General features: G+C 47.0%; 7 protein-coding genes across 17 annotated transcripts in view; 3 read left to right on the forward strand and 4 right to left on the reverse strand.

Moving 5' to 3' along the window:
- The first annotated feature begins 19,400 nt into the window (after positions 1-19,400).
- On the forward strand, positions 19,401-150,813 carry PHF21A (PHD finger protein 21A). 7 transcript variants are annotated; one of them, XM_032188185.1, is made up of 18 exons: positions 19,401-19,620; positions 51,296-51,336; positions 55,958-56,092; positions 60,063-60,095; positions 62,205-62,291; positions 124,092-124,292; positions 128,162-128,416; positions 130,201-130,287; positions 132,762-133,058; positions 134,829-134,927; positions 136,063-136,114; positions 136,898-136,977; positions 137,437-137,497; positions 139,921-140,084; positions 145,835-145,990; positions 147,651-147,726; positions 148,059-148,162; positions 150,090-150,813. In XM_032188185.1, the coding sequence occupies exons 3-18, from the start codon at positions 56,039-56,041 to the stop codon at positions 150,342-150,344; spliced, it is 2,061 nt and encodes a 686-aa protein (XP_032044076.1). In that variant the 5' UTR covers positions 19,401-19,620; positions 51,296-51,336; positions 55,958-56,038; the 3' UTR covers positions 150,345-150,813. The 7 variants fall into 7 exon arrangements, with proteins under 7 accessions (XP_032044076.1, XP_032044079.1, XP_032044075.1 ...); XM_032188188.1 differs by lacking the exons at positions 19,401-19,620; positions 139,921-140,084 and adding exons at positions 20,154-20,246; positions 139,832-139,854; XM_032188184.1 differs by lacking the exon at positions 19,401-19,620 and adding an exon at positions 20,154-20,246.
- Positions 150,814-160,012: 9,199 nt separating this feature from the next.
- On the reverse strand, positions 160,013-165,902 carry LARGE2 (LARGE xylosyl- and glucuronyltransferase 2). Its single transcript, XM_032188631.1, has 14 exons — positions 165,784-165,902; positions 165,214-165,470; positions 164,990-165,072; positions 164,625-164,748; positions 164,202-164,373; positions 163,948-164,052; positions 163,605-163,717; positions 163,364-163,489; positions 162,994-163,149; positions 162,714-162,877; positions 162,172-162,450; positions 161,745-161,891; positions 161,388-161,583; positions 160,013-161,307 (listed from the first exon to the last, which is right to left on the reverse strand). The coding sequence occupies exons 1-14, from the start codon at positions 165,881-165,883 to the stop codon at positions 161,110-161,112; spliced, it is 2,220 nt and encodes a 739-aa protein (XP_032044522.1). The 5' UTR covers positions 165,884-165,902; the 3' UTR covers positions 160,013-161,109.
- A 14,483-nt stretch (positions 165,903-180,385) lies between these two features.
- Positions 180,386-186,376, forward strand: PEX16 (peroxisomal biogenesis factor 16). The gene is made up of 11 exons (XM_032187990.1): positions 180,386-180,563; positions 180,642-180,677; positions 180,802-180,878; positions 181,989-182,122; positions 182,406-182,512; positions 182,959-183,039; positions 183,438-183,590; positions 183,954-184,026; positions 184,355-184,474; positions 184,681-184,745; positions 185,856-186,376. Exons 1-11 carry the CDS (start codon positions 180,386-180,388, stop codon positions 185,912-185,914), a joined length of 1,083 nt encoding a protein of 360 aa, XP_032043881.1. The 3' UTR covers positions 185,915-186,376.
- A 1,679-nt stretch (positions 186,377-188,055) lies between these two features.
- On the reverse strand, positions 188,056-201,455 carry MAPK8IP1 (mitogen-activated protein kinase 8 interacting protein 1). Of its 4 annotated transcripts, none has more exons than XM_032188790.1 (13): positions 201,349-201,455; positions 196,788-196,893; positions 194,459-194,692; positions 193,730-193,840; positions 193,023-193,104; positions 191,960-192,835; positions 191,557-191,632; positions 191,019-191,191; positions 190,699-190,808; positions 190,464-190,583; positions 189,831-189,901; positions 189,461-189,559; positions 188,056-189,082 (listed from the first exon to the last, which is right to left on the reverse strand). In XM_032188790.1, exons 1-13 carry the CDS (start codon positions 201,432-201,434, stop codon positions 189,010-189,012), a joined length of 2,217 nt encoding a protein of 738 aa, XP_032044681.1. In that variant the 5' UTR covers positions 201,435-201,455; the 3' UTR covers positions 188,056-189,009. The 4 variants fall into 4 exon arrangements, with proteins under 4 accessions (XP_032044681.1, XP_032044682.1, XP_032044683.1 ...); XM_032188791.1 differs by lacking the exon at positions 201,349-201,455 and adding an exon at positions 197,969-198,181; XM_032188792.1 differs by lacking the exon at positions 193,730-193,840.
- A 3,404-nt stretch (positions 201,456-204,859) lies between these two features.
- Positions 204,860-225,300, reverse strand: CRY2 (cryptochrome circadian regulator 2). 2 transcript variants are annotated; one of them, XM_032188300.1, is made up of 12 exons: positions 225,114-225,300; positions 222,436-222,544; positions 219,132-219,274; positions 212,888-213,072; positions 211,470-211,558; positions 210,572-210,712; positions 209,779-210,090; positions 208,559-208,710; positions 208,214-208,416; positions 207,972-208,061; positions 207,342-207,480; positions 204,860-206,854 (listed from the first exon to the last, which is right to left on the reverse strand). In XM_032188300.1, the coding sequence occupies exons 1-11, from the start codon at positions 225,287-225,289 to the stop codon at positions 207,344-207,346; spliced, it is 1,737 nt and encodes a 578-aa protein (XP_032044191.1). In that variant the 5' UTR covers positions 225,290-225,300; the 3' UTR covers positions 204,860-206,854; positions 207,342-207,343. The 2 variants fall into 2 exon arrangements, with proteins under 2 accessions (XP_032044191.1, XP_032044190.1); XM_032188299.1 differs by having other exon boundaries at positions 207,342-207,483.
- Positions 225,301-225,518: 218 nt separating this feature from the next.
- On the reverse strand, positions 225,519-229,757 carry SLC35C1 (solute carrier family 35 member C1). The gene is made up of 2 exons (XM_032188349.1): positions 229,181-229,757; positions 225,519-227,061 (listed from the first exon to the last, which is right to left on the reverse strand). The coding sequence occupies exons 1-2, from the start codon at positions 229,713-229,715 to the stop codon at positions 226,502-226,504; spliced, it is 1,095 nt and encodes a 364-aa protein (XP_032044240.1). The 5' UTR covers positions 229,716-229,757; the 3' UTR covers positions 225,519-226,501.
- A 36,870-nt stretch (positions 229,758-266,627) lies between these two features.
- The window catches only part of CHST1 (carbohydrate sulfotransferase 1), a 6,270-nt gene continuing 2,757 nt past the window's right edge, over positions 266,628-270,140 (forward strand). The window contains exon 1 of the mRNA XM_032188613.1: positions 266,628-266,675. The gene's annotated coding sequence lies outside the window, so the exon portion shown is untranslated. The remainder of the gene's footprint in view (positions 266,676-270,140) is intronic.

Below are 270,140 nucleotides of genomic sequence, written 5' to 3' on the forward strand. Positions count from 1 at the left end.
AAAATCCGTAAACTCATACTAAGTTAGGAAAGATCTGCAAGAAAAAGGGATTCAAAATGTGCCAGAGGAGCTGAGTACACTAATTTGTGTACTGCATTTTGTAGGAAACTATACAGAAAATAGTCTGTGGTTAGAAATATGAAGGACAGATACATAAGAGATTATGAAAGACTGCAGGCTGAGCTGTCCAAGCCACAGAAGGCACGGGCAGAGCTTTCCCAGCCACTGCGGAGATGCCCACCTGCAGCTAAGTGCAGCGAGCAGAGCACCGGACACGGAAGACTTCCTGATGCACAGTCTGAAGTCCAAATCATGGACACACGGGCTCGCTACACGAAAGAAAGAATCAGGAAGCTTTTAAGGAGCAGCTTATCCTGGAGCAGTTCACCAAACATTATATCTCTTCTAACAGATATTCCACAGGCACTTTTTCACTCCCGTGTAGTGCATCCTTACTTAAAAGGGGGAATAACTGGACGATCAGCTAGTTCTTCAAGAGATGTTGACTACATTCAAACATGCTATATTTGGAATAAATACGTATTGGAATAAATACCACAGAGCCTCTGGAGACTGAAGATTTTGATTTGGTTAGAAAGGTGTCAAATCCAGAGCCTGGAGATATTTAGCTCTATTTTTTGCTGTCTACCGCAGTACCTTATTAGCGCTTCTGATATTATCATCTGCTTTAATAAACAAATTCCCTCAAACAGCAGTAGTCCCTAATAGATCCCTCTTACATTCCCATCTCGTTGGCCACATATTGCTTACTGTGCTAAGTGCTAAATGGCTCTTGGAAAGTGCTAAGAGGGTGTTGTGAAAGGACTAAGCTGAGTCTCACAAACAACTGCCTGTACAGAGAAATAGTGCTGTCAGCAGGGGCGTGCCAGCAGGGCCAGAGGTGGCTTGGTTGAAGACCCCTGTCCTGACAAAGCTGAAGAACTGGACTTCATGGTTGTGTTCTTAAGGTAATGAGACATTTCCACCTTGAGGAAATGAAGTTTTTCTTGATCCTAACTGAAGTAATACAACTGGATACTTCATCACAAGTATTCAACGAGATCAGTATGTTCCTGCTAACCAGGTCAAGTTCATCTGCTCTGCTGCCTCCACCAGAAACCAGCTCAGCACTTGATAATTCTTAGAAGAGAAGAACAATTCTTGGAACATGGTGGGAACAAAGCCCAAAGGCCCCCAAGCTAAAACAGGAACATTGCTTCTTAAGCCCCAGCCAAAGTCAGGAAAAATATAAGACAACAAATGAGCCATCCTGCTTAAAAAGGTACTGGGTCTCCACGACAATCCAAGTGCTCCCTGTCTAATCAAAATTGTTTGGGCGTGGGCAGAAAGAAGGTAAAACAGAGCAGTATTTTTTATCTTCTCCAATGTGTGGCAGCATGTTGGGGCCACTAATAGGCATTAACCAGTGTAGTAGCTTCAGCCTGCAAGTAGAGGGGAAGCATCGCCGTAGGAGAAGCCACTTAATTGCAAGAGCATTTCAAGAAAGTGGTGTGCACAGGGTCTTTCCAGAGAGTCGGTTCCCTGGGTGAACCAGCTCACTCTGTGGTCTTGGGTTGTTTTTCTGCTTATGTATCAAAGTGCTTAACTGTGAGGAGATGTGTTCCTGGGGACTGTGATCACAAAACACTTTCTTGACTCGTTAGTCACTGTCACTTAGGGGATCTCTGTTACGTAGGGCTGGAGCAAATCTTTGGGTAAGAGCTGGTGTGGGCTGGTTTCTGGCCTAAGTAGTCATATGCTGCGCCTTATCAGTGAAGGTACGTGTTTTAACTCTAATCCAAAAGGTTAGCAAATAAACAAAACAAAAAACCAACACACCAGTCTTTAGTTAGTGATTATTTTGCTTATTTTATAGGGTGCTTTGGATACTTTCAATTTCTGTGTAAAAAAAGATGTAGTATCATGAACACTGATGGCTGCATGATAACTTTTAATTTTGCAATATTTGCAATTAAATTACTGCAGGTTAGATGCTAGCTAATACAGTTAAATAAACCAAATGAATTGTTTTTTAGATGAGTAACACATTTTGAAGGCACATTTCCCTTAAGAAGAATAGCATCTGTAATTGTTTTACCAAGCTACTTGGGTTCTGAAATGTGTTTCATTTCGAAATGAAAAAAAAAAAGGCCACAGAGCCTGTTATCTCCTATGTAGTGCTTGTCGTCTGTGGGCCTGTAAGGAAAGTTTTTTATAAGGAAAGTCAGTTTAAGTTATTTATGGGGAAAAGCCGGAATCATCATCTCATTTTATCGTTGGTGCTAGTGTGGCACAGGGACAGGTGAAATGCTTTCCCCACAGTGTCACGCAGCAAGTCCAATTTGTCCCAGCTCCTGCAACGTGCCCAGCCAGTCCTAGGCCCGCTGAGCCATGCACTCCTCCACCGTGCTACTTCTTCTGCTCCCCGGCTCCACAGCAATCAGCACGGTTCAGTGTCATTGCATCCTTCCAGCTATGGGTCTGCTACAGAGGGTACAGTTTCCTAAGTGATGTTGTTGGATTTCCATACGGCTTTCCAGATTAACAACTTTTACTCGATCCTTATGTTTTCTTGACTGTTTTAGAAGATAGATATATATCTGCTACCTCCACTTCATCCAGAAGAAAGGACACATTCATAACTAAATTTGAACAGTGGAGGTTAGCAAAACCTTATTTGCCACTAACCATTGGCTGTGCTTTCCTTCTCCAGGCTGAGAAACGGTGAAAAACTCAGTGGGTTCCAAAATTGTTCTCTCTCTCTCTCTCTCTTTTTTTTTTTTTCTTTCTCGATTGTTTTGTTTCCTCAATGAAATTCAAAGCTCCAGTATTCAAAGAAACTGCAGCCAGCTTTAAGGAGAATTGAAATCGCAGAGGAAAATATTGTCCTTTTTTTTTTCAGTTAAGTCACAGCAGAGACCAGCAGCTACGGAAACACAAAATGTCCACATGGATGTAGGCAAGGCACAGGAGACAAAAGCAGAGACTCCCTATACTGGCAAGAGCTTAGGCTCTTTTTTATTGTCCCCTAGAAGCCTCCTGGGATCTCCTCACCAGGATATTCAGAAACAGCTTCAGAAGAGGTTGGGGACATAATTCATGGCCTTTTTGCACCAGCTGCCACAGGGTCTTTTTGTAACTTGATAGATGGAAGGAAGTTGCTCTGCCCTCACTGTCAAACTAAATATTGCCATCTCTGGGGTTTATAGCAAAATAAATCATTTTGTCTTCATTGCTGGGGTGGCACAGTTCAGTTGTGGCCACCCTGTATGCATGCCTTGAGCTCATTTCCATTTGCATCCTACATTTGCTGCCTGCTGGCAGGCCTGAGCACACCTACAGCATCCTCGACGAGGTCTGTCGCAGTAGGTTGAACGACACTGTGCACAGCCACCTTGGTGGCTCCTTGACTTTGGTCCCTTAGGAATAAATGACAAAGGTTTTCATCCATTTCTGGAGCTTTTGTTTTGAAAAGAAATGTCTTGTCCTGCTCCCCGTGGTCAGTAAGAAGACGTGAGCTTTATAAGCCAGCAATTATCCCACTGTTCTCCAGCCTCACCTTTCTTAAACAAGCCTTCTTTACTCTTTCTTCAGAGGACATTGCTTTCTAAACCTCTTCTCGGATTTGCTGCTCAGCCCTGAAATCTCCTGTTTGTGGATGGCCTTCCTGTGCCAGGAGGAGCAAAACAGTACCTGCTGTGTCGTGCACCCAACACCCAGCATTAGCTTTGCCTTTTTTTGGAACAGCGTCACACTGTTGACTCCTATTCAGTTCATGGCTCACACCCTGAGCTGCCTTTCTGCAGTACTGCTGCCGGGCCACTTATTCCCCATTTTCTCTTTGTGCTTTTGATTTCCTCCTCTTAAGTGTAGCACTTTGCACTTTTCTTTACTGAGTCGTTGATTTTCTCCAATTTAGCGAGATCATTTTGAATTCTCAGTCCATCCGCCAAACTGTTTGCATCCTCTCCCAGCTAGATGATGTCTGCAGATTTTATGAGTACTCTTTATTCCCTCGTCACAGGTTGTTAATGAAAATACTGCATAAAATGGATTCCACACAGATGTTGGAAAGACCCTGTTTGAAAACTCCTCTAAGTATGACGGAGAGCAATTGACAACTGTTTTTAAAGGTATCTCGCTAATGAGTCACGCACCTACTTTCTGAGGATTTCATCTAAACTGTATTTTCTTTGTTTGCTTATGAGAATGTCGTGTGGAGTGGTGTCAAAACCCTGTAAGAATCCGAATGTATAGGAATTGTACCTTACTTCTACCTACAACGAAGTTTGTATAGACCCTACACTAACCTAAGCCAAGAAGAGTATTTTCATATGGGCTTGAGCTGATTTATTAGTTTGTAACCTTCAGTTCCCTCACAGCAATTTTGCATGTAGCCATAGCCTCAGTAATTGTCTACAGTATCTCGGTGATTAAAGCTCATTCAAAATTCAGGCAGGCTTCAATAAAACATTTTCCTTCCTTGCTAGGACAATATGTAGTCAGGGATCAGAGACTTTTTACAATCCCAAATTCAGCGAGGGAGAAGTTGGCGCTATCTATTACACACACAGCAGCGAAAAACTCCTTTGCAAAAACATGAAAATGTAGGTTGATTCCTGAAGTTATTTCTTCACTTTGTAAAATCCACATTGAAGGAAGCACAGTGATGTGTGCTAATAATTGTGTATCCCATCAGTCTAATGATTTTAATTTATGTACTATTCTGTACTGCTATGAAATTCCTGATGCAATCAGTATCATTGCAAGAAAGCAAAGCGGTTCTTACAGATGAGTTACAAATCCTCATTAGCCATCAGATGTTACATTAGACGAGCATTTGCTATATCCTCAATATATTATGCACTTTTTAGTGCTGTTTATTGGTCACCTCTGTACTTAACAGCCTCCATCACCCCAGTATCCAAGCAACTTGATCCTGCATACCCTAGTGTTAAAGAGTGGCCTACCCCGAAGAGATGCTTTTCTTTTTAGGGAAACTAGTACTGCATCTCAAGGAATGAATGGTTGTGATTCTATAACATTGGAAGTGACTAATCCCGTGTTGTAAATGGGATAAAGGGAAATGGAATGTATTTTGAGAACAAACAGTAATCATTGACACAGTAATTTGCATCCCTAGATGTTATAATAATGACTAAGTATCACTTCCCCTTGTTTGCATAAGGAAGAGCAGGCAGAGGAACCCAGTGATTCGGCTATCGCACAAGCCGGTCGCTGCAGAAGATAAGGTCTGAGCGTAGACCGCTTCTCTTCCATGTTGCTTTCCTGCCCTCTGCTACGTGTTTGAAATACAGCACTGCAAAAGATGTGGCCCTTTCCAGTACAAAATAACTCTGCCAGGGTTTCGCTCGCTCGTTCCAGAAAGAGCCCGGTGCCACAAGAGTTGGTCAAGACTTGTGGAGGATTCGAGAGGCAGAGCCTTCAGAAGAGCTGGTTTGGATGGGTGACTCGGGATTCCTGGCAATTTACATCCATTAAGAGCCAACAGCCTCAATCTGTGCTGTCTTGCTGATGAAGCTAACATATTTTTGCTGCCTGAGGAAACTTCCTGCTCTTCAGAAAGTGATTGCGACTGTAAGGACCAAAGTCTATTCAGCGACCCTTCTGCTTCACCACCGACTTGCAGGAATTTAAATGGGAAGTGCTCACTGAAAGTGGATCCTAGAGGTGTGTTTGTACAGCAAGCAGCTCTCACAAACATTTCGAGACTGGCAGTCCCTAGGAAGCCAGCACCACTGCATCGGAGAGATGGCGTATTCAAACCTGAAAAGCAAATATGCTTAATGTCTTATTTTTTTTTAAGAAGAAAATTAAGCACCCTGGGTATGATTTGCTTTGTACTAAATAAAGGGAGCGAAAAATATCATTAGTAGGACTGGTGATAGCGTCCTGAGTTATCTTTGAATTTCACACTGGCTGCATACCACAGGACCAGGGCAAATAGCAGTGAATACAACCTTTACTTAGCTTCTCCTGACAAATATAAAGTAAAGGGTAAGGCAGGCACACATTGACATATGGCCAGAAGACGTACCTAGGCAAGGTAGTCTCTCCTTATTATAATTACTTGTTTTCTTGTGTCTATGGGCACAAAGGGAAGAGCAAAATGGACAGATCTTAAGATTTCACTGTCTGAGAATACGATCATCTCTACTGAGGGTCAGTCCATCCCTGCCTTCTCCCTGGTTCTTTGTCTAAACCCAGGGTTAGACGACCCTGACTATGCGAGGTAAGAGTTACTGTGAGTGTGAAGCAGAGGAGGAGGAGAGTATCTAGCTGTTGGCCATGTCTTCAGGCCAAAGAGGAGCAGGAGAGCTGATGAGGGCCAGGCTGTCCTGCCGGGGTGTCATCCAGGCTAATCTCTGAGTAAGCCTCTCAGAGTGTTTCAGGTTTGTTGGAAAAAAGCAAACAAACAGCCAGTTATTAAGGCCCCTGCTTAATGCCCTCCTGACAACTTTGCACCCTTCCCCTGCTCTTTGCCTTCGAGCAAAAGAGCTGGCAGTGTTGCAAGGTCTCTGGAGTGAGGATAACCCTGACATGCTGTGGGTTGATTGGCACCCTTTGGGGAACCACTGCAATACAGATGAAGAAATAATTGTTTACATTTGAATAGAAGACCGGAAATTCAGTGATTCTGACTCATTACGGCATTGACAGATAGCTAGGAACACCCTTATCTTTTCTGGTGCATTTTCCATCTGCTTTTTTTTTGTTGTTCTCTCTCTCTCTCTCTCCCTACCATGCCCAAATGTTTTCGTGACTCCTAGTTCTTCTCTCTGGCTGTGCCTTCCTGATGTCATTTCCCTTCCCTTGCTTTCTTCTTACGCAGTTTGCTTCCTCTTGAACTTTCCTTGTGGCTTGTTCCCTGTTCTTCTTCTTCTCAGGGTCCCACTGTAAGTGCTGCTTTTCGGGCTTTTCCCACTTGTTGCATGCCATGGCTGCTTGCACCTTCTCCCCAGGGGCCCCAAGTCCGTCTTCCCCCAAATCTCCAGCCTCTCTCTCTCCAGCAGATGCAATGTGTTGTCTCAGTGTCTCTGTCACCACCAGGTCCCCAGGGCCCAGCACCCAGCTGCGGGGCCACATCTGCTGCTCCCACATCGCCCAGCCACCCTGCTGCCACCCCACTGGTCCTAAACCTTCCCAGTACCCCCAGTCCCTCACACTGCTGCACCATGCGTGCTCATGGTAAATGAGGTGAATGAGCTGTGTTGTCTTTGAGGTATTTTTGTTTTACATGCACTAGCCCTGAGTAGAAAGCACCAGAGAAAGGGAAAGCTGGGAGCCAGAGGAGTTTCAAGTAAGCAAGCAATGAAGGGAGAGGAAGGCAGGGGGGACACTCACTGCAGTGCAGACAGAGACAAAGAGAGGGAAGAAAATGTCAAGGAAGGATGGGGGAAAAGAAGGCAGTCTGGGGAGGAGCGTACATAGGATCATGGGGGTAAGCAGAAGGGTATGAGACAATACGCATTAGGAAACAGGAGAGAAGGGAGGTTTCATGGAGGGGAGTAATTAAAGGTGGAATTGCACTTGGTGATGAGGAAAGCACTTAGGGATGAAGAGAAAGAAAGGGGGAGAAGGAATGAAAGAAAAAAATCAAATCCTAGAATGGATCAGGGAAATCCTATAAAAAAATAATAGTAAGGAAGAAACAAAGAAACAGTGACGACAGCAACAACGAACACCAGGAGCTAGAAAACAGAAGAGAAATATCAACAAAAGACAGCGCTCATCTAAAATACAACATGAAGAAAAAAGTGGTGATTGTATGAGTCTTTGCGGAAAGACAGAAATAAAGGAGGACAGGAGAGTAACCTTGGAATAGTTCAGAAATCTTTAAAACAGGTCCAAACTAAATCTTTATTAACACAAACAAACAAACCAAACCAAACATTAATAGGAACAAACAATAGGTACACACACTTTTTTTAATCACGGAAATGTTTCTGAATGCTGTCAGCCACCTTTTCTGGTCCCAGCTCTTGTGGCCCTTACCTTCCCTATACAATCCCTGCTGTAATGCAGAGCCCTTCCCTATACAAAGGACATAATGTAAAGCCACACACTTGTTACTGCAACAGCAGTAGGGAGGAAAGAAGATCCCTCCATGTGTAAACCCCATTATCCTCCCCATTACTTAACATAATGTGCCTCAGGCAGCAAGTCAAATCCTCCAAATATTCGCTGCAGTGAGAGATACGGAGAGAGGAGCTCACTTATCTTTCCAGGTGGATTTCACAGTCTGGTTTCCTCTCTTTGTTCTCACTTTCTCCCTGGTTCTGTTGTTTTTCTTTTATCTTTCCCTTTCACGTTTTTCAGCCCAATTTCACTTTCCGCCTGCTTTCAGGAACAACTCAGTTTCTGATTATATTTTCCCCACTGCCTGCCACCCACCCCATGCCGATGCCCTCCGGGGGTCCCATCGCTGTCCGTGCCCCTCCTTGGTGCCTCTCCCTCTCTCTCCAGGTGCCCACCTCTAGAGGCCATCCCCATGTGCTCCGCACGTATCACCAGGACCGGGCACTCACTGACGGTCTTGTGTGACTTCCCAGGGTACCTCCAACATCTCATTGCTTCTCATGAAAGGGAAATATCTAAAACAGCGCAGTTCTGCTTTGAACGCCGTAGAAAAGAGTATCCCCCTCCACCACGTATAGGCCCATCACTTGTCTGTTCTCTGTCTGCTCTTAACGCTTGACCTCCTGGGCTCTGGTCCTCTCTGCTTCATATTCAAGCACCCTTAATCTTTTTTTGACCTTCTTTTCTGATCCAAATATTTTATCTGAATTACAAAAAGTGCAGGTTCTTTTTTCTCTTTTTGCCCCATTACTGCTGGTTGGCCTTCTCCCACCTGGTATATTCTGCTGTGCTTTTGAACCGATGAAGGATGAGGTTTGGAGATGGGGAGCCATGCAGTCCCTCACCAGGACGCTTTCTGAGCCTTGTCCTGCCTTGCAATGCAAGCCCCATCCTTGCTTTCCGTCATGGGGACAGATGCACAGCAACCACCCCTCCGTGCCCCAGGGACATGAACATCCCTGGGCAAGGACAGCAGAGGGGGGCGGGAGTAAGCAACAGTGGCCACACATGGGCTGCCCCTGGCCAAGGTTCCTAAAGGCTTTTTGTATATATACGTGAGATTATTTAGGTTTATTTTCTCACTGCATGCAGTTTCAGGCTGGGATAAGAGCCGGAGTTTGTTAATGCCAATGCTGTACATTACGTTTCTGAGGGAGGAAATGCTCACTCGTTGCCTTAGCTCTTTGCAGAATAGATGGGTCTTATTTGGATCAGGTGCTGGGGCTGCTGTCCCGTGGCAAACACCGTAGCTCTGGGGCAATCCTGGCAGGGTGCGAATCACCCTGCCTCCCAGCGCAAGCACATGTGCCTGTATCATCTCAGAGCACATCTAGGGGGCAGCTGTATCTTGAGCCAGAGGATGCGAAATGACACTATTGTTTATCTACCTACTCGTGCCGTTTTATCCTCAATACCGGAACAAAGAAGGAGCCCCAAAACTTTTCCGACGCGTATCAGAGAGCCGGGACAGACTGTCCTCGCAGACGGACGCCCTACCAAGCAGCCCACACCAACAGCCAAGGGAAGAGGCACAATGAACCTGGGAAACCAAAAATCAGCAAAAAAAAAAAAATCTCTGCTGCTTCTGCAGCTGCCTGATGGTGAAAAGGAGCCATCTCGATGCCAGAAGGAGATAATCCGCTGACAGCCGGTTATGCTAGTAAAGATAAATAAACACCAGCTATTCGATCCCCTCCAAGGACGCCACGGTAGAAGGGGTGTAACTTCCCATCCCTCAGCTCTTCACAAACAGCAGAGAAACATTTGGTTCTGGGGAATAATTAATTTCGTGCCGTTCGGGGGGAAAGAAGAATGGCTGAGGGTTGGGGTGAGCTGGAAAAGGTGTTCTAGCACTTTTGCATATTTGCACATTTTTCCTTGAATTCCTCTCTAAATCTGTACAGGAGGCATTTCTTCTCCATGAGGGCAGGCAGTTTGAGGTCTCTCATTTTATCCATCAAGGTTAAATATTCCTAATACAGCCTTCTCATCTCTGCCAGAAGGGATTCCCTGAGGAATTTTAAACTTTTGAATGAATTCCCCAGAAACATCCATTGATATAATTATTCTCTGGCACTGTAAGTTCAGCTTTGCTTTTACTGAAGCCCTAGAAAGAGGCGAGCATCCCATGCAAGTGAGGAAAGACATGTTTAATGTGAAACTATGGAGTTAAAAATACATTTTATCAAGCCTCAGCATTATATTTAACAGTGTTGTAGTTGCTGTGGTCTAAGAATATAGAAGGGCAAGTCACGAAGGTAATATATGAGATGAACCATTATCGCTGGAAAGCACAAGCAAGGTTTTAGGTACATAAACCTTTCTTTAGGTCCAAACTGGAAGCAGCAAACTTCAAGTTAAATATAGATTTAAATGTTGCAGAGAATGCAGTTTTCACAGAGGGAGGACTCTTCACTCCCTCTGAGGTGGAATTAAACCAGCCCCCGCTGCTCCTGGTGCCTCTCCCTTTTCTCCTGCGTGCCCCAACAGAAATATTTTAGGTCATACTTCAAACAAATCTGCCACGCAGTTGTGGGTGCTGCAGGGCCAGCTCGTCCCTGTCTCTGTCCCTGTCCCCTGCAGGCTGTGGGGAGCTGCCTCCCCTTTCTCCTTCCCCTTTCTGCCTGGAAATGGTCCTTCGAGCAGCCAAGTGTCAGGATGCTATTTTGGGGGGTAAGGATGTGCAGCACGCTTCCTCCACAGCCCTCAAACAGCCCCCTTGCACTAGTCCCATCGGAACAATGTATTTTTTATTAAAAGATAAATTGTCCCCCGTTCCAATAAATATGAGTGACAATTTAAAGACCATTTTATTTCTTGGAGGGTAGTGATATAAAAAAAACAACAATCAACCAACCAAACAAAAAAAACAACAACCCACAATACAAGAAGTTTCATTCTATTGAAGCAGAAGGCAGACCAAGTCCGTATATCATGGGCACACGTAAAGGAGAAGAGAAGCCTCTTGCACTGATTTCCCCCCTCCCCCCCAAAAAAAATAAAAATAAAATAAAATAAAAATTACAGCTTCCTTTGTTCCTGAGCTCATCACAATGGCAATACTGGAGGAGACCGAAGATGCCCCATCACTCCCATCCTTTCTGTGACAGTGTCCCATCTCAGGTTCTTTGGGAGGACGGTAAGAAATGGGGTGCAGACAGAAGGATCTTTCTCCTGGAATACTGTTTTATACTGCCAGGCTCCGCATCTAACAGCAATGAGTTCCAAACGTGGTTATGTGCTGACTGAAGAAGTATTGCTGTTTGTTTGCTTTAAACACAGTTTAAGCATTTAACTCAGTGCCTTTTACTCTTGAGAAATGGTGGCTTCTCGCTCCCTGGTCTCCCTTTCCATGCCACTTTCCTAGTAGGGTCCTCATGTTCCCCTTCAATTTTCTCCTTTTTAAGCTGAAAAGTCCTTGTTCATGGATTTGTGTGGCAGTGCTCCCATATCCCAGGAGCTGCCTTCCTGATTCCTGCACGACTTTCTTGGACCAGCTATGTGTAGGGGCAGGCACACCACGCCTGCATGAACGGGCACCACGGGAGCTCCCAGTCCACTTCAGTCTTCAGATAACTTCCAGCATCTTACTCAAATACTATTTGGCTGATGGCAAGCACCAAATTAATGTTTCCAGGAGGCTCACGGATAATATCAGTACTGACACTGAGGTGAAGAGGAACTTTGTGGTGTTTTGAAGCTATCAGAGAGTTTTGTTCTTATTCACTTTGGTGAGTCCAAGTCCACCGTGAGAGCAACTAACCAAATTATGTCACGTTTCCACTTGATTGCCTACCAGAATCTGGAGAGAAACAGGCTTCTCATGCTGTCCCCTCCTAGTGGGAGAAAAATTTGTTTACATTTACATGTACTATTCATATAGGGGGGCTATGCCAATGAGATCTGTGAATGTATTGACATTATCTAACTGTCTATCAGCTGCGAAGCATACTGTTGGTGTATCTTACTGTTATTAATCAGTTTTGAAGGCAAAGGATGCACAAACAGGCTTAATTGCTGAATTTCTCAAGTGATATATTTTGCAACTTGCCTATCACTCAAACAACAGAAGACTTGAGTGAAAGACATCAGAATCAATTATAAATAAATAATCTCTGTAGACCTCTTTCTACATGGAGCACTGCATTCACCTCCCGGACCCCCAGCACAAGAAGGACATGGAAGTGTTAGAACGAGTCCAGAGGAGGGCTGTGAAGATAATCAAGGGGCTGGAGCACCTCTTTTGTGAAGACAGGCTGAGGGAGTTGGGGTTGTTCAGCCTGGAGAAGAGAAGGCTCCAGGCAGACCTTACAGCGGCCTTCCAAGGCCTAAAGAGGGCCTACAGGAAAGCTGGGGAGGGATTCTTTTTGACAGGGAGTATGGTGATAGGATAAGGGGTAATGGCTCTAAACTAAAACAGGGTAGGTTTAGATGAGATATTTGGAAGAAATTCTTCTCTCAAAGGGTGGTGAGGCACTGGCACAGGCTGCCCAGGGAAGCTGTGGGAGCCCCATCCCTGGAGGTGTTCAAGGCCAGGTTGGATGGGGCTTTGGGCAACCTGGTCTGGGTGAGGGTGTCCCTGCCCATGGCAGGGGGTTGGAGCTGGGTGATCTTTAAAGTCCCTTCCAATCCAAGCCATTCTCTAATTCTATGACTCTAACATATTATACCATAGCTCTAATGTAAGCAATAAGTAAGTAAAAAAGGTACTGTGCCACAGGTGCACTCCATATAAACGCGGTTATTGACTCTGTTTGACTTTCCCTCTGCCCTTTCCCACTCGGTTCAGCACGCAGCCACCCTCAGCTCTTGATGTTCTGAGAGCAGCCAGGAGCCAAAGCAGAAGCCCAGCAACAACTGCACCTGGGAAGGAAGCGCGGGGAGCCCTGGCAGGGCAGCAGAGCTTCCCACCGCCCACGCTGCTTCAGCATCGTTCTCCCCAGGGGTATCAGCACCCACGGCGCACTTAATCCCAGGTAATCTGGTGTTGACTAACACTGTTTATTGTTAGGCCATGAGAACCACTTTGAATCCCTGCACTGGCACTGACCTCTCTGTCCACCGAGTCACAGTTAACTCGCAGGCAAAGCTGTCCATGGCTCTGCTCCAGTGTTCCCCTTCCCCATCGCTCCTCTTCCTGCCCTGTCCCTGTGCCTTTGCTGGGCTACTTGCCAGCAAAACGATCAGCCACGGCAACTTCAGGTAAATACATGGTTCCCACTGACTTAATATTCCCAAGGCTTACTACTTCTGTGCTGCTAGAAACCCTTATATTCTACATGTCACGTCATTCTGCAAAATACAGCACTGAGATTAAGATTAAAATTAACGGCGTGAACATAGTGCTCAGTTGGTAGTTCCAAACTGGCAGATCAAATATACGCCTAGTTAAACACTAAAAGGAAAGAGAATTGCTTTTTAGGTGCTCCATACCCTCAAAACCCAGGGTCTTTAAATATCTAGTGACAGGTAAGGATTTAGGGGCCAAAGTTATGCAAAGCTTTCTGAAAACAGCAATCAGTATTTTCATTTGGATAACTTCATCCTGAAATGATCGTCATCACCTGGTTTTCCCAGTGCATCTTGGTTCCCCTCCTGCCCTGCCCACAGTGACCTGCTAAATTGTATGTTCCTGTGTCACACCTCTCCTGCTAGGTGCCAAAATAATCATTTACACTTAAAAGCACTAAAAAGATACGTACAACATCCTGCCTACAGGTTGCACTGTTTATAGGAACGGACATTTCTCTACGGATGCTCTTTGCCACGATTCTTGATTTCTGTGCATATGGGAGGTCTCCCAGTTGTGATGCCTATGTGCCTGCGTTAAAACCTGGTGTTTGACATCATCATCTATGGTTTGTGCCCTTGGTTTATCACTCCGGGTGGACTTCCATTCACTTATAATGCTAGCGACACACAGAAACTCTCGGTTACAAAGGTTGTCATTTCCTTTCAGTGGGTCCCTGAAAACTTACTTGATGGTTTCATTTCCATACCCAGTTTTCTGAATCTACTGAATTTTCTCCTCTCTGAACTCCTTGGAAATAAAAGCGACAGATTTCTGCTGAAGGTATCTGGAAAAGGGCACTTTGATGGAAGTTGGATGTGGTGGCAGCCCAACCACTAGTGGTCCAACAAGCTCCAGCTGAAAAATTTAGCAGGGTGACCAATATTACAAGAAATCAGCCTGAATTAGGGGGCGTTATGCTGCTTAACAAAAATGGCGATGAGCCAAAAAGAGCTTCTTTTACCTGATAATGGAGCTGCAATTGCTCCTGGGATAGTTCACACTGCTGGCTGAAAAATGAGCGAGTGCTCCCTGGACCGCTCACGTCTTGGCACGCAGCTCCCAGCTCATTGTGATTCGGAGCAGCGTGTGGGATCTGTCAGTGTGCTTAGTCAGCCCGGCCAGCCACCTGAGAGCCATAACCAACGTCCCCTTTATGGCTGCTCACATTTGCTTAAAGAGGGATGGTAAGAAAAGGTAAGGAAACCCACTCCTCTTGATTGCCAGAGGCGGCATCTTCGCTCAGACCTCCCTTTGATCTGGAAGTGGCCGGAGCCACCAGGCTCTCTGAAGGCAGATGCACCTCCCGAAGCAGACAGCAATGGCTTGTGGAGGGTGAGATACACGCTGGCCTGCCCAAACTGCAGACGGGATGCAGAATTACTGGTTGAAGTGGCCAGCATTGTGCTGGAGGTCAGCTTAGATAAAAGGCAGCCAACCTTCCCGGCTTGCCAAACCAAAACCTTAACGTGACTGAAGGCCGGAGGGGTTTCGCCATGGATGAAGAGCTTCGGGAGCTGCTGGGTGGTCGGGGTGGTGGTGGGTCCTCACAGGTCCCTCTGCTCCCTGCGGGCAGCTTGGTGTTACGCTGCCTGTGCTGCTGAGGGGGTTTTACTACGGGAAAGGGACAGCTCAAAGGCTGAATTCCCTCTCCCAGAACACAGACCCCAGGCTATGCACTCCTACAACCACTTGTAGCCCACCACCACCACCGCCGAGCAGTGCCCCCAGCCTGAGCTGTGCCCGCAGAGCATCAGAAGATGATCAGAAGAGCTCATTTCCAGCTGCACTGCTCCCAGCTGAGACCAGCTGGCAACTGCTGAGTGAGCAGCTCCTTTCAGATGGGCCAGGGCAAGCAGGGGTCTGCTTCATCGGCTGCTGTCAGCAATCGGTCCTGGGTAGGCAATAACCCATGGCTGGAGTCGGAGGTCATTACATTTGCACTCAGGCTGATGCCCTTAATGGCAAGTCTCTGGCGTGTGTCGTGCTCTCAGGCTCTGGCCCCAACCAGCGGTCTAAGCCGTTTGCTTAATTTTCCTTATCAGCTGGAAGGGAGCTGTGCCCTATCCTTCCCCGCCCCTGGGAAGAGGAAGGTATGTGCTTGTAGGAGCTCTTTGCTGGTGAGAGAGCCCCGTGTCCTCTGAGCATGACTGCACAGGCTGTCTCCCCTCCTGTCTGCAGCCATCTAGCATTCCCGCTAAAAGCACGGGGAAAAACAGTAGCAGGCAAGAAACTAAATCTTAGTTTATTTTTAAGGTAGTTTTGTCACTGAAAAGAGAAGAGAAAGCGCTCTACGGGTACTCAGCTCCATCAGCTGCATCTGTGACCTGCAGTTTAGGAGCTGTTGCACTTGCTGCAAGACTGCTTCCGTGTGTTAACAAATGTCTTCCCGGATTTTGTGCCAAGTACTCGCAGTAAATGTCACTGTAGGATGGGCTGGATACAAAAAAAAAAAAAAGGCACGTTACGATATAACTTGTTATTCTGGAGAGCTATTACAAAAATTGTGAGCAACAGTTCTCCAAATGCTCCTGCATCACTACTTGACTGTGGCTCCCCCTCTGAAATTCACGCAGGCTGGGGCAGTAGCACCCATTGGGAAACAGTGTCACTGAGCAGCCGCTCGCAAATTCAGATGGAAAGCCTGCTGATTTCTGAGTTTTCCACTAGCTTTGGAAAGGCTTTGGATGTGGCTTGGCTTGGACTTGTAAGGGCTTTTAGGAAATAAACTTGGAGAAGGGGACCGGATGAGTACCTGGGGTGATGCGACCAAGCAGAAAGTAATGGATCTTTGTAAGCTGAAGGTTGAACACTGATGAACAGCAAGAATAACACGAGGCAGGGGAGTGGAAGGCAACTTTGTGGACAGACTCAGGAAGCAGACTCAGAAAGCAAAGGAGGGAATATTTTTCCTAGGCTTCTAGCAAGGCTTTCCTTTGCACTGCAAAGAAAGCGTGCTAGAAATCTGGATGAGCCAACTAACAACAACAGCCAGTTTATTCAAGCATTTAGCTCCTTATCTGATAGCACTGTTGCTTCCAATTCCGCATGTGAAACCACTTCTAGCGCTACCAGAAGCTGCGTGCTACACACACACCTATGGAAGCTGACGTGGAAACACAGCCAGAAGTAGCACGAAGGCCAGGGCTGCTCCTCTTCATCCTCATGGGGCTGCACAAAGGAATGGCACACGCACGCTGCTGTTACAGATAAGGACTTCCAGCACATCTCCGATAATCAGAGCGTGCGGATGAAATGGCCGAGCTCAGCGTGAAACGGGCTGAGCTACTCCACCCGCCTGCGACCCAAGGATCACGGCGGGTAGCGTGCTCTGAGCAGAGCCAGGGTGGCACGATCCCGATCACGGTCTGAATTCTAAGACAAACTATGTAAAATTTCTTTGTACATCTGCAATAACAGCTAATGATTATTTTTTCTTTGAACTTTGTCCAAAGTTCATCTCTAAAACAAACTTTAGTCAAACTGCACGTATTGACTCCGCAACAGAATAAACATGCCAGATCTATAATAACGCTTAATCGCTAGCTCTAACTTCTTTTAACTTGCTCCTTAATCAGAAAGATAAAAAAAACAGCGAAATAAACGGGTTTCGCTCAGTGTTTATTTTCATGGTGCCTCTGCTGAGAGCTCTGAAGGACAAAAGCAGCTCCAGTGCGGTTGCTTTCCGAGCACGCTGACTCTCCTGCTCGCCCAGCGCTTCAAACCCTTGCTGGAGGAAAAACCAAAGGGTCACAACGCTCAGCTTGAGCTGCTGGCTGTAAGCGCTGGCATGGGGGAAGAGCCTGAGGACCCAGGCTGGCACTTTTGGGGTGTGTGTGGGGTTAAAAATGGGCTGCGGCAGCAGGAGCAGAGCAGTAAGGGGGGGCTGGACGCCCCCAACCCCAGCAGAGGTCTCACCTGAGCCATCGGCCCTACCTGAGATGTTTGGTGGCTGTAGAAATAAAGCAGACGGAGAGTATAAAGAGCAAATTTGCTTTTATTAAAAAATATGTAACAGCTTCATGATACGAATCACAGCACTTTTGGTCACAACTGGACGCGTTACCAGAAGTCCTGCAGCGGCTCGTAGATTTTCCAGCAGTGCCCGGCACGTGACGTTACCTGCTAACCCGTGAATTGTGCAAGAGTCGGTAACTCTTTAATGAAGGCTCTGTAATTTTCTGAGTGTTTATTTTTATTTTATTTTATTTTTTAAAGTGCTGCCCCAGCCCTGCTTTTGAGAGACACATGTGGCTTGTGGAAAAAAATAAAAATAAAGGCACGGGGAGAGGTTGCCCCCAACGCAAAGGCGAGCAACGCGAGGTTAAAAAAATAAAGAGAGACATTTTTGGCTGACTCTGCTTGCTTTGTACCTTTTCGGCTTCGTGCCTTTAAGGCTTGTCTTCAGGCTCCTATCTCCAAACCCACAGGCTGCGAACTTAATTAATAATATAAATAAATAAATAAATAAACCCAAGTTTCTCCCACAATTGCGCGAGCCCGGGCGCTGCAGCTTGAAGCCGGGCACCCGGCGCCGCGAAGTTGACAGGCAAAACCCCCCCCTCAGCACTCGGCAGCCGGCTGGAGCGTGTGTGTGTGGGGGGCAGCCAATTAGCTGTAATTAACTAACGAGGGGCCGCAGAGCGCGGTCCCCTCACGGCAGCAGGACGGGGCTCGCCCCCCCCCCCCCCCCCCCTCCCCTCAGCGCTCCCCTCAGGCGGCCGCGCGCGCGCCGCGCTCCCCCTCAGCGGCGCAGCCGCGGGAATAAAGCGGAGCGAGACCGTTAAAAAGAGGCCAAAAAACACCGAAAATACCTCAAAACTCGCTGCCGCGCGGCACCCAAACCCGCTTTCCCCCCCCCCCAACCCCCTTCTCCTCCAGCCCAGAACATGGCAGCCCCGGCGGGGCCCCGCGCCGTGCCCGCGCGCGGAGGGGACGAGGAGCTGCGCGCTCCCGCGGCTCGTTCCCCCCCCCAACCCGCCCCCCCCCGTCCATCCCTCGCCTCAGCAGCAGCTTCCTGCGCGCGCCCCCCCCGCCCGCCGGCCCTGTTGCATCAACTTCCTGTGCGGAGCCCCTCGCGGCGGGGCCCCGCGCGCGCCACCGGGGCGCGGGAGCGCGCACCCGCGCCGGCCGGGCCCCGGCTCTGTGTGTGTGTGTGTGTGTGTGTGTGAGGGGGGGGGGAGGGGACGTGGTGTGTGTAAAAAAAAATAATAATAAATAAATTAATTAATTATTTAATTAAAAAAAGGGGGTGCTGGTTGCCCCCCCCCGCCTTCACGAGGGGTCCCCCGGAGGCGGCGGCGATGGCGGCGCGGTGCGGGTCCCGCCGCCCGGCCCCGGCAGAGTTTGGTGCCCTACTTCGGCCGACTTTAGTTTCACTCACTTCACATCCGGGCTTTTTCCCTAGGCAATGGGCGCCGCAGCACAGCCCGTTCCTTAGGCAAAGGGAAATAAATTCGCCGCACCGACGCCGTCAAGTAGTCCCCCTCAGGAGGAGCCGCCGAGCCCGCCCTCGCCGCCCCCCCCCCCCCTCACCGAGCCCCCATCCCCTTCACGGGGCTCTCCCCGCTGGGTGCGTGTGTGGGCGGCGAGCCGCGCACCCCCCCCTTCTCCCCCCTTCACCCTCTTTCCCCCTCATCCCCGCTCCCTCAGGGCTCCGGTGCGCGCGCCCGGCGGGGCGTCGGGAGCGCGCTCGGCGAGGCAGCGAGCGGAGCGAGGGAGGGAGAGGAGGGAGGGAGGGAGGCCGGCGGCGGCGGAGGGATCCCGCGGCGCGGTGCTGCGGCCGGGCCGGGTGAATGGGATTGAAGAAGAGTTGAAGCTTCCCGGCTTGTTTTTGTGTCACAGTTTCTCTCCTCCGGCGCCCCGCCGAGCTCCTCTGCCTCCCTCCCCGCCCAGCTGCCCCCCCCCCGGCAGGAGGAGCCCCCCGCCGAGGAGAAGGAGGAGGAGGAGGAGGAGGAGGAAGGGGGGGGAAAGGAACAGGACCCCCGAGAGCCGAGCGAAGAGGAGGAGGAGGAGGAGGAGGAGGAGGAGGGAGCAGCCTACCATCTTCCACTCCCCGCTTAGCTTAAAGAAAAGTGCGAGGAGGAGAGCCAGGGGCGCCCAGCAGCGGGCAGCCCCGCCGGAGCGGCCTCGCCAGCACCCCCCTATGAAGAAGAGCTCTGCCCCCACACAGGGAGGTCCTGCCCGGGGGACCCCGGCCGGCCCGCAGCAGCACCGCCGCCGCCAGCAGGGTGTAGTATCCCGCCTTCCTCCTCCTCATCCTCCTCTTCCTCATCCCCTTGCCTCCCCCTTCCTCTCCACCCCCCCGACCCCCGCCGCCACTCTCCGGCCAACTTGGCGCTGAGGAGCACCAACTTCGCCTCAGCCCCTCCCCGGGGGCTGAAGGGGGGGGGGGGGTGTCCTGTGGGTGTCCCCTCTCTGTGTGTGTTTGTGTCCCCCCCCCCCCCTCCTTCCTCCTCCTCCTCCTCCTCCTCCTTCCCCCCCTTCTCTTCCCTCTTCCCCTTCCCCCGGCGGGCGCCGGCAGAAGTTTGGGAGCGGGCGAGGATTGAGGAGGAGGAGGAGGAGGAGGAGGAGGGTGACACTTGGGGTGAAAGGAGGAGGTGACACATTGGGGTTGGGGGGAGGAGCAGGGGAAGGAGATGACACATTGCACCGGGGAGGGAGGGAGGGGAGAGGGAGGGAGGGAGGGAGGGGGAGAGGGAGGGGTGGGGGAGGGAGGGAGGCAGGCAGCCTGGTCCCCTCCCCTCCGGGGTTCGCCGGGATGATGATTTCCAGGCCCTTTTTCTCTCGGCCGGGTCCTTCGCCGTGATGCTGTCGGGGAAGTTTTATGACGGGCTCGGAAATGATGCCGCTCTCGGTGATTGATAATTCGTAGTAAAGCCGCTGCCGCAGGTTTTCTTGTTCTTTTTTTTTTTTTTTTTTTTTTTTCCTCTTCCCTTCTCTTCCTCCCTTCCTCCTCCTTCCTTTCATTCGTCTTTGTGGCCCGAGTAGCGCCGGGAAAATTCCGTTTCTTCTGCAACTTGTTATTGGCAAGTCTCTCCTGCCCCCCTCGCCCTGGGGCTGCCCTTCCTGCACAGGTACAAAGCTCAGTGCAAGGACGCCTCTGGGATTTCACACTTCTGCTCTGGCACGGCCGCTGCTGGGATTACAGATGTCGACTTTTTTTTTTATATATTTTTTATTTTTTATTTTTATTTTTTTTCCCTCCCTCCTGCGTTTGCGTCTGTGTAGGTGGAGCGGGGCTGTATGTGGGACTCTGCCATTTGGTACAGTCCTCTTGTGCATGCTCCTTTCTTCACTTGCCTTTCCGTGGTGGTGTTTTCCTTCTTTTTGTGTGTGTGTGCGCGTCTTGTTGTTGTTATTTTTCCTTCTTTCCCTTCATTATTCCCGAGCTTCCTTGTCGGTTGAGCTTTTTTCCCCAACCGCATCTGCAGTTCGGTGGGTGCCGGGGTAGGATTGTGCACCTGGGCTTTTAGGTGGATTTGCGTTGGGCGAATGCGTGGAGCTCCTCATTCAACTTCTTCTCAAGTGTCAGAAAATGAGGCTGCGAGCAGATGTGTTTCAATATGGAGAGACTTCCAAGTTCCTAATTCTTGGGGGTGGAGGAAAGAGTGCCATTGGAGAGTGGCTTTTGTTTTCGATTGGTGAACAAATGTCATCACATCTCGGTCACGTGCTGTAATATTCTTTGTTCAGCTATCAAAGTATGATATCTGCTACACCTGTTCCCACTTTTTAATTGTGAGTAACGGTGATTGCCCGCGAGCCCTGGCGTTGCGGATAGGAGCGCTTCCTCTCCTTTCTCCCCCTCCCACCCTCTGGATGTTTGTTTGGGCCCAAGCGCTGAGCTTGACAATGAACTTTTGTTCGCTGGGGAGGCTGCGTGTGGAAGGATCCCACCGGGGGTAATAACGTGCGTGGCACGAGGAAGGCGAGTGCTGCGGCGTGCCGTGGGGCCGAGCCTGGGAGATCCAGGTAGGGGCATGCACCCAGCTCGCGAGGAGCCAGCTTCTCTGGGCTCCTGAAGTTTCCTTAACTAGACCTGCTGGTGCTCCTCGGCATCAGAAGGTGCACCCAAACACAGGAACGTAGCTTCTTTTCCTCTGAGCTGTAGATTCTCGGATATCATAAATGAAAAGGGCTTGGGCTGTGTTTACTTTTTTTTTTTTTTTTTTTTTTTTTTCCTCACTGTGCTTGCTTGTAACAATGAAGACACCTGAGTAGTTTCAGTTTTGTCATTCAGTTTCCTCTGGCTTTCCCTTGCTTGCCCGGAGCTAGCTGGTGAGGCTGGGTATGCTACAGAGCAGGGAGATGTTTAACTTTGATGAAGAGAGCCTTATTCTCAGGCTTAATCTGTGAGGGAAATAGCATGCTTTGCAAAGCCTTGCAGAAATAGTAAGTCTAAAATTCATGACTTCTACACATGTAAACATGTAATGCTCAAACTTTCACGTTAAGCTTGTTAATGGCTGCGTGTAATATAACTTTATAGTTTGTATCTAAATACTGACACTAAATTACCAGTGAGAACAGGATGCTAAAAGGAAGAAACAAGCGAAAAATATGCGCCAGCACCCATACTAGTTGAAGGGGTTAACCACCGGACTTCAGCAAACAGATCCACAGGATTTGGGAATTTTATTTGTACCCGGGCATGTTTCACGGCAGCTGAATGAAGCTGGGATTATTATTATTTTTTTTTTAAAATAAGGAATTCTGTTGCTTAGTAAGTGAACCTTTAAATCTGTATCAGAGAAAAAAAATAGCTGGTGCTTCTGCGTGGTTTTTAAACCTTCCAGCCTTACTGTGGCAGAGAAATCAGATTATCGCCTGGTAGTTATTATCATCCAGAAGTTTGCGCTGATACAGGGGGAGCATTAGGCAACCTCTCTGCCCATTGATTCCGTGTCGCGTAGTGGCACGTATAGAATAGCGCTTCAAGGTCTTACGAGGCCAGTTGTGCACCCGAAGGTAGGTGCTGGCTCACCGGGGACTCGCCGGCCGTCACCTGCGCCGTGCCCCGGCTGTAGCTGAAGGGACCCAGGCGGTGAGAGGCTTGGCACAGAGCCTGCTGTGGGTCGCAGTGGTTTCCAGTTAACTCACCCGGCTGCTGTGGTGCGTAACTCAGGCCGTCGCGTTAGGGGATACGTTGTCATTATATTACTACTATTCGCGTTAAGATTTCTATCTGAAAGCTTTTCGTCTTTGCTCTTTTCATGCGTCCTGAACTGGAGTTGCCGTGAGCTGGGAGAAGGCATTTGGTGGTGGTGGCGGCGGTGGGGCTTGCTGTTCTTCCTCTAGGGAATTAACACAGGAAACTCCCCTTTCAAGAACTTAGAGAAAAAGTAGGAAACTGAATTTTCGGTAGTTCAGAGAAAAATACTTTTGTGTTTTGTGGCTGGGCAGTAAGATCGCTCCCTTCAGTTTAGGTTTTGTAAAGATTTCTTTACCCTAGGCCGTTCATCTTCAGCTGTGTTTCAGGTGTTGGTCCTAAATAGTTCTTGCTTCAGCTTTACTTCTGTTTCAAGAGATGAGGTTTTGTGTGTGTGTCTGTTAAACTTCACCGGGGAAATTCTAATTTAGAAAAATGCTTGGACGAGATCTGTACAACTGAGAACATTTTTAGGCGTCTTTTTTTTTTTTCTTCTAGAAAAATAAAATGTGTTGTAGTGGCTCCTTAGGAAGCTGTGAAATTCCGAGTGCCGTTGGAAAGCTGTCATAGCCAGCCCGGCTATCCCTTAGGTTGCTCGTGCAGCGTGTTTATAATGGTCATAATAATCGCGTATGAACGTGCTGTAGCTTTCCAGTTCCTTGATATTTATTCGTAGGGCCATGGAGGAGCTTATTCAGCGAGGTGGATTGATGCTGTTGGAGCTTGTTTAGGAGGGAGGTTTCTCTTTCCTCTCAACACCTGCCTGTGAGAACCTTGAAGGGCCGTCCTGTTCCGTGCGGGATGGGCATCTCGTGCACCACCAGAAACTCAAGGCAGGCGTCATGTGAGAAACACATGTTGGTGACTTAGCCTTTTCGCTCATGTTTTGGTTTTCTTGCTTCTTGGCTTTGTTTGTTTCAAATCTCCCAGAAAGGCCTTTGCAGGGCTTGGGTTTTTGGAGGGGCGTTGCGTGGCGATGCGAGCCGCTAGGCAGCCTGCCCTTTAGGAGAGGCTCCTGGTGCAGAAGGGGCAGCGCTGAAAACCTATTATTAAGCTTCTAATAGCATTTCTGCACTGTCCCCTTCACCCTTTATGCTCACAACTGTGCAGTCGCATGCGTGGCTGTATGCTAGAAGTGTGAGGCTCCACAAAGGCCTGGCTCCTGCATGTTCGTGAATTGCCCTTGTTCAATTACTCTGTGCCAGAAAGCAGCTCACATCCTGTTTCTGATGTATTTTAACTGCACAAAGGTTATTTAGGAACGAGCCGCGTGCTGGAAAGGTAGGGCAGCGCGCAGAAGGGGCTTGAGGTGTCCGCTGAGCGCGAGGGGTAGGATATTTGCTACCGTACCCTGTAAATAGAGGGTGAACTGAAGGATAGTTTTTATAGGTATCCAGCATTAATATTTCATGTTCAGTACAGCACAAAGCCGGTATCTGGCTTGTGCTGATGGTGGAGATATGCATTATGCAGGCAAAAAAGAAGTTTATTTACAGTTGGGGGGGAAACTTTGTGTTTTTGTTTTTTTTATTACAAATATAGTCTCATTTCAAAAGAGGGGAAAAAAAATACACAAACCCCCTGTGTTTCTGAGGTCTAAATAATTTATGGCTCCCGCACCTTACCAACTTCCTTACTATTAACGTTGGCAAAGTATGATTTTAAGTTGTTCGACTCTGCTTTTGTGAGGTTTTGACGTAACAAAGGCAAAGTGGCGGCTGTAGCTATAGGATGGCTATAAAAAGTACAAAAATCAAGGGCTTTTAAAAATGTATTTAGTGCCGAGGAAAGGTGCGCTCGCGTGACAATCAGACTTTACAATTAGGATCACCTGTCTTTAAAGTAATCTTTAAATCTGTGGGAAGTTCAGAAAGATCCCTTCCTTTGGGCCGAAATGAGCGCTATGGCTGCTCCCCTAACAAAGCCTCAACTTTGCCACAGAGCCTTTTGTTTTAATACTTTGATCATCCCAGGCTTTTGAGGAAAGAACGTGCTACCCGCTATAGGTTTCTCTGCAGCATTTCTTTTATACTTTGCTGTTTATGTCTTTAATGTCTCCATAGGAATTACCGAGTACCCCGTGCCTTAAAAGCTCTGCGTGCCGAGGTGGTTTGACCTATCGCACGTTCCTTCTTACCCGAGGTGTCTCGTTCGTTGTCGCTGCACGCGCTCGCTCTCTGACTAGAGATTTTTATGCTCGAAATCCGCTGCAGGAAAAGCCCAGGCCCCCAGCAGAAGGCGAGCAGCCCCCCAGCCTGCTGCTTGTTGTTACCAGCAGGGATGCATTTACGCACGGTACGTAAGGAGCGAGGCTCTGCTTAATGCGAGCTGTCGCGCGGGCCGTGGTCGCGCTGCTTCCACGCTATTTTAATGTCTGCTTGCTTAAAAGGTGTCCTTTCCAGAGCCTGCCCCTCCACCTGGCGGTACCGTGCTCCCGAGGACAAAAGGGAGCGTTACCAAGTTGGCTTGCTGCAGGAATCGTGTTGTTTACCTCAGAAAATGAGGGGCTCTGCCGTTGCATGTCTAATTAGAGCGATGTTTGGGAAGCGTGGCCGGTGCGTTTTGTTGCACAGGAGCACAGACACGCGAGCGGGTGAAGCAAACGAGGGGGGATCTGAGCCCGTCTCTCTAAGATGGCCTGTGCTCGGACTCTGTCCTCAGGCCCGTGAAAGGAGGACTCGTGCATAGCAGGAGGGCTCCGGGTCGGTTCTGTTTCCGTGCTGCTGCCTGCGAAATGCAAGCTGCCCGTACTTGAAAGGGAGAGGGGACATCGATTCCTTCCCCTCCAGCCCTGCCGAGCCAGGCGGCGTTAACCGTGCGGATCCCGAAGGCGGCGTGGCCGCAAACGGTTAATTGGGGAGATCGAGTGCCATCCTATTGAAGCTTCAAATTGTTTTAACAAAACTTCTGAGTAATTGCAATAATTATTTTCTGATAAGCTGGCTGATAGTAACTATGGCAACAGCTGTCTTTGGCCTATGGACAGTATTGCTGTATTGACAAAACCTTTCGATGCTTCCCAGGCCTTTTGCCTGCGCAGGGAAACGCGCGAGGACGTCTTTGAGGTGGCCGGGGCGTCCCTGCTCGTCCTCCCGCTGCGACGGGACGCCGCCGGTCCCCGGGTTCGCAGCCTCCGTCCTCTTTCCTCCGCGGGTGTTTGCGGGAGCTGCGTTCCTGCTTGCTAGCTGGAAAACGCTGCCAGGGCTGTGCTTTGCTACAAAGCCTACTGAAACGTGCGAGGGGCCGGATGGAATTATCCGTGCATATCATCGGTTTTTAGCGATAATAAAAAAATCCAGGGCTCGGGAGGAGAAGGAGGAAAACAACAACAAGGAAGACTTGTTCATTTTGATCACTGGTTGTTTCCTTCCTCGATTAAAACCTTCTTAGAACAGACTGGTAGGGGGAGCTGCCCTTCCCTTTGCTGAAGTACAGCGTATTCTTCTCTGAGGCCTACGCTGAGATACAGCTATTTAATTTTCAGCTAAGCTCTGCTTCTTTTTGGAAGAGAGGCAAGCTCGTGCTTCGGTATGTTGTGCAAATGGAGGAAGGGAGCAATGGCTTTCCAGCTGACTAAATTCTGGGCAGGGACAACGTGCCCCTCACCAAACATACTTTTCCTATTGATATTCTGGAGAGCACCCTCTGAAAACAGGCATTAATGTTAATAAACCTAGCGGTCCTGGGGAAAAAAAAAAATAATCCGGCCGTGCTTAGAGCTGTTCCAAGCCGCTGTCCGTTCCTCGTGCTTGAAAGTAGCTAAACCGCCGGGGGTTTTTGGGGAGGTGCTGCTTAGCTGATGCGTGTTCGTACTGGAGCGGTTGTCGCCTTCATCCCTTGGGGCTGTGGGAAGCAGCTCTCGACCCGCTTACCTGGCAGCAGCCCCCACGGGGGCGCGCGGTGTGGCCTACATCGGGGCTCATCCTTCGGCCCGAGTGGGGCCGGGGGGAACTACGGCCCCCAGCGTGCAGTGCTCTGTTGCTGTCGGAGCTGCTCGCCGAGCTAATGCATCCTGGGACCTGTAGTTTCCGCAGGCAGAAGTTTGAGGCTGGAGGTGAGGGGCGAAGGGTGCCGTGGTGCTCTGCAAACCGCGCTGTCAGCACCGCCTGCGGGTCCCGGCGGGCAGCCGGCTGCCGCCGCTGTGCAGCGGCGCGCACGTGGGTTTATGAGTCAAAGTCAGCCTCCAGCCGAGCGTCTTGAGGGAAAAGCAGTTGATGAAGTAAGTCCTCTGGCTGCACGTGCGCTTTTATACAGAGAGTACGTAAGTAATTGCACTAATCCCTCGGACTGCAAGTGTCCTGCGATGTCTTTGGGAGATTTTGCCTCTTTCAAGGTAATGGAAACGCGTGGCAGGAGGCGGCTTCCCTTGCTGGAGCTGCTGGTGCCCCATTCTCCTTGTGAAGTGCTGCTGCCCTGGACTTGTGCCACGGGGACAGGGCTTTGAACATCTCTCTGCCTGCTGAGGGTGCCTCGGCCGTGCCGGTGCTGCGGCTGAAGCGGTGCCGGGGGCGTGGGGGCAGGCTTGGTGACACCGTGCGGTCACCGTGGAGGCACGGAATCCACGCAGGTGGCGGCCGGTGGGACAAGGAGCACCTCGTGGTTCCTCGTGGTACCTCAGCCCTTGCCTTTACACTGGAACTCACCTGGAGCTCACGTCGAGGAAAGTGAAGTGTTTCTGTGTCAGCGACAGAGGAACAGGAACTTCCCAGAAGTTTTCCTTTTCTTTGCCGGTGTGTACCTGTAAGAATTACTTAGTTTCGCACAGGTCATTAGCTTATGGTCAGTGGGTTTAGCTCAAGTTAAACCGCACATCAGTATGATTGCAGTTGTCAGGCCGGTAGCGAGTTTAATATTTGCCGTAGTCTTGTGTGCCAAGGCTTGGATGCTGCAGTTGTCTTAATTTTTAAGTAAGCAAACATTTAACTTGAACTCTTGATCCCCGTCGATTTATTTGTGCTTGAGTTTGTGTGAAATAATAATAATAATAAAAAAGGCTTAGAGTTAACTGCCAAGTAATATGAAGTGAACGTCTTTGGTGTTTTTGAAGAGATTAATCAGAGCTCCAGTCTTGCAAAAACTTGCGTTTTACTTTCAGCCTTGCAGAAGTCGGAGGGAGTATCCGAATGCCTAAAACCAGCATGCGTATTAGCAACAGTAAGATCAGGACCTCCAGACTTCTAATATTGGAAAGTAGCTTCTGTGTAGTCACCATAATTAGCTTATATCTAGGTCTGTGTGACAAAATCCTTCTTTTAGAAACTGTCACGGAGTTCTCCTCGATATAAATTTAGGGTGGATATTTACTTCATAGTTGTGTTTTGTGTTTTTTTGTTTTTTAAAGGAAAAACATTGACAAAAAGTTGCTCTTGCCTTCACCTGTGTACAGATCACACATACAACAGGTATTTAGGTGGTAATAGCTTTTTTGGAGGCAGGGAATGTATTTTGTCAGCACCGATGTCTTGTACACCCTGTACATTGCTGACGCTTCTGTTCAAAACAGATACAAAAAAGTAAATCTGCTCAGAGCCTCATCGAAACCTTGCGTGTGCTGTAACTGTTAACAGTGCTTGTTAATAGTCGCGTAATTTTCTTTAAAGGTTCCCAGCCCCTACGCAGCCCGTGGGGAGCGAACTGCTGGCGGTACACATGGTTAGCTAAATAGTTACTCTTGGTATATTGACGTGATGAGAAGAATTGTCATTGTTTCGGCGCCAGGGTGAAATTCCCTTTCGTTGACCAACTGGGCTCACACCAGCGGCAGGAGAAGGAACGGAGATAAATCCATGCAGAGCGGAACAACGATGTATCTTCTCCTTCAAGGACGTTTTACCCTCCATAGAGAGCCTGTGACGGTGCCCCTTGTAACACTGCTGTAGCAGGGTATTGGAGATAAGGAATGTGGGTAATAGGGATGTACAAAAGGATTCGATGCATGGCTGTAAAGAAAAAGCTCTTCTAAAAGTATCTCTTATCTCCTAAGAGCAAACGTGTCCTGATCTGGGAGGAAATCCTGACCCTGCTGAAGCTGATGGGAAGGCTGCTGTTGAATCAGGAGTACCGTGACTTCATTCTTTTCCCCCAAAAAAGGTAGTTTTAAAGGGCTGAAGCACTTGACAAGGCTTGAAGAATCTGGATTCTGTTTCTGACATTGTTGCTGCCCCTTGGATCTCATACCAGTTATTTTGCCTCCCGGGGTCTTTGCTGTTCCTTTAAAACTCGGGTAATATCGTGCTCCTGTAAAGCATTGTAAGAACATGGAATATATTTATTCAGGGCTTTTATTTAATTTGCTAACACAACAGAATTTTACATGAAAGCCAGAAATGAGTCCTTGAAGTGTCCGAGGGATTGTCGTCTTTCTTGCCAGTAGGACAAAACTGCTTGGAATGAGATGTTCAGCCTGAAATTTGCATAACCTGATGTGTGATGGATTTAAAAATAATAATAACAAAACTAACAAAGTGTTTTCATAACTTTGTAAAAGGGCTACAATCACTTGTCCTTATAACAAAGCTTTTTGTTGGTTCAGACCTGACTGGAGCCTCAGATATCTTACTTTTTTGCTGCTGCTTAGCTTGCAGAAACTGTCTATCTGATAAACATCTTTATCACGTAAATCTCTGGTTGTGTGTAGTATGAACTTGCCTTGTTAGGTGTACTTTTGTCAGTGACCCAGGGAGGATGTGGCTACCTGCGCTTCCCTTGCTTTCTTTTCAGAGTGTGTTCTGGCCAGGAATAACTTGTGAAGGACTGAGATGGCTTGCACTGTTTCTGAACACCAGGTACCTGTCCCCGAGCCACCTGCAATTCTCTCTTTCCCAAAGATGAATCCCACCATACCTCTTTTTCTGCGTTCTCAGAAAATCCTGCTGAAATCAGTGGATTTGTCACCCTGAGACTTGTTTCAGAATCGGTTTGTTTCCACTGCCTGCCTGCTTTTTGGTATATTTCACCAGCTCTATTTCCCTGTGAATTTCATGCTCTTACCTAAAGAAGGAAATCTCCCTTCAGGTAACTCTTGTCAACTCCCATCCCCGTATGGCAATTTTTTCTGGGCTTAAAGCTCACAGTGCCTTCTCCTACCTGACTTCTTGTGAGAATGATGCTTGGGTGCCTGGCTGTTGATGCAGAACTCTAATAGATCGTGCAGTGTTTAATTTAATCAAACGTCTTTTCCTGTGATGATGAGCTGCAGCTTTTGCAGCCAGTCAAAATGGGATGTCGTTGGCCTGTTGCTCTTAAATGCATGCTCTGGGTTGTTCCTGACTGGAGTAACAGTATGTCCTCAGTTGATGAGTGCAGTGTAGGTCTGTGACGGTGTTAATACAAGTACCTGGCTTGTTTTGTGCTGCCATTGCCACAAAATTACATGAGTGAGAAGATTGATCTCAGATTTGTGCGTCCCCAGTGTGAGACAAACAGATACTCCTCAGAATCTGGGACCTTCTTCCTGGTTTCCCTTTTCTAACTTAATTTGTCCTTCTCTGCTTGCTGTTGTTTTTGTCCAAAACTACTCCTTTTTTTTGAATGCCAGATAAAATTTTGATACAATGGATGATTGCAACAATGCTCACATGAGCTGACTTACTCTAAAGCTGTTGAAAGATTTTAGTGAGGAAGGGAACAGGCATCTGTTCAATAGCTGCTTGGTGTGTGTGGAAAGTGTTACATATGGGGCATGTCTTTATTTTCTCTCAGGTGTATCGCACTTGTGGCTTCCTCTGGAATTCTTGCATAATATGGGAAAGGTGATTAAATGCTATCCATGGAACTTTTTCTTTTTGTTTTTTGCTATTTTGCGCATGGGATATGTTTTAAGCCTTCTGCTATGAAGCCTCCCTTGTGTTATGGTTACGTTTGCTTTTCTGTGTGTTGCTTTCTGTGTTGTAATCTGTGGTAATCCAGTAGACTGTAAGGCTCGCGTGGTCTTCTTGGGGTCTGAAGTTGTGTTGGAAGGGGCTTGACATCATGCAATAAACTTTCGTTGTGGTCCTCATGGCTTTTTTCCCCCCCTTCTAGTGTATAATGACAGGAGTCTGAACAGAGAGAAGCTGGAATTTTCCCCAGTGGGATTTAACAAACAGAAAGGCGTCCTTGGAACAGCAGGGAGAGGAGCGTGTAAGGACGGTGTAGTGAAAGGAGCACATGAGAACTTCTGTGCATGTGCGGAGACAAATGCGTTTAAACACCTTTTCTAGCACAGCAATAGGACCACTGAAAATCTGAGCATTAGTTTTTACAGACCAGAATTTGTTTAAAGAGTAACTTTGCACAGAAGTGGCAGTGATGCTGGTCACAGTGGTGCTGTGATCACAAGCACATTGCAGGTGTCAGTCTGAAAATCCTCCAGCCTTGCTGCTGCTGTGTCCCTTGTGGCCCTGGTTTAGGGCCCTGCGTTGCTGTGCCCCGTCGGGGTGACTGCTGCTCTGGCAAGCCCTCTTGCTGCGTGGTGGCTATCCCCGTGTCCTTGGACGGTGGGGCTCTTGTCTGCATGGAAGCAGCAGGACCCAGGAGAGCAGGTGAAGGACGTGGTGATGAAAGTAGACTTCTGCTTCACGTAGCAGAAGTCTGCTTTCATGGTATGGGAGTCTTGCACTCAGCTTTTCCTCCGTTAAACACTAATTGTATACCCAGTGATTCCGTGTTAGATTGGCACGGTGATTCAGGGCTATGTTGATGTGATCTAGCGTGTAAATCTTTTTTTACTTATATTGAATAATCATGGTTTTGAGAAGAAAAGAACTTCTAGTAAGTGTCTGGTTACTTGAATCCTTCCTTTCAGATTAGTGACTACCATCAGTACTCCCACACTGCGTGTGACTACCTCAGCTACAAATACCATTCTCCAGATGCTACCGTTCTCGTTTGTGTGCTTGTAAGGGGAAGAGGGGAAAAAAAAAGGCTTTTGAGGGGTGAAGAGGGAGAAACATAACAAAAGGGAAAGAGGAGGCAGAATTTGAGGTTGATGCCTGTATATTTACAGGGAGCGGTGAGAGTGCCAGCTGACTGGAATGTAGGGGAAGGAAGATGAGAGCACATCAGTGTAATAATTTTGGAGTGCTTCCTGTTGATTTGTTAATACTGCATGGAATTTGGCCCAGGCAATCTGCTGTTGTGAATCAGCACAGTTTATTCACTTGAGTATAGGTGTGCCTCTTATTACTTGAGAATCTGCTTCACTTGAAAGATAACAGGTCAGTCTGGTGAGTACTGCGATTCTCGTGTCTCTGGCTAGAAACTGAGGAAGAAATACATTCCTCTGTTCTGCTCTGTAGTAAGTTTATTGGAGACTTTAACCTAGAAGAAGAGGCCTATGCTCTTGTGTTTAATCCAGTAAGCAGACTGCTTTATTCAAGTCCTGAATGTTGTTACGTTATAAACAAAAACAAGCCTAAAAACAGTTTACTGATTAAGTACGGGGGATGTACAAATAAACAGTGCTTGCCCCAAAGGCATGGAGATTCTTGTAAAACAGGTCACACAAAATAAATAAGGTACTTTCAGTTTTGAAGTTTGGGGTCAATTCTTCTTTTAGGATGTCTTTGTTTGAAGGAAAAGTAGGCCTTCGAGTAAGGGTAGGAGACCTTTTGATGCACAGGGGAGGTGATGATTAATAGATGAGAACTTAAAATCCTGTGAAAGTGTGGAGTTACATAGGTAAGCACTGATGTACAGAAAAAGTCCGGAGTTAAGTTCTACAGAGCCTGAAAAAATATAGCAGAAAGATGGTGGTGGTGGTTGTTTCTCTTGGTTATTTTTTTTTTTTTTTTTTGTCCCTTCTGGCTCCCTTGCATCCTGGTACAATTAGCACATGAAATTGCATATTACCTTGCAAGCATGATTGTTTCCACAGATGCTGTTACATGGGTGCATATTCTTAATGCACCCAGAGGGTCAGAGCTAAGGTTAGCACTTATATTTACCAGATTGAAACATCTCTGGAATGCACGCTGCCTCTGATCAGGGGATGAATGCTTCCAATATCTCTGGTGCATAATACCACCGTGTTTCTGTATCATGTCTTATGAGCCTGGTACAAGGGACTTAACGTAGCTAGTTGCATGAAACAGTTCAATGCACAGCAAAAACAACCAGTTTCATCAGCACTGAAGTCTTCGCCACTTGTTAAAACTGCTCTGTATACAGCTTATGTGAGCAGAATTCTCCGGTCTTCCTGAGTGAGTAGTGTTCAGGGACAGATATCTTACTCAGTTAATTTGGACAAACCCCTTTTCCAAGTGGAAAATCAGCTGCGTCAGCAATACCCAAGTTTCAGTGCTTCTCCTAGATGACTGGGTCCAGCGTTGCTTCCACTATCTCCTCTAGTGCTGTTCATGAAAATATATTCCAAAGCAAACAGGGACGTCTGGCTCCCTTTTCGTTATATGCTTTGGTGTCTAGTGTAAATAGCTCACTTAAAGCTGCAGGTCTGGTGCTGGGAACTTCACGTGGCTGATTCAGTGACTCTCCACAGCACTAGGCTCTTGGTCTCCAGTCGGGATATTGAGTCATGATCTTCTGTCTCTTCTTCTGAAGCATCTCCGGGTATGACCCTTAATTTCAGGTAAACCATTCTGTTTGTGGTGTCTTCCAGCGTCTTACGGTGTTTCTAGAGCTTAGGAACTTTGGCATATGCTCTTCTAATGTTTCATTAGTCGTTCATATTTTGAGTCACTTGCTGTGCATAAGCCTCGGGTTGACATTCAGCAGTAAACTCTTTTAGTAGTCTCTTTACTGAAGTGTTTTTATGTTGTGACATCTCAACTCTGTAACTGTGGAGACAGCTTCAAGGCCAAAAACAAGACAACTTCAGTAACTGTCATGTCTCATTCATTATTCTGTAAAGTAAATTCTTTGTGAGTTATAGATAGTGTATTGAAACTTCCTGGAATATCTTTCTGTCCTAACATTTTAGTAATTGCTGTACTTCTGTTTGTGAGCAGTTAGGCCCATTGACATCACTGCTGCTTAATGAAATAATGTTTCTAAAATAATTTTGTTATATTGCCTTGGCACTAAAGGCCTGAGATCCAAAGGGATTGTGTTAGCTTGGATTGCATTTGTATGGAGAGAGAAGTTTGAATTGCTGTTCTCCATGTTGTCAGAGGAAGCAGCCTGCTCTGTGTGCAAGCATCATGGCAATATGAAAGCAACGGGAGAGCACCCTGGAAAGGTCAGCCCGCGTCACTGCTAAGACCGGTAGCTTGGGATTGCAGGCAAATGGGCATAAATCTGGAGACATCCATACAATTGTCTACTTTTTCCTCTGTCTCCACACGGCCTGATGTGTGAGAAGATTCTGCAAAATCTCTGCCCCTGTTTTGGAACTTACTGGAACCAACTGGGTTTGCCTTTGTGATTGTTGAAGTAGTATCACCTGATCTTGGACTGAGGAGGAGAGCAAGAGGATATACGTTTGTTTTGTATTATGAATGAGACGTGAGAGGTTGCTTGGTACTGCTGGGAGCTCTGTTATACCTTTCTCGATACTAGAACTTGGTCTCAGTGAGAAATGGGACGCTTCAGAAGAAAAGTTATATAGCCAGGTTATGCATCTGGAAGACAGATTGTGCATCTGTGCTGAGCTTTTACTAGTGGGATGGAGAAGAGAGAAATTTTCTTTCATGGATTATCAGCAGAAGCACTGAAACATGAATACGTTCAGTACGAGCACATGCGATGATTAAACCTTCCCTCAGTTCTCCTGGGGATACCAACAAATTCAACCTGAAGCATTCAGCCTGTGACAGACAACATGAAGTGAGAAAACATCTGGTAAAGCTGAAGTTCCCAGCCACAAATAAGAGCTCCGGTTTCTGTGAGTTGTTGGTTTGTAGCGCTGGTTGTTGTCTGTGAAGTTTGCACAAATGATCTTGGGGATGACGAGGGCACTGTGCTGCTGGTTCCTCCTCCCACAGCAGGACCAGCTCGGAAGCTGTTACTGGCCTAGGCAGCAACCCTCACTCCCGAAAGAAAACAACGAGCAAAAAGTCAAAACAGAACAGCAAAATCATACTGCCCCCTATGTGAAACCAAAACATAATGTGGAGCAGCTTGAAATGTTTATCTTGTTGTCTTTTTGTGTGACCTAAGAGATTTTTCATGTAAACTGGATCATGGTCAGCTTTCTTACTAGTGTAGCTGAGCGGTAATTGTATTGAGGCGATGTTTGTGTCTTCATGAAACTGATCACAAAGCTTCTGGTTTTTCTTAAACATTTTTTTTTTTTCCTTGATACTTGCTTGTTCCAGATAAAGATGATAAGCTTATTGGGAACATCCGTCTTCATCTTGCTGCCTACAGCAATACTCAGAGGTGGTATATACAGGACACTTGCTTTGTTTTGCAGACCTTTTGTAGTTTGGGCTCTAGAAAATGAAACTTCTGTGTCAGGCTTCACAGATTGAGACCTGCTTGTTTATCCTGCATGGCTCTCAGTTTGGCTATCTTCAAAAGCTCATCTGTCAGAAGAGGAGGAGGCTGACAGTGATGAGAAAGCAGACATTCACCAAATTGTTTAGGCAGTGCTTTCTAGCAGAATTTGCAGCGCTTTCTGGCATAATTCTGTTCAGTGTTTGTACTGGGCCTCAGCTTGAGGTCATGCGTTTTCTTCAGCAGGAATACTTCAGCTAGGCTCCTGTGTCAGAAAGGAGAGCACCCAGCGCTGCTCCAGGGTCAGGCAGGACCTGGTGGTTCGGCAGATTTCATGTTCTTGGAGAGGAGTCAGACATTCATCTGCACGCTCTCTTTGAATCCATTGGTTCAGGAGATCTTTTCCTCTGGTCAGCTGGGAGAGAGCCAAGTCATTGCCAGTCTTAAATGTGTCTTGGCAGTTCTTCCAGCGAACATCCACAGCTGATGTTGAGCTCTGCTTTCCAGCTTTCTGGGGCTTCCTCGGTTAAGAGACAACTGCCTGAGTCTCCTTGGGCTGACACCCTGGTTACTGAGGGGCTGACAGGAGATGTATCAGTAAAACGGGTTATGTAAAAAAGCAAGCAGTCACATCCTTGACATTTTTAATTTTTTTTTGGTCTTTTAGTGATGCTTTGTATCATACAGCAGGCATAGGACAGTTTGGTTTCTGCTTCAGAAGCTGCAATTTCTGCTTTTAATGTTACCTGCCTGAATCGCAGCCTGGCTTCTTTACTGAAAGAACCAAGCTCCGAAACAACCCAAGACGTGTGCTGGTGTGGGTGCTCGATGTGATTAAATGAAGGAACCAAACTGAAAGGACCAAACGTCCATCTAAGCCAGCATCTTGCCTTTATCAGCGGCCGGCAGCAGCAGCTGACTGAGCAGCGTAGGAAATGGGTGAAGCCTGTCAGCTGCTGAAATATTAACAGAGTAAGTTTCTGACAGACACTTGCTTGGCCGCTGCCTGAGATGGAAGCTGCGTTTGGGCTGCTGCCTGTGAATAGCAACTTCAGACTAATTGCAGGGGAACTTGGTGCCTTTTTGAACTCGGCTATATTGGTTGCTTCCAGCGCCCCACAGCAGCGAGCTCCTCGCAGTTTAACTCTATTTTCTGTGCGCAGGGTGGGTCGATGTGAGAAAACTAGTTTCGCTTGTTTTACACGAGCTCTCTAGTTGTCATTCCTCTCCATGCCCTTTGGAGCTCTCCCTTTCGGAGGTGGAGTGGCCAGAGCTACACGTAGCACGCATCACAGCAGAATGCTCCCTGCTTTTTGTTGTGTTTCTGACATCTTTCTCTGGCTTCTTGCTGCTGGGGCTGAACTGTTCGCTTGCAACAATCTCAGGATCTTTCTCCTCAGCAGTAATGCCTGGTTGAGGCTCCTCGTTGTGTATTTATAGCTAGGGTTATTTTTTCCTCTGTTACTTTGCTTTTGTCAGCGCGGGGACAATAAAATGCCAAAGCAGTCATTTGGTAGTATCAGATCCCATATAACTCTTTGAGGTTTGCTTTCATTCTAACTATCTGCAGTAACAGAAATAGTGGCATTGTCTATAACATCCCCTCCTGCCAGATCAGGCACAAATACATGCACAGGCTTAGCCCTGGTCCTTGTTAGGATAACTTCCCTGCTCTGACTGTTTAGCATTTTCTTTGTCTTTTAATATATTCCTAAGGAGGGGAAGGTGCTATCGAGGATTTTGCTGTAGGGAGGTGTGAGGTGCACAAATAGGTTCACCGGTCTCCTCTTGATGCAATGTGATGTGTGAACCTTTCCCTGCTGCAGGTGTCTGTACTCCAGCGCCAGTTTTCTCTCGCTTCGAGGCTGGATGTCCGAGAGCTTTGTGCCATTAAGATTGCAACCTGCTGTATCCTCCAGTGAAGGCTTAAGAGAGCATTCTTCAGAGCTGGGATTTTTTTTTTTTTTTTTTTTTTTGCATGATAGTTTAAATGTCACTGCTTCGTAAATTACATCACTTCTGGTGGGCAGTGGCATCCTTGCCTCTCGTTTACTTTTCCTCTTTGTGGAAATTATTGCCTCGTCTTTTTAACCAAGTCTGTCATGTTTTTGCTATGATCAGCCGTAAGTTTATTTTTTCTGAATAACCATCAGGAATCCACTGCTTATTTCTCCTTTTGTTGTGTAAATAAACTTTCATAGTTCTTATCTGAAACTCTGCTCCTATAGCCAAAGCTTCTCTCTTGCCCAGCATTGCTCTTGGTTAGGGATGTTATCACCGGGTTTAAAGCAGCTTGGCTGGCAGGTGAAGGGCAGGTGCTAACTCTCATAGATTTAACCCTTGTTTAACTAGAACGCTTCAGTTTGATTTGGGGTGAGATTTTTGTATTAACTAGTCAAATTTTTATGAAAGTGGGAATAGAGACTTCTCAGAGAAGAAATACTGCTAGAAGGTAACTTTTTGATTTTTGTTTCTACGTGTGAATTCACCTTTCCCTTACTGCTGCCAGAATGGGCTGGGGACAAAAATAACTGTACTGACAGAGTAATACCTGTGTTCTTGCCGTATCTGAGGAGCAGGAAGAAGGGCTGCGACGGGCACTTCTGTCCAGAAGACTTCTTCTTGCCCTCCAGGCTAAACTAATGCTTCGTGCATGAACGTGCAGATGCGACCTCCAGACTGTAACACTTCACCTGCTGTGGGAGAATTGCATCCTGTGCACACGCTGAGCAAAGCTGAAATAGTCGTACAGCCCTGTGTAAATGTTTAGGTATCTAGGTGGTTTAGCGTATTGTTGGGGGAACCGACCCCCTTTCAGCTGCCTTGCTAGCTGTGCGTTTGGTAATTTGAATGATAATTTTACGCTATTATAATCAGAAGCTCATAGCAGTTTGTGCTCTTGTGTGGGTGCAGACTTGCAATGCTTGGCAAGTTGTGGGAAAAAAAAAATTTGGTAGGTTAGTATTAGTCTGTTGTGGGATCTGAACAGTCTGTGGTGTGTGTGCTGTGTGACTGCAGCAGGAAGCTAACAACTGCAAAAGTTTAATTCATAAAAATTACTGTTATCTTGGCTACTTGTGTAAGGGCTTCAGTGCATGTTTTGAAAAAGTTGAACTGATGATTTTAGATGCTCGTGAATGGGAAGTCTGAATGACGTTTTTTGTTCCGTAGCATGTGTAATGTACGCAACTGAAGGTTGCTCGGCTTCTGTCTCTGCCTGGACAAATCGTTATTTGGTGTGATAGTGAACTTTATTCAGGCGTTTCTAGAAATGTCCAAAACCAGGAATGAATCCTTGCAGTGTTACAACCCAGGTATTACCACCTGTGTGTTTGGAAGATGAAGTGCTTTAAGTGTCTTGACAGAGGCTGTTCTAATGAACCAGTTCAGAAACCAGCCGCACATGCTACTGCTGATCCAGGGTCCTTTTGTCTGCTCACAAAAAAAATAAATAAATCCTAGGCTCTTTAAGGGGAGAAGGGGAAAAAAAAAAAAAAAAAAAAAAAAAAAAAAAAAAAAAAAGGTGGTACTTAGCATTCTGCCTTCTTCAAGGCTGGAGCCCATAGTGCGTATGAAAGGATGATATACAAGCCACTTCCCCCACAGAACCAGCGCCAGGTATTATGTGCTTGTTAATGCAACTTGAGAAAATAGAAGGGGCTGAAATAATTGAAATTCTTAATGTTTCTCCAATAGATGATTTGAAAATACGCCATTTAGCACAGGTTAAAATGACAATAGGGACTATTACTCACCAGGAGCGACTTCCGAGACATTAATTGCCTCTTGTTTTAGAATTCTTAAAAATGCCATGTTTGTTTTGGGAACTTAAATACCTTCTGCTTGGTACGAGGATGTATGTTTCCTTGCAGCAGAAAGGGCTGAAAAGGGTGTGGAGAGTGATGCCTTCCTGCTTCCCTTCCTTCTAGGGCAGGCGTTTCTTGGAAGACTGGGGACAGAAGTAAACCTTGCAGTGTAGTTCAGGGATTTGTGCACGCTGGGGGTGGGAAACAGCTGCTCACGTTTGGAGATCAGAAGACATATCTCTAAGGGGGAAGAGAGAACAGGTTTCCCCAAGGCATGTACATGAACTTGTTCTCAGTTTGCTGTCTGTTTTGTGTTGCTTGTTGTCTAATTGTGAGCTCCTCAGCACTCTTAGAAATGTTTTGTCTACAGCATCCTCGCGAGGGGGAGTGGAGAGGCAGGTGACCCGTTCTCTGTAAAAACACCAGTGATAGGACCCGTGGGAATGGTGTCAAGCTGAGGTAGGGGAGGTTTAGGCTGGAAATCAGGAAGAGGTTCTTCACCAAGAGGGGGGTCAATCACTGGAACAGGCTCCCCAGGGACGTAGTCACTGCACCAAGCCTGTCTGAATTTAAGAAGCAACTGGACTGTGCACTTAGTCACATGCCCTAAACTTTTGAGCAGACCTGTGCGGTGCCAGGAGTTGGACTCGATGATCCTTATGGGTCCCTTCCAGCTCAGGATATTCTGGATATTCTATGATTCTATGTTTTATGTATCAAGTATCAGGGTTTCCCTTGCAATGAGCTAGTAAATCACTGTTGTGTTCAATATGTAATTATTTGAAAAGTTGCGTGTACTCTGCAGTGTCTGGGAAATCTTTGATTTTTGCTATTTTCTTTTTTGTTCTTATTTTCCCTGTGGGCCGTTCTCTGGAAGGAACAAACTGTGTGGTTCTCAGTTTTTGCGTGTGCTTTTTGTGTGTTTTTGTTTGTTTTTGAGAAAAAAGTGCAGTGAAACCATTTTGTGTCTTAGTGTTCTTCAGGTACTGAATTGTTTTTTGATTGTTTTATTTGAATGCAGTATACCCATGGCTGTCTGACCTCCAGAATGTTACCTGGTTTTGTTTGGCCTGATAGATGAATTTTGAGACTTTATTTATACCTCAGCTTATGCTGCTGTGCTTCCCCAGTAGTTTTGTGTGAGTCTCATGAGACTCTGTTGAATAAAGTACTTTGCCCAAAATGTTGTTCAGGGTAAAGCTATTAGGAAAATGTGTCTTTTTATCTCCGTGTTGTTCTCCTGGATGAAAAAGTTCACATGATACAGAGACAAGACTTTCCCCCTCAATCTGAGTTTTGCAAAGCTAAAGATAGATTAGGAATCCTGTGAGAAGAAAAATGATGAAATAGAAAAAGTAAAAGGCCAAAGTAGTTGTCAGAATGGGATTAACCTGACGGAGAAACAGAGTTCTCTATAAGAGAACACTTGAGGTACTTGGGCCACCACTTAATTGCACTTTTCCTTTAATAGCTTTGTAGGAAAATAAACAGGAGAGTAAGGAATTGGTGCTGGAGGAGAGAGCAACGTCTGGATGTTGAACCAGCGCTGGGCCTCTGCTGCATATCTTCAGAGAGAGTGGGGAAATCGGGATGTTCAGAGCCCAGCAGGAAGGAAGCTAGGAGAGGGGATTCCACCCCCCCTCAGAGGGATGCTACGAAAACAGTAATGCAGCCTGGCAGGCCAAGTCCTGTTGCATTCAGAGATCAAACAGCAGCCATCGATGCCTTGGAAGCTGCAGGATAGCTGCTGTAGTAAAGAGGAAAAAACAGGGCCAAACCTCACGCAGTAAATTGCCATTCCTTTTTTTTTTTTCCTACGTATTTCTGTTTTAATTTTTATTACAGATACCGTAGCTCAAGGAAGCAGAGCACAAAAAGCTGATGCTGGAACGATCCGGTAGGGAGCTGGGGAGAAGGGGTGGACTCGGGCTCATCCGCAGCAGCGCCGACCGCGGAGCCTACCTGATTTAGGCCTAGTGACAGTTGCGTTGGAGGCCTCGGGAAGGCAGGCAGCTCAGCGAGCATGTTTTCTCCCCGTGACGTGCTCGGGAGTGTGTACAGCCTGCATGCTAAACGCGAGTGGCTGGATGTGACTTTGCTCCTAACAGTTCTAAGAATGTAATAAAATCCCTTCTCACTCGCGCTTTTATTTTGGGATGGAGGGGGAGAGAAAGGAGCTTTCAGTATTCTGTTCAGGCCAGAGTTGGAAACGAGTGTGTTTTGCCTGCTTCTGTTTACTGTTGTCTTATTTAGACTTGTAAAACATGCTGTTCCTTGTTTTCTAAAAGTTGATGTCTTTTAAGTGCTCTATAATAATTTATCAGTACACAAACCCAGGAACTTATAATAACCTAAATGCTTTTTATTTTCCTTATTTAATCTGTACACAGAGCGTGCTGCATTTATTGTTGGAGTGTCTTAAGGTAGTCTTTTTTTTTAAGTGGATCTTTGTGATCTGGAATATCAAAACGGTAGCATATGAAATAATGGCTGGTAAAATAAAACAAGACCCTGAGTTAAAAAGCGTGTCAAATTCAAATGTAGAATGGGAATGTTTTTGGTAAATATTAGCAGGGTGTGCTTAGAACAGGTGGTGTATTTATTCAAGAGTAGAGAAAATAAAACTTTCTGATAACAGCAGGGAGTCCTAGCTGCCTTTTACAGGGTTCAGAGCACCCAACAGTATCAACAGAAGTCAGATTTGTAGCATGAACTGTGTGAAATTAGATTTGCAATGTTCTTTATTAAAAAATAAAAATCAGTTCTAGAAGGTGAGAGCATTACCTTTTTTATCTTGATCTGTCTTCAGATTTTTAGAACGAGGAACAAACAATTGCTTTTTTTGATACTTTTGTCATGTGAACATCTATCTGTTCGCTAACAAATCATTTTTATATTGTCTGCTGACAATTATTCAGAAGCCTGTGACATATTAGAGCTAGAGTGATCTGTAGCATAAAGGTAAGACTTTACGTGTAGCTTCTCATTTTGAGCTGTCTGGCTTCCTGTTAAAACAAAAGATCTGCAAAAGATAAAATGAGCTCTTGTATTCTTTTAAGTACTTTACAGTATCATTAAATATAGAACACGAGAATGTACATTAGCAGCTAAATTTCAAGTTTATGCAGCTGTACTATATATATATGAAATGGTTTATTTTTAATGCATGTACTGACATGAAGAATTAAATGGAAGAGGTCAGCTTATTGCAAGAACTGTGCCAGACGGGAGGTCTGGACACGCACTTGTTCCAGTACATTGACATGAAAGTTGACCCACAGAAAAAAAAATTTACAGGTTGCATGTAAAGTATGTCTTTCTCCTTGACCTTTTACACAATCTTTTACTAGAAAATACAATAAACAACTAAAGAATTGTTATCTTCTGTGCTCTAATGATGCTAAGCAGAAAATGAGGGCAATTCTTATTCTGTATGAGCTAACAAGCAGGCTGTGTGCGATCCAGATGCCTGGAGAGCTCAGGTGCCTCTCTTTCCCCAGTCCTTCCGCAGGTCATCCAGGCTCAAAGTGAGGAGGTGTCTGACTGGATCATCACAAACAAAACTTGCCAGCCAAACTTGTGACAAGGTGGGGAAAGAGAAAGATGACTCCTTGAGGACTGCTGGAGTCTAAAATAAAAGGAAAAGCAGCAAAGCGCAGTCTCTTACTCAGTATACGTGCTATGGGACTCGTGACTGCTGAAGGAAGGAGGGCGGTCTCACTGCTGTCCCTAGCCCAGTGCTGCTGCTTCAGCATGTGCTGCTGCTCCTCAGGTCATCTGTGACTTGTTTTGCTTCCTCCAGAGCATGATGCCCCCGGAGCAGAGCAAAACTGAAGGGACTAGGCCAGGTTAGCTGCATGTAGGGGTGGTGAGCTGCAGGATAGCTTCACCCGAAGTGGAGAAACTGAAGGAAGGCCTATACACTCTAAGCAGAACTGGGATTTACTTAGACTAACAGTACATCAAGAGGTTTAATCGTCGTGCATGCTTGAAGAATCAGTCGGCAGGCTGCAGGGGCACGCTGAGAGGAGCTTTACTGAAAGTGCAGTATCTGATTCTGAAACAGTTCTATAAATATGGAAGTATAAGAGATAATCTGTTGCTGTGAGGTGCCCTGCTGTATAATCACTAATCACAATGCATCTGAATTTTGAATGTCTGCTTCTTATTACTTGTGTACCTAGCTTATGTCTGATGTTTGTGGGAAGGTAACATCAGCAGAAGCTCGTGTAGCTAATCTCCATAAATCTGCCGCTGAAAACCTTCCCGTTGCTCCTTATGATTCTTACCCTGTGATGCTTTAAACTAAAAATCCTTGTGATAGCAGGGCTTGTCTCTTTTTCCTTCGCTGTAAATGCATGTTAAACTTCTTTGTTCGATGCACTTTCCCATTGCAGTTTGCTGTTTCTTAATTTTGAAATGCCGCCTGTAATTGTGTCTGTTTCCTGTCTGTTGCGTGCAAGTTGCTGTTTGGCAAAATATGTTTAATATACATTTATTCCCACAACAGATATCCCCTTTAAGTAGTTTCACTATACTTTGTAACCATGGAAATGGTGTACAGATAATATTTATAAGGTAGAAGGAAAACAGGGTGTCTAATGGGACCCCTGCTGTTCTGAAATCTCTTCAGGAGGGGAAAGAAAAAAAGCCCAGACTCTTGGGATTCCATATAAATGTAGTAACTATTCTCTAAAGCAGAAGGATTTTTCTATAAAATGTGTATTCACTTTAATTCCAACATTCACGTTGGATAGTCCTTTAAAACTTCATTTTCTTTCACCTCAGTTCCCTAAGTTGTGTAATCCCCAAACTTCCCTCCTCATCATAATGCTAGATTTAAGAAAACTTTAGTTGATTTGCAGTCACACAGGGCTAACACTGAAACTGAAAGTTTGTTTTTGCCTGCCAGTACTGTTCTTCAGTGCTTGTTTTGGACAGGCACTTTCACCGTTTCTTCTCCCAAGGCTGGACGGCCGAGCAGGACTTTTCCCTCCCTCATCTGCTGAGGGTGTGTGTGATGGGTGAAGGGGGTAGTCTGGGGAGAGGATTATTTTGCTTTTTTTTTTTTTATTCTTCGTATTTATTATTCTCCTTTCAACTTTTTTTCACTTGTTTGGCATTTCCCCCTGCTGGCAGATTGAGTTAATAGCACTTTTCTCTGCTGTGGAAATGGAAGGCCGTAGCTGTCCTTGAATGCCACTGTTTTGTGGTTGAGACATTGGATGTTTTTCTGACGTTTTGCTTTTTTTTTTTTTTTTTTTTTTTTTCCCTCTGAGCATCTGACAAATTCAAAGACTAGTTTGTACAGGCAGCGGGTCTGCACATGCACAAAGCTGTCCCCTCAGATGTGCTACAAGCACTCGCAGCAGCAGTCGAGGATGCCTCCAGCTTCGCATTTCCTGTCCGCAGTCCTGCAGCACTACCTGGATCATCTCCTTCTGTGCTCTGGACCTCTTCCCGAAACTCGTAAGACACTTCTGCCTCACTAATGTGTCATTCCCACAAGCCAGCTCTCTCTAAGATGAAGTGGGTTGCTAGAAAAGGAAAAAGTTGGGCACTCAGTCTGAAATTTTTCCTCATACTTAAATGAATAAAACATGAAGTTGGAGATCCCTCCACTCTTAATGGAATTGGAAAAAATAAAATAATACTTTAAATACTGGAGTAGAGTTTTTTTTTCTTAATTTTTTTTTCTTTGTGCCTTTTGTTTTTAAAGCAATCACTAGGATTTCATATTTTTTAACCTGTTTCAAACAGTGTTCTTTCTAGAAAATAGTGTTCTCTTCGCCTTGCAACTCCTTCTCCCACATCTCTTTTTCCCAAAATAGTCCTCTGTTGCTGAAGTATAAAAGGAAGGCAGAAACTTCCCAACCACGGGAATCCGAAATTTACAACACGCCGTAAGAACAGTAGATGTTAATGAAATGACTTTTCTAGGCATGTAATTTAAAAACAAAACAAAACCCAGGCAAACAAAGACTCTGAACAACTTCCCTTTTGAATTGTTTTTGCATGTTGAAACAAAACAATGGGCTTGTACAGCTAGGACAACTCCATGTGTTTTCTGTTTGCCTTCTATCTTTTTCCCCTGCAGGTGTATGTATACTTTATAGCTATTTTGAAAATAAATAAATATAAAAACAGTTCTAAGACTGCAGAAAAGTCAGTTAACTTGTTTTAAGTGTAAAACACTTTTTTAGCACCATGTAAATCTTTTAATTTTTGGAAAAAAAAAAAAAAATAATCCTAATCTACCAGCTTCAACTATGAAAACTTTGCTGTTGCACTGCTAATAAAGCATAAACTTAGTCTTCGTTAGGACCAGGGTTTCCTTGTGGTGTATGTAGGAATTAAAACAGCACAATAAAATTTACCAATGTACAATTTCAGGTCATCCCACCTTTCACGTGAGCAGGAATTTAGCCCTGCTGCACAGGAGGTGGCTTTGTGTTTATCTACAACTGGTGAATGGTAATTCACTGAGCAGAGTGAGGCTTGGTGTTCTTGTTAGTATTTCTCTGTCTGCAGTACAATAGCTTTTGAATACAACAATGCTGTAAAACATCCCCCTGTGGGGTTCTGGGCACAAAACCCAGAATTGTAGTGGTGATAATTTTATGGATGTTAGAAAGGGTTATATGGGAAATACGGGGAGTTCTTGGTACCTAGTAAGAAGGAACTGTCAAGCTTACCAACAGTCACAGGTCAGGCAGACTTCCTATAATTTTCTAGTTTACTTTCTTGTTAATAAAAGTTACCATGAATGTCTTGTTTATTATATAGAAGGGAATTAAAAATATATTTATAATTAAAATATTTTTATTATTTTAAATGGTGGCCTTTTCCTCTAACAGCGACAAAGGTAGATGTGTGAGAAAGTGGGAGGATGAGTGTTTTGTTTTTAAAGGTGGATTAAATGCTTAATCCTTGGTGAATGAAAATGTGTTAACTTTTTTCCCTTTCAAGTGTAAGTGGCTTTAGCATATGCTTCTCTGATTTGAGAAACGTACAGTGAGCATTTGAAGAAGAGCAGCGTGTATTTGTGTAGGTAAAATGTGCAAAGCCACGTGTCTTATAAATCTGCTCAGGTAAGAGAGACAGGCCTGATGTTTTTAAAAACATCCATGAGCTGATTTTCCACCAGGCCAAATGTGCCTGGTTCATTTTCCTACAGTGGGTGGCTTTGTTGCCCACCCAGCCCCTGGCTGCTGGGAAAGGCTGAATTCACAGGGTTACTAACGCCTCGCAGAGCTGTACTCAGAGTACAGCAGGACTCGGAGGGTAATCTTCATCTGTTTGTGTGTGTTTGGCTGCCACGCTGAGTTTTGGTTGGTGTTTTTAAAATAGGGTTGTGAAGTGGTTTTTGTCTTTACAATGGGATGGCCTTCTTAGCTGTAGTGAGTCTTCCAGCTCTCTGTCTGTATGGTAAATACAGTCCTCGTTCTGTAAAGACAGGTGATGGTGTCACATGCTTCCACTTCAAGTAAGTGTGATAGTTTCCTAAACTGTTTTAGAGAAGGTGAATCAGTCAGACCCTGAATGAAACAGGCTTTTGGTGTCTTAAGCTCCAATTTGTGTCTGTTCCGTGGCTAACGTTAGGGGCAGAGAGAGCTCTGAGGTAGCGCTGGAGCTTGTAGTTTGAACACGGTGGGTTAATGTCTGTATACATCAGTAGAAAACCAAAACCCCATGACTGCTGTGGTGGGAGCTATCCACCAGAAGAACTGTGGGGAGGTGAGCAGGGATCTGGGGGAGCTGGGCAGGCGAGCAGGCCTGAGGCCTGGCCGGGACCCTCAGCGTGCTCCCAGTGATCCCAGTCCCTTGCTGGGCGCCTGGGCCGGGGCTGACAGGAGCCCTCACGGCCCTGGTGGGACAGCTCGTGCTACCGGGCAGCAGGCCTCTTGTTCACCACCAGTGGTGCTAACGTGTCCCCTACAGCATGAGTTTTGGGGAAACGTATTCCAGAAGAGCCCTTTCTGGGCGCTGCTTGGCCTGGCTTTTCTGGAGGCTGCGGAAATCCTGTTAACAAGTACGGCTTCTCTTTGTGACTTGCAAATCACGGTAAAGAAACTTTTATGATTTCTTTTCAAACTTTTTTGATTTTCTCTTCTTCAACCTTAATATTGTAAAGCTGTGCTCTAAATTGTGTGAGAATAGCAAACTTAAAACCTCCTCTGTGCAATAATTAGTCCTTTTTGTCTGAGTTCGTCCTGTGCAGCGAACAAATCAGAGGCCCTATTGAGAAAGGAAAAAAAATAATTTAAATATTATAGTGTGATATGTGTGTATAAAGTTCCTGATTAAAGTTGCATGGTGTAACAGTAACCTGTGCTAGCTCTCAGAGTTAGGAAAAATACTAGCCAGAAATGGCTAAACATGACTGGTTTTCTCGCGTTTTTTTTCCCAAATGAGTCTCTGCTTACGATAACATAAATTTTATTGTATAACTTTAAGGTCACAGTAAGAATCTGACTGATGTACCCAAACATTTTAACGTACAGACACTTAGCGTTTTTGTAGTCTTAAATAGTCTTAAATTGTTAGATACTATACACTAAGATGCGCAACCACTACATGTAGTTCTTCTGATGTCCTCAGGGGCTATCAAGCCTTAGGCATAAGAGTTTTGTGTTTTAACTTTTCTCCTTATTTACAGACTACAGTTTAAAGTTGATCTGCAGAATATGATTGTTTTGGTAGCAGTGGAGTATTTTTTCCCTTAAATATGCTGTCTAGAAATATTGTAAAGGTTAAGGTCCTCTGTTTTATTTTTAATTACTTCAAGTGTGTTTATATATATGTATAAAGTTTGTTTGGATACAAGTGAGGCATTTTCTGGTAATCATACCAAGAGTGTTAAAAAACAACAAAACAAAACAAAAACATATTGCGTAGGAAAAGGAGCTGAAAAACTAATACATCCCTTAATGTTAGACTACAGATTTGTAAAATAATTCAAGTTGCAAAGGACCTTTGAAGTCATCTGGCTCTGCCCTGTTGCGCAGAGCAGGGCCAGCCTCAGATCAGGTTGCTGAGGGCCACGTGCAATCAAGCTTTGAGAATCCAGTTGATGTGTTTAAAAATGTGACTTGTTACTTTTTATTAAGACATTCAAACCAGTTAGATGCAATTTAATTAAAGTAACAGTTTAATAAAAAAAGGTTAATATGAGTGATTGTGAGCTGTTTAATTTTAACTCCCTGGTGTATTTTAATTTTAACTCTCTGGTGTGATATTTTTTAGTGAGAGTAAGAGGTGATGTGAGTTTGTGTATCTTCACTTGCTGTGAACAAGAGATGTGATTTCATCTGTAGAAGCAGATTTTATCTGGTGCTTCTTCCATTAATATTATTTTGGATTGCCTTCCAGTAGTCATGAATACAGAGAGTTGTTGAGAACCAAGCTGCAGATTTAGTTGGTTGTAAACTGTTCTCTGGCAAGTTTTCAATTTGGGATTTTGAATTGTCATGCTCCACTAATTCATTATGGCTTTATGAAGTACAGTTAAATTCTGTTCTTCAAATAAGCTGTCCGTGAAAGGAAGTGGACTGACAGTTCCTTCGTTTCTCAGCAGAGACTGCTAGTAAGAATGTTTGTGCAAGCAGCACCTGACACCTCTGATATTGCTACTTAATCTGTGTCTGGTTTGGAAATAGGAGGGGCATCCTGACTTCAGGTTCTCTATTGCATCATCAAAGTCATTTAGCCAAAGAAACAGTGCTCAAATCTGTTCATGTAATGGCTGTCAGCAATACTGAGTTCAGGCCTTCCTGTCTCTACGCACTGATGGTGCAGGTCATCAAAAAGGTACCTGAATCAGGAGGTGACTATATCCTATCAATACAGCACGCTTCTTAATTAGCAGGCTCCACTGACAGTCTCTCTGCTGCCCTTTACAGGACTATTACGGTGGCCTGAGCAGCAAGCATCTGCCTTTCCCCTTCCGTGAGGACCATAGCTGCAGATGTTTTGGACATCTCTTGTTTAAGAGAACTGCTGTATCCGTACATTCCTTCTGATCCTTTTCATAATTCTGTGGTACAAAGAAACACAAAGCAAAACATCAATCAGAATCATCTAGGCTAACTAGTCCTCTGTGTAGAAAGTGGTAGGGACTTAACCACTTGACAGGTTGTTGTAAGGGCTAATGTGTAGAATACTATAAAAATATTAAGAGCAATGGCAAATCTAACTCCAAGATGCATGGAGTTACCAGACTGGGATGTTTGTTCTTCGTTTCTCTGTCTCAATCCCCTATTTAAGAAAACATGCTTGTATTAGGCGTAAGTTTTTCTACATCTCTCATTAGTGCACTGCTTATGAGGAAACCAACTCTTTATTTGATGTAGAGCTTGAATATTGAATTAAAAAAAAAAAAAAAGGCATGCAAACTGAAAACTCAGAATGAGAAGAAATTACTCAGATGTTTTATTCTTTAAGCTTATCCTCTCTGCTAAATGAGGCAGAGATGCCAGGAAAAATACTATACTTGCATGAGGGCAGAACTGAAGTGTTTTGTATTGTTGAAGGTTTGACTTTCAAACATTGACCTGCTTTCAGCACTTAAGAAGAAAACCTGTAGTAAGTCATATACAGAAGAGGATGCAGATGTATTTCCATTCCCAGTCTAGGTCCTCTTTAAGTGACTTCTCCAAGGCAACACAGCAAATCGCTCGGAGGGTCACGATTAGACTCCTGGTGTGCCCAACTCTGTCCTCGGGAGCCCCTGGGTTCCCAGCCTGGGGTTGCAGCTCTTTGGAGCTGTTCTCGGTGTCAGCTGAGGGAGAGGGATCCAGCCCAGAGGAAGGCAGGGCCCCTCTGTTGATAGGGGAGGAAAATAAAAGGAAGGAAGGAACAGTTAATCATGCTGTTATTTCCAAGTGGCTGTATTCTCTTCACATTGTATGTACTCATGCTTCAAGCAAATAGATGTCTCTTTTTTTTTTTTTTTAATAATCATTCTAGGACTGTATTTGCAGATGTGTAGTGCGACTCTTTTGTTTAGCTTTCCAGAGTCGGTCACCTACAGCAGGGAGATTTTTTTAATAGCAGGGAGATGCAGTTGTTGCAGTTGCTTGTTGAAGAGGCAAAGTTAGTGCTTCTGTAATTAGAGAGCTTCCTCTATAGATTTTTTGGGACCAATAAAATCACGGATAAATGGTAGGAGGTGGCGGTGACAAGTGAAGTTTTCAGTTGGAGAGGAAGCAACTGGGGTTTGAGAATCAAGGCTGTCTCCTCAGGAACTATCAATAGTGAGGGTGTTGCAAGTTCTGGAGCATCCAGAACAAAGGCACTGAATTTGATTGCAGTTTCCAAACAAGCCATCCTCTCCTGCCCATATTCTACCACAATGGATGTTGTTTATACTGATCTGAAACTGCTCTAAAACGAAGGCTGCAGGAGATAAGTTGTTAAATCTTGTTTGTCAAAATGCACAATGAACTTCAAGACTGGGAGAGGACAATCCCAGTCACAGCCAGCTGTAGGTCTCCCATTTTCTGTTCTCGTCTTGGTGCTCATCGCAACGGTGCTGCTGCTAGTTGGTGCGTGCCTGCTCCTCCACTGGTGCCGGCCTCTGCAGAGTGAGAGATCACAGAATCACACATCAGTCTAAGTTGGAAGAGACCTCAAAGATCACCCAGTTCCAGGGTCACCTCCCAGCAGACCAGGCTGCCCAGTGCCCCATCCAGCCCGGCCTTGAACGCTTCCACTAGGGCTCCAACTATTTATGAGCCGGGGGCTTGAACTTCAGCTCTGCGGTGACTTCTGTGTGGATAGAAACATTTCTGCAAAGATCTTGTTGGCTGTGGATCCCAGCTTAAAATAGACCGATATTCTAGTATTTTACTAGAAAATTGGAGTGTTTTGGAGGTTTTTTTAGCGTCAGGCAAAGTAATTGAACAAATGAGGTATCATTTGTATTTTAGCTATCTTTTGAGGACTCTGACTCACAAGTTTTTATGATTCATATGCGGATGACTTAAGAAGTCCCACCTTTCTGTGCTGCTCGCTGTTTTTCCCCCCATGACACGGGCGGCGTGCCTTCTCAGCCTACGTGGTTCATGACCTAGCATATTAGCCTAAACTGCCATTGATTTCGGTTTACGTTAATGCTCGGGGATTTGAGCTGTGCTGACATGCCACCTGCTTCACCACCTCTGTCGTGCTGCTCTAACCTCTGGCAGAGGAGGTGCCAAAACGTCCGGGGTGGGCAACCTCGTCGTACCGAGTTGTGACATCTGACAGGCTTGTGACTTGGGTCTTAATAAAGTGATGGAGAAGGGATTTCCCCCAGGGGAGGGGGACACAGGCCTTGGCAGAGCTGGGATGGCATTATTCTCTAGTGACTCTAATAATTTGTATTTTAATCCATACTAGAATTGTAGGTCTCCTCGTCTTTCCCTTCCCATGTCAAACATTTTCTTTCAAAGTGGTATTTCTTGGCTAGCTTCTACATCAGTAAAAACAAACAAGACCCAAATCTTCCCAATTTTTTGAAATTTCTTTATCTGTTTCAAATTGTAGTTAAGCTGTTTGTTACAATTTTCTATTTTTTTTTCTCTTTTGCAGGAGGGGGTAGAGAGCTGAAGGGAATAACTTCCTCAAAACTGGTAAGTGCTCCTTCCCTGAGCTGGGATGGCTTACCTAAGAATAGATGACACAGAGCTGGCATGCATTCCTGGAAAAATTTGATGTTTACTGAAACTGAAATCCTATCTGTTCTTATATTCAGAAATTAAATCTTAAAAAGTAAATGTTACAGATGGAAGTCCCAGTCCTATAAATAAATTCACTGTAGGGTTGAGATTTGGGCCTGAGGGTCTGTAAGTACAGTAGATATTTAACATCATCTTTCAGAAATAATAATGTTATTTTTTTTTTCTGTACAACGTGAAAAATTTATCTGAAGGGATTCTGGGTGCCAAAAGACTTCTATCTAAAATTCTAAGTTACTTAGGGTCCTTCCATGAAGTAATTAGAGAAGTAATTCATGGCTTTTGTGTTTGTCCTACCTTTTTTTTTTTTTTTTTTTTTTGCATTTGTGCGTGTGAGTATAAGTTACATAAGCTGTGTTTTTAGTGTACTTTCCAAAATAGGCATAGTTTAAATAGCTTTATGATGTTTTAGAGTTTCTGAAGTGGATTGTATTTTATTTTATTTTTTTAATTGGGATAATAATGGAGAGGTACTAATGCACTTACATGACTGTTGCAGAGTTGAAGGTTTCGTTCAGTCTCGGTGCTTTTATAAGCATGTAACATTTGTGCTGCTTTAACTGAGGCGAGTTGTGGTACTTTTTCTGACTGTGAGATTTTAAGTCTTGAAGCAATCACATTAGAAATAAGGGATTGTTTATGACAAATGTGAGCCTGCAGGAAATTGAATGGAGGACTGCTGCCTCCAAAGATTGAAATTAATCCAAGGAATGGCAAATTTACATCTCGTTATTGGTGTTCCTCCTGGTTGTGGCTTGGAAGTATGTCTGTATGTGCAAGAGATGCGAGTACTCCCCAGTCCTCTGCTTTCCCTTTGGAAGTCGCAGTTTCTAGCACTGAACAAGGCATTTTCATGTTTTCTTTTTAAAAACTAATGGGATGAAGAATGTTTGCAGACCAACCCGTCCATGCAATTTCAATCATCTACAAGGTTTTTAATTAAAATAATAATTCTACTGTCATAAGAGTAAAGTGGAAAATGCAATATATTTTATGATTAATCCAGGGATAATTTTATACATCCTAGGATGTGATATTGTAGCTAGTTTATAATGCCACTCTTCTTGAGATGTTAAATCTCCCCTGGAAGTTGAATCTGAAAGAAAAAAAGCTTAAGGATATTGAGGATTTTTGCACTTTAAAAACGTGTGACCATTTGTTTAGGAAGTTCTGTACCTGCTTTTGAAGGAAATACAACCAATATTTAACCAGCTGCCCTCATATATTTCTAGATGTATTCTACATAAAACAGAAAAAAAAAAAAAACGATCTAGGACTTGCTGGATGTAAAGAATGATCACTTTTTTTTAATTAACATTGGCAAAGTGTTTAAGGTACTTCAAGGGAATTTCAGACGGGGATAACTTGATAGTTATTCCTGCTTGGGGAGGGAAGCTACAGAAGAAGTGTGTTCTAGAGTGCTTCAGCTGAGTAACAACTATATACATATATATATATATATATATATAATTTTTTAATTTTTTTTTAGAAATTGGCAACGTGACCAAATTTTAAAATGATTGCTTTATTTAAAAAAGATTGTTCTCCAACCCCCGGTAATGATTTGGATGCTCAGGACACTTCAGAACCTCCTGATAAATTCTTCACTGACCTTTTCCCGTTTCTTCATCTTTAAAGTGATGGTGATGTGTGCTGCAGCTCGGCTGCCATGCCAAATGTATAGCTCTTGTTTGCAGCTTAGCACAATTCCCGTAATCACCAATATTGGTCCTGTTTTTGCGAAGGAAAACAGTACTGCTGCTAGTGACAACTACAGCAGCTGGGGAGGTGATTGCAAAAAGATTGTGCTTTACTGTGGGGCCTTTGCTGATGGAGCAGAGGTAATTTCTCTTCCTTATGTATGAGACACCTAGTTTTTGAAGAGAGGAGGTAGTTTCCCATGTTTAACATGTCCCTCCGTGTAACTTTGCCAGCAGAAGGCATCTGGAAGTAAATGACACTGCAAAGCAAGTTGCTGTAATGGGAATGCTGGAGGGAGAGAGAGTAGGAAGAGAGTGAAGAGTCAGAAAAACTTTAATTAAAAAAAAAATCTTTTGTCTTTTCTTGGAGGCTTCAATTTTATGTATTGAAATCAATTCTACAATTGATCAATTTCTAATCCATATATGTTTTAAAAATATTTGTAGTTATGAAGTCTTAATATCTGTTAACTTTAAAATTACAGTAAAAGAAAAATCTGAAATTGTAACAAATAATGTCAGGTGGAGTTAGTTGATGATGGGTATATTACTAGAATTGTTTTTGTTTTTTTTTCCTGGCTTGCTTGTTCCCCAGTACAGCAGCAAATTACCCGTGTTCCTGTCTACAACTGTGTAAACGTGGCTAGGCTGAACAGCCACTTGCTTCTACAAAGCACTATCACTTTTTTCTTAAACTTCTAAAGATTAGTTGTGAAAAATCTTTCCAGCTGCTCAAGATGTCTATGAAATGAAGTTGGATTATTTTTTTATGAACCATCAATATTATAATATTTATAATATCTGCCTGTCAGATTAAGTTTTGCATTTGTGTGGTGTCTTTTTTGTACTCCTTAGAAGTACCACATCATTTTTCCCGTGAACTTGTACTAGGCTTTACAGTCAGGTGTATTAAAATCATGTATATCTTTTACATTCTCAGTTGAGACAACTTGTTTTGTTCTGTTTTGCTCTTTAAAGTTAGCACGAAGCCATAGAATGATAGTTGCTGTTTATCACAAGTGCCATCTCATTCATGGAAGACGCCCTGAGAAGAACTTTGTTTGTGCCTGCCTGCATCTTTACCTCAAAATGGAATTTCCAGGGCTTGTGAAAGACTTTTTGCCTCTGCAGTGGGATCCAGTTTTCATTAGTCACTCTCCCACATGGTTTTCTGAAGTACGGTTTCTTTTGAAACTGCAGTGATAGGGACTTAATGCACGCTGTAGTTGTTCTTGTCTGTGACTGGAAGTAATAATCCAGGGTTCTGTTTTCTCATTAAGGCTTGTGGTAATAGAACAGGGAACTATATGTAACTTCCATGTATCCCTTGATACAAATTACGATTTTATGGAGAGTAGTGCTGCAAAGGCAGCTGTTCTAGCTCTTCTGTCACGTGTGGGAGAGACTCTTGTAGAAGGTCATTCGATGTGTTGACTAGAAAGTCTTATCAGGCCTTTGTTATTTAAATAAGTAACTTTCAGCTAACAGCAGACAGCACTGAAAAAGAATGAATTTAAATACAATGCTTTTACAAAAACCCTTGATAGTCTTCTCCTTTTGTAATGTGATATTTGGAGAGAGAAACAAGGCTAATTTAAAAACCAACCAACCAACAAACCCACCACTTTTTATTTTAAGGACTTCAGACTTGTCCAACACTTCAGTATACTGTACTTAGACAATATTAAAATAAAATTCTCTAATTTAAATGAATTACTCTCTTTTTACAGTCTACATGCCTAATCTAATCTGTCACTAGCCTTTTGAAAACAATGAAGTCCCATTATGTAGGCCTCTTAGTTGACAATACCTGTGTAATAACTGTGAGCAGTCTTCAAAAGATGAAAAATTGGAATTACTTTAACACTCGAACAATTTCATGTGTGATGTCTGGATGGAAAGACTGGTATATAATGTTTTCTGAGGCTTTGTTTTCTGTGTACATCTCTATATAGATATTTGTATATATTTTCATCCATTTTTACACAAGTTCTGTTGTGTTTTGAACATATAGGATACAGAAGGGAATCTTAATGCTGTTTCAGAATCATGATGTTTTTAATGTATTTCTGAACAAAAATTACTTGTCTAGCTTTTGAGGCTTTTAGAAATAGGGATGTTGATGCTTTTCTTTGTCAGGGGTTAGGGGGATTCGTTTGTTTGAAGTACAGGTGAAGATGGTAAACTCATACCTACTGGAATTCTACCTAGAAATAGCAAAGGATTTTAAACTTAGAGCACAAGATATTAAAAAGCATTATAGCTGTCTTCTGTTCCTTCAAAATATGAAATGACTAACTCAGCACAAACTTTAGGCATTGCATGTTAATGTTCTGTGGGATTACATGCAGACCATCCCAGCTAACAACAGCTCTAAAGTCTCATGGAAGTATGGTAATGCAGTACATTCTGGTTAACAATTTATTGCTATTAGGGTTACAGAATTTTAGCCTCAAGAATATTTTCTTCTCTATGCAGATTTCTTTAAAACATTTTCAGTAGCCAAATTTCTAATTTAATATGCAACTACAATGGAATATTGGTAGGAAATAGCTGCCTGCAAGCTAGGATAAAAGTATGTCAACTTTGGGATATGTGAGAAGTAATCTGGCTAAACTACTCCCAAGAAAGGCATTCTGTACAGCTCTTAGATTTCTTGTGATTGAAAGATCACTTTTTTTTTTTTCTAGACTAGGAAGCTGCAGCTGAATATAGTTCACTGAATTCCTGCTCTGTTACACTTTTTTTTTTTTTTTTTTTCCTCTCAAATTAACTTGTCTTTCAGGAACTAAAGCAAAACATTTATTTTTCTATAGCGCTGTTGTGGAGAGGAAACCAGAAACTAAAGGCACTGGAATCAGCAAAGACACATCTAGAGAAAGTGGAGAAGGTAGAGAATGGAGCTGCAGACTCTACAGGAGGCTCTGAAAGTGGAAATTCAGGTTCACCAGGTAATTTGTATTCTTTCTTGCTTTATATTTTTAATTAATAGCAATGTTATTATTACAGATACTATTACAACTAATGGTGGTATTGAGTAATACCATTATAACTATAGAAATAATTGTCTTACAAGCTTGGAATTGCTTTAGAATTTCATACTCGCTGTATTTTGACCCTACCACCTGTTGTTTTTAGCAAATGTGAAAAAATCTACATATCAGGCTGTGGGTGGGGATTTTTTTGGATATTTTGTAGAAGTGATGAAAAACAGTCTGAAAACTCGGTGTTCAGTAACTTGTGTCTGGAAGGGTTTTCTGATGTTCTAAAGCCAACTTCAGTATTAAGTTGGAATGAGAAAAATATGTTGGAGGAACTTCCAAGCAAAGGTAAGAGGACATGTTCATATTAATTCAAACAAGTATTGAGACAAAATTGTTATAAACAGAGTAGCTGCTGTCTAAAATGTTAAATTTATCAGGGAAGCCTTTTTGAAAGACAGTTCTCCAAGTATTTCTCAAGTATTTCTTCTGGACAGCTGAAACTGACAACTGTTGCACAATGGATAAAAGAAATTTACAATGAGTTATGCTGATCAGTTTTGCAAATTTTGTAAAATGTTTCCAAGTTACCTAGAACACTTGTTTAGACAAGTCATCAGATGACTTGTTCAGTAGTTTTTGCAATGATGAGTGTAGTGCAAGAACGTGAGTGGGTGGGTTAGTAAAATGAAATTTAATCTGCTTTAATAAAGATGCAACTTTCAGCTGAGGAGAAAAATGATAAAAAGCTATGGATGAATTTCCAGAACTACAGACAATATTTTGCTCTGCTCAAACTCCGAGGCCCTTGCCTTCAGAACTTCAGTGAAGCTGTGTTATTGGGGTAATAAAACTCAGAAATTACACATGGCATTACTGCAGGCATTAAAATTTAAGGTTAGTAAGTACTTCAATGTTATCTGCTATGTGGTGATCAGAACACTAGAAATACTTGTATTCATATAACAGCATTTACCAGTTGTGTATCTATATTTCTCTTTACTCATAAACTAACCAAAATTTTGAGGCAACAATTTTTAATATTAAAAATCTTCAAATGAAATGTTTGAGTTGTACTGTATACATTTCAATTCTTTATTATCATTATCTTACCTTATCTTTACATTTTAATTCTTTCAATTAGAAATATATTATATCCTTTCTTTTGGCAGTGCCCCAGGATTTCTGGACAGTTGTCTCACTTGTCATCATCTGCCTATTTTTTTTCCAAGGACTTTTTTTTATAAAGCTTGCTAAGACTCATACAGTCATATTTTGTCCTCCTTTTGTACCTGGTGGACAGGTGTCTGTGATGAAGTTCAGCTTTTCAGTGTGTGAGCAGAGCCTCCTAACTTTCTGATGCAGCATGTCACTTGTCATGACTGCTTATGTAGCTGTAGACAGTGATGCTCAGTATGATTGAAATTTGTTTGTAGAATAGCTCTTTATTTCCTGCCTATTCCAGTTCACCTTCAGAACTCCATCTGAAGCTTTGATGCTGCCTGTTTGGCAGAATGTATCTTAAATTACTACCAGTAAGGACCCAAAGAAGGTGTTTAACTGGGATATGGTTTAGTGGGGACTGCTAGCGTTAGGTCAGAGGTTGGACTCGATGATCTTGAGGTCTCTTCCAACCTAGAAATTCTGTGATTCTGTTTAGGAGAAGATGCTTTTATGTTCCGTTTCGATGATTGAAGGTTCCTCTATAAGTGATGTCTGACCAGGTCACTTACTATATTGAAGTACAATTTAAATATTAAAATATCTTTCACAGCCAAGGTATATCGCTTGTCCTGAGAAGAGATGCATCAACTCTAGCAGAGCTCTGTTCTGCTACTGTGTTGACTTGAGTGAGGTTATTTTGAAGCAGTCTGCTCTTCATAGTTTTTGATCACAAGAGGTGTGAAAGGCGCTCTATTTAGCTATTCTCTCAGCAGGGTTGGGCTTCATGGATGACTCTTCAAGCTGATGGGTGGAAAGAACCAAAAGCATCCTTTCTCTTTTCATTTATTAGCAAAAAGAACGGAGTATCTTAACTTTAGCAAACATTTTTCTTATGATTGGATGATGCCATATTACATCATCCATAAATTTAGCAATACATTATGAACAATTTACGGCCACTGAGTATGTTTTCCTGTGATTGAGTCTCTACAAGAACTTTGTATGTGTCAAGACAAACAGATCTGTTTTTTGTCAAACTCTGATGTGGCAGAAAGCACCGAGGAAAAATGAGCTAAGAACGTCAGTGCAAGGCTAACACAGCACCTCCACATCCCATGATACTGAATGATGAACCAATAATATTCAATGTAGATAAATGCCAAGAGATGCGCCTGGGAAAAACTGCCCATCTTGCATCTGTAAGAGCAGACTGAATTAGCACTGAGCAAGCAGTTCTTGTGGCACAGAGTGCTTGAATGTTGCATGCAGTTTTAATCCCTCTTTCTCCCAGTGATGGAGAACTGGAGAAGTACAGGGAAGTGTGCCAAGAGTGAACAAAACAATGGAATGACTTGTGCTTGAGGAGACTTTCAATCTGAAAGAGATGACTTACCAGGAATGAAACGTGGAAAAATGTGGTATGAAGAAGATGAATAGAGCAACAGTCAAGAATGGCTTTCCATAATTTCGTTTGACCCTCATGCACACAGTAATAGGAGGCAGATTCAAAAGAAAAAGGAGGTCCCTTTACCCAGGAGTACTACAGTAACTTTGGAACATATTGTTACAGAATTTGGAGTGTTCTCTTGAGTTCAAAAAGTAATTAGGCAGGATAACGGAAGAAAATTTTGTTACTAGCTATTGAGCCTAAGATACCATCTTTGAAGACATCCAAGATCTAAATTTCTAAACGATGGGAACATTTCTAAACTTTTGCAGTACTCCTACTGATGGTCATGTTTGCTATTGGCTAGTACTGGAAAGATGTTAGAGCAGGTAAACCTGTGGTCTGGCTCAGACTTATTCCTCTGTTATGCTTTTTCTGATTAATGCCACTTTTAGAATGTGAAATGAAATAAACTTTTAAAGATCATTGACAAAGTGAATTCTTGGAGCCCCATCAATGCAGGTAGAATTAAACGCTCTTCTTGTTTGTTCTTTCTTTCTGTTCCTCACTCCTTTTCCTGATTTTGATGAGTCAATGGAGAAGAAAGTACAGACTTTGCTGTGTTTTTTCCTCATGTGGCAAGAACAATGTAATGTGATGAGACTTGGCTGTAACCAGAAAAGAAATCTGGGGGTGGTGGTGGTTTGTTGCCCCTTCATTGTGGGCTCTAGTTTTCCTTAGTGACAGTGTGATAACTTCCCTGCTTATCAATAGGCAGCATCTTCCTGCAGCTGCATGAAGGAAACGAAGGAGGAAGAATAGTGAATGGTAGCCATCTGTCTGCTTTCCCTTGGATGTGGAGGGCATCTCTTCTGCAATGATCTCAATCTCTGACTGAAGGAGGAAAGCGGCAGAGATACTTCTGAACATGGGCCTTCCATGTGGTACCAGCCAAGCCAACACACAGGCGTTCCCTTAGTACTTGAGACGTTCTGTGCTTGAGTGCACAAACAGCTTTTGTATTTGCAGTGATTCTCTGTGATTTGTGTTGCTTGTGACTGCAGGCAAAGGAGGCTGCAGTTCTACAGGAGGCATTGCTGTTAGACTAGCTTACCCAGCTGCTTTAAATTGTCCTAAAAAGGCATCACTTGTTTAAGAACTGTTTAGGAGAGGGAACAAAAAGTGGTGGATTAGAGTGATAGTTTTACTATATTAATAAGAATAGGTTTTGAAATTATATATATTGAATTCCTCGTGGATTATGTCTAGCTATTGAATGCTATGAAATGTGTATTTTTTTAACATTCTCCAAAACTGTTGACTTTTAAGCTGTTCAGTGTGATCCTTAATGAAAATTTTCATTTTATCATTGCATCTCTTTCTTTCTAGAAACTGGTTGCCCAAATGAAGCAAGATCCACAGGTAACTATTTCTTTTTGTATTGTATTATTTACCATAAAAAATACAGAGAATCACAGTGCATGGGAGTTTTAGATATTTCATCATCATGTTCTTCCATGCTAACACAGTTTTTAAAAGAAAGCTATTACAAGCAAGTCTTTAAGCAATGACTGGATTGTTCTTTTAAAATAAAAACAAAAAATCCTTGCAGATAAATCAACTAAACAAAAAAATCTCACCAACACTCTTGGAGCCTTTTGTCTCATTTTTAGAAGTTTAAATCAAGGGGCTCTTGCAGGCTGTGGTACAAGTGTTAAATAAGTTTCTGGTTCTTCTGGAAGTTTTTCTTTACAAAAACTGCCACTCACTTTTTTATTGTCTGAATTATAAAAGGAGAGGATCCTCCTTCCAATAAATTTTGTCCAAATGAAGAATAGAATATTCAGCTTGAATACAGTCTTAGATATCCAACTTCAGCACTGTGATGTCTGAAGAGTGGATACCAGGCCTTGTGGTGTTCCAGAGCTACTGAAGTTGGATAACTAGACTCCTTGTGTAGGCAACAGAAGTCAGCTCTTTCCCAGTGACAGGGTAAAGAGACTTGCTTGAATTGCACAGCAATTAAGCACTCTAGTTACCTGAATGGGGAGTTAACGTGGAGTTAGTCTAACCAGTGTGAAATGTTGAGTACAGGGATAAAGAAAAGCAGCTCACTTCAGGTTTGCTATTAAGTGCTTCCATTCCCATACAGCACTGAATGCGCTGTAATTTTCTGAGTACATGTTTTCTGATCTCAGTGGAGTGGGAAGACAGCTTTTTGTAACTGTCAAGTACAGAAAGACCCCTGACAGAAGTGTTGAGGGAGGAGTAGGATAGTATTGGAAAATCTACTTGCTAGAACTTCCTTATTCTGAAGGGGTTTGGGAAAGGTCTGCTGCTCTTACTTGCTGGGCTAGTCTGCTAATGATTAGCCTGCAGAGTAATTTGCTTTCTGTTCGTGTCCATTGAAAGGCAGCTCAGGGCTGCAAAAAGCCATGCAAAGTTCATGAAGCCAGGAAGAATGAATCTGGTCCCTGATTCCAAGCTCTTAATAATCTGGGATAAAAAATGCATTAACTAGAATCCAGAGAAAGGGAGGATGACTGGTCAATATCTGGTTTTGCTAGGATTGTGTTTGTATTGGAGAGACCTATCCAGAGATAACTGAGCTGAGATTGGTACACATTTTGAAATTGTGGATGAATATAAAAATGGGGAAGTTGTCTTGAGCATGAAGTTCCTATAACAATATTAGTTTCATGTTCTAATATTTCTGTGTAACACAAGAAACCTACATCCTCTAGTGTAAAGAATTTACAACATAAATGATGGGGGGGGAGTAATGCAGAGAAGTTTGCTTCCCTGTCACATTTCTTCAAAGCTTCACAGGCTTTAAACTGAGTGCAAATCTTTTTTAAATTTTATTTTTAGTAGAAAAGAAATAGTCCTGGTAAAAATTGTGTTCTCTCTGCATCTTTATAGTGATGTTTATTGCTTTTAAATCTTAAACTTAAAGTGCTATTGTAAGCAAAGTGCTGATATGAATGATGTGCTAAGGCAGATGTAATTCTCTTAAATATAGTCTAAGGCATAAAAATACATGGAAATGAAGACTTAGATATGTTAGCCTTCATTTGGCATGTGTAGCAGTTAAGATTTAATAGATATGGTTGCTGATGCTCAACACAGTCAAATGCATGATAACGTCTTTGCATAAGTAGCATAGGTGAGTGTGCTTTAGGGGACATACTGTTGCATTCAATATGATACAATTGCATTGTATATTGACAAACATTTCTTGTTTAATTTTTAAACTTGATGGAATGTATAAATGTGCTTTATATTGTGGTGAGCACTAATGGATGTTCAATGAAATCTGAATTCCAAACTGAGTTGTCTCTCTCTGAGTGCTAGAAAGGTCCTCTGATGGTTTTTGCACTCAGTGACTTAAGCAAGGCTTTGTTGAGCCTCTTGAATTTTATTGGCTGTACATCCAGAGGTGCTGTATCTGTAGTATAATATGAAAAAAAAAAAAAAAAACCACCTTCCTGCTACTACTCTATGTTAACAAATGGAATATCTTTCTCACAGATATTTTTTCTTTCTAATCAGAATGCTGATTTGAAGAAACAGCTTCACGAACTTCAAGCCAAAATCACAGCTCTGAGTGAGAAACAGGTAGGGAGATGTATTTTTAACACACTTTTCTAAAGATGTATATTCTCCCAGCTTCCAAGAGTGCTGCTTTTTTTTTTTAAGTGCAAAAATAAGTATGGGCAAAGACATTTGGGATTTATATTTGATTTCTCTCAACAAAAGATAGGATGAATTATTGCAAGTCTATCAAACAAGCAACTACTGTAATCAGTGGAAGCTATAACAACAAATTACCTAGCATCGAAACTAATGGTTTGTATTAAGGGAGCTGGGAAAATGAAATAATTTTGTCACTTCCTTTATTGTTATTTTGAAACTTATTCTAAACCAGAACATCCTGCTTTAGGCAGATCTTCAGATTCTGTTTTCATTGGTCCAGACTGTGCAATTCCAAATGAGTATGGTGGAATTTTTCTTTGTGTCAAGCCCAACTAACTACATGTTAGCTTAGGTACCTAAGAGATGAATTGGAGACTTGTTTCTTGTTTTTACCAGGATAAATTGCGTTTTGATTGTCTTACATTTGCTATTTTGTAGGAATTCTCTTCAATAGGTCTTAAGTATTATTAATAATTATAACTGAATGATTTATAGAAACACTGTGGAACTGGATGATGCATCTTGTGGGTAACTAGAAGAAAAATATCAGAGACATCTGAAAACTTGTTCTCGTTTGTGTTTTTTAACAAAACACAAAACTTTGTACACAGAAACCCTGAAAAACTTAGAAGTCCCTGATTGTGTTGCTGTTGGGTCAGTAACTGAACCAAATTAAGTTAGTTGCTAGGGTCAGGAGCTTACACGTTTTGAAGATGGGGAACATTTTGAAATGTGTGCATAAGTAAGGATATAGTTACCCATCAGTGTCACATCTAGATACCTCCATTCATCACTCATTATCTGTGTCTGCTCTGAGAATTACCTTTTCCCAGACTGAAACAACTGCCTTTCCTAAGAAAAGGAATAGTCAGTGATTAACATTTATCTAGAAATTTTGTTTACTAAAAATTATAGTATGTTTTAGTAGTGGAACAATGAGTCTAGAAAAGAACATGTAAGGATAATAAAGAAAATGATTTTTTAATGAGAATACTAATTCAGCAAAAACTGAGGTTTTGCTGTTGTGATGGCATGTCTCTCTTGAAGATGATTTATTCTCTAAAACCAGCATGAGCCTCTGCATGTGGCTGTGTCTCACAGCAAGCAGCTTCAGAATTCTCTGGTAAGCTCTGGAGGCCCATGATAATTTCAAAATTAGCTTGCCTTGATGCCACAAAGCAAATTATATTGACTACCAGTTCACATGATCAGCAGGGGTAGGCGGTGCGATAGTGAGTGGAAGATAAGGAAATATCTTGTTGTAACTTTTAAACTGATTCATAACTTTTAAGTTACGTTATGAAATGCATGGTAGTATATACACTGCTTTAAACAATCAATTTCAAAAAAAAAAAAAACAAACAAAAAAAAAACCAAAAAACAAAAAACACAGCTATATCTTCGTTGTACACAGCTGAAAGAAGTTACAGCTCAGAGTGCTGAAGCACACTTGTTCATGGGGATTAACATGGGCTATGTTTCCAAAAGACTGAAAAATAAGTTTCTGATTTTACTTCCACCACACACAGAATACAGTAAATATGAAGTCACGGTTTGGTTTCAGTCTTTTTATAGTTTTGGCTATCAATAGGACAGTGACCTTCTCTCGCCGTTGAAGTTTTAATACTTAATTTCGTTAATTTACCATTAGACTATGGAGCTGCCAGCGTCCCAGAAGATAGTCTTGTTAAAGTAGTATGGGTGCTAAAATGCAGTGATCGTAGTAAATGAGTTCTAGAAGGAGAACGAAGGAGGGAGGGGAAAAAATATCCAACAAAAACTTCCCAATGCAGAGAAATGCTTACACCCTCTTAATTGTAGGAATCTGTTGTATAGACAGCTGTGGCTTGGCAATGCAGAGTTAAGCAGCTTTACAGAGACGATAACAAAGCCTTCTTCTGTTCTCGCTTTTACTTCTTATTTTGGGAAAAATAATTATTATCAATTGTTTTATGGGGAGAATATTATCCAACAATTTAATTTTCAAACAGGGTGGGGAGATGTGCAATTTTGTATAGTAAATAAATTCTTGGTACTGTCTAGTGTGTTTCTTGAGGGAAAAGGAAAGTACGATGTTTGTTCTCTGTAATCTTGTTTAGAGCCAAGTAAGTAGTCTTGATGTTTAAGGTCCAATGAATAAACTCTGAGGGCCTAACGCTTGCACTGTGGACAGTTATGGGAGGCATTATTGTCACTATTTTATCAGCTTTTAATGAAGTGTGAAATATTAAAGCTCCAGCCTGTGTGATATCCCTTCTCTGAGACTGTGGCGTGGAGCTGAGACCCTGATGTTACAAAAGCAGAATGCTGAAATATTTCTGGCTTCTGAAATGTTATACGAGCCTAATGTACCCTTTTTCTTTGCTCTCTCATTTAATAAAGTTGCATGAAGACTTATAGTGCAAGAACTGACTCAGTGGTAGCTTAGCTAAAAGCTTTTAGTTGCTTTAGGATTTCTCTCTGTTTCTGCAACACTGTGAGAGTAGTGCCGACACTTGGTGCCAGTCACTGCAATGATTCATAGTGGCTTGGGTTTCTTGCTGAGAATTAATAATGACAGCTCTGTTCAGAAGTTTGTGAAATTGGAGAGATCTGGCAAAGTACAAAGAGAAAGCAAATAGGCTAATGCTGTGTGTAGGCTTAAACCTAAAGAAATTTGTTAGCTGATGCAGGGTTAAACTGCTACAGCACGAGGTATCTCATATACTCATAGGGGTTTTGAAAATTTGAAAGTGGTGAAAATAAATGCTTTGATTCGTTTCACCTGCAAGATGACGGAGCGGTGTATACTGATTGTGTTATCATAGGGAGGATGCTTCAAAAAGAGAAAAACTTACTTGAATGTAATTTGCATTTAGAGAGCAGTACACGTGACTCCTTCAGACAATTATTTTCCTCTGCTGGTCTCTTTGTTGTTATCACAGAGCTCTAAACTGGGCTTACCTCACTTTTCCATTCTTGGGGTGGAAAGCTGAATTCAGTTTAACAGTCTTGTTCCTCAGCTGTAAATGTCAGAGTTACAGTTTGGAAATCCTGATTGTGTTTCTTTTAAAACTGATTCCACCCCAACCTCTGCCCTCCCAACCTACCCCTAACTCGTCTATTTTAATTAAAAAAAAAAAATAAAATAAATTCAGGAGTAACTTTTTTGCAAAAGTTTTAATTATGATTTTAATTGTGAAAATCTAAACTTGGGTTTTAAATATGAATTATGTTGCTGTGTAGCTTTGTTTTTTATTATGCTTTTTTAAAACAACATTGTTTTTGCATGTTTATAAGAAAGTAATACTGTCCTTAGTGCTCTTCCATTCAGTATATTCTTGAATAGCGTCTTCTGGCATTGTTTTCTAAAAGTTTACACGATTGCATGTATCCATTCAGTTTTTATTTAGGTTAAATATATTATTTACAGTAAAAACAACTTCTTGAATCTTTCCATGAGGATGTTTAGCAACATGTACTCTTTCTTTTTTGTTTGTTTTGATTTGGGGTTGGATTAATATCAGTGACACCACTGAAAAATTGCGGTAGAGTAGGGCTAATATAAGGTTACATTCCTTGTTCATCTTTAAGTAACACCTTTTCCCTGCTTCTCTCCTTGCATAGTTAATTAAAAATGATAATATGCTCTTTCAGATGTGTCATCTCTCGGTATGTATCATAACAGTACTTTATTCCAGTGACAAGGAAGAGGTCATGTTTATTCGACTGAAAAAATGTAAAGGAAGAAGTTGGGCAGCAAACACGCTTTTTAGCAATATCATGTCAAATATGGAGCAATTTATACATCTGTGCTTATCACAATTTCTTGGAGAAGTTGTAGAAACATTCTGTCTTAAATGTGGAAGAAAGCTTGCAGGAATAGGATCTTTTGATCACCATCAGCCTTTTACTATATTACTAAAGAAATAGCGCATTGTTTTCTCTGCATTTGAAAATAAATTGGAAATGTCTGTTGTTGTAGTTAAGTTGCAATGAAATTCATTTAATCTTCAAGAAAACAGTCTTGTGAAAGCTAGACTTGTATTCATACACATTTGCTCTGACATGGAAAGAATAAAGTGGATACCTTTTGTTCCTTTGATTTTAAAGAGCTGTGTACTCTTACATGAAAACATACTAAAAAAAAGTAATTGTTAGCGTAAGGATATTTGTGTATTTATTTTTCGGAGGGGAGGGAGTAACATACTTTACTGTGGAGACTAGTTGAAACTGTAGAATATCACCAGGTAGAACACACATTGGAAAAGCAAGATCATCTCATTATCAATTCAACATTATGAATAGGCAAATCTACTGACTTCTGCTCGTATTTAAAGCTCACAGCAACCTGGGGTAGTTAAGATTATTCCAAATCCTGTATGTTTAGGGTAAGATTCCTTATAACCTTGCCACTAAATAACAAACAATGAGACAGGAGGTTTTGGAGGGGATTTTAAGAATGGTAGTGTAATTTAACCTTTTTTTTTTTTTTTTTTTTTTTAATGGTTAAATAAGTGTAAAGGTTTAAGGTTTAAACTGATTGAGGAAACTTGTTATGTCTTCAAAAATTGTCAGGAAGGGGATTAATGTTGCTATATTTATTCCAGGTACCATGACTGAGTAATAAAAAGATTGGCAATATGCATAAATGCCTCCTGTGAGTCTGCTCCTCTTGCATGCTTGTCATCTATAGTAAAGGTGAATTTTCATGGAGCCCTTTTGAACACATTATCAGCAACTTGTACCCAAAACATGTTCTGTCGTATTCCGTAAGCATGAAATGCTGTGCCTTGGTGAGAGGAATGCGAGTTTGTGCAAGAGGGCTGGGGAGCAGGAGGGATGCAGGTACACTTAACAGGGAGGAAAGCGCACTTAAAAATGCATCTGTATTGTTCATAAAAAGGTAGGCAAGATATGCCTGTATATTTTCGGTATACCCATGGAAGTCCATGAGAATTTTAGTATTCAAAATACGGAAATAAATAATGAAGTCACTCGCTTCTGTCAGTTTTGTCTGGAGTTTCTAATCCTTCCTTTCCCTAAGCTCCATCAAGGGCACATTAAAATGCCAGTTACTCTGTCAGTAATGGAGGTGGTGTGCAAATATGCCATCTGAATGTGTAGTAACTAATAACTCGAAGCAGGTGAGGCTTATTTTCAGTTCCAGTTGTTTATCTGGAGCTATACTTATTACTGAGCACCTATCTTTTTTTAAGTAAATGGCACAAATGATAGATATGCTAATTTCCATGTAACTATAGCATCCGTCTATGCCAACTGCTTATAAAGCAGTCTTAAAATATATGAAAAACAATTTTGTGCCTTCCCAGAGTTCGCTTTTAATAATGAAATGTAGCGATACATTTAGCCTTGTCCCCTCCCAGAATTGACAATTTGTAGGTTGTTTCTTTGATAATTTGATGTAGTCGCTCAGTTTTCCCTGTCAAAAAGTAACCCCTCCTTACGTCCAGTTGGCTGCCTCTGTGAATCATAAGGATGTTTTGAACCCTCTGATCAGTGTGAACAGCACCTGTTCAGAAGGTGAAGGTTTGAGAGATCTCTGTGAGCTTACTATTTTAATCGTTGACGTTTATTTAATTTGCATCCAAATATTGTGTTAAAATGTGAATATAATGACTTCTCATTAAGTCGTCATCTTCCATATTCTCAAGATGTACAGGCTGAAACAAATTTCGAATGTTGTACAGATGATTTGAGATAGGCAAAGTGCACGCATCTCTCCCTGCTGCATCTTTTGCCCCAAACTCTTTTTGCAAAATTGATGTTACTCATTTGCATATGATGACTGAAACATGGCTAAGTTTTCTCAAACCTTTTGTAATGCTAAATCTTGATTAAACCCATACTTGCATCTAAACTTGGATTTCCCATTCTCCTCTTAAAATAACTCCATCTAGATTTCTTACTGTTGGTTTGTGAAGTTCATTTTTGCATATCTAATATACATAAGCACTGGAGTAACTTAATTTGGGAAACACAAATGACTATTTTTTATGCCATTAAAAATAAAACAAAAAGAGACATCCGCACCTTCCTCCTGCTACCCCTCTTTTAGCAATGACTGGCTCAACTTTTGATTTTTAAATTCATACAGTATTTAAGCCAGATTTGGAGGCAGCTGGAGAACTTTCTGAATGGAGCCTAGCTGCGTGCATCTTTAATCTTCATGTGCCTTGGCTTGTATCTCCAAAATAGCCTGCTCTGTTTGAAAAGCAACCTTGTAGGTAGAAAATGGGCAGTTAAACTACAGTATTTCCTTGAAAATCCCCTATTGATGCCAAGAGTTGGTTATTAGTTGCTCCTGCATGTTTTGACTTGCTGGGTAACCTCACACGCCAGTAGTTATTTCAGAGCCTACCACCTTTCCCTTTCAGACTTGGAGGAAAGGTGGGGGAAACATCAGATTGTGATGACGGGGATTTAGGATGTTTTATTTAGCACCCTTTAAGGTGTCTTATTTCGGAGCTGGGAAAAGGGATTAAATTCACTAATGAATTTTTATAAGAGAACAGATTAACCTGTTCTGTTAAGCTAAAAGCACAATTTAGAAATGGAAATTGGAAGATAATATTGCTGTATTAGATTTTTATTTTTTTTTCCCAACTGAAATCAAAATCTCACTGTGCTAGGATACACCCCTTTTGTGGGAACCCTTGGCTCAAGATAATTTTTGTTGTTATGGGAATGTTTGATGATAGTTGAAGTTTGCACTGTTTGCACTGAAGCTAGTGCAAATGAAGGTACTCGAGTGTGTCCAGATGAGCAACACTCACATTTTAGATTGCACTGTAAATGTTTAAACGTCAGTCTTGTTTAGGAAACAATGGGAGAAAAATGAAAGATGGGAAAATTATTAATATCGTGGGTCAGCCACAAAGTTGGAAATAAAGCTGCGTTCTCTTAATTCCCATACTAATGCCTTCCATCATTGAAGAGCACGATAAATCACTTGAGTGTGTTGATCTGTGAAAATAATTGGATTTGCTTTTAAATAGGCAGCATAACTTGCTAGGCCAGCTGTTAGGACCTGTGGATTTCACTTGCTGTGCTCTGTTCTCCTTACCTTAGCAGAATGACCTCATGGCTGAAGGAACAATATTTTGACTTATTCCAAATGTATCAGCGTTGTAAGGAGAATCAAATCCAGGGATCTGCTTTTAAAAAGCCTTATGGATCTTTAGCTCCGATTTAAATTGTTTGGACCCAATCTCTTCTGTGAGCTGGGCTGAATTGTGGAAGAAAGGCATGTCTAATGCTTAGAAATGATACAAACACTTTCCTTTGCTGGTTTTTCTCAGCTAAGTTAGTTGATTTGAAAAGAAGCCACTTCCTAAAACTGCTTTCTTTTTTTGTTTCTTGCACAATGAGTATAGTACAGCTATAGACTAAAATATTTTTTATTAGCAAAAAACTTAATGCTACTACGCCAAGGACAAAACTGACAAGGACAGTTAGCCTTAGGCAGTGTTTTCCAACATATCAGTTACGCATTACAACCTGCATTGTTGAAGCATTCAGTTCAACTCCCCGTGCTTATTTGTGAAAAGGACTGAAATGAATGTGATTTGTTGCACAATGTTTGGAACTGGTTTCTTTTAATCGCAGTGGCATTTTATGGTTGTACTGGAGGTTTGTTGATGGACACTGGATAGATAAAGAGGAGTTGCATATTTCTGGAAGTGATATGGAGACAAAGGTCTATATGAAGGAAGAGCAAGAGGGCCAGGTGCATGTAAAGTTTTTGTAAAAGTTTATTTTTAAGGTTTGGTTTTCAATTCAAATAAATGTTATCTGCCCTTAGTGGTGTAGTCACTATATGTTTCTTATTTTATCATGGAGGCTGTGGTAAGATTGGGCCTTAAAGGGTTTAAAGAGAGAATGGACTTAAGGAGTAAAGGAGAAGAATGCTTTTAGGGTTTCTGTAAACTTGTGTGCTTTCTTTCCTATATTGAGGCTGTTGTAGGAACAGAATGCAGTCTTCATTCTCAGGAAACATCAGCATTCGTGAAATTATCAACCAGTATGTATTTTCTGTTCATAAAATAATGAAGATATTTTATTTTCTTCGAAGGTGTGTCAAGTCAAGGTGAATTCTAATATTGCAGTGTTGCATAAAGTCTTTTTTTTTTTTTTTTTTTTTTGGTATTATTTCTGGGTTGGTTGTTAAGATACTTTGTTTGACTTCTAGAAACTCCAGAAAGCTTCTGATCTGTTCAGAGCAACCTCTCCCTGCTGGTGTGTTGCAGTAACTAGCCAGCAGAGGCACCAGGCTGGGAGCTTCACTCTTACAGGAGGCAGGTGCTTGAGGCCAGGTATCCTGTAGGTTTTCTTGGCATGTTTTTTATTTCTGTTTTAATTAGGTCTGTTATTCTTTGAGACTTTTTTTTTCCTCCTTCCTACTAAGCCAGTAAAAACTGGTGTTGGTGTGCAAGGTGTGTTGTCTTTCTCAACCTTTGCTACCTGTGGAAACGAAATTGGTAAATATTAGGCAGTGACAAGTGTAGAACTCAGATGGAAATTTTGGTGGGGTTACGTTTGAATTATTATAGTTAAGTTGTGTTAGGAGGTAGGGAAAGTGTTTTCCCCATAACATTTATTTGATGTATTTTATGAAAAGGAAGTCTTATTCTGTATTCTTTTAATAGTGAGAGATTATAGATGTCGTCTTCTAACGGACATGAGAAAGCACCTGAGTTGTCATAAGCACTTCCTCTTTGTGCAGTAAATTCTCTTCAAGGCTAGGTGAGGCGAGCTATAAACAGTTAAGTAGTTGTGATTTCTTTTTTTTCCTCCTTTCTCAAGATGTCATTGGCAAAATATTGACAGTGAGTGATAGTAAATGGACACTGGTATTTAAAAGAGTTAGATCTGGGCTGCCCTATGTAGCAAGGAGGAATGAGCCAGCTTTCTCCTTAAGTGGTAAGTAAAACCGTAGTAATGGTGTTTGCTAAGAGAAGGAGAGATGTGTTGTACTGTTTATAGAAGGCTGAATGTATTTACCTTATTTTTCCTCTATATGCATGATACGAATTTTTAAGAAATATGTTTTGGAGTTGCTTAATATCCTGCGGAACGAGTAGCTATCTTTTTATTTTAGACTTCTGAAAATGTGAATACTTGGCAGTCTTTGGGCCTGTGTAGTTTTTGCTCCATATCCATGCACTCTCTTTATAATTTGCTTCAGTTCGTTCTAGTATGGCAGCTTTTCAGAGCAATGCTTTGTCCTTTAGAGTTGCGTCCAGCCCTAGGCAGTGTGGAAGTGCCTGATTATTGTGTCAGCAACTTTCTAACCTCAAAAGCTCCATGTACACCTTGGGGCTAGTGACAAATGTCTTTGTGATTGTCTTGCACAAAACTGTATTTGTGAATTCTCTGACTCGTAAATTTTGTCATATATCTTAAGAAACAGAAACAGTCCCATTCTCAGAGTAAGTCAGTGGGGAAAGCACTTTTACAGAAGCTCAGCATGCTAAGCTCCTGACATCTATCTGCTGGGCAAGTAAAGTTGTGTGGCTTATAGGTACTGTTCTCTGAAACTTGAGAACAGAAGAAACTTTTTGGTTTCTTTATTTTTTTTAGATGAGAATGGTTTCCTGACTAAGATTCAATTCTGCTTGCCATACAAAGAACTTCTTTCTCAATACACTGTCTTCTGTAATGTGCAGGAATCCTGCTTTTGATGCAGGTTTGGTAGATATTTCTTCCATACAGCAAGACTTTGGAAATGACTTGTTGGGACGCTCTAGTACATGGAAATTGTCCACTTGAAACGGATGAAAAGCAAAATCTTGCTCTGTCTAAACATTAAGATTTCTTCTGCTGCTAAACCAGGACTGGTGCTTTAACACCTTAGGGAGAAAATGACCATCTGCAGGGAAGCTGGGTATCTCATAAGTGTCAAGCAGGTGGTTACAGCATGTTCCCATTTTGTTTTTAAATGCCCCCACAACTTATACTATTCTTTAGAGAACTGAACATGATTTCCTCCTTTTGAACTTCTGTCTTCTTGTTTGCATACCTGCCCAAATTTGTCATGGGTTATAGGTCTGCTTTTAACAGCCTTAGGAGCTCTGAGAGTTATTGTATAAAAGATGTAGGTGCACAAAATAGTACGTAGTGGAGAAGATTCATTTTAATCAGGTATTAGGCTGCTTTTTCAGAAGCAAATGAGACTAATTTATATTTATAGATACAGACAAAAATGATTTGAAAGATTTTGTCTTTAACTGTAATGTAGTGTATGTTAATTTCCTTTAAATATTCACTTAGACGTAACTATTACAAAACAGATTTGGAGTTTATAATGGTTTTCTTTATGGAAAACTGGTGAGAGACTTGATAATTTCTCCCAAATTACTTTTAAATGTATTTCAGAGGTTGTGTAGCTTTTGTCTGACATAATTTCAATAGTCAAGAATGAAGTTTCTGCAAAGGTCTTAATTTTTGAGCCAAAAAAATACTGTTTGATGAGAAATCCAGATACTACAAATTGAATTTTGATCCGTTAATGGAAAGGTCTTTTTGAGAGGATGTTTAGTCATGATATGAAGTGTCTTTAGGAGCTGTTCTGAATTTGTCTATCACTTCAGCTACTTGAATATTCTCTACACATGGAGTTTAGAGCTACAGGCATCTCCTGTTAACAGGAGCATTGGCTCAGGCCCCTCAGTGAGTGTCAATTCTGATCTTAAAATCCAAGGAATCCTATGGCTAGAGTCCAATTAACTTAAAGTATGAAGCCACTTTAATTGTTAGCCAGGTCTCCAGTATTCTCCCTAGTTTTGTAATTGGAAAGCCGTTAAATCCCACTTATATTGAGAACTGTAGAGGAAAAATTTCTTCATGAACCCACTGAAATCGACATCTGGAATTCACAGACGTCGGCACTGCAAGATGTCAAGACGATGCACCCACTGCAGACAGGCAGGAGGGTGTCGGGCAACCTGGCTGGTGAGCTGGACAGATCCACTAGTAGAATATTTTTCTGATGTCACCAAAAATTGCTAGATGTAATGTCAGTCATAAAGCTAGAGTACATAAAAGAGAGGAAATAAATAGCTAAATAGTTTTAGAAACAGCTATACTAGCTGGGTTTAATGTACTGTTGCTTTACAATGCATTTTTTCCGAGATAAAACAGGCAAAACCGCAGCTTATAGATGTTGTGTTTTTGGAGTTTTTTTGGTAATAAATCCAAATGTGCTGCTTTTATCTTTTGCATTAGGAAGATACATTGTGGTGATATAAATGTCAGCTTCAGTATCCCTAAAACTTAATTTCTCTGAGAAGCGCATGGACAATAGCAGCTGGGATGTGGCACTATGTGGGACACTAATAGATTGTATCTGCTTATTTTTCTGTGCTAACATCACATGGACTGAAGTGTGGCAGTGCTAGGTTTAACTCCTTGTGTAACACGTGGGTTTTTATGTTTGAATGATAAGAAACAGTTACTGTCCTCATGTTCAAAAAGTTTTAAACTTGAAATATTGCACTGTTTTTATGCTGGTTTCTACTTTTGAATATAAATGCCATTTGAAAACTGTAATTCCTTCAGAACAAGAGTTAATATTTATTAGACTTGTAGCTCTGCTAAGATAATCAGGCATGATCTCCAAGCATTGGCACTGATGTACAGTGGAAGTCAAGTAATGTAGCCCTTTTAGAAGGTAAAGGGTAAGTAGCCTTGCCCTCACTTCTATCTTTTGTATTAAGTGATGTAAACGCTTCTTACTCCATAATTTCCTAATAGTTGTTATATGAAACCTACTCGGGTACGTGGAATTAAGCTTGATGTATTTCTTCTCAGAATGGTTTTGTGGGTTCCAAGTTATTCAAACGTTGCTTGAATGAAAATCACCGATCGACTTTTGCCTAAGTCTTCACCAGCAAGCACTCTAGCCACACTGCCAAAGTCATGGAAGGCAAAGGCAGGGACTGGGAGAATGAAGAACCACCCACTGTAGGAGATCAGGTTTCAGACCATCATAGGAACCTGAAGGTGCACAAGTCCATGGGACCTGATGAGATGTATCTGAGGGTCCTGAAGGAACTGGCAGATGAAGTTGCTGAACCACTGTCCATTGTATTTGAGAAGTTGTGGCAGTCTGGTGAAGTTTCAGCTGACTGGAAATGGGGGAACATAACCCCCATTTTTAAAAAGAGAAAAAAGAAAGACCTGGGCAGCTACAGGCCAGTGATTCTCACCTTCTTGCCTGGCAAAACCATGGAGCAGATCCTGCTGGAAACTATGCTAAGACGTGGAAGACAGAGATGTCTGGGACAACTAGCACAGGTTCACAAAGGGCACGTCATGCCTGACAAATGTTGGTTGTCTCTTACGATGAAGTTACAGCATTGGTGGATAAGGGAAGAACAGCTGATGCCATCTAGTTGGATTGGTACAAACCCTTCGATGCTGTCCTGCACGACTTCCTTGTCTCTGAATTGGGGAGACATGGGTTTGATGAATGGACTCTTTGGTGGATAAGGAACTGGCTAGATGGTCTCATGCAAAGAGTTGCAGTCAGCGGCTTAATGCCAAGTTGGAGACCATGGTGAGTGGTGCTTCTCAAGGGTTGGTATGGGGACCAGTGCTGTTTAACATCTTTGGTGACGTGGACAGGGGGATTGAGTCCACCCTAAGCAAGTTTGCCAGTGACACCAACTGTGTGATGTGGTCAACACGCTGGAGGTAAGGGATGCCATCCGGAGGGACCTTGAGAGGTGGGCCACCGTGAACCTGACAAAGTTCCACGAGGCCAAGTGCAAGGTCCTCAACATGGGTTGGGGCAATCCCAAGCACAAATACAGGCTGGGCAGAGAATGGATCAAGAGCAGCCCTGAGGAGAAGGATTTGAGTTTCTCATCAGCCAATACCCCCAACATGAGCTCACAGTGTGCCCAGAAAAGCCAGCCCTATCCTGGGCTGCATCAAAAGAAGCATGGCCAGCAGGTTGAAGGAGGAGATTCTCCTCATCTACTATGCTCTCCTGGAACCCCACTTAGAGTGCTCTGGGGTCCCAACATAAGAAGGACATGGACCTGTTAGAGTGAGCTTGGAGAAAGGAGATCAGAGGGCTGGAGCACCTCTTTTGTGAAGACAGGCTGAGGGAGTTGGGGTTATTCAGCCTGGAGAAGAGGAGGCTCTGGGGAGATGTTAGAGTGGCCTTACAGTGCCTAAAGGGGGACTACAGGAAAGCTGGGGAGGGGCTCTTTGACAGGGAGTATAGTGATAGGGCAAGGAATAATGGCTTTAAACTAAAAGAAGGTAGATTTAGATGAGATGTTGGGAAGAAATTCTTCTCTCAAAGGATGGTGAGGCACTAGCACAGGCTGCCCAGGGAAGCTGTGGGAGCCCCATCCCTGGAGGTGTTCAAGGCCAGGTTGGATGGGGCTTTGGGCAACCTGGTCTGGGTGAAGGTGTCCCTGCCCACGGTGGGGTGGTGGAGGATTTAGATGATCTTTAAGGTATTTTTCAACCCAAAACCATTCTATGGTTTTTGAAGCCTTGCAGGTGATAGGATCTTCTCCTTCACCTTCATAGTTTGTATCTTTAAAAGTTGGCTGTTTGGCTAGCTTTAAATGTGTATGCAATTTCTCTTTTCAGGAACATGTTTTTAAACAGAAAATGAATTATAGCACTTAACAAATAGTTAGCTTCCCTTCTGACCTCTCCTTAGCTAGCAGGAGACCCACTTAACTGACACACATACTGTCATTTTGAGCCTGAGCTTTCAAAAATATTATAGTGGGTCAGATGTCTCCAAAATTTCATTACATCCTTTATTTGACTTTAAAATATTAATGATCTGCTCATGCAATATGCTGATTAAGACTAGAAAATGCTGAGACAAAAAGTTCATTTTTACCACTTCTGGTACTCAGGGCTTCTCTGTGTTTAGTTACACATCTCACACCTTATTAAACATTCGGAGACCTCCTGAGCTGAAGTCTGTTCTTTGAAAAGACAAGGTTTGACTAATTGATGACATGATCTCTCACAAATTTCTGCATGAGAGGAGAAATATGTTGTGGACTGGAATTTGACCCCAATCTGGGGCATGCAAGGGATGGGGAGTATTTTTGTTGTTGGTGGTGGTTTTTTTTTTTTTGTTTTACAGCTGTTCCTACAACCCACAGGAGAGCATGGCATCTGCACTCTCTTGGACTTGGTGGGGGTAGTCAATCCATCTGTGAAAAAAGAGCCCTTTTCCCAGCTTCTCTGACTATTATAGAAATTTATATAACTAATTTCCAAAATATTAAAGTTGAATTTTCCTCTAAGAGTGTCTAATAGCAGTGGCAAATTCTAAGGCTGCCCGGAAATGCTAGGTGCTGTAAAAATCTTGCACTAACTTGATAAAACTCTTCAGTAAGACTCAGGATAATTACTGCCATGTCAGGCTGAAAGATGAACGCAATTAACTTTGACCAGACCAGGGAGAGGAGTGTGTCTTTGAACCAAAAGTAACTGAGGAGGCCCCAGGGGAAAAAGCTCTATCTGTAGCCAGTTCTGAGGGGGAAGCTTAAACCAAGATTGTTGTGGTACTGGGGTATTTTCTGTTACTAGTAGGTTTGGATATGGGGTGCGTGCTGTTGTTTGAAGACTTAATAAGAGTTTGGCTCCTTCTTGGATGGACTTTGCCTTGCTGGATGGGGGGAAGGCAGCGCTCATACCTCTGACCGCAGCTTACTCTCCAGTATTGAACAAATCAGGACATCAGGTGTTTGTTGATGCCACGAGAGAAATTTGCCTTTGGTGCGTGAATTCAGACTGGAAGAGCTGTTGCACCCAGAAGTACTTCAGCCTCTTTGAGACAGTCGCAGTTCTGGCTGCTCATCTCAGCTGGATTTGCTCAGTGTTTCGCAACGTCCATGACTTCGTTCACGCCTGCCTTGAAGGAAAGCCACCGAGCTGCACCATGCGGGATACCTACACCTCATCCCTGCTTGGACTACTCCCCTTTCCCGGAGGTGAAGCCCTTTTTGCAGCCTCCTTATGGGCTGCTACAGGGAAAGTTAACATCCCAGCCAGACCCAGTACACAACGTCGTTGCTGGAGGGTCCACAAAGAGGAAAAACTGCAGAGGGAGGAGTGGGGTGCACCCTCTGAAATGCTGGCTCAGCTTGGGCCCATCCTGTTGGAACCGATGGTTTTCTGTCATGTAACATCCACAATGTAGGCCTGGCCCTCAAATGTGCAACTTCTCACGTCTGTGTTTGGAAAGCAGCAAAGATAATGGATCTCTAACGTATTGTAATAAGAAATAAAATTGCTTGTTATTAGGCCTTAAGTAACTTAATGTTTGCATTGATGCTGCTTTGGTAATGGGACAAGTTAAGTTCTACAGAAGACAAGTGGGGGAAAAACAGACAGCAAGAGTCACGGTGATAAGGAAGTACCTTTATTCCCCTGTGCATTCTGTTACCTTGGCTGTCTTAAAAAATACAGGTTGTTTTGAACTCTTATTTTGAAGGACTGAATTTCTTTCAATAAATCACTTAATAAATTGTTTTGTGGCATATATTTTATAGGATGAGTTAATCTCATGTTGACTGTTTTGCCCATTATAAAAGATAAATATTTCTGTAAGAAGATTTGGTGCTTTTATTTTTTCAACAGGCCTGTGATAACCCAGACTAGAGAAGTACCTGCTTTTTTTTTTTATTATTTTTTTTAAACACTCATCTTATACTATAAATAACCCCGAAACCTGCTTTTTAAAAACTGCTGTTTTCTTTGTCTTTTCCTAATGGTCCTTAAAAGACTGTAAGCAGGCTGCTGAAGAGATATCTAGGTAGGAACATCCTGTGGTTGGGCTGATGATAACACTTCATAGCGTCATTATCTGGAGCTGCTGAGGCACTGCTCAGGAGTGAGGAAGGTCAGGTTGCTCTTCTTCATTTTTGTCTTTCTCTGGAACCTTTTCTGTGTTTCCAAGGCAAGAAATTCACTGTGTTTTAGAGGCAAAACTGGCTTAGGATCCTTTACCTTGTGTTTTCATAGTTTGTGATTATATGGTCGCTGTGATTAAACATCAAATTAAGAGTGCTGCTAAAAGCAATGACCTGACCTCTGCTCTGTTTGTTTCTGCCCCCCTCTTGTGCCAGAATTAATGTTCCTGTTGCTGTGCTGTGTGAGGACTCAACAAATGATCTGACCGAAGACTAACTCTCAGATGTGCTAGTTTTTGGGCACGATCCACTTTGCTTTTTGGGCACGATCCACTTGGTGTGCGTGCAGTTGAATGAACGCTGCTTCTGGCGTAAGGGAAGTGGTGGAAAGGAAGCTGAAACACAGGAAGGGTGAAACAGCTTTCATTTGACAGCTGCCTGAATTTATTCAGCACTGAACAGCTGTGTAACCGCAGCTTTGAACCATCTGTGGTTTGGTAGTGTCCTCTTTCAGGGGTGCAGTTTTGGTAGACGTACCTGCAGATCCTGACTGGTGGAAAGGAAGGAAGACTCTGTCTTGCTTTTCCCTTGGGAACAGTTAATCCATGCAGTAGCCCTGTGTGTGGAGTAGACGCAACAAATGTAAAAGGAGTCCTGAATGACTGGGATTTAAGTATAGAGAACAGAGCTTGTTACAGTTGCACATGGAAAATTTCTGTAAGAGCTTTGAATTTTGTCCCCGTTGATGCTATTTTCAGCATAGCCTAATGCAAGAAGTATGAAGATGAAACACACAAAGAAATAGTCTAAAATGGTCCTTGGGAGTGTTCTTTGAAGGACCAAATTCATACAACTTAGGTTGTGCACACAAAGAACAGAGCTGAAAACCTTTTGCAGTCTGTCTGATAGCAGAGAGCAACCTGAATTCGAAGACCTTATAATTTTTGGTTTAGCAAACTTCAAATTGAGTTGACCCAAGTCAGAACTTTTAAATGTTGTCTGAGAACTTCTGTTGCGAGTTCCGAGTGTTTGGGTGCAGATCATGTAAACTAGGCTCAAGTGGAAAATAACCAGGTGGCTTTGAAATCTGCCTTTTTTTGCACATTAATCTTTAATTTTGAATAAAATTTTTCATGGATAATAGAAAATCAGACCACAATGAATCCCCTTTAGGAATCTTCATCCATACTACCCAATTATTAAAATGAAGAGGAACTCTCTAAATTGGAAAAAATAAAAAATTTCCACACCTGCTTTTGTTTGCAGTGGTCTTGCACAGACATAGCTACAGAGTAAATTTTGTCCTGCACTTGAAGCTTGGTTAAAAAGTGTTGGGATTTTTTTTGTTTTGTTTTGTTTTGCTAAGGCATGAATTGGAATAGAAAAATGTTTCTCCCAAGTTCTGTGAAGTTGATTCAACAAATAAAAAAATAGTAAATTTATATTCCTTCGAAAAGGGGTGGGTGGTGGTGTGGTTTTTTTAAGACTAAATGTATACAGGATTGAGCTATTAAGGAAGATGACTTCTTTGCACTCATTTCAAACTGTAGCTGAGTTTTAAAAGAAAACCAGCAGTAAGGCACATATGGTTGTTTTCAGAATCAGGAAGCGCAGAGGGTGCCTTCAGTCTCATGCTCTAGTGTATCTACATTGTGGATCGGTACACAGTAGTTATGATAAATGTTATATGTAATACTGATATAAAAAAAAAAATGCTTTAGGGTGCTTTGAGGTCCTGTAGCAAAAATAAATAAATTCAGATGTAGCTGCTCACAGGTGTAGGTTAAAAAATAATATATGTATATATGTAAAAGCATATTGCCAGTGGGGGCAGGCACTTGTAAGAGGTATTTTGCGTGTCCTGCGTTTCTGAAGCAGGGCAGCCGCTGATTTTTCTGCTTCTCTGCACGCCCCCCAAGCCCCCATCACAACTGCTTTGTATGGTGGCAGGGTGATGGGTAAGGCTGTCTGAGAGGAAAGACATCTGTGAAACAAACGTGGTGCTCAGTAATTTTTCACTGGTGTGCTGATGCAGTCAGGTTCTTTCTAGACAAACCAGCAGCCAGGTCAGCCAGAAAGGAATTGTAAATGACAAAGACTAACACAACAGAGCTTAAAAGCAAACAAAAACCTCTCCCTCCCCCACCAAGCTACCACAACCAACGGCATGAAAAAAGGAACCCCAAGGAAAGTGTCTCCTCCTTTCTCCAGATCCTCAGAGTGCAGAGACTGAAACTGTGACGCTCGTGAGAGTAGGCAGAGGTAGGCTCTTTCACAAGGAGGAAGTAGGAAACATCCTTTGACCCTAGCTTGCTTTCATTAGATTATTTCTCCCTAAAGCACGCTGTTATAGAGCGCGCAGTCTGGGGCTCTGGAATTGAACCAACTCCTACAGGATGCTTCTCAGAAGCGAGTTACACCTCGATGATGAGAAATAAGATTGTTATGACACAGGAAAGTGAAAAAGATTGAGAAGTGCGAGCATGGGGTAAACTCAAGCATACAATGTGAGTTTATTTTAGTAACATGCGTGCCGGGCTGATGCCATAATTGGTGTTTTGATGGAGTATGGTGAATGGAGAACTTAAGGTACAAAGGGACCTCCAGGGGTCATCTAATCCAACCTCTAGCTCAAAGCACGTATGTACTTCATGAATACAGAGTGATGCCAGTCTCCCAAAAGGGATTGATGGCCTGGACTTGCATCATTTAAATAAAAGTGTAACGCTTGTATTCCCATTTGTATTACTTAGTATCCCTGTCTTAACCCAATGCGCGTGCCATCAGTCTTAATAAGTTTGCTCATATACTTGACAATTTATTTTCCTGGGCTGGAAAGCTCCATCCATTGTTTCCAAAATATCTTCCTAAAATGCCACAGTGTTGTTTTTTGTGAAACTCTTCTGTGTTAACGTTGCTGCGGCTCCACTAGCCCTAACAGCCAGAAGAGCAGTGCTGTATGCAAACAGTTTTCGTTACCGTGTTGTCTTCTCACTCTTACTGTGCTAGTAGGTGACCAGTGCTTTCCTCTTGTGCACCCAACCATTATTAACTGCAGTAGATGTGAGCAGGCACTACAACAAGGAGATAAATGTTTTCATTTGTCCATCTGCAAGGTCTTATTCCAGTGTGAAAAACTCTTAAATCGAGCATGGGAGTGGCAGTGCTTGAGATGAGTTCTTTCTTAGGCAAGTCTAGTCCAGAGCTGCTACTAAACTTGTATTTTTTTTAATTAATATCTTTTTGTGAGTGAGGAGTGCAAATCTTCCTGTATTTTCTCTCGAATGTTTAGCCCTGTTTATTCTCTGTATGTGTGTAAAAGATGGCAATAGAGCTGGCTCTGTCCCTTATACAGTTAATTAACACGCCCCCTCCTGCTGTGGACCTAGACGTGTGCTCTTGCTGTTCAGTGATGTGTGTGAATTGACTGAAGAACGTGCACTCCCATGCAGACGTATGCAGAAAGAAAAAGCCTCCAAGAAGCACAGAGAAAGCTGAGGGGATAGCGTGTGGCTTCATAATCTGTCGTGCTGAATGCCAGCCACAGCTTGCACAAAGTGAGGATTTCAATTACAGCACGTAACTACAGAAAGGCACGGCTCACCATTGTGCTGTAACAACTAGTTCATTTTTAAAGGTGGAACTTCCTCTTTTTAAGAGCAAAGCACAACAGAGGATGAGCATCGCTGACTTAACGCTCTGCAGAATTTGAAGCACTTGAAAATCTTTGATTAACTGCGTAGCCTTCTACACAAAACTGCTAACGGATTTGCTTGTGCTCTTCAACCACAGACGGGTGCAGTCCCAAAGCAGGACCTGAAGCAAACTTTGGGGAATCAATAAAACTTCACAATAGCAAAACTGCTTGTGAAGTCTAATGAAGGAGAAATAAAATTGTTTCTTTGGTGTATATTTTTATTGCAGAATTAACCTGGCTTATTCTCTTGTGTTGCGCTCCTATTTCTACACAAAATGCTATACAAGTGCATGCACCCCCCCCTTTCACTGTGGTTGGTGTGGCTTGCAAATCACCTTTGCTGCTGCAGCTAGGAGTCTGCATCAAGCGTGGCCAGTACTCTTTGACACTTACCCTTGTAATCAGCCCTCTTCTGAATAACACCAGTCCCTGCACTGCCATAGTTTTGTAATTATTATTTTTTTGTAGTTTCCCTCATGTACCAAGGAGGGTAGGCAAGGTTTAAGCTAGTGAAGGCATACCACTTCATGCATCCAGCACAAAAGCAACCTATCAGCAAGCTGAGTGTCACTTCTTACCTATGAGTAACTGGCATCTAGTGGTACAGCATCCCTGCTTGCACATCAGCCTGAATCTGGATGCCAGGCAGCCTGCCTCACCCCACTGATAGTAGGGCAGGTACCTTATCTCACCTCTATGGACGTGGTGCTGCAGAAGTGAAAGCTGAAGGTGTCACCAAAAGCCCCTCCTCTGGCCACCCCTCTGTTGATAGGGGCACTACACGGTCCTTTGTGCTGGGCAAGCATGTGTGCTTTGGCTGGAGGGACTGTCCTGCTGCAACAGGGCCTGTCACCTAGAGGTGGGTTGGCCCTTGAGCTTAAAAGTGTAGTCTGAGCCCTATAACGCTCCGTGTATGCACATCGTATGCGACATGGTTTAATTCTTGACTAGGCTGCTTGCTGCAGATCCAGATGCAAATGTGTATTTCATTTAACTGGCAGGATGCCTGTTCGTAGGCTAGATGCAAGATAAGCAACATAAGATCTCCAGTGTTTTCTTGTAACTTACATGCTTCTTTATCCCGTCTGTAAATTCTTCCACATTTTGCACAGTTGACTGAAAAGGAGTCAAAAGGGTTTCAGGATGAAGAGCCAGGCGGTATTTCCCCCGACGCTGTGACAGAGGGCATATCAGGGCAGCAGTCAGCGGCTGTGCAGAAGGCACGTGGGTGCTCTGCAGCGTGGACAGCCTCCAGATCTGGGCTTCTCACGTGTGGAAGTTTGATTTCTAGAGCTGTTGAAATGATCAATGGACAAAGGGAAATAGCAGCCTTTCTATTTAACCGGAGTTCTCAAAAGGCTGCTTTAAAATTCACTTGCACTTACAATACACCGATCGCTGCTGTTCACTGCAAAGCACCCCAGCTGCTCACAGGGTGATTCTCAGCTGCTTGGGAGAAGGAAAAAACTCAGAGGGTGCTACTGAGAGCAAGGGGGCAAGAGGGAATTACAGTTTTGGTCATGTTCCTTATGAAACGTATCAAAACAGGAAAACAAAAGATGTTTACTGTCTGTATTTTCCTCTACACTGTTTCACCAGATTCTCCCTTCACAGAACACCGTTGCAGCATGTTCTGTTCAGTGAGTAGGTAAAAAAAAGTCATAGTCTGGAAGTTAGAAACTGCTCTGAATTCTAATTCCTGCTTTCCTGCCGTTCACTGGATACACTTACAAAAGCCTTTTGCTTCTCTGTGCCAGACTGTTGATCAATTAAACATGGTTCCGAGTATTTCATAAAATGACTAAGTCACTGAGATGCATCCATTTTTGTTTACAAACTATCGAGATGATGCAAAGAGCTACGCTACTGTTAAATATAAGCAATCTGATGTTATACACATTGGCACGGATACAGAAGCACCCTGCTGTCCATATAGACTTTCGCTATGTAGGAACATTACCCCAGAACATCTTCTGATTTTTCAAAAAGATTTCTTTCTATGATTGTGTTCTTTTAAATCCTTCCTTTATGTGGAAAAAACTTTCATATATATTCTGGTCTTTTTAGCTTTCCAAGCGAAAACATGTTCAAGGCAATAAAAGCTTTTTCATTAGGCAGGGATGTTTGTGCAAGTGCTGTGGAGTGGCATCTCTTAACCAGGATATTTAAGAAAGGGAAGAAAGAGAGCGTTTGCAGGACCCCTGCTCCTCTCCCCACAAAAGCAGTTAAAATCAATTCTAAGCTAATTGTAAATGTAAACGTTGTAGGATGCTGCATTTTGACAATACATACTTCTCAAACAAACTTGCCTTAATATTAAACCGGGGGTTTTGAGTTCTGTTGGATCTCCTTGCAGCAGGATGACCAGTTCAAAGAAGGCCGATCAAAGACTAGCAAACAGTTTTGGTTTCTTTTGAATTTAAAGAAATGATCTGGGTAGAATAACTTGATATGGATTTTTTTTTTTCCAGGTAGATTTAGATAGGATATAATACGTGTATGTTTCAGCTAATTTTCTTCAAGTACAGCAATATTAAGAGTTGTCATGATCAAGCTGCCTTTAACCAACTGGTCTCAGGTTGGAACTGAATTTCAGAGTTGTTATAAGTTTATGCTGGCCTTAACTGTAGTGCCCAACAAGGAAGCTTTTTTAGCCTGTGACAAAGATGGATACAGCTTTAAAGTTCTTAACCACAAACCCAGATTTTCCCAGTTCCCTTGATTTACTTCAAATTAAATTATTAAATGGTCTAATATAAATCATTAAATGGACGTTTTAAGGTTCTAGAGGAGATGAATTTTTCATTGTTTTCCTCACGCGGAGCCACCCCATCTACACGTTGTAGTTTAAGGGCTGGTGAAGTTAATGGAGAGCTGTTCTTCAGGGTGCCTAAGTGACTCGTTCACATCAGTACTCCTGGTGGAATGTGTGCTTCTGGCATCATCGTTTTGAGATATAAATATTCATATTTCACCTGGAACAAAACCTGCTGATTTTTGAAAGTGGGTCATTTTCTTTAAATACGGCTCTTTTGGCAGGTTTCATTGTGTGCGTGTAATGCTACATCAAAACCGGGGAATTATGTGGCAGTGTTTGTCTGCAGATGTAATCGGCTGAACCGTAGATACCTTGACAGCCCCCACACGGAAAGGAGAGAACTTGTGTTCAGAATGTCAGCTGCGCACCAGCTGTTGGGAAAAAGCTTGAGAGCAGAGTGTAGTCGGGGAGCTGGGACGGCTCCTTTTTAACCAAGCAGAGACTTTGATCTGGAATAGGACTGCACGAGACCTTCTGCTTTATATTTCTCCACTGTCCTTGACATCCAGGTGGGGAGCTGCTGTGGGGTTGGCCTTGTTCTCTTCTATCAATAAGCATTTGGGGAGAGAAGAGACGGGTCTGAGGATTCTGCATAACAGTGTTAGCACATAAAGCTCGAGGGGGTTTGGGACTGGTTTATCTGAGGGACTGCATCTTTTTGCTTACCAAGTACTTGAGGAAAGGGCAGGAGGGAAAGGACTGGTGGTATTTTCACCATGAAAGGCCATCTACATTGGAATTCATCCTGTCTGAAGTACACAGCGTTAAAAGTTACATTTGTCATTGTATTTCCCAGCAGTAATAAAGCAGGATGAGATGGGTATCCAGGCATTAGAACCCATAGCTGCAGAGATTATTATGACTCTTAGGAAATTCTCAAATTTTTTCGGCATTGAAGAACAAGGTTTCTGTATATGTGAAGGCTGCAAATGGGAAAAAAGTGGAGCATTGTGATATGGACATCATTCACCTTGTTCTGCTGTTTTCTTATTCACTTCAACTAATTCATTCAGAAGTAATTATGCTGGAAGTCACGTAAATGAAGATTCTAGTCCCCAGTGCATGAAATGAAAGCACAAAAATTGTTCCAACGTCTGGAGTTGCAGAACGTAGAGTTTCTACTTTGTAGAATTTACTTCTGTAGAATAACTTACAAAAGGCTATCCAGATTAATTTGCTAAAGTTTGTGTGGTGCTCTGAAGTGTTAAATTGCTTCGTAAGCAATAGGGATAAGGTTGTAAGAGTTATAACCTACTTTGGTTGCTCATACATGAGCAAGGACAAATTCTGCTTTAATATACTCGTTTCAGTATAATGCAACAGTGTGTGGACACCATCTAGATGTGTGTAGGTGGGAGAATTGGCTATGTAGAGGAGCCTACAAATATAAATGCCTATTTTGGACAAGGTCTCAGTGTTTAGTAATTTCACATGTGAATCTGGAACATACTTTTATGCTATGAAAGGAACTGCAGAAGAGAAGAAAATAGAGTCAACTCTACCCGTGTCAATCTTCGCACTGACAAATTTTCTTACTCCTATTTTAAAAGTTTTGAGCTTATTTGGGAGGGCTTTCAACAATCTAGAAAACTACAGATCTTGATATTCTCCAGTGGTTGTTTATTTTTTATTTGTCTATTTCTCTTTAGTAATGGTTTTCGTTTGCTTATACAAAAAATCTCTTTGAAGATTCTAGCGATAGATTTTAGTTATTTGGTAAAGAGAGGGAGCTCTCATCATTTTGTGTGCTAGAAGCCCAGAAACAGAAAGAAAAGTTGCACGAAATTAGGATAAATGATAGATATATGTGTGCAGTGCATAGAATGGCTAACTTGAGCATCAATTTACGTTTTTCATTCAGGAAATTTCAGTGTGTTCCAGACCACTAGTGAACAACAGAATAAAAATGCCATGGAAAATGATATTCAAAGGTTTTTGATTAAAATTCTGACCCGTTTACATGGTGCTGTATCTGACAGGCGAGCTAAGCACACTATACATGTGTCACAATGCATAGGGGGAAAAAAGAGGCTAGTTGCCACGAGCACCATCGTACTGTGCTCCATCTACTGGCCTTGTGTCATTGGTAACTATTGAACATTCACTTCTGATCAGTCGTAAGGACATCTTCCTGTTCAGCGACGGCAGAAACTCAGCTGAGCTAATTTTACAAAAGAACAGACACATTTTGCTGTTAGAAACAGTTATTTTAATTTCAGCTTAGGAGGAGAAATGCTGGACCGAAAAAAGAAAAATATTGTCTAGACAAATATTTTCCTGCTTTCTAAAGCAGGATGTGTAAATTGACAGAAGATTAAAAAAATACAGATCAAAGTTATCCAACAGTGTCTTTCAAAGTTTGTTTGCATTCTACTTGATATGAAGCTGAAATATATAATTTTGATCAGATAACTTCTGCATGGATACGTTCAGCAGTATTTAATTATAAGAGTTTACAAAACTTTCAGTGAAAGTCGCATCTATTAAATGGACCAGAATATTACATGTTGTAGTTAACGTATCAATCATAGAAAGAACATATGTGAGGGTATTGCTTAATACTCAGTACAATGTGGAGCATACTGAAGCCCCTCCTCAGGCTCGCTTCTCATCAGTTAAAATCAATGTTTTTTCTGTTCGTTTCAATTGGCATAGAATTAAGCCTCCCAAGGAAAATGCTTGTATTTTCTGAATATTAATTTGCACTATCACAAAGAAATAGAATAATTGGACCCTGAGTCTCTCCTCATGTTTCGAATAGCAAGTTTACCTCTCTTGTCAGGGAAAATGAAGCTCTTGAAATGGAAAGTGAGCCGGGGAGGATGCAGGGACTGCTCAGCCCTGGGCACCTTCACACCGCAGCCTCAGAGCTCCGTTGCCAGCACTCCTCGCAAGCTGGCTCTTGGAGGCAGGGGGCACTGGGAAGGTGACAGGGTTCACAGCTTGCACATATTTTTTAATTGAGATTCCTATGTGAGGCATGAACAACTGCAAAGTGCATTTCTTTCATTAGTGTAAACATGCAGGCTCTTGGTGGAAGTGGGGTGGCCTTCAGCTGGGCTATTGGTCCTGCTCTCAGTTTGCACCTTCAGAAGTGAAACTTTCAACCATGTTTGGTTTGCAGAGATGTCGGTTAGAAAATACAGCAAATTCTTGAATACTTGCTGCAGTTGGAGAGAAATTGTTGTAGGATATTGAGAATTGGAAGCGTGAGAGTAGCTCAGGGATTTAGTCCGTAGATAAAAGAGAAAGTAAAGGAAAAATCCTTGAAACACATCCTTAACAACAGCCGTAGGAGTTGTTAAACCAGACAATTCATGAAGTAACATTATTTGCTGTATTTTTTTGCCAACTTTTGTAATACTTTCTAGTTGTGTAAAGTTAATTTATGCTTCTGATCAGCTTTATTGATTCTAATATATTGCATGCTTTGCAAACAGGAATTGCTCTCCAAACAAAACTGTTTGTAATAGTGTTGTGGGTTTTTTTTTTGTTTTGTTTTTAATTGCAGAAAGAGTTGTTAATCTTGCTTTTTGTAGAGTTTAGTTCTTTCTAAAATGCCTTTTATTTTCAAACAGCTTGGTTTTGTCCATTTAATATTTAAGAGGAGCCATGGAATAAATCTCCAAAATCAGGACTTGCGAACCTTGATGAAGGTACAGACCTTGAAGTGTCTGCTCACCTTCTGCAAACAGAAAGCAGGCTTTGGAGTCATTTGGACCATTGTGGAAAATTTGTCTTCTTTAACTTTTAATTTAATTTTTAAAGATCGCAGCAGGTGTAGTGGTGTGGTATGTGAAATTATAGACAATCCCTAGAGTTTTTTGGGACAAAATATAATACAAAAATTGTGCCTTTTGCAAAAATGTTCAGTGCTGATATTCCAGTCTTTTAGCAGACTGATATAAATGCAGTCCTGTTTGTTTCTAAACATTGGTAAAACTGGTTAATTAAAACCGAAGAACCACGGTTTAAATTAGGATGTGAATAGCAGAGGTCATCTGAGGTTTGGTACTCAGCTAATGGAAAGTGGAAAATTGTTTTAGCTTCTTTCATAACCTCTTGAATCTCCTGCAGATATGTCATGAGAGCTTACAAATACAAATGTATCCAGAAGCTACATTTTATTCTGCTTTTCTGTTATCTCCAGATCCATTTTCCAGTATTAGGCAGTCATTCATACGATGTTTGTCAGATATCATGTCATCAGCTTAAAAATGGTGACAAATTACCCCTTTTGTAAAATCCGGATAACACTGAAGCTGATGTACATTTTGCTGTTCATTTCAGTGGGGCAAAGCTCTGCCTCTTACCCTCTTTCTGTCCCGGGGTCTTAGTTTTCTGTCTTTTTTTGCTACCGACAATACGGTCTTCAATTTCAGGTGTGCAATGTTTAGATTATTTTAGCGTGTTCATTCCATTGGTTGTAGTCATCTGGGTCAGTTATAAATCTGGTGCTTGCTTTCTTAGCATCTTAAGTCGTGCTTTTTTTGGTACCCCTATGGGCAAGCCACATTCTGTGCCGCATCTTTACCACTGTGGTGCCTCCAGCTCTGCTCTAGACACGTCTATTATGCCAGAAGGAATGGAGACTTCCTTCACTTCCTAACGTGTAGCTGTTAAAATAATCCTTCCTGCTTGCTGATTTAATTGTCACTCTTATTTTTGTATTCCCCCTACTGTTCACCACCCATCTTTGCATCAGATTTGAGCTTCTTTCAGTACTTCCGAAGTTCCACATAATTCTGCCCTTCCTTACTTATGTTCCTCGTTTCCTGTCTCTCCCCCACCCGCTCCACTTCTTTAATGTTCCCACACATCCATCTGGCACTGCTTGAGCACTTGCTTCCATGTCATCTTCCATGCTACCATCTCCGTGTGCATCTCTGGACCTCCCCGGACTGCTCCGTGGAGGTGCTCGGCTTGTCCACCTTTAGGTGCTGGTTAACAGCACACTGTGCTTTCATGGAGCTGAGTTGGACTGGATGTTTAAAGCATAATCTTTCCTGTTTATTATTCCTCTATCTGTAACTTCAGTTGCTGTATCTATAAACCATACGCCGCTCGTGTTACCAACTCCCTTTAAGTGCCTGGACAGCTACCCTTTTGTGGAAATGTCTAGAATAATTTAAGACATTACCAGCCGCGGTTGCACCTCAGCTAATCAAATGCTTCAAATATTTTACAAGCTGATAATGACAAAACTTGAAGCAAAGTGGCCTCAAGTTTTCCTCCGCAGAGGAGAACATAAAACTAGGAGTGGGGAACGATAACTTCTAAAAGGGTTTTAGCCAGACTTGTAAGATGATATCCACTGGAGCCCAAGCTGTCTGGAAAGAAACTAGTACATTTCTGCGTTGGTGCTGTAGGAAGGGTTTAAACAGGTATAACTTCAGGATTTACGCTCCTCTTGCAAAGGTTGCTAATGAATTTCCATATGATGTGTGCTACCAGTAAGTGCCTGGGCAGCAGTAGGAATCCTGACAAGCTGATATGGGCAAAACTTGAAGAATAAGTGAAAAGCTCTGCATGGTGTTTTTTTGTTGTGTGTGCCACTTATATTGATACTGCAGTCAGTAAAATTTATGCATCTCTCCTGAAAATTTTAGCTCAGTGTGATCTTGTTAACGCTGTGTTAAGAGTACATGATCAGATAGTCGGGTCTAGGCTTCTTAATTTTTATTTATTTTTTTAATCAGTACAAACTATTTTGGCTGTAGATGTAGTATCCTGTCTGGAAAAATCTGAAGCAAACAGATCAGACTTGTGCTGCTTCCAAAACAAGGAAGGTGTAAAATTAACCCTGATCAATGACAGTGCTCCGTAACTTGATGTCTTGTGCTGAGAGCATCTGCTTCCAGCTTTCTTGAACTTGACATTAGGCACCAGTAGGTGTGTTGTACGTGTGGATTTCAGTATTTCAGAGGAAGCAAGCAGTAGGAAAGGTCGTCTTTAATTGATCCCACTGAAAATTCTCAAATACCATCTGTATAATAAAATATGTCTGCATTGAAATGAAATGATGTGCCTTTGCTGGAAATAGCCACTAAACCAACTGGACTTGGAACTTCTCAGCCAAGAAGCTTGTAGAAGAAGAACCGTGAATGCATTCCTACTGTCTTGGAGTGTTACATCCATTAACAGCACTTCAGGAACATTTTCACTTGCATGCATAGTCTCGAAAACACCACTACAATTGGTAAGCATCTTGTCTGGTATTTTGGTAATTGAACCCACGGTCTTGCCAGCAGGATGAGATACAACTAAACTCATCTGACCCAGTAATTTTTCCATGGTCAAGTAAAAATACTTAAAGGACAGAAAAAGAGTTCAAACAGGACCAGTGTCAAGACTTAATGTGTTGTAAATGCTAAAGCAGAGATCACTTAAAATAGTTTTATAATAATTATTCCAGAATATTATTTATCATAATGTATTTTTATGGTGCTTTTATGCAGAACATCAGAAATAAGTTGGTGTTGATGGTAATTTTGAATTTGAGTTTGTTCATCATTTACAAATGAGCTGGCAGACTTCTGAGGAGGCTTTTCATCGTGTTGGTATAAAAATAAGCACCTGGCCGAGCTGGGTGGCTTGTGGGGCTTGTGCGATATACGAAGCACAGGATGGGCTGCCTCTTGTGGTGCTTGCTGCTGCGGGCTCCAGTGTTCAGGTGCATATGCAATTTCCCAGTGTCTGGCAGGACAGGACAGGCAGTTTAGCTGGTTTTCTGAAGACTGCTGAATTGTAAAACCAAGTGTTTAATTTATAGCAGCGATACAAGCGTGCAGGCCAGTTAGCCTGTATGTATATATAAATCAGGTGAACGGTAACAGAACAATACAGAACTGTGTTCATTGTGACTACTTGTAAAAACAAACCTCTTTCTGCTTGGGCCTGTCACACCTATTACCGAGCGTGGAGCAAACATGCCGAAATCACAGTATCAGGTTAGAAAGCTAATAGTAAGGGAGGGAGAAGGCAGAATGATGCGAGGCAGCTGCTGCTGCCGCCGCTGCCCGGATTGGCAGCCTATTTATAATCGGGCAGGCTGGTAGCTGGATTACTGTGCTTGGCTCTGACACATCAGATACCAGCGATGATGGCTTGTGTATGTACGCCAAGCATTTCAGATTTTAAAGCAGTGCAGGTTTTTCACCTAGTAAAGAAATTAAATAAATGGACCAAATCTTCAGTCTTTGAAGTACTTTTGAATGGTGCAATACTTTTGTATCAGGAAACTATTCTTAACAGCTCAATACCGAATTTTTGCATGAATCAAAGATGGTAAAGTAGGAGGGCTTGATTACATGTCCTGAGTACCATCTGAAACGCTGGTGTCACGTGAGATGGAGCATCGCACAAGTTTTGTCTGTGTAGGTGAGTCTGTAACAGTTACCAGCCTGTCTTATGGTGTGTTTTTATTTTTTTCTTTTCTTTTCTTTTTTTTTGTAATTGACATTTAAACGCATGTTATGGTATTACCTTAAACTTGAATTCAGCTTGTCAACTATTAGGGCAATTCCATTTGTAAGCCACACGTGGAAGTATAAGGTCAGGTGTTCATTCCACCTGGGGACATTGGCTCGCTGTCCAAGATAAATTTAGGGGCACGGAGCCCAGGTGACCGGTTTCGCTGCTCAGACTGCTGCAGGACTTTCACCACTTGGTTTGATTCCAGGTAGGGGCCAGCTCCCCGAAACCTCTCACCCTTCCTAATACTCTCACCGCTCTGTAACTCTGGCAAACTTCAGAAATCTTAAAGAAAACTTAAAATTTTGCATTAGTAATTGTGTTATGGTAAGATTATTCTAAGCAGGCCAATGCACAACTTCATCTTGACCTGATCTGCTGTTTGGCAAACTCTTGAGAAGCAGATATGTAAAATGTTTTTTAAGTACTGAGATAATGTAGTTAGCTTGCTTTCTTTTTCAAAACGTGCTACGAGATTGTAATTGATTGAGTACCTTAAACCTTGAGAAAAATTAGATTTTCTGTCTTTTGGGGAAGAAGAGGGAAAAACAAAGTGGTGGGAGGAGTCTTTTTTTTACATAATGATATCTTTCTTACCTAAATAAACATGAATGTAAATTCTTCACCATGCTATCACAAGTTACCATGTGGTTGTGAGTTCTAAAAGCTATTTATTAAACAAAATTAATTATTTCCATTTGATTTTTTTTTGTTTTTACTCTCCATTTTTTGTAATATTTCTTTGCTCTTGAATTTTTAAAAGGAGTAAGAGGACTACTTAGCTTTCTCTGTAGCATTTATTCACTCACTTTGCCAATTATATAACCCTTTTTTTTCCCTCACATGAAAATATTTCTAAGCCTTTGATTCATTTGTGTTGTCTGTTACTGAATTAATAATATTTTGGTTGTTTCTGAGGGCAGAATTAGGGAAAATGCAAATTCAGACCCACGGTTAATTTATATAATGACATATCATTTGTGTACTAGACCTTTTTTTTTTTTTTAATGAATTTATCACATTGTGTAAAACTGAGCTTCCAAAGAAGTATTCAGGATTTTTATTTTCAAGTATATTTATTGATTGATTTTGCTATGTCATTGCTGACTGGATTGTCTGTGGGAAGCACTCAAAGTGCCTTATATTGAGGAAAAGCTGGCTCAGTTGTGATTTCTAGGGTTTCATTTTGTGTCTTTAAGGTAGTTATAATGTTTACATTTTAATATGCTGATGAATATAAAATGCCAGTTTCTGTCAGTTGCTGAAGTCCTTCAGTTTAAAATTCCTTCATACTTACTGGTGTTTTATATATATTCCCATTGAGTATTTGTCCTGTAATTTTATCACCTGATTCCAACACCGTTTCTTTGGCTTCTCAGTTATCATATAATTTTATAAGAAAAGGAAAGTTGTACATACATCTTCTGTGGTGACCTGATACAAAGACCTGATACAAAGAAGTCTTTTTGTTTCCTCTGCAAATTTTTGACCTTCCTTTTGTTTCTTTATTCTCCAGCAGGCTCTGGTGGCTTCCTGCTTTGATGCATTTAAAGAATGCCGCGGTGGTGGTGTTAGAGCTCTGTTATTTGCTGTTCAGATTTCCTCTCATGTCTCCTTATTTCCATCTTTCATTTCACCTGTCATAATTGATACTTCCTGCTATTGGTTTACTACGGGTGAATTTCCATCGTTTGAAGGATACGTGTTTGCCTCTAATAACCTCTTAAATCACACCATTAATGAAATTGGGTTATTTCTCGCTTCTTTTTTTTTTTGGCTTCCCGTTCTGTATGTTTTTTCTCTGGTTGTTTTATGCTTTCTGTGAGTCTCTTCCATTTGGTAGGAAGCTTTCTGGTAAGTACAGGGATTTTAGTTTCCCTGCGGTATTTATAAAGCCTTACAACCCATGTCATTTTTCCAAAGTATTAAGTTAGTGTTCAGAATTTCAGGTGTAGCAGTGTCTGCCCTTTCCCAGATGCCCTCCTGCTTTGTCGCTGGATCCCGTACATCCCATGGGCTGTATTTCTACATGTTTTCGTGTACGTGTCCAGTGAGGTAATCTGGGTGCTTGTAGGAGCTTCCAAGCCTAATCGGAGAAACCAGCGGAGCTCATGAACTGAGGCAGGGGTGTCGTTCAGGATTGTGTCCTCACCATTTGAAACCCAAGGTGATCCAGCTGTGGTTATGCTTTTCAGATTTTGTCTTAGACTCAAAGGGAGCACTTTTCATTAGAGCATCCCCAGCAGGACAGTGAGGTACCACGATGTGGGCCGGCAGCCCCATGTCACGGCCTTCCCTAGTCCGGCTTCCAGTGCTCTTCCCTTTTCCTTCATGCTTCAGTGATCACCACCTTGTGTCCCTCTTCTGCTACTACATGATCTTTTCTCGGGTTTTGTCACACTGGAATGACTCTCTTCCAGCCTAGGAACAAAGCCCAGCCCAGTTTTGGATCTGTACTAGTATTTTTCATTTGCGTGTGCTCTCACATGTCAAATCCACGTTGAAATATAATTCCTCTCACTGCTCCACAGTTAGCACCCCCAGAGAAGTATTTTATTTCTAACTGTTTTCAGGAATTTCTTGTTTGCAGGGGTGGGATTCAATAGTCTGTCTCAGCAGAAGTGCTGACCCAAAGCGGTATCATGAGGCTTTATTCCAAAAAATCACCGTGTAAGTGTCAGGTGTCAGCTGAGATCAATTTTGGTCACTGGTTAGGAATCCTATTGAAAAAAATGCCCTCAGAGGAACTGAAGCCAAATTAAGAGCAACAATGTACTGGTAGGAGGTTGGTTAACTTCAACTGATCTGGCAGAGCACATAGGGTCCATTTTCCTGCCGTGAATAACCACAGTAGGCAAAGGAGACGATGATAGTCCTTGTTCTTCTGTCCAGCAGAAATCTAGGCATGAAGGTGTCCTCTCCATGCAGGTTTGGAGCCACCTTTGTCCTGCTTCAGGTCACAATAAAAGCAGAAGTGCACCCAGTTGCCCTAATGCAGAAGGAAGTGGCATTGACTGAGAGCATCATCCTTAATTCTGGCTACTATTAAATAAAGACCTCCGAGGATTTGTGTATATAAAGAACTGACATGCGTTCTTAGTTGAAAGTTAGAATTATAAAAGCGTAGCTGAGATCATGGGCTAGAAGCTGTAACAGGAAAATTGAGAAACAAGAACTGGCTAATCCTGCTGCAGAACTGGATGCTCGTTTCATTACTTGTGGGGAATAATGTAACAAAAGTTAAAATACAATAAAAATGCTGCCCTAGACTGTCAAATGTCTAATGTTATAATCCTGAAGAAAGCTGGTTTTCACAGGCACAGAGCCCCATCTGCTTTTATTGATTTTAGTGCCTTTAAAATAGTCTTTTTTTTTTTTTTTTTCCTTAGGACCTGACTCTTGCATTTGGGGGATCTACACTTGCTTTTCAATTTATTTTTTTGGAATTAATCTCTCCTTTTCAGTTTTCCCATATGCGAAGTTAAAGAATAATGAACACTTTACTCCCTACGAACATTACAAGGTTATTGTGAAGATTAATTACGCTTGTAAACATTATATAAAGCCTGCATGTTGCCAGCAGTATTACTGTGTTTTATTAGGTATTTCCATAGTTCATCCTATAGGTAAATATTCAGTGATGAGTAGTTAGCAGCTGATAGTTTGAAAAAGAAGAAAAAATATTGCTAATTTTAATTCCATCTTCTTTTTTTAAATGCACCTACTAAAAATTATTGCAAATCAATGTCATGCCCTGTTTCAATTTGAATAATTCAAATTTTAATAAAGATAATGTTAAAAAATACAAGGTTGTTTCTGACATTTTAAAGAAACTCAAATGAACAACCTCATGGAAATCACTTGGTGCACTGCTGGAATTAGTGCATATGTGTTAAATTGAATTACGGCTGTAGTAGTCCCCTTCTGCAGGTAAAAAGCATATTTCTTCATTTATGCTTATTCAGTTAATTTAGGTTTATAATTACTTCATAAAGAGCTGAAAAACAGTAGAGAAACTGTTTTCTATCTTAATCTGTAAGTAAAAAGCAACTGAAGAAGGATGAGATCTACTAATTCTAAAATATTGAAGGACATGTTCACTAAAAACAGTTCAGATCTGTCTTATCAGAGGGCCCTGCTCTGTTTAATGTCTGTTTTAAATGCAAATCATGCTTCGACACCCTTCCATTTGCCCCTCAGATATACAGCACATTAAATATACTTGTTCTCTTCAAAACACATAAATAGTGTCCTGGTACAATATTTATGTTGACGCAAATTATTATTAAGGGAGTAAAATAATAAAATCTATTAAAATGAAATAATATTTTTCTAACATATTATTCTATATATGAAACATTTGAATGAATGTTTAGGTGTATTTTACTTTAAAATTATATTGATCGGAGCTACTTGCTGGTTCACAAAAACAGGTAAAAAATTTAGAGACTGCTTTTATTACATTGTTTTATAGATTCAGTGCCAATGAGAACAGCTTCTTGCTAAAAAGTTAAATACAAATTCACAAAAAGATTAAATCCCAGCTGTTTAAATGAAGATTTTCCTGTTGGCTGACGGAAGTAATGACTAATTTCAGGGATTTTAAACAAAGCTCACTAACTTCCCCGTGAGCCCTGATAGATAAAACGTGCCCTTAGATTTTAATGCATTTAACTCTCTTGCTAACGTAGGGGTGCCTGTAGATCTTTGTGTTAGGAGTCACGGGGTGCATCAGCAATGTGTCGAGCCTTTCTCTTTGTGCCCACACGCCCTGTTTTGTTTATAATGTCACTAGTGGATGTTCGCTTCTTTATCTGAATACCTGGAGAGAGAGGTATGTTAGAAGCAAAGGTCAACAGCATCATGCTTTTGCTGCAGCATTGTAGGTAGCAGTTTCCTGTTACTATTCAGCTGGTTGTTAGATTACCTCCTTTCCTTCCCCGCACCACGTGTGTGTTTTATTCAAGGCACAGTTGAATCAGCAGGGCTGGAGAAAAGAGTAGCCTCCAGAAAGGTTAAATTCATCAGTAATGTAATACTGTATAATAGGAGCATGCAACCACAGCCTTGCTGTCAGCATCCAGATGTGTGTCTCCGTATTTGAATTAAACTGGGCTGGTAGTTGATGTTTTGTTGTTTGATTTTCAAGAGGATGCTAATACAGCGAGTGATGTCTTTAGTGAATGAATCTGTCGTTTCAATGCGTTTGACAGTTTTTTGTATTTTTTTTTTATGGATGGACTTTAATGAAGGACTTGTGGGGGCTCGATGTGAATTAGAATTTTGCATTTTAGTCACAACATGGTTTTGTCACACCTGTTTGTGTATGATACCCTAATTAGCATTCAGTTGATTTCATTTTGATGTAACTTGATTTGAAGCTGAAGTCCTGAGCTCATCAGAAAGAGCTTCTAGTGGTAAATGAGAATGCTGACACTACAAATGCTTTACAACGCTGTAGAAAACATGAAAAGTAGCTTTTCTCTTTATAAACAAGAAGTTAAAGCAAAGGCCAGCTGTTTAAAAATGAGAAATTGCAGACCCCTTGACAGTACAACGTGTGTCTCATAGTCTTCACACCATGGAAATGTGTTAATTTTTAATCATGAAGGACGTAGTTGCTACCTTGTGTAGAACTTTGAAAACTATTACTTCAAAAAAATATAAGGTGTTGGTGTATCCCAGGTGAAACTTCAGAAACTGTCACAATACCCATCGCTAGATTTTCAAAACATCTTTATGTCCCTCTAGGACTGGACTTGGAAGTAGGAGATCCTGGCCTCTGCATTCTTCTAAAAATCTAGTTTTGAATTACTGGGTACTCTGCCCGTTCTTCAGGAGCTTTAACTGAGATCTTCTTACACGAGCGTTTGCTGCAGCTGCAGGTGATACGCGTTAGCTCTGCTGATGTCGTGAAAAGCCCCGTTACTTGGCGGTGACTTGCACCGAGCTCTGGTGCTGCAATTTGTCATCTCTGCAAGAAGCTGGCTTGGATGCCTGCGGGCTACTCGAGAAGAAGGAAGGGAAAGCGTTATGTTGCCCTGCCATCATGCATTCGGTTACTGGTCACAGTACTTCCATACTGGCTGCCTGAAGTTGCAGAGAGCATCTACATGCGTACACAAACGTTATCATCATTATTTGGGGAACTGCAGTCACCTCTGGTGCAACTAAACGGGTGGTGCAGGCTGTGCTCTGTCTAACAGCAGCTAGGACCAGAGGGCACTGATCGTTTGAGCTGGTGGCAGCCCTGGGTTTACCATATAGCTGAACCCTTGTGGTTACAGTTTTGTGCAGTATTGGAGCATGTTTCAGAATTCAAGCCCTGCAATAATTGTATTATAATTTTTTTAAAAGGCAGCACGTGGAGTTTTTCTAATCTACATATGCACTTGGTAGTTCAGTGGTTGATTTAGCTTGACAAACTAGCTCTAGAAGAGCTTCAAAAAAGATAGATGTATGTGATGTACTTTTGAGAAGTTTTATACAGAATGAGAATTGTTCTGACCCACCCAGGTTCAGTCAGCCACCCCTTACAGACAGGCCTCATGATTTTACTGCTGGCTTCTCCTTAGTGCTGCCACTTGTGCTTTGGGTTCCTACACTTGGAAAGAATGTTTTCAGAGGGGGGAAGCAACTGTTCGTGGCGTGTGTTACATGAGTGCTCCGTGTCTCTGTTACAGCTAAAATGCAAATGAGAAAGCCTGACGGACACATCTGATAGTGTTTATTTGCTGGAAACTTTTTTGTTTGTTTGTTTGTTTTGTACCATTTTTTCTTTTCCTTAAGAAATGGGGAAAAAGATTTGAAGAAGCAGGACATAGTTACACACAAATAACAAGCTCGATTTTGAGGCAACTGAGAGCAGAAAATGTATTTAAGGAAAAAGGCTGTGAGACTTACTTGAACAGCTTTAAACAGTGCAATGCTGCACATACTTCAGCGTGGTCATCTCCTGCCTGTAGTTCATAGAAAGCAGGCTTTGCAGACCAGGATGTCTGAGTTGGGATGTAAGAGAAGAACCCAGTTCTCCTTGGTACACTCTGTACACATTTCTTTCATTACTTTATATGCAGTGTTTCAAGAGGAAAGTAAAATAAACATGCCAGAAATATTTGATACAGAAGTTAATAAATGAATCCAAACAAGACCGAGGAGTAATATTGACTTAATCAGTTCTTCTAACGAAGCAGCTAGAACCTGAAGGTAACGTGCAGCATTTACAGAGGCTCAGGACCCAGTCCTGCTAAACCAAAAGCTGGCAGAAGCCCCTGCACAGCAGCTGGGTGTCAGCATGTCCCCAGGGCATCGTGCCGAGCTTTGCCTGCTCTCAGGGAGAAGATGCAGCAGTGGCTGAATGATGCCAGAAGGTGGAATTTGGCGGTTTGTGCGCGATGGAGTGGGAGAGAGGGGGGTCCCGATGAGGCAGCCTGTATGGGAGTGCTTTGTATGTAGGGTATCTGCTGGTTTCAACTGGAAAGTTGAAATAAACAGATGCTGGTGCAGGGACCAGACTTCTCTCACAGGAACTGCCTCCTCTTCCACGCTCCCTCTTGCTTTCTCACTCGTCTCCGTGAATCTTGGCTTCTTTTCTACATTGTGGCTGAGAAGGGGAGATGCAAAGTGTCTCTGGCCCAACTTCACATATAACTGGCCGCTTAGGAAGCTCTTGGGAAAAGGAGATGAACTTCTGTATTATCTCAAGCTGAAAAGGGAAATGAATGTCATCTGTCACTTTTTGGGCAAGTATTCCAACCACAAGGACATGTGCACTCAAGCACTGCTGCAGTAATGTGGGTAGATGCCTAAATCTGCAAAACAAATGGGATTTCAGGCATTCTTTCTGTTACAGCCTTTCTGTGGCAGAATTTGTCTTTCCCCTTAGTCTCGGAGGTGTAAATGTCTTTTATGTTATCTTTCCCTAAGGTCTGCGTAAGGTATGGAGGTGACCCGATACGGTCACTTGGGTCTGTGTGCATGCAGCCAGGACGATGCATTTGGTGCAGCTGGGCTGCACCAGCCAGTACAAAAAAAGTAATAATTAAAAAACTAAAAACAAAAAATTGGGTTGGTAAACTGCCACTGCTTTTCTGCTTCTCAGAAGTGTAGAAAGTAAGGGCTGAAAAGCTCTTTTGTACAATATCATTACTGTACTACTGAGCGTGAATTGAGGAAAGTGGATTTACAAGAAGTAACTTCCTTTTTCAAATTAAATGCTTTCTTTTATTTAACAGTTGTGGGCAGTGTATCACTCCTGTTTTATTTCCTTTAAAATTACTAGCTTCCAGGAAGATTCCAGGTAAAGTTAATATTAATGAATAACTTTAAAAGAAAAATTTAATTATTAATAACACTTCAGAAAGTCAGTAATGCACTGGAACAAAAACAGCAGTTTCCTGAAACAAGATGGGGTAAGGTTCTTCAATCAGTGATTTCTAACAGTATCCAGGAAAACGATTTAGCAGAGCATTATGCTCAACATCTGGCTCTCTCATTTTTAAAACACTGATTCTCTGTGCTTTCTTAAAAAAAAGCTTCTGTTTGGAGCAGAGACATGTCCTTGACTGAAGATGAGACAAAAATTGTTACATTTCTATTTGATTCCACGTGTTCTGATACATTTTTTAATTACTACCATCTTATTTTTAGTTATGTTCATCCTTGCACTTTCCTTATTTAAGCTTCCTTTTCACGTGATTCTAATTTTATCTAGATGTTTTTGTAGCATATTCCTCTTCAAGTGTTCAAACCCAAATTGAAGAAAAAAAAAGTTTAATAATCTTTTCAATCTTTGTGCATTCACCAGTTTCAGTTTAGCTCAGCTCTTCCAACTGTTAAAGGCTTATTTTTGCTTATTAATGTAAACAGCCAGAAGACCTAGTTAAAATTAAAGTCTTAGCATATTAAACAATTGTACAGACAGGTGTTTGTTTTTTTCTTTTTTCTTCTGAAATGTGCAAAAATCTCAGGATAGAGGAAAGGAGGATTTTTCCAAGTCTGTGGATGCATTTAACTGGTCTTTTATAAAGTTTGGGGGCAGCGTATTCAATCTCAGAACTATGAAGTTTAGAAAAATCAATTTCTTATTCTCTACGGTGCTGAAATTTCTGCTGATCCAGCAGCCCCCTGGGCTTCTGCTCCCCAAGAGCTGCTGGGACAGCGCAGGGCGGCTTGTCTCAGCCTCCACACTGTGCGTGCGACATACGGTGTGTGGGACATAATCAAAATACATGAGAAGTGACTGAAATTTCCAACACCTGTCTTCTGTTGTATCTCCTTATAATTTCAATTATGGTATTTATTTTTTTCAATGATGCTTTTTGGAAGAAAATATTCCCATGAATTAAATCAGACATTTTTGAAAGAAAACTGGGGGGGTGAAAAAAAAAAACAAACAGATTTTGCTGTTGGCTACGGTAACAAATATGCTACTTTCAGTCCTAATGCAAGGAGATTACATGAAGGTTTGAAACAAGGACCTTTCATTAGCTCTCAGCACAGCTCTCTCTTGACTGAGTTAATGGGATAGTGGGAGAAGTAACAAAAGCAATTTGTCGGTATTTTTGCCAAAAACACAGCTATTTTTAAAGGAACACTTGAATGTGCATTGGATTTCCTGGAATCACATCCTGTTTTGAGGAGAGGCACCTGACTAGCATCAAATATATGGATTTGACATGTTGTCTAAAGGGCTGGAATGGGTAAGTCTTTTTTCTGCTGTATTAGAACCGTGTTTCTTGTCTGATTTTGCAGAAATACCTTTGTGTGATCTATGTTAATGTATTTATCAAGCAAAAGGAATACTTTGTCACCCTTACGGGTTGAGTGGTTTGTGACCAGATTCAGCAATAAACCATTAGAAGTGAGCACAAACGTGAACAGCAGGGAGCGTTTCTTGCCGTATAGTTCACTGCACCTTCCTTAAGGCCATGTATTTTGTCGAACACCCTTTTTCTTAACTTCTGCTTAGCAGGGATGTGTGTCAGGGAGATTGATTGACTCAGGCTGTGAAACACTGAAGGCGGCGATGCTTGGGAGGCCTGCAGTACCTGCCGGACAGCTAATCCGGGTACACAGCTCGCAACGGTGCCCAGTGGTAAAGGAGCTGCTGGTTTGGCACGTGAAAATCTTTTTGTGCACATGTTTTTCTAGACAGATTGTTTTTAGGAGCGTGTGTAAATTAATATTTGTTTCCAAGCATCTAGGAGTTTGTATGTAGTGCAGAGCTAAGAGTCATGCTAGCTTACACAGATTTTATTATGAAGAGTGTGTGAGGGACTGATTAATTTACAGCCATGTTGTTGCATCATTGCAGTGATTCGGGGCCACATTCCTGTTGCTTTTCCTGTTTTTTTTTTTTGTTTGTTTGTTTTTTTCCTGTTCGCTGGGCCTGCCTCAGGGTGGCGGCTCCGCCAGGGGGCGGCCGCTCCCGCCCGGCCCGGCCACCACAGCGCCCCGCGGGACCGCCAGGCCCGGCCCGGCCTACGGGAGGCGCCAGGCAGGGCCCGTGCCCTGTAGTTTCAGCTCATTTTAAAATGCGCAAAACTTTGTGCAAGCCATTTGTTCGGTTGTTTAATACAAACCAACGTATTTATGTGCATTAATTTACTTCTTCATGTTGAGGCTGCTTGTTGGGGATATCAGGGCGCCTGCTACCAAAACGACTTCCATGTTCTGTTGAAGTAATTTTTGGTCTGATCATACAAACACACTTGATGAGGGCAAATTCCTCCAGAGGCAGGGAACAGCTGGTGCTTTGAACAGTGTGAGCTTATCTGTACTGCTTGTTTTACACTGACAGTTAGCATTCAGCTTTCTTGAGGTCTGTTCTGACCCTAATTAATCAAAAATGAACACAGAAACATCTACAGAAACATCTTGTTGAGAATGTAGGTGTTTGCTGTGCGCATATACATAGTATCACAGAGGAGGTTTGGGAACAAAAACACAAACCACAGAACAATAAGCAGGAGAGTTTGGTGCTGTAGTTGGGTTTTGAATAAAACAGAGGAGTGAAAATATTCAGCTGTCTTACAAAGGTACTTATTCACTCAGTGTTGCCAAGACTTCACATAACTGGAAACATGAGCATCAATTTGGTATCTCTGAAACATGTCAAGTCCAAAAGAGGGATACATTTTACAGATGCAGCCACTTAAATATTTGGACATGGAAAGGCTTACTTTTAACTGGTTTTGGTTCTATAAATTTTAATATCTTTGCTTTCTCTCTTTTTGTAAACAGCCAGTTAGAAGCAGGGAAGTTGTCTGTTTTTCATCAACTTCATCCTATTCTGTTCAGCAAACTTTGATGTATTTTGTAGTTTTTTTACTTGATGTGAATTTTGCAGAGGTCTTATTTACTTTATTGTTTGTGCATCTCTAAGACTGATAATACTGGCTCACTTCTAAAGGTATTATTTACCAGCTGTTAAAAAACATGTTTCTTTAGTTTCCTGTGCAGTCAATTTTCTGTATTACAGTACAGTTGTAAAGTCAAGAAGACAAAAATGCTGTAAGCATGGTGATCCTTGTAGGACTTTTCTTTTAGTATTATAGTCTTTAACAATAATCGAGAGATGACCTGCTTCTTGAAAGTTTTTTCCCCTAAAAGTGTCAGTGATGGCTTAGATTCAATATGTTATATGAGTAACATTAGAAATTTTAGCACAGGTTCCCAATAGTGCCCTTTCAGAAAGTTAAGTTCAACAAAACCCAGTGCTTGGTCTTCTCTGATGATGTATTCAAAACAGTATTCAAGTTGTAAGTATTTAGCTGGATCATTTGGCAGAGCTGTTTCAGGGGGATTACCTAGACACTTTATGGGGTAACCCCTTTGTTCCTCCACTGTGTTCATAACCCAACAAGAGAGATGCATAAACATCCAGGGAGATCTGTTATGAATCATCGCACCATGACAAAGTTTGTAAGAAGTGGTAATATCTTTGATTCAGGGAAATGACATCCATTCAGGAACACAAGCCTTTTACAGTTGCAAAATGGAAACAGCAACTTCCAAGCGAAAAGCAGGCTGAAAATAGTCGCTCTGAGTTGTAATCGAAAACTGTCAGTCAGAGAGGAAAAGGTGGGTGGTGTTTGTGAAGCAGAGTGAATGTCAGTGAGGGTAGAGGTGCTGCTTTGTATCGCCTGTGTTAGCATCAGATACGCATATGTAAGTGATCGCTATTGTCAGCAACCATGTGGAAGGTGAGCGTGGTTGCTGTTTTTAATGATGGACAAATCAGGTTATAATATTAAACAGCAGTATATGCATCCAGGTAACAGGGCAGTAAAGAGGGGTCTATAGGACTGGGAAGGGTGAGACATTCTGCCTAGGGTGTCAGCTAGGGGTTTCTAATTTCAACTGTGTAAAAAGTAGTCCAGCGCCTGTCTGGGATTTGTGAAGACAGGGCACATACCGAGCATTACTTATTCAGCCATCCGTCTGTCTGTTTCTCTTGACTGTACATGGAGGCAAATGATTTATTTTTAAATTACAGTATCAGAAGAGTTGAATACCAGCCTAGGTAGGTGACTTTTGTGAAAATAACTGTGCTGTGATATGTACCTTGCTACAGCTAAGGTGCCGAAGCAAGTACATTCCTTGCAACTTCTAAAAACAAACAAACAAAACCAGCAACAACAACGTTGTTCTGTGCATTTAGCCTTGATGGTATTCGGAGCATTATTCAGAGAGGATAAAATAATGTGTGTTTTGATACCTTAACACCTTCTTAGTTTCAGATACTTGGGTGTCACTGAATTTGATAGTTGAAATGAGCACCAGTTTTCACCAGGCAGCTGTAGCACCACGTTAATAAAGACCTTCATTGCTGAATTTCCTTAAAACTTTTGTGTTTGTTGATATTTTATTTTATTTTTTTGGTTAAGAACAAATTCCTTGTAGGGGTCAGTTATCAGTTATGCTGTCACAGCTGCATGTAGCTGAAAGACCCCATGGAATAGCAGATGCTGTGCAATTTGCAAGCACAACTTTCTTCAATGCCATACCATTGTGGAGTGGATGTTTGTGCTTTGAAAGGTCTGGGGTACGTGGTTGGCAGTAGGGTCTGTGAGAGCAGTCCACGGGCCTGGATCTCTCTCCCAGTCTTGCATACTTACACCAAATTATGGCTCTAGTAATTTCTAGTAACCTCGTGACATCAAGCCCCTCCTTCACTGCCATGCTGCCCCCCATGCAACTGACAGTTCAGCTCCTCCTGGCCATTTCTTCCAGTTCATTCTGTTCTTCCCATTAAACTGCTGCAGTTCTGGTAGGCGTTAGCACATGGCAAGTTTTCTTTTCCATGGTGCTCTCCCTTCTCTTCCACTTTATAGGACAAGCACAGGTAGCAGTTACAGGATGCGACTGTGCAGCTGTAGCTGTATAGCCCAAGTTTAAAGCAAATCATGCCCAGCTGTGTCCTTATCCACCCTTCCCCATGCTAATTAGTTACTTCCAGTTAATTCCCACTAGCTGAGCAGAGCTGCCAGCTATTTTAATTTTTATTACAGATGTGCAGTTTCGGCCCTCAGATCTTCAGTCCTCAGCATTGAGCCGCTCTAATGCTTCTCTTCCAATTTCTGCAGGATCTCTGGGCACACGTCAGTCCCTGGTGTGCTCTCTCTGAGGTGCTGATAAAATCGTTGCATTATTTCCTCGGCTCCATGCTGCTGTGCTGAGTGAGGAGAGGCGTGCAGCAGGCTGCTTTTGTTCTGCCAGCAGCCTCGGCCCCGTCCTGGCCATCGATGCCACGTGCCCTCTGTTGGGTGAGAGCCCTCCAGCTGCGGGCTCTGGTGTTGGTGGTGGAGAGGGACCATGAAAGGAAAGGATTGGAGAGACAGGAGGAGTGCTGGGGGGCTGAAGACTGACACATGGTGTGTCTCAGTCTTATTTTCCCCCCATCCTCAGCACGTCCTCCAAGCCTGTGGTTCCAGTGCTCCTGCCCATCCCCAGGTCCTGGCTATTATGCTAAATATGGGGAGAGGTTGATACTCCAAAGGGAGGCCTGGCATCTGGGTGCGAGAAGTGTCTGTTCTCCCCCCAAAACACTGGGTGTTCCTGGGTGAAGAGCCCGTAGTTCCAGGGCAGGCTGACCAGCCCCGTGTGAATAGTACTGCGTAGCGGTGCTGAAAAGGGCAACCATTTATGAAGAGCGAGTGTCTGCAGTTTTTAATAAAGCTTTTAAAAATATCTGCACAGACCCAGATTTTAAAGCTCCCTGTTCCAATTTTAAATGTTACAGTCCCTCTAATTTTGGATTATTTTGACTAGGCACAGCTGTTAAGCCTTTCTGTCCTCTTCTGCCTCTCCTCTCCCCAAAGAACATAAGCCTCTAAAAGTCCACGGTGATCTGTCTTACTGTGAGCCTTGCTGGCTATCACATATTTAATGAAGGCTATTAACTACCTTGTGATTAGGTTGAAAGAAAGAAAGTAACTTGAAAGAGGACAGTGACTAATACCTAGCTTGCATTGGGAGATTAAAATACACACATTTTCAAAATAGCATGCCTTAAAATACACATTTAAGAAATTCTTTAGCTTGATTTGTTATGGGAACCTCAGCTGTGTATGTCAGAGCTGAAAAGCTTACAAATAGCTTTTGCGGGTTATTTCTCCAGGAAGCATTTTACTCATCTTGCCTAAACGAGCTTGCCTGCTGCAGTCACTGGCCTTCCCAGAACAGTGAGTCAGTGCGTGTTGGTGGCGTTGCTGCCTTTGGGAAATCGGCTAAGCCCACCCTTCTAGCCACTGACCAGTTAAGTTACCAAGCACACACACTGCGTGCTTTTGCAGTTTTGCTATCATTATTAAAACATTTCCCTATTGCTAATTCTGCTTCTTCAGTTAGAATACTGGGTATTTTCTACAAGCGAGTGGCAGAATGTGGTAGAAGACCAGAGCAGGGGTAAACAGCAGAAACCCAAGCTGTAGCACAAAACGTAACTCGTGGAGTTCAACAAGCCGTGCTAAACAGTGGGATGACAAATTTGCCAGTTCCTAATGAGTTAAGTAAATTAATAAAATCATGTTATTTTTGGGACCTGTTTTTCGCTTTTGATGTCTGATGGTAATTTTCCAGCAGTCTAGTTTTAATGAAAACATTTACTCATGTAAATTAGGGTTTCGGTTTGTTTGTGTTGACATTATTATTTATTTTCATAAAGAAATATCCCTCCTTTCTTCGTCTACTTTCAGAAATCTTTTGGAATGCGCTGAGGAAATGTCATCCTTCCTTGACATTCGTGTTTTGTTTGGGTTTTTTCTTTCCTTTTAGTTTCTATGAAGTAATGTAAACTCTAGCTTAATTTGATCTGGCATCCCTGCAGTCGAACATTTGTAAGTATCTTGTATTGTGGCCCATCTGGGTTGTCATAGAAACCGGAGACCTCCATCCTCCTCCTTGTTGTTGGAAATGGCATGCAAACAGGGCATCAAAGTGACGTTTTCCGCGTATGAGCGAGAGCCCTGTGAAGAGTCGAGCAGAAAGGTTTCTAACTGGTTTTATTCCCTCGTGGCCTGCTGGAGCAGTTGTTAGAGTACACCCTGTTTTCTCTTGAATATCTGGCAACAGGGTAATAGAAAAAACGTGAGCGTCATGAAAAAGGCAAGCTTGCGTGGTTAATCTTGTCCCCAGCTTTTTCTTCTCTCTCTTTTTCTTGATGTATTTGTCTTGGATCGGGCTGCTAACTCGCAAGGAGGTGCGGAGCACGTTACTGCAAATCATCCGCGCTGCGAGTGGCTGAAAGACCCAATTATGTAGCACATGCATGGGGCTTAACGTTTCTCTCCTCTCATCCTCCGGCCTCTTTAAAGAAAGAACGGTCAAATAATTCCGGCAAACGCACCAGAAGTTTTCACGTGCAGAGCAGCAGCCATGCCGAGCGAGCATTCAACACGGAGTGAATGGGATGGATTTGAGAGAGGGATCGGCGAAGGCGTGCGCCGCTCCCCTTCCCCCCAGCGCGCTCCAGCTGTGTGCTCAGCAGTTCTGCGGCCGTGCTGGTGAGCGGCAGCATCTCCTCCCCGGGACAAAGAGCCTGCAAAATCGCCGCTGAATACTAACCAGCGCGGCCAATTGTGAACGATTGTGAATTTCCAAAAAGGGCTTGAGAAATTGTTTTCTAAATAGCGACTTGCTCGTCAGCTGAGAGACGGGCTCAGTCAGCACAAAGAGGGCACGGGAACAGTTTGGTTTTGTGTGTGGGAGAAAAAATCTTCGTACAGGCTGTTCATGCTGAGCATGCTGTTGCTGGCCTAAAAGCAGCTGCCTCTGTAGCCTCCGCTGCCTGTGCAGCTTCTCGAGCTATGTGGGTCACTGGGCAGGCTTCTGCTCTGCTTCAAACTGATTGGGGAAATCAGTTCCTGCCCCCGTGCAAAAGATGGATGCTCCGGTTCAGAGAGCTACTTGGCGGGAGAACCTGCACTGAAAGCGTTAAAGGCTCGGAGCAAAAACTCCGGTTTCGTCATCGCTCTGGTAAACTGGAAGAGGAAGACGAGGAATGTGGAGGCAGAACGCTACAATCCTGCAGTATTCATCCAGCTCATAATGAATGTGCTCGAAATGCAGAGCAGGAAAAGGCCACTGAGTGATTGTTGTCATTTACGTAGGATCCATGCGTGCTAAATATTTCAAAAGATTTTTGCAGACCGGGTTTTTGCCCTGCAGAGTGCACAAGCTAATTGCACAACCAACAAAACAACAAAATAAAACAGGGAAAACAATGAAGAGTGTCCGCAGGGTTAAATCAAGCATGTTTTCTTGGTCAGTTTTTGCATACGTGTATATGACATGTGGACGTATTTGATACCTTGCAAAAAATCTCAGATAAAGTGTACCCGGCACTCCTTGTGTCACCTTAGCCGCCTCTCAGGGCATAGTCCTAGCTTAGCACTGAGGAGGGACCTTAAAACAGGTTCATGTGACCGAAAGCACACCCTTTTTTCCAAGTCAGCCTGATAAAGTGTACTGCTTTCTCTTGCACGCCTTGCCTGCCAGTGAGAAAAGAGTAATTTCTGCTTGCCAGACTTTGCTGCTTTTCAGTTCAGCTTCACATTGTGCCTGAGTGCCCTGCGTTTGTGAGCACCTGCTTCTTCTTTTTCCTTTCTGTGTTTCCTGATTATTTTGGAGCTTGTTTTTCTTCTCCATCTGAGCTTCCTAGCAATCAATGGCAGCGTGACTGTCTTCCTGTGTAGACTGACAAATGTGTTTTGGATTAAATGTGTTTTTGATACGAGCGTATATATATAAATACATATATACGGTTCGCCAAACGATTACCATGAAGATCCTGCTCCGCTTGTAATGAATTCTGCCTATACAGCGCCAAGTCAAATATTTCTGTTTGCACATTTCAATCTTTTCTTCTTGCGTTTCTGCACCAGCTATCTGACACTGACATTTTTATTACCGCTGGTTAATATTTTTCTCAGAGTTTGGTTTTGGTGCTTCTCGCTTTAAAGGTAAGTTAGATCACCAGTTACTTCGTGCCCTTGCTTGTATTTACTGATACGTGTGTGGGTGTGTAAAATAGATCTTTTAAAAGCCTCTTTCCTCTCCTCACATCCTGCCCCAGCTCGAGATGAAATACAACAGAGGATAGTTTTATCAAAACAAGCAAATAAATATGCTTTATTTTCTCGAACGTGTGCCCTGTGGTGGTTTTTAGAAAACAGAAAGGAACGCTGAGGCTCTTTTCCCCCAGAGCACCTCTACATCTCAGCACAGGTTTGCTTTATTCAGAAGCGATAGGAGGGACAATGAGAGCCCAGCTGCTTCTTCCCTCTCATGGTCCCCTACCTCAGCGCCCACCTCACCTGCTCCCCAGTGGTGAAGCTCCCTCATATTAGAAATGTTACCTAAGGAGGAGGGTTACACGAGAGCTGATCTGTATTTAATTTAAGAGGGGTACACATCATGTGCAGGAAACTTTAATGAGGCTCTGGTTCCCAAGCCAGTGCTGCTTTAGGGTAGTTCTCTGGGTGAATAGCGGGGCTTGAGACCCCATTACGAGTGAAGTTGCCAGAGCCGAGGGCACAAAGCAAGATGGCTTGCTCCAACAGCCCGTGCTTTAGTTGCTAGGTTTCTGTAATCTTTCAGCCTTTCTCAACAGCGCAACATGTGTTTCTTTCAAAAACAAAAAAAAAAAAAAGAAAGAAAAAGATAAAGAAAAAATCCATCAGTGCGAAACCATGGGGAGGAAAACTACTATTTTGTGATTTGCAGCTCTTAGAGACCAGTGTGAGAGGTGTCTTTCAAGACACGCGCGAGAGGGGCTGGCTGATGCTGTTTTTAGAAGTCCTTGCGCTCTGAGCTAATGCTTGCAAACATATTCACAGCTGAATTGTCATGCAAGAAATGCTGAGTTAGGCCCAATGAAGTCGTATTTCCGAGTCTGATACCTCTGTGTGCAGGTTTAGCTGGTCAGACTGGTTAGTAGCACAAAATGTGTTCATCCAGCAATATGTTGCCAGTTCTCTGCGATACCACACATATGGTCTCAAAAAAAAAACCCACCAACAACCCTTGCTCTTCGTCGTGTGCAAATATACAGTCATTTTTGTTTAATTCTTGCCATCATCATTAAAAAAACTTAATTTGCCTTTTAAATATAATATGGGCCTGCAGAGGCAAAGAAGAAATCTTGGTTTCTCCCTAAATACACACTTATTATATATTTAGTATTTCATAAGGAGGAATTATAAGAGAGCCTATTTTCTATTTCTTACCTCTCTTTGACAGAAAACTCTCTGGAGAATTTTATAGAAATTCATCAAAGGCTTCTTTAGAGTTCATTTTAAATCTGTAGCACTCATGGGCTCTCTTTAAAGCTTGAACAAAACAACAGTTAACAAAAATACTCCTAAAAAAAACTCACCCAAAATACACAGAGCTTCAGCCACTTGGACTAAGATTCTTTTCCCAACATTTAACGTGGGTTTCTTGCATTTACATTTGTGATCTCAACAGTCCTTAAGTCTTCCAGGGTTTATTACAGAAAAAAGACACAGCAATTCCGTTCTAGGAGTCCTTCACCAGACTGCATATTTCTGTATGTACAGATAAAAGATCTGCCTCCCCACCTTGTGGCCCTCCAAACCTCTCAAGAGATCTCCTTTATTGACATAACAAAAAAGGTAAACTACTTGCGTTATTTTTGACAGGTCTCCTGTAAAAAGAGAACAACGGGCCACTGTACAGCAAAGTATTTCCTTCTGAAATATTTTCTAGGAGGTGTTGGGAAAATAACAAATATTGCTGAAAAGTTCTGGAGAGGCACGTTTCACAGCTGAAGAGTTAAACAAAAAGGTCCCATCAGCTGCAATATTGCATTTTTTAGAGGTGAACTTGGTCCACTTGTCAGAAAAGAGTATTCCAAATGCTGTTAGCCGTGATGGCCAAGGAAGCAGGAGCACTTCTGCAATGTTTGTTTTTTTTTTAAAAAACAGTTTCAGTACTCAATGCTTCCAATCCATACTCCAAAAAAATGAGAGAGCAAGTTTCAGAGACACTAAATACAGTTCAAAAACACAGAAATTCTTTATTACAGAAGTAAGAGTTGAGTGTGGTGCAAAAATAAGATTCTGCCTTCCTTAACCGTCCTGACAAATTTTAATCCCAGCTCAAACAAGATCGCGTTGCATTACAGCATTGAACCGCTGCAGATACATTTTTCAAAAACAAGAGATATGGATGCTTTCGATAATTTTATTCAGTGTCCTAATTACATTGTTTTAGATTTATTAGGTTTGAGAATGAACATCATCTTTAGTAGAGAAATTACATCTGACAAAATTTGTCTTGCCTTTTAGTTGATATCAAATGCATCCCTGCAACAGCATTCATTGTTCATCCAAGAAATTAATGCGATAAAAGTACTTGTGTTTCCACTTTGAATGAGCCTGTCTTGGAGAGAAGAACTAACTGTCCTCTGACTGTTCCGCTTTCCTGAGGCAAACACAGCAGCTTGATGGTTTGGGAATTGCTGTGCTCAGTCACATCCATAGATTCTGAATTCGTGTCATATAATAGATGGGCTTAAATGACACAAGTTAAATTTCAGTAAGGACAGGTTTGGTGTCTTTAGGTTAAATTTAAGAAAATTTGCAAAATCATTAAAAACTTACTTAAATGTAGAAAGTGGGACTTACATTAAGAGCCTTTAATGATTGCTCTGAAAATCAAGTCTCCTCGGGGTACTGTAGGTAGGTTCAGCAGCAGTGCTTACCTTTCTGTTACAAGATAAAGTGCCACCTCTGCTTCCTTGGTACTGATGGGAATCTCTGGCAATGCTCACCAGAACTCTGAAATAAAATTCCTGTCCTGTTCTGAACAAGGACAGTGCTGGATTCGTATCTTGGCTTGCAGCATAAACAGATTTTGTTTCAGACACTTCACAGTTACCAAGGCATAGAAAACAGCAGATTATTTCAAAATAGCTGAAGGTGGGAAACTGACCGTAGGAAAGAAGTAAGTTATATTTATTTATGGAGATACATGCAGATGCCAGTATCACCATATGTTAAACACCAGGAGAGGGAAGGGAAAGGATACTGGAGCTAATAGCAAAATGAACATCACCGTCACTCACTTCTATAGGCCAATTTTGAATACAACTTTATGTTGTGAAAACATTTTAAATAGTTAAAACTTCCAATGCATAGTATAGAATGTCATTTCAAAGTGCAGATTTTGGAGTGTTTCATTTATTTTTTTAAAGAATTTGGATCCTATTCCAGATTGTTTACAATCCCTCCTTCCAAATTTGTTTCTCTTTTATCTGCGTAAGCATGTGCCGACACCGTTGCTCGGTATACACAAATGCTAATCTACCTTCATGCACATGGAAAATAGCTTTCCTGGCACTGAGTTTAAAACTCCCGTAGAATACATTATTAATCGAAGAAGTCTCTCTTTTTAGAAGAGCCTATCATTTATGTGGTCACTATTGAGAAGGTTACAGATAAATATAATGCTGTTTGTTAACCAGTGTGGTCTTCAAAACATACAACAAACAATCCCAGATACTGAAAGTGTATAAAAAAAAAAAAAAAAAGATTTAAATTTAAAAAGTAATTTTCTTTCTCTGTACGCTGGTTGCATACTCTAACATGATCTAATTATAATGTAATGACAACTTCTTTTATATTGCCCTGCGTGCTTTAATGCTCTAAATGCGTTTCTCTTGGCAGGTCTCCGCAGTGAGGTGAAAGCATGGTAAATATTCAGTTCCCTATAGTGAATAATTCCCTGGTTTTGCATTTGGCATTCAAATGCTAGACCATGTATCTACGAAGTTCAAGGAGTATAGTAGCGAGGGAAGTGGGTAGGGCGAGGCTGGTGTCCATCTGTGTGTAATTTAGCTGAATGTGTCCGCGCTAAGTAACAGGGCTTCAGCCGGGCTTCTGCTAAGTCTGCAGTGCTGGAGTCTCCCTTTTGTTACACGTGCAGGTCTTGCAGACTCTGTTGAGCCTTATCAAACAGAGCCAGTTGGTGCTGCTGGTATGAAAGCACGGGGGAGCTCTCATGTGGAAGGTTAATGGAGTGTAATTATAAAGAAAAATGAACTGCTCAACCACTCTATCTCCCTCTACCTGCACTGAGAGTGACAAGTGCTCTGATCTTTTATAAACCCTAGAGCAGAGGTTTAACAGTCTAAAATGATGACGGTATAACTGTCAAACAAGCAAGCACAGTGTGAAGAAGTAGTACAAACTTATGGAAAAGAATGTTTACATTCCCTTATATGGCCTCTGTCAGTACTTTCCTTCTTGCTGCATACTGTCCATATTGATATATCGTGTCTCAAATGTATTTTCCTGTGAAGTGTCCATCCAAGCCAGAAAGACCTTTGTCTTCCACATATGGCTTCTTCATTCCTGCTCCTCACATTACTGTTACCATGCGCGATGAAGTAATGGCACCTTCCTAAGGCATTTCAATCCCAAGGGATTAAGCTTTCATAGAAGAGGGCTCTGGTGGCAGCAAGAACAGCTACTGGGATTTGTGTTCCAGGAGCTGACTGAAATTTTAGATTAGATTACATACATAATTTGGGATTAGATACTAATGTCTGATCCTGTTAATTAATTTAGGAACGATATGCAACTGTTGAAAACTATCACATATGTAAGATGCTTTTTCTCTTTGATCTAGCAGTCAGATTTTTTTTTTCTTTAAAAGACTATAATTAAACATCAATTGGGAATCTGCATCTAGGAAGTAGGTGGAAGATGCCACACATCAAAACCGAAAGGAACAAGGAGATTAACCGCTGTGACTTTCTGCGTGTTAGAAGACATTACATTCTACCCCAGTACTCCTGTGTGGCATCTAACTTCAGTGAGACTAGGACAGTTTCGTCATTAGGAGGCAAAAGTTTTTGTGTTCCTTAGCCAAAAACCAGGTGGTAGAATGGGATGGGCTGCCAGTTATTCTGAAGGCCATTGCAATGTCAGCAGGTTGATATGGGGAAATGTGCCCAGCTATTCCTAGCAGGCAGTCCACATTCTGCATTGCAGTGGAGGGGAAAAATAACATCCCAGCAAATCTGACCTGGGAAAAAAAAATCCCATTCCAAGTCTGGAATCAATAAGAATCTGAATATGTAAGCAGGGCATACAATAAAAGGCATCAAAGGAAGAAGATTAGCATGCTTTGCTTAGCTCCTTTTCTCTACTTTTTGCCAGTTTTTCATGTTTTAGAGAAAGATGAAAAAACAAGCCTGAGTATATCAGGTCATTAGTGCCCCTAGACTTGTTCATATTCTAAAGAGTTATGCTGTATTTATGTGGTGGCTCAGTACTGGAGAAGCGTGCCGAGAACAACACTGGCACTTGTACTGTCCCTGTGGCCCATTAAGGAAGGGAATGAACAGAAGTTTTCCAGGATCCAGGGTCCTCTACACCGCATGTGTACTATACAATCTCCTCCAAAAGTCAGATTAAGCATTTCCTTTGGAAAGCTGCATAACTGTGTCCTGAAGACTTCAAACCATGGCAGGCCATTACCTCGAACATCAAGGTGTTCCAGCGTTTAACCATCTTTGCATCTTATTTCAAGGTTGAATTTGTCTACCTTCAAGTCACAACCACGGAATCATCATCTTACACTTCTCAGAGAATCTAAAGGCCTCCTATCATCAGAAGTCTTGTCAGTGTATAAATACCTATACTCAATGAGAAGTCACTTCTCAACCTTGTCTGTGGTAAACTGGGTACGCTGGGCCCCAGTAAGCTTCACGTTGTGCAGCATTGTTTGTTGGGTCCTCGACTGTGTTTGTGGTTTTCCTTTGAACTGTCTCCAGTAGCTCTGCACCCTTTCTCAAAAAGGTAGCTGCCCATGCTTTTGGTAAAACTGAAATGAATTCCTGGATGTTTTTAAAAGAGGTAGAAGTTCACCATATCTTCAGTTCAGTACTTTTAGCCTTACTTAGTGAGGCATTATTTGCGCTGAGATAAGCAAGCAGAGGGGCAAAGTCCTCCTTCTCTTTTCCATTTAAATTGGGAAGAACCTTTTTTTTTTTTCTTTCCTTTTTTTTTTTTTTTTTTTTTTCCTCTAGGGAGTCACTGTTGATTGATCCACAAACCTTGATACAATGAAAGGCCAGCAATTTTGGTCTGTAATACTGATTTAATTTCGTGTCTTTTCTGTGAAGCAGGCACTTTTCTTTGTTTTGATCATGCTTGTTTAACTAAAGAGAACAGTACAGTAGATATGTTTAGCTAGGCAGAATATCTGTCCGTATACTATTTAAGTGTCTAGGAAATGGGAAAAAAAAAAAAACAGCTCTCACTTAGGTGAAATGAAACCACAGCTTTCTGCTCTGATAACTCATTCTGCCTATGAAGTAGAGCTCAACAACCAGTTGCTATGTGATATTGCTAGTGACAGGTTTTAACTGAATCAGTGCTTAAGAGTATTTGGCTGACAATATAAAAAGGGAAAAAGTCTGTCCATTGCCATTCAAGCAACAGTGATAAATCACCAAAGAGAATGCAACTTTTCATCTCATCCCTGGAAGAGATTCAGCAGGACAGTGCGAAGGTGATCTTTGATACAGGTTGATTATGCTGCATGCAAAACGAAATGAGTAAAATCGCTTCTGTGTGTTCTAAATTGTTCACATTCAATTTCAGCAAATATTTTATGTGTTTTCTAGTACTGTGCAGGGTAAATATGAGTGTCTACTTTGTTCTGTATCTCTGTATCATGTCTCTGTGTATTTATTCCTTCTCTTATCTCTAGGCTCTGCAGTTAGTTTGTGATCTCTGTAAAGAAGGTGTGGAAATGAAATATTAGATGCTGTTGACAACATCAGGGCAATCAACAGGTTCTCATACAATATTGTCTGAGCATCCAGATCTTCCTGTTCATAAAAAAAAAAACGAGTTTATATTCTGTGGTAGCATAAAACTAGTCATCTTGCTTGATACTTCTGATCATGCATGAAGTGTGTGAGCATGGACTGTGTGTGTTCCCTTTCACAAGGAGGAGAGGAGGTGTGATTCAGTCGTGGGAATAGCTGTGGGGTGCACAAGAATCCTGATGAAACTGATTCATATTTTATTCAAGGGACTGTGTTAACTGTGCGGTAGTGCGCTGTAAAATTATTTGATGGCTATCCTTTCCATTTCAGCTAGTCAAAAGTATTAGGAGGTATCAGTTTAGAAAGCAGACTGTTTTATTTAGGCTGATTATTTGTAAAATAAGAAATAAGTTCACTAACTTATATTGCTCTACTGTGCTTATTTAATTCAGATAAATTCAGATTAAAGGATGTCACATTATGAAATAAATCATAGGTAAGAGGAAAGATGCAGTGGTACCTCCCTGGTAGAGGTGTTTAGCTTAGATAGCTGGCTACTATAGATATGTGAGAACCATGTTCCCAGTGGGGTCATTCCTGTGTGTTCTCCTGCATAAGAATAATAATCCATGGTAATCTTTATGCTGTGATTTTATACACCAAGTTTCAGTCCATGGCAGATTTTACAAAACCAAATTATACACTTCTAGAAAACTAAGTTCAGTCAGACATCATAGAAATGTACTTTACATCAAACTAGGAAAAAACCTTGTTGCATTTCTGCACAATCCAGTTTGTTTGTTTTTTTCCTAAGGAGTTTTTTTTTCTTCTTCTTCTTTTTTTTTTTTTTTTTCCCTGAAGTAAACAAATGTGGGAAGTCAGTATGGAGATGGGCAAGATAAAATTAAAATGAATACCTTTTCTGTGGTAGTCAGCAGTTTAGTTGTTGTTGGTTTTTTTCATTTCCCTAGCCATTTCATGTGGAGGTGATCTCCACATTTTTTCACCATTCTGTATTTGTACTCAGAAGTATTTCTGGGAAGCAGAAAAACCTAAAACAAAACAAAAAAAAACTTGTCAAACCTTGCCAAATTAAAATTTTAATTTCATTCCTCACATTCCGTTCCTCCTTAATTACATTACAAATACTGCACTAAACTGTTTTTCTTGTTCTGTTTTGCCTGTTGTCATATACTTAATTCTCCATTCATTAATTGCTTCATTATTTGATTATTGTAGCTGTTCTTGCAAGTTTCTTTCAATTAACATAAGTATTGGGGTAAGGAAGCAGAGGTATTATATTTATTTAATGTATAAGCTGAAGGAAAACAGTATGTGCAGTGCTCCTAGTACTTCAGTGTCTGTTCCCTACTTTGTGCAACAGTAAAGATTCTAAAATGAGAAGACAGTGATGCATAAGGCATTTCACGGTGCAGCATTCCCTTCAAAAAATTAATTGGTCTTGTGGTGCTGCAAATGGTAAAAGACACAGTATGGAAAATAAAGCAATCAGGAGCTCACATAAAACAGAATAGCACAGCAGCTATTTTCAGTCATTTTCATTTATAAATCTACCTATAATTTTAAATAAAATAGAAAAGTTGATAAGCATTCTCCTCCATTAGGGATGAAGGAATGAACATTATTTTCAGAATTTACATAATCCATGTCTGAATAATTTCTAGCAACTTTGAGAAGTATTTTTCTATCCTAAAGGAAAAACCTTTAACAGGTATGTTCATATGTGAAATGTATTTGTATCAGAACCACACCTGTTGTATTTGTTTTAAATAGTTTACAACATAATGAAGTGTATTAAGTTTATCAGCATTTTTAATGACAAAAATACTTTTCACATCATGCCAATGCTATATAACTATCTGACAAAATGGCAAAGTACACTTTTATACAGTGAAAAATTATTTAAATTCCATTTTATAGAAAGTACCCTCTGCCATATTAAGTAATTGCATTAAAGATAGCAAGACTGCAACAGTAAGCTCATGAGCTTTGGGCATAGCAAAATTAATGGTAGTGTATTTGTCTCGCTCTCATCTGTTCTGTAAGTATATTTATCAGTGTATTACATTGGCTCATCGTGGTAGAATGAAGAAAATCATTCAGTTCCTGTAACATCCTCAGCATCTCCTTGTAGACACGCAGAAAAGCCCTTGTATTTCTGTAGTGCTTTTAGCCACGTTTTCTGGGGGTTACATTGGAGGTTGTGCTCTTTGGGACGCTTAATGGTGTGTTGGCTATGCAGCCTTTCACTGTGGTGAAGATACCTATGTTTAACAACAACAACAGCAAAACTTGGAAAAATATGAGTTAGGTTATTAACCTGTAAAAAGAAATAGTGTACGTCTCAGTAATAATGCCCAATAAGGCATGAGGCATCAGGTGGAGGCAGTCTCGCCGTCCCACTGCTTGCAGTGGTAGCTGCGTGCCTAAACAGAGCACAAGCATCCCCTCCCCCTTCCCCCCCAAGAGAACCTTTTCAGCTAAAATGTACAGGTGGCAGTCTGAAGACCTTTAAGAAGTAGGAAGTTGCACCACACTTTTTCTTTCTTTCTTTTTTTTTTTTCCTTTTTTTTTTTTCTGGGAATAAAGCTCTTTCTAATTTAGTTGGTTTCGATTTTTTGTTGTTGTTGATAAAAAGACCTGGGTATGAGTCAGGCACAGCCAGAGGTGCAAAATGTGATAAAAATACAGGGTCATCAAAGAAATAGCTGAAAATATTTCTGTAGTGCTTTGCTGAATCTGTCAATGGAATTAAATTCCGTGGTTTTTGTACAACATTTTTTTATTCACTGTTGTGGAATACTGTGTCATGGATTTCTATAACTGGATTTCACTACATAACTTCCCGATGCTATCTTAAACCAATAGATGAGTGTACTCTCCTTGCTTGCAATCTTTCCACTCCCAAATTCTACTCCCAAAATGCACACCCTTGGCATTTTAAAGAATAACCTTAAACTCTGTGTAAAAGCAGAGGTCTTTCACTTCTCATTGGGTAGCGGCAGGGTACAGGGGCTGGCAAGGAGAGGGGCATGAGGCTGCAAAAGAAGATTGCAGAGCAGGGAAATTCCCTCCATCCTTCCCACTCTTAATTTAGAGCTTATTTGAAATCACAATTTCCTCTTACTATTTCTCTCTCAGCAACTGGCAACTTTTAAATCCCAGAGAGCATTTCTTGTTTACTGCAGGGAACAGGGAACAGGGTACACTTAATAGTTTACTTCTGGAATCGGTGGAGCAGGAAAGCAGGTCATGAGCAGGCAGTTGATAAATTCAAACCACATCAGCTCTGGTTTTGTGATACTAAAGGTATGCACTTGGAGGCTGTTTAGTACTTTTCTCTCTCTCTTTATTTATTTATTATTTTTTTTTGCGATTTTTATATTTTACTCTTTTATAGATTTTTGAAGTTTAATAACAGACCCTCCTTTAGATAGGTAAGCTTTTTTGAATGTTTCTTGGACGAAAAATAAAAGGCATTAGCAAATATAAGGAGGGATCTAGTATTTTAAAATTTGCTGTACACACAGTACCACTTTGTAATTGATCAATTGATTGATTAAAGTGGAAATAATGCTTAGCTAATAATGTTATACATAAAGCTTTAAGTTTGGTTCAAGGACTTTACTTATTTTATAGCAGTATTTTCATGATCGTTTTGATCTGAGCGCAGAGAAGACACCTTTTCTTATATCACCAGGGCACAGATAGATGGCCAGTGAGAGACAGCAGCAGATTTTCTGCTTAATCAAACACAAATAATCTCCTAATGCTGTGTTAGGATCTGGCCTGTATCATGAATGAGAAAGTGGTACCACTAAATGTCACAGTATTGATTACAATTATTACCTTTAAGAAAGGGTCATATAAGATGTGCAGGGCTCTGTGAACTCGGTGGTGTGAAGAGTTCTTGATGAGGTTAGTTATGAAGATGTCAAGACAGCAAGAGCTATTAAATTATGCATTATACTTACGGGGCACTGCTCGACAAATAGATTTTGTAGCAGTCTGACCGTAACCATTGCAGAGGGCTAGCAATTACTTTTTTAGGTAGAACGCAGTTTGGTCAAAAGGATGTGATTATTAATTTCTTTCACATTCTGGATGTAAACAGAGGCTTTGGAGAAAATTCAGTGAACATGAAAGACAAATGCTTTTCTCATATTTTTAGCATTGCAGGAAAAGAAACTACATTAGGACTATGTGTGGGTTTTAGAGCTTTCTAACATGCAGAAAACTGTTGTGTTTATGATATGTTTATGACTGAGTTAATCTCAGTTTAAAATTTCCAAGTTGTCCATAAGAGTGTAGGAACTAAATATTCTTAAATAAGGATGGGAGGGAAAAATGGTGGTGATTGGGAATATTTCTTAAAGGTTCTGTGGTACTTAGGTAACCGTGATCTCCCAGCTTTACCAGCTGCATAACCAGGACTATGCGCCAGCCCTGGTGAATTTCAGCCATACAGTTTTCCCGTTCTGCAGCACAAACTACATTCAGAATTACGAGCAGCCGCATAACTCACAGGAATTTTAAAGCACTGCTTTAATGAAGTACAAAGCCTCACCATGGACAAGACTTGCTGTTGTAGTGCCCCCTGTTTTACCCCCAGAGCAGGAGGCTCGGCAGGCAGAGGCGAGCAGCAGCATCCAGGCCCGGGCCCGGCAGCCGCGCTGAGGAGGACATGAGGTGCCGAGACGGGCACGGGCCTGAGGCCTAGTGCCTGTGTAGGGGTACAGAGGTCTGCTCTGGTTGGAGTAATTAAGCAAAGTAATTTCGGAATACGTTGTTCAGAGCCACTCCTGATAAGTGCTAACAAGCACGTAATCCTAACAGCCTTTCAGATAGTGAAATGATTTCTGTAGTGGCACTGTGGTATTTTTACTGACAGTTGGTAGAAGGAGCTTAATAAACTGCGTAAGCAATTGGCATGCTCTGCAAACTTCAGTTGTACTGCTCTGAATCTTAAAAGCATTAGATGTTTCTTCCAATTTAATATCTGCATAATGGATATGGATGGCAGGATGCACTGCTGCCTGGCAGCTCTCGGCAGCCTCTACCAGACTAGCACAGGCTTCCAGAGCAGCAGTGTTGTTCCGCTCGTGTTATCCATTTTGTGCCAAACATGCTGAGCCCCAGTTTTTGCGCAAGGTGCCACGAAAAGTTGCGCTCGGTCCTGCGTTCCCCACAGCTCAGCGTGCTGCGGAGCTGGGTGGGTGGCAGAGGAGTCCTGCAGCCTGCCTCTGGCTCGCTCTTTCCCCTCTCTCTCCTTTTATTGTTTGGATCCTTTCACTAATGCTCCCTCCCAGTGCAAAGAACAGGATGGAAATGAATTATAGTGCCATTGGTGCTGCTTTTCTCCAGTTGGAGAATCGGTAGAAGAGCACCCTATCACTGATTCTCATGCAGGCGGCTGTGGAAGACAAAAACTCCCTTTCTGTTCAGAATGGGTACAGTAATTACTGACAGCCTCCTGTGCAGTCCATTTTTTGGCAGGTAGCACACAGTTATGTTGCAGTATTTCCTCTGCTATTTCGCTCTGTTCTCCTCTCCTCCGCCTCGGGCTGATCTCTGGAAATGCTTTTCAGCTCTTCTATCTCCTTGCTGACACAGCACTTTAGTTTGCATGTTAACATGGTTGATCTTTTCAGAAAGCAATTTTAAATGATTGTTCAGTTATTACATGTGTGAATGAACTGATAGACATAGGCTATTTAAAACTATGTAAAATATCTGAATTAGAAAAATGCTTTCTATACTCTCCTTGTTCTAGGAGGGAACAAACAATTTCCAGCTTTGAGGTTTTGACAGCTTGTAGCACTTTTCTAGATGCAGTGTAAAATAGTTACTTCACTCTCCCATCCACTACAAGCTCCCTGAATTTTCAGTGAGATTGGGCCTGTGTTTCTCTTGTTTTTGTAGTCTATTGTGCATCCCTGCCAGTACTGTCACCGTAATACCAGGGAGAAATTTTTAGAAGGCAGGTAGTCTTCCTCCTGTACACCCCTTAATTGTTAAATCCAGTCTTCTGTGAAAAGGTCAGCACTATGAATTCATATCTTTCAATCCTATGAAGCAGGAGTTAATTTTTTAGTTGATTTGTTGTTTTCTTTTGCTTTTGAAAGTTCCAGTTCTCAAATCCATCAGTTTGGGATCCTGCACCTTTTGCTGTCTCCGTTTAGATTAGAGGTACAAGTCTCGTGTGTTAGGCATAGTAGTTTTAACCCATCAAAAGCAACATAACCAGAATTAGAAGTGCAAAATATATGAATGAGAACTACATAAAGAACAGGTATTTCATTAGCTCAGAATTTCATAATCCTCTGTAAAAAAATCTGAGGGAAAAGATTGTTTCAGTTAGTTGTACATAGCTGGATTATTATTTTTTTTCATTCTGTCTTTGTGTTTTGTACTGTGTCTTAATACAAATGCTTCAAGACAAACATCAAAAGATTTGGTATTAGCAGGAGTTTTTTTCCTTTTTCTTTCCATGTAAGTGGAAGTGCTTCAGGCAGCCCCATCTGCCACAGTGAGGCTGTGACTGAGGTTTTCTGACCATGGCTGTTTCTCACAGAGCTTGCTCAGACCAGCCCTTGCTATGTTTGTTCGCTATTTGTTGCTCTCCTCCAAAGCCAGCTGTGTAGTATAACCATTTTGGAGTACACATTTACTCTTGATCAAGGTGGTTTAAGTATACGTCTGAATCTTTTTAAAGCTATCCTAGTTTGATGGTGGTTAAAGTGTTGGAAAAAATGTCCCAAAAAGGTAAAAAGTCTTGTGGTGTTTGCACTCATGTCTCTGTTAAAGTATAATATGAACATAAATCGTGAGCCCTTACTTCCCATGTGGTAATGTAGTATATTAGCCTGTAGCTCACCTGGTCTGCTCTTAGACCTGCTGAGTTACTGTCTAAGGATACCCAATGGCTACAAGGAGAAGAAACTTTTCTTTGAACTCATTTCAACTTCCACAAAAGCTGTAATGTAATAGGAAGCATTTAAGCTGAGAGAAATAAATCTGCACGTTGCTTCCCATGTAGATAGCCCTATCTGAGTTTCTTTCAGATGACAATAATATTGACCACAATGACCACACACCCATGCCCGTCCTATTCCCCGCTCCACATTCAGACTGGTTCTCTCTGCGCTCAGTTTCTGTGCCTGGTGGTGCATGTCTGAAGAAGATGGAGACTTTGGAATCTGAATGTCAACAAGTTAATGTTAATGTGTTAATGAGGTCTTGCAGTGGTTTGTGAACAGCCTGAACTGGGGTGGGTTTCTGCAAGGACAGCTAGGCCACCCTGCTGGACAGCAGCACTCTGTGGCCGATTTTGGCACTCTGACCATTAGATAACACCAATTTTTAAAATTCCAAGAGAGAATTCCTACTGCGCTTCTGAGTAGTTCTTTATTTACATCAAATGCTTTAGGTGTTATTATCTGCTCTAACATATGCAGCTAAATAAACATAATCATATCTGTTTATGTTTTTGTTTATCTGGTAGAAAAGAGTGGTGGAACAGCTTCGAAAGAATTTGATAGTGAAGCAGGAACAGCCAGATAGTAAATTTCAAATACAGCCATTGGCACAGTCGGAAAACAAACTACAGACACCACAGCCGCAACCACTACAACAGCTACAGCAGCACCACCATCAACAGCAGCAGCAGTCTACTGCACCCTCTCCAAACGTGATTGGATCACAGGTAAGAATTGCTACAACAATTCTTATCCTCTCTGAAGGCAAAGTTCACTGAAAAAAAAAAAAAAGTCAAAGAAAGGTTCAGACAGAAAACTACAAACCTTTACTTCATCCTCTTAATATACCAGTATGAATTTCTCTTTCTGTGCATATGCACATATGGGTTTTGAGTTGTTGTTTTTTTTCCACCAGTTACCTCAAAATAGCAATTAAAAGCCAGAAAAGAAGGAGGCAGTATCACCTTTCTTAGAAATAAATAAAAGCTTAGCAAATTAATCACCTTTTTCACAGGTGTGCGAGTGATTGCCCATAGTCAGTAGGTCTCAAAAAATAGTAAAGACTGTACATGCACAGTGTGAGGTGTATGATTAAAAGAATATATTTCTAAAAGACTGACAGTCTTTGTATCTGTGAACAAAATATAAGAAAACAGTTCCCTTTTCTTTCTGCTTGGTTTTCTAAAAAAATGTAACTCGTGTCTAGTAATACTTACCTGAGTCTGCAAGGATTAATCTAAAAGTATACAATGGTAGTTGCAAAGTTTGAATATTAGAAAGTAGTGTCTTTATTGGAAAGATACACTAAATTTCATTACAGTATAGGATTAGAGACATAATCCCAGAACTCACCAGTGACAGTGGTCCACTTTTACTGAGACAGAAATTCCAAGCTGATTCAAAGTCTCTACTGCTTAAATATATAGAATCCCAAAAGTCTACTAATAAAACTAGCAAGTGCAGGGATGTGTTTTGTAATAAAACAGGGTATGTGAAGTCTTTTTTCCTGTTGTTGCTATCTCAGCAACCCATGTTTACCTGGATAGGCAGATGGCAGAATTCACCGCTGAAGTTTGCTTTATGCATATTGCAGGGAATCACAACCACATCTTTGACAAGTTATGATTCTTGTCTTCCCTTTTCCTGGAAACAGAGGGGTAAGACGTGACTGGGTTAGTTCTCTCATTAACTCAACAAGTTGCTCTCTAAAAATGTATGTGTAAGACTTAGGTACTTGCATTTTTGATAAAATAATATTGAAAAAATGACACAAATTTAACGAAGAAAAAGGTATTTTTAAACACTAGCATTATTCTGAAGCTAAGATAGAATAAAGAAGTGTATATTAACGTGCCCTAAAATATTTACAAGCAGACAGCGGTTCACTCTTTGCTGTATCATTGGTCTCTTCTGTCAGGAAACATGACTGCAAAAGCAGTCTCATGCATTTCTCCGTACTCCACACTTTGCATTCATGCTTTAACTTCCAGGTCATCTTCTGGGTTCTGAAAATTTAGGTTTTGTTCAAAGTTAAAGAGCCCTCTAGTGAAACAGTCAAAAAACTGCTACACCCGTCTACCATTGATGCAGTCGTACTTGGAAAGTAATTATAAACTGAAAGGCAGGTCTTCCTCTCGTTTCAATAAAATAAACCAGCTCTTATCCTCAACAGTGTTTTGTTATTAATCGTGTTGGTATAACTCTGAAGTCAAGTCACTTCCTTTTATACACAGAATCTGTGTACAGATTTTCTCTCCCATTGCCCCTCAATCAAAACATGCCTTCTTTTTCAACGAAGACAAGCCCACTCACATATAAAGAAAAATCCTATATTTTGTCTCTGCAGAAAGTTTTTTGCTGCCAACTTTTGAAAATAGTATATCTTCCAAGGCTGTGTCAGTAAAGAGAGTGCTTTCAATGGTTATTTTCAGAGTAATTCAATTTAGGAATAAAGTTATATATACTGCCTTAATAGCGACATTTTAATATACTTAATATAATCCACTAAGAAGGGCTTTTAAATTTTTCCAAAAGCAGCAAGCCTGCTAAAAGGTCATGTTATTACAGTGTTATTATGTGAAATAATGCAAACTTACTATGGATGCTACTTCAATATGAATTCATGCATTGAAAACTTTTTAGAATAACCAAAGCAATTAATGCTCAGCAAAGTAACAGGGAAATTCAAGCTCTGTGATCTGCTGACTGAAACTGTGCTCTTAGTACTTACAGACTTACCAGAACCCTTTGAAAGATTCCCAGTCTTGTGTTACATGATTGATTCACTTTTCTTTAAAATGTTTATGGCTGAATGTAATGCTTGTGAAAATGACACTGTGTTACATTTCATTGGAAATGCTTGAATAATAATACTACTGCATTAGGGGAAAGGAGCCTCTTGTTTTGGAGAACGTGCAGCAGAGGTCAATAAGAAGCTATTATATCTAAGAAAAAAAAAGGGGGAATTATTCACGCTGAGAGAAGGGAAAAATAATTATGACTGGATTTTACAAAAATGTATAACATTGTAGCATAAAATATCCTTTGATTTGGCAATATGCAGTGATTTTTTCCCCACTTGTGTGTCATTAACAATTAAGAGACGTAGGTTAAGCATTGAGAAAGTGGTGTGAAGGTAAATGCATTTTTGTTTAAGGAAATAGTACTGAAGAAATACGGAAGAAATCAACTGGAAATATATGTATAGTATTTTATTAGAAAGAAGTGAAAGGTCTTGTCTGATTAAAATCAAGCAATCCAAATCAGGCATGTTCAGACCATGAAAAAGACTGCCTGATCCCTGGCTCTCCATTTTTTCCTGTTTTAACATCTAGCGCTGTCATCAGGTGGGAATGGCTCTTACTTCATCCTAAGAGCATTTAATGATGCCAATAACTGTTTGGAAGATGCAGTGTCATTGGTACAATGGATTTTTTATACCAGAGAGAGAAGGAATAAGTTCACCTGCCATTCTGCTGAGTATCATTGGTCATGATTTTTCCGTGCATATTGTGTTCTGGTTTTATATGGAGATTTTCCTACCTTGTTGCTTTTTGGATGGGATTTGTAATTTTCTGTTTCCCTTAGCGTCTTAGAAGGCAGTACATTTTCAAACAAAATTATGAAATTATGGTTGTTTAACTTTGGAATACACTGAATTTGTGGGCATAGTGTACCCAGGCATTTCAGATAAAATTCAGACAGAGTTCAGTGATTCAAAACTACTCTCATTAAAACAGGCTAAGGGCAATCACGCAATCACATACATGCACCAAAATCACCCCTGCTCCTGAGAAGTTAAAATTAATTGCCTGCAACTGGACAGGCTTACAGCTAGCTCTTGCAACTCCATGATAGCCCTGGTGATATTCTTAGGAGAGAACATGAAGGGCTAAATTGCTGTATGTATGACTAAAACTGAAATTTGGGATAGCCAGAATCAAAATCCATTTTTGTTCTTTAAGAAACAAATGTATGAATGTTTTTTCCTCTTTCTCTGATCACAATGATCTCTGTAAGTAAAGTTTCCATTTATTTATCAGTATGAAAGTATATTTTATTTATCAGTATGAAAGTAAAAGATCTAAAATATATATATGCCACTACTAATGCTTGGTTGTCATTTTCTTAGGAATTGTTTTTGAATCAATCTGTAATGCTGCAGATGGTTAAAATGTACCCAACAGGTGCCCCAAAAGAGATTTGTGTAGTAACTTGTCACAGCGTCACAGAGTGGTTGAGGTTGGCAGGGACCCCTGGAGATCACGGAGTCCAGCGCCCTGCCAAGCAGCAGCACATTGCTCAGGATTTCATCCAGGGGGGTTTGAATATCTCCAGACAGAGAAGGAGACTCCACAACCTCTCTTGGCTACCTGTTCCAGTGCTCTGCCACCCTAACAGTACAGAAATGTTTTCTGAATTTCTTTCTAGCTATCCAGTTTTCAGAGGCATAAGATAATGTGCCTGTCTGAACAGTAGGTAGGTAGACTCAGTGCTGCCTTTTCTTCTTCTGTCGATTGTTTCCAACTAACCAACCCACATCCTGTCTGATACAAAGCGTCTCTGTCTCTTACAGTGTTTTTTCTGTTTCCTCTAGAAAACTGTAACTACAGCTTCAATGATCACCACTAAGACACTACCTCTCGTCTTGAAAGCAGCAACTGCGACCATGCCTGCCTCCGTTGTGGGTCAGAGACCCACCATTGCCATGGTCACTGCTATCAACAACAATCAGAAAGCGGTCCTCAGCACCGATGCGCAGAATGCACCAGTCAACCTCCAGACAACAAATAAGGTCACTGGGCCGGGAGCTGAGGCAGTCCAAATAGTGGCAAAAAATACAGTCACTTTGGTAAGCATTTCATGGGTTTGCCCTGCAGATACATGTGGTTTGAGTTTACAAGAGGGCTATAGAAAATATTTAAATGAATAGTCTATTTTTTGCGGGAGAAAGAAAAGTAAGTACCTGTTATGAGGCTTCCTTACTTTAACATTGTTAAAATAAAAGTCTAAGAGAAAAGCATTTACCATCTACATGGGTTGTTATTACTGTTTTGATTATAGAATTAAATCAGTGCTGTCATCGCCTCTGTGTAGAGTTTCCCCTGGTTGCAGCTATTAGTCATGGGAAAGTATCAATTGTTTTGCCCCTACCTAGGCTATGTGGCTGTGTTCTGCAAAATTCAGCTAGTTTGATAAAAGTGGTGTCCGAGTTTCTTTGTTTGATCATTTGGGGTCTTCGTCTTATATTTTTTGAGTCAATCTCTCGTGTTCCCTTTCTGTGATAGTCTCTGGTGTTAGACACACCGCTTAACTCTGTTCACTATCCTGTCTTCACTCACCACTTTTTCATACATAGATCCTGTTTCCTTAAGTGTATTTTGGAAAGTGCTTTGATTACATCACACAGTCTTTTCAAGAGTAGTAAAGCTGCTGAACAATCAATCAGCCACCTGAAAATGTAAGAAGTAATGTTTTAGAATTGGATTATATAGGCTTCTTGGACTGGAAACCAGCAATTGTATGAGATCATGACAGAGAAATTTTACTTCTGAATTAACGATTGAAATTTCACTAAACATAAATCTTTACTTATTTTTAAAAAAAAAAAAAAAAAAAAAAAAAACCCACATTTTAATAATGGAAATGAAAGTAATTTAGCTTCCTAATGAGGCATATGTTTGTAATCAGAACAGACTGAATGGAGTTATTGTGCTATTCCCTTTTCCAGTGTCATCCATTGCCCCACTCTCATCTGGCCTTCATGTTTCTGCTCAGTCTCTTTGCTGAGTAACTTACTTAGACTGCAAGGTGATTCTGACACAATGCTTGTCCATGATTTTTGTGTTGGTAGTACATTTCATCAAAAATCTCAGAATATTTTCCCAAGCATTAATTAATCAGTACAAGAGCTTTTTGAAGTAAATTGCAATCTTATGTGCATGGACAGAAGTACAGAAAGGTGGAAACTAACATGGACATGGATTTCAGAGCATCTCACTGTGTAGTCACTAGGGCTATTCAGAGATTAATTATGTGGCAGCTCCAATTGATTTCAGGTAGACAGTGAAGTACTTAGGACTCCTTAAAATCAGACCCTAATTGTTTCGATTGGCTTACTTTTGAAAATTTTAAGTTGTATGTTTACAGCCCTTCATAGTGTCATTAATATTGCTAGAAATAGAAGAGTTTTAACCTCCAGTTCTTTACTATTTTTATGAGATACTCTTTCATTCTTCTGTATATCACTGAATACAATAGGACAATAGTTCATGTAGCTGGACATCAAAGGCTGGTATTATTTTCTGTCTGTTGTAAAGCCAATTATTAACTATTAAAACAAATGGCAGTTTCATTATCTTCAAATGAAATGGTTTTAGATCATATAGCATAGTAGTACAGTTGCTCTAGAAGGAAAGATACCTTCAATTTGTGTTCCAAGGTGTACAGGAACAGGGACGTAAGATTAGTTCTGACTTCAATACATTTATAATGAAGAAGCTGTTACTGTGAAAAAATATTTACAGAGTGGAAAACCAGGAACATGAAGTCTGAAAATACATTCAGGAGTTTGATTTTGGTGAACAACTTCAAAGCTGTTTTCCACTTATTTAGCTGTCTTTTATGTTCTTACAGCAGGTTCAGGCTACACCTCAGCCCATAAAAGTGCCGCAGTTCATCCCTCCTCCCAGACTCACTCCTCGTCCAAATTTTCTTCCACAGGTGAGTGTACAGAGAACAAACAATAGAAGAAAGGCCTTAATTATAGCATAAATAGAAGATATTTTCTATGTACATCATGTTTGTTGGTCTTTATTGGTGGCCTGGTGGAGGAGACAATTCATCATCATCAGGTTTGCGGATGATGCCAAATTTGAGGGTGCAGTCCACACACTTGAGGGCAGTGCTGCCGTTCAGAGGGACCCAGACAGGGTAAGGGAGTTAGCCAGCAGGAATCTCCTGAACTTTGTCAAGGAAAAAGGCATAGTCTTGCACCTGAGATGGACTAACCCACTGCATTAGGTACAGGCTGGGGACTGGCAGGCTGGGAAGCAGCACTTTTTAGAAAGGTCTTGTCTGACAGTAGCTAAATGTGAACTAGTAGTGTGCCCTGGCATCAAAGAAGGTTGGCAGCATATTGGACTGTACCAACAGGATCAATGCAAGAGATTAGCCACCTTTTCTCAGCAATCACAAAAATGGATCTGGTGCATGGCATCCAGTTCTGCCCCCCCGGTATAAGGAGGAAGTTGATTGAAATTTGAATTAATTTCAAATTTAGGGGGAGGAGGGCCACTAAGATATTTGGGGGGTGGGAGGGTAGAAATACATGACCTACAAGGAGAGGCTGAGAGAGCTGAGCTTGTTCAGTTTATACAAGAGATTTTGGGGAACCTAACAGCAGCCTTATTTCCAATACCTACAAAGAAATAAAGAAGATAGAGACATAGGTGCATGGCGCGAGAATTACAGACAAGGATCATAAATTTTAACAGGAAAGGTTTAAACAGGGAATGGAATGGAATGGAATGGAATGGAATGGAATGGAATGGAATGGAATAGTTCAGTTGAAAGGGACCTTCAAAGATCATACAGTCCAACTGCCTGACCACTTCAGATCTAACCAAAAGTTAAAGCATATTGTCCAACTGACAGACATGGGGTATCAATCACCTCTTTAGGAAGCCTATCCCAGTGTCTGACCACCCTCACAGTAAAGAATTTTTTCCTAATGTCCATTCAAGGAACAGTTTCTCACTGTGATCTCACTTAGGAGTGGAAGAACCTGCCCAGAGATGTTATAGAAGCTCCAAACTAGGAGGTTTCAGACACTTGTCTTGATGAAGTCCTGAGCAGTGTGGTCTCTGCATTTAGTGTTGGCCCTTCTCTAAGCAGGAGATTGGGTTAGAGACCTCCTGAGCTTCCTTCTAACCTGCATGGGTCTGTGATTATGAGATTCACATATGATGATCATATATGAAAGTATTTGCTTCATATGATATGAACCCACTGAACTGGTGTTAGCAAAATCAAAGTATTACCCAAGGCCTTAAATTGCTGTTATTGTTTGCCATTCATGAGCAAAAAAGCGAAAACAAGATGTCTTTAGATAGTTCCCAAGTGTTTCTGTATTGCAACAGAAAGTGACCTGTTAGCAGCTGAGCAGTAGAACTTGTTTTTTTACAAGTTTTTCCACGGTTTGGGAAAGACACTGATTCATTTTAAATAAATAAATAAATAAATAGGTAAATAAATCTTGGAGGAACTATTTAATTACCAAGATATATGTGGCACTGTGGCTAAAATTCTGAATCTTTTACAGAAACAAAAAAAAAAAAAAAGGAAAAGGAACAGGAACAGGAAAGTATGGGCTGATATCTGGTTAAGATTTAGGGACAGTGAGGTCTGTGAGGATTTTTCCTAGTTTTCAATGATAAAATTGTAACGGAATATTAAAGATGGATAGGACAATAGAAATTAAACAATGAAAAAGGCTTTATTTTCAGAGTAATGCATTGTGCTTCTATACTTTGTAATGATGTAATAAGTAAAAAGTTAACAATGGGCAAGAAATAAGCAAATATTGGTGGTGGAGGACTGAAAAACTTGTGGCCCAAGAAAGAAAAAAGATTAACAACTTCATTTACCTTTACCCTTTATCACTTTCAGTGAGAGATTGATGTATAATCTTGATTTTTGTTTGTTTGTTTGTTTAGCAAGATTGGTTGTGCAGGTGTCTATTTAGATATAGATAGAGATGACAGCAGTAACAAGGATTTGCTGAAAATTTGCTGAAGGCTCAGTGTAAAGCCTTGAGACACACTTTTAGCATGAGCGCCTCAGCAGTGCCGGTAAATATTACATGAATATTTGGCTTGCAAAACCAATATGTTGATTTAGACATATATAAGGCACTTGGCAGTACACACGCAGTATATAAATATCTGTGCATCAAAATACCATTTCAAGGACCATGACTTCACATGCAAATGTTATGGCTGCGTCTTAGGAAAGTAGGTTTGAAAACGTGGCTTTTCTCTCTCATAGAATACTTATGATGCTATGCTAAAAATTACATTCTATAAGTAATCAAGCAACCTTGCATGGAATATAAAGACAGAATTGTAAGACTTGGTAAAGAAGTTCTTTTGCAGTACTCATATATGAATCTTTCCGTCTTTTTTACTTTTTTGTAGGTTCGACCTAAACCAGTTGCCCAAAATAACATTCCTATTGCCCCAGCACCTCCTCCAATGCTTGCAGCTCCTCAGCTTATTCAGAGGCCTGTGATGTTGACAACAAAGTTCACACCCACCTCTTTACCCAACTCTCAGAACTCCATACATCCAGTTCGTGTAGTTAACGGGCAGACAGCAACCATAGCCAAAACCTTCCCTATGGCACAGCTCACCAGCATCGTGATAGCAGCACCGGGTACCAGGCTCGCTGGACCTCAGACTGTACAGATCAGCAAACCAAACATTGAAAAACAGGTACAGATAAGAAAGTATCTACTAGATAAACATACCGGGTTTATTGCTTTATGGAGCCAGTTCTGGAGAGGATAAGAAATGGAGATATTTTCAGTGGGTACTGGAAATATTCGTGTTCCAACAACAGTACAAATTAAGGAATGACTTTCAGCTCTTGGGGTAGAAATTACCTTTTCTTTAATATGGCTCATTGGAATTTTATTCTCAAACTTCAGGGGTTTTATTCTCCCTGTACTGTCTTAACTTCAGTAGTTTATAAACAAGCAATATTCCAGAGCTGTACTAATTTACTGGATACCAAGTACAAACAGAAGTCCGTGTTCATATCAGGCTTTTAAGAAACACTGTTTTCAGTGGGTTTGTTTTTCAGATAGTGGCTACCAGAAAGGAAAAAAAAAAAAAAAGAAAAAAACACAAAATCATAGGAGTATATAATGCAATAAGTACAATAATTTCTTCCTTGATCTTGTAGTCTTGTACACCTGTGATTGGAGACAAAATAGTCTCACTCAGCTTCTGAAGACTGGCAGTTTCCCATGACTAAATTGGATTGAATGGGTGGAAGGGAGACCTTCAGAAACAGAGCATTCTGGATGTTTAGTTTTAAAGCCTCTTTCCAGTAAAGATTTTTGTAAAATAAAATTTTGCTTTAGTGTGGGTTGCAGCTGCAGTCCTTGCCATTCAGTTCAAGTGAAGCAATCTTCTGTTTCACTTTTAACTCCTTAGTATATTACATGTTAGTAATATTATAATACTATATAATGTATAATATATTATCTATAACATATAACATATTTTTATATAATTTTTATATAATTGTGAATATATTTATATATATTTCACTTACAACTCTTTCATAGACTAATGTGCCTTGAAGTTATCGTCCGTATTTGAAGTCACCTATAGAGACTGAAAAACTTGTGCATGAACGTTATGCTCATGTTCAGTTCTCTTTATGAATTCACCTAAGTAGGTTCTTGTGTACATCAAGGCAGTTTTACAAGTTATTTAGCAATGCATGCCCTTTTCATATGATTTGAAGTTGTACTTTTACAATACTGTACTTTTGATGCCTGTTCCTTTTGATGTCAGCAATATTAATTTGCTCTTTCAATAATTACTGGAAATTCAAGGAACTGTTGAAAACCATGCAGAAAAATGCTGGTGGCTTAATAACACACGATTATTTTTGTATATATTCCCTATGTGTTAAAGGGGAAAAGTTTGTGTCTCTATAGAGATTATCTTAATTTGTAGAATCAGCAGCTGTGCCATGTGTTGAGGATTGTCATGCAAACTTTTTTGATACCATTGCAAAAGATTCTAACTTCAGAAAAGAAAAAAGTTTCAGAAACATCAGAGATCTTAGGAGTCAGAGAGACAGTGTTTGAGCCATTCATAATTCTTCATGAAGACCAAGGAGCCAGAAGAACAAAATCCATGTACTGTGAGAGTGTTTTTTACCTGGAAGTTTTCTATCCCATTCAGTATAGTGATTTCTGTAATGCAGTTAACTCTTACCATGACTTTTATTGCTTGCATGGCTGCTTGGGTTAATGGAATGGTAGTGAGGCTGCTCCATCCTTTGTTAAAGCAAAACACTAATTAACATTCCTCTCACGTCAGATTCCTCAATTAAGTCTTTGTTAGCATACTGCCTGTTTTAAACTGTTTTTCTCCTGTATCTGCTAAAGTATTTGTTTTGCTTTATTAGTCAAAGTAAAAAAGTCATTCTTATCACTGAATGAAAGAAACACTGTTCCTTTTCAGACTATTAAACCACATGTGGAAGCAGAAGAGAAGCAAACAGAAAGTCGTACAGTTACTCCACCTGCTGCACCGAAGCCAAAACGAGAAGAAAATCCACAGGTATCAGAACACATCCAGAGCTTTCTTTTCAGACAAAAAAGAAGTACTCTGTCCTTCAGAAAACAAATTTTCTCCTCTGTTCCATCAAGACTCCTAAGTTTTTATGTTCCTTACATTCCTGTTGGACAGCAATAGCTGATAGGGCTAAAGAATAAGAAGTCTAAATAGATATAATGCATATGCATTTTCAGTCCTGAGATACATTGGACTTCAGAGCCTTTTGTTAAGCTAGAAGATCATAAGTTCCCTCTGATACTTCCTTCAACCAGGAGGCTTAGATTACAGCGCTGATTTCCATTCCTTTGAGCTTTTAGACTTCTAAACTTCTGAAGTTATTTTTAATGCTGGGGAACTGTCTTTATCTTGCTGTATGAAATACCACTGTTCTGGTGAGCAGGACGGAAAGAGTAACGTATGTTCGCATTCTCCCAGTTCTTATTCCAGTTTACATATAGTTAGTTTTATAGTGACAAAATGGCCAAAACGGGTATTTTTAAAGTCTTTCTGCCATGACAAGCTTTGGAACAGATTACAGCTAAATGTTCTGCTATGTTTGTTTTTTGTAGATGGATTCAAACTGACTACTGTGAGCATTAAATGTTGTCAGTACAAATTCTGATTTTTAGATGTCTTTGCAATTCCTGCATTAAAATTAGAATCCTTTAAGAAAGCCATAGCCCTTATCAAACTGCAAATGTAAGCCAGAGTTGCTCCTTGTAGTCTGCAATAATCATAGAGATAATATGGAGATCGTGTTCTGCAACCAGCAATGTTTTGCTGGCAACTGAATTGTGTTGGCATTTACTAAGAGCCAATCACGTAGTTGTTTCAGTGCTGGATTGGAAGTAAAGAAACTGCTTTCTTGTTACTAGCTCTGCCAACTCTGTGATCATGAGCAACTGGCATTTCCCTACATCTCAGCCTAGTTTCCCGTCTAGAAAATGGGACTGGCGTCTATCTTCTGTAAAACAGATTGACATATATGAATGAAAAGTAATTTATAGAAGCAAAGCATTATTAATAACTTCTGTGTTGCTTAGTTACCTGTCAACTGACTTTAAAGGGCCTAAGTAGCTTATCCTAATGATTGGAATTGTTATGATCTCTGTGTTTTTCTCTTTCTTCCTTCTCACAGAAACTTGCCTTCATGGTATCTCTGGGACTAGTTACTCATGACCATCTGGAAGGTAAGAAAAATGTCATAAGTTGGTTCTTGAGCTCTCTGCTTCATGGCCATTCTGAGCTGGAAGTGCAAGTCCAAAATATATCTGTGTTAAGTGCATTTGGGGTGTCTGTACTGTTGATCTTAGTCTCTGTTGTGCATCCTTTTTATTCCCCATGTTACATGGACACAAATCAGTTGCTTATGCAGCTGAGATCAGTGGTTGGCAAGAAAGTGTATGTTTTGGTAGTAGGAAAGAAGTTTGTGACAATGTTGCTTTTGGGGCAGTCCTTGTATCTGAAAAGTTATGCCATGGATAATTTTATGGTAACTCACATCTGGATTTCTTATTTATTTCACAATTTCATGGAACTGTAATCTGTAAAGGAAATGAGTTGATAGATAATTGGCTTTCTTAATCCTATGCAGTGAGAAACAGCCTAAATTGCAGCAGCTTGCATATTTCTGTACTGCATTTATTTTTAAGTATTGAAAAGGTTACCAGAGGCTTTTAGTTTTAGCTCTCAATTACACTGACCACCAATTTAAAAAGTCGTAGTCAGGGAGTACTTTTATTTAGACAGAAGATGGTAGTCATTTTGTGAATTAGATGAGCACTTATATTCCATGTTAGATCTTAGTTTTCAAACCTTCAGAAATCAGAAGTGTGACAAAGTTGCCTGTATTGAGTATGAGTGGTGTACTGCAGAAACCTTCACAGCTAAATTCACATGCAAACTGTATTCTGAGAACTTTGTATTATTTCTGAGGCCTGTTGTTTTCTAACCTGAATGCTTTGTTTTACAAGAAATCCAAAGTAAGCGACAAGAGAGGAAAAGAAGAACAACAGCAAATCCAGTATACAGTGGAGCAGTTTTTGAGCCTGAGGTATTGATCTCTTGCCGGGGGAAGCTAGTACTTTCATTCTGAGCTTGTGTGTTTTTCTGCCACATCGCTGCCTACTAAGCTGTCTCAGTTCTAACTAGACAGGGAAGCTATTGTTTATGATTTAAAAGGCCATTGCAATGATATGACCCTCATATTTTTTAAAAGTAAATACATTGGGGTGTTCTTTTAATACTTGCATTCCTTTCTGCCTTCCCCTATGTAAAGCTGACATTAAATGGCAGTGTGTGTTAGTCCTAGCCGTCAGGTCAGCTTGCATATTAGCCTGAAGCAGTCCAGATGTCAGAAGTAGTGTAAAAAAGCTGACCTTTCTGAAGCTGTGCTCCAGAAAATAGAAGAGCCAGTCATCTCATGTAGTACTACCATACTATCCATCAAATATTGCATATAGTTGTTGCCAAAAATGTTAGCCAACAAAAATGGTTCTGTTCTCCCCTACAGCGCAAGAAGAGTGCAGTCACGTACCTGAACAGCACAATGCATCCTGGGACACGCAAAAGAGGTGAGAGATACTTAGACTTTTCTTCCTGCTGTGTGCCTCTTTCTCCATCTTGTGTTTGTAGTCCCCTTGTTGATATGAAGAACAAAATAAGGAAGGGCACTGCAGTACTTTATTTGTATAGTGAAGTTCTACGGCAGACACAGATCATGACTTCTAGGGATTAGCACAGCAGGTTTTATTAGGCAGCTCAGTGTTTCATTTCAGTTTCAATCTCGCCCCCCAAAAATAGAGCAAAGTGAAAGGTGAGATGTTTGAACATCATTTAGTGGTATAAAGCTGCTGTCAAGATCCTCTTGTTAATAAGTAAATTGTATCGCTACTATCAAGAAGGTGGTTATGGAAGAAGTGTCTGCCCAGAATAGGAGAGGAAACTTAGTGTGAGAAAAGCTTGTTCCCTACCATGAGCAGAAATATGTCCTTGGAAAGATTTTATCTTGAGAAAGAAAGACTATCTTGCTCATACTGAGCACTTCGCTGCAAGCAGAGTGCCACTTGTCCAAACAGAAGAGATGGTGTTTCATATAGGTATGCAGTATTATTCAGTAGAAATTCTTCTGTAAAACAGGTGAAATTTTAAGGCTTAGGTTATGGTGAATCAGATGAGTCAGAACAGCATAGCAGAGAACTTGATACTGTTTTTTGTGCATGGCATCAACCACACATACATGACAATCTTTCCCTGATTTTTGACACTTTTCTGCAGTTTTTACAGACTTAAGCAATCGAGCATATTTAAAATCCACAGTCTAACCTAGCATCAACCAGTTCCAATTCTGTTGTTTTTTGTTTTGTTTTGTTTTGTTCTGTTTGTTTTTTATTGGCTGCAAGGTCATATATCCATTTCACATGTACTCTCCTTGACATACCTTGTCAGTCCAGAAGGCAATGTGGCAAAACTGACACTTCTGCAGCCATACTGATTCTGAATAAAGCACATCAGTCTCTTGCCATCCTCTGATGACATAAAAAAATATATTTATAAATAGTATGATACAGATTTTATAGAGAGAGAGGTTTGCATTTGATCTGTGGATAAGTAAATGTTCCTACTTCTAGTAATGATTTCTTAATTCTGTTTTATAACTCATTGTGAACAATTACTGTGTCAATGAAATAGTTTGCATGCTTTTGTACTTGATATTCTCCTAGCCTATTTATGCATGCTGACTGCTGTTATGCTCTCTCTCTTTTTTTTTTTTTTTCTCCCACACTGTTGTGAGCCTGCACCTTGTATCAGTACCAAACTAGTAGCATGAATTTTCAGTTGACAAAAGATTTGGATGTATACATTTGTTTTGTGATTTAGTATAGCAATATATTAGGTGAAAAGCTTATGCAAGCAAGTGCCCTTGAGAGCTTTAGTTTAATTCTAGATGGTGCTGAGCATGTCAGAAATTTCAGCCATGGACATCACTATCAGAAATCCGTTTCCAAGGACATACTTAGTTCTGGAACATATCCAGACTTTAAATGCTAGGTTTAGCATGTTAATAGGTATGGACTGACAATCTGTAAACATAAAATCCGGAGAATTATTCCTAGATCCTAGGTCCTTTATGTTTACATATCCATAAATTACCCAGGAGAAGGGAGGCAGAAATGATGGTTACATATTGTTTTTTGCCACCTTCCTTTGCATACGTAATTTTATGAAAATAGTTACAAACACATTTTGCACTTCTGCTAGTCTAAAGGAGCACATAGGAGTTGTGTAGAATCAAATGTATTTGACTGAGAAATGCTAAGAAAGAGCACAGGATTTGGGTGAGGGTTACAGTGGAAGACCAATGATAGATTACAGCTGGTAGTGCTGAGGTTATGAGTCACAAAATAGGACCTGTTCTAGCCTAATTTAAAAGATGTACCAGTAGAGTAGAAAGTGCTGATCTGTGGGTGAGTGGGTTTAAAAAAATGGGAAGAAAAGGAGAGGGTTGGAATGGTGAGTGTTGGCCTGTGATAAAGGACTTAACCTTTGTGTAGATTTATGCTGGCAGTAGAAAGATAGGAATGTGTGGGATAACAGTAGAAGGGATTTAATAGTAGTTATTGTGGCTTCTCTCTAGTTTTGATGCCAACATGCTCTCCCTAAAAACTGAATAGCCTTGTTTCTAGGAATGGAAAGCATTCCCACACTGCTTTTGTGAGAGCGATACTTTGACCCTCGACAGAACTTGTTTCTATTTCCTTCTGAAATACATCTTTTAAATGTTCTTTCCTTGCAAAATTCTACTTAAAGATTTCTTAAAAATGTTTTAATCTTTGCTTCTGTCCTTCCACTTGTAACTTTTATATTAATTTCCTCTCTGTGCTACATCATTTCCTTTTTCATGCTAGCCAATGAGGACCACTGGCCAAAGGTATGTAAGATCATTTTTCCTTTTTTTTTTTTGTTTGTTTGTTTGTTCCCTTTTGTTAATATGTAGGTCGTCCACCTAAATACAACACGGTGCTGGGGTTTGGGGCTTTGACCCCCACATCCCCTCTGTCCAGTTATCCTGACTCCCCTGAAAATGAAAAGACAGAGACCACATTTACTTTTCCCGCAGCTGTTCAGCCTGTGTCCCTGCCTAGCCCCAGCTCCACAGACGTAAGTAACTCTTGGGAAGGGGGTTACTTTTGGAAAGATATGTAGAAACAGTCACAAGGAAAATCATTGCAGATTTTGTTTCTGTAGTCTCACTCATCCTTTGTCCTAGTTCAGTGCAATGAAATGGTCCAGCATCCTTTTAACACCCTTCCGTTTTCCTCCTGCACCTATGTTCTTATCCTGTAGAGATTTTATTTATAACTCCTTCAGTGGATTGAAACACTGGGAGGCACCAGGCATGCTAGATGAGCTCATTTCCTTTGTGCCATGTCTGAGATCTTGTCTGACTGAATTGAATCTGTCATCCATGAAAATGGGGGAAGGGGAGAATGAAAAGTATTACTTACAGACTCTAATAAGAAAAAGTTGTGGTGTTTCTATAATGACAGAAGGGAAACCTCCCAGATCACTCAGGACAGACAGGAGCCATGTTCACAGCGTTGCTTATGGTAGTTCTGGTGTACCAGTGTTGCTGAATACATTGCCCCTGTGATCAGATCACTAAATCTGTCTTGAATAAAATTTGCCCATTTTGTTATAATATATAAAGAAATAGGTATGTTTTTTTAAGTTAAAAGATAGGATTTGCCACTCAAAGTACAACTTATTTTTAAGTTGCTGAGAACTACTGAATTATTTCATTATTACTAGCAAAAACATGAAGAAAAAATTTAAAGGTCATGCATAAACCTCAGAAAAGAAATAGTGAGAAAAGTTGGACTGAGTTTCTGTGTAGGTCTGACAGGACATAATGAAGGGACACTATGGCTTGTCCAAAAGTGTACTGTTACTCTATTCAGTATGGGCGAAACAATTCATTGCATAAAAATTCTCAGGAGTAAAAAGTAAAAGTGTAAAAGTAAAGTGCTCAGTGCAAAAGTAAAGTGCTTGCCTTTTAGTGACTACTGAGTACAGTTTAAAAATAAAAAGGTGCTTGCTTATTTAGTCATATCATTGCAGACTCCTGCAATCTGAGTAAGTGATCTGTGGGTTTTTTGTTTGTATGTTTGTTTTTTTACATATTTTCACATATAATTGAGGCCCAACAACTTGAAATGGGCTTTGAGGAAGAGCTGGGCAGCTTTATTTTCACCTGTGCAGTTTCACCACTCTAAGTGCACAGACTGAGGGACTATTGGCCACATACAAGAGGGAATAGAAGCCAGCTTGTTGCTTCTGAACTGTATTTGTTCTGTACAGATAACAGGAATAGAAATAGTACAAGTGTGTCTGAGTCACAGAAATAAATAGATGCAGTTCTGATACACAGGGAATATGCATGTGAAATTAGAAGGTGCTCTTTTATGTAGTCACTTTTGAAAGCAGAATAGCACTTGACTATAAAAGCCCTTTGCTGACAGTCAGATGAAAGAGACTGTGGAACAGCCCCTCATAGGGAGGGTGGGGCAGCTCCATCTCTGGGGTCTTCTATAAGTAAGCAGTAAAAATGACAAGTAAACATGCTGAAGAGAACATTTTTGACACTGGCCCCAAGAGAAGGGCTGGATAATGTGGTAGGTCTTTTCCATCTCTGACTTCTGTATGCATACTGCCGGTCTTTTCCCACTATATAAGAGCTCTCGAAACAGTATAATGTGATGTTGTCCTGTTTTCCGAGGTGCCTGGTGACAGCAGGCTAAATCAAGAGTAGAGAATTTTTGAGGCATTCTAATCTAGTTCTCAATGCCATGAATTTTCTGAAATTTTATAGTATTTGTACTTAGATTATGGATTATTTCAGTATACTTTAATTATGAAAATAGAGGTATTCTAAAGGAGACAGTGGAAGTTTACAAAGAAGGTAGTTAACATTCTCTCTTACCTGAGTGTATTGTAATATAGCACAGTAGCACTCTTTTCCCTTTAGAGTAACATATAAGTCCCCTTTAAAATGTTTACAGACAAGTGATTTAGTTTATGCATAAGCATTGGTTTTAACATTTTGTAGGTTTGTTTTTTCAAAGGAATTTTATCCCAAAGTCTTATTCAATGTATATTCCCTATCAGGTGAGCTAATTCTTTAGACTTTTCAGAAATATTTGGTATTGAATTCCATGTAAAATAAAATACAAGTAAAAGCAGAAGATATATTTCAACATGACAATCAAAATATAGAAAGGTCTGTTTATTCCAGATAGGATAGAAAATGCTGCCTGTTGTTACAGCTCCCAGCCTTTGGGGACCTACAGAATGAAAACATGAGATGTGCATGCCTAAATAAAAGGTTATGTCAAAAGTCCCAGTTAAAACCATTCAGCAGTTTCCCAGACAGATATAGAGGAAAACTGCAATTTTACCTATCTTTAAAACATTTTTGCACTCATTTACTGAGAAGGTCTAATTCATATAGACTTTAGAATGGAAGTTTGATGTTCATTACATAAATAAACTTAACTTTTAGCCAACCTGTAAAAAATACAAATCAAGCACTCAGCCCAGAAAGGCCTTCTTGCCTTTCTCCTGAATTGTCATTCTCTGAATGACAGAGATGAATTTTAAAGGGACAATAAAGCAGGAACTTGAGATGGGATTGGAGATAAAAGTAGAGGAGTAGAAACTAGGAATAGAGCCTGGGGAAAGGAAGGAAGTAATACAGTAGGCATGGTTGAACAAATCTTTTTTTTTTTTTTTTTTCTGTCTGGCAATTGGCTGTGAAGCATTTGGTTATGGGTGATTCTCCCTCACACAGTAGCATATTCACCTGGAAGATGGCAATTGCCTTTGACAGTCAATTACTCAGCAGCAAGAATAAAGCAAAACTGTTTTCTGTCTAAAAGTCTCTATTCTAGTGATGGTTCAAGTCTGTGGTCACAAAATGCCTTTTTATTAGTAAATTAATAAATGGTCCAGTTGAGAAGAGCATTAGAGAACATGCAGATTGCAAAGTCAAACCCATAAATGTTAGGAAGTGCCAAGATTATTATTGCTTATGATAACTTAATTCACTTATATCATTCATATATATTACCATCAACTTTATGTATCTGGTTTTGCACAGTTGTTGTCACAGAATATTTAGATTTCCCACGTTATTCCAGTGAAATGTACATATACATATATACATGTATATTACATATTCAGACACATAAACTACATCTACTTTGGATATGACACTGTATTGTTCAGTTCTATTCCTAAAGCCAGGCACTATTGCTCTAGCCACTGTATATGAAAATAAACTGTTAGCTGTTCAAAAAGCTTTAATTTGCTTTCTGGTTTTCTTGGTACAGGGGAATTAGAGCAAAAAGTGACCTTAAATCACCTTTTATACTGTCTCTGTCCTGAAATTATTCTTCTGTCTGTTTAGCCTACAACATATGTCCGAGCATTGTCAGTGAGCTCTGCTCTAACATAGGTTGGCTGCATATAATTTTCACAGAGCTGGTCCAGACACTGAGATTAGTGGGGTGCATGTCACATCACATCCAACCCCCTTCATGCATATATTTATTAACTGTCTAGAAAACCTGGGGCATTTCTTTGGAATTGAGCATTGGCTGGGATTTGGTATGTCCAGTTATTAATTTTGAGGAAATATCCTGAATTTTGTATTACTGTTTTGACAAACCAAAAATAGGACTATGGATTTTGTGCACGTGTTGCCATCCTGATGTGTTCAGCCATACTGCACGCTGACCAGTTGTATCACTTCTGGATTTACAGTGTTCTGTTGAATTTAGAAGGCTTCAGGTCTAAATTTCTAAATGTCACCACCTCAAGAAGCAACAGTTTGCATCTCTTGTGTAGATCTCTTTCTACGGGATACCAGATATATCAATTTTGGTTTTCAGCGCACCAATAATTGTGCACCTGAGCCAGATACCAAAAGCCATTTGTAGTCTGTGGCAACTGAAGGCCACATGTAGTTCTCTAGAATGAGAATTTTCTTGTAAAATGTGAGAATTTTGCTCTTAAAAATTTCATTAGGTTGCAGAGGATTTCACATCTTAGCTTATGTCACGTCTCCTGTCTGCCTTCTTTTCCTTACTTGTACTCACAGAGTGCTTGATGGAGGAAAAGAAGTTCTTCCCAGACTGGTTACACAGATCACTTCACAAGAGGCATGAAGTGTCACTCATTTCATTCTTCTGTTAACATGGAAGAGCTCTGTTGTAAAGCATGAAATAATACTGTAACCCACCTCTCAATGATCCCCAGAGTTATGGAACCAAACCATGCCGCTGAAAATTCACTAAAGCTTGATCCTTTACAAAACACGGCGTCGGTGCTAACCTTGGGAATAAAGAGAAGAATAGCATTCCCTTCAGAGAAAGGCCTCATCAGCAATAGAGCCGCCAAGTAGAAACCTTAGCAGATTGCCTGTGTCTCATTCTTCTAATATGTTTAATATTTTATCCACAGTAGAGGTTAGCGTCATTTTTCTTGTCTGGCAACTTAATGTGTAAGTGCATGGCCAAGTCCGATATCATTCCAAGATGATGGAACTTACTCACACACTTGAAAAGACTGCACGGGTCAAAATGAAGCACCGCGAGTGCTGATGTTGCATATGTACAGAGGGAGTGTATATGCACAATTTGACTCAACACATGCATCTTAAGATCACAGTCTTGCAGATGTTGTGTGTGTGAAAATTTGGCTGAAGTCAGTGAGAAGTGCATATTTCTGACTCCAGATGGGGCCTAGAATATGTCAGCTTGCCAGAAAAGGCAACAGGTGGAGAAGGGAGAGGGGTTCAGATGCCCCTTTCCTGCTCTGTGGGTGCTAAGCCATTTTTCTTTCATGCCTCTTTGTTCAAATATCCAAAGAACAAAGGAAAACAAACACCATCACCACCACTACCCCAAGCATGAGATGGGAGTAACAGGAGGAGAGAGAGAGAAGAAAAAGTGACAAAAATTAGACCTGTATTTCTGGGGAGTTAAATTTCTTTAGAAAAGAAATTTCTCTAAAGGTGATAAAGTAGTAATTTGGACTGGATGTTGTTAAGAGACCTTGTCAGTATGTTTTCAACTCTTTCTGGGGGAGAAAAAAAAAAAAACACACAAAAAAACACTTAGAAAGTATCTCTTGCTATTCTTTCATCTTGTCTCTCAGCCTATGTTAGTGATGAAACATAGACCACTATCTATAGAGAAAGAGAAAATTTTGACTCATAGCTTTTTTGGTGCAACTTGAGGTAACCTGTGCGAGGTAAAAAGAATTATCTCAGAACATATAATTCATTCTGTTCTTTTTCATTTACAAGCAGAGCACCTTTTCCTTCCACTTTCATTTTTAAAGGTGACCTAAATATTTGACAGTGTTCTTTTAAGTCACTCAGCTGGGGTTTCTTACATACTATTACTGGAAAGAGACAGCCTCATCAGCATTCCCAAAGTGAAGTTGTGCTTACATCCAGAAATGAGAAGGGTTAAGAAGGAGAATAGCTCATCATTTTAGGAAAAGAAAAAAAAAAAAAAAAAAGGCAGGGTAAGGGAGGAATCTATAATAAGACAGGCTATGGGGTATCAGTTGTTAAGAGAAGTTTTGGTAATAAGTGTTTGTTGTAACATGTTACCCTGGGAGGACAGAGGGAGCGTTTGGGAAGACAGATGTCAGTGTTTCTGACATCATGCCTGGTTTTCCTGTTTCATCTTCTAAAAAGGGCTTGACCATTTGGAACCCCCTTAGAAATAGTTTGTGCTGTAAACTTTGCATTTAACAATGATGTAGATGTCAAAGGTCAAAGTTCACTTTTTGCCTTCTCTCTCTTTCTCTCCCCTCAACCCTTCCCCTCAATTTTATAGGGCGATATCCATGAGGATTTTTGCAGTGTTTGCAGAAAAAGTGGGCAGTTGCTGATGTGTGACACATGTTCACGTGTTTATCACCTGGACTGTCTGGACCCGCCTCTGAAAACCATTCCCAAGGGCATGTGGATCTGTCCCAAATGTCAAGACCAGGTATTGTTTGACAGACAGTGTTATACACAATGCACTGTAAAGATTTTTCCAAGTTAAAGAAAACAATCATATTACTTGGCTTATTTATATCAAGACAGCCTGACACTGAACAAATTTATTTGATCTGCAACAAGGCTTGTGTGAATTTGATTTGATTACATCTGTTGGAATGCGTGCAAGTGCAAAACTGTTAAGTTTTCCTCCCGGACTTGAGGTCTTTATTCGTTACCCTTGTGTTTTTACTCTTTCTGGGCTGAAGCACACAAACTTTTGGGAAAGGTTCTCTACTACTCATAGAAATTTTCCTGTTCATCCCAAGCTCGTTGTTTCTTAAAAAGTTATTAGCATGTTCTTCTGGATAAATAAATAAAACATTTGTAGGAGCCTACCTCAAGAGATAGAGAAAATATAAACCTCTCTTTGGTTATATAAATCAAACACCGGAGAGATTGACTTCAGTGATCTCTTTAATAATGGTGTCCAGAATCTGTGAAATGAGGATGGACAAATAGCTTGTTTCTTCTTTCTTCCAAATCCCTCGTACACAATTAAAGCGAACAGATGATATTTTAATATTTTGTTCATAATTGCATTGAGATTACAAGACAAAGAATTAAACTACTGTATTCATAACCCTTATGTGGAACTCCAGAAGTTGCAAAGGGTTGCTCTTAATCAGCAGGCTGAAGCTGTTAGTGTTCTCTCTGATTTAGCATCTTGCTTAGTCACCCACATGACCTTTGGTTAGCCAGATGGCAAGGTAAGAAAACAGCCTGGCAAATGATGTGCTGTTCAGGAAAATGAAAAAGCAAAACTCAAGTGACTTGGTCAGTAGTTGCAAATGAGGGAGAGTTACCACTTTCCTATTCCTGCTCTTGTGTTCCATCATGTCTCCCTTCTCTTTGTATTTCTGTGATATGTTCCCACAAAATTATGGGGAAAAATGGGAGGTATTTCACTACAAAGTGGCCGAGTCCTCTGTCTTCTGAGACACCCCTCGGATTGACTTGTTAAAAAGACACATTACATTTTTCTTCACAAAATAAAGTTCCTTAGGAAGGAATACGTTAGAAAGGAATATGTAGGTAGGAATATGTTAGGGAGGATCTGAAAGGCATAAATGGGTTTTACCCTTATATGTACATAAAGAGGGTTTGGCAATTATATTAAAATGATTCTTGTGAGAAGGGCAGATAGGACAGTCTCATGTTTTACAAGCCAGGAAGTGTGGTATTTGAATGTATGGTGTGGAGACTGCTCTGTGCCATGAGAAGTTTTCTCCCAGAACATCTGAGAACAGCAGTTTGTCTGAACCATGACATAATGTTTGTCTCCTGGCAAGTTTGAGTTCAGATACATTATCTTTTCATTCCTCTTTTAAGTTGTTCAGTTTCATTAGTAGAGTTTATTTGTGGCTATGGAGGGAATTTGAGAAAATGCTGACATTTGTAAGAAACAGGCCTCCTTTGTGGGAGCTACGGTACAGTTGTGAATAATTCCCTCTGTTAAATCTCAGAACAGGTCTGCAAAGCAGACGTGTTAACAGGGCTCAGACTAATGATAGCCATAAAGAAAATCCTCTGTCTTTCCCTCTTTCTCCTTTTTCTTTTCCTAGGAGTAGATTATTTACTATCTAAATCTCTACACACTTTTCTTTCAGATGTTAAAGAAGGAAGAAGCAATCCCGTGGCCAGGAACTTTAGCAATTGTTCATTCATATATTGCATATAAAGCAGGTAGGAAAATGGGGAGCAACACCTTTGCTTCAGTTTTGATACTGGAAAATGTAATTGAGGGAATGGGACAGAATGATACTTCCTTTGGAAAAGGAAATTAAAGGAAAAGGACCTTAATCACTTGTGAAGTGTAAATGGCAGTCTAAATATTTATTAAGCTTTCTGTGATGCTTCTGTGTATAGGTGAAACATTGGGTGTGATTTATTGCAAAAGTTGTTGAATTGATCTTAAACACCGCCTTTAAATGAAATAGTTTATAGCCTCTATCTACAGTTGTAACAGAAACACTTTAAATATTATTTCTTGATGTGATGAATATTCTGTTTTTCAGCAAAAGAAGAGGAAAAACAGAAACTACTTAAATGGAGTTCAGATTTAAAACAGGAAAGAGAACAACTAGAGCAGAAGGTCAAACAGCTCAGCAATTCCATAACGGTGAGTATTGCCCTCCCAAATAACTCTGCACCTGTCTTCTGATGCCAGAATTCAGAGAGAGAACTGTAGAGCCCATGTGCTAGACCTGTCTTTCACTGGTTTTACTGAGAATTAAATGGGCTCTTTCCTATGTTTTTTAGGACTTTGGGGAGCAGGAATGAAATGCAGGCAACATATACTTAGAATGAGTCACTTACACATGATCCATGCTGACCATACACTGTAGACATGCAGTGACCTATAACAGCAGCAGGTGACAAAAATGACCCACAGCATTATTGTCTGTGGGCAGTAGATAAATTCTAATTTTCCAGTAGCTCACTTAAGTTTGAATAGTTGTGTCCCTGTGTGTAGTAAGAGTCTGCATTTTCCAGACATTCCTAGTACAAAAGTGACCGTTTAATTACAACTGGCTCTTGGGCTCCTGACATGTTGGCTTGGCAGTCAGCAGCTGGACTGTGCATGCCTCTGCATATTATTAATTGGACATCATCATACCTCTATCCAGAAGCTGTAGTTTCCACCTTAATTTATCACAGTAATTGGAACATACATATTAATTTGCTCTTTCTTCTCACCTTAATATGCAAATCAGGCTCTTGAGGTGCCAGTGTAAAGTTTGAGGCCCTCACTTAGCATAGGCTGAGTCTGTATCACAGAATGAAAAACACTGAAATCTATGTGGCAACTCCTGTAAGGCTGGATACGTAAGTACAGATTTGTTTTTTTAAATGCAGATGCGCTGTGTGGTCTCTGTGTCTTTACCTCCTAGGCCAAAAGTAAGCGTCCCATGCTTAAAGACCTCTAAATGCTGATGATACAAGTGAAACAACTGTGAGCAAGTAGGTGGTGAGAGGTGCTGGCTAGCGGATTTGGAGACTGTCATCTTCTGGTTATCAGTAGCTGGGCATAAAGTCAGCAGCACTAGAGCACTAGGACCATTTCTTAGTGATGTACACAGGCAGGAGCAAGCCTTAATAGGAGGGATTGGTAGTAGGTAAGGAGAATTGTTTATTTGCTATGATCAAGCCATTGCTTATACTTTCATTGGAACTGTCTAATAAAGGTGGATTAGATCTAAATTTTGTAGAGTTCTTACGATGCCAAGAGCTGTGTGTGAAAGCAGTAACAGTGTCTGGAGATCAGCATAGATAAAAGATTTGAAAAATGTAAGAAGGTTGTTGTCTCCATGTAAGAACCTGAATGTTATAGACATAAAGTAGCTACCATCTCCTTTTTGAGAGTTTCAGCTATAGATAAAAACAGTTTTTCACTCCTGAAGTATCATTTGTGGGCATTTTTTAAAGTTACCGTACCCTGACTCTTATCTGATGAGCTGGCTATTGCTTCCAAGAGAAATAAGTGGTCTCAAAATAAGATTTTCAAATGAGGAAGGGTTTGTTTTTCTTTTCAAGTGTCCCTTTATTTATTGAGAGGAGGAAGTGATATTCCTGCTAAAGCATAAGTGAAAGCAAAGGCTGTATCCCATTAGTTGCATGCACACACACTGTCAGCAGTCAGCTGCAGTAGGATGCCTGAGTTTGCACATCTGAGCTAAAGAAATTTCAGCCATGCAATACTACTAGAAAAATAATAAGAACATATACTTGGAAGTTTCCCTTCAAAAGGAACACAAAAGGATGGAGCTGTCTGTGTTGATTTGCCAAGCACCTTGGGATGAAAGGGCCATGCTGGGTGACAGCTACGTACTGACAATTTAATTCCACAGCCTGCAAATATGAATTCTCCTATGATCGCAGCTCTGAGGCTCAGTTTCTTCTAGGCTGAATTATAGGTGACACTGTAGCTGCAGTCTTTTCCGAGTACTTACGTTTAGATCTGCAAACGTTGTATTCCTTCTCTTGCCTTCTTCCATTCATGTGAGGGTAAAGCTTGAACTTACTACTGCTTTTCGGTTTTGCTGCAGAAATGCATGGAAATGAAGAACACCATCCTTGCAAAACAGAAGGAGATGCACAGCTCCTTGGAGAAGGTAAAACAGCTGATCCGCCTCATCCAAGGCATCGACCTTTCAAAACCCATAAACTCTGAGGTCAATTCAGTAGCCATCTCCAATGGCATGGACTCCACTAACAATACTAATGCTGCCACCTCCACCTTAGCCCCCTCCCCTTCCCAGAGCTGCATGGTGAACTGTAACAAGGGCGATGAGACTAAATAACACAGTGAAGTGCAGAAGGAGCCAAGGGAGGTGGCGGCGAGGAGGAGGAGCAAAATAACGAAACTCTAGAAAAGCAAAACCGGATTTCTTCTGGAAAGTGCAGAATTCTTTAGTTCTTTGGTTCCAGAGAGAGCGTGAAGATGCTTGTGCCAGGCGGCACCGGAGTTTGCCAATTGATCCTTCTTATTCTGTGTGTACATGCAAAGTTTGGATCATGTTACATGAATAGTGCCAGCTGGGGGTTCTTTGCCAGCACCATGCCAAGTGAAATAATATATTTACTCTCTCTATATTTTACACCAGTGTGTGCCTGCAGCAGCCTCCACAGCCACTATAGGTTTGTTTTATTTTTGTTTGGGGTGAGGAGCAGGGATGAGGGAGGAGAGCAGGTTTCAAATCCTTATTTGCAGAACAGTTTGTTTAGCTAGGGGAAAACAAAAACAAGTCCAAAGAGCCTGTGGGCTTTTCCTGTTTCTAAACTCTCAGTACTATTAAACCAAAAAAACAGAAATATAAATTATCAAATCCCAGTGCCCAGAAGGGACAAGTCTATCAAATAAGCAGTATTTACTATTGTTTAGACAGGAGATGTACAAAAGGAAAGGAGATGGACTTTTCACTGAGTAACCAGCACATGTACAGGCTGAAGATCTACTGTCCCAACAGCTTTGGGTTAACCCTATTTCTTCACATCATATAAAAGACATGCTTTGCAGAATTGGTTTGGGTCCTCACACTCATCCAGAAAGCCTGTGTTGGGAATGGGAAAATAGAGGGCCAGAATCCAGGGTCAGCTTGGAGCGTTGGACGGAGGTGTCCCAAGAGAAAATGTGCATCGATTACTTGAAAATGAGATTCCAACCCTTTTCTATATTTATAAACAACAAAAGTATCCTGAACAAAGTAGCACATGACCCAGATGTGTGAACTGAACAGAGAAATGTCCTTTTCTTTCACTTCCTTTCTCTTCTTTTGGTAACAAGAACTAAATAAGGAATAGAAAAGCTGTTTTTCAGGCTGACAGTCTAATTAAAGAGGTAGATGGGACCTTGCATGGTATAGATTAGAAGTAATAGTGTCAGTGAGATACAGTGAGTCTTTGTGAGTCCTTGTGTCATCGTTTTGGGCACTGTTTTTTTATGCAAGGGCAAAATCTTTGTATCTGGGGGAAAAAAAAAAAAAAAAACAAACAACTTTTTTAAATTAAAAAGGAAAATAAAAGATATTGAGGTCTTCCTAGTGTTACTTAAAATAAGATCAAGGTAAGAAACATTGTAAAAAAAAATACAAAAGTGCTATTTGTTTCCTAAACAAGTGATTTCTATTAAAAAGGTGTCAGAACTGGAGAAAATGCTGTGTACCTAGAATTTTTTAACACAGACTTTGCTTATTTATGATGACATTCTGCTGTGTTTGTGTTTTAAGATCCAGTGGGACAGCTTCCGTAGATTATACCATACATGCTACTGGCTAAACTCTGCTGAGAACCAAATCCTACAGTGTTGGATCTCACCCCGCTTGGAGGATCCACCAGGCTTGTCTCTGCTGTTACCATATCTCTCCCATTCTTTCATGTATTTGTAACCCAGAGAAAAGCATTGGCAGTGTGCTTTAATACTTTTGTGATATGGACTGATTAGAGCTTGAGAACGAAGACAGTGAGTTGTTGAACTGGAATCACCTTCTGATATATCCTCTTATTTAAGACGTTCATCTCTTACGTATAATCTTTTCACTCTAGGTAGCAAAACTTGCCTTGTGCTCCTGTTATTTTGGGGTTTATCTCAGTTTAGAATGCTGACTCTGGTCACTTCGGGTTGTGTCCCAGAGCTACCCAGTTTTACTACAGCACGTAAATGTTTGGGCGAACCCTGTTTCCCCTGGAAGCACTGGCAAAACTCCCGTTGCTTTCAGTGGCAGCAGAATTGAGCCTGGACACAGACGACGCAAGGCAGGGTCCCCGGTGTGGTGCCATTGACAGCATGTGTTGGGTGGCGAGGCAGACTTGCTCAGCTGCTTTTCTTAGTGGACCAGAGAAGGCTTTGCATTTCAAGGATGCATTTCTGTGCAACTAGTATCAAATACTCCAAACACTACATAGCCTGAGAGAGTCCCTCTGCTGCTGCAGCCAAGTATGCTTCTGCAGGATTCTTGGCACTGTCCTCTTCCCTTTCCTTTGCGTTGCCCTTCTGACCTTTAAGGATTTTTCTTCCTTCTATAGGAGGGTGCACTATTTTCAGCTCTGAGCTCAGAACTGATATCCTGAGTTCTCACATTTGTCCGTGGCTTGGGAAAGCGACTCTTACGTGCACTTCCCAGCTAAACTAGTGATAACCTCGACTCTCGGTTTTGATGTTTGAATTCTGTTCTGGAACCAGCAGAGCTGCAAGGATCAAACTGATCAAAGTAAAAATGTCCCTGCATCAACCCAGTTACCACTGGAAGTCATTACGACAGGGCAGCGACCCGTAGCATTCAAACAAAGGACTATATGTTTGAAGGGACGAGGAGAGAAAACAAAGTGGTTATGAGCCTTCTTTCTCTACAATATGAGCCAGCAGTTAGTGGCCAGGTACTCAGGAGAAGTGTCCTTTTTGGCCAGGTTGTTGTTCTCTAGTTGATCACTTGGGTAACTCTTACATCTTCTTCTGAAGCATGAAGTACATTCCCAGTAAGAGACAGTATCTTTATGGTTCTCATGTTCTTCTCTCTAATGTTATTTTCTGAGTTCTCTTGGAAGCACTGCACTATCTGGGGGTAGCAAACTCTGCCTGAAGGCTTGAGGGTCCTTCTGTTTCTTTGCCAGTTCGAGAAGGGATGGGAGTGAAATACACCAGTAGCTGCATTTACATTTGGGCACAGTTTCCCAGCCAGGAGCTGTTAAAACAGCTATTACTGCTTTTCCAAGGCATCTGGTTGTCTCTTGAATCAGAGTACAGACTTTTACATCTCTCTTTTCTTACAGCTTTGTGTTCCAGGCTGTCAAAGGACACCTTTCGTTAATCATTACCTAGCAGAGAAATGACCTTAACTTAGACTTTTTAATGCTGCTGGGTAGTTTTCTTGCTCCCTGATCCTGCTTGGACGCTCTCCCTACTGGCTCTGCAGCATTATCAGTCAATAGGCAGAGAGCATTCCCAGGGCTGTGTTGACACTGGCAGTGATGCTGCTACACAGACACAAGTAAACTGGAGCCATTTCTGCCCAATTAGCAACAATAGGGTGGAAGAGGGATTGACATTTGCTAAAGACAGAGGAAAATGTGCTTTTTTTTCTACCTGCCCTGAGAGGTTTCAATGAAGAAGTGAGAAATTTAAACTCTGACAACTTTTAAGCTCAAGCTTGCCTTCTGGATTTTTTTCCCCTCACATAGCATTTGAGATAGGCTGAGTTTGTGTTAAAACTTCTGCTCTTTGGGAAGCTGTCATAATGACTGGCATTTTGGATTTCCAAACCACCATAAAGGTAATAACTAATTCTTATGTCATTGCTTGTCATTAGTGGGAAATAAGTGGCTTTTAAATCTCTGTTATAAAGGCGGAGAAGATGAGACCACAGAGGAAGCTCATATCAGAGGAGTTTCTGGCTCCCAGCCCAGTGCTAAGGGCTTTAAGAAGCCATCCTGCTGCTTCGACTGCTCAGAAATAGAGTAAGAAATGCAGAAGTAGCTTTCCCTTCTCCTTGCAATCTGTTCTTTAAACAGCTGGAAAGGCATGTTGTGGGCAAAGTTTGAAAAGGAGCGTGTGATCTGGCTAGAAGAATCAGTCTAATCACTAGTATTCTCGTTATCTTGGTTTAGTGCCAGTGGTGTTCTTAGTGCTGTGCAAAACACAGTAAAGGCAATACCTGCAGGCATGGATGGCAGGCAGGGTACGTGGCGTGGGTGGTTCTTCGAGGACATTGCTGGCCAGGAGTTACCACGTTTGTAGGATAAACTAACGGTTTGCGTGAGCAAAACCAGGATTTTGTTCTTAGTTGCAAGCGAGTTTGTGTCAGTGAGAACATGAATTAAAAGCCGCCTGCCCAGAGGTTAAAGAGCATTGTTACGATGAAAATTTTATGGGCAGAGCGTTAGTTGTTTTGTTGGTGGGAAAAACCACATTGTGTTTTGTCCTTCCTAACCGACCAGGCTTGAGGAAGCAAATCTGTATTCCAGCTGTCTAGAAATGTGTCCCTGATCCTGACCTCCTTGGCTTCGAATCGTCTTCTTCCCTGTATTGTTGCAGAGGCGGCCCCACAAAGCAATACGATCAGCGTTCAGGAGGCACAGAGCGAAATCTCCCTCTTAGTCCCAGCAAGCTGTGGCAGCCCGCAATACAGGGAGTAAGCTCTGACGTTTCCTCCTCACGTGGATGCAGTGAAAAATGTTTGTGAATTTGCAGTGCACGTTTCTCTTTCCTTTTGTTTCTCAGCTGGGTCGCCCCTGCCCTCTTTGCTTTTGAACCGCCACTGACGAATCCATCTTTTTTAATTAAATGTATTTTTAGAAGATCATATTCAGATGTCAAACCAAAATTCACTCTTTTGCTGGGGGCTTCCCCCTGTCAGCTGCTCAGATGACCACTGAAATATTGACACTACACGTCCCGGTGGAGCATTCCCCTTCGGGCAGACTTTGTTGTGTCTTTTCAGAACTGTTCTGACCCTTCTTCACCTCCATTTGTCCTCCTTTGGGATTCTGAAGATCCAGGGCGAGTTCAGCCTTGCTGGGCTCCTGCAGAGTTTTCTGGCAAGCATGTAGAAACTTCTCAAGAGTCAGGAACCTGGAGAAGGAGGAGGATGTTGTGTCTGCAGCTAATTCATTTGGTACTGAGGCGTTCCTGGCCAACAAACTACCTCAGCAAAGGCCATTCCCAAGCACCACGTGGATTCTGTAGTTTCTGTCCTTCAGAAGGCAAAATGTCTCCAAAGAAGCCTTGCAACAGCCAGCTAGGTACTGGTCTCTGAGTGCGTGTGAGCGAGCCTTACAGCAGCGCATTACTGGATACCTGTTTTCAGTGATCAGACCTGGGCCAGGGAATGCCCTAAAAATCAGGTGGGATCAGGAAAACACGAGAGCTGCAGACATCTTGGCTCCAGGTTATTGCTGTCTTACTCAGATCCTTCTTTAAGCCTCAGTCCTGTTTGTAACACCTACAGAATGGAATGTAATACTTGAAAATATGACGCTCGTTATCCTTTGCCTTTAGCTCCCATTTCCCAATGTTTATCTTTCATCTGGGACAAGAACTTTCTGCATCATTGTGTCTTGTATAGGCTGAGCACATAGTTGAAACTTGCCAATAAAGAAAATTATTTATACCATGCGCTGGTAAGCTTGGTAATTACAGACCCATAGAAAGAAAACACCTCTCCTGGAGGTTAATTTAAGATGTGGGTTTGTCTCAAGAAACCACGACCTTACCTGTGTGAGGGTCTGTCTGTCAGTATTTCTCAGCTGTGCGACGAGTGAGCAGAAAACAGGCTAGCCAAGAGCCTCTGTGTGGTGAAAATCGCTGTCCTGGAGCTTACTGCACGAGAACAGTAACTCGGGGCTTCTCCTCTCCCTGTGCCAGCCGTGGGTGCCGCGGAGACCAAGGAGAGAAAGGAGGCCTCTGCCTAGAAGCAGTGGCAGAAGGAGGTGTGCAGGCCTGCAGACAGAGGAAAGGAGGAGAGGAGGCAGGAGGAGCAAAGGGAAGGAAGAGCAGACGGGGTAAGGCAGAGCAGAGAAGGCATGGGGACAGATGAGAAGCAGGGAAGGTGAGGGTAGGAAAGGTCCAGGAGGAGCGAGAGAGGGCTCTGTTCTGAGGAGACACCTACAGGGTTTGCAAATTCAGCAGAAAGATTAGGAGAAAAAGGCTCTTCTCCTAGCTTGGTTTCTGACTCGGGTTGATCTGTGCTCCAAAAGGACTAATTGTAGTGGGAGTTACTGGCTGCAGGTGCAGGAGGGAGCAGGCACTACACCCCCAGCTCTGGTTCTACAGCCCAAGCCGTCCCGTCCTGACCACAGCCCTGTCTGACTTCTGCGCTACACCGTGGGACAAGGCAGATCAAGCAGTCAGAGCCTGCTCCAGTCTGGACCAAACCAAGTGAAAATTTTCCCCCTGGCTGGAAATATTCCGGGGACTGCCAGCGTGATTGCACTTTCCTAGTCCAACCGTTGTGGTCAGCCTGGTTGGAGCCAGCTGCAGCCTCCAGAGGTGCTGGGTCTGGCGTGCGAGGAGGGGACGATGCCGGGCAGGACCTGTGTGTCAGGCACCTCTCAGCTGCCTCCCGGGGGATCTGCACCAGGCTCCTGCTCTCTGACCTGCTGCAGCGGGCGGTTCTGTGCCAAACCCACTCCGTTTCCTTAGGATCTGGCTTCTTTCAGGACACTTGTGGAGGAGCGGCGCAGTGCAGCGGGACAGGGGCATGCCGTGGGTGTAAGGTAAGCCTGCAGGAGCTGACCCTGCAGAGCCATGTGCACCAGGGTGACCTGAAGCAGCAGCCCACGGGGTCTCTCCAGTCAGAGCTCCTCACACCAGCTGTCAGGAGGGCAGGAAGCCCTCTGGCTCTGTTCTTTGCCCTGTGGGATCCAAGCAAGCAGAAGTGCACGTCGCTGGGGCGGGAGGTGAAGCGGAGCGCTGCGCAGGTCACCCATGGTCACCCTGGGTTTTGGGTCCTCGGCACCGAGGGTTCCCTTGTTCTTGGTCTAGACCTAGGCCCTGCAGGCTGGGCATACCAAAATTGAGGAGGGGAGGGCACTTACTTAAAAGAAGGAAGGATCCCTCCGTGACTCGTTTTCCCCACCATAAAGCAGCCGATGGCAATGCTGACGCTGCTGAGAGCTGCCTCTCCTGGGCTGTGAGCGCTGGAACAGGCACTGCTGAAGAGTAGGTACAGCAGGGCTCAGTGCTGGCGTGTTCCTGCTTGTCCTGGGCTAACGTGTAATTTCTAATCATAGTCTCATGCACTTCTTCCTTTAATTATCACTGGCATCACAACGGTGGTTGGCTCTAGAGCCAGGAGCGGTGTCTCACCCGGCAGTGCTCCCTTCCAGAAGGTACCTTGACTCTGAGTCACCACCGATGCCACATCTGACGGGCAGCCAGGGCTCTGTAAGGGTTTTTTTTTTGCCACCACCTCATCCCTGCGGCTCAGGCAGCTCCCAGGCTCAGCCCCACCAGACCAAGAGGCTGTTGTGTCCCCATGGCTGCTTCTCTCCAGCCCTCCCTGCCCCCCGATGCTGCTCGTAGCGAGCCGGGCTGTTGGCCACCTGCAGCAGGCCCAAAGACAGGAGCAAAAGTACAGGAGCACTGCTGCAAACTGCATGAAACGAGCATTAAGCAAGGTGACCGGGGGAAAGAGCAGGCTAGTGCTAACCTGTTCAGGCTCCGCAGAGCGAGGTAACTCGTGCAGAGGAAGGAAGCAGCTTTGCTGCACCGCCAGCAGTGCGGCCGTGGTACAGAGCAGTGCTGGAGCTCGCCTGGAGGGCTGGTGCAGCATTTGGTCTTCTGGGGGCTGGCCGGCTCTCATCTGCAAGCACCCACCGTGTCTTCTGCAGCGCAGGCAGGCTGTGCAGGGAGCTGTGCTTATATCAGAGCATAGCCAGGCCCCGGTGAGGGCTGCACGTCCCCGTGGTCGTGCCAGCACCTTGTCGCTGCCACCACGCCGCCCCAGTGCCACGCGTTGTCCTCCTGGCTGCAGGCAGGGAGCCCAGGCTGGGGGCTGACCCGGAGCTTGGGGCCGCAAGGCTCCGTGTCCCAGCCCCACCACTTCCCGAGGGTCTCCGGACGCTCTTTGCTGGCAGCCCCCAGTTCTGCTCCGCGGGTCTTCCTTCAGGCGCTGCCTTCACCGCGCTCACCCGGCACCTGGGAGCCTCCGCTCCCTGGCAAGGAGCAGGGGGTGCCCGAGGCCACCCGTGTCACATCCCAAGCTCGCGGGTGAGGGCACCTGAGCGTGGCTGGGTGGGCAGCCACTGTGCGCTGCTCCTGCATGAGCCCTGGCCAGAAGCTCTCCTCGGGGACACCGGTGCCAGGCAGGCTCTGTCCCCACACTGTCCCCGGCTCCTTCACAGTCTCATATCATTGCAGGCCTTGGTGTGAAATACCCTCTCTGAGCGGTCACGCTGTCCTCACAGAAACACTTACTGAGAACACCGACTCGTGAGCTGGTTTGGGTTTTTTTAAATATCTCTATTTTTTTTAGCCTGATGCTCATAGTGATCTGCAGTCTCTTTGCTGCCTTCAAGTCCCTTGTGGTTTCAGTTTTGGTACAAATGTGTTTAGATTTTAGCAAATTAAAGTTTTTTGGGGGGAGGGGGTACAGAGCATCTGATCAATTTGTATTTATTTATTTTAACATTTTACTAAATAAAACACAATAAAATCTTTTGTCTCCTTAGCTGTGTTTCGCAGGAGGGGACAGGAGGTCCCGCGAGCTGCCCCGGGGACAGCGTTGCCCACAGAGGGAGGGCCTCAAAGGGCAGCTCTGCAGCTGCAGCTCCCACTCGAGGTGGTTTTGGCAGGCTGAAGGGCGCTGCCTTCAGCAGAAATGAATTTTAGCTCTTGAAGGAGCTGTGTAGGGTTAAGAAAAGCTCCCTGGCCTCTCGATCAATGTCTCCTCTGGCTGCTGTCCTCCAGCAGAGGGCACATTTTGACCAAAGCCTTGCTCCATTCACTCCAGGAACTCAAAACTCTTTTTTGTGCGTGCTTTGGGCCAGGCCGTGTTACCTCAGCACGGTGGTTGCAGGCAGAGCTGTGCCTTCTCGCAGGGCCCGCAGCCGAGCTAGGCACAGCGCCAGCACTGCCGCTGCCACCGAGCCCTCAGGGAAACACCTCGCTGCTCCCTCACGTCTTAGCAGGGAGCAGGCCGAACAGGGATGGGTGAGCAGCTCTCTAGCTGTGACCTGAACCCCTGAGGTTGCGAAGTACAGAAGTACGGCGATAAGAGCGAGCTTTGGCTGTATTAAACAAAAGCTGCCTGCTAGGGAGCAGCCCGCTGGAGCTGTGCCTTGCTTCGCCACATTTAGCAGCATCTTTCCCAAATAAAGCCTCAGCAACTTGCTTCTGGCACGCCACCGCCTTCCTCTCCCCCTGCAGATGTAAGGCTGGCTGCTCAGAGCCAGGTTTTGTTCCCAACAGCTTCATAAAGCTAGAGGCGTGCAGCCAGGGAGGGCCCTGCAGTCCCCCTGCCTGCGGCGTGGCCTCAGCCAGGCTGCCAGGGTGGGTGCAGGACAGGGAGGTCCTGTGGGCCACGACACAGCAGCCACAGCTCTTAGAGACAAGCTATAGCACTGCCAGAACAAGGAAACATCTCTGCTACTAGGATGTGATGAAACTGGGGGCACAGCTATGCCATGAAGTCACAGACTGCCCCAAAAGGGGGCCACCCCGCCACCCAGGCTGCCGCCCCGCAGCAATGCCCATAGCCAGCCCATTGGCACTGGCAGGGGCTGGCTCACCCCATGCTTGGTGACACTGGCATTGCTTCTGCCTGTTGTCATCCCTGCTCCCCAGCCCTCCTGCTGTGCCAGCCACAAAGGGAATTGGCTTCAAATGTACCAGGCAGAGCGCTGGCCAGCAGTGCTTTACCCCAGCCCAAGCTCCAGCTACCACTGCGGTGCTCTGCTCCCGCTGCCTTCCCTCCAGGGCACACTTGCAGGCTCGCAGCAGAAAAAAAAAAATAACAATGCGCTTCCAACAAGGATATGAAAAAGAATAAAAAAGCTTTAATTTAAAAATTAAATTAAAAAGAGAGAATAAGCAAGAGGCGCTTGTGCCCTTTCCAGACAATGCGATTTGGCTCCTCCTGGCCGCTCCCCCCACGGACGGAAATCTTCACACCTGCACAATCTGGCTCCTGCAGCCCAGACTAATGCTAAGAAGAGAACAGCAGAGGCTGCAGCAGCAGCTGGCCTGGAGATCCTTCAGTGCCACCAGCAAAATCATCCAGAAGGAAGAAAGGATTTAAAAACACCCACGACACCCTAATCATTTAATTCTTGGGAGAAAAGTATTAAATAATTTAAATAGCGTGAGGAAAGCGATGCATCCTCTGTGCTCCAGTGTGTGAGAGCCGTGGAGCAGTGCCTAGCCAAGCTGCTCCCAGCGCGGGGATCCAGCCACAGCGCTCAGCTACGGTCTCCTCCAGTGTCAGCCACATCCCTGATTGTCGACGGCAGCCTCTGCGCTGCCGAGAGCGGGGAGGCGCAGGGTGGTCCCTGCCAGGAATTCCTCCACCCAAGTGATTCTTCCACTGCGATGCGATACCACCCCTCCCGATGGCTGCAGGGTTTGTCCCACAGCTCAGCCTGTTTTTGCTTGAAGCACCTGCTGGTCTCCGGCCCCCACCTCCCAAGGCAGAAGCTCCCCTCACCGAAGCTCCAGGGGGAGGGTGGAGGGTTGGGAACTGGGACAGCAGAGCGGAGGCAGAGCAGGGAAAGGCGCAGCTCGCGGGCCTCTTGAGGAGCCAGGCCCCAGCCTGAGGTGAGCCATGAAGGCTGTCACTCCACATCTGCTAAAACGAGGGATGGGGGGACCAGGCCCTGCAGTCCCTGGCACGGTGGCGGCTCCCTATAACACAGGAAAGCTGCTGCTCTGGACAAACCCTTGGCCACGCTGCAGCAGCTTGACCCGCAGGCACCGCCCGTTCTCATAGATGGCATCCTCCCATATCTACGGGCATCCCGTTGCTGCCAGCTCGGCTCCATGGGCAGGGCTATGAGGTGGGCTGGGGCAGGAGGGAGGCCCTGCGCCCTCCCTTCTCCCACTGGCTGCTCGCGCCCCGCGCCCGCTGTCCCCATGTGTCACAGGCTCCGCTCGGCGGTGAGATATTTGAGCGCGGCCGCCCCGTATCGCCGCGACAGGTCCTGGTGGAACTCCTCCCGCAGCGTCTGCAGGCAGCCCCGGTACCCTGCGCTCAGGCGGAACTTGGAGATGTCGAAGCTGGGGGCGTGGGGCATATGGATCATGAAGGCGTTGGGCAGGACCAGCAGCTCGTACTCCTGGGGGCACAGCGGCAAGCGTCACCGTCGGCTCCGCTGCCGACACCTCGCTGCCCACCAGCACCTCCGCCCTCACCCACCTGCGCATCCAGCTCCATGATGTGGGACACCTTGTTCCAGCCGAAGCCCACGAAGCGCTGGTCGTACTTGGGGCAGTCTCGCCTCACTACAACGTAAGGCTCGAAGTCTGGCTGCCACGCCACGCGGTACGGCACCGTGGCTGTCCGCCACTTGGCGTAGTCCGTCGGGGCATGGCCTTTTGGCCACACGTGGTACCTGTGAGGAGAGAGGGAAGTGAGACACCAGGAAAAGCGGCAGCTCCCTGAAACGAGAGATCCTCTGACCTGGCTGCGCCACAGCCCCGAGGCACACGGGTACAAAACTGGCTTCTGCTGGATGTGACAGTCCCTTGGATGGTGGGGCAGCTCCAGGCCTACCTGAAGGTGTAGAGGGAGCCCATGTCCAGCATGGAGAGCAGTTCTGCTTTGGATTTGGGGAAGGTTAGGCGGTAGTGCAGGGTCTCAAATGCCGGCACGATGAGAGCTGCCTTCCTGTGGGGCAGCTCCAGCTGCTGGATGGAGTTCCTGTGGTGGTAGAAAGGGTGTGAGGTCTCCACCGCAAAGACCTGTGGCCACAGCCCCCTTCCTCAGCCCCTCCATGGCTCCAGAAGCGTATTAATGAATTTAGACACCCTGCAGTGCTGCGGTACAGGAACATGAGGAACGAGGCACCTCTCACAGCCACTGCTCCTTCCTCATCCACCCTTGTCCGACAGAAGCAAGAGCAGGATCACACGGCTGAAGACAAACCCAACCATTTCTGCACGTGAAGAACTGCCCAGGGCACCTCCCGCGAGCCCCGTACCTGAGGTAATCGTAGAGGCCATACATCGGCAGGAAGTCAATGTCCGTCAGGAAGACGTATGGCGTCTGCGTGTTGGCCAAGGCCACGTTGCGCAGGAGGTTGATGGGGTAGAACTGCCCCTCCTTGTAGACGATGTGGTAGGCGACGTTGCGGCGGGCGCTCAGCACCTCCGAGGCCTGGGCGTAGCGCAGGAACTGCTGGGCCTCCGCGTCCGACATGTACAGCGCCAGGCTGATGGGGCCTGCCCAGTGCTTGCAGATGGCCTCCAACATCTGCAGCCTGCGAAGGAGAGGGCGCTGTGTGAGCAGGAGCTCGGTCAGACCCAGAACGGGGTGCCTGTCAGCAAGCCGTGTGCCAGCCGAGACTGCTTCGGGGGAAAATGGAGGGAATTCCTATTCCCCAACACAGGGTGCTGCTCCTTGCTGCAGTGCTCCAGCGTGAGGAGCCCATGTTAGAGATCTCAGGTAGCTTTGGAGTCGTGGAGTCACCCCAGAGGCAGTGCATGGGGGAACCCAACCGACCCCAACCCCACTGGCAGGTACCTGTCCATGGAGAGCTGGGCCACAAGGGTGACATCGGTGGGGTTGGGGAGGGCCAGGAACTCGTACTGCAGGAAGAAGAGGTGGATGCGGTGCTGCGTGAGGTGCTGCCGGCGGAAATCGTAGCAGGGATCGTCCTCGTCCAGCTCCTCCAGCGCCTGCTGCAGCTGCAACACCACAAAGGTGAGGTAGAGCAGGAGACCCAGGGTGTGCAGGGCCAGCTGCTCGGGGTCTCTGCCTGCCTCGTGCTCCAGGTCAGGGGCAGAGCCTCCACCAGCCTCACCTGGTTGCTGGGCGGGCTGGGGAGGCTGGCACAGCCGAAGAGCTCCCTGCGCAGCAGGTTCCCGTCGTACTCCAGGAAGGTCAGGTAGAGGTTGCGGAAGAACTCCACGTGCTTGTTCTTCACCCGCAGCTTCTTGGGCGAGTTCCAGTGGATTACCTGGGGACAGCAGCACGTCACCCCGTGGAGGTGAAGGCAGCAGCACCCAAAGTTTCTCAGGACCGCAGACACCATGCTGACTCCCCCCGAGCTCCAGCTCTCATATTCTGTCCCTCAGGCCCTGCACCGTGTCTCCTAGTAGGAAGAGCACAGGGCCCCTAACAGGAGAACCTGCAGTTCTGCCCCCATCTCAAAGGCAGCACAACCTACCCACCTTGAGATCCGAGACCTCGGTGTAGCACTGCTCTGAGCGGGTGTGATCAGACAGCTGCACGTTCCAGAAGCATGGGAGCCGGTACACCAGGGCTGGGTTCTGCTTGATCACCGCATTAAAGATGTCCTAGGAGAGGGCAAGGCGAGTGCACAGGAGGATGAAGGAGCCAGCACGGTCCCCAGGTGCCAGCAGTGCTAAGGGAACGCAGCACAGCCGACCACCCCGGAGGAGGAGCCATTACCTGATCGGCCAGCGAGGTGGAGAGCATGCTCATGAGTTCCCGCTCTGCCGTCAGCCGCCACATCTGCTCCCAGCCCAGGCGACGCAGGCGGTCCAGCAAGAGCAGGATCACCCCTGGGTGCCAGGACAGAGGGCAGTGGGTCACTGACAGAGCACAGCGGTCTGCGTGCCTCCAGGTTTTGGGGCATGCCGCTTCTGTGCATCCCCCCACACAACCTCCAGGACACTCTAGCAGCCCCTCGTGCCCATCAGACTCTCCTGCCTCACCTCAGCCTTCCCCAGTCTCCCTACACCACATGCTGACCCATCAAGGTGCAGGGCCAACCCCAGCAGTCCCTGCTCACCCGTGTTGAAGCCTCGTCCTAGGGCTGGCCATGGTCTGTGGTTCTTCCAGAGGTTGCCCAAGTACCAGTCGCTTTGGTTCTCCACCAGCCCGATCACCTGCTTGTCTGAGGAAAAAGAGGGACACACATGTGGCCTGCCCCGCTGCAAGTTTGGAGAGCCCAAGCAAACCCATTGCACTGGTGCTGTGGCTGATGAGCACCACCACCATGATGGGCCAGAGCTCTAGCAGGTCCCGAGGGCACCCTGTCCTCACCAGAGAACTTCCCAAAGACAGCCCAGAGCTCAGCAATGTCGGTGGCGAAGGTGATGTCGGTGTCCAAGACGATGACTTTGGAGAGGTTGGAGGGCAGCGCCTTGGTAAGCGTCAGCTTCATCAACCCATAGATGCCGGAGTAGTGCTTGTTGGGGATCCACGACACCTCTGGCTGCAAGGTGACACGGTCTCAGGGCTGGGCATGGCCGTGCCCTTCCTTGCCCAGGCACAATGGCTGTGTTCTCGTGCAGAGGAGGCCAGCAGAGGGGCAGAGCCTCTGAGCAACCAGCAGGGTTGTGGGACCAGTAGAAAAAGAGTTAAGTACCCCCCTCCTCCCAGCTGCTCCTGCTGTTCCCCTGGGACCCTCCAAGTGCCTGGCTGGGAAAGAAAGGGGGGAGAGTGCAGAGGGGATCAAGTGCCTGCCTTCAAGTCATCGGCGTTGTAGAAGCTGACGTGGACAGAGGGCACCATCCAGGACTGGAAGAGCGTCTGCAGGATCTGGTGGGCCACCGAGTCCGTGATGAAGTGGAAGTGGAGGGGGTTTTTCCTGCCAAGGGCAATGCAGCAGCACTCAGCACCACAGCAGGAAGAAGCAGACATGGTCCCCATCTCTCCCACCCCTGCCAAGGGACAGAAACCAGGGCCCATGGAGAAAAGCCACCCCTGGGGGGGAAACAAACCACCCTTCTGTCCCTTTAAGCCCCAGCAATGACACGGGAGGCAGAGGGAGGACTCTCCTCCAGAACTGCTCATCTGCAACACATCTGTGCCCAGCACACCCCCGTTACCTGTGGAAGAGGATGGATTTCACCAGGGTGACCACATCTCGGCTGGCGTTGTGTCCGGCACACACAATGGCAACGTGCAGGAGCTGCCCAGAGACAAACACAGTGCTTTTGAGACCGGACCCCCCTGCACAGGACTTTCAGATCCTCCCGAGCTCAACCAGGGCTCTGGCCTCCTGCTGGACATTCCCCATCTGCTGTGGCACCGTGCTGCCGCGGGCACCCACCTCACACTTGTGCACCACCCGCTGCTTGGGACAGGCCGTGTGGTTGCTCCTCTCGCCCCCGGGGGGGGACCCATCCTCGGCAGAGGCCCCCCATGGTGGGCTGCCGTCGCTGCCGTCTGCCTGCACCCGTCCGAGCTGCTGGCGGAGCTGCTGGTTCTCCTCCTCCACCCGGCGCACCTGCAAGGCCAGCGCCTCCCGCTCCACATCGCGGCTCGGCTGCTCGCCCAGGCATGGCGACAGCAGGAGAAAGCGGCCATCTGCGGGGACACAGAGTGGGACGTGCATTGGACGTGGCAAGGGGAAGTCGATGAGGTGGTGCTAAGCCAAGGAGGGACTGGGAGGGATGGCGGGACCAAGTCCCAACCTGAACAGAGAGGTCCTAGGACACACCACGTGTCCAGACAACGTCACAGCTCTGCTCCCCCAGACCCCAAGGATGTCCCTGGGAACCTAGAGGCCATGTACACCCACAGCAACTTGCATGGCCACAGAGCGACCCTCCCAAGGCCTTGGCATCCCCTGCCCGCCCCGTGCTTCCCTTGAGCCGAAGAAGGCAGGGGGCCCACTCACATTCGAGGCTGCCCATGAAGAGGTAGAGCCAGGAGAGGAGGATGGCCAGGATCACCGTGGCGAGCAGCAGCTTCAGCTTCACACGCCAGGAGCGCAACATGGTGGGCCGGCAGGAGCGGGGCGCTGAGGATCAGGTGGGCAGGCCCAGCCCGGCTGGCCCCGGCATCCTAGAGCCTGCGAGGGGCAGGGAAGCAGAGAGAGGAGTCACCGACAGCCCCACAGCCCTCATGTGGGTGCCTCAGTGTCCCCCAGTCCTTGTCCCGGGCTGACCACAGGGGCTGTGAGGGGATGGACGCCCCTCAGCTCTCCGGGGACACCCTCCCACAGCCGGCACCCTCCTCCCCGTGCTGGGGAACCTGGACGCCCCCAGACCTGCCCCACCACCCCCATGGCCCTCAGAGGGGGGAACTGCAGGCAGGGGAGGAGGGAAGGAGTGAATTCACTCCTCGCCATCCCACGGGCTGAGGGGAGAGCACGAGAGCTCCCGGGGGAGGAGACGCCATCCTGCCCTGCTGCGCTGGGCGGCCGGGGCTGGTTAATGCTGCCTGCCCTTGAGAGGGAGAGCAGAGCCCTCCCCCACCACCTCCGCAGGCTGAAGGGGCCGGGACTGCTCTTGAGACACCGGCCTCAAGGACGTGGCTGGGCTGGGCGAACCGTGCTGCCCGGCCCGTGAGGAGATAAGAGAGGAGACTGAGCTCGGGACGCTGGCTGCCTTCCCAGCCCTCCTGCCAGAGGGTGTAGGGGAACTCCGGCAGCATCCCTTGTCCCTTCCCCAAGTCCCTAGTGGGTCAAACGCCTCCCTCCCTGCTCACCGGGCTGAGCACAGCTACCTGCCCCGGCTAAGCTTTTGGGAAAATCCCGAGCAGTTTGGTGAAACTCGTTTCCCAGAGTGCTGGTTAAAAGGGACACGCGGCCCAGGGGCTGCAGGAGCTGTGGGGGCAGCGGGGACCTGGGCACAGTGCCCTCACCACACCGTGGGCATGGCCACCGGCCCTGCAGGAGCGACTGGAAGCTGGGGCCTGCATGGGGAGGAGGCCGCGGCAGCGCGGGTGTGAGACAGCCCACAGAAAACTCCATGTTTGAGAAGGGGGAAGCTCGAACACAGCCAGGGGCTGCAAAACAGGAGGGATCCCCCCGGGATCTGCTGCCCACGGGACCCCCAGCGCCCTGCCTGCCCCCTGCCCTGCTGGCCTCAGGATGGCACCGCGCTGCCTGCTTTGTCCCCATATCCCAGCCTGCTGACTGGGCTGGGGGAAGCGAACTGTCCCCACACACACAGCTGGAGACACCTGTGCCCTGGCCACACAGGGCTCCCCGTCCTCCTTGCCCAAGTTGTCCTTTTCATGTGGGAAGCAAGCGGTGGAAACCCATGCTGTCTACCACCTCCTGAGGAGAAACAACCCAAACACGGGGGCAGAAAGCCTCAGAAAGCCCTGCCTGAGCCCAAGACCCAGCTGTGCAGGGCAGACGAGGGCCCCATGAAGCAAAAAACCCATGGGTGAGCAGCCAGCCTCCCCTGCCTGCCCCAGCAGGAGCCCCAGCCCCTGCCCTCGGCCCTGCATCTGGTGGCGCCACAAAAGCCCCCACAAAAGCCCGCGCTGCCTCCCGATGAATGGGGCGGATTAGGGTCTGCTCCCCCTGGCGTAAACCCCATAGCCCATTGATGTGCAGATGGCTGTGGGGCCGCTGGGGCTTGGGGCCGAGGCAGGGCTGAGAGGGCACCGCCACCCGGGCCAGCCTAGGCAGCCCCTGGACAAGGGGAAAAAGGGCTGAGAAGCCAATCGATGGGAATGGGACTTGAGTGCCAACAAAGGAGGGACAGGCTGGGGGCACACAGCAACACCCCAGCCGCTCTCGCTGGCCCCTTTGGCCTCCCTGCAGCCCCATGGGCCCTCCCCGTGGGGAGCAGCACCCCCTGCATGTGAGCACGCTACCGGGACGGCAGCTTTAGGGGACAGAAGGGGACCAGGAGCAGCAGCAGGACCAGTGGCAGAGACCCCAGGGAGGCACCCAAGGACTCCATCCCCTCCGTAGCACCCCCAGCCCTCCTCACCTGGCCTCTTGCTTGCCCCCCAGGCAGTGATTTCCTTACCTGCCTTCCCCTTCTCCTCCTCCCAGCGCCTCCTGAGCCGGCTCGCAGCCCGCTGCTGCAGCTCCCTCCTGGGTCTGCCTTTCCCAATCCTCTTTTTACTCCTCCCTTTCAGATCTGACACTTCCCCCCCCCCTCCTCCCCGCTCTCAAACCCGAGCTCCCCCCCGCACGCCCTGCGCTGGCCCCCCTTTCGGAGGAAGAAAGAACAAACAAGACGAGATTAAATTCGCTTGCTACTCAAGAGCCCCCAGCGCCAGGGGCACGGAGTTGCCCAAAGTGAGTCAGGACGAATCTGCCCTCAACTCCCAGCTCCGGGGCCTCACGTACCCCTCCTTTGCTGCAGTAAGGGCAGCGTTAGGATTAATTACCCCATCCAGCACCTGCCTCCTGCCCTCCCAGGGCAGGTGGCAAGGATGGGGTGCTGCCCTGCACCTCTCCTAGCTACTGAGAGAGAGGAGATCCCACCTGTGGCCTGAATGATGAGGACAAGCTGTGAACACTGCTGTAGGTGCACAAAGGATGGAAGAGCTGCCCACCTGCAGCCAGGAGCAGGGCAGGCTTGCTCCAGCCCCCCCCAGGCTGGGGAAGCGGGGCTCCCCAAGGAGCACAGAGTCCCACAGAAGGGATGGCAGCAGGAGGAGTGGGAGGCCGGGGCTGGGAATGCGAACTATGCAGAGATTGCCTCTACCTGCAGCTCCCCCGCGCCTGGCCCCCGGGCTGGGGAAAGCCAAGGGACAGAGCACAGGGAGGAGCCCCTGCCCTGCCAGGAGCCCAGGAGGATGCCCGGAGCAGGCAGGGTGCAGTGGGAGGCAGCCCCCACCGCCAGCACGGAGGGATCGGGATGCAGCCGCCTGCATAGCAGCGGAGATGAAGCGCAAATTGCCCCCCACCCCGCCAGCAAAGGGCGAGCTGCGGCAGCAAGCACGGGCCTGCCTCGCAGAGACGGAGCAGCCCCCGAGCTGCAGGGCTGGGGCGGGCTGGGTCTCCACCCAGGCAGCAGAAATCACTGCCCCAGGAGATGCGTTTACCTCCCGCTTGGGCGGCTCTTGCCTGTCCTTGCAGAGCCCCTGTCGGAACAGGCAGTCGCACCTTCACAGCGCCTTTCTGCCCTGCCCAGCCCCGCAGCGCGAGGAAACCCCCGGGCTGCCCCGCTCCAAGCCAGCGGGGCCCAAAGCAGGCTGCCAGGGGGACCCGTCCTGTCCCAGCCCCGTGCTTTCCATCACGTATGTACGGCTGTGGGGAGGAGATGGCCAGCAGGAAGGCAATTACACGGCCTCTCCTCCCCCGGGCAACATTAAACACACAGCAAGGGGAGAGCAGGGCTGGATGAGGCTCCCGCAGACCGGTGGCCGTGGCACCGTGCAGGGGGCATTGCTCACAGCGTGGGACATGCGCTGGCCTCCCCGCAGCACTCCTGCTTTCCCCATCCAGCTCTTCCCTCGCTCCAGCCCACGCGCTCAGTCCCCTGCCCTCCCTGCTGTCTCCTTGCTCGCGCCAGACGAGCGCTGCCAGCGGTAAGATGAGAGGTTTCCCAATACTGCCGCTCTCTATTTCCAAGCCCTGCACAAGGATGCGGGGCAGAAGTGCTGTCCGCAGCAGGTTGGCCTCCCTCCCTCCCTCCTTCCCTCCCCCATGCTTCTCCCAGGAGCAGGGCAGCTCCTGCTTCAGCAGGGACGGGGACCGTGGCACATGGGATTAGAGGCTCTGTGTCCTCGAGGCCGGTCTCTTGTTGGAAGAGGCTGCCAGCAGGCACACTCCTCCCACCTGGACTCCCCCATCTGCAGTGGCTCCAGGGCAATATCTGGGCGATGGGGAGCTCCCAAAGCATCCCCTCATTTTGGCTCGGCAGCTGCTGAGCTGTGAGTGTTTATGGAGAGCTGGCACAGGTCATGGGGCAGCCCCAGGCTTGCTCCACCATCCCATTCCCCCCCCCCAGGCACTACAAATGAAGAGGTGGCCAGGCTGGCCCCAGCAAGGAGCGGAGAAGAGGCACCACGCTTCAAAGAGAGGCAACAGGGGATGATCTTTTGCTTTTCTGAGTAGATGGGAGGGGACAGGCTGGTCCCTCGTTCAGCAGGTCACCTGTAAGCCATGTGCAGCAGCACACAGCTGACACAGTGACATGCAGCTAGGGGTCATCTCCCTGCCCTGTCACCCAAGTGACTCTGCCCGAAGAGGGCTGCACCAGCCTGGGGATACCACACAAGCAGTTCAGAGCAGAGCAGCTGCAGGAATTTACAGAGGCGGAAAGGAATTTGGCTAGGAAAGCAGGATTAAAAACCCATGCTCCGGATTACCCCTCCACCCCTCCTTCCCCCAGTCTTATGATAAGCAACACTTCAGTGAGAATTTCACCTCCGTTTTCACTGGAAAAGAGAAGCTGTGGCAAAGCAGCCCCCATATTCTAGAAATGGGATCAAGCCACGGAGTGAGACACCACAACACGGGCTGTAAAACAAGAAAGTGTCATCATCCCTCCGCCACCACCGAGCTGCAGAGAAAATTGCAACTAAGATGAACATTTTCCTGGGTCAGCAGCCAGCTGTGCCTCAGTTGTGGCTCACTCCTGTGCATGAAGTTCTTCCCAGGCCCATGAGATTATCATTACTCAGTTCTGCAGCTGCATGAGTTCAGCTTTTTACTCCACAAAGGTCACACAGAAAAAGCTACGCTCTCCTGAGAAAAGCGTACCACGTAGGGAACGGGAGCCGACGGTCACTGAAGGGTGTTAATTGAAGCTCCCAGCTTGGTCAGAGCAGGAACCTTCATCACCAGACTGTTTCCTTTCCTCTCCCAGAGCACGAGGAAAATAGCAAGTCCAGACTGGGTCTGACACGGGCACACGCCTCACTGCTTACCTCTCTGCATCTGAAAGCCCAGGAAGGCATCAGGGAGCGACTCCTCTTGGCAGAGATGCTGATCACGAGGCCCTGCGAGATGCAGCCCGCTCTAGCTAAGCACAATAGCCCTCAACCACGCTTGTGGGGACACCGGGGCAGCAGGGTGCTGCATTTGTCCATCACAGGACAAATTAATTTCCCCTCGCAGGGGAATCAGCAGGACAGAGTGGCCTGGATCACACCTCCACGTGCTAGGCACAGGAGGGACCAAGCCTGGGTTCTGTGCAGGAGCACTACAAGGGACAGAAGGACCCTGCCTGCCTCTTGACACAGAAGAGGAGCAGCATTTGGGCTGGTCTCCAGCTTCCTTCCCTCTGTTGGGATTAGGTTTCTAGTATCTGCATTTCTGCTGACGACTGTGCTGCAGCTAATGGCCAGCTCTGAATGCAGGAGGTTCACCGTGTCCTGGTCTCCGGACGTGCCCCAGGCACTGCAACCTGCTCACCCCGGCCATTTCCTGACACTTCTGCTGCTGCGGGCTTGCGGCAGACGCAGTTCCTGTGGTCAGAGCTGAGAGGTAACAGCAGGGTCAGCAGTTGGCACCTCCTGCTTCTGTCCAAGTCTGCCTGCAGCAAGCCCCCTTCCAACTCCGCTCTGCCGTCAGCACAGCCGGAGCACACACCACTCACGTCCCACACAGCAAAGGGATAGGAACGTCACTGTGCCAAACAGTCATGCTTCAAGTTTCCAGCTCGCAGTGCCCATGTGTGTGCAGCCTTCTCCCTGCTCACCAAGGTAGAGGCTGGCAGATTTCCCTCCACAAAATCTCCCTCCTCCCTGAAACACTTGAACAACCTGCACCAGGAGCTGCTCCCCAGCGGGACAAGGCAGAGCACGAACAACATCTGACCAGATTTAACCCCTACAGATGTTTGTGGAGTCTGCGCCATCTCGTGCAAAACACCAGGTTAATTACAGCAAAAAGGAGACAAAGTGACCCCAGCCACCCAGGACCAGCACTCTGCTTGGAAAAGCCCACGACAGGCATGATACCATCCTCCTCGCCAGCCCTGAGAAAACGCCAGGGGCAGGGCTCTGAGCCAGGCCCCCAGGTGCCTCCAGTGCCTCGGCACCCGCAGAGCAGGGTGAGTGTTTTCGGCTGAGTAGTTATTGATTGAAAACTGCCGTTTCCAGACAGCTCAGAGCTATCTGCTGCTTCACGACAAGTTTTGGACAAGAACAAAACGCTTTGTTTTCCAAGCAAAAAGTCTCATTTTGCATTGTTTTGCCTGAAATCGAGCTGTGTTACATTTAAAAGATAAAAAGGTACCTCAAACTGCGTTGTGTGTGTGTGTTTTTTTTTTCTTTTTTTTTTTTTTTTTTTTTTTTTTTTTTTTTTTTTCCCCTCCAGCTTTTCATTTTGGGCACTAAATCAAGCAATTAATTATCTGCTCGGTTCTGCTCTCCAGACAAGCTGCGAGCATCACACGCCGAAGGGATGGAGTAGCTCTGCCCAGGCAGCAGCGCTGAGGTCAGTGCTGATGTTTCCTGCACCGCAGGCTCTGTTCAGAGCTCGGTTTGAGCCCTCCAGAGGGCACTTGCCTGAAGGAAGGACAGCAGGGCACTGGGTGAGCGAAGGGTGAGAAGCACAGACACAGCCTGGCCTCTTCCACTAGAGACTGGCCCAAACTGGGAGCTGTGCTCGAGCAGCCACTCGCATCTTCCTTGCCCAGAGCTATTCCTGGCACTGATGCCCTCAGTGTCCAAACAGGGCTGAAAGCAGAGCTCGTCCACAGAAGAATGGAACAACTGCACTATAAATAGCAAATCGGGATGGCTCAGGGCAGGCTCTGCCCTGCCCTGAGGGAGGCTGTTAAGAAGTCCAAGCAGCAGTAGTACCAGTCAGAGCGCCCTGGGCACTTTATAGCCCTGGAGCGATACCTGAGCCACAGCGATGCTTACGCATTGCAAATGGGCTCTGACACTGGAGGCAGAGCTGTTGGTCAGGCTAAGAGACTGCTAACTTATCTGCAAAAAAGCACAGCCGGCATTTTGCAAACTGGCAACTGAGGAAGCAATGGATAAGAACAATAGGATGGGAAGGTGGTTCCCAGAGCCAGGGGGAGAAGGAAAAATGCTCCCAGTAGCCAAACGCCGTGTTGAGCCTTCCCAGCACTCCTCCTCACCTCATCCTGCTGCTCACTGTCTTTCCATCCCTGGTGTTCCTCACACTGCTGAGCCAAATCCTGAACCTCAACAGCAGAGGACAAAGGCAGGGAGGAAACAACATGCCTTGACTCAACCAAACGACAGATAAACTCAGGATTAAAGCTCACATCTTCTGCAAACCACTGGAACCTCTGCAATACCCAACCCACACCAGGAGTGGGACAGATGAGAGCACAGCCCACCCGGTGACCATCAGGGTCGAATTCCCCTCCCACCCTCAAGACATCTCATCCCTCCAAGCCATACCCCTGTCCTCCCTGCCAGTGCCTCCATGTGGAGCAGGAAGCGCTCAGCCTTCCCCTTCACACTGGCAGCATCTGTCCTATAAAGATGTCCTCATCCTCCACAGACGAGGAAACCACTAACCTCACGCAGCCCTGCCAGATACCAGCCTCCTGCTCCCAGCAGGTAGCCCTGAGCTTTCAGCAGCACAGGGATCACAGTGCTGCAGCACGGCTCACCCGGGTGTATGTGGGCAGTAAGAGTGCAGGACTGACAGCTGGGAACACGGGGAGAGGTGTACGCACACAGGGAAAGCACAAGACCCAGAACAAATCATCCAGCATATAAACACACGTGCCGGGAAGGAGTTGCTTCCTTTGCCAGAAAGTGTCGCTTTTTTTTTCCTGTCAGAAGAGGAAAACAGCACTCAAAAAAAAAAAATGTTAAGGAAAGCTTTCTGTAGCCAACCTTTTAACAGCCTGGCGGAACTGCTTTAGAGGACAAACAGCAAGCAGGAAAATCACAACCCCTCGCTTTACTGCTCCTGCAACACCCAAGGCAGCCAGGGCACAAGAAACGAAGACAGCCAGTGCTGACTACAAGCCCACCTTGAGAAGTGCCAAAGCCCACAACTCACCTCCCTCCGCCTGCTCCCTATTTCCCTTCTTCCTCTTGTGCTGCAAACAAGAAGAGAGGGAGAGGTCTCAAGCGTGGCCAAGTTTCCACTTTAGGGAAAGAAGGCTGATGACTGACCGGACAGGATGCGAGCACCCATTGAGGAAAAGGATTAGTAACCCCCTAATCTGTACCTTTTGGAGTCTAAGCACTTTGCTTTGCTCTCTAATTAAACCACAGAGCGCAGAGATTGCCAGAAGAGGTAGAACAAGGAGGAAGAAGGAAAGGGAACAGAGGCTGTGGCTTAAGATTCCTTGTGGCTTAAATGCAAGGCAGGGGGGTCACTGGTGGGGACGCATTTCACCTCAAGTGCAGGCAGTTCTGCTTCACATCCTGCCTCCTCCCCAAGGCAGCATAGCAGGGCTGAGGGCAGGCTGCAGAGGAACCCGCACCATGTCCTGGGGGTAGCAGGGGAGGGAGCGAGGGGCTGTAAGACAGGATGAAGCTTTACCTGAGGCAGCCTCACAAGTTCGTTTGCCTCCCGGGAAGCCACATGAGCTCCAAGCCACATTTATGTCTCCTCTTCCCAGACCCGGCCGCACAGAAGTGCCTTGTTCCAGCGCTTATCTGGCCCCAGGCTGGGAGGGGCTGGTGTCTCGCTGCCCTGGCACCCACACAGCACGTTCAGCTCTGTGCTGGGCCCATTAGGGGCCCTCTGGCAGGAGAAACCTTCCTGGCACAGGTAAAGAGGGAAGCCTTTTATCACAGCCCACGACAAACAAAGCAGCTCACATAACGTTTCCCTCGAGCTCTGCTGGGGCCCACGTGCCTACGCCGAGAGGAGGCAGCAGGCCCGAGCCCCGCTCCTCGCTGTGGCACGCAGCAGGGACAGCCTCAGCAGGAAAAACTACCCAGGCAGCGGGGTCAGAGGCACTCTGGGCTGCCCCACATAACCACAAGCTGGTGGCACGGCTGGGAATGGGGAAGGTTTCGTCTCCCAAAACGCTCTGCCCCCAGCGCTGCCCCACCACACCAAGGGGGGTGCCGGGGCAGGCTGTCACTCCCGCGTCCCTCTCTTCCCTCGCTCCTATTATTTGGAATTCCTCTCTTCTGTTTGCTTTGTTTCAGCCCTCAATGAACAGGAAGAAAAGGGAAGGAGCCTTGACAAATCCGATCAAGGCGCAGACATGCTGAGGCCCCCTCCCGCTGGCATGCCAAGCCCTGCACTAATGAGGGGTGGAGGAGAGGCAGCCGCTGAGAACAGTGGCCCCACAGAAACCCCTGGTGTAAGGGACAGAGGGAAAAGGAGCTGCTGGAGCAGAACAACACTAGCACAAGCTCTCAGCCTTCAGAAGAGGGTCTTCACATTTCCCTTGGCCCAGAGACCTTGCTCCTCAGCCCCAGTCACTGGCTGCCCACTAGACTAGAAACAAGCACTAGACCGCACTAGGGTTGGGTGAGAAGGATCCAGATGCACACATGCAAGGGAAGTTCAACTGAAACAGCCACGGAGATGGGACCACGCTTTATTCCAATGATTCCTACAGGAATCTGGTATTTCCCCGCAAGAGCTGGCCCACAAGGGCTTACAAGCATCAGTGTTGCCTCCAGAGCCTCCCCACTGGTCCCAAACACCACATGTCCAGTAAGGAGGCAGCCCACAGTGCCATGCAATTATCCCCAGTTTACCAATTTGGATACAGAAACACTAAGACAGAAGGGAAGAGAGCACATGTAACGTGTCTACTCAGCAAGACAGATAACCAACCTTTGGAGGCTGCCAATGTTGCAGGGGTACCCAGGAACGGCTGGAGAAGCTGGCAGGGCCTGGCGGTGGCTGAGGACCCTCTAACTGGGGATTCTCAACCTGAGGGGCAGAGAGCACATCCCAGCTGTACTTGAGGGTTTTGCAGCTTGCTGTTGCCTGAAACCTGAAAGACAAAGTCACATGAAGAGCTACTGGAGAAGAGAGCTGGGGGCCAGGCCGTGGCACAGCCAAGAGCATTATAAATCATAAGCAGCACCACCCAACACCTTGATCCTCTCCCTTTCCTCCAGCTTGCTCCAAAGCAGAGCTCAGCATCGCCTGAGGCTACCCAATCAGCCCATGGGAGAATATCTGAGTACTGCAGATCAGTGCCACATCCTGCAGCACGTCCCCACACACTCAGCACAGTGGCTGTGGCTTTGCCAGCACTTGTGGGATGCTCCATGGCAAGTCCTCACACCAACTCTTGAGAAGGAGCCGGGTGAGGAAGACAAGTTCCCTGGCCCCCTCCCAGATGACAGCAGCAGCAAGTGTTGAGCTTGGAAGGCAGCGAGGGGATTAACTATCATGTCCAGTAACCCGAGCCCCTGCAGCATACCCTGGGCAGTCCCAGGGGTGGGTCAAGAGCCTGTCCAGATAGACGCAGAGCCCGGAGAGAGATGAGATAAAGGCAGAGAGAGAGCAGACAAAACCCACCAAGCCACTTGCACTGCTGGGAGCTAAGAAGCCTGCACACACCACTCCTCCTGTGCTGGGATCACACGCAGTGCACCTCTTCCCTCTGGCTCCCATGGGGCTGGGCACATGCACCCCATACCCGCCTGCTTGGATGGATAAGCATCTTCAAACCATGTGCCAAAACAACTTTCTGGTCTGCTCCACCTGCTTTACAACCCTGAACAGAGCAGTGAGTGTGCAGTGAGCCCTCCACCACAGCACCCACTGCTCTTCTCTATCCATAGCAAACCCCAGGTCAGTCTGGCACAGCACAACACGAAACCAGGTAGGCAACATCAGTCCCAACAAGGGCTGGTAATAACAACAAGAGCACAACAGCTTCCACCTGAGCAGTAAAACCCAGCAACTCCAGTGAAGAAATACAGCACCACTGCCCAGCAAAACCCTCCTGTAGCAGCAAAGCCTGGTGCCACTTTAGCTCTGCAGGTCTCCCGTGGTATCTGGCTACAAGGTGGCAGCCAGTGACAGAGGAGGGAACCCTGCACACACACATCAGTAACGAGACATCTCCTCCATCATCCCCACTCTGATCTGTCAGCTCCCACCTCAGACCAAAAGCATCTGGAGGGGGGGACCTGGAACATGGATATTTCTGGGATAGAGGGAAGGGGATAGGAGCCCGGATGCAGAAGCAGCCTGGCCCAGGTCCCCTTGCAGTCACAGCCCTCCCACAGGCATTCACAGAGCCCTGTGTTTACAGGGGTCAGCTCAGCAGGTAAGAGTCAAGCCTCTGGCACCCACCTGGACTAGGAAGCAGAAGCTGCCGGGAGCACGGCCGCGGCGTTGCAACAGCTGAGGGCTGGATACCAAAGGCACCTTCAGCAGGGGTGGCACCGAGCGGGGAGAGCCGGGCACGTGTCTGCCACACAAGGCAGTACTGCCCGAAGGGATCCTCCCCAGCCCTGCCAACAGAAAGCAAACTCCCCGCGGAGACGTGGCGAGAGCCTGACCTCCAGGGCACAGCCTGCATCTGCTGCAGGCCACCAGCAGCTGCCCTGCTCACCCTACCGCAGCAGCACCGCCTCCCTCGGCGCCCGGGGAGCCGGCCGAATCTCTCCCTTGAAGTGTGTCCATTAACCCGGGCCGCCAGAGAACTGCGTGTCCAGAAGTTTTTTCCAGCTGCATCACATGGTTATTAAAAGATATCGCCTCCTGCTCCCAGCCTGGAGCGCAGGCAGATTTGGGATGTTACGGGAGAGGCAGCACGTTGCCAAGTGAATCAGAGAGGGGAGTTATCCGAGCAGCAGCAGCTCAGGGCCCTAAACAGCTTGCTGGAAAAGGCAGGAGGCGGTCAGGATCTCACAGCAGGGCTCCGCACACGCTGCCAGACATGCTGCTCCTCCTGGGAAGCCGCAGAGCCTCTCTTGCGGCCTCAGCTAAGCTGGGGAGGGCAGTGGCACCATGACAGAACAGCAAGAAAATGCCCCCAAGTCAAAAGGCCCATTCAACCCCCTCTCCCCACACACATACTTTAGCTTGTTTGACCTGGGTTTCCCTTCCCCACGGACTACTGCTTCAAGCAATAGACCTGTCAGCAGCACTTCAGGAACTCGAGGACGACAACTGCCAACATCCCTTCCTAGCTGCTGCCTTTCTGGGCCCCGAGGGGGCTGTAAAAGATCAGGGATGTGAGCAGCCCCCCCCCAGCAGTGCCACACATGGAGCTTGGTGCGGTTCCCTGCCCTCGTCTCCTCATTTCGGCAGAGAATTGAGGCTCTCCTGAAAGGTGCTGGCCTCCAGTGAGACGTCCTGAGTGCATCGGGCCTTCCATTCTAGGCAGGGCTCATGTGTCAGGGACTAAAATACTCTGTACATACATCAGCCCACAGGTCACAACTTAATTGGAGCTAGTCACAGTTTAACCCCAGCCATCCCAAAGGCTTGGCTGAGCTCACCCAGAAGCAAAGAAAACAGGCCAATACACCACGGTGTGGGGCTGAGCAGGGCAGGAAGGTGGAGACAGGCCCCCAGGCCTCATGCTGCCGAGCTCTTCCCCTAGCCCAGCACACTGCAAGGCCTGCATTAGGCACGGTTTGAGCAAGGTTTCTGTAGGATGAGCTGCCTCAGACCCACTGCAACTCCCTGCCTGGGGTCAGCCTGCCCACACACGGTGCAGTCTTTGCAGACCTGAGCCAAGAGCGAGATGCTGTCAGCCAGGCAAGCTGGACTTCAGCACGGCACCTGCTGATGGGCTGGCAGAGCGTGTGCTGTTCTGGTGTGCTTCTTTTCCTGCTGTTACTGCTGAGCCTGCATCACTCATCAGAGCAGAGAAACCATTTGGCCTCACTTACAGCCAGGGGGCTTCCAGTAAGCACCAGCCTTTGTCACCCTGACCAGTAAGTGCTAGGAAAGGAGCGGCTCAGAGACCTTTCCAGGTACAGACAGGAGAGAAACCAGCCCCTTCACCTAGCCTTTCACCTCCTACCCCTGCAACGGGCACCATAAGCCAAGGTGGTTGAAGTCTTGCCCAATCTCATGGGCTCCCAGCAGCTTTGAGAAGCTGCCCCTCCTACAGTGCTCCGTTGCAGCTTATTTACCATAAAAAGGCACCGTGATGCTTCCCAAACTGTCCTCCAAACTCACTCACTGCGGGAGGGAGACCAGCAGAAAGGCGGACAGGCCAGCCAGCGGATGGGAGGGAGCCACAGGACAGTGAGGGAAGAGGAAGCATCTGCCAAAAAGCTTCTCATTAGGGGAAAGAACCGCACTATCTAGCGATGCTGTTCGGAGTAGCCCAAGGACTTTGTGCATCAGGCTTCACCTCTGGCTGTGGACAAGGTGTCTCTGGCAGCCTCCTCAGCAGCCGGCTCTCAGATTGCTGTCTGGCAGGGCCAGTGCTTCTCCTTGAAGGGCAGCAGCTCCGGCAGGCGGCACTGGATATGCCCCTAGAGTCATCGGCAGCGTGTATGCCGACTGTGAGCAGGCTGCTCTGCAGGTCACCATCACGGGCTTCAGGTGCTGTCCCACCCCACTTCAACATGCACACCAGCAGCTCTGCCACTGTGCATTTGAGTGGCTCACAGGTAGTAACGTGACATGCGAATGGAAAGCTGGGTCTAACCTACGCAATTCTGACTACAAAGTTTTCTTTAGCACCGGACCGTTTGCCAGCAGTGCCTCGTGCCCTTCACCAACTCAGCCTGCCGGAAAACAAACCCTCAGGGGAAGGGGGAGGAAAAAAGATAAGAAAGGATAAAGTGCCTGCCCATGCAGCCGTAACCCTTGCAGTGGAAGCCGCGGGCAGACACTGCGCCCATTGTGCGGAGGTAAGCGGCCAGGAGGAAGGAGGGGAAGCTTGGCGGAGCTCTGTTTGCACTCGGGAGGCTGCAGAACGCCCTCCTTGCCCGCCCTGCGCTCCCTCAAAGGCACCGTGCTCCAGCAGGGAGCCGTGCAGCTGCTGACCTTTGGACCATGAGGTTTGCTGTGGGGTGGCTCGGAGGCACTGACCACAGGCGTGCCGTGGGCCAGGCGGGCTCAGCACAGGGTGAGCGGCCACGGCTGAGCCCAGCAGCACGGCTCAGGGAGGGTCTGAAGGACCAAGCAAAGGCGTGGGTCCTTCTTCTGCAACAGGCTGCAGCCAGGTGCATCCCACACCTATTAAACGAGGGTTGGTGCTTAAGCACAGCAAAGGTGCAGCATGCACAGGGCTGCGCGAGTCCCTCACACCCATAACGTGCAGGAAGGAGCAGGGTGGCTCTGACCGCCTCCCTTCCTCCAGCCCCAGCAGCCCAGAGCCAGGACAGGGGTTAGAAGGGGAAAAGGAGGCTGGCAGGCTCCCACCCCCAGACCCCATTAATGTTTCCACCTGCTGCCCGCTGTAGGCACCCCACCTGCCGGCACCCACCTGGGACACCTCCCCACGTCCCCCCACCCCACACTCCCTCCCTAACACCACCACCAGATACAACAACCCCCAACCCCACCACCCCCTCCGCAGCCCCGCACCTGCCGGACCACCCCGGGGACGGGGACCGGGACTGGGGCCACCACCGCCGCCGCCTCCGTGCCTTTAAACCCCCGCCCCGGCGCCCATGGGGCGGCCGGCGCTGGGCGGGCCGTGCATGCGCGGCGGCAGCGGGAGGCGGCGCGGAGCCGTGCCATGGCGGCCCCACTGCTGGCCCCGTCCCCGTCCCCATCCCCGTCCCCATCGTCGCCCCGTGGCCCCGCGTGGCGGCTGCGGCAGCTGTGCCAGCGCTACCAGGACTACGTGAGGCGGCACCCGGCCGCCACCGCCCAGCTGGAGGGCACCGTGCGCGGCCTCTCCTACCTGCTGCCAGGTGCGGCTGGGACCCTCTCCCCCCCCGGTGTCACCCCCTGGTGTCACCCCGCTGTCACCCTCTCTTCTCGCCCCGCAGGTCGCTTCGCGGATGCCCACGAGCTGTCGGAGCTCGGTAGGTATGAGGGTGGCCGGGTGCCCCCCTTGGCCATCCCTGGGTTGGAGGTTGGGGGGCTCCTCCTCGCCCCCCTCTCCTTCCCCCTGCGCCCCGTGACCCCGCTGTGCCCGCTCCCTCGCAGTGTACTCGGCCTCCAACCTGCTGGTGCTGCTGAACGACTGGATCCTGCGGAAGGAGCTGCAGCGCAGCCTGCCCGTGGTAAGGCCGGAGAGCGTGGCAGGAGGAATCGGGGTCTGGGTTTCTCTCCCGAGCAGGTGCTGTGCTCTCAAGGGGTGCACACAGAAACCCACAGGGCCCTGCCGTGGACTGCTGTAGCTGCCAGGTACACAGAGGTCAGAGGTAACTGCTGAATGTGTGGTAACAGCAGCCCTGCACCGTAGCTGCTGGCCTGGAGGAGAGCGCTCCCAGAGCACAGAAATCAGGCCCTGACCTGCTCCGGGAGCCCCACCGCTCGTTTTGAGGAGCGCAGTCACTGAATAACCACTCCTGCTCTGATTCGGTTCCCCGGAGTCTTCCCTCATGCGTGGTGTTGAGCAAAGCAAAGATAAAAGCACCTGGCTGCCATGCTTCTTTTGCAAGAGCCCCAGGTTGGCGTTCAGCACTCGTTAGACCCTGTGGGGGAAGGAGGAGGAGGGCTTTGCTTTTCCCAGACAGGCCTCGATGTCGCAAGCCTGCCTGCAGAGTGGGTTTGGATGTGGGTGGCTCAGTGCCAGCCCGTGCAGGCAGCTCTCTGGCTGGGACATCGGGTATGTAATGACCAAAAGTGCAGAAGACTCATTTCTCTGGGTGTTAAAGGCCAAATGTGGGGTGAAGTGGACTTCAGCATTATTCTCCTTGTTGATGCTTTTCAAGTAATACATGCCCTGTGCTCCAGGTGTGCCGTGTCCTCAACTCTGGCCAGGGAGAGGGCTCATCATGTGCCCCAGCTCTAGAACAAGGAGGAGGAAGGGGTTTTACCTTTGGAGTTCGGGTGCTGTGCCACAATCCAGGATACCTGTTAAGCTGTTTTAGTTGGAGCAGATAGCGGCCTCACATACAGCTGTGAAATTCTCCTTGTTTCTGAGGTAGCAGCTCCATTGAATATTGTGATGTGTTCTGCCCCTGCTTGGAGGTAGAAAAAAGGGCTTACCTGTAGCCTCTGGCTGTAGGACGGGCACCACTTCATGTTTCTGAGGCCGTGACTTCCAAGGCCATCACTTTCTTAGCTCTGAGAGTCCCCCTGGACTGGGCTGTGTGTGTGCCACTTTTAACTCACAAGCAGAACCTGCATCCTGTCCCCCTTCCTCCCCTTCCTTCTGTGTTTTGCAGTCACTGCCCCAGCAGAAGCTGCGGACCTGGCTGAGCGTGCTAGAATGCGTGGAGGTCTTTGCAGAGATGGGGACAGCCAGGATGTGGGGGGAGATGGGCCGATGGACCATCATCGTCCTCATCCAGCTGGCTAAGTAAGTGCTGCAGGCGGAGGGGAAGGGGCTGTGTGTGAAAGGGGATCTGGAGGGGGCTTGGTGTTACCCCAGGATAAAGGCCAAGCAGGACTGAGCTGCTGATGATCCTTGAGGCTGGGGGAGTGTGGAGCCCTGCAGTGTGTTGGATGCTGTGCTGGAAGGGAGCACTTACCCTCTGCACAGTTCCCTGAGCAGACTTAAATGTTCCCCTCTTCTGGGGATGCCAGCTTTCGAGCACAGCTCCGTAGCTTGGTATTAAAATCTTCTGCGTGTCTGCCCACAGAGCCATCCTTCGCCTCCTGCTCCTGCTGTGGTACAAAGCTGGCATCCAGACGTCTCCTCCCATCGTGCCGCTGAACAGGGAGCAGCAGCAGCCTCTCCATCCCGAAGGTGAGCCCTCAGTGCTGTCACCGGCCTGGCATCTGCTGGGCCACATCTTGTCCTGCTAGGAGCTTCTAGGGAGCTGTTCAGAGTTCAGCACTCAAAGCTGTGCTGTGATGTGCTTTCCTTTCCACCCTCTCCAGAGTGCCGGTTAGTTTAGAGACAGTGTTACCCTACAGTCTGGAAGGAGGGGACAGAAGGGTCAAAGCCTGGAACCACTGGCTGAATTGTGGATCAAGCTGTCCCCTGGTCTGATGGTGAGGAAGGAGATGCTAGGCCTGGACAATGTCAGGCAGATTAACTTTTCACCCTGTGAGAACTCTGTGTAGTATTAGTCTTTCAGTAGGTCAAACCTTCAGTCTGGTCTGCCTGCTGCAATGTAGGGAAGGTGCTGCCAGCTCCGGGTTCAGGTGCGTTCCTTTGCAGCCTCACCCTCTGGCTGTTTTCTCCCACAGACATGGAAGGCAACTCCTCAGGGAAGGATCAGACCTATGTTGGCAGGCGTTCTAGCCGTGTTGTGCGGTCTCTTCAGAACAGTAAGTAGCTGAGCCTGTTTTCCATCCTCGTCAGAGCTGTTTCTGCCCTGTGCCCTTTATGTGTGACCTGGGTGTGGGCAGTGAAGAGCAAAACCTGATCAACTTGTATGGGGGCATATCCTGCCAGGGATATCAAAGCAATGGAAATTCAGGCACATGGTGCAAGACCAGCACTTAGAGTTGTCTCGTCCTAAGCGACCTGTGCGGTGGAGACAACCCTACAGCGTGGTAATGATTTGAGGAGCACAAATCTTAGGAATATCTCTCCCTGCTGTGTCCCCTGTGGAGGCAAGCTCAGAGGATGCTGGTCAGCTGCAGCAGCTGGAGAGGGGCAGCCCCAGCTTTGCTGTTTGTGCATCTCTTCAAGCTCTCCCACGCCTTACCTGACCTCGTTTCAGCTCCGTCCCTGGAGTCCAGGCACTGGGGGTCCCCCCAGCAGAGGGAGGAGACGCAGAACCGAAGAGCAGAGGAGATGAACCAGCCTCCCACCCCCCTGGGTCTCCAAGAAACCATTGCAGAATCGATCTACGTTACCCGTCCTCTGCTTCACTGTATCCTGCCCTGGCTGCATGAGGGCACACTGTGCCTTGGGTGCCAGCAGAGGGTGCTAGGGGCTCGTCCAACGAGCCCTGGGGTAGGGTGGTACCACACCATGCTCCTGGTTTCCTGCTGCTGCCCTGCTTGTGCGGTGCTCTTGGGACTCCTCCCTCCTCTTACATCTTGATATCCAGTGTCACCTGCTTGAGCTGTGGGCACAAGCCCTCCAACACCTTCCCTGGGGCCCTCCAGCACTGCCTTGGAGTGTATTCTCCTGGGCTCTGCAGAGCTTTCCTGGTACCCAAGTAATTCACTTGCCTGCGTGCCTCTTGTTAGGCATCTTTGGTTCTTTCTATTCCTTGACTGTGTGTTCCTAGTATTGAGTTTAGGAGTGTGGGGCCAGAGATCGTGGAAACCCTGGCTCCTCTCAGCAGTCCTGGACATCTCAAGGTCAGTCTAAGAAAGTATCTTTACAGATGGTTGAGGTTGGTGGAGGCTGAGCATCGTGCTTCCCCCTGCTCCTCAATGCAGGGCAGATTGGGCCCTACTGACATATGCACAGGGGCCAGGCCTGGTTTTTAACTGGGAGATTTACACATTTAGGTATTTTCTACACCACTTATAGTACTCCCTGTTCTGTACTGCCCATCAGAAAGCTGGTGCAGACTGCTCAGCATGGAGCTGCGAACAGAGGGCATTTAGAAACCCACTTTTTTTTTTTTTTTTTTCCTGTTGGCTGCTGTTGCCTTGAGTTAGCTCTGTTCCCTTCTCCTTCCAGTCTGAGCTTGCTGAGTGATCTGAAAGACCTGAACAGGCGAGAGCGAGCGGAGCTGAGGCGACGAACCATCCTGCTGCTCTACTACCTGTTGAGATCTCCTTTCTATGACCGATACTCAGAGTAAGGGGCCCCTGCTGGGCTTTTGCTGAGAATTTCCCTTTTAACAGAAATAGCATCAGGGGACTGGGTGAGCAGATCTGAAGAGGTCTGGGTGCCTGTGACCAGGTTAATACAAGCCCTTGCCTAACAGCTGCCGTTGCTGTTAGTGCTCGCAGCAGCTGGGGCAGATGTCCCACTGGACTTGCTCATACTCTCTCCTTTCCTAGGGGCAGGATCCTCTTCCTCCTGCGCTTGTTGGCTGATTATGTGCCTGGAGTTGGCTTTATCACACGTAAGTGGGCCCCATTGCTGTATCCCTGCTTCTGGGGGGTGGAGAAAAATCACAGGAGCTGTGCAGAATGTTCATCAAGTAGTTTATGACCTGAGGAAGGAATTGAGAAGTCCCTGGGATGGTTAGCAGCAGTGCACCCTTGTTGGTATTGGTGTTGTTATAAACTGGAACAGAAAAAGATCACAGAATCACAGAATTAATCATTTCTTGGCTATTAGGGACCTGTGCTTGACCACAGTGGTTCTGCACCCTAGCAGGCTGCAGAGCTTTGTCTCTGCCACCTGGGCCTGTTCCCCTGGGCTGCCTTTCCATGGCTGCACCAGTGCACCACAGCCCTGTTTTGCAGCCAGTGCTTCTGCACTTTTCTTTCATCCCTGGTCTGCAATACAGATGTGAGGGGTAAACAATTGCCTAGAGGTATTGACCAGGAATGGATTATAAACCAAAGGGCTGAACTAGGTCTGCCTTCTCCTAGTCCTTCACCTGAGGATCCCTTTATGGGCCAAAATTTCACCTCCCCCTCTTCCCTGCTGATACGAGGCGGTTCATGGCAGTGATAAGGCATTAGATGAGCCTAGCATTATGGCTCTGTCCTTTCTCTGAGGAAGTCACAAAGCTGGGTAGCTCAGGAGCCACTCCTCCAGCTACTGATTCCAGAGGCTTTGGAGCCTGCATTAATCCTTGTGCCAGCATAAGCATTTTTGCTCTACAGCAGTTCCTTTTGTGTCTGCACCTGCCCATTACTGCTGAGTTGTCTCCCTCTTCCCTGTGCCATGGCTGTGTCCTCCTGACTCACCGTGCGCAGGTTTTCCCCTTGGGCACTGCAGAAGCCCTTTCCCTCCAGACCTCGGACACGTCAGCACGGAGGGAGTGATGTTCCACACCGTACCTGTGCTGACCATGTTTCACGCACCTCCTGGTCCCGCTCTAACCTCTGGCACTACAGCCCAGAGTTGCCTTCCCTCTTGGCAAAAGTACCTATTTTTTTCTTGGGTTTCTCTGAGTTGTATAAGGGGAGATTTGGAATTGTTGGGTATCCTTAATGAGGAGGGGGTAGCTACCTCATACACATACAGCTTCAAATTCTTGCCTTGTGTTCTCTTGTTTCAGGGCCGCTGATGGATTACTTACCTGCCTGGCAGAAAATCTATTTCTACAACTGGGGCTGATGAGGAAATGATGATTCTTATTTGCTAAGCTCATGGCTGGATGTTTCTAAGGAGGGCAGGCAGGCTGGGGGAAGGGGTGTTGATAACGATTAATTTTTAGTTAAACCATCAATGAGAAGCTCCTGTTCTGCAGGGTGGGGAGGGGGGTATATGTAATTTTTAAACAGATCTTACTGAATGATGGACACTACATGTGCAGAGAGACCCTGGCCACCTCTTTCTGTGGACAGTGCTGTGGCTCCAGTGATGGTGACGGGACGACCTTTTTTAAGCACTTGATTTTTTTTTTTCCTCCTTTTGTACAGCTGCACTATTATAAAGCCGGGCAGCGTAGTGATTTTTGGAGAGCATTGTCTCCCACCTCACGGCGCTGAGGTTGACCTGCAGCCTGCTTGTGTTGGCCGTGCCTGGCCAATCTGCGTGGAGCGGGCTTGTCTGTCAAATAAACTGTCTGAACTGAAAGAGCTGAGCTGAAGGGCCTCCTTTCCCTTTCAAGCAGGGGATTCCCCTGTGTCTTCTGAGTCTGGTTGCCAGCAGGCCTGTCCCTATCAGAAAGAGCAGCTTTCGCAGTTGTCTATTCAGGGATATACTTCCTGTTTTAATATTGTCTCTTAGAGGCTTTTTGCTCTGGCCTGTATGCTCAGCTATGACTATCTCTAACTCCAGGTGCCTGCTTCAGCCCCCAGTTTCCTGCCACAGTTTGCGGGATGCTGTGCTAGCACCTAACGCGTGCTAAAAGGGTTTGCAGAATGGCTGCCAGCCAGTGCTCAGGGGGGTTGGCCAAGGGCAGAGGAGAGAACTGGAGAGATTAATTCAGCAAATGCTGCTGTGCAGCACTTAATAAAGGGTACAGCTGAGGCTTGGGCAGCTACGGCTGTCTTCTGTATCTGCTCTGGTAGTTCAGGGACACGTGAGCCATCAGTTTGGTCTGTCAGCCAGCCTGTGGCACTGGGCTGCCCCCGAGCAGCCTGCCTGCTGCCAGCTGGCCTCATTGGTGAGGGAAGCCTTCCTCCCTGGGCTGTCCTGGGGGCTGGCAGGGTGCAGGGCTCGCAGCCTGGGCTTCTGACAAGGAGTTTGCTGAAGAAGGTAAAGCCTGGAAGGCTGGGGAGGGGGAGAAGGGCTGGGGCCGGGCGGGTGGCTCCTCTGTGACCTCGCTGCGGAACCTGAGAGGGGTGGGTGACGGCTCAGCCATGCAGTGCTGGCTGCTGCTGCTCGCCCAGCTGCTGGCGGCTGCGCTCTCCCTGCCCCTGCGCCAGAGGTGAGGGCACTTCTCCTCCTCCTCCTCCTCTCCCCATATCCCGGTACCTGCAGTGGTGCCGCAGGGGCTGGGTGCCCCCTCTCCTGTAGCCCCAGTGCTCCTGCAGCAGGCCTGGGCTGCCACTGGTGGTGCTGACGCAGGTGAGTGCAGGGAGGCTTCGGCTCGCTTCCACCTCGGGGTTTCTTCCACAGCTACTCAGTCCCTGAGGACTTCTCCGCCCTCCTGGAGCTCCCACAGCAGCACTTTGGCCTGGTGGATGGTACAGCTCTTCCCCCAGCCCTGTCCCGTGCACTCACCCCTCCAGGGAAGGCAAGGACAGCCCCCCCAGCCCTCACCCCGCTGTCTGCCCCCAGATTATGGCATTAAACCAAAGCAGCCTCGCTTCAGGACCCGGGCAGCCCGGGAGCGGCCTGCAGGACTGCGCAGAGCTGGCAAAACCAAGCGTGATGAGCTTGATTTGTTGGAGTACTACGACGATGCCCACCTGTGAGCCTGCCCTCTGCTCTGCCCCACGCTGCTGCAGGACAGTGGGGCACACAGGTAGGTGTGGGGGGCAGGAATGGCGGGCTCCAGCCATACCTCAGGGTATGTGAGGCTAGAGGAGCTGGGGCTGCTCAGCCTGAAGCAGAGAAGGCCAAGATGGGATGTTTTTGCTGTCCTCAACTACATAATGGCAACTACAGAGGTAGCAGAGCCAGATTCCTCCTGGTACTGTAAATGGAAGGGCATGAGGTAAGTTATGCCACGATCTCTGGCTTCCAAGGTCTGCAGCTGGGTCTCTCAGAGGAAACCTGAGGTACTCCAGCACCTCCTGCACCCCCAAGGGCTGGGGAAATCCAGGGCCCAAACCTATGGCTGTGGGACACAAAGAGCACCGCAGCACTGCTCCTTGAACCATCATATTTAATAGTTGTTGCCATCACAGCAGATCCAGCTGAAGCACAGAGACCGCTGGCTGCAGGGACCAGGAGAGGTTTCTGGTGGTGTTTTTAACCTCCCTGGAGATGTGTGCGGCTCCCTGCAGGCTTTAGCCCTTCCCTGCTCCGCTTCTGGCAGGCACCCCGGTCTGCACGGGGCTGAGCCCCACCATGGTGGGGGTGGCTCAGCCCTGCCCCTGCCCCCTGCGGCTGGAGGGGAGAGGGGACAGGGGCAGAGAAACGCTTCCCTCCCCGTGGTGTGGTCGCTGCAGAGGTACGGGGGGGATCTTCCTCACCCCAGGGCATGGATCTACGAGGGGAGGGATGGGGGCAGAGGCAGGGGTGAGCTGTCTCAGCTCGTCCTTTCTCTGGCGCTCCAAGCAGAGCCACTGGGCTCTGTCCTCCCTGCCCGGCAGCCTTGTCCCTGGGGGCCTGGCAGGGAAGCGATGTCCCCTCCCCAGGCAGGAGCCCTCAGGTGGTTCTTGTTGGCTGTAGCTGCTGTGTCTTCATCCTGCAGGAGTCCGACTCTGCCACTGCGTTAAAAGTCACCCCCGAGGGATGTGACGGGGAGCTGGGCCACGGTCACAGGGAGGAGCTGCTGGCACCCCGCTGCGGCAGGGAAGGGCTGGAGCAAGGCTGTGCTGCCCGCCCCTCCAGCACTCACAGGCAGGGCACCCCGTGGGCACTTCTCCAATAGAATAAACTAAATATTTTGTACAATAAACACGATTTGTCCAGCCCTCCCCCCTCCCGTCCCCCCAGCCCCAGCCCGAGGAAGGGGAGCCACGAAAAGAGGCAGCTCGGTGCCCCGGGGAGCCCTTCCCTGGGCCCGCTCCTCCTCTGGTCTCAGAGCAGCTCTTGTCCATGCACGACGGGGAAGGGGCGAGCCTTGGCTGTGCAGCAGGCGCCCGTGCCAGCCCCTACTCCAGGTAGATGTCCTCTGTGGGGCACGTGTACTCCACATACTCCTTGTAGAATTGCTGAAAAGCTCTCCTGCAACACAGCACGGAGCAGAGCTCAGCTGCGCCCTCCCCGAGGCATTTACTGAGCCTGTTTTGCTCCCCTTCTCGCCCTTGCTGTCAGCTCAAACCCCTCCTGGCCCCGGGGAGCCTCATGCATTAGCACCCAGGGCACCGCTGGAGCGAGGGCTCCATCCCAGCTCCGAGCCTCCACACAGCGCGTGGCTTTCAGCCATCTGCCTGCAAAGCTTTGCAGCGGGATTTGTTCCAGCGCTGTCAGGAACACGCTGCCCGCAGCAGCGTCAGCCCTGGCCCTGGCCCCAGTCCCCTCGCTGCAGGGGAGAGGAGCCAGGTGCTGCTCCTCCTGTCCGTGGGGAGGGAGCACCTTCCTCCTGCCCCAGCCAGGACTCACCCTACGGACTCTGCGAGCGGCTTTGTGGACTCCTCCGAGACAAAGACGTGGCAGGCGAATCTGTGGTCAGCAGGGTGCTTGGTGATGAACCCGAAATATCTGAGGGCAGAGAGAGGGTGAGAATGGAGTGTCAGGCAGGCAGGAACAAGTACCCCCAGTGCCCACCTTTGGCAAAGGGGGTCCCAATCCCCAGTGGCCACCAGCTCACATGGCCCAGGGATGTGAAACCCACCCAAAGGATGTTCCTCGCATGAAGCTGTGGCTTACAGGGGAAGGGGAGCCCTCAGGATGGGGATGCTGTAGGCAGGAAGGCAGCAAAGCCTCCGTGCATTGAGGCACTGAGAGCTGCCCTGCACCTCCCGCTACTCACTTGTTGTTCTTTGGATGGTATCCACAAAAGGAAATGTTCTTCAGCTGGAAAAAATGGCTACACTTGTTTACCTGGGGAAACAGAGAAAAAACTTGTCAACACGCCTCCCCTCCTGCCCTGTGGGGCAGCTGGTGTCCAGCCCTGGAAATAGGAGCTCAGGCTGAGCCCAGCTCGCCACCACAGCACCCGTGGCCTAATCCAGCACCCCGTCCAAAGGCAAGGTTTCCAAAAGGCTTGCTGTGAAGGCTTCGCTTGCCTCCACACAGCATCTTGCTAGGCTACTTATGGAGACCACTTATCAGCAGCCTGCAATACCCAGCTAAAGAGATTACGGGGCAGATCTGGAGGACGCCACTCAAAATAGTAGCAGAAAGGTTTAGGAGCAGCTGAGGGATTACGGGTGCAGCTCAGCTCGCAGCATCCCAGCACAACAACGTGCTTGGCAGCTGTGAGGGCACCATCCTCTGGTACGGCCCAAAACTGGGCTCCCACCAGGCTTGGGGGACCCTGATGGTGGGCCTACAACCCTTTGGATGGTGTTTCTCACGGAACAGGGAGCACAGTTGGGTGGAGACCCTTAATTTCCAAGCTAAGAGCAGCAAGAAGGGAAGGGATGAGACGAGTGGGTACTACCTTGCTGTGCTCCTTGGAGTCGTCAGATTTCACGGCAATCTTGACCCCGCGCACACTGATCTCCAGGACGCAGCTGGAGGGTGGGTTAAAGTGCACTGTAAGGCGGCGCGTGGTGGCAATCTGCGGGGAGACAGAGACACAAAGCCCTGGCACTCGTGGGCAGCCCGTGAGGACAGCTCGCCCCTTCTCTTCTCCCTGCTCCCATGCAGGGGCTCAGCCCGGGCTGGGACACTACCTTCTGCATGGCTGCACATAGCACGTCGTTGCCCTTGTGATAGGGAACCTGCACCGAGCCCAGGAACTTCACCCGAAACTGGTCCACCCAGTCGCTGTTCTTGGCCAGAGCTGGAAGACAGAGCACGTGGCGGGGATCGTCTCTGATGGCCATCACCATGCCCCTACATCTGCACAATTCCCTGCCCAGCATCGGGTACAAGCCCCCACCACCACTGGCTGCGGCTACCCCCATCATTCTTTGCCTGACATCCTCCTTTCCCCCTCTCAGAGGTGAGCAGGGAATCAGCAACATCGCCGACCATCAGGGCGGCTTGGTACCTGTTATGTGGTCTGGGTCCTTGGTGACTTCGATAGCGTAGTAGGCAGGAAAAATGCCCCGGTCCCCTGTCCGCATGTTGTAGGCCTCGTACCAATAATCCTCCGCCTGCACCTCCACCAGCAAGGGGTCGTCCACCTCCAGCTCCAGCTCGTCCGCGTGGCGAGGCACAAACCTGGGCAGGGAGTCACTGGCACCCGGCCGCTCTGGCGGGCTGCTTGCCAACCCGCTGCTGGGTCAGGGGCAACGTGGGACCCGCGGCCAGCATGGGTGGGCAGCAGGTGTAATTAGCCAAAATCTGGGATGCTGAATGGAGATCTGAGTGGGTTTAGGCTCAAAGGGCAGCAGGACCCCAGCACACACACAGATACCTATCCCCTGGTGCATCCCCCACGTGGCTGCACAGAGAGATCCTGGGTGCCCTGGGGGGTCTCTCACCCCTGAGCTAAGGACAACGGGTTGGTCCCCAGGCTGCCCCTGTTGGAAGCAGCATGGTTTGGGTAGGGATGGCCTTGGGACGCTGCTCGTGCCCACACTCACCTGAAGACAGCACGGTGGGTCTGCTCCTGCTCCTCGCCGTTGATCATGCAGGAGAACAACCCGAAGGACTCGGCACCTGGGGAGGAAGGCAGAGGGGCACGCTGCAGCTCTGAGGGCCAGCACCACCGCAGGTAGGACACAGCCCTCGCTCATACCTCGTGGTTTTAGCTCAGACAAAAAAACAGGTTGAAATGCCCCCAGCTGTGTGATACAAGGCTTTTCCAGCCCCCCCATATACCTCGGCCACAAGGGAAGAAATCACAGGCTGTGGAGCCAGCACCTGCTGGAGCTTCTCCATCTTGCTGGAGACCCTGCAGGGCACCCTGGACCAGGCAAGCTCATACCAGGGACCTGCCTGGGGACACAGCCCCCCACCCACCTCCTCCCTCTGCCCAGCACTCACTGGAGGAGCGTGTCCGGCCACTCATGAAGACGTTGAGGAACTTCTTGGAGAAGTGGATGTCCGCCTCGGGCGTGGAGTCCTCGGAGAGGCAGACCGAGTCGCGTTTCAGCGCGTCCTCCTCATACTCCTCGCCGATGGCCGACTCATAGGGCGAGGAGACGCAGTTGTCGTAGACGGTGGCCGAGTCGCTCTCGTCGCTGTAGCCCGAGTAGCACTGCTTGAGGCTGACCAGCTCCAGCTGCACGTTCTCATCCACCACCAGCGTGTACTTGACCGAGTCGTAGGACAAGGCGCTGGTGTCCGAACTCACCGACGCTCTCTGAAGGTTGTGGCCCGGCCGGTAGCCGCTGCTCCCACCCACGCAGGAGGCCCGGGGCAGGCTCGTCTTGTCAGGGGAGGACATGTAGTCCAGCACCTCGTCCTCCTCGCTGATGGAGGGGTTGGTTTTCCCTGCCAGGGCCGAGTAGCTGGAGGTGTCGATGTCGGAGCTGATGGACATGCGGTTCTCGCTGGACTGGGACAGGAACGGCTTCTCGGTCTCCAGCGGGTCCGAGTTCTTCTGCACGGGCGTCAGGTAGATCTCCTCCGTGGCCTCCAGCCTCACGTCCGTCTGGTAGCGGATGCGGTCGCGGTGGGCCTCGGGGCCCCTCGTCGTCACCACCACCACGCTGGCTCCGTGGGGCGGGGGCCTGCTGGTGGCCTGGTGCTTCTCGGGGGGCCGGGACGAGGCGACGCAGGCGGGCGCCATCTGGGTGGCTGCTGTGCGCCGGCACGGGCTCTCCGTGGACGTGCCCCGGTCTTTGGTGGAGGTTGTGCTGTTTTGGTGATTGACCTCATCACTCAGGCAAACGTGGTCGTGGGGAGGGGTCTGCTCACCTGCGGGGAGGAGAGCAGCGTTGGTGTTCCCACCAGCGGGGATGCTCCAGGCTCCAGATGGACATGTTCCCACTGGGGATGTTTTCCCCAACCTCCAGCACCACTCACCCCATGCTGCAGGCTGGGGATCGACTCCCAGGAGCCACCCAAGGGTGTGAAGCCCCTGGCCACCAGCCCCCCGACTCACCCGTTTTCAGAGGGGACGACGACCGGGACACCCGCTCCTGCCAACTGTGCTTTTTCCCCAGGGAGTTGTTATTCAGGGTGTCCTGGGGTGGAGAACAAAGCCGCCTTGTCACCCGGGCAGTAAACAGCACGTGGCAGCCATCCCTCCCCATCCCACAGCCATGCACAGCGGCCGGGGCCGTCACGGTCCCTGGGCACTGCCTGGGACCGCCCGAGCGCTTCCCCACGGTGCCCGTGCCCATCCCGGGGTGCAGCCCACCCTCCTGGGCACGCTTTGCTCCCGGGCTTTGCAGACAGCTCTGGGGCACAGCGTGGGTATTTCTCCCCCAGCAGCAGTTTTTGCTCAAGCTCCAAGCTTGGGACTCTCGGGGTTTTCTCCTGCAGCCATCACCATCAGCACGGGAGCTGCCCTGCTCGCTTTGCTTCCCCACCAACACGAAGCTCTCTGCCCTGAAGCCCACCAAGATCCGTGGGATCCCCAGCACCCTGTCCTGTCCTTGGGGTACACACACGGGCCCCTTGTGCCCGTCCCTGCTGGCTCCGGGCTCCCACTTCCAACCACATCAGGCCCTGTGCCACAAAGCTCCTGTTCCCGATATCCTCAGCTTGGGTCGTGCCCGTGGCCCCCAGCGTGGCCCCGCAGCCTCCCCCTCCCCAGCCCACCATCTATGCACCCCCCCACACACACACACCACCCCCCAAAAATACCTCTCCGCAGGTCTGGACACTGGTTGGGACCAACTGCCCGGGGGGTGCCTTTGCTGTCCCCGTCCCCCCAGCTGGATGTGGCTCCCACGTGCCACCGGCTCCTCGGGGTCCCTGCGCAGGGTGGGACAAGGCTGCCTGCTGTCCCCTTGTCCATTATGCTCCAGCCAGCTCCCCCCCGCCTCCCCGTGTCCCTGCTGCCTTTGTCCCCGGTGCCAGCTGCCCTGCGGGCATTGTCCTGGCTCCGTGCCTTCCTCCTCCTCCTCCTCTTTCTCCTCCTCCTCCTCCCACCCATGGCCTCAGGCAGAGAGCTGGCATCAGCTGCCTGTGCCGGGCTGGTGACACCCAGCTCCGACTACTCCCCATCTGTCACCCATGGGGACACCTGCCTCTCGCTCTGCGCTCCTCAGCTGCACGTCAGCGCCACGAAAATCCTCCTACTTGGCAAGGGAAGCCGCTGCCGAAGGCAGGAGGAAGGCAAAAAATAGCCCCGCACGCAGCGGCACACCTTGTGAGGGTTTGGGAAGTTTGTAGGAGGGATGACGGGGCTCGGGGAGGCCAGCTCAGAGGGGGGGCAGCATGCAGGGCACCTAAACATCACCCCTCACGGGGACGGCAGCGCCTGGGAACACCCTCCATGCAAAAGCAGGGGGGCAAAAGCTCAGGGGGGCAAAAGCCGGGGGGGAAAAAAAGCCCCTAAATCCCCTCCCACCCCTGCGGGCCGGTTCTCACCTGGCTGCGAGGCACCTGCGGGAAGAGGTTGAGCGTGGTGGGTCGCTTGGGCCGGTAGCTCTCGGTGCTGGGGGGCTGGGGGGCTTTCTGCAGCGGCTGGGGCTCCGTCTGCTCCTCGGCCGGCGCATCCCCGGCGGCGTCGATGAGGTCGAGCTGCAGCATCTCGGCCTGCAGCCGGCTGCCCTCCCCGCCGCCCGCCGCCCGCGCCGCGCCGCCCGCCCGGCTCACACAGCCCTGCCGGGATTAGCGGCTCGGTCAGGAGACTGGGAGGGCCGGAGGACGGCCGTGCCACTTGGCCTCAGCCTTTTAAAGCAGCAGGGGATGATGGCGCGTCCCACCCCACGTGCCCATCGCCGTGGCTGCCGGCCTTCCTTCCCTCCCGCTGCCCCGCTACAGGCTGGGGGGACGCGGTCCTGACCTGCCTCCCCGGCACCCCGCAGCAGCACTGAGCCCAGCACCAAAATAAAGGCAGATTTCCAGCCTCAGCCCGGCCTGCTTGCCCCTCCGGACCACCAAAGCTTGTGGTGGTCGTCGCCTTGTTTTTTTACGCTGGCCTAACACAAAGAGTTCCCCGGTTCTCGTGGCAGATGCCAGGGGTTGTGGCAAATCACCTGGATTTTCACAAGGAAGCGGGAGCAGGGCTGGGGGAACCTGCCAGCTAAACTGGTGAGACCCAGCTAGGGGAGGCGTATTGGAGGCAGCTGCTGACATGCTGCCGAGACTGCTAATGATGCTGCCTCGGCAATCCTGGAGCTGTGGCAATCACTCGGGGAACTCAGAGGAGGGAAAGTCCCAGAAGGATGCAGAAGAGCAAAACAGCGCCTGATTCTGAGGAACGTAGGCACGAGGAGTGACGCGCCATTCGGGGCTCGGTACCTCAGAGGGAACTACAACCGCTGCAGGTACGCGTTAAGGGGCTGGCACGGGGTGGATGCTGCTCGTTTCCCTCCCTTCTGGCACAGCCCGAAGGCTGGCGGTGGGGAAGAGGTCACACTGAGCCAAGGATGGGAACGAGAGGAAGCCCAGCATTTCCAGGAGCCTTACTGTGCTGTGAAATCACAGTGATCCTCTCCCCACGTCTGTATCTTTGTGGCTGGTTCAAGCCTTTTCATGTGCCTGGATCAGGATCAGCCCATGCGGGTTTAATGCAGGCACATCCCTGCTCTTCTCCCTCGGGCACTGCTTCTCTCACTCTCCCGTATTTCCAAGAAGAGTTGTTTTTTTTTTCTATTTCTTGTTCCTGCATTAAACAGTTCCAGCAGCTCCCGGAACACGAATGATGCCACAAGCCTTCGCTAGCTGCAGCCTGCTTTCAGCAGGACCCACCTTGCTGAATTTGGGAATAAGCTGCCCTGTGTTCAAAAGCAAGCAAACCGAGGCTGAACCCAAAACCTGGGCCTTGCACTTGTGCCACCGTGACCCACGTTGCAGCACCCAGCCTCCTTGCCGGAGCCAGCCACGTTTTGCAAGCTGTGTGCCTGAGCCACTATTTCTGGAGAGCTGCTAAAATAGCCCGTGATGAAGTCATCATTGTTTTCCCAGCACCAAAAAAAACCACCACACACCCAAAAAAAACACCAACAACCCCCTCCTCTGTCAAGGTATCGCCCTTTGCAAAGGCATTTTGCTGCTGGGCATCTTTGCCCGCCTGGCCCCATCCAGCAGCCACCTTCACCAGCCTCTCCCAGCTCCAGGGGGGAATTTCAGCACCCGCCCAGCCCTCAGGAGCCCGCTCTGCTCCGGGTTTCAGTTTGGCTCCTGCCCTCGGCCGGGGCCGCGTCCCCACGGGATGCAGCCGGCGCTCACGTGCCGGGGTTATTCCCGGTTTCCCAGCCTCCGCGCCGTGCACGTGGCCAGACCCAGCCAAAACACTCCCCCCGGGCCTGGCTGCTTCACCAGACGCATCCCGCAAGCTCTCGTCTCGCGGGAGCCATCGCCATCGGGCCCGCGAGCTCCCTGGCTCTCAGCGCTGACATTTCAGGCTGAAAAGACCCCCTCGCAGCCGCTGCTTTCAGTTCTGCTCCTCGGGCAATCCTCCACATCCCGTCTAAACCATTTGTGCGTATTTTTAGCAGCTGCTTTTTTCTGAGCACAGTCGGCTCCCCTGTTTAGGAACAGCTCGCCTCCGCCTCGCACCCCAGCAGGCTCAGTACGCCCAGCCTCAGGCACCGGGCTCAGTGCTGGTGCCCCAGCAGCCTCCTTCTGCCCTGGGAAGGTCCCAAATCAGAGGCTGCAGGAGGCCACCAGTGCCTCCCTGCCCACAGCCAGCACCAAACACATGAGCACAACGCGGAATATCCCCATCCCTGTCCCCACCCCATGCGCCTACCCGGGCGGCCAGGCTCTCCTTGCAGTGCAGGCTGATGCCACACTCATCGGTGATCTCGGAGAGGTCTTCATCCTCAAACTCCTCGAGGCTGATGTCGTGGGTGAGCCTGGAGGGAGCGGAGACCGCGGTCACGCACTGCACGTGTGGGGGGCAGGAGGGCACACCCAGACGGGGCCACCAACACCACCTCTGGGACCAGCGGGGCAAACACTGGGATCACGGGGAGGGCAGGGCCCGGTGGGACACGGCAGGAGGATGGACCCGCTGGGGCATGTGATCACATCGAGACCTGCAGACCTTGCACACACCGCAAACTGAGCCCATCGGCATCGCTCACTGCCCCGATGAGCCCTTTATGGCTCCCTCATGGCTGTCAGCCCCACAGACACATTACTCCCCTTTGGAAAGTTTGCAGAGATTTCCTTTTAGCGGCTGGAAATGTGCTGACTACCCAGCTCCTCGCATGCTCGCTTGCCTCCCTGGGGAGCCCCTGGCTCCTGTGCATTAAAACATTTCTATACGTGGTGCTACCGCAATGCTCCTCGTGTCTGTTCATTACCGGGGTGGGAAACACAAGAGCCCAGCCCAAAAGTCCTCTGCCAGCCATGGGGTGGAGGTGTCCCTACAGGAGACGAAGCAGGGACACACTGGGAGGAGTCCCACGTGCCCCACGGCTGCTGCCTGCAGGAGGGGAGGAAACACAGAGCAGGATGCTTGCAGAGAAACCTTCAAAGCCCAGATCGATTTCTTCTCCGGTTACAGGGGTCGCCATGGCTGGGCACCATCAGCCCCTTCCCTCTGTCCGCCGAGGCGTGGAAGCACAGTGAGGAGCCACGGGTCCCAGCACCATCCCTGCCTGCACCCAGCAGCAGGAGAGGTGACCCCCCTGCACGCCAGCCCTTTTATCTCCACCATGCCGCATGTTGGCAGCTCCCTCCTCTCGCCCTGCTGAAAAATCCTGCCGGACACGCACATTCCCGCGCCCACGGCGGCCCCATTTGCCGCACGTCTCCCTGCACAGCCAGGAAAACTTCGGGCTCCACTCGGTGCCAAGTTTGCTGCTGTCCTGCGGCAACGCCGGTGCGAGAGGGCGATGTGCCCGCAGGCGAGGGGCTGTCACCTGGCCCCATGCACACCCCTGGGGACAGCCCCCATGCCCCCATACCCAGCCGGTCCCCTACCATTTCTCCCACTGGTCTTCCAGCCAGCTCTCCTCTTCAGCACTCGACTCCATGCTCAGGGGCAGCTGCATCGAGGAGGACCCCCCAGTTCCCTGGGGCACGCGCTCCCACCCCAAGGCAGACCCTGGCCCGGGGTCAGTTGTTGTTGGGGGGATGCTGAGCGCTAGGCACCCCCTGCCCCAGTGCAGCCCGTGGCTGCCGGTGCTGCTCCGTCTCCTCACTGCGCAACCCGGGCAAGCTCATTAAAAATAGATGGAATCAGCTGTCCTGGAGGGGGAGAAAAATAAAAAAATAGCCTCCCCAGCTGAGCCCGTGCCAAGTCCCTGCTCTCTGCCGGGGATGCTGACTGCCTCTGCCTGCCAGCCAGCCAGCCCGGCTCCTGGTAGCGCTCCAGCGGCCGGTCCCCAGCACCCGCAGCGGGGCATCTGGTTACCCCGGCTCCTTCTCCTGCCCTTGCAGCATCACTGGCTGAGACAGGGAGGAACAGAAGATTCCCATTAGGGCCCTGTCACAGCAATGGGATGCCTTCCTGCAGGGCAGTGGGGCTTTCTTTTGGCTTCATGCTGCTGGAGAGGGGTCGGCTTTCTGCCCCCATGGCCCTGCTGCCTCCTCAGCCAGCCCCGAGCCACGTGGGCCACTCTGCTGAGCTCCTCTGCCGCCGGCTGCTGCTCCCCTGGTTTGGTGCCACTGGTGGGTTTCACTCCCGACGCCGTGTTTGGTGTCTCTCAGCTCCCTTACAACAGTATCCCAGGCTCCATCTTCCCTACCAGCTCTGCCTGGAGGCGTCTGCTCTGTTCAAAACCTTCTGGCTGGATGGAATGAATAAAGAAATCTATCTCTGCGTTGCTGCTGCCCTTTCCTCCTCTCGTGTGGATGCTCCAGGGGAGGCAAGGATGGTTCTTCTTCACCCCCTGCTCCTCCATGCTGGGAATACCCCTGCCTTTCTCTCCTGCTCCTCAAAGAGGCTAAGAATACCAGCAACAAGCAGCAGCCCTTACTCCCATCAGCTCTATCATGGTTCACAAAAGCTCAAGCAGGCCCTACAGGGACATTTGGGCCAACTTTCCCCTGAGTGCCAGCAGGAGAAGCATGGGTACCACCTGTGTGCTGCTGCAGAAAGGTGTGGGGCTCTCCAGGGAGGCTGAGCAAAGCCCCGAGGCCAACAAGGACAGCACCCCTGCCAGAGGACACCTCTCAACCCCCCGATAATGCTGGCATCCCCCAGCTGCCACCCGAAAACTGCGAGTGCACAAGCAGGGGCAGCCCCAGCCTGCAGGGTTTGGCCATAGGAACAGGGGCCAGGCACAGGGCTCGGCTCCAGGGAGGGTTGGGGTCAGGGGCTCCATCCTGGGGCCTGGCCAGGACAATACAGGCACAGTGGGGGCTCCAGCGAACCCGTCTGCTGGGGTGCCTTAGAACCAGACCAACCTTTGGTCCCCCATCACAAAAAGCAGGGTCACCCGCCTCGCTCCCCATCTCAAGGCCTCCACACAGGCTTCCCAGACCCAAAGGTCCACATCAGACATGCAGACCACCCGTAGCACTGAGGCTGGTCTCTGCCTCAGCCTGAAAACACTCCCTCGAGCTTGCCGAGGAGGTGGCGAGGTCTCCATCCCCCAGAGATGCTGTCCCTTGTGGGACATCGTGGTTTCCTGCAGGCACCAGGCTCCCCGAGGAGCAACACCACAGCTCCTGGCTCCCCTCCTGCAAGGCTCTGCCACCCAGGAGCCCCGGCAGGCTGGACAGACAGACAGCTGATGCATTTTCCCCTTGGCCCCACTGCTGCCTGCCTCCACACCGTGCTGGGGCCACCATCACCTCTGGATAGAGCTTGGGGACGTGGGAGCAACGGGACGGGTGGCCACGGGGCCTCCACCCCTTCTCAGACCGCCCCAAACCACATCAGCCACAGGGACCTGCCAGGCCTCCCCCCCCGGCCTCCTCATGGCCTCAGGGCCAGCCCATGGTGTCACCTGCTGCCCAAGTCCCCTCAGGACCTGAGCCACCAGCTCGTCCCCGCTTAGGCCACGCAGCACCTTGTGGGGTGACGATGGCTGGAAGGGCAGGACCCCCACCAGGCACCCACGGGACCGCGCTGCCGGGGAGCCCAATGCTCTCGGCTCCCATCCCCTTCTCAACACCCGAGCCCCGGCTCGGTGGCAGCCGTCTCCAAGAGGCAGCGTGAGGGCTGGGCGTGCAGGCTTCCCCCAGCCATGTTGCAGCAGCGCCCAGCGGCTCTGGCAGGCAGCGCTGCAATAGCAGGCGGCTGCAGGAGCCGCCCGGCAGAGGGGCTCCGGTGGCAAAGGTCTGCTGGGCCCCTCGGAGGTAAACGGGGGAAAAAAACACACAGCTGGACACAGCTGGATGCTTCCTCACACGGCCCCGCTGGTCCCAGGGCTCAGGGGATGGTGATCACTCAGCCATGGCTCCACCGCTCCTCCCCACCTCCAAAATCTCACCACGTAGCCACCTGGTGCCGATCCCCCCCCTCACCCAGCTCCCACACATCGCTGCCACAGCACCCCCGAGCGTAAATCGATGGCTGTGAAGATGTCACGGCCGCCAGAGGCACCCAGCTGCCCCGGATGGCCAGCAGGTGATGGCCCCTTACCCACCAAGCCCCCTTACACACCGAGCACATCCCGTCCCAGAGCTGCTCATGGGAGGGACCAGCAGGTCCAAACCCCCCGGTCCCTGCAGGTTTGGCACCCGTGGCCACCCCTGGCCTGGCCCTCGCCATCTCACGTCCCCACCAGCAGCCTCACTGGGCACGGGAGGTGTCGTGTCCCCCCTCCCCGTCCCAAATCGATGGGAGCGCTTGGTGGAGCTGCGAGGATCAATCCTGGCACGCTCCCACCTGCTCGCCTGGGGCTCCTGCTCCACGGCGCTGGGGAGGGCAAGGCAGCGCCCGGGATTTCGAGGAAAGGGCTAGAAAAAGGCTCCCCTGGGGGGCGGAGAGGGAGGTGAAGCGCTGCCATCAGCGAGAGGTGGCTGAGGAGGAGGCAAGGCAGGTGAGGAGGCTGATGGAGGGGCAGAGGGGGCAAAAGCTGGAGGCTGGAAGGGGCTGAAATGGCAAATGGGGGGGTATATGGGGCCAGCAGGGGTTGTGGTGGCTGGAGAGGTGCTGGGGGGGTGAGGTGGGGGTTCAGCGATGTATGGGGTGGGGGGGATGAGGGGGTGCATGGGACGAGCTGTGGGGCTGAAGGATGCTTGGGGAGGATGCAGAAGGGCTGGATGAGGAGGGGGCCGCAGCGGCAGTGCGGGGCTGGGGGGGCTGCGGCGGATGGGGAGCGGTGCCCGGGGCTTGGGGGGGGAGGATAAAAGGGGGGGGGCTGCGGCCCGGGCAGCCCCGTGGGGGTCCCGGGGGAGGCGTCCGGTACCTGAAATTGGGGGGCGAGGCGAGGTGCAGCCCCAGGAAGGGGGAGGAGGCGGGCGGGGATGCGGCTCCTTTCTCTCGCTCCGCCATTCCGCGGCTCTCCCCATGCAGGCGGAGGGAGGGAGGGCGGGCGGCGGGGAAGGAGGCAGGGAGGGAGGCAGGAGGGAGGCAGGAGGGAGGGGATGCCGGCGGGGACGTACCTGCTGCTGGGGGGGGGCTCCTCCTGTGTACCCCCCCCCCCGAGCTGCAGGACAGATGTGCTGCGGCTGGACCCCCCCCCGCACACACAGATGTGCCCGCAGCTGCAGGCAGAGCCCCCGGGGTAGGTAATGCCATGGGGCTCCTGCCTCAAGTGAGGGGCACACAGGGTCCCCCCTACAAGGGACAGGGCACCCCTGTCACCGCCACCTCCCCCAGGGTCTGCCCTGGGGGGCAGCACCACCCCAGCACCCTCGGGGGTCCGCCACCGGGGTTGGCAGCCCCACAGCAAAGCCCGTGCCCACCATGGCTGAATGTGTGGCAACGATAATTTAAGCAAGGAAATAAACAGATTATGCACAGGCTCCACTGGTGCAGGTGGAAAAAGCAAGCCCTGAGGCTGCGGGTCACTCCCCAGAACAGGCAGACCCACCCTTGATCCCAGCTATGGCCCAGGGCCCATCTTGGGTGAGCATTATTCAGTGCTCCCTTTCCCCAGCAGCAGGTTTCTGTGCCTGGCCTCTCCTCCCCGTGCATTGCAGGCTCCTTAAAAAACCACGCGGGTTGTGGTGTACACAGGAGCAGAGAAACACCGGTGTTTTTAGGTCCTGAGGCTACTACTGTAAATGATCAGGAGAACTTCCCCCATTCCCTGCACGCCCATGGGCTGTGCTCCTGGTTATCACTCACGGCTGTGACAGGCCCATGTGGATGCGTGGCACTGCCTCAGCAGGTCAAACCTTACAGACAGAGCAGGTCCCATCAGCATCTCCAGCCACGGGGCTGGCTGCCTTCGAGGCAACGGCATTGCATCTTGGCCAAGGCCCAGGCCATCAGCTGCTCCTCCAGAGATGAGCGAGCAGAGCCCTCCGAGGCACACAGCCCTGCTCCCAGCCGGGAGCCTTGGGCTCCTGCCAGCCCAGCTCAAAAGAGATGTCACTCCTGGCCCAGAGTGGACGCAGGCACACAGCCACCAGGTGACCGTGGTACCCCCATGGCAGCCTCCCGAAGGGCAGATTGGCCCTGCCTAGCTCAGCTCTGGCCTTTCTGCCCACACTACTGCCCTTCACATCCATCTGCTCATGTGCATCGCAGAGCCCAGCGTCACAGACCAGGACCTCTGGAAGCCTCTCTGCAGGTGGTGGGATGCAGCCACCAGCCCTGGCAGGCATTGCTTCTGCCACAAAGGCTCGCAGAGCATTGGCACCTGGGTGCAAAAGAGGATGATGCCCAGGACTACTGCATGGCTTCACCTTGCTGCAGCCACCAGCCACTGGATGGACACTTCAAGGGGCTGCAGGGTGCCCTGCCTGCATCTGGATGGTGCAGGCTGGTCACTGCTCATCACTGCAGTGTCTGACTGCCATAAATAAAGGGCTTGGTAGAAAACAGTCGATTTAGTTACATCCTGACTCTCCCTAGACCTTACATAAAACCCTCCATCATCCTCAGCAACATATATGCACGTACATGCCCTGCAAAATAGAGACCACGCTTCTGCCACAGCCAGCATCTCTGCTCACAAGGCATCTATTGTCTTATGCTTTCAAATTGTCTGACTGAACATCGGGTTCACTTCAGAGCAATTCAGCCTTAAATTAAGCCTGAGGAATGGTTATGTGCTGAGAGGTCTGCCTGCTCCTCTCCCCAGCTGAACCAGCTGGTCTAACACAACCTATTCCCTCTCCCCCCCAGGTATGGTTGTGCTCATTTCCACTCTGCCCCAATTCTCTGCCCCTGGCTCCCATTCCTTATACCCAGGCATAATTTCTATGATCAGACCTTTCAGCCAGCCCCTCCTGAAGCCACTCCAGCTCCTTTTTTTGTGAAGACAGAAGAGACACTGGAGAATTTCCCCAACCGCCAGCACAGGGAGCAGGCAATCACTTACTCTGCTAGAAATCCATGGTTGGCCTCTTTACACCTCCAGCCACATCCCTGCGATTCCTTCTACAGAGAGAACAGATACTGTGGCCAGCGTGGAGGAGCCTCAAAACTGACCTGTCCAAGTTTAATTTACATTATCGCACTCTAAGCAGGGAAAGCTGGACAGTTCGCTGTCAGCCTGGCTCTTCTAAGGCACAAGCTGCAATTTCAGAGGGTTTTTGTCCATAAGCCACTTTAAGCATTGAAATGTTGCTCCCCCAAGCCCACTAGGTCCTCGCTAGAGACAGAGAACAGGACAGCAACATCAAGAACCTCGACCACAGCTGCAATCAGGTAAGCAATGCGTTATACATATTGCCCTTCTGGTAGGTCACACATGGCCTTTTTATCTCTGGCACCTCCGGTTCCAGTGACTGGGTCTGCAGTGTTTGGGGATGATGGTGTCACGCACAAGCAAACTTCACTTCAACCTCATTGTAGCCAGCGACTAGACTGCAAAGTCATGGTGCATTTGGTGCCCATTCATGACTTAGCTAATTGCAAGAGAAAAGGCTCAGTCTCTGACAGAAGGCCTGGTCTGAACAATGTTCACATTGTTCATAGCTCTGTAGCACTTCTCTGCCTCAGCGCCCACCCTCTGTGACAAGGAGCCTCCACGCCACCCCATGGAACATCCCAAAAGCCACTCTGACAGCACCAAATCCAGCTGTTCTGTCCCTATGTTCTATTTGGGGATGCCTGTGCCAGGTCAGACAATACAGCCACCTAGCCCCGAGACGCAGAAAGCTGTCGTTATCCCAGGAAATGGAAATCCCCTGACACGCATTTCATGATGCCTCCTTTGTTATCTGCTCCCTCCTGAAACAAAGATGGTATCTCCACTAATAGTTATTGATGGGTTTTCCTTTCTCCATGGACTGGTCAGGCCTTTTTGAACTTAGCACCCACAACTGACAAAGAGCTTGACACGAAAACGCCTGTGTAAGGAAGCTGCAGATGCGCTGAATCTGCCATCTGGTAGTTTAATTGAATATGCCCAGTCCTGAACACTACAGGAAACAGCGAACAATTATTTCCCATTCCACTTCTTCAGCATGCAGTTTCACACACCTTTACAATTTCAACTGTAAAAAGATATCAGAGTAGGTGAATCCCAGCCTCCTTAATGTTTCTTGCAAGAGTTTTTTCTTCACCTTTTGTTTCTCACTGTCTTTACCTGTTCTGCTCCAAGGACTGCAGCTCTCCCAGCTGCCACCATCCTCACCACAGATGACGACAAAAACCTTGCAAATGTGATTTCCCCCTCACCCAAAAGCCTTCCCAAAAATCTCTTGGGAGATTTTGCACGCACTCCCTTTGGCTATTTACCCCCATGGACCCAGCCCCAAAATGCTACTTACCAAATTAAATAATTGGAATGACAGCATAGAGAGAGTTAACGACATTTATAAAAACAAAACGAGTAATATTTACAGACCATTGCCTAAGCAAGAGACTCTCCAAAAGACAGAAGTCACAATTTCTCTAGTCGAAATGTACAAAGTGCATGTCTTTCCCCTTTCTTCCATCTGCAGCAGAAGATGGTGGGAAGGCCTCCTTTCCCTCATACCTTACTGCCCTCAGTGGGGATAAGATCTGGGTCAGACTGGAGACAAAACCTGCTGATTACTGGGTTATCCCAGGGAGACTCTGGTGGACAGGAGCTTAGAAGAAAGGAAGGCCTGGAAAAGTGACTCACTTACTTGGACAGTCTGCCCAAAGGATTCCCTTGGGAAAGGAAATCTCGGATCAATGCCTCTGGGAGGTTAGTTGGAAGGAAAAGTTATTCAGCTATTCTATTAACTAACTTTTGGACACAATTCCACTTCTTCCACCACTCCAGGTTTCCCAGATACACTTGAGTCAGTTTCTCCTTGCAGTCCCATTGCTCTGGGTTCACGCATGGGCTCCAAAAGTGAATCTTTTTATCCCAGTCAGAGTGGGACACGATGACCGTGCTCCCCAAGCTGCTAGTTGGCTAAGCTCACGTCTAGCCCCACACTATCGGTGCCAGGGTGGGGATGAAAGGTTTTGGACAGCAAATGAGAACAGTGCCGACAGCAGAACATTGCACAGGATTAGCTACCTGATACAATCCCTCTTGGAAACTGCCTAAACAGAGGCTCTCTGCCAGTACTGTGCTGAAATGACATCCTGTAGCAGGACCAGGCCAAGAAGTGTATGGTTAAGAGGCAGAACAGATACGTGGTTGTCCTGCTAGACTACAATGCACCAGCCTAAACGTGAATGGGAACAAGGAGCAGTGTGCAGGGTATGAGATACAGGGACTATGCTGCGCAGAAACTCAAAACCACAGATGTCAATACAGGAAAGAGCAAACATCCACACAGAACGGACAGCGAACTGAGCCCAAGGAAGACTCGCTTCAAGGAGCTGATGTGTGATACATCCTCTACCAGTAAGATGCACTCCACAGGCTACACACTAGACACTGGTCACTCCATTTGAGAGTGCCTCACTCAGGGAAGGAAAGGCTGTAAAGCCCTGAGCCCAGGACTGTTCCCCTACAGCTCACTCATTATGTGGATCAGCAAGCTTTTGGGAGGCTGCTTTAATCATATCAAAGTATGGTTTTATTCTCCAAAAAATTCCTACTTCTCTCACAGTCATCTCCCTGAAACGGCAGGCTGCTCTGAAGCTGCCTGTTGGAGGCAACAGCACTACGGCTCACCTTGCACTAGTAAGATTCTTCTTCAGGGAAAGTTCTAAGTGCCTTTTAAAGGTACAGACAGTTTGTATCTCTTTGTTCTTCTACTACAGTTATCCCTCATTTCTTTTTCATCCCCAGACGTGTACCACCTTGATTTACTTGGAAAGTGTTTACATCCCCACCAGTCTAGCCTAGAGAAACATATACAGAGATTTTCCTGTTTTCTTGTAGGATGGGTACTCAGCTTGATATTCCAGCAGCTTTCTTCTCCTTTGCAACTACTGAATTAATCTTAGCATACCTTGCTGCCTAGTACTAGTGATGAGAAAGGACATTCACTATTTCTGAGATGTGCAGATGCTGCTCCCTCTATCAATGCAGCAAGTCACATGTGCTGATCCATTGTCAGAAACGACAGATACACTTGGGAGTGAACAAGTTGAAAGAAAGCTTTTGCCCTCTTAAATGAGGGCAGATTTTGGGCATGGCTAAAAAGAAACATTTAGCTCTTTGGAGAGCAGAAAGCCGAATATTCCCAAGTACAAGTAACACAGTGCCCTTTTGTGGCAGCTATTGGAACTACACATTTTTATGAGACGCCCCAGATTTTCTGTTGCAGATCACAAGTTGCAGTCCTTCTGTGGTTGCAGCAGCCTCTACTCTTCGGGTCACCTCCAGCACTCTCACTCTTCACTTGCAAGCTGCATATTGCTGGCTGAAGGAGAAAGCAGAAGAGAGAGTTTGCCTTGAGCTCCCCCACATAGTGAAAAATTGGCAAAACATGCAATCAGCTCCTTCCCTCCTGGAATATGGGACATCTCAGGCAGAAGACTGGGCCTGCTTGCTCCCCTCCTCCACCCTGTGCCCTCACCACATGGGCAAACCTGGCTGCAAACTCAGCCTGGAAGGGGAAGAAACCTCCCTAGAGCAAACCCAAACATAACTGTGGTCTGTGCTTGTTCTAGTCATATGGTACTGCTCTCTGCTGGACTACCGAGTTAACAGCTTGTCAAGAAAAAGCAAAAACAACTAGAAGGCAGGCCACTGTCAAATTACATGGCTATGCAATTAAGAGTCAGGAGCCACCTTTCTCCCCAGGCAAGTCCATTTTGTTCATTAAACTGTAGGGAACAAATAGAATTGAGCCTTGCTTGCTGTCAGAACAACACAGTTTAGGCCAGATCATGCCAGGGACTACTCACAATCATAAACTCTTGCCAGGGATCTCTGAAGCAGGGAGGCCTGTCACTTTGGCTCGTTTGTACAGTTCTTCAGTGCACAGCTCTTCTGCTCCCTCGTGTTTGCGCTTTGGCGAAGCCTGGTCAGACTGCGGCAGTCTCACTGCTGGAGAGGAAGAAGAGTCACTGCAACATTTCCTTTGGCTTTAGATCTCCTCACACGTATACCCTAGCCTAACATGCCACAGAGCTGGGAGCAAGGAGAATGTGCAATGTACAAGCACAGAAAGATGTTGCCATAGCCTTCTTAAAAGATTTTGAAATACTTCTTTTAAAAGCAGAATAATTAAGTCCACCAGAACAAACATGAAAGTGTCCTCCTTTGATAGAGGAAAGCTTAATTACACCAGATTAGCCCTACAGTGATCTGCACTCCTCCCTTAAATGGCTGCATATGATCCCATATGAGCAGTAAGAGATTCACTATTCTTCAGCCCTTTTAGGCACGAAGGCTCACTGGGGACCTCTGAAGAAAGCCTAAAGGAAGATGAACATGATCTATAGTTTCCTAGCTACATCCTTCTCTTATTAAGAAAAGAATCTCTCTCCTGCCCATGACGGTATGTCTTAAGTACCCAAATACTTCCAACTCACCTGTACTGGTGCTGCTGCCCTGCCCTGAAGCCGAGTCTGCAACGGGGCCACTGAGATCTTCCACACATGAAGGGACTGATGCCAGTAAACCTAGAGAAACGCAAGATCATCATAATAGAAACAAGAAATATTTGGGCTGGGATAAGCCTTTCACATGCAGACACCTTTGTGATCACAAACCAGCACGTGTCATATTCTATGTCATATTAAAGACAAAATCTTTTGCTTTTTTTGTTGCTTACAGAGCCCCCTGTAGCGTGACAGCTGCTGGTAGATCTGCTTCATGCGTTCGATGTTCAACCGACTGGTCTCAGCATGGTTCACCATGGGTTTGGGGTAGTCCACCCCAATGATGCACTTGGCTGCCTTCTGCACAGACTCTGGGGCATTCCACGGTTCGTAGATGTATCGTGCGGGGAAGCCCTTTAGTTTGGGCAGATACCTCCTGCAACAAGTTAAAAGATGCACACAAACCACTTAAAGTACAGCAAGATAGCACCCATGGTGCACAGGAAGTACCATATCAGCTACTGAATGACTCAGGCTGACAGATCAAGCAAGAAAGAAGCTCCAGACACTCTACTTACTTAACGTAGTCACCGCTGGGGTCTGTGCGACGTCCAAAGCCCACGGGGCAGTAACAGTGGAAGAATTGCTGGAAGAACGCGCTGCATGAAAGCCACATCCAGCTGCCTGCATTGACACTGAAATCTGCATCCAGCAACAATTCATCAAATACCTGCAGCAATTGAAGGAGAATGCAGTGAGAGCTTCCCCAGCTAGGGCTTCTTGCCAGGAGAAACCAAGAGGCCAGTTCAAAGGGCAAGCACTGAACAGCTCTCAGAAACCAAAGCAGCAGCAAAGAGGCAATCTGCTGGCTCAAGCCAGGTGGCTGGTCAATATATCACACTTCCTGACACCTTCACATAGGGAGGCACTGTCTGCTCACACTGATACAATGCTGGATAATCTCTCATGCAGCTACAAACTAAATCACTACCTAGTGTTACAGCAAGCCTTGGGTATTGATTCTAACTGGGGAGGTGTAACAAGTGCAAAGCACCAACTGTGAGAAGCCGGCAGACGCTGAACAGAAGACCAAGCACCAAAGCAGGAAGAAAGAGCCCCTCTGAATGTCCCAGAGCTCACTGCCACTCCAAGAAGCGGGCAGGTTGCAGCAGTAACTCGCTCACATCCATGCACAGATGCAGCACTTTTAGCACCTGACTCTGACACACTTTCAGCTACGCTCTGCTTTGACAGCCTTCTGACAAGACGCTGCTTCTGCCTCTACTTTCTGCATAGGGCAATATGTGCACCCAGTAAGTTCAAGCTGTTTGTCCCTTCCAATGTCCCAAAAAGAGTGGCTTTTACCTCTTTTCTTGAGAGAATCTAGACTCAGATTTCACAGTCACGGAGCGTTCCCTGACTGGCACGATGATGGATTACACAATGAGGAGAAAGGTCCAGTTACAAAGATACATTGAACTTGCAAAGGAAACAGACGGACTGATAGCATTTTACCAAAATAGCTCCCCCAAACCCAAACCCAAATCCCAGTCCTTGTTTACCAGTGGGACCCACTAACAGTTAGCTGTGGTAACTGGAGACTCTTGATACTGTTTGATCCCTCGTGGTAGAAGGCAGACTGTTGGCAGGCCAGGAGCCTGCTAACAACTCCTGTCTTCCACACAACTTTTACATGCCAAGCAAAAGCCATACCTGTGTGCCAATCCTTGCAGCAAGTGCCAGGGAGACTTTGCTTTCCTTATGGCCTCCTACAAGCCTCTGGAAATGCCAGACTCACCCTGACTCCTGACTCCCAGCTGATCCAGAGGTCGCCCCTGGTAAGGAAGCAGGCCACAGCGTGCCTGGCCAAATGGTGGATCCACCCCTCCTGCCTCAGTTGGGTCATGATTGCATCGATCCAAGGGAAACCTGTCTTGCCCTCTGCCCACTTTGCCAAGGCTTCAGGGTTCTTGTCCCAGGGGATCTGAATGCAGATGGGGTTCCCCTCCATGCGATCAAACTTTGGGTTGTTTGTGGCTGCTGTGTAGAAAAATTCCCTCCATAGAAGCTGTCCGTACAGAGAGAGGGGAGGAGTGCTGTTCCGCTTCACCTGCAGAGGAAGGAACAAAGGCATTCACAAGCAGGGGAGGACTGGCTTCATTATGCTGAGCTGCAAGACACCCATGCATTTACACACAATTCTCAGGTCTGATACTGACAACTTCCATAAAGGAGCTCAATTCCAGATCATCCTTTAGCAGAAACCCCGGGTGGTGAAGTCAGAGCATGCTTTTAGCCCACTCAGTACGCTGGCAAGTGACTTGAGCCACCCATAACCAACAGTAAAAAGCCCGACGTGGCTCATGACAGGAGTCCAGGCTGAAGAACAGGGTACCAGCAGGTATAAGGGCTGCTCAACTACATACAGGAAAATCACTTCTCCTTACCCAAGAGACTCTTCTGTACCAGCAACAAGCTTTACCCAACAGTCGAACACAAGTGATGCAATTGCTGATTTTGCAGCTGTTCCAGCACGCTGTCTTGGAACCAGAATCAAGCTATGCTCAAAACCAGACAACCTTTTGTCTTACCTTCTTATACAGCTCCCAGAGACGATAGTAAAATAAGCGGCAGGACAAACAGCCAAAACGCAGGTAGGGACTGAGTCCTGTCGGGCTGGCCAGCAAGGAATTGGCGTTCATCCTCGGTCTTTCGTAATTTGCAACCCATGCCTAAATACATTCAGGAGAAATTAGCCCCAAAAGAAAATAAATCCCAAACTGTCAGCCACTGCTAAAGGGCAGGCCTCTGTGCAGGTGGCACGGTCACTCAGGTGTGGCAGCACAACCTCTTTTATTCATTTCCAGCCACCACTGGGAGAGATCTCAGGTGGACAGCTCCAACCCCACACCCCATACATGTATTTCTGCAGCTGGGTCAGCTTCCGTGACTGTGACATTGTTTGCCTCATGCGTACTATAGTGAAGAACACAAGCCCCATAGAATAAATTTGGGTATTTCAGCTAGGGGCTAGAGGAATACCGCTCAGTGAGATATGAAGAGACTGATGTACAACGGGAAGGTACTCTTTTATGAGCATGTGCTCCTAGTAACTCAGATAAAGACAAAAGGAGATGGTGCATAGCGTGCAGCACAGATGGAGCAACTTGCAGGAGGGTTTCCAAGTTTGCGTTCCTCTAAAGGAAACAGTGGGAGGAAAACCAAGGAAAAGAATCCTATGTGCTTCTAACAGCAGTATAGTTAATATACAGCTCTTCTTCTTCACGTCTGAAGAAGCCCAGGAACTCCCCGCTCCACAAACAGCCTAAGATGGCAGGAGTACTTGAAAAATACCAAATGCCCCTGCCATAGGGCAATGTAGTGACCGTTGCTAAGATGAGCAGGAAAAGAGAGCAATGGCTGATGCAACACATTTTTTGTTTGGACCCACAGCCTGCAGGAATGACCACGTAAATAGCAGGGGGTTACCTTTCTTTCCAAGTGTTTATCCAGCCGCGCCAAAGCTTCTGTCTCCCCTCCCTGCCAAACTGCAGGAGCAAGACCCTCTGTGGGGAAGCCTGAAGGAAAGAACTTAGTAAGATTTGAAGCCAAGTCTACACAAATGATACAGATGTGAACAAATGTAAGCAATGGCAAAACAAGTTAAAATACTGCAGTTGCTTATCATGGCTTATTTGCTGCTCTAGTCTTTCTACAGCAAGCCAGTCATTTGGAATATGAGGAAAACCTGTTCACAACACTGAGACTGCCAGGCTCGCTCCCTGCAACGCTTCAGGCAACTTTCTGGGGACCTTCCCCACTGGCCACATCCCAATTAGCCTGTGTATTGGCAATACCCGCAGGGCTCTTTGTTCCTTGGGCCACAGCAGCTGGCGAAGGAACGCATGCTTCACAGGTTTGCCTTATGAAATATCTTGCCACGACCACCAGCTGCTCACTAGAGAGCCTGTTGCTCCTCAAAAGGCTCATTTTCTGTGGAAAGCTGGTGCTTTAGTGATGAAGAACCAGCACAAAAGCGGAAGCAATAATGCATTTTCCTTGCAGTGCAAGCTGGCTGACAAAGGAGCTTCCCCTGACAGTGAGTAGACCAATGTAAGGTTGCAGGTCTTGCACAAGGCCAGACAACAAAGGAAGCAGATCTATCCAGGACTGCAGCCCTTAGGATAGTCTTGTTTGAGAAGTCCCCCTTTTCCGTAACTCTTAAGGTACAAGGTGACACTCCCACGAAACCAGCACGGAGCCTCCAGAGCCACACACACACAGACAGTATTCTGCATTAACCTTTCCTTCCCTTGCATTTAAATTCACTTCCTTGACGTAGGCCTCGCATTTCTCATGCCTCAGTTCTCTATTTATCCTCCTCCTCCCCAAAAAATACAGGTATATAAGGAAGAGGAGGCAAACACCAAGTTTCCAAGAACGAAAAAGCATAGCAGGATAAGTGAAAGAAGTTTCAGTAATATCTTTTGTCTTGCTAAGCTCTCAAGTCGGTGGTGCTTGGCAACAAGTGAATGACATGATGTGTGCCTGGTACAGAGTTTACCTCTTCAGGTCTGTTACACAACCTGTCTAGGACAGCAGCTGGGAAGGACACGAGACACTGATACAGTGGTTGTATGCTCAATAGCAGAGAGTGTAAGGACAGATGCATAACGTTTCAGAGCAGTGCTAAAGGGATGTTGTGCATCAACGGCAGTGCAAAAGGGAGCAGTCTGGTTTCTCAGGGTCCAGCACTGGCTGAAAACATTACTTTGCTTCTGTGGCTAGAAGCAGCCCAGGTCAAAAGACAACACTGGACCTGTCCTGGGCAGGTGGCAGCCACCAGAAAGTTTCAGTAGGGTCATTCTGGGTGCCAGTCGCCCCTTGACTTCACTCTCAACACATACCCAGCTCTTCCAGGGATGGGACCCCGTACACATCGTCGTGGTTCTCCTGGATGTCCACTTTACATGTCTCCATCTGCTGGCTTGTTACGCTGCTCACCGGCTTCTTTGGGAGCTCCATACGGCTAATGATGGCCTGGAAGCGTTTGTAGGTGAGAGGTGGCTTGTTGCCATTCAGCTCGATTATCCTAGAAACAAAATAAGCAAGGTGGCTTAACAGCCTCGCTACCACAGGAGGGACAAGGAAATGCCAGCAAAACTGTATCCTGTTATCTCTGCTCAGGATAGACTTTCTGTTTGGATAGAGAAATACTTACAGCCCCAGATTCCACTGGATGCATCCCTCAAAGGGATATTTAAAAACAAGAATGCAAACCAAAAAAAAAACAAAAAAAAAAAAACACACACAACACGGAAATCCATCTCTGTGGGAAAAAAAAAAAATCACAGAAAGCTCCAGCTGAATCAGGCTTAGCCACACATCTTTCTCCCAGAGCTCTTCATCAAATCCCTGTATGAAATCTCAGTCTGAATACTGTCTCCCCAAGCTGACAAATCCCAGACCTGCATCTGTTTCCTAGCCTGATTCTGACCTTACTTCCCCCCGTCCGACACAACAAGTCCCAGACTGATAGCAAACCCTCCTCCACCTCTCCCAGACCAGACAAATCCTATTTTGCGTCATTCCTCTCGATCCTGGCGATTACAGAAATCACCATCCTCCCTCACACCATAAGGTCATGAGCAGACCTGTTCTGTGCAATTCCCCCGTGTCAGACCACACCATGGAAAAGGCAGCCACGGCTTCCCCATTTCTCTACTTCTTTAAGCACCCAGGGCCCGCTAGGGCTGCGTGGACTCAATTTTTCTTGGGACAGAGAGCACGGAGGCCTTTGGGAGCGTGCCTGGGCAAGAGAGAGGAAGGAGTTAACAGCAAAGCAGGCAGCAGGGGAAAGCCAGCATTACGTAAAGCGGAGGCAGCCAGCCCCACAGCTCACACAGAGCCGCAGCAGCGCTGCCTTCCCCACCCAGCACGGTCAAACAGCTTATGCAAGGGGCTGGGCTTGGAGCCCGGCGCTTCAGCGGACGCCATGTGCCTTCCCTGCCCTTCCCGGCGGCCGCACGTGTGGCGAGGAGGAGCGACACGCCGGCCTGCCCCGGCCCTGAGCCCGGCCTCACGTGTGCTCCGTGTCCCCGCGCTGCCACCATCCAGCAGAGGCTCGGGGCAGAAGGGAGCTGTGGAAAGAGGCAGCAGGGTGGCAAAGATGGAGGAGATTTCATAGGAAGCCTCCTGCCGTTTCTGCTCATTTTGATGTGTAGTAGGTGCTTGAAGAAAGACAACAGCCTATGGGATAGTGTAGGGAGGGCAATTGGGATGTGCACAGAGAGCAAAACAGGGTAAAGGTGTAGGGCAACACCATGAGCAGTGTGGCACAGCACCCTGCAACCAAAGGTACCGAGGGGAGCCTTACAAGCAGCACTGCTGCTGGGAGAGAAACGAGGCCCTTCCAGTTACTGCGAGCACTCCAGAGAGCCTTACCCGATCCCCGAGGAGTTCAGCACTTGGAAGTGAAAACGTGACAGCGCTGCACAATGTGTGCCCCGCGGTGCCTGGCACGGGGGCGGGGAAGCTGCTGCTGCTTTAGCACTGCCTCTTTTTGCAGTCCTCTCCCACCGACCTGCCAGCGCTGCAGCTCCGTCTGAGACCCACGCTGCCGGGCTGCATCTGCCATCCACAGCCTCTGCGAGCAGCTATTTGCAGCACAGCGCTGCGACTTGCAGGAGGATGCCTCCCATCTCTGCCTGACGTCCTCGAGACTCTGGATGTGAGAGAAGTTACCTACGACAGCTTCCAAAGGAGCCAGCTGCTGGATCTGGGACACAGATCATTAAGAGACGGGACTAGGACAAACTGCACATTTTACAGCACCTGACGCTGCCATTATGCAACAAAATTTGCATCTTGCACAATACTGCCATGAAAAGAGATGTCAGAGCCTGGGTTTTGTACAATATTGGGTATTATACAATGCACACCAAATATTTTAATGCAGTTCAACCTACTGCACAAAGCTTTTACAGGAAGCCCCATAAGCAGGAGCCCTTTTCCTCCTCCTAATGTCATTCTAACCGAGGCAGTAGAGTCTTGCAGAACATTCCCCCATGACAGACTGGGCCACAAATTAAAGACAGGACCGTCCCCAGGATTTAATGCTCACACATCATCCTTCTTCTCCAGTCCAATTCAGCCTGCATGTGGCACAAACTGCATCATTTTAGTTCTCCTGGAGCAGACCACAGAACAGCAGAATTGCTGTGTTCATCATACAAAACCTGACCTTCCTGGTGTTAGTGAGCACTCACGAAGATGGCTGTGCTACCAGAGCAGCAGTACGCTGCCCAGCACTATCTGACAGCAGTACCTGGATGCCAGGTATGAGGGGTTTTGACTGTCACACAGTCATTTATTATACCAAGAGCTCAGGCAACCAAAACCTGACCGCAGTTCCAGCACTGCTAGGGTTACAGGGGATCCTACAGTCAGCCACCTGCAACAACTCAGCGCCTGCAGCCCTCCAACGCACGCCCCCAGAGGTGTCAGCGTCTGACTCACATCTCCACAACAGTGCCCCAGTGGGATGGCTGCGGGGCGAGGAAAAGCTGCTCCTCTCAAAAACCTGACAGCTCGCCCAGCTTGCCAATGGCAGGGCCCCATCCTGGCAAGGCACTGGCTGTGCTCCCACCTGCTCAACGATGCACCCCACTACCAGCTCACACATGCTATTTGGTGAGCCCCGTCAGCTTATGCAATTGCTCCGGTCTAAATCCTTGTGCCAGTGAGCCTGTGTAATAAATGCATAGATGAAAAGAGCAGTATTTCTCCTGATTCAAAGAGAAATACCTTGCAGAACCAGCAAGGTCTGCAAGCTTCCCCAGTGCTTGGTTCCTCCAAGTTAGTCAGCACTCCTATTAAAAGGCATTTAACTCCTGTTTCAGCCTGATACCAGAGTGTCTGAGGTGAAGCTGCTCCTGATGCGTGCTACAAACAAACAAACAAGCTCACGATGCTCCTTTCTGGCATAAACCACTCCCCCCAGCATGACCCCGGCCAGCTCGGGATTACAGACACCGCAGTGCTGACCGTCAGCAAGCAGTTTACAGAGGATTTAGATCCTCAGGAGAAGAAAACAGGCAGATGCAGCGAAGGGACAACAGAGCCTATCATCTGGAAGTTGTCAGACAGAATAATTGCTAAGTAAAGGCTGTGAGCAGGCTAAGCTGATACCTAAGAGATTATCTTTGCTGACTTGTACACTCCGAACATTGCCAACCTTGATTGGGAATCCCCAGGTTTTTTAGGACTATTTTCCGGCATCAGTGTTCATTTTCTACGGCCCTCTCCTTGTTTTGGGCGAGAGGAGAGGAAAGAAGCTCTGACAACCACACAGCTATGCTGGTAGTGCTGAGGGCATTGTAGCTTCCTGCTACATAAAGCTGGTCAAATTCACAAGTTAGGAGAACAGGTTTGTTGTAGGCGTTAGAAAGGAGCTGCTGGTGGTGGTACCCAGAGGATACTGCAGGGGAGAAGGGAAGGACTGCTGGAATCATTTATGTCCAAGTGAAGGACTAGTCTGTGTTGTTTAAAAACAGGCCTGGCTATTTTGTAAAGAAACTTGATTAAAGAAAGATGAGAAGTAGGACACCACCCCCAGGTTATGAATTATGCAGGAAAAAAAGAGTAAGCTGAGCAAGGGACAACTCATACCATGAGCTAAAAGGCTGGATAAGATGACTGGAGGGCAAGATCCTCTGTCTGAGAGAGACTTCCAGAGAAATATAATATTAGAGCTGCATTACCACCTGCTGAGAAATCCCAGAGATGCCAAGAAGCAGGAAATGTCAGAGTAACTGGAGACTTCAACTGCCTCCACGCAGGCTGGGTAGCTGTCACAACCCACGGCCTGGTATGAACATAAATGCCATAAATGACTGCTCCACGGAACGATTCATCAGGAACCCTTAAGATGGAAAGGCAATTCATGATTTGTCTTAGGCAGCAGGTAAGGTATAGCTGAAAGTGCTATTTATCATGTCTACTCTAACCATGACTTCGGCATGCATCAATTTAGCATCCTTCCGGGATCAACAAAACAATAATGGCTTCTATTTTGAGAAGAGAACAGAATAAAAATAGGAAGCACGCTGAGCAAAAAGAAGCTGAGAGGTAAAATGCTGACAGACAACACAGAGATTATCTGAAGATGACATGTCAGGGGAAAAAAAAATTCAATAAAGGCACATAAACCATTAAAAAAGATTTCAGAAAGATCACTAGTCAAAATAATAAAAGAATAGCATCATCAAAGATAATAGAAGGCAAAATCCTTTGGGAAACTGAAGACTAGAAAAAAAATGGTAGGTTAAACAAAAGCCACAAAAGCAGTTCCCCGTACAGCTCCCATCCCAAAAGAAAGCTTGAGAAAAATTAAAAAGAAAAGCATAAACAGAAAAAAAATCCCTTTACAGACACTCCAGGATATCTGTAGGGCAAAGCAGCAGATTAGGCATTAAAGAAAAACTGCATTTATTTTTTGCACATGTATTCAGTATGGAGACATTCAGGGAGGTTTCCACACTGCATCTCTCTAAGGAAACGCATCAGGAGATGTTACTGACTGGGAGGTCAGCAGGAAATAGCACAAAACAAAGCTATGCTGGAATAGCAACAGTTGCCAGGATCAGCCAGCACTCACAAAAGACTTCTAAAGGACATGGAGAAATAGCTGCTGCATGTACCACTTGCCTTAAAACCATCCAAACGCTATGAAGAATAAAGGCAAGCATGATTCCAGAATTAAAAAGCATTTCAAGGCATCAGAGGGACTACAGAATAGAAAATCTGATATGGGTATTAGGCAAAGTGGTAGAAAATACTAATAGAATCAGTGAATGCATGTGTATATGCAATACACTGGAGGGCTGATTTGGCTTTGGTAATGGGAAGTTGTGCCTCAAAATCTATTAGCCACATTTGAGCACAGATGCAAAGGAGATTTGGTTGATTTATTCTACGTGAATTTTCGGAAGCCATCTGACAAGATCCCTAACTACAATTTTTTTTTAAAGAAGCCAAGGATAAATTTAGATACATGACAAAGTCCCTGCAGACAGAAGATTCTTGTTGAGATGCATGATAAAGTAAGAATCCATTTTTTGCAACAGAAGGAGAAATCCTACACAGAGCTGAGCTAAGGCTTCTGCTGCTCAACATTATTCATAAATTATCTGGGAAAGGACACAAAAAGAGCATGATGCCAAAGTTTACTGATGCAGTAAGTTACCTGAGACAGCTGAAAATGAAAGGCAACCTAAACATTTCCCTATACACCTCATGCATCTTCTAATGCAAAAAGCAGACAGCGGTGTCAGTCTGCTCATGAGACAGGTGAAAAACTCCCCTCACCCCAAAGGCAAACATTTCCACACAGTATGTCCTAAACTGCAGTGCTTCCCACTTCCCACAGGAAATTATGTATGCTGAAGATTTATAGGAAGAAACTTCAGCATTACTGGTACAAGAAAAAGAATCCAAAGGAAAAAAAAAAAAAGAAAGCAACCTATACGAATGGTACTGAAACGTGAATGAAGTCAAGCATACCTTAGAGTCTCTGCTGAAAGACTGTCTCCACTGTTTAAGATGATCATCTATACATATAAATAAATAAACCTCACCATAAAGGCAAGTCTTCCCCACAGCAAATGCACAATAAAGACAAGGCATCCAGAGTTTAGAATAAGATTAGTTTGCCCCAATCTACTTTGTTCTACTTCTTTCAGCTGTCCTGGCACATGCATCAGTTAAAACCCTGCCTTCATAACCTGTTTGAGACAACAGCTCAGACACCTTTATTACAGTGAAGCAAAAAAAAACAACAGTCCACGCAGTGAGGACATGCTCAAGGAAATCAATCAATAAGGACGCAGCTAAGCAACTTAAATGACTGTGAAGTACAGAGATTAGTTAGCTTGAGGCAACACCTTTCCATGCATTCACGTCACTGCACTTTGACGCGCTCTAATAAAAAGCGTGAGTGCACAGAGTAATCCTGTTGACACCTTCTAGGCTCACCCAGGATGACAGCGATCAACGCATAGAGATCAACGTAAACGAGGAGCCTGAAGTCATCCCAGACGCGACAATCCCACCCGAGCCCAAGCAGCACCTCTGCCCCTGCTCTGCCCGTACCTGTCCAGGTCATACAGTGTGTGGGAGTTCTCGATCACCACCTCCACGCCAGCCTCCTTGGCCAGTTTGACAATAGCTGCATCTCTCTCCTTCCCAAATGGCTCCGAGTCGTATTCAAAGGTGAGACGAGTGACTCCCCATTCCTGCAAGAAACACAATACACAGAGGTGTCACACAGAAGGCTTTTCTGACCAGTATGGTTACTAAATTGCAGAAATTGTAATTGCCACTGTCAAGTCCTGGGAACCTAGAGAGGGTGGTATTTTTATGTGGAGACTATGATCAATTAATAACAATACACACTATTTTTTTCCATATCTCTTTACAGCCATCACTTAGTAGAAGACCAGTGCCCAAGCCAAAGGCAACAAATGTGGTAGAGAGAATCACAGGACAAAGGATGCCAACTGAGTAACCTTTCTGCTCTGAACAGTAGACTATGATACTGCGATTCATATTTAAAATCATCCTAGCAGAGCTGTGAACCCATTCTGTATCTTCACACCTGTCAGAGATCCCTCATAGACCATACAGAACAGGCCTTATGAAATAGCATTCAGCCTCTTCCAGGCTTTTCCAGCACACAGTTTGCTCTCAAAGACTATGGCCTAGTTTTCCTCAGAAACTGAATCCTATGAGAAGAGGTTTAATGGTTTCCACAGTGACCCTCCAGAGGCATCCATCAAACAGAGCAGCAGCCCGCAGATTTGTTTAGCAAACACTCCAGTCAAACACAGCCAGAAATCTGCAGAGACACTTAAAGAACCCCTCACACAACTAAGACATGAACCAGTCTCCAAGTGAGACAGCGTGAGTCACTGCCGTGTGTACAGGACAGGCTCTTCCGCCTCAGAACCAGAGGCATCAGAAACACAAACAAAGCCAAGAAGCAGATGTTATTAGGTCACTGATGACCACTGAAAAATAAATACCAAAGGCAGGGATGGGAATCTAGAAGCAGAAAGCAGCCAGACAAGCATCCCTGCCTTTCTAAACTCTTAGAGATTGAATCCTGAAAGTAATATTAGGAAGGACAGAGAACTCTAACCGTTATGTACCACAATACACATTTCAGAGAGGTCCCCTATTCTTTTTTCAAAACATGAACACAACAGAACGCATTACTCAGAGCAGGCGTTAAACAGACACATTCCAGGCCCTACAATGCTCCCCACATAGAAACTTGATTTAACAGCTTCATTTTAAACTTTTCTTTTATAGGAAAGACCATACCAGCTCGAAGGCTTGGAAAAGATAGTGTTGGTCTTGAAGAAACATGTATTGCTACTTTGAAAGAAAGGAATGAAAAAAATGCAGTTAAAGTTAAAAGAGATTTTAGGTAAGAGTCTAAAACTTCAAATTCAGTTATTTTCTGCTGTTCTGAGAAGCCCAGCATTGTACGTGCTACACAGGAAGCAGAACACAACCTGGAAACAGCAAACTATATTGCAATAAATTGCTGCATAACAACATATAAAACACGCAAAATAAAAGTTGTGACTGACTTCTCTTAGTATCTGGACTATAGCAAAGTAAAACCTGAAACATAGTAGGAAAAAAAAACATGCACAAAAGGGATCGTGAGCAAACTTCAGTGAACAAACTACACACTTTTCTTTTGTAGAAGAGGTAGGTTTACAGATATTTGTTCAGAGGATAGGAGACCAAAAAACCTACACTACAAAGGTTAACGCAGAGCTAATGAGTACACTTCATCCGTCTGCCTCACTGGACCCCTGCACACAGTGCCTTTGCAGCAACTGTTACTGCTGAACATACTTCTGCCACTGGCAGCAAGAGCAGAAATTACACTGGACCTGAGTGTTGCATTACTGCATGTGATGGCTCCCCAGAACAGCTGAGAGCAAAGCATGAGCTGCGGCTGTTCTCTTGTCCAGCCTTTGCTGTTCAGTGCAGCAGCTCTTTTGCATGAAAGCCAAACATTTACCCTTTAGTAGCATAAAAACCAACATTCTTTTCAGCGCTCTTACAGCACATGTAAGATATTCATTAACCCACCTGCCCAGTCAAAAAAGACTGTATTGAAACCAAGGTCTGGCTGATTCCACAACCATCTCTCCAAACCCCAGATTCTGCCAACTACTTGTAGTTCTGTGATCAAAGTGGATACGTTTCTCCCACACAGCTTCAATTATCCTATGAATACCTAGTCCTTGAACTCAAATAAGGAGGGCATGGACTACGAATAGCCAGAACTTATTTGCAGATCAAAAGATAAAAATAACTCAGATTCTAAAAAGGCTAAAAGCAGCACAGAAGTTGTGTCATGTGTTAACCTGCAGAAGCCAAAATAAATATCAGTGCACTTCGTGACCTGCATAGTCTGATTCTCCTCCCCAGCACCACCCTCCTCCCAAAAATACACATCAGGACCGTGTACAGCAGGAGGGTATTCACTCAAGTTTACCTCTCTTTCTCAGCATCTGGGCTAGTGCAGGCTTTGGGGACACTGGTTCCTTCAACAATAAGTAACGTACAGTCCTCATGACAAATACAACCCATAAGATGATTGAAAACCAAGCTTTTTTCCTTTAGTTTTGTCTTCCTAGCAAAGACACTCTCAGAAAGCTTCAAAGACAATGATAAATACAACCTTAGGGTAGGACAGAGAATAATGAGTCACATACTTTTACTGCTTGAGGAACCTTTATATTCAAGGAGATCCTCTTGTCAGCCCTGCCTGTCTCATGATCTGCAGCTTTGACATATCACTTTAGAAACACATCCCACCAATCCATCATCCACCACTGAGGTCACTGCATGTTCCTCTGTCCTAAATGGTACATCAACAAGGAGCTCAGACCCGAGCTGTGTACCGCTGCTGTGCTGACTAACTGCAGCCTTGAACAGAAGCAGAGAAAAAAAAAGGTCAGCTAATGTACAGGCTTCTGAGTTTTTGAAATTATAACACAAAGCCTTATTTGCATTTCACCTGTAGATCATTTTCTATTTGTCTCTAAAGGTGTATGGATATGGCACTTTTCCTGATTAAAAGCAGCAGGAAAACAATGTCCAGAAAGGAAGAAACTCTCAACCCAGAGGAGTGGGTGGATTACAGCACAGCCTTGTGAGGCTTGAGCTGCAGAAACAAAGGCAAAACCCACTAACTGCAAAGAGAAGCTCAAGCACCCTGGTAGTGGGTTACACAGTGGGCAGTACTGAAGTTAAAGAGAAACCAGGGAATTGCCAACAATGAGCAGATAATTAGTGAGCAAAACCAAAGGTACCAGTGGGACATTAGTTTTTTCTCGCTACACTTCAGAAAATTAGTGTATCCTCTTACTTTAAAGAGTCTTGGGAAGACATCTGTCGGCTGTCCTCGCACCACAAACAAGCGAGAATTGAGTTTCCTTAAACTGTTGTCCAGATCTTCCAGGGACTGGAGCAGAAATCTGCAAAGAAACGAGAGCAGTTACTGTCAGTCAGACTGGCTACAGCCAAAAGACAAGTGAGGAAGATTTACACGGAACTCCAGCAAACCTGCATTCGCAATCAAACTGAAAGTTAGGACGAGAAATAGAAAAGAAGAATTATTATTCATTCCCAGTCTACCTACCAATGTTACGAGATTGCCGTACCAGCCAGCTCTTGGCCATTCATATGCATGTTCTGCTTGGCCAGATGCAAGAGCTCTCAGTTTTTTCTTTTTTTTTCCTTCTTGCAACCCCTACTCTTCCCATGTTCTCTCTCAGAGCTGTGAGTACCCCCTGACACCTGCTCCTTCCACATTACATCACCTGCATGGAGAAGAGCATAAACCATACAATTCACATTCTTTCATGGGTTCTGTGACACACGGGATTTTGCATGAAGAAGAAAGATGTCCATACACTGTTTTCAGGAAAGCAATGAGTTACCACAAGTTTTGAAGTTCTGGCTCAGAGTAGGGAAAGGCATGGCAGAGAAATGTACACTCACAGCAGGGAGATGTACGCTCCTAGCTCATCAACAGCAAGAGACTGAGCACCAAAACCTCCCAAGGCAAGAATTATCCATACTTAGAATGGCCGCAAACAGAACAGCAATTTATCTTCCACCACCAAGACACAAAGATGAGAGCACGTCAAGGCATTCAACTATTTCCATCCATCCCCAAACCATTAAAAGGCATTTAAGTGCTTTCTGCATTACGCATTTAAGCTCTTAATGTTGCATCTTGCTGGTCCCCCATTTTGCTACGAAACATCTCCAAGTGTATCACCTTTACTTTTGCATCCACATGTCATAACTTTGTCTACCTCTGTGAAAGACACCAGCTTTAAAACTTTAATCTCTGCGACAGCACGTGGCACTGCTGGCAAACTCACAACCATGAGTGAGCGACTGCCTGCCAGCCTCTGCCTCTCCCACACCGCTACGTGCCCGCTCTGCACTGTGACCTGCAAGACATGTGTGTGTCTGTATCAGCTCACTTAAGACCCTGCATAATTAAGAGGAAAGCAAAGCTACAACTGCTCTGCAAGCTGGGTGCTTCTTCCCCACGCAACTGCACTGCCCGTGATGGGAATTGCAAGCTTTGAGGCAGAACAAGCTCCTCCTGCACTTCTAGGAGAAAGGCCCTAAGGGTTCAAGGCACGAAGGAGCAAATATCCAAGTACAGAAGACCAAGAAGCAGGTCTGGGTAACCAGAACAAACCGCCCACCTTCTGGCTGTTAAATAGGAATATCACCTTTCCAAGGTGTTGTGAAAATTAAACACGTTAGTCCTATATGGCTCCCACATGCTGTGCAATTACATGGTAAGGGATTTTCAGATTGATAAATGTCTGGAGGCTAGGTAAAACACAAATGCTGGTGGAGCACAGACCGCAAAACACAAGTAAATGAAGAAAAAACAGCAAAACAAATCCCAGGCTCCCCTTGGGAAACAAGGGAACTCCAGTAACTGTGTGGAGCTTGCTAAGACATTTTTGCCTAGCAGCCAGCGGTGCTAATTCCTGACATTTTCAGTAGGTGCACACCTTCAAGATAACATGATTTTGTATTTTAAATTCATACACTCATATATATTTATATGACCAGAACGTAAATAGAACCACTGCCTGCTTCCCTCCCTCCATACCGTGGGTGGAAACAAACAAGGATTACACGGATCAGGAATTACTCTTTTGGGGGCCCTGCTTGGGTTCTCCCGAACGAGGGCAGCTGGCAATAACAGCAGCACGTGAAAGGCATTTCTGCCTGCTGCAAGCGCGGTGTGTGGACAGATCAATTCAGGCTGCTAGTGAGCAGTGACAGCACCCAAAACTCCTGCAAATCAAACGCCTGCATCGTGGTGATTTCTGCACGTTTATGGTTTTTTAGCCACCCTCCGAGGCGTGTTCTGGAAATGCTCGGCAAGCGGCCGCTCCTCTCGGACGGAGCTGAGCTGGCAGCAGAGGCACTGGGGACACCCACGGCTTCCCCGGGCGGCCACGCGCCGCCACGTGAAGCTGCGAGGTGCGCTTCCAAGGGTTTCTCTGCCCAGGTGGCTGCCCTGTCCACAGCCCCTGACAGCGGGATGCGCTTCGCCTGTGTGCGGGGGAGCCTGGCGGAGGTGAATCCCTACCTGGGTTGGATTTCCAAGCACTTGGGCATCCGAGACCTGACCCAAGGGCGTTATGTAATAATGTCACCGTATGGACGGGCTGCGCAGAAATGACTCACCCTTTAAGTTTGCTTGTACCTGGGGGGGCTTACGGCTCCAGACAGCCACAGCCCCCGGGGGTGGGATGAGGAGGGGGCAGCACTCCCAAACCCACCAGCAGCCGCAGGGCAGAGGGGAGGCATCACGCAGCTCTACCTGACCCTAAATTAGGGGGGGGAAAGCCCTTCCCAAGGCGATGCTCGGGACCACCACCGTACCCCCACCTCCCCCTGGAGAGAGGCAGGCAGCCAAAAAAACACCCTCCCCCCCCCCCCCCCCCATACTCCTCGCAACCCCAACCCGTGCGGGGGGTTCCCCCATCGCCCCGCACTCACCGCCAGCGGTTGATGCCCACGGCGGAGGAGGCGGCGAACCAGGGGTCGAGGATGTAGATGCAGCGGAGGGAGGCGGCTCCCCGCAGCGCCTCCTGCAGCGCCGGGTTGTCGTGGAGCCGCAGCCCCCGGCGGAACCAGTGCACGGAGCGGGACGGGGCCGCAGCCGCCGCCGCCATCACGGGCGACCGCAGCCTCCGCGCCTCGCCCGCCCCCGGGACCGCCCCGCCGCGGCCATGCCGCGGCGGGGCGGTCCCGGGGGCGGGCGAGGCGCTGAGGCGCCGGGCTCCGGCTCCCTCCAGCGGCCACAAAAGGAGCCTCCCCCCCCAACTCTGTCACAACAAACACTTTATCGAGCGTTTTTGGGTGTTATATGGTTAAAAGTTTATTTATTTTTTTTTTTCCTCAAGCGCTGAAATGGTGACGACCGGGTAAAATGGCGGGGGGTTGTGAGGGAACGAGCCCCGAGCAGTGAGGGGGGGTACGAAGCTGGTGTGGTGTAAATCTTCTGGAAGGAGCTCAGGGCATGGAGGATGAGTGTTGTGAACCCCAGGAGATGTTGTGGGATCGCCCTGAGGGAGGAATCGCCTCAGAACAGCTTTTCCTCTCCCTTCTGTCACTGAGGGCAGAGGCACGCTTGCTCCTCATTAAGGCAGGCAGGCTGCTTCAGAGAGCACACTTTCCCTCAGAGGAAAAGGTGCAGATGCATCACACCTGCTTTTAACATCGTTCCCAAATTAAGAACCCAGAAGGCAAGAAATACAGGCATTAGAGACCTCATCAGGATGAGTTACTGACCCACTGGAACATGGATTTGAGGTACTGCTGCTTCTTAGGCTTCAGACAGGAAACACAACCAGACAGGAAAGAGGAAAGAATTTCCAACCCTTCACATTGAACAAGGAAACAGGAATAAACTGTTACTGTCAATTCCTTTGCAGCAGAACCATTTACTGAGGACTATCCCCAACAGCTTGGCTATTTGGCTCCCCCTCATGGAGGTTCAGGATTGTGTAACTTCACACTCTGAATTCAGTCAGCTGTCATCCTAGATCCCTAAATACACAAAGCTCCCATCCCATTCTTTGACTACTATATGCCCACCCCACAGAGATGGGAATTGCTCAGATTAGGTCAGTCGCAATGGCCATTTTAGAAAGACATCTGTGAAAACTGATACTTCTCTAGAACACATGCTCTCACCCCGTCTCTGAGCTGGGGAGATCCAGTAGACAAGACATAATTCATTTAGCTCTTTGGCTCTGGTTCCTGACACAGCTCCCCGTACCATTTGCAGGTGAATTTTTCCTGCTCCTTGCTCTTCTCCGCAGGAGGAAAGGAGCTCTGACGGTTAATTCCCAGGTACAGAAACAGGTGCAGGCTGAATCTGCCTACACACCAGTCTCATTTTTTTCACTGCTTTTTAGATTAGGATCCTCTTCCACTTTTCTCATCTCCAGCCCTTTTACCCATGTGTAGGCAAAGGAGCCCCCCAGCACCATCAAGTTACTTGTCCACCACAAGAAGCTCTTTGTCTCCTCAAAGTAAATAACAGCCAGCACCGTTTGGGCACAGGCCTTGGCTGTCCCGGACACATTGTGGGTGAGTGGGCTTGTGAACTTAATCTGGAGTCCAGTCACATACCCAATGGCAAAGCCAAACACTCCCCCCAGGGTCATCATGCCCCAGAAAGTGGGGTTTCCCAGCTTGTCGAAGTGGTAGAGGGTGTGGAACTCGCCCAGCATCATCATGAGGGGGAAGAACAGGACACAGGCATTCAAGTTGTTGTAGAAGGTCAGGTGCCAGATGCTACCATCCACCACAGGCAGCACCTTCTTGGTGTAGATGGCATTGAGGGAGACACACAGGCTTGCTAAGATCCCAAAGAATATACCTGCCCATGACAGAGTGCCCTCTGCTCCTTCCTGGTCAACGCCCAGCCAGAAGCCACCTGCAACAAAAGAAATCAGGCATAATATGTACATCTGATGAAGGACTCAAAATATACAGTTGGTGATTCATCATCTTCCTAATATTGAACAACCACAGCCACAAGCAGAGACAGGCTAGAAGGCTTCCCCTTTCTATTATACTAACCCGCAAAGTGTCATGACTACTGTCCTGGGAAGATTTATTTTAGGAGTGCAGGTAATTTATTGTGCTACCATTCAGTCTCATTCTCACACTGAGCAGGAAGCAGGAGTTTAGAAATTACAAAAGGACATGAACTAAAGCTACTGTTTGTGTACAGGTCACTTTTAGAAGATCATATGATTTTTATTTTTATTTTTTGAAAAGACAGCAAACTGGACATGTACGTAGCAAGAAATACTCCTCTTATCTTAGAGGCTTAAAGAAAAAAAAAAACTAGGGAAAAGTATCACACCTCACCTAGGCTTTGCTGCACTGTTAACAGTAACAGAAATAAGTCAGAAAAGATGGAAACATGGTAAACGCGTGAGTTAAAATACAAAAGACCTTGATCAAAAGAAGACTACAAAGTAGAAAGGCATCCTCACTGTATTAAACTTCTTCAATGGCCAGAACACTCTTTAACCAGCTCTGAAACAGGAGCTACAGGCTCTTTTGCTCCAGGGCAGAGAGGGAGACTTCGCCCCATCCAGCTCTTCAGCAAAATGTAAAAGGAGAGATCGGCTACTGAAGGAGTGCTGCAGTGCTTCTGCATTAGCTACTTTACATTAGAAGCCATGAGGGAAGTTGCCTGCAAGTCAACCAACACATGCTGTAAACTAAGTCCAAGTACAAAAGAGCTCAATGCACAGACGAGGATGACTGTGTCTGGCCACAGAGGATGCTTGGCTGTGCTGGCATACACAGACAGGCAACGCTCCTGCAGCAAAGGGAGATGGAGCCAGGGGACAGAGCCTTAGAGAAACCTGGAAGGCTGGTAAATGCCACAGACTTGGGTAACACCTGAGCACGAGGCTAGCTAAAGCCAACTGCTGGCATCACTTGGTGGGGGAAACAGTCGCTGCTCAGCCAGACTGGCTCTCCTGTTTGCCTCTCATATAGAGAACTTGTCTCATCTTTCTGAAGTCCATCTGCTTGTCTAAGCACCACCATGAACACACGTCCACCTGGAACTGAAGTCAATGTTTCACCATCCTTGGCATCAAAATGACCCTCTAAATGGAAGGCAGCTTTTCACTTTATTGGGCCTTTGGAGCAGAAGGCTTGTAAACAATTCCCGTTAAGCTAGTCAATGCCCTGCCCTACTTCCTCACCACACAACCAGATTTTCTGGTGGTGCTTTATGCTTGATTTGATTAGCTAATCTTGTCTGAATTGGCAAGCTCCATTGTATGGTCCCAACAATGCTGGCAGTCTAAACAAACACTTATTGTTTTCAAAGTTAATTATTAACATTCACTTGAAAATAGGGAAGAAACAACTAGTTCTGTAATGGCCTTTGTGGGGGAAAAGACATGGTATCATCTTAAGGCAAATGAAACTTCATTAGAGGATTGACAGTTATTGCTGCTTAAGGAGAGCAACAGTCAAGTGATAGTGATTTCCTTTCCTAATGACACCTGTGTGCTCCAGACACAGGAAGCAGACTGCCTAAGGCAGAGCAAGAAAAGAGCCCTCTGATGACCCCATCGCATCCAAAAGCACTCATGTATGAGGGTGACTTCCCAAGAGGAAGGAGGGTTCTGCTTGGTTCATTATTTGGGTTCAGCATCCTGTTCTGAGCGTTAGGCCAGAACAGCACTACCAGCCACTCGAAGTGGTTAGGGCTTTGCCTGCCACCAGGGGTGGGAAGGAACACATGCAAAACGCAGGTAGGAAGGGTTTTGTGTGGGAAGCAGGAACTTTGCATTCCCCTATCCTGCAGGAACAAAGACTGAAGACTTGAGGTGCACCAGCAGCAACAGCCAGAGAGCAACCAAGAACCTAACAGGCATTAAGCCCATAGGCTGCAGCCCAGAGCAAGACACCACAGTCCTGTTAGCCCGGGACCTCTACAGTCACCTGCCTGACCTCAGGAGCATCCCCTCCTCGGGCTCTCTGAGGTTTGGGGTGGGCACAGACCCCCTGTTCCCACTCACCTATGATAACACCGCAGGCCAGGAGGGCATAGAGCGAGGTGGTCTGCTTGAGCAGCAGGTAGGAGAGCAGCACGTTGAAGACAGTGGTGAGCGAGCGCCCCACGTTGTAGAAGGCCACGCCGACGTGCTTGAGGCAGAGGTTGTTGGAGGTGACCATGCCGATGAAGACGACGGAGAGGGGCAGCACGCTGCGGGACACCTTGAGGTCGAGGCGCCGGGCGCGCAGCCCGGCACAAGGCGCCCTGCAGGCAGCCCCCAGGCTGAGCCCCGCGCACAGGGCGGCCGTCATGGCGCACTGGAAGAAGGTGACGAAGAGCGGGGCGTCGAGGCGCAGCGAGGGGCTGTCCAGCAGGTACTTGTTGAGGAACACCATGGTGATGGAGGTGAACCAGTAGAGGCAGACCACCAGCCCGATGCGCAGCGCCCGCAGCACGAAGGGCGCCCGCCGCTCCTCGGCCGGCAGCAGCGGGTCGGCGGCGCCGCCGCCCAGCGCCATCCGCAGGAGCCCGGTCCGCGTCAGCTGCGCCCTGCTCATGGCGGGCACAGACCGTCAGCACACGGCCGGGACCGGGGCCGGGACCGGGGCCGCTCCGCTCCCCACCGCCTGCGCCCCCCGCCTCCGAGCCCCGCTCACCCGCTGCCACCACCGCCGCTGCCTCCGGCCCCGAGCTTCCCGGAGCGGCGCAGCCCCCCCCGCCGCCCTTTATTCACGCCCCGCGGGCGCCGCTCGCCGCCTCCCCGCGCCGCCATCTCGGGGAGGGACCGCGCCGCCCCCCTGGGCAGGGCCTGGGGGGAGCCATGAGGGGACCTGGGCCGGGCCCGGCACCGGGGGGCGATCCCCAGGGCTCGGACACGGGTTGTTTGTCCTGGCCCTCGGAGCGGCTGTAGGGCTCCTGGCCTACGTGTTCTGACGTGGAAAGTAAAGACTTGTGATGTGGAAAATAAAGATTTCTGCTCCCCTCCCCACCTTTTAAGTCACTCCTCTTCCGTTTATAGTTTCCTACATAAATCTTTTCCCTATACCGTTTCTTCTTGCAGCAGCTTGCAGGTTTTCTTTAATTTCTGTCTCAATTATTTCCCCATGTTACTTGCTGCAGCGACCAGGAGCAAGGCACTGAGCGTTGACAGCTACGTTGCCATCCTCACCTGTAGGACTTGGCCTCCCGGTAAAAATAACAAGGTGGGGCTGATCGTATCTCCAGAAGCAAATCCGCTGCACGCCCTGCTGGGACTGCAGATTTTGTAAATACCTGAGGGGCCCGAGGGATGCTCCATGAAATAATAATCTGGCCCCAGTGCTGGCACCCCAGAGCTGGCAGGGACATGGGCTGAGATGTCCTCATGGGACTGAAGTACTCATACAGACACTCTGGGTATGCTCATATCAGCTCCAGTTGTGCTCAGTAAGCACAGGCACAGAGCTGTTGTTTCAGACTGCCATCAAATTTGGGAGGGCAGCCTCCAACCCTACAGAGCTGTGCTGCTTGTGGCACTGAAGGAGGCTCGCCCTGCCAAAGCTCTGGAAGCTGCAGGATCTGAACGTCACCTGGGCTGCCGGTATTTCAGCTGGGTTGGGTGTTTGAGATTGATTCAAAGATCGAAGCCGAAATTCCTTTAAGTGGTATATTCTTTATTGCAGCGCTGGATGCACGGGGGATCTCTCCACCTATCGTGCATACTCAAAACAAAAAGCAGTCTTGAATTTATACAATCAATCTATCAATATTCTACAAGCACCTATACATATGCATTACCTATCCCCGCCTTCCCTCGCTTCTCATGCTAATTAGCCTTTTGGCACCTTGCGCCTGCGTAGAGCCTTCCAAGAATTGTGGGCAGGGGTCTTTGGGACGTGGGCAGGGGTCTTTGGGAGGAAGACCCCGAGTCTTCCTCACAGTGTACTTTTCACCTTTGGTCAGGAATCTGCTGAATTGGCAGGTTTCTTAATTGCAAGAGCTGGTTGTTGCCAATTCTTCCCTTTGTTGTATCTTTATAATGAATTCCAATGTCCAGTTTTGAGATTTATAGTCCTTACGTTTGTTTCTCTGTCCGTCTGCCGCTTCCTTATCATGAGTTTCAGTGTCTTGTTTCGAGATATACAGTCCATGTCTGGGGATTGTCCTTGCCTCCCCAATACCTCCCCAATACCTCCTTAATCAATCCCCCCTTTTCTTTTCCCATGCAAATTCTTTTGCATCAGATACTTTCATTATTTACAGTAACACAACAAAGCAGGCATCTAAACAACATGCACACAAATATTCCTAACACTACTAATACGATTAGAGCAATGAATACTTGTTTCAACCATTGGAAATTGGGCAACCAGGAGGTTAACTTATTCCATAGTTCACTAAAACTCCATGAAAGATCATCTTTACTGATCTCATGTAGGATCCTGGTCTGCTTCCATATTTCTTCCAGGTCGGTAGAGATCCTTCCACTCTGATCTACATACACACAACAACTTGTGTTTATTACTGTACAGACTCCCCCTTGAGTGGCCAGTAACAAGTCTAGGGCCATCCGATTTTGTAATACTACCTGTGATAAACTAGATATCTCTTCTTGTTGAGCCTTTATAGCATCCAGAGTTTTGTTTTCTAACTTCTCTATAATTGCAGAAATATTAACTATTGCCTTTTCCAATTCACTCACTCCTAACCATGGGATAAACCATCAAACAAAACTATGAAAAGCGGTGTGTCTCTCTATCAATGGATTGTTAATTTTTTGTCTGATTCTCCGCATATGATTTCTCAAGTAACCTCGAGGCACTACATCATGTACTGTCATATTGGGGACTACCGCTCCAAGAGTGCAAGTTCCCTTCCAATTCTCAGGCAAGACCTTACGGGCTGTATCATTGCATAGCCAATACCACCCTTTTCCTTCTGGAACCGTCCAGCTGGTTGAATTTGCCCAGCCGCTAGTCGTACTAATATCAATTGTTCAATTACAAGATGTCTGATTTCCCACATAAGTAGTATCCGTATTTATACAATGCTGTTTTCCCATACCCTTAGGCAGGTTACACCTTTGTACACATACATAGTAAGATTCCAACGGCACGAAGCTACTAACTTCTAGTTCCAAAACTTCTTAATATTTTCGACCCCAAGATGTGTCTTCCCACAAATTAGTCCAAGATAAGTTTGCAGGCGAGGGAATCCCGATTAACGATACACCCTTATTCCCATGCTGTGGCAGATGGGTGCATACCCAACAGTTCGTCTTATTAGTTACTTGAGAAATTGTTTGTATTAAGGTCAGGTGTAAGTTCTCATACCAAGTTGCCCACCCCGAATCCGAGAACCGCACCCCTGCAATCATTAGGATCTGGAAAACCGTAATTTTGTTGGTCCAATTGGAGTGGTGGTCTATATCCTCGCCGGGACCTTCTTCACCCTTGAATTGTGGATCCAAGCTGCTTGCTTCTTAATCTTAATGGCGGTGTGTGTTTTCAGTAATACTTGGTATGGTTCCGTCCACTTTCCTTCCATTTTTCCTGCATGGGTTGTCCTGAAAAAGTCTTTATATATATATAATCCCCGAGCTTAAAGGGGTGGATTGGTTGATCCAACCCTCTAGCCCTGGTCCCTAAAACAAATTTATGTACTTTATTTAATTGTTTCTGAAGTTCAGTTATATAAGCATATAAATATTCTGATCCTAACTGCGTTAGGTCCTCTCCACTAAATAGAAATTGCTATGGCCTTCCATATAAGATTTTGAAGGGACTCAAATTCCCTTTTATTCTAGGTTTAACTCTAATTCCAAGTAATGCTAAAGGGAGGGATTGAGGCCATGACAAATTAGCTTCTTATCCAATTTTAGCTATTTATTGTTTAATTAAATGGTTCATTTTTTCTACCTGTCCACTTGCCTGTGGTCTATAAGAGGAGTATGCAGTTGCCAATCTATCTTTAGAATCTTACTTATCTGTCCTACCACTTGTGCACAAAAATGTGAAACTCTATCAGAAGACATTGCTACTAGAATCCCAAAGCATGGTATTATTTCATTTAACAAGACTTTAACCACTTCTCTTGCTTTGTTTGTTCGACAGGGAAAGGCTTCAGGCCTTCCTGAAAACATGTCAGTCAGAACCAGTAATAATGATACCCCCCTTTTCTAGGGAGTTCTGAAAAATCAATTTGCCACTGTTGCCCCGAATAATTTCCTTTACCAATTATTCCAAATTTTATTCTATTCTTGGTATTGGGGTTACTGTGTAAGCAAATGCTACATTGTTGAGTCCCACTAATGTCTGACTCAGGCTCTTATGCAGTGTGCCAGCTCCCCAATACGTTTTATTGTGTTCTGTAAGAACTATGGGCCATGTCAAACTAGAGGGTATTACTATGTGGTTATCTTTTAAATATACTCATCCATCTGGTTTCATTTTACCTTTCAAATCTTCAATTAATTTTAAGTCTTCTTTTGTATAATTTGGATATAGTTTGGATTTTACCGTCTGGTATCAAAGACAATGCCTTCACCTCAGTTATTTCAGCTGCCTGCTTAGCCTCTGCCAATCGATTTCCAATTTCAAAATCGGTGTTCCCCTTTTGGTGTCCCTGACAATGCATGATAGCTACTTTTTCTGGTTGTTTTACAGCCTCTAACAATTTTAAAATTTCTTCAGCATACTTTATGTGTTTTCACTGAGCGGTCAGCAATCCATGTTCTTTCCAAATTGCTCCATGAGCATGTACCACGCCGAATGTATATTTAGAATCTGTCCAAATATTTACCCTTTTTCCCGCTGCCAGTTCCAATGCTCTCGTGAGAGCAACTATCTCCGCCTTTTGAGCTGATGTTCCAGGGGGTAAAGGCTTAGACTCGATTACCTGCTGAGTAGTTGTTATAGCATATCCAGCTTTACGTTGTCTTTGCGTAACAAAACTGCTCCCATCCGTGAACCAAGTTTCTTCCGCATCTTCCATAGGCTCCTCCTTAAGGTCTGGTCGGCTGGAATACACAGTCTCTATAGTTTCTAAACAATCGTGAATCACAGGTTGTGCCGGAGCATCACTAAGAAAAGAGGCTAGATTCACAATATTAGTTATCACAATTTCCACGTTGTCCTGTTCTACCAATATTGCTTGATATTTCAAAATCATCAATTCTTGTTTAAGTTGTTTAAAGACTTTTTGTGCTTCTCCAGTCCAGACTAACTTTGACTGGTTAATCTTTATCAATTCACATAGAGGCTTTACCAATAGTCCATAATTATAAATCCAAAGGCGACACCAACCTGTCATTCCTAAAAAGGTTTGTAGCTCCTTTACCATTTGAGGTTCTGGAGTCCGGCAAATGACTTCCTTATGTTCAGTTCCTAGTTCTCGTTGTCCTTCCGAAATGTCAAATCCCAGATAGGTCACACTTTGTTGAGCCAGCTGGACTTTCTGTCAAGAGACTTGATATCCATTTAAACCCAGAAAATTAAGACGATTTATAGTCCATTGAATACAACTCCCTTTAGTCTCGGTAGCTATTAAGAGATCATCTACATATTGTAACAAAGCACCTTCAGTGTCCGGAGGCATCCATGTTTCGAGTTCCCTTGCTAATTGGTTTCCAAAAATAGTGGGGCTATTCTTGAATCCTTGAGGTAGTAATGTCCACGTAAGCTGCGTCTTTCTGCCTGAATCGGGATTTTCCCATTCAAAGGCGAATAGGTTTTGGCTTTCTGTGGCTAAGCCTAGGCAGAAGAAGGCATCTTTTAAATCCAGTACGGTAAACCAGACTTGACTATTCTTTAATTTAGTCAGCAAAGTATAAGGGTTTGCCACTACTGGATGTATATGCTCAGTGATTTTATTTATGGCCCTCAAATCCTGAACTAGCCTATAGCTTTTTCATCTGCCTTTTTAATTGGCAATATGGGTGTATTTTATTCTGATTCGCATTCAATCAATAATCCATACTGTAAAAAATTATTAATTATCTCTTTAATTCCTTTCCTATCTTCTATCCTCAAAGGATATTACTTAACCTTAACGGGTTTCTCTCCTGGCTTTAATTTAATAATTATTAAGGTCACATTTTTACCTCTTTCAGGGGTTTCAGTAGCCCAAACTCCTGGACATACTTGATCTGTGATCTCTAAAGGTATTTCACTTTTAGGGTCAGTTTGCATTAGTGCCAAGCTTAACACATTTGTTAGTTGTTCTTCTCCTATACTTAATTCCATTTTCCCTTTTTTCAAAAACAATTTCTGCTCCTACTTGCTCTAATAAATCTCTACCTAAGAGTGCCCATGAGGAGCTAGGCATATATAAAAATCTGTGTATGCCCCATTGTTTCCCTAACTTGTACTTCAAAGGATCACAAAAATAAGCCTTTTCAGTTACACCTTGTCCTGGTTTCAGTTAGAACAGAGTTAATTTTCTTCCTAGTAGCTGGTACAATGCTGTGTTTTGGCTTAGGATGAGAAGAGTGCTGATAACACCCCGATGTTTTAATTGTTGCAGAGCAGTGCTTATACCAAGCCAAGGACACCACAGCCTTTTGCCCTGTCCTGCCAACAGGCAGGCTGGGGGTGCAGTAAGAGCTGGGAGGGGACAGACCCAGGACAGGTGACCCGAACTAGCCAAAGGGGTATTCCATACCATCTGACGTCATGCTAAACAATATATAGGGGTGGCTAGCCGGGGGGAGGGGGCCGGACTGCTTGGGGTTAAGCTGGGCATCGGTCAGCGGGTGGTGAGCAATTGCATTGTGCATCACTTGTTTGTACATATTATTAGTAGTGGTACTATTATCATCATTGTATTATTATTATTATTATTATTATTATTATTATTATTATTATTATTATTATTATTATTATTATTATTATTATTATTAAACTGTCTTTATCTCAACTCACGAGCTTCACTTTCCATTTCTCTCCCCCGTCCCAGAGAGGGAGGGGGAGGGTGAGCGAACAGCTGCGTGGTGTTTAGCTGCCGGCCGGGTTAAACCACAACACACCTTTTACCCTAACATAATAATTCTGTGAAGGCATTAATGCTTGATTTAGAACTGAATACGTTGCCCCATATCAATAAGAAATTTCACTTCCATTCCTCCCCTAGCTTCATTATAACCAGTGGAGGATCCGCTAGGGTAGATTCCCCAGGTCCCCATTATTCCTGTTGAAATCAGGGGTCAATTACCCTAGGAAAAGGCTAGTCAATTTGTCCTCCGAAGCCAGGTCCAAACCGTTTTGTTTTATTTATTTATTTATTTATTTTCATTACATTTCAGAGTTGGTCTAAAAATTCCATAGGGGTTTCTTTTAGACCTTGTTGGAAGCATATTCTCAATTCCCAATTCATCCAGGTTTTAGTATTTATTTAACCGTTCATAATTTTCAGGATGATTTGGGTCTTAGCGGGGGTCGGTCAGGGGAATGCAATTGTCCACAGTTCCCTGAGCGGTCCCATCGGCAATCTGAGCTCGCACATGAACTCAGGTTGTTTTAAGAGTTAACTGGTTTTCTGTTTCTGTGACAACTCTCTCAGACCCATCATGGTCCCTTTGCCCCAAAGGGCTAACACCCATGATTTTAAGATCTCTGCCTCGGGCAGAGGCAGAACTATTAACATTCCTACATCCTCTTTCCCTGCTCATTCAACTTCAAACACCTTTAACACTTTCAACAACCCTTTTAACACTTCCTTTATCTTTCTCCAGCCTGTACTTCTCTAATGCCAACATCAAAGGCTCAGTCAGGGGCCAACTTAATTCCGTACCTTTTCCCACCAAGATGCTGAAACATCAGTATACAACATTTCATCCTGTTCTGCTTCTCAAAAAACAACATTAACTGTAGCAAAATATTATAGTTTAAAGTTCCATTTAGGGGCCACTTTTCTCCACATTCCAGCTTATAAAGCGGCCACCACTGATTACAATATTTTATCAATGTTTTCCTGTTCACACTTCCACCGGCAGATCCTCCAATATCCTTCCAGTGACTTAAAACACATCCTAACACACTTTTCTTAGGAATTTCACTGCTTACTCGCCCCCCCATTTTCCAGTTTACACTTTCAGAATACACGTGTTACTTACAAAAGTGTATCACAGAAATGTATCACTCACAAAATTACAGGCACGCAATATCTTTCAGTAGCGATGTCACAAAGCTACTATTACCAGCAATATTGCTAAAATCACAATAACAATAGTCAGAGTCAAATTCCACATGCGATAAGTCAGAAAACCGAACTGTGTAACACTGTAACGATATCTCTCTTATAACAATGCCACGAACCTACTATTACCACCAGAAAAATAGCCAAAATCACAGTAACAATAACCAAAGTTAAATACCATACTCCATGAGTCAGAAAACCGAAATAGACAACACAATTCCAGATGGACCTTAAAGCGAGCTCTTTCCTTAAGGTCCCCAAATATACTTATGGTGCTTACCACAAAGTATATACCAAACACTGCCTCGCAGAAGATCACCTTCTGACTTACAGACAGTTCCAGATACAGATGGACCCCAAGGTCCCCAGATATACTTGTGGTACTAACCACAAAGTATATACCAAATACTGTCCTGCAGAAGTCACCTTCCGACTTACTGGACAGTCCCAGATGACCGGTCTACCAGAAAACCAAACCAGAATAAAGAATATACTCACTTACAATGATGGGGTCCTTGTCTGCCTCCGCAGTGATCCGGTGAGTCGAGGAGTCCCTCCGGGAAATCCCGGGGGTACCCTAGGGAGTCCTGTCCCCAGCGGGTCCTGCGGTCCGGCAGAGAGGTCGTCCCATCTGGGGTGCCAGATTGATTCAAAGATCGAAGCCGAAATTCCTTTAAGTGGTATATTCTTTATTGCAGCGCTGGATGCACGGGGGATCTCTCCACCTATCGTGCATACTCAAAACAAAAAGCAGTCTTGAATTTATACAATCAATCTATCAATATTCTACAAGCACCTATACATATGCATTACCTATCCCCGCCTTCCCTCGCTTCTCATGCTAATTAGCCTTTTGGCACCTTGCGCCTGCGTAGAGCCTTCCAAGAATTGTGGGCAGGGGTCTTTGGGACGTGGGCAGGGGTCTTTGGGAGGAAGACCCCGAGTCTTCCTCACAGTGTACTTTTCACCTTTGGTCAGGAATCTGCTGAATTGGCAGGTTTCTTAATTGCAAGAGCTGGTTGTTGCCAATTCTTCCCTTTGTTGTATCTTTATAATGAATTCCAATGTCCAGTTTTGAGATTTATAGTCCTTACGTTTGTTTCTCTGTCCGTCTGCCGCTTCCTTATCATGAGTTTCAGTGTCTTGTTTCGAGATATACAGTCCATGTCTGGGGATTGTCCTTGCCTCCCCAATACCTCCCCAATACCTCCTTAATCAACATCAATGTGCTCTGACATGGAAAGGATGTGGAGGGGAATTAAAAACTAAAGGATGAAAGACTTCAACAGAGGTCAGCTGCTCACGGAGCAGCCTCTCCCTGTCATTAAGGAGGTTACTGATAGCCACACCTGTGCCAGAAATAATTCCAGCCCTGCAATCTCCTATCAATGTCCTTTATGTGCTAGTTGGAGCAGGTGTGATATAGGTCTTGTGTGTTCAGTGATTTTCTAATGTGGGTTTTGCCCACAGCATGCCATGGAGTATAGGTCTGTGCTCTGCTGTCTGAGCCTTATTTACATAAGTAAATTTCTCGTTTTTATGGAGGTAAATAAAACTTTTCCGGTATGACCTGAATGAAGTAGACATGGTGACATCTGCAAACAGCTCATAAAGATACGGAGAAGTGTCGGCTGCCTGAGCCCTCTTCCTGCAGTGTTAACTTGGAAAGCTAAACACAAAAATGTCACTGCCACTACTATTAACTACTCCAGTACTGAGGTGCAGCCTGCGCTGATCTCTGCACCCCGCTGCAGCAATGCAAGCTGTGCAGGAACTGACCGACACCTTTAAAGGCAACCTGGGTGCTGGGGTAAGCTGCACACACACTCTCCTGCTGAAGTGATTATGCCACAAACCCAAGTCATTATTCTGGGTGTAAAAGACCCATCTGCCCATACTCACAGGCCAAAGCGTCCCACCTTCTCTAGACAGTGTTTTATAACAAAGGAGTGTTTTCCCTACCAAACTCTCTAGCATGTTATAGATTCAAACTGCCGAACAGGACAAAATAAATTAACAAAATTAACAAAATAAAATAAAGTTAATACCAGATTCCACAGTGGTGTGCTGGAAATTTCTGACCAGGAAGAGCCTGGCTTGGTTCTAGAGGTCCCAAAGGCCCCTTACACATACACATGGCTTCAGCATCGCACATGCATTTTGAATTTGAAAGAAATTACCTCTTCCCCCAATAATGTTGCAAATATGACCCCATCAGAGCCAGGCAGAGAACAGTTTTTCTCCTCAACTTGCTCATGTTGTTCAAAATATCTTCTCTAAACTAAACACAGAAATTAGAAATGGAAAAATGAATCCCCAACCCTCAATCCCATCTCGTCTGCTCGTTCAGCACATAGAAGATTGCTTTGTCCTGCGCAAGTTTGAAATATCCCAATCAATAAAATGTTCATTGCTTCTCTTGGGAGATTATTCTCCAGACTTATAATACATGCATGGCACGTCTACGTGGGAAAATTGACCAGAATAGCTATCTCAGCCCTGACAATATAATTCCCTGATGCTGACAGTGTTTTCCAAAATAAAAGTGATTTATTTGCAGATAATCACGTAGTTCTGTGATAGTTGCGCTGGTCAATCTCCCTAGGCAGAGCTCGTCTGCAGGGATGGCAATGGTTTTGACAAGTGCTTTGAGTAAAGGCTTGCCTGGGTGGAAAAGCTGTCTGGCAGAGTTACTGTGCCATAGCTGGCCTGCCTGCCTGCCTCGAGGGATGCTCTGCTTCGGGGCACAAGAGATTTCTGAGGAAAGGTGGTAATTAATAGGTTATCATGTGAGCTGGAGACATTGTGGCAATGCGGGCTGGCCTCTGGCACAGCACCAGCCTTGGGCTTTCCTGAATTAATTCCTGCTTGAATGAAAGCTCATCTTTTAGAGGAAAAAAAAAATCAATCTTGTCTAAAAATACATCCAGGAATACTAAATCCGGTGGGACACTAGCAATATACTCCAATAGCTGTTTGTTTCCCCCTAATAGCACACACTGCTCCATGCTTGGACTTGCTGGGTTCAGGATTTCAGTCTCTGGATCCTGTTACAACTTTGCTGATGTTTTTACAAGCACATGCTTCCAGGCTGATGAAGATACATTTTAATCTAGTTTTGAGAAGTTCAATACATTTGACATCCTTATAGAACGTGTTTATTACGCTATAGCAGCAGTGACTGCCCTCCTTATGCACACAAGGCCTGGGCATTTTCCTGCCTGGTTGCACATTAACGCGGCACCACGTCACCAAGAACCAGCCCAGGATTGTTCCTGCTTTAAGAGAGCGCTGCCTCAGGTTCCCCAAGTGCTTTCAAAATAGCTACCACTAGCTTGGGACCCAGTTTTGCTGGGCTGTAGGCACTGGGAAAACTGGATGTCACAGCAGCATCCTTGTGCCCACGTCCCCAGAGATGCCCATGCTCCTGGGCAGGCAGCAGCACTCCTGTGTCTTTCCCAATCCTTCCCCATCTTAACACCAAAACCTTTTAAAATAAGGCAGAAACTCCCCGGGAAAGCTCTCCCTTTCCTCCCTAACTTACTTGACCTACTTGAAAGGCAGCAATTGGGCTGAATACCCGCAGCCCGGCTGCTAAAACTGGGGTGTCGGTGCATCCCGGCGGGGAGGCGGCACGAATCCCTTTTCCCAGCTGCACAAGAGACCCGAAGAGGCCGAGCATCAATGTTGGCGACACTTGGCGCTGGGGACACTAGGGGGCAGGGCTGGCACGCTTTTGGGGCTTTCCCTGCCTGGCCTGGGCAGGACTAGGGGGCTGGAGCCCTCCTCTTGCCGTCCCACATCGCCTCCCCCCCCGCAGCAAAGGCGATGCAAAGCCACTTTTGGGGCCACACCGAGCGCTGCAGTGCCCAGCCGGGGGTGACCAGCGTGTCCCTTGGTCCCACAGGTGACATGAGCACCCCTGGGATCCCCCCAGGCTGCCCCCCGGCCCCTCCAGCAGCCAGCAGCATCCTGCCTGTCCCGGCTCTCCGGGGCTGTGATTTATGAGGCAGCCCCTTGGAAACGCTCCGAACCCAGAGCTTAAGTGCTGCTGAATGGCAGCATTAATTACTATTAAAAACACACATTTATATCTCTCTCACCTGCTTTAAATCCTGGGAAATTAGATTCCCTACCCATCCCTTCCAGCCCTGGTGGCAGCTGGGGGTGTTTTATGGCCCTATAAAGCCTTGCAGTACCTGCTGTCTATATGGGCTTTTATTTATGAGGCCCTTAACAGGCTTGCTGGTGGCACCGTTTGAGCTTCCCCGTACCCCCATTTTGGTGCTGTTTCCCCTGCCAGGAGCTGTCCCCACAGCTGCCCCTCCTGCAGGGCTCCAGCTTACTGTTTAGCCCCATTTCCCCTCATTTCCCTCTGTGCTTGAAAAGGGTCCATGCACACTCCATGCTGCTCCTGGTGGTGGGAATCGGGTGGGATTTGGTGGTGGGATGTGCAGGTTTGGGCAAAATCACAAAATGGGGAGTTCAATGGGGAGCCCCCAGCTGCTCTCGCACAGCACGCAGCGGGTGAGAGCACCGGCGGTAGGTGCGTATGGCAATTTGTCTCAGCCTCTGTACTTTTTTTATGTGGAAAAGGGATTCAGGGAGACACACGCCTCTTGACAGGCTTCTTAATAGCCTCATTTGCTTGTCCTTTGCTGCAGTCATGCCACTTATCGTCAAAAGTCACCAGGGGCTGGGAGATGAGCAGCCCTAAAACCCCAGATCACAGAGACAGCAGCTTGTGTACATCTACCGCTATGTTTGTGTAGGTCCTACAAATATTACAGCCTTTCTTTTCAGAGGGTGGAGGCGAGCTGTGTAGATGTAGATCCTGAAATAGCCAGCTTTTCCCTAATGGACTGCAGCAGTTCTGCAGCTCATGGTATGCTGAACGCCTTGATGGAGCAGTTAAAATCTCACCACGCCTTGGGGCTGAGAAGCAAACCCCATTTTGCTGGGGGCCTCTTGCGCCCACACAACGGAGGATGGTGGGGTGGAGAAGAGCAGGGGGCCGGGAGCTGTGCTCATCTCCAGGGCTCTCCCATATAATGTCCCTGTCCCTGGCTCTGCCCTCCGAGCACTTCTGGGCCCTCAGACCTGCTGGAGACCAGATGCTGCTCTGGGGAATTGGCCAAATTTGTGTGCCTGTGTCAGCCTGCCAGGGAGAAATTGATAGATATCTCTGCCTCCTGACTCCCAGGCTGAGCATGCTAATTTATAGATTGGATCTGTCGCTCCTGATAAACGATATCTTACTTCCCTAATGCCGCCTTCAAATTGAGTTTTTAAGGCTAGGTCAGACAGGGAAACCAAAGGGTGACTCCGCTTTCTCTTTGCTTTGGCTCCGTTCTCCGTGGTTGGGCTGAAGTTGGCTTTTCAGGCTGAGGACAGAGCCAGGAGCTGTGGCTGATGCCATCCTCGGTGGCCAAGTGGCTGCCTCAAACCAGGCTCTGAAGCCCCACCTGCCTCCTCCAGGTGCTCACTTGGACCGAAATCCCTGAATCCAGTTTGGGCACGGCAGCCCCTGCAGGATGCTTGTCAGTATAGTTAGCAACACACGTTATTTATGGAGCAGCAACACCATTTCCCTGGAAATGAAAAAATCCCCAATCAACCAACAAAAAAAATAATAAAATAAAATAAAATAAAAAACAGTCGATCCAGCAGAGAAGAGGCATTTCCCATAGGGGTGCTGAACGGGACAGTGGATGGGATGGTGATGGGATGCCCCGTCATGAAGCACACGCCAGACAAAGATGCTCCAGCTTTGTTTCCCTCCTGCCTGTGTCCATCCCCCTTATCTTGCAGCCTGGCTGAGCTGTGTGCTGGGGCAGGGGGTGGAGGGGGACCTGAGACCTCACTCAGCAGCCCCAGCTTGCCCAGGAGCACAGGACGACACCAGAAGGCTCCCAGCTTTCCCCCTGCCCATGCCTGAAGCCAACAGAGAGCCCGCTGGCACTCCTCGGGGAAAAGCAGCAATTCCCTCTCTCTGCCTGTGCCAGGTCAGGTGTGCCGAGCATTAATCCCTCCAGGGGATGCGCCTGGATCAGCACAAACACAGCTTCTCCAGCAGCAGAGAGGAGCAGTTTCTGGAGCGCAGCCAGCGGCTCAGACCTGTACATATGTGAGCAGCTTTGTTCCTCCTCCGGGGAGCTGCCTAACAAAGTTGAGAGTTGGCCAAACACCCAGGATTAAGCATATCACTGCTCTAACCCTCCGGAGGTTAGGGGAGCGAAATGCACATGTGTGCGGACCCATTCGGCTTGTCGTCATCGAGCCCTGGATATTTTCTTGTTACCCAAGAAAGGAACTTGCTGAAGCTGCCTCTTTATGCCCCGAGCACCACTGCAATAACCCAAAATAAACCAGGCCAGTGAATCCCTTCCAAAGGCAGTGAAAGCAGCAGCCAGAGTCAGGGCCCTTCCACTCACCTTCGCTGAGCTCTAACTCTGAAACCCAACGAAACATCCTCATTTCCCAACTTCCAGAAACCTCAGCAGCCCAAATTTCCCTGCACGACCATCGCAGCTGATTGAGACGGCAAATCCTGCGGCACATCGGAAACTGAGAACGACGGAGCTGGGAACAATAAACCGAATCTGAACTTCCAATTAAAGAAACACAGAGGAGATGGCTGCAATTCGATCCAGATTTAATTCAATCCAAGCTTCCCCTGTTCAAGGCTTGTTTTTCTCCCCCATCCACTGCAAGAAACCTTGCTGCTGAATTTAGGTCAGGCCTCACCCCCTGGGGCTGCTGAAACCCAGCTCCAGGCAAAGCCCTGGAGATTTCCTCTCCCCACCCCGATATCTGACCAAATAAAAACTCCCCTGACAAAGCAGTGGCTTTGCTCCACCTGTGGCTATCAGCACTGCAGGCTACGGGCAGCAAGAGGGCTGCTGGCTCTGCCTCAGTGCAGGGAGCAGGTTGTGATGGCAGAGCTGGGCTTTTGGGACAGTGAGCAGGGCTGGGTGAGCAAAGAGAGGTTCACCTGGGGGCAAGGACAACCCAAAATGATGTGGTGGGAGCGATGAGGCTGTGAGGGCGGTGGTTGGGGCCAAAACCGTGCTCTGTGGTGTGCAGGATGGAGCCTGTGGTGTACGGAGCACAGCCCCAGCAGCAAAACCAAAATGTGGGTGAGGAAGGGGGCACCACACCATCCCCAAACCCCACAGCTCTGCTCCCTCCTCTCTGCCAGCTCCCATCCCCTCTCAGGAGGCCCCATGCTCCCAGTCTGACTCCCCCAGCACCACAGAGGTGCCCCCTCTACGGAAACCTCCTCTTTTTACCAATTATTTTATTTATTTTTTTTTCACCCAGGCCTTTGAAGATGGTTGTTGCCATGGAAACGTGCTTTAAAGCATGCCTTTTTCCTTCCCTTCATCTCCGGAGTCTCTGTTGCCATAACAGCCGCATCCCACCCCTCCCTGCTCCCCGACACGGGGCCAGCCCTGGCCCCACAGGTCCCCCATGGCACAGGGGTCCCCGAGACGCTGCCTCGTGCCACGCAGGGCAGGGGTGGCCGGCGAGGAGCGTGTCCCTTGGCCACGGAGCCGACAGCAGGGCACAGCACGGGAGGGGACAGCAGGGACACACGGTGCCTGCCCACCGGCTGCGGCAGAGCCAAGGCTTAACTGAGAGCACATTGCTGGCTGCCGTCGCCTCAATTAACGCGGCCCTGCTTGCTTTAGCAATTACCTGCCCGTGGCTCCCGGCCCGCTCTCGGATGGAGCTCTCCTGCCAGGAGTCACAGCCGATGAGCGCAAGTGGGGAGCAGGCAGGGAGGGCACCTTCGGGCAGCCTTACCCAAATCCCATGCAGGCACCTCTCCTGTGTGCCTGGGCACCGGCTTGCTGCTGCCCCACGCTCCTGCTGCAGCTCTCCAGCAAGAAAAGTGTGGATGACAGCAGCATCGATGTCCCCAGTGTGTGGGGCTGCTGGGGAACAGTGCTGGCAGCCACCAGGAGCAATGGGGCCACCAGTTAGGGACATGGAGGGTGAGCTGTGTGCTCTGAGCACAGGGGAGGCTGGCTCCCAAACACCTCCTCGCCTGCTAAGCCGCCCTACATCAGCTGAAGGGTGAGCGCAAACAAAAGTCAAAGGGACTGACTTGTTCCAGGGGAGAGAGAAATATTGCCTGCGCTCTCCAGAGGGCAGCAGCAGTGGAGATTGAAATGGTCACGATGCGATTTCCTCGAGACGCTGTTGAAAACTGCTACCAGGCTTTGCTTTAAACTAATCAGAGTCCTTTACACGGCATTAAGAGCTGCTCCACACCACTGCAAGGGCTGTGTCCTACCAGTGCTGAGTGTGCGGGCTGCGCCTGACAGGCCCGTGCTGGCACCAGATTGATGTCCTTCTTGTTCCCGATAAGGATCCGAAGCCTCCTCTGGGTCCCAGCAGCGATTCTTTTATCCTCCCTGATTGTGGCATCCGCGCTCCCGGTGTCCCCGGGGACGCATCAATCGCGGAGCTGCAGGCGCCGCGCTGCTATCGGCAGTGATGATGGAACAGCTACAGGAGCAGCTGTCATTTCTCCCTGTTTGCGTTTTGTTCTCGGGCTATCAGCGGGACGTTTTCCGCCAGACACCTATCAATCTGCCTGCCCGACGGAGGCTGTGTGGCTGAGGATGCCGGAGCCAAAGCCTGCCCTCTGCCGTGCTGCCTGGCACCAGCTGAGGGCACGGGGACCCCTCTGTGGTGCCAAAAAGCCAGATAACGACAGGCCCATGTCCCATGTAATGCCTCCCTATCCATCACCGAGCTCGCGGGCCGTACCTTGGCTCTTTGCTCAAAAACCTCAGGGCAAGGTGACCCAGCTGCTGCAGGCAGCACCGAAATGAAGCACCCGCATCCTCCAGCCACCCAGGGAGGATGCCTCGGCCCCGTTTGGTGCCCTGCTCATCTCCAAGCAGGGGCCTCGTGCTTTTTAGCTGGACCTGCTGCCACACCGAGAGCTGACTGAGCTGCTCAATGCCACGCAGGGAACCCTTTGATGCTGTCCCTATGGCTGTGTCCTGCTCTCCTGACATGTCTGGGGTCCAGCTGCCCGCTCACCCGCACCTCCTCCAGCCCAGCTGGTGTTACAGCAGTGCTAATTAAACAAATACGTCTCAATTCTGATGAAGAACTATATGCAAATCTGTGCGATGCTTCGCAGCGGGATGCGTTTTAGCAGTCAGCTCTGCAGTCGCGTGCTCCTCCTCGGGGAGTGCCAGCTGCATGGCGAATGAGCCCGATCAGGGGCTGGAGCCTCCTGAGCCCCCCAGCCCTCGCTGCCTTCACACCCAGCCAGAAAAAGCTGTTCCTCCCTGCACAGGACCATGGGCTGGGGCAGGGGCTGGTTTCTCTTGGCATCTCCTTGACAGAGCCTGGCCTTTGCCTTGTGCACAAGCAGGGGATCAGCCACTTCCTCGGTCAAACAGCTGGGCCCAAACCCCAGGTAGGAGGTGAGGGGTGAGCTCCAACATTCAGCTCCACCTGCAATGCCCAGGGACACTCAGTCTTTGTTTTCCTCCCTTCTCTGGTGGATGGGCAGAAAGATTTTTTTCCTATTTTTTTTTTTTTTTTGGCCTGTTTATAGACTCAAAATAATTAGAAACAGAAAGGTTTCTTACCTTTTTCCACGAAGATAAACTTCTCCAGAGACAGCCTTTGTGCATATTGAACACCATTCTTGAAGCTTCCCCCACTGCTCTCTGGGAGGCACTCGGCACGTGAGGCACATCAAAGGTAATGCAAAGCACTGCTGAGATGCTACAGGGGGGAGGAAGAACCATACCAATGACATTTTAATCTTGGAAAGAAAAAGTGGGAAAAAGTGCTTAAAATCCTTGCCCGAGAAGAAAAAAGGTAGAAGGGTCTGGTTGGGGTACAGAGGGTTGCTTTCTGGGGCCATTTTACCTCCTTACCAGGCCAAAACCTTCTCGAGCTCCCAGAGCTGCGAGGGACGTACGGAGCAGAGGTTCCCTTGGGCTTTTTCTGACCAGGCACCAAAATGAGCAGTCCTCTGAGGGTGGGGAGTGGGAAGCAGGAGCAGCGGGTGGGCTCCATCCCCTGCCCTCCCCCCTTGGCCACGCTCCCTCTGAAATCCACCCCGCTCCTCCGCACACCTTGGCTAAGCGGCTGAACGTCCCGCCACAACCCATGCCGTGGCGCAATTAGTCAGTGCAAATGGGGATTTTAATTGCCCCGGTGATTTACGGCGCCCGGGCAGTATAATTAAAATTCATTCTCAGGCACAGGCAATGAGGCGTGCAGGAGCACCAGCTCCTTACTGGAGTGATTGAGGCGCCAGCTGCAGCCGGGAGGGCTCGCACCAGGCACCAGGTTGGTGTCCCCGTGCCCACCTGTGTACGGGGATGTTGGTGTCCCCGTGCCCACCCATGCACAGCACTGCCCTGATCCCAGGCATCCCATGGGCAATGGTCCTTCTGCTGTCCGCAGGAGGCTGTGATGAAGCTCCACGATTAACCACGCAGAGGGGGACTCAGCGCTGCGCTCTGCTGCCGGCCCCGCTCCCCATCGCTGCCTCTTTCTCCCTTCCTTCGCTGCGAGGAAGGAGCTTTGTCTCTTGCCAAATCCCCCGTCTGTGTTGGGGGATTGGGGTGAGCCAGGCGTAAAATGAAAATAAATCACTAATTCCTCCTAATAATGCCTGATTTCCTGATTTGATATCCCACATTAATTCTAATTACTCACCCAGAGTCAGGGCATTAATCAAGGCGTTAAAACTTCTCCTTGCTTAGCAACACGGAGCCGCCGGCAGCTGGCAGTCCCGGTGTGGGCTCTGCCTGTCCCCACCATGGCTGTGTTGTGTCTGGGGACCCCAGACCCTCTGCCCCCTGCCCTGGGGTGCCTGCTCCCAGCCCAGTGCCCCTTTGCAGCCACCAGGCAGCACCAGCCCACGCTGGGGTTTGCCCGTGTCCATGAAAGGCAAACTCACTTGTTCGAGTTATGACGCAATTAACATTTCTTCTGATTATAATTTTTTTTTTTTTTTGGTGTTGAAAGGATTAATATTGCATTTATTCACTAGCTGATTATTTTTTTTTTTTAACTCATCAGTTGAATAAGCTTTAATTTGGATGGTAATTAACTGAAATATGTATAAACTCAGAATCTGCACTCGGTTTTATTAGCCTGCCTTACCTGTCCTCGATACAGGACAAAAAAGCACTCTCAACATGCACTCGTGTTTAAAAGCCCTACAATTTATGAAGGGCAGCATCAGACACAGCGAACGAGCTAGGCTCGGTTTCTGGCTCCGGCATCCTCACAGATTTTCAGAAGAGCAGACCTCACTCGGTCGGATGTCACTGCTAGGACAGAAATGGCAAGCAGCCTTTCTGCTTTTTCAGGTTCGCAGCTTCTCAAATTTGACTGAGCTCATCGTTGACAGCATTTTCTCTGCACTTCGAGAGCCCATTACTGTTGCCAAAATCTGTTTTTGTATTTCATTCCAGGTCTCAGATGCTTCCCGAGCTGTTGGCTTGGCATTAACTTTTGAGCAACAAGCACGCGTTTCGTGGGTACTGACACTTACATGGCTTTAATAGCCTACAGGAAACTCATGCCTTGGCTTGGTGTTTTGAACCAAAAGAGTTAATTTTTAAGAGAAATATGGAGCTAGAATACTTTCAATTAGCAGCAGTATTTAAATATGTCCTGCTCCCGGGGTCCGGGCGCTAGCTGTGCTCTGAGCTAGAGAACAAAGCAGAGTCCTCCCGCACTCAGAGCTAATTGGGCTTGGGGTCTGGCGGCCCCAAACCACACTGACTTCTGCTCCCAGAGCTCACCCCTCTGAAGTTCTCCTTTAAAGGGAAACCAAACACTTATGGTAAAAAGAGGAGCAGAAAGCCATGCTGGGGGCAAGGAGCACGTGGAGCCCAGCACATGCTGAGCCTCACCCCATGTCCCATTCCCAATGGGGATGGGATGGCCGCTGGCCCCACGGGGATGCTCACAGCAGCAGCAGCTTTTAAACTAAAACCCCACCCTGGCACCTTTGGAGCGTACAGCCTGTCTGTGCAGGGATTGCTGCCTTGCCTTCTTGTTTCTCTCCTCTGTAAGCTGCAGGTCAGTGGTTTACAGCCTGGGGTCAATGTATCTTGAGGGTGCCGTGAGCTATTTCCCAGCCTAAGAAAAGCGAGCCTCACCACAGCCTTACAGACGCTGTGCAGGAATTTGTGGCTCCATGGGAGTGTTTTTAGGAGGTATACAGCTGGGATTGCTCACAAAGCTCAAGACGAGATAGATGTGCTCACCCAGGAGGGTTTTACAGCCTCCATACTCAAACTCACCTTTATTCCCTGGCTAGTGCACAGAATTAATTACATTTCTGCAATGCTAGCATGACCCTATAGCAGCTGACTTGCCATCACCCAGCCTGGCCAGACAAATCCCTACCCTGGAGCCCCTCACAACCTGCAGGACAGACTGTGCTCAGCCCCACCAGGCTACCCTAGTGCCAGAAGGGACAGGGAATTGGGCTGCGCCCAAACACCCCGTCCTCCCTCTGCCCGTGCAGCAGCATGCGAGCACTAACAGGGACTTCATTAACGTGCACGGCCTCCCCGTGCCATCTCCAGGTCTCTGCGTGCCACTAAATCATCTGGTTTGGAACAAATTCACTGGGAAGAACTACAGCAAGTCAAGCAGAGGTCTGGGACACAGGAACAATGGCCCATAAAGCAAACATGCAGCAGTGCGCTCAGCTGCCGGGGATGCTGCTGGCACATGTGGCTGGGAAGATTAATATGCACCGAGCAAGCAGGAGCAGGGAGGGAAGCTCGCAAGGTTCCTCTCATTAGCTCATCCTTCCAGCTGAGTTAATGACTCCCAAGTTTCACCCAGCCCTCTCTGCAGCTGCTATGGAGAGGCACCACAAGTTAGTGGAGAGCTGAGTGTGTGCGTGTGATGGGGGGCTTCAGATCCCCTCTGGATCCCCCTGGGGGAAGGCTCTGCTCCCAGGACACTGGGACTGGGTGTAGGGAGGCAGGAGGGGACACTGTGCCCTGCCACTGCTCCCTTTCTTCTACATGGGGACAGAGCAGGAGGGTCTGGTGTATCACAAGCAGCAAAAACAGGCAAAAAGGGAGCTCAGAGGAGAGCGTACACAAGGAGCAGAGAAGTATGGGACACATGGGTAGTAGCCCTGCATGCACAGCAAGACAACTGATGGCCCAGCAGGGGTGGCAGCATACCTGCAGCCAGCTCCCAGGGAAGGCAAGGTCCCTGCTGAGGGACCCCATCCCCCTGGGGTGGGCATTAGAGCCATACAAAGCAGAGCTGGGACAAGCGGACCGCTGCAGGAGGGCCTGGGATATCTGGCAGGGCAGCAGCCGGAGCAGAGCCAAGCAGGGAGGAAGGATTACTTCTGCGGAGGGCAGCTCGTGCCAAGGGTATTTTTTATCCTAATGATCGCAGGCCAAACCCGAAGAAGGAGCTCAGTGGGAATAGGACTAATACATCAGCCTTGTAAGCTGCGGCAGCACGGGGCCGGATTCTGCTCCAGAGCAGCGTGGGACCGGGTCAGGAGCCTGGCTAGAAAATGATGGTGGAAAGCCTGGGGGGCTTGGCACAGAACTGGTGCAGCCGGGTGCCTGCACATGGCAGGAGGAGGCAAAAGCCAGCCCCTTACCTGTGCAGGAGAAATCAAGCTGGTGCCACAGGGATGTGCTGCCTGAAGGTCCAGGACTTCAGGGGCTCCCCAAAGCCAGCCAGCCAGCTTCATCAGCCCCATCCTGGTTTGTACTGATACCAAGGCTGGGATCCCTGGTGCTCAGCATCCTGCATCCCCGCTGCCTGCTGTTATTCCCTCCACAGGTGAGCTGCGAGCAGCCACTCTCCCATGCCCTTCTCTGATATTTTTCTCTGGCAGCCTCTCTCCCACCTTCTCCTCCTCCTTTATTCTTCAACTCAAGAGCCGAAATGAAAACACCTTCCCCAACAGCCCCTGACAACAGCGGGAGGGAAGCCAGCTGCATTCTACTGATTTGCAAAGAAAGAAATACAGAGAAACGTCTTGATAGCATCGTAGGGAAAAAAAAAAAAAAAAAAAAAAAAAAAAAAAAAAGAAGAAAAAAAAAGCGGATGCTGTGCTGCACTCAGCCGTCTCTCGAGACTGGGTCTCCGCTCCTCTGACTGTTTGAAGCCCGGCTCAGTCCCCAGGGATCTCAACAGCTCCAAAGCTGCTGACGAGGAGCGAGAAAAAAATCAGACACGTTCTCTGCTGGCAAAGGCTTTCCCTGCAGAAATCAAAGGATGCTGCACAGGAGCAGCATGCTGGGTACGGCCAAGGAGCAGGAGGCTGAGGGGAGCTGAAGTGGCACTGCCTGGGAAGGCAGAGCAGGGCTGGAGGATACGCGGCTGCTGCCTAAGGTCTGCAGGAATTTGATGGGAATTAACCTCCCTGGGGAATGGGGTCTCTTCCTCTCCTCCCAAGTGAACTGGGTGAACTCGGGGTACTGGTGCAGGGCTGTTACCTTCTGAGTTGCTAGCATGCTGTCCTCCTGCCCTCATTTGTCACGCGTGGTCTCCAGGCCACTCACCTCACCTCAAACAATCCCAGCAGAGAAGCACGAGGCCACCCAAAGGCAGATATCTTGAAGCCAAATGAGCACCAGTTTCAGTACAGTCCCTTCACGCAGCCTGGAGCTGGCGCAGACAGAAGGAATCAGGACATCCCTGGTGTCTCTGGGAGGAGGAAGAAAGGAGCTATTCCCAGGGCTGCTAATTGCATCAAGCAGCAGCAGGGCAAAGCTCCAGCACCTCTCCTTGCTGGAGCTGCAGGGAGAAGCAAGTTTATGAAGTTTACGGCATCTTTAGCAAGAGTTAATGCTAGAGGTTCTCCAAAGAGCTGCAACAGCCAGCTACCACCACGCACACACTGCTACTGCATTTGCAGGTGAGAGCAACAGGCTATCAGCCCCATTCGTTAGCACCTCATTAGCTTTAAGGAACCTGCTCCCTCACTGTGGGCCTGGTTGTGCCTCCTTAAAGACACGGTTACACGGTTTGCTCCACAAGCAGCCCCATCAAGCTCAGCAAAAGCATTCCTACTGCACCAGGCCTTGTGGAGGCCTCCCATGGCAGCATGGCGCGGAGCTGTGCAGAAACACCCCCAGTGCAAACAGCCACCAGTGTCCTAAGTTGCTGAAATGACTAACTCAACTATTGCTGTGAGGGCAAGAACACTTCACCAACACCACACAGAGGTCTTTGCTCTTGGTTGCACCAGCTGCGAGGCTCGCTGTGCTGTTTTCTGAGAGATCCCATTACGTCGCCTTAAGATTCACTCAAAAGCTGCCGTTAAGACCTGGGTTTTAGACAAAACACAATTCTCTGCAGTGCTTTGATCCTCCTGTCGCTCATCTCTTTCTAAAGGGCTCAGGATGTGTCTCTCCCTGAAGCCACACGCTCTCAGCCCCCACCGGCCTGCCGCAGCAGCTTCCCTTTGAGCCTGGGTTGCAGCCCTGCCACCGGGGAACCCCATAAGGACAGAGCTGGCTGCTGGTCCCAGAGCACCATCACTTCGCTAACAAAAAAGCCTCTCAGCACCCTCTTTCCCCCCAATTCTGCTCGACCAGCCAGGGCAGGGCTGCCAGCTCTCCCCAGTCCCATGCCCAGAGCCGCCCCGGTGCTGCCCTGCCCACCGCTGTTGGTGTTTCTCAGCCTCTCGATTTTTCCAGCACCGATATTGCTTTTCCTGGTGTTGCCATAACAACTGGCGTTAAGAGCTTGTTGACATTGCCCCGTTGTACTAATTGCACAGTTCCCTGTCACCGCTACATGCCAGTTTATTTCTTTCCAAGGCCTGAAATTGCTTTCGGCCACCTTGTCCGCTCCCTCGCCACCTCCCCAGGCCTAGTTAGGGAGGTGGAGCGAGGGAACAAATGATCCCGAAACGCCACAGGGAAGTGTCATTTAACCCATCCAGAGCAGCCAGGCGGCCACGCGGCTCCAGCTCAGGGACTTTCGGATGAGTTGCCTCCATTTGCTGCGTTGCACCTGCAGCAGAAGGAACATTTAGGGCTGAGTGTCGCAGCGTGCGAGGGCCGGGCTGGAGCTCCTGCAAGGCATCACGGCACCCCACGGGTCCCCATCCTCTGGGAATGGTTCCTGTCCCCTGGGTGGCAATGGCACGAGGGTTTTGCTCCTCGCTCTGACAGAGGAAACGATTAGCAGGATCGATCACATCGACCTGGTGGAGTTTTCAGAAGATGCTTGGGTCACCTTGCGGCTCTCATCTCAGCCCCTGGCAGCCTGGCTTCCTGCTCCCACCTGTGTTTCCCCATAAAACACGGTGGCCAGCAGTGCCACAGCCTGACGCTGACAAACACCCACATGGAGCCTCCTCCCAGCCCTGCAGCACAGTCCCTGCTGTCCCCAGGGATGCTGGACGAGGGACAGGGACAGACCAGATGCATGGGAAGCTCCCAGCCTCGGCTGGGCACTCCTACCCCAGCAGCAAGGCTGCCCTGTTGTGTTCCTCGGTAATTTATCACCAAGACACTTACTTTATAAATATTAAATGAAGGGCTCCATAAATTTTTAACGCAGAAAATAAAACTGCATTTGGTGAAGGGAAAAGAAAAAAAAAAAAAGCAAACCACAAAACAAACAAACCAACCATGCTCCTCACCCATTCCCGTTGTCTTCCTCTCTTTCCCTGGCCTTGCCAACACCTTGCCATGGCTTTCTGCTGAACCTCCCACCCCTGTCCCTCTGGTCACGGGGAAGGAGGCAGCCAGGGGTGGCTGTGGAGGCTGCACAGCAGGGATCCTGGGCTGGCCAGGCAGCTGTTTTGGCCACATCCCATAATGGGGAATGCTGCATGGGGGCATGGCACACGGCACAGCCCGGGAGCTGCAGAGACCTGCCTGTCCCTTGCTGCCAGCCTGCTGCAGTGAAGAGCACGGATGAATCATTAGGACAAGTGCTCCTACAGCCCAAGCACAAATGAGGGAAGATTGGACCTTAGGCAAATAACAGCTCTTTGCTCAAGTGCGCTACATTTCTGCGCTCAACCGCGGCTCCTCGTGTGAAGCCTGTCACAGGGGACGTGCTGCCCATCCCTGGGGTCCAGCACGCAGGAGGTGAGCAGCCTGGCCCCAAGGATCAATACCTTGCAGTAACCCCTCAGCATCACCACGGTTTTCCCAGATGCTTTGTAGAAAAGCAAGTCAGCCAGAAAAACCTGATGCTGGACCCTGCTGCGGGTCCTCCCTGCACCCTTGGTGGGAGCTGCCCGCTCCCTGGCGGCTCTCTGCAAAGTGCAGATGCCAGCAAATCCTCGCTCCCGCAGTCATTAACTGCGGAGAGGCACCGAGCATCAGCAGATTTCTGGTAGGAGTGGATCGAGGGGACTTTCTCTCATCCGGATGGTGACAAAGAAGGCTCGTAGGGAGCTTTCTCCTTGCTGATGAGCGCCCGGAGCGACCTCGCGCCTTCCACCGCAGATGGGCATTGGCTTTGCAGCAGCCTCAGAAATACCTGCAGGAGTTTGTCGCTGCTTTGATAACTCCAGTGGTTTTGGATTATTTTTGTGGGCAGATGTGCCTGTGCTCAGCACATCCCCCTGCTCCCGGCTGCCCCTGCAGGGCCGCGTGGTGCTTAAGGACCAGCTCAGCACCATCCCCAGGTGGGGGCTGTGGGGATGCTCCAGCGGGGAGAGGAGGAATCCCCAGCTACCAATCCACGCAACAGAGCCAGGCATTAACCAAAACAGAAACTAATAAAAGTGATTTTAACAATAATAACGGCAACACAAGTTATTAAAGTCTACACTCAGCTGGGCGTGGGGCTTACTGAGTATTTTCCTGGCTTTTTGTCAGACTGTGGGATTGCCCCAGACACCGGGGCAGGGTGTATGACAAGGAGAGACAACGATCAATTTTTAATATTGCATATTTAAGCAGGCTTGGGCTCCAATCCATCATATCCCCTGGCTTTCCCTAAAATTAATCTTCAATAGCTTATCGAGAACTTCAGAAAATTAATATCCCAGCATTTCACCTTAGGGGAACAGCACTTTCTCTGGTTGAATATGCATGCAAGAGCAAAAAAAGAGCGCGATGAAGTGCCTGCCTGCAAGACTTCAGCTTCAAAAGAGTTTTTATTTTTTATTTTTTTTTTTACGTTTAGCGGAGTCCCTCCCCTTCACTGGGCTCTCTGTTCTGCTGGAGGGAGCATCCTGGGAGTGTGGGATGGTTGCAGAGAGGACAAAACAATTCCCAGGCTGCTTCCTACACAGGACGCTTCACCTTCCTGTAACGGGGCCCCAAATGAATGAATCTGTCCTTTAACATCAGGCCATGGGAGCATGAAGGGGAACAGGAACAGGACGTTCCCCTGCTGTCTGATGCCAGGCAGCTGAACATCCACGCTCCCACTCCCAAATTCAGTGGGGGGAGGCTCCTGCTGGCAGTGGCCCCGACCCTAAAGGCAGGAGGGAGCCTCCAGTCGGGCAGGGCTCGCAGCACCAAGGCAGCTGCCTGCCCCTGTGGGAACGGCTTGTTAATGAGTAAAAGTTTCATTTTTTTAGGGCCCAGAGGAGGGTGTGAGCCCTCCACGGGTTGGCAGCGACCCAGTGAGCTGCAGCAGCTCACCAGGAGGCAGCCCAACCTCTTCCCCGGCTGCAGGGCTGCCAAACTGGTGCCCAGGGAGACAAAGAGGGGATCAAACCCTCATTTTCTGTCCCTCCCCAGCAGACAAGAGAGGTCAGATTCTGGCAGATGCGGAGGGCTTTGCTCCAGATGCCACCAGGGAAAGCAGCTGCTGCTGGGCACATCCATGCCTCGGGATCTGGGGGTTCCCTGCGCCTGTCTCAGCTGGGGGAGGGTGGAGAGTAAGGGGGGATTTTGAAGCCAGAGCTGTGCCAGGCAGGAACGGGGGAGGCAAGAGGGACAGGTGGCTGTAGGGAGCTGGGGGATGCCCAGCACCACTTCACCAGCTTCTCCATTAAACAGGCTCCGTGGCAATGGGATTAAGAGGTCAAGGAGCACGGGGACCACATCCCCGAGTGGATTATCATCTGCAGGAGAATTAAATGGAGATTATCTCCAGCCTAGCAGGCACCGCTGCGCTGGGCTGGTTCAATCTCCCCCTCCAGCAGCCCTGTGTCCCTGCAGGGGACGAGGGCTGTGTGTGGTGCTCCTCATGCCCCTCACCTTGAGAGCCCAAAGCAGGCTGCCCCGTCCCAGGACGGCACCAGTCGACACTGGGAAAACGATGCTGGAAGCAGTTGCTGATCCTCAGAAGGAGCAATTACGCATCTCCATGAAGAGAGCACTTATCATGATGTGTTCATCTTCCCTGACACCTCCCGTACCGTGCCCTGGCTGCGTTTTGCAAACACTAATTAATTAAGCCATACACCTTTGTGAGGAGCTGTGGTGGGACCGCTGCCTGCCTGCTGCCGGGGGCCGGCTGCTCCGTGCATCCCTGCAACCAGCCGCTGTCCCCATGGGATGGATGCTCACAGGGGGCTCCGAAATGGGGACACCAAAGCCTGGCCTGGAAGCAGACATTGCAGCAGGTAACGAGAAATAAAAAAATGAGCCCGAGCGGGTTTCCACAGAGCAGATGGCTGGAGGTGTAAAAACAAAAGACAACAAGAAAACCTTCCCCCCAAAAACAAACAACAGATAGTTGGTAGCAAATGTTACACTGACAATAAAAATGAAGCCTCCAGGGGTAATTTGGGGAATTACAGATCAGTAAATTGCACATCTGTGTGCACCAAATTGATTGGAATGATAATTAAAACCAGAACATCTCATAATACAGCCCAGTGTGCGCATCTCTGAGGAAAATCATGTCTCACTAATCTCCTAGATTTCCTCGAACTTATCAGCCCAGCAGTGGATAAAGCACAACGAAGTGGCTATTTATTTAGGGCTCCTTTGACAAAAGATGGTGCAGGCAGCTGCTACGAAAGCCTATTAGCCGTGGGGCAAAAGACACCGTCTTTCCCTGTACGAGAAACCGGCAAGGAACCCCAAAGCTTGTCTGGTTTTATGGTGGCAAAAGATCAGCAGCAAAGTCAGGATCTGTGCCTGGCTCCTGCTGTGAGAGTTTGTTATCAGTGGCTGGGATGGAGGAGCAGATGCAGGAGGTAGAAGTACCAGCTCGCTCAGGTGGTTCTCAGCCACGGGAGATGGCAAGGAGCGTTGGAGAGCCCTCCACGTGCCGCATATATTGGTACCACGCTGGCAAACCGCATTAGCGCCAACAAATGCGGAGGAACACGCTTTGTTGTGTAAAACCTGCGGTTTTGGTAAACCTGAGGGGGTTTCTGCAGCACCTCCAGAGGGGCAGGGGCTGCTCCGGGGACAGCTCTGCCTGGGGGAGAGGCAGGAGGAGGCCGGCAGGGCAGAGGGTTCTTCCAGCTCCCTGTGCTCCTGTCACATCTGTTTTTAATCCTAGCAAGAAGGAGCCCGCTCGTGCCCCCGCAGGGTGGCCCATACAAGTCTGTCTCTTGTATCTTTTAAGAGAGAAGGAACTCGTCCCCTCCGCTCCCCTCCTGGCTCCTCTCTCCGCATCCATCATCATTAGCAGCCATAAACGTCAGAGCCGCAGCCATTAGGCTGCTATTCCCAGATAAATAATGCTTTTCATATTTAATTTACAAGTGGCTGCAGAGCCTCTTTGGGGTGCACGGGGTTAATTAAGAGCCGAATTAGATAGAAATGCTTCTCCCCAGGGAAACTCAATTAAAGCCTTCTGGAAAAAAAATATAAATAAATAAAAAATAAGACACCGAGGCTGGGCACAACCTCTCCCTGAGCAGTGGGGCTGTGCTGGCTGGTGGGAGAGGCTTCTCTGCTTCTCTCCCCACCGTGCACATCTCCAGTTTGGGCAGCTCCCAGGATCAGGACAGAGGGAGCCAAAATCGAGAGCCCACGGGTTCCAGCGAGAGGTGCCAGGGAGGATGCTAATGGTTAATCCTCCCTCCTGCTGCACAAACAAGCTGCCAAATGCTCCCCAGGAAAGCCGGCTCCGAACAGGAGGTTTACCAAGACCTTGTTGTGTAAGTGAAGGAAGCTCCTGGCCTCCTCCTCCCAGACATCTGCTCACCAAACCGACGCTTGCTGCAAATCACAAGCTGCAAGCAGCCCTGTGCGAGCTAGATATCCTGCCTGTGTTGGTGTACGGGCAGCAACCCTGCCCCTTCCCGAGAGAAAGGGCTGCGGATGGAGCACCACTGCTGGAAGAAAAAAACAAACAAAGAAAAAACACGCAACAGAAGCCAACTAACCCTCTGGAGAAGGAAAGGAGATCTTTGGGGATGACAAGTGGATTTGTTTACATGGACTTTCTGCTCTGATCCCTCCCCAGCATGCTTCCGTATCTGGCTTGCTAGACAGGATGGAAACTCAAAATTTTGAAGGTCTCAGAGTCAGGGCACAGCATCCTGTAAAGAGCTGTCAATCCAAGGAGGTGTTTGGTGGCCCTAATCTACAGCTCCTCCAGCTGAAACTCATTCAGCCCTTGTTTTACTCTGCTGTGCATGTCCTTCAACAGCCAGGTGTGAGAACCACATGGTCTGGTGCCACCTCCATGGGGAGAAGGATTTGGTCCTTTCCTAACCCTCTCCTGCCAACAGTTCACTGAGATGGAGGAAAGAGCCACGTTAGGAGGTGGCTTGTACTCATCCTCTCCCTTTGCTTTAAGGGAGAGATAAGGACAGGGGTATTTGGGGAGGAGAGCACTACTGAAGCTGGGCTTGTGATGCCAGCTGAGAGGTTTCTCTGGTGCCTAGAGCTCCTGGTCTCTGGAGCTGTCCCACGGCCACTTCCCTGGCTCGATCCCTGCACAACACTGGTGAGACCCCGCCTGAAAGCAGGGCAGCTGCTCCTTCAGCTGAACATCACGTCATTCATTCTCCCTAATGCCAACCTTAGTTCTTGATGTCATTACCCACTGTGTCCATTTGGCACTTGATCATCCAGATGATTTGCGGAAGAACTCTACAACTCAAAAGCAAATGAGTTATAAAGTAGGCATGTGGTTTATTTCGGCACCAGGTGCATGTGGGATAGCTCCCAAAGGGATACGCAACAATTCGCTCACTCGTGTTCTCTTTTAACCCCTAAAATATAACATATGCATTAAGTTTCACAGGACATCTATGTATATTGATTTCCTAGCTCCACCTAGCCCCACTTTGTATGCTAATTGTCTTATGAATCCTTCTGCATTTGCATAGTACTCTCTGGTGGTCATCTGGTTGGCTGTTGGGATGAAGTAAGACGTCTTCATCGGAGTTGAGCTTTCCATCTCGTCTCCTTGTGCATACTCTCTGAGCCCTTGGTCCCAGTCTGAGCCATAAGGTTGGTTTGATCTGGTTCTCAGGGTCCCAGGGGCTCCTGTTATCTGTAGGCCTAAGCGCAGCACAGGCGCAGTGCATCACAAACGTAGCACACATTAAGCAATGAGTGTTGCCTACATATTAATTCTTAATCAATCGCTCTCTAATTTCTAACCCCATGTCTCACAGACCCATCAATTTAATCTTAACTGCGCCTTAATTTAATCATTACATTGTTCCACCTCTAGCTGGCTTCAAGGAGTCTGGTAGCAAATTTGCCCTGCAGCATGCTCCTTGTCTTAAGCATACATTTGTTTATTTGGCCTTTCCTTCAGCCCCAGGAGGCAGAGCACAGCACCGGGTCCTTGTCTGCTTGCAGCAGGAGGGACGGGAGCCAGGCTCCTGCCGCAGCCCCACCAAGGCCCCTCTCATGCTCTGCCAGCTGGCTGCGTGCGGCCCCTCACGGCATCTCTCGGTGCCCTAGCAGAGAGGGGGACGAGGAGAAAATCCATCTCTGGAAATCCTTTCAGCCCCTTCCTCCAGAGGCTGTAAGTCCTCATCTGCTTGAGGCCATCTGGACGAAGTCGTCCAAACACGGGCAGCCAGCTCAGGAGCCAGGGGAGTTGAGACAAAGGGGGAGCACGGCAGAAGAAACACTTGGCATCGTGCTCCTCCTCATTTAATTAGAGGAGAGCTAATGAAAGAGAGGAGCCTGTGTGCAGGAGGGCGCCGTCACCCCACTAGCTGATCTCCTCCGTGCAGGAGCCAGAGGCAGAGGAACATTTAATCCTGCTGGCTGAGCACGGACAGAGGGAGACCCATGGGATTTCCCCGTGTGAGCTGTAGGACAAGCAGCCCTGGCAGCAGGATGAGCTGTCTTCCAGGCTCTAGCCTTCCCAAGGCACTGTCTGGAGCCAGGGGCCACCTGGGGACAACTCCCCCGGCCAGGCAGAGAAGTCCCGGCAAGGAGTCGCTGCAGAGCAGCTGCGGATATTGCCGGATTTGGGAGATTTAGCCAAAAATCCCCAGAGAGCTCCCCCTTTGCCTGGAAACAAGGCTACTGTGGGGCCCTCTTGCCAGAATACTTCTGAGGCTGCTCCCATGTAAGCCGTGGCAATGAAGCTCCTGGTACCCAGGAGTGGCAAAGGTTTGCCCATGGGGACCGTCACCCTGCTCCCAGTGATGCCAGCACGGGTGACCTGTGCAAAGTGTCACCGTCTGCCCACGACCCGCCTGCCTTCAGAGCCCCTGCGCTCGCAGGGATAGCTATTAATGATGCTGCCTTTTGATATGCAAACGGAGTGCTCATTACGCCTCGCTCTCACCCCACATCCTCCGAGCTGTTAATTAAAGAGCGTGCAGCAGGCAGAAAATTATCACCGTCGCCTGCAAAATAAACCAGCGATGCTCGGGCGGCTGCACCCCCACACACACCCAGCAGGACAGACAGAGCCACGCTGCCCAGCAAACCCTGCAGCTCAGAAGCCCTTTCACCAGCCCATGCCTCAGTGGGGAGCCCCTTCCCTTGTGCCCGCTTTGCTGGGGCCAAATCGTGGCCGTGCCCCTACAGGAGAGCCTGAGGCTCTGGAGCCCCAACACAGAGCTCTGCTCCCTCCTCGCTTGACCAGATGTGTGTGGCAGGACATGTTTCTTCCCCTTCTATTGTGTTTTGCAAGATTACAGGCTTGAGATGGACTCAAAAGCCACCAGCAGGCTTTGCAGAGGCACAGGAGGTGCTGAGGATTGGGCCCCATTGACCTGTTATCACAGAGGTGTTACCTAGGGGAAAAAGGCTTTGAAAGGACCAGAAGAATCACAGCTTCTCGTGGTATATGACATATGTCAAAAACCCTATTCTGATAAGTATATGGCTTAACGTGAGCCAGTAGCAATAGGTGCTACACATGTAAATACTTCACTGTGTGCTCAATGCATAACTACGCAGAAATATGAGCCACTTTGGATTAATATGCATTTAGTATAATGTACTGATATTTAGCCTATATTGAATTGCTGCATTTCCATGTGCGTGACAATATTAAATGTGTATCTATGTGCCTACCATCTCTTCCATACTACTCCAACCACCAGCAGATACTCAGATGCTGTTGATGATTTAGAGCTTTCAAAACCCTAAAGAAATATTCCCAAAGAAGCACCAGAGGGGTACGTGGTGGTGGGGTCCTGCAGGATCCCATTTGTGGCTCCCAAGTGCCAAGTGCCAAGTCCCTTCACATGCCTCAGCTCCTGGCTAAGGAGGGCTGGTCTCCCCACACAGCTCACAGACCTGGGAACTATTTGATGGCACTGTTTGAGGCCAATCAAGCAGTGGAAAAAAAGCCCATAGAGATGCCATGGTATGCTCAATCCTTGAGCTTTTCACGACCCAGCTGGATAAAGCTCCAAGCAAGGTGGTCTGACCCCAGGACTGACCCCTCTTCCAGCAGGAGGTAGGACCTGAGGCCTCCTGAGGGTGGCAGGGAAGCCCTGCCTGCTCACACCATGCTGCTGCATGATGCCACCCCCAGGAGGGGTCTCCACGTCCTGAAGGAGCACGTGGGCAGGTGAAAGTTGTAGTGAAACAAGGCAGCATCCACCACGTTCCTTGGGGAAGGACATTTTCCTCAAAACTGAAAGATTTCAGTTCCCCCCAGATTGCTGCCAGCTCGAGCAGGGTGGGGTGGCTGTCAGAGGAGGCACAGCCAGCTCGGAGGTGCTTCTCCCTCTGCTCTGCTGTGGATGGACGATAAAGATTTTCCAAAAACCTTCATGAGAAGGTCTGTTTGGCAAGCGGGCCCCGAGGCAGCACTGAGGCCTGCTACTGGGTGGCAGCAGGGCACAAACACAGGTCTCTACCCGCACTTGGTTTTGAGGCCCCCAAACCCTCCCTGGGGCCATCTCGCAGGCGAGCCAAGGAGTGTGTCTGCAGGGGTCAGGACCTGTAGACCCTGCCTGATCCTGCTCCTGGCCAGGGGGGCTCCAGGTCATCTTCTCTCGCTCCTTTGCGGCCACCAGCCAGCATCCCTGCCCTGGCCAACGTCCCTGCCCACTCCTGTCCCCGTGCTGGCTCAGCAGCCTGGGGATCAGCTCCAGCATCATGCCTGGAGGAAAAGCAGCACCGCTTTGCAAGCTCAGCAGAAAAAGCACCGTGGAGACAAGAGCCGCTCCCCTGACCCTGCTTGCAGGATTTTAACAGAAATATTCAGCTTGGCATGGCTGGTGTGTTTGTGCACCAGGAGGGTGAGCAGAAACAGGGCTAAAAGCACAGCTGTATTCATAGCCAAGGACACTTTTACAGTCAGCTGAGCTGAGCACCACCCAGCCCAGGTCTGACCAGCCCCAGCACAGGCGCCATGTTAGTAGAAGACATCACAGTGCTGTTACTTTCTGGTAACCCAGCAGGAGCATAACAGCAAAAGACCACTCTTAACAGACAGGCCAGACCCATCCAAAATCTAGTTCTTCTTTGCCCAGCAAGAGAAATGCAGGAGACAGGGTGAGCAGGAGATGCTGGAGGTCCCCTGGGGACACGCATCTTGGTGTTCACACATACGAGAGCACGAATGGGTAAAAACAGCAGGTCAGTCCCAGGATGCTGCCTGCCCCACAGGTCCACATTTCCAAGCAGACACCAGGCAGGTGGGAGAGAACCACAAGAGCGATGAAAAGCCCAGAAAACCCTGCCTCGTCATGAGAGATAAAAAGGTTTAGTCTATTTAACTTCTCAGAGAGAAGGTTAAGGTGCCTTGATCATGATCTATTAATACCTACAGAGGAAAAATAGTTGTGATAGTAGATAGCTCTTTAATCTAATAGGCAGAGGCATAATGAAACCCAGTGGCTGGGTGCCAGACAGGAGAGAGGGGGAACGTTTCGCTGCACCCAGCGCTGCAGCAACGTGTCCACAGCCACCATGGGACCTCTCCTCTCACGTGGGATGGGCTGGGGACAAGGAGCAGCTGGTGACCTGCTGTGGCATGGCTAAAAAGCCATTGCCCACTCAGCCCCTAAATCCTGGGTGCATGTAAATGGATAGCTGGTGGCATTTTTATTTATTTATTTGTTTTGTGTGTGTGTGTAAAGGAGGAAAATTTCCCTTCTGCAATTTAAGGCTGATCTGTAGCCACCACGGTGTAAGGACATCAAAGCAACAACATCATATTGAGATGGTTATCCTCACCTGGCCCACCTGCACACTTACCAGTGTGTAAATCCAACACCAACAGGGAGGGTGAAGTGCTGATCCTACCCATTTTTCCCACTCCTGATGTCTCCTTGTTTCAGGACCCAGCGCCGGTGTTGCACTGGTGGTGAGGGTTTTGTCACGTCGTGTTCCTTGGCTAATTGGAAGGAAAGACAAAAAGGAAGGGGAATGAAAGGCTGTGGCGCATAAACACATCATTAGCTACATTACAAGTCCTGCACAAGCGGGCTTTATAAGCTCTTCAAGAGGAGGGATTATAACATGAGCTGTTTATTCTCACTTCTGAACCACAGAAGGACGTTAAGTCCAAAGCCTGTCGTTAAGGCTTTGAAGGCCAGCGAGGAAGGACATTTTCTGAAAGTCGACTGACCCCAGAACCTTCCAGACTCCCTCCCTGAAGACCAAGGCATCCAAAATTGCCTTGAGAAGCCTTAGTTGAGGCCTGGGGGCCGTTTTCACAGCCCCCTGGCTCCCGCAGGGCTCCACGCACAGCCCCAGGGCAGCTGAGAGGAGAAGGCGGTCACGGTGACCTCAGCCCTGGCACCACAGCCGGCACCACAGCACCTCTTCCTCCACAGCCTTCCTCTCAATCCCCCTGTGCATTTGGCTGCTGCAGTGCCCGTCACGTTTCCCTCACAGCCCGCAGGGAGCCGAAATCCCCTAAGGAAAGCTGCGGCACGCCGGTGGGTTGGTAAACGCTGCCGTGTACAACCTGACACGGGCGGTTCAGGAGCTATCAACCCGCGGTGCTTAAGCACACAAATAGTATTTTCTATTAGTCTCCCTTGGAATTTATGTGCCTTAATACGTTGCTCTTTATGTTAACGGCCCTTCGCGAGACGTACGGGGGATATAACGTGGTTGGATTACTGTGCAAATCATAACTTTGTTCCTGGCTGCGTTTGAGTGATTAGAACAGTAACCTTCACATCACCTTAACATCCACATTTGTATTTTATTACATATATTCCCAAGCAGATTATGTTGTTAAGGTAGATTTTTTGAACCATAACTCAGGAGGAGAAAACACAAAGGCTTCACAGAAATCTCCTGCTAGAGAGCACGGAAATTGGAGGCTTTCAAACTGCATTTGAGCTCAGATTAAAATTTTCAGACGTGAGCGTTTTTGACTCACCAAGTTGGCAGCAGCCTCTGCACCCCTGCTCACAGCCACATGTGAAAACCTGAGACCACCATTCGGAACAGAGCTGCGTGACCTGCCATGCACACGGTGCTGCCTAAAACCCCTCCGGGGCAGCCATCTCCTCCCCACCAGAGGCACCAAATAAATGTGAGCATCCTCGGCTCACACCACAGGCACCTGGGTACTGAGGAAGCACCGAGAGCCCTGGCTGTGGGATGGTTGGGCAGGCAGGGGCATTGGGCTGTGCCCCGCATGAGGCACAGGAGAATGAGCATGAACGAGTGTGATCTGAGGGTTTTCTCACCCAAAACAAGGCTGCAGCGACGCACTGGCGCGGTGTAACGGATGCTACGATGGGGAGCTGTTGCTATGGTGAGAGGAGTAATATTTAAGCACCAACTGTTTATAAATATAAAATCCCCACAAAGTTTTCTAAAATTAGACTAAGGGGGCTAGGGTTGTCAGGGTATTCTGGAAGACTTGAGAAATACCAGTATTTTTGGCCGTGCGAGCTCCGGGTGCTCCTAACACAGCAAACACCGGTCCCAAATGCCGAAAATCAAAAGCGACACTTCTGCCGTTGTGCTGTTGTGCTTCCCGAGATTGAACAGCGGCGATCTCAGAGCCCTGAACTCGCCAGCACAGCCTGGCTCGCCTCTCACAGCGGAGGCGATGCCAGCGTCTCCAGGGATTTTCTCTCTCGACACGACCGCGGTGCAGGGACTCCGGTGCCACTGCTTCCCCCAACCCGCTGGCTGCAGGGTGAGGCTGTCCCGAGCCCCTGCCTGGCGCTGGGATCCCACAGCAACTCTTCCAGCATCCTGCAGCCGGGGGGGAGGATTTGGGAATGGCCGAGCCGTGGGGCACAGCCCGGGATGTTGCTGTCAGCACCCGACATGTAGGTGGTGAGGTGGGGTGCAGGACACGAGTACCCACTGCAGCACCTCCAGAACCACGAGCTGGCGCTCACTGCAGCTGCCAGGTCAGGGGAGGTGCAGATAAAGAGCAAAAAAAGCACAGCAAACACCTGGCAGAAGGGGAAACATGCAAAAAGTTGCCCAAAGTAAGAGCCCGACCTGCTTGGAGGAGTCGAGCGGGAGCAGGAGGGACCAAGGGGAACCTCAGCGGAGGTCGGGACGGCACCTTCCCGTCACGGCCTCTGCCCGTGGCCGTGGCGGAGCAGGGAGGGCTCCTGGCGCTGGAGGGCGACCCCCGGGACCCCCGGGACCCCCGCGGCTCCCCACGGGCGCTGTTCGCCCACCGAGGCCCGGCTCGCCCAGCAGGGGGCACGGGGAGGGCGCGCAGCGCCTGGGTAGGTGGGAGGCGCGCCTCGGGGTGTGTGTGTGGGGAGGGCTGCAGAAATTAAAGAAAAAGAGAAAAAGAGAAGAAAACTTGGGAGTTTGCAGCTCGGCACGCCGGGGCGGCGCGGAGGCTGCGCTGCCGGGAGGGAGAAGGGGAGGGAGGGAGGGAAGGAAAGGAGGGAGGGGAGAGCGAGCGCAGCCCCTTCCCCGGCCCTCCCCTCGCCTCGCCCGGCCGCGGGGCGTGGAGGGGCGGCCCCGAGCCCGGCTCTCGGCACGGCCGGCTGAGCTCCGGCGGCGGGGCTCGGCGTCCCCCGGGCCGGGAGCCGCGGCGGGGAGCCGCCGGGGATGCGGGGGGAGCTCGCCGCGGCGCTGCGCCAGGTAAGGGGCGGCGGGGAGCGAGGGGCTGCCCCCCCTCAGCCCTTCCTCGCTTTGCGACAAGGGCTAACTTTGCCCGGCCGGCCCCTCCCGGAGCTCTCGGTGCCGGGAGGAAGGGAGAGGGCTGCGGGAAAGTCGGGGATGCTCGGCGGGAGGCTGCCGCCTGGGAGAGGGGAGCCCCGCAACGTGCCCCGCAGCGATGTGCCCTGCCCTGCCCTGCCCCTCGCAGCTCCCCCCGGCCCGGCGCTGCGGGGTGGGCACGCTCGGGCAGCCCGGAGCAGATGAGGGGTACGCGGGTGCAGGTGGGTGCTGCCACGAGGAAAGTCCGGGACCGGCTGGGGCTGGCGTTACTCGGGAGGGACCCAGGAACTCACCAGGAGGGTGCCCGGTGCCGGTAGGGAACAGCCGAGAGCCCCGCGGAAACCCTCCGGGATGATTTGGGCTCCGGTGACCCGTCGGTGCCTCGGGAAGGAGGAGGGGATGGGGAGCAGCAGGGTGCCCCGAGCCTTCTGCCCGCCGGAGGGCGGCGGGGGGCGATGCGGGAGCGGAGCGGGGCGAGCCCGGGGCTCTCCGGGCGCAGCTCGGAGCCACGGCCGCAGGGGAGCCCCGGTGCGGAGGAGGAGGCGATGCTGAGCCGGCCTGGCTGCGAGGGGCACGGGGACGGCTCGGGGAAGCTCGGAGCCGTGCGTCCCGGGAGGGCGGGGGGGTCCCAAACCCGGGGTGCTGCCTGCCCGTGCCGCTGCTGCGTGGATGTGCAGAGGTGCGAGCATGACTAAGCCGCTGCAGCCGCGTGGGATGCTCACCGTGCGGCTCGCCTTCCCCGCCTCGGTGGCCGCAACGTGTCGTGTCGCCAGGTGAAGTGGCAGGACGCTGGGGAGCAGCAGTGGCCGTGCCGGAGGGTCCCCAGGCTGAGAGCTGCTCTGCAATCCTGCGGCTCAGACCCCGCGTCCCCGTCCCCAAAAGGCTGCCGCGGTCAGGGGCTGCCCCGCGGGAAGGAGCCCTGCACCCCAGGGTGCTGCCCGTGGAAGTGACGGTGCTGGGAGCCCCGTGGGTGCCCACGCACGCGTGGGTCCCCATCCCCGGGGTGCTGGGGGCAGCCTGCAGCCGGGCACGTTTTGGGATCTGCTCCCTGCCGCGCGTGCTGCAGCGCGGACTTGTCAGTGCTGCAGCAGCGCGGGTGTCAGGAGAGGGGTTTTGGCTCCTGGGATCCCCTCGCCCCCTGTCCCAACGTGCCCCTCTGCACCAGCGGGAGTGTGCCCGGGCACACAGGCGAGCAGGGGGCCGTGCCCCGCTCCCTGCGCTCCTCGCCCCTCTGCCTTGCCCCGAGACCCCCGAAGCCTCCCCGGGCGCCTGCTGCTCACAGTTGTGTTTTCCAGCTGGTCCCAAAGTCCTGAGTCACTGTGCGGTTTCCATGGAAACAGGCTTGCTGGCGGTGATCAGATTTAGGGGCAGAGGGCCCTAGATCCCAGACCCGGGTGGGCAGCCCCGGTGGGCGCGGGCACGTCCCCGGCATCACCCTGGGGCTCGGCCAGGCACCTGCATCGCCCCCGAGCCTCCGGCTGCAGCCCCTGCCAGGCACGGGGATTGCCCTGGAGGTGCCCAACTCCTGGCAAGCTGAGGAGGGAGGGGGCAGCCTGAAGACAGCCCCAAAGAGCTGCTGGTTTTTGGCTGCCCCGCAAGAGATCCTTGGAAACAGGCACTCAGCAGTGACAGTGGCGTTGCTGCACGGTCCCTGCCTAGAGCTGCCGTCACACCCGAGGTGACTGAGCACGGCCACCTCTGGGGAAGTGGGGGAACCTGCGGGGAGGGCTCGGGGCAGCAGGCAGCCAGCCCCGCTCCGCCACCAGGACACAAGGTGCTGCTGGAGCTCCCCATGGTGACAGGGGGTGACAAGTCCTCAAATGCTAAGTCCGTGCCACGCAGCCCCCCAGAAAAAAGTTGTTGCCACCAGAAGACTGTCCCCAAAGGAAGAGTATGGCACTCAGCATCCCCTGTGCTGCTCCCAGCCACGCTCCCTGTGCCGGTGGCTCACAGAGGCTGTACAGCTTAATTCATCACCTCCAGCCTCAGTGGTGCTCCAGGGCTGGAGCAGTGCTGGGAGGAAGAGGAGGAGGAGGAGGGCAGGTGACTGCACACCCGCTGCTGTCGCGTGGTGGGGGAGGCTGCATCGCCTTCACCCATCCTGTCAGATGAAGGCTGGGGGAAGCAGGGTGGGGGAGAGGAAAGGCTCGGCACCTTCCTCCTCGGGCAGACAATGCTCCTGTCCCCATGCCAGGCACTGGCTGGCCTCCTGCAGCGCATCCCTCGTGGCCAGCCTGCTCCCAGGCAGCTGCACGGAGACACAGGCGAGGCAGGGGCACGGCTGGTGTGCTGTGAGCAGGGAGAGTTAGGGCTGGGAAAGGGGCAGGGGTGATCCCAGCACCAAAAGAGGCCAGGTGCCCTCTCCAGGGCATCCTCCGGCAGCACGCTCACTGCAACCACTGCTCAGAAAAGCTGCCCTGAATGGCGCAGGGTCGTGCAGCTCCTCTTCGGGTGTTTCCTGCCAGCAGGCTCTGCATGTGGCCAAGAGAGGAGCGAGGGGTGCTCGTCGTTCTGCAAGAGGGCCAGGGCTGAGCAGGAGCCGCATCTCCTGGGATGCGGTGATGGGAGGAGGCTCCTGCTGGCTTTAAAAGCCACAGATGAGACATCAGGGAGGGACACTTCTCCCAAAACCCGCCCCTCCCTCACTGCAGCTCGGTGATCGGGCAGGGCACACGCAAAGGGAGACGAGGGGCAGCAGAGGCCGATGCTGGGCTGACACTGCTGCTTTCCATCTGCTCTGAGTACATGGATCTTTGCTTCCCTTGCTCAGCTTGGTGTGTTGCAAAGGGGAGAGGACACAGGGCAGGTGGAGAACCTGAGATCAGGACCACCTGAGCGGCGTCAGCTCCGCTCTCCACCAGCGCGGAGTAAAAGTTGAGGCTTTGCCTGAAGGGTGCAGTGTGGCTGGCCGGCACTAGAGAGCAGGAAAGAGGTCCCACTTCGCACCTTCCACCCAGGAGATGGCATTTCCAGGAGTCACCTGGACCAGGGGATGCCAGCAGGATGTCCTGTCTTAGCAGACCTGGAAAAATAAATAAGCCCTTGGGTTCTCTGAACCCTCAGGAGGCCGCCAAGCCAGTGCTTTTGCCAAAGGATATTCCACCTGGGGAATCACCCATGCTCTGAACCACAGGGTGCAGAAAGCCCCTCTCCTGTGAGAGGTCTCTGGAGCCAGCAGCTGGGGCAATCAGTAGATAACAAAAGCAATAATTAAAAAATTAAAATGTGTTTTTCAGCTCACCTGTCATCCATTGGTGGCCCGTGCCACATGGGGGGAACGTGGGAGGCTGGTGGGCAAGGGGCAGTGGGTGCAGGGGGCTGCAGAAGGGGCACGGAGCCACGTTACCCAGGGCTGTGCATGGTGGGCTCCTTCACCCAGCGCTGGTG

The sequence above is a fragment of the Aythya fuligula genome, chromosome 5 (assembly GCF_009819795.1).
Source record: "Aythya fuligula isolate bAytFul2 chromosome 5, bAytFul2.pri, whole genome shotgun sequence".
NCBI lineage: Eukaryota > Metazoa > Chordata > Aves > Anseriformes > Anatidae > Aythya > Aythya fuligula.

Bases quoted from the DNA above. Each gene is read 5' to 3' on its own strand.
- PHF21A (XM_032188185.1), top strand. From the start codon at position 56,039: ATGGAGCTGCAGACTCTACAGGAGGCTCTGAAAGTGGAAATTCAGGTT. The intron at 136,978-137,436 runs GTATTGATCTCT...TCTCCCCTACAG, and splicing joins GAGCAGTTTTTGAGCCTGAG to CGCAAGAAGAGTGCAGTCAC. The intron at 137,498-139,920 runs GTGAGAGATACT...GTTAATATGTAG, and splicing joins TCCTGGGACACGCAAAAGAG to GTCGTCCACCTAAATACAAC.
- LARGE2 (XM_032188631.1), bottom strand. From the start codon at position 165,883: ATGTTGCGCTCCTGGCGTGTGAAGCTGAAGCTGCTGCTCGCCACGGTG. The intron at 162,878-162,993 runs GTGAGGCTGGTG...GTGGTGTTGCAG, and splicing joins CCAGCCCGCCCAGCAACCAG to CTGCAGCAGGCGCTGGAGGA. The intron at 161,308-161,387 runs GTGGGTGAGGGC...CTGTGCCCCCAG, and splicing joins TCATGGAGCTGGATGCGCAG to GAGTACGAGCTGCTGGTCCT.
- PEX16 (XM_032187990.1), top strand. From the start codon at position 180,386: ATGGCGGCCCCACTGCTGGCCCCGTCCCCGTCCCCATCCCCGTCCCCA. The intron at 183,040-183,437 runs GTAAGTAGCTGA...ACCTCGTTTCAG, and splicing joins TGTGCGGTCTCTTCAGAACA to CTCCGTCCCTGGAGTCCAGG. The intron at 184,475-184,680 runs GTAAGGGGCCCC...CTCCTTTCCTAG, and splicing joins TTCTATGACCGATACTCAGA to GGGCAGGATCCTCTTCCTCC.
- MAPK8IP1 (XM_032188790.1), bottom strand. From the start codon at position 201,434: ATGGCGGAGCGAGAGAAAGGAGCCGCATCCCCGCCCGCCTCCTCCCCC. The intron at 193,841-194,458 runs GTGAGAACCGGC...CACCCTGCGCAG, and splicing joins CGCAGGTGCCTCGCAGCCAG to GGACCCCGAGGAGCCGGTGG. The intron at 189,902-190,463 runs GTAGTACCCACT...CTGTTTCCCCAG, and splicing joins ACTCCAAGGAGCACAGCAAG to GTAAACAAGTGTAGCCATTT.
- CRY2 (XM_032188299.1), bottom strand. From the start codon at position 225,289: ATGGCGGCGGCGGCTGCGGCCCCGTCCCGCTCCGTGCACTGGTTCCGC. The intron at 213,073-219,131 runs GTACGGGCAGAG...TTTTGTTTCTAG, and splicing joins ACACTGTATGACCTGGACAG to GATAATCGAGCTGAATGGCA. The intron at 208,711-209,778 runs GTGAGTCTGGCA...CAATTGCTGCAG, and splicing joins GCTGGGAGTCAGGAGTCAGG to GTATTTGATGAATTGTTGCT.
- SLC35C1 (XM_032188349.1), bottom strand. From the start codon at position 229,715: ATGAGCAGGGCGCAGCTGACGCGGACCGGGCTCCTGCGGATGGCGCTG. The intron at 227,062-229,180 runs GTGAGTGGGAAC...CTTTTGTTGCAG, and splicing joins GGCCTGCGGTGTTATCATAG to GTGGCTTCTGGCTGGGCGTT.